Source organism: Lipophrys pholis (assembly GCF_963383615.2).
Source record: "Lipophrys pholis genome assembly, chromosome: 8".
Taxonomy (NCBI): Eukaryota; Metazoa; Chordata; class Actinopteri; order Blenniiformes; family Blenniidae; genus Lipophrys; species Lipophrys pholis.
The window spans coordinates 4,173,518-4,401,089 of NC_137630.1; the positions used below are offsets into that span (position 1 = coordinate 4,173,518).

General features: G+C 44.5%; 7 protein-coding genes across 10 annotated transcripts in view; 5 read left to right on the forward strand and 2 right to left on the reverse strand.

Moving 5' to 3' along the window:
• The window catches only part of adnpb (activity-dependent neuroprotector homeobox b), a 20,684-nt gene extending 12,233 nt beyond the window's left edge, over positions 1 to 8,451 (forward strand). The window contains exons 2-4 of the mRNA XM_080469536.1: positions 1,854 to 1,970; positions 4,211 to 4,303; positions 4,461 to 8,451. Coding sequence (XP_080325662.1) covers positions 1,863 to 1,970; positions 4,211 to 4,303; positions 4,461 to 7,436 — 3,177 coding nt within the window. The 5' untranslated portion in view covers positions 1,854 to 1,862 and the 3' untranslated portion in view covers positions 7,437 to 8,451. The remainder of the gene's footprint in view (positions 1 to 1,853; positions 1,971 to 4,210; positions 4,304 to 4,460) is intronic.
• A 22,729-nt stretch (positions 8,452 to 31,180) lies between these two features.
• Positions 31,181 to 44,825, reverse strand: dedd (death effector domain containing). 2 transcript variants are annotated; one of them, XM_080468952.1, is made up of 5 exons: positions 44,544 to 44,825; positions 41,386 to 42,003; positions 37,202 to 37,306; positions 36,443 to 36,580; positions 31,181 to 33,121 (listed from the first exon to the last, which is right to left on the reverse strand). In XM_080468952.1, exons 2-5 carry the CDS (start codon positions 41,933 to 41,935, stop codon positions 32,727 to 32,729), a joined length of 1,188 nt encoding a protein of 395 aa, XP_080325078.1. In that variant the 5' UTR covers positions 41,936 to 42,003; positions 44,544 to 44,825; the 3' UTR covers positions 31,181 to 32,726. The 2 variants fall into 2 exon arrangements, with proteins under 2 accessions (XP_080325078.1, XP_080325079.1); XM_080468953.1 differs by lacking the exon at positions 36,443 to 36,580.
• Positions 44,826 to 64,670: 19,845 nt separating this feature from the next.
• LOC308113610 (uncharacterized protein) lies at positions 64,671 to 66,774 on the forward strand (the record flags this gene model as incomplete). Its single annotated transcript, XM_080470004.1, has 1 exon — positions 64,671 to 66,774. One exon carries the CDS (start codon positions 64,671 to 64,673, stop codon positions 66,159 to 66,161), a length of 1,491 nt encoding a protein of 496 aa, XP_080326130.1. The 3' UTR covers positions 66,162 to 66,774.
• A 2,783-nt stretch (positions 66,775 to 69,557) lies between these two features.
• Positions 69,558 to 93,394, forward strand: pard6b (par-6 partitioning defective 6 homolog beta (C. elegans)). Its single transcript, XM_080470160.1, has 3 exons — positions 69,558 to 69,693; positions 73,781 to 74,003; positions 92,377 to 93,394. Exons 1-3 carry the CDS (start codon positions 69,631 to 69,633, stop codon positions 93,318 to 93,320), a joined length of 1,230 nt encoding a protein of 409 aa, XP_080326286.1. The 5' UTR covers positions 69,558 to 69,630; the 3' UTR covers positions 93,321 to 93,394.
• Positions 93,395 to 96,885: 3,491 nt separating this feature from the next.
• On the forward strand, positions 96,886 to 137,616 carry arfgef2 (ADP-ribosylation factor guanine nucleotide-exchange factor 2 (brefeldin A-inhibited)). Its single transcript, XM_080469543.1, has 39 exons — positions 96,886 to 97,231; positions 106,110 to 106,140; positions 108,001 to 108,124; positions 109,430 to 109,576; positions 110,370 to 110,549; positions 112,073 to 112,319; positions 112,397 to 112,519; positions 113,566 to 113,669; positions 113,759 to 113,892; positions 114,725 to 114,959; positions 115,294 to 115,393; positions 116,659 to 116,798; positions 116,882 to 116,990; positions 117,546 to 117,735; positions 117,849 to 117,960; positions 118,662 to 118,867; positions 118,953 to 119,037; positions 119,532 to 119,703; positions 119,772 to 119,923; positions 120,627 to 120,755; positions 120,832 to 120,990; positions 122,528 to 122,675; positions 123,017 to 123,113; positions 123,198 to 123,238; positions 123,331 to 123,500; positions 123,663 to 123,814; positions 124,283 to 124,455; positions 124,546 to 124,706; positions 125,305 to 125,435; positions 125,885 to 126,014; positions 126,188 to 126,323; positions 130,208 to 130,346; positions 130,468 to 130,525; positions 131,653 to 131,761; positions 131,843 to 131,982; positions 134,020 to 134,197; positions 135,110 to 135,248; positions 135,339 to 135,456; positions 136,332 to 137,616. Exons 1-39 carry the CDS (start codon positions 97,051 to 97,053, stop codon positions 136,494 to 136,496), a joined length of 5,445 nt encoding a protein of 1,814 aa, XP_080325669.1. The 5' UTR covers positions 96,886 to 97,050; the 3' UTR covers positions 136,497 to 137,616.
• A 1,379-nt stretch (positions 137,617 to 138,995) lies between these two features.
• bcl2l1 (BCL2 like 1) lies at positions 138,996 to 176,952 on the forward strand. 3 transcript variants are annotated; one of them, XM_080468782.1, is made up of 3 exons: positions 138,996 to 139,618; positions 144,330 to 145,106; positions 174,886 to 176,952. In XM_080468782.1, exons 2-3 carry the CDS (start codon positions 144,549 to 144,551, stop codon positions 175,027 to 175,029), a joined length of 702 nt encoding a protein of 233 aa, XP_080324908.1. In that variant the 5' UTR covers positions 138,996 to 139,618; positions 144,330 to 144,548; the 3' UTR covers positions 175,030 to 176,952. The 3 variants fall into 3 exon arrangements, with proteins under 3 accessions (XP_080324908.1, XP_080324909.1, XP_080324910.1); XM_080468783.1 differs by lacking the exon at positions 138,996 to 139,618 and adding an exon at positions 141,362 to 141,550; XM_080468784.1 differs by lacking the exon at positions 138,996 to 139,618 and adding an exon at positions 141,510 to 141,625.
• A 4,595-nt stretch (positions 176,953 to 181,547) lies between these two features.
• On the reverse strand, positions 181,548 to 190,897 carry cox4i2 (cytochrome c oxidase subunit 4I2). The gene is made up of 5 exons (XM_080469942.1): positions 190,517 to 190,897; positions 183,979 to 184,078; positions 182,600 to 182,764; positions 181,866 to 181,997; positions 181,548 to 181,778 (listed from the first exon to the last, which is right to left on the reverse strand). The coding sequence occupies exons 2-5, from the start codon at positions 184,076 to 184,078 to the stop codon at positions 181,645 to 181,647; spliced, it is 531 nt and encodes a 176-aa protein (XP_080326068.1). The 5' UTR covers positions 190,517 to 190,897; the 3' UTR covers positions 181,548 to 181,644.
• Between the last annotated feature and the right edge of the window lie 36,675 nt (positions 190,898 to 227,572).

Consider the following 227,572-nt stretch of genomic DNA (forward strand, 5'->3'; position numbering starts at 1 on the left):
TATGTAAACAACGGGAGGGGCCGTTGAGTTAAATATTGCCGCTTGTCCAGAGTGACGATCGACACTACCAATCAGCAGGGGGCTGCGTTGGAGCTGTTCCTTATGGGACCTGTTCCATTGTACTTTGGTACCTCAATGGAGTGGTGACAAAAAAAATCTGAACTGTTGGTTGCGGTTATTTGGTACCATCCACAACTTTTGTCTTTGGGGACTCACAAAAACCCATCCCGTCACAGCACATACTGTGCGGTGGGACCGCGGCTTAAAACACTTCAGCCTGTTTGACGAGATCATGTTGTGGTAGGCGTCTCTGCAGGGAAACTCAGGTGTGGAAGGATTGATGATGGCTTGGTGCCATTTAGCCTTTCTCATTTCGTGCTGGGACAGCTGACAGAGGAGCGGTATTGCTAATATTTATCAGAACATTTGTGCGAATTGCAGTTAAGAAATGCCCATTTCATGGTTAACATTTGTCTTTAGTGACCTTTCCCAACATTAATGTGCATGTTGTCTTGGTTATTGTTGTGGATCACAAGTATGACCCAGCTGACTCGTAATACAGATGTACAGACGATCAAAAATTAAAATGCTTCATGTAAACATCAAGAGATTCTGAATCGACATATAACCGGATGAAAATGTTATTCTGAACAAGGATTTGTTTTTTTTTTCCTGATCTTTCATACTGAGTTCATCTTCCGATCATGTGTTTCTCTCTTGGGAATCAAATGATCCTGTCTGAGCAAGTCTTTTGTGTAGTGTTGACACTTGAGACATGGTGTTTAGAGAAAAGTGACAGCAGGTGGATTCAGAAGAACAACTTTTAAAATATAGAATTGGTTTTCCCTCACAAAGTTTCTTGTGTTTGAAAAGAAATACACACCTCACAAACGGTCGCAGTGCTAAGCATTGTGGGATTCATTCATTGACGAACTGGGATGATATTATTGGGTCATTTAATTCAGTGTACATGTAAATGGGACAATCTTATCTGTGGAAACACACTCTGGCTTTAGCACCCAATGCTACTGTAGGTTAGCGCAAATAAAGCTGTAAACATTTGGGACAATGTGTAGAACACAAACAGCTCAGCTCATGTGAGCTCCTCGTTTCTTATCCGGTAAAGTAACTGCAACTTTCTGATGAAGAAACTTTCGGTGTGAACTGTATTGGTGGATGCAGTGACGGTGACGATCATGTCCGTTTTTAATGTGGTCGTGCTTTTCAAGTCGTCTGGCTCCCTGGTTTTTGAAAAGTTCCTGTAAAACATTACTTGTTTGCGCGAACTGATGGGTTAGATTCACGATACTTTATTTATCCATAGTGACAATTAAAAGCAGCACTCTGAGTAACCCCATAACCCCTGCTTGTTTATTTTGTTTTGGCTCTTTTCATTGCCAGTCATGTTACTGACTTGTTGCCAGTTCACTTCATTTAGTATCCACTGTGTGTTTTTCTATATTTGATCGTTTCATGTAACCAGTTTTCAAATGATCCGTACATAATCTGAACTTTAACCTCTGTATATTTTTACGAAATTGAAACACCTTGTCCTCAGTATATTTGTCCTATTACTTTGTCTAAGTTTTAGGTTTTGAAATCTTCTCTCTATGTCAACATTGTCGAAACGTCCTCTAGTAAAGTCTGCAGCCTTCAGCATGCATGTTTTTTCACCCTCACTGATATGAGAACATCCTTTGATTGAAAGCAATCACTGTTTTTATTGAAGTGGACTGGGCAGGCCAAATGGTTTTATTTACATCTGACACAGTGTTGGAGGCAAAGCCTTTTTAAGTAACTGTGTACCTGCCTCAACCTGTTGAACCGACCCTATGCTATATTTTTCCATCCAGGCAGGCAGAATGTTCCAGCTCCCGGTCAATAACCTGGGCAGCCTGCGCAAAGCGAGGAAAAATGTCAAGAGGGTCCTGGGAGACATCGGCCTGGAGTTCTGCAAAGATCACCTCGAGGTGAGAGTCTTGCGTCAACTACAACCTCACCTACCTTTACCTTGACAGCCACCTCTTCTTTTTCCATTTCAAATTTCACTCTTAGAGACTGCGTCATACTTTACGATTTGAAAGTGCATAGCAATGGTGCACAGCAGGGGTTCCCAACCACCGGTTTACAGTATTCCACACTGGTTCTCAGTGCTATTATGTGAATATAAAATGGATTCATGTTAAGAGTGTAGGAGTTACCTTTATTAACTCATTCTGACATCAGTGGGCACCCCTCCAAACTTCTGCCTTTGCAGGATATTACCTATCAATACATATGAGTGAACCGAGCCTTTCAGTGACGCAGCTCGTAGTCTCATTCTGCAGGCGGACATATTTGTCCTGCTAACCTAGATTGTGTTGACAACAGATTGGATTTCACATCATGATCACTGAGTTATGTCAAACCTCATGGCAACAGATTCAAAACACACAAGCCCCAAAATAATAGAAACACGTCTAAAAGCAAAAAGTCCAAAAAACATTTTACTAGAAATTATGAAGAAAATGAGTGCGACTTCATTTAGTTTAAACTGGGGAGGGAGAGAGAGAGAGAGAGAGAGGGAGGGAGAGAATTTGTGTAACTTTTTATTTATTTGTTCCAAATTATATCAGAATCACAATGCTCACAATTATCATTGGACAACGTCACGCAATTACAACAGCTGCGTGTTTGGGGGCGCTATCGCCCAAATCGAACACGGATCAGAGAGGGAATAAAGCATGACGAAGTAGAATCCAGCTCATTGATTGGTCCAGACCTATCCTGCCCGTTTAGCCGGCTAGATGCTAATGGCTAACCACGAGCAAACACCATGTATAATTATCAGACCAGATCTCAATGAGCTTCTTCCTCTCTACTCCACGTTTGCCCACAAAATTTCTTCTTTCTGCATCTGCTTCTTCATATTTGCACTGTTAGTTTTGTTTACTACCCAGAATGCACTGCGCTGTACGTCACGTCCTCCCGCTCGACACGTTCACACTGTCAGCGGCCCAAACCTCATTTCACTTGAGACTCACGTTTTCAGGCAGACCAGAATTCACTTCTTTGGTCATGAGCAGAGTCCGTGGAGCGTTCACACCGGCACAAACGAAGCAGACTTTCCCTGAAATGAACCCTGGTCCGAACCAAACCGTGCTGGTTTGAAAGCTCCCTGAGCAGAAAGAGAAAGGTGCTAGCGGTTTGGTGTGAAAGTGAAACCGAGTGCCCGGACAACCTGAAGTGAAAGCACCCTTAGAATGGGATTTCAGTTAATAGAAAGATTTTCATACTTGATATGTGAGAGTTTGGCAGCCCTACTTTACATGGATTTTAAAATGCAATTCTTTTATTCCTTACGTCTTTTCATTGCTGTGAGAGTGAGATGAATCCCTCACCGCCGTCCTACTGCTGCAGGGCAGAAGGTGGTGCCAGTTCTTGCCACCCTTGTCAAGGTTAAAGATTCAGTTTCCATGTTACACTGAGTGATAAAGATTTGAAGTAATCAAATCAAAGCATTATGAGGTACTTTAGAGTCCTTGTGGTGACGGAGTGTAAGCTGATGCAGTCTTTCCTCCTTTCAGATGATAAAGGTGCCCACTATGTAGTGAGAGGGGTCATAAAAGTTGGTCATTGTGCTTTTTACTGTTCATTTATTAACTCGATGTGTATCAGAGAAATGTTGCACATTAGAGCGGCTCATCTCGTGGCAGTAACTAAATGGAAAAAAGTCACTGCTGTGATTTTCCTGCTATTAATAAATCATCAAAGTTACTCAGAAAGTGGCATCGGGCTTGTGAACATGGTCATAGACCAGGTGATGCAGCATGCTTACACACTGAGGCAGGTAAAGTGACAGCCTCTCTGATCTATTGGTCATGAGGTGCTATAACATAGAGATGTGCTTGTAGAATTTCCCCAAAATCATAAATTGTGTCAAAGACCAAATGTCTGTCCCAATTTTAAATGTTTCAAACCTTTTAGAAATTGTCTGAAATAGCCTGAGTTGACCACTGTAAAGTCTTTAAATTCAAATCTTCTAATTCTAATTTACGTGCAGAAAGAAAAGTTTAACTTCAATGTCTTTAGTTATCCATATACATAAATATCATTACTGAACGTCTGTACCTTCACTTGTGCTTTAATCACTTTAGGAGGAGTAACTCTTTTTTCCTTTTTGCCAATTTTTTTTAATGAAATTGTTTTGGGGTCTTTTCTTTGATTGTAGGACTATAAAGACTATATCCCTCCCGATGTGTATATAAAGCACACCACCTGGGATGATGTGTGCATGTGGGAACCGTCACATACCAAAGTCCAGGCAAGTGAAGCACTTATTCTTTCATCAATGTTCACGTACATTTTTTATCTTGAATATAATACGAGTTTTGTTCATATCACAAAAGTATAAAGATATTTCATGTTTCTGTTCTCTCAACTCTGCAGCTCAAATCTTTTTACAACCTTTGTGTTTCCAGGACTATAGATCAAAACCTTTCTGCTGCTCTGGCTGCCTCTTTTCATCAAAGTACTTCTCGGCATACAAGAGCCACTTCCGCAATGTCCACAGCGAAAACTTTGAGAACAACATTCTGCTCAACTGCCCCTACTGCACTTACAATGGCAACAAAAAGACTCTGGAAACGCACATCAAACTCTTCCACATGCCTAACAATGCCATGCGGCAGGGCCCTGGTGGGTTGGTGGCAGGAGCTGGTGGGATCATGATGAAGGATGGCATGCTGAAACGGAGCAGTGACAATGTGGAACAGGCAGTGTACTACTGCAAGAAGTGCACCTACAGGGACCCACTGTACAATGTGGTGCGAAAGCACATCTACCGGGAACACTTTCAACAAGTGGCCCAGCCCTACATTGTGAAGCCAGGAGAAAAGGCAAACTCTCTGAACGGTGGCACAGGAGCAAACACAGACGGTGGTAGCTCTAACAGTGTTACAAGTAACCAGATTCATTGCAAGAAGTGTCTGTTTGTTCCTCGGACATACGAGGCTCTTGTTCAGCACGTCATCGAGGATCATGAGAGGATTGGCTACCAGGTCACTGCAATGATTGGACACACCAGTGTTGTAGTACCTCGTCCCAAACCCATCGTCATGATGCCTCCTAAAAACCAGGGAGACAAGACGATCATTGGAATGGGGCCCAAAGGTGCAGTAATGGCCACTACCCGAGGTCCTGGTTCTCAGCAGCTTGGGCGAGTTGGAATTGCATCAAAAGTTGGTTTTAATGCCCACAGTCTTCTCTCCGGGATCAAACATGACGCCATCGGTTTAAAAGTCGGTACCACAACACCATTCACTATAGGCAACCAGCAGGTGAGAGTTTCCCTACCAGGAAATGCCCAGGTGTCTGTGCCCCAACAGTCGCATGCAGCAAAACAGCTTCTTTCTGGTGGCAGCCTGCGAGGCCCGGTCATGGTCGGTGCCTCATCTTCACTCAAATCCAATCCTCTGGGTTCACGTGTTCAGGCAGCAGCTACAACTGTAGCCTCGGTCACAGCCAAAAAAGGTGGCTCCTCGGTCCTGGGCACGTCCTACACCCAGAAGTGGAAAATCTGCACTATCTGCAACGAGCTGTTCCCTGAGAATGTGTACAGTTCTCACTTTGAGAAAGAGCACAAAGCAGAGAAGGTTCCCGCTGTGGCTAATTACATCATGAAGATCCACAATTTCACCAGCAAGTGTTTGTACTGCAACCGTTATCTCCCCAGTGATACATTGTTGAACCACATGCTAATCCACGGCCTCTCCTGCCCACATTGCCGGGCGACGTTCAACGACGTGGAAAAGATGGTCGCCCACATGCGGCTGTCGCACCCAGACGAGAAAGTCGGCCCACGCACAGACTCTCCCTTGACTTTTGATCTCACTCTGCAGCAGGGCAATCCCAAAAATGTTCAATTGATCGTCACTACGTACAACATGAGAGATGCTCCTGAGGAGTCGGTGGCTTTTCACGCTCAAAACAACTCTGTGTCGTCAGCCTTGTCGGCTTCACTCATATCAGGCAAGCGGTTAATGCCTCAGCACCCACCCAAACCCCCTTCAGGGGCTTCAGACAGCACGCTGGTCAAGAGTGCCCACCAGGCTTCTGTTCCTTATAAGAGGGATGTGGGAAAGACACTGTGTCCTCTTTGTTTCTCTATTCTGAAGGGGCCCATCTCTGACTCATTGGCCCACCATCTGAGAGACCGGCACCAGGTCATTCAGACAGTTCACCCTGTAGAGAAGAAACTTACCTACAAGTGTATTCACTGCTTGGGGGTTTATACAAGTAACATGACTGCCTCCACAATCACTCTACACTTAGTACACTGTCGGGGTGTTGGAAAGTCCCAAAATGGACAGGACAGCCGGACGGGCCATTCTTCTCGAGTCAGCCAGGCCCAGAGCAGCACTCTTAAACGGCCGAGCTTTGATAGCTCAGACACCAGTGCTCCAAAACGAAGGAGACATGGACCCCCGGGGGAAAGAGCCCACCCACGTGATCTAAACGGTCCATTCGGCTTTGTAGAAAATCCTGACGAACCAATTGTTCTGGCTCTCGACCCCAAAGGCCATGAAAACCAGTCGTACGAATCCAGGAAGGGATTCCTTACACGGTATTTCAATGAAGCACCGTATCCCACACAGCGGGAGGTAGAGAAGCTCGCCGCCAGCCTCTGGCTCTGGAAGTCAGACATCTCAAGCCACTTCGTCAACAAGAGGAGGAAATGCATACAGGAGTGTGAAACCCAAGGCGCCAGCGTGTTGTTGGGCTTCAGCATGAACGAGCTAAACAGTGTCTGTCATGAGTTGCCATTCGAATCCAATGCAGCGTACGAAGCCAGTCATGGCAAGAGGCGGACGTCCAGGAGGCGCATGGGGCTGTCGGAGCAGGCTCTCCAGAGACACCGGCAGCTCGTGGCTGCTCATGGTGGCGTGGCTCCACGACGAGAGAAGAAGCTACCTCGCAATGCAGAAGATGCAAAAGCAACCCGATCGGGCTCCAACCCGACCAGAGACCAAACCCAGACAATCAACAGCACCTTACTACAGAAACTGCCTCTAGACCTTTCAGAGCCCATCGCCATCGACTCCGACAGCGATGAGGAAGAACGGGAGGGAGGGGTCCGTCTCCATGGTAACTGTCATGCTAGTGCCTCTACGGAGACAAAGGAACAGAGGACTGAGGCCAAAGTCGTTTCTGATCTAGATGACATGTTGGATGATGACGACGACGAGGAGGAGGATGAGGATGACGATGATGAGGATGACGACGACGACGACGAGGATGAAGGTGCTCACGTAGAAAATGGCTACGGACTCGTGGAGGGTTCGGCGAGAACCCCCCCGAAGGGGAGAGACTCTCTACCCATCATCATTCCCAAGTTTGTCCCGTCCTCGGCGCGAAGCGGCAGAGATGGAGCGCAGCTGGGCAAGCAGCAGGTCTGACAGGTGGAATTGTAACGAAAACAGACTGAACATGTCAGAAAGACACTTCAATTTGATTCACCCCAACGTATCTGCCTCGCCAAACCCGAAGGACAGTTGCCCAGGTACCCTGGGCAACAAAGAGAACTGAAAACAAGCCATCCTGTGTCAAAAGGTTCAGAGCAGCTAGGATCGATTTAACGATTTGTGAACAAAATTGTAAAGTTTAGTTAGTTTCCCTCCCCGACGTGGGAGACGAGGTGCAGTGAAGTTACACCAAACAAATTACACGTTTTTTGCCTTCTGTAAACTTTATTCACTTGAGAGTGAGGGGTTACTAGCGTTGATTTAGCTACTGGTTTTGAAGCTCAGAAGGTTTAGTTTGAAGGTGACGCTGGCTGGATAATCCATTTTTCAGGTAGTTCTTCTGAGAAGCGTAGTGTAAATTTGTACAGTCTTTTAGACATGTTTGGACAGACGTTGCTGTACGTGTACCCTTAAATATTTGCTATTACCTGTGTGTAAGGTAGCCTCATACGTTCTACATTGGTATGCTTAAAAGTAGGTGTCGCTTTGGTGGCTGGTATTTTCTTGTATGTTTGTTTCTTTTCTTTTTTTATTTTAGCAAATTGTTTTTCTTGCTAAATAATAAATCTATATATAAATGGAATAACTTTGCTTTTATTTGAATTAGATTTTATTTTTTTATGTTGCTCTTTCATTGTTTTAAATGATTTTCCACCCAGCTATTGTTTCTGTTCAGTATAAAGGAGCATTTCACCCCCTTTTTTGCAGCTTTGTTGCTCTCCAGCTTCCATTGTGTCGTTCCTGCTTCCTCTTTTAACTTGGTGTTACTTTGCCTCCTCCAGACTGGACAGTGACCACCACACTGACATCCTCACAAAGTGAAATCCAGTTGTTTTTGGTTCTCTAAAAAGATAATTGTGTTCAATATGTGTTTTCTGAATCGTGTGTATTTGTTTTCATTTTTCACTTAAGCATTTATGAACAATAAAGTGCTGTACTTGTGCTTCTCACAGAGCCTGTGGCTGGGGCCAGGTCTGGTTTTTTGCTTCGATCAGAAGGATTTGTTCACCAACACTGATGGTTGGCAAAACAGTTTAGCTTATAAAACTTGAGTCACAAGTATAGATAACCCCACACACACAAAAAAAAATTTGCTTCAGTTCATTTCCTATGACGGATTCTGTACCCCTTGTATTTAATGTATATTTTAGAGGTGGCACATTTTCTATGGCACAGAATGGACTTGGGTCCTATCTGCCCCAACAGGCAATGCCTGAACATGTGCGAGCACTTCAACCTGTTATCACTCTTTAATACTTTGTCTAAAGTAAAGTTGCCATTCACTACCTTTGGTATTTTGTTTTCTATTTCCATATTTATGTGGTTAAAATGTATTAGCACTTCAGTGCAAATATTAGGGGCATCCACATTCCGCTGTGGAAAATGTACCCTGTAGTCTATGGGGGTCCATTTACAGTCTTACTCTGGCACAAGCCCCTTGAGGGGCCCTGTGCTCAGTTAGATTTGGGCCCCCCTCCTCTCACCTCAGTCTCATCGGTCCCGTTAATGCTGGAGGTTTAAGTACCTTTCGGGCGTCATTCCAGGTATGGGGACGATTATTACAGTTGGAAAACCATTACAAAGTGAAGTTTCCATAATATGACCCATTCCTTTAAACAAAGTAAATGATTATTTTTAAAAAGTTGAAACATATATAAAGTACTGACATAAAAAAGGACTGTGCAGGAGGATACAGGCAGAGGCAGCCCTGAGAGAAGCCCGAAGGTTTGGCTAAAGCTCGCGTCTCACTTTCTGAGAGGAAAGTTAAGAGTTCAAATGTAGACGAACCGGCTTTCTGGAAGATTCTCCATCTCTACACCAGTGTTGCCATAGTTACCTTGGAAAAGTAATCTGACTACAGATTACTAGTTGCTCCTTTAAAAGTAACCGTTACTGATTACTTGTTTTTTAAAAGTAACTAAATTAGATTACAAGTAACTTTTTGGTTGCTTTCAGCAGCTGGTGGCAACAGGACCCCTGATCTCAATATGAAAAAAACCGTTTCTTTTCCAAAAACTCAGTTCTGGTCACTGCCTGACCTCCTGCTGATACATCTTTAACCTTTGACCTCCTGCTGATACATCTTTAACCTTTGACCTCCTGCTGATACATCTTTAACCTTTGTTGTATTTATTTCTGACTCACACTTCTCTTATCAGATTTTTACTATTACTGGTATTCTTTTTACCTGGAGATGTAGTTGTAGTCTGTTGTTGCACTATTTATGTATTTATTTGCTCGATGAGACCTCTTAATCCCCCCCATTGATTGATTGATTGATAGATAAAGGGGGGGCTGATTGCACTGTTAAGGATTATTGATGACGTTGGTTTGTTCCTATTCTTTTGTGTTACCTGAAGACACCGTTAAGGCGTGTTTCCACCGCACAAAATGGACTGGTATAGTCCGTTATGGTTCGGGTTTCCACCGCAAGAATTTGGGGGATTTTCCGGAAAATCCCGCTCCAAAGGTGGACGCTTTTCAGCTACCCCTCCATCGGGGGACTCAGGACCATGGAACAGGTCCGGTTTTGAGGAGCAGTTTGCTGATTGGTCAGTGATTCACTACTCGCCCTCAATATTTTAATTTGTTGGCTGTATGAATCCTCTGTTGTTCACATATTCAGCTTTGCACTAGTTGTTTTGTTTTAGTTTTTTGCTGCGCAACTTTCATGTTGGTCCCTAAAGAGCAGACACGAGGCAGGATGGAGACCGGGACTTTGGAGCAGACGCTACGGCCGTAACCGATTCTCTACCGAGTCCACTCGTCACGTTGCGTCGCTGGCCGATGCTCCAGTTACCCGACGCTGGAATCTGCCGGTGAGCCGAGACGCCGGAGCTGGTCTGAGCCCCTGTGTCTGTTCTGCCATCGAATCCCCGACCTTGCAGAAGCGGAAGTAGCAGCTGTCACAACCAGCGGGGCGACACCGGCACCGACCGGCTTCCGGTGTCACAAAGCCAGGGCGACGTTTGCTCTCTCGGAACCAACACGGAAGTTGCAGCTGCAGCTCTGTGACTGCAAAAAAATTTAATAAAATAACTAAACAACTTGTGCAAAACGGAGGATGTAAACAACAACAGAGGAGTCATAAGGTCCAGATCTGTCGCCCCGGCTGAGATCACTGTCGCATCGTCACATATCTGCGGAGCACTAAACCCCGCCTACATTTTAACCCTCCCCTCTGCGGTGGGGTCTGCTTTGCCGTACCGCTCCGAACCGCTCCGTTCCTTCCCTGCACTTTTTGTGCGGTGGAAACGTGGCTTTAGAGTGAGTTGACCAGTGATTGGCTGAGAGTGGAGAAGGGGGCGGGTCAGGTGAGCGTGCAGACTGCATGCATGTAGGGAGGTTGGCTGGGTTTGGTTTAATAATAAGAAACTTGTCCTGCGGGACGCTACAATAGTGACGCACAGTGACTTGGACTGACTACTGGTTTGGAAATAGTAACACGTTAGATTACTTGTTACTGACAGAAGTGGTTATATGAGAGTGGTTATACCGGCTCCACTGCTCTACAGCCAGTGCTCTGCCATCAACACCAGCCTCCACAAGTGAGTTTGTCAGCAAGAACAGTGCATCGGTCCAGTGGTGTCGTGGTTCCTGCAGAAGTGGGGAGACTCTCGATCTTTTAAAGCAGCCGAGAAACACCAGGCGTTAGAAACTGGTATGTCAGGCTCCAGTTAAAATCCTTCCAGAGCTCATTGTCACATAATTCATCGGTTAGCAATATGTGCCTTGTAAAGACACGCCTGCCTCTGCCTCTGATTGGCTCCTCAGTCCTCATGCTGCCACGGTAAACAGATATTAACCAATCAAATCAGTGAATGCAGCAAGTAGCAGCCAATCAGAGGCAAAAGAGGGAGGAGCATGGCCTCATCATCCTCGTGGCTTTGCATCTCGCTGCCGGAAACTGACGAGCACTCTAAAGCCTTCCACTGCGTAGTCTGCATGGTACGGGACAGGATGGGATGGGACAGTACGGTACGTTATGGGACGTTATGGGACGGGTTTACGTGAGTTTCCACTGACAAAAGTTGCGTCTGGTACCGTCACCCTTCTGTTGGGGTACCCAGCACTACACAACGGGTCTGATAAGGAGCAAAATGCAGCCGTCTGTTAATCGGTCAGTGATTTACGTCACTCTCAACAAGCCTGCAGTATTTAAATATCTCATCGGCTGTATGATCTCTGACCTCTGTTGTTGTTTATATGCTCTGCTTTGCACACACTGGTTGTTTAGTTAACTCAGGTGTTCCATGTTGGTCCTGAGAACGCCAAGACTGTCCAGTCCTGTTCCGTTCCATCCCGTCTCATTCTGAGCAGTGGAAATGTGGCTGAACCGTTAATGAATATATGTACACAAAATAAATATGTTAAAAATTAATGTTGTTTACAGGAAGAGTTATAGAGTCTGATGTTCCCAGGAAGGAGGGATCTGCTGGGACTCCAGAGCACTCAGCCCTGGTCCCACTGTGAAGTACCTGCCAAGGTGGAGCGGTCCTCTTTAAGGCCCCTCCATACTTTCTGCATTGCGCGTCTGCAGACGCTGTGCAGAATGCGGGTGTGCACACGATTGCATCCATACTCCACTCTGGGCTCACTTCCTTAACGTTCCATAACATAACGATCCCCAAACTATCTCCACTTCTGCTGCCCGGCGTTCTCCACTTTTACTAAAGTAGTTTCTGTTTCACTTCAGGAGGTCTGAGCCTCTGGAACTTTATTTGATTTTGAATTGTGATTGTTCAGACGAGGAGACGGAGGACCTCCTCACACCGGTAGTCTCTGGTGTGAGGAGACTATGTGCAGTTGGAGCGCCCAGTCTTCGCTGTCGCAACATTTGTGCTGCAAAAAAAGAAAATATAACCAGTGGTCACGTTTTTTTCGGCACCATCCACAACTTTTGTCAGTGGAGACGCACGAAGACCCGTCCTGCACAAACAGCGCGATGGGACCACGCCTTTTGGTGCTGCTACGAGTCTGTTGCTGAAGGTGCTGCTGCTGCTGCTGCTGCTGCTGCTGCTGCTGCTGCCGCTGCTGCCGCTGCTGCTGCTGCTGCTGCTGGCCAGGACATGATGGAGGCTGAGAGACATTGTTCAGTTTGGACCTGATCCTCCTCACCGAGACCTGCTGAGTCCGTCTCCACCTCGTCACACGCCTTTATGATGAGTTTCTTGAGCCTGTTGGTGTCTCCACCCTCAGCCTGCTGCCCCAGAATGCAACAGACTCACACACACACACACACACACACACACACACACACACACACACACACACACACACACACACACACACACACACACACACACAAAGGAAATGCTACTTGCCCAACAAATGAAAAAAAACAACAAAAACCCTTTCATACCAGCTGTGATGTGTGTTTTTAATATCACATAAAGGGTTAAATCACAACTACACATGACCATCTACTGACAATTGGCAACGTTACGGTCAAACAATCAAATTCTATTTTATTTATAAATCATCTATTACAACTCGGTTATTTCAAAGTACTTTTACAGAGAAAAACCAGTAATTCCCCAGGAGCAAGTAGAAGAGACGGAGGAAAGGAGAAACTTCCTTTTAACAGGAAGAAACCAGAGAGACACAGAAATCCTCCATCTTCTGCTTCCATCCAACGTATTAGAATGACGGGACCTCAGTGGAGGACGGGACGGGTCAGCAGTCCGTCACATGGGCCAGAGGATCAAACACAGAACAGAACTGCCCCCAGGTCTCCTGGTACCCGACACACCAAACACACATCTGAGAATATTATACAACCTAAATAAGAGCTTCTGGATATTGATCTTGAAATATCTTCTCGGATATTTGAGGTTAAAGAATGAATGATCAGAATGATCAAGTTCCACACAAATGAATGAGTTTGTTCAACATTTTACGTGTTCATGAAGACGTCACTGCTGCCATGAACATTTTGATGCTGTTCGTCCCAAAAAGGTCAGAACGATCCTTCATTTGGGTTTGATAGTAAGAATGAAAAGGTCGATGGTTGTATGTGAGCATTCAACTCCAAAACACAATGTCAAACTGTAGCATTCATAGTTTACCGAGAAGAAAAATGGCTGATCCCAGATCACATGTATTGATCCAAATCAGCTACAAGCCTGAGGAGGATCAAGACGTCTAACGGGGGTGGTGTTAGTCTGAGCTCCGTCACCCAGATCACATTGCACCCATTAAGAACCTTTCCTGCAGGTGGAGAGCCCACGGGAAGGTGGCGCCCGGCGTGGGACATGAACCCTCTACCCTGAGATTGAGAGTCTCATGCTCTACCAACTCAGCGAGCCGGGGTAGCTCTTTAGCCTCTCAAGGAAAACTTTTTGTGAATCAAATATCTATTTTACTCTATTTGCAGACCTGCAGATTTTGTGTACGTACTCTTATCTCCTGGCTTCAGGCATTGGAAGGCTACAGAGCTACACAATGTGCAATTTTAGGCCGTCGCAGATGAAAGACCTTCGGGGAGAATCATTTTTGGTCTTTGCTCTAAATCAGCGTTCCTACGTCGCACTATGACACTGGTTCAAGGACTGTCAAGGTCATGGCCTTGCAACCAAAGGCAACCTGGGTAATGCAAAAAAAGATGCAGTTTACTTTAAGAGCAAAGTTCTCGGTCATTAATGCTCAGAACATGAATAGAATCGACACGCCAATGGAATGGGAGAAGTTTAATGAGTTTTATTTTGACCTGAGCCTCCAATCCAAAGATATTAAACCAGTGCTTTGTAGGAGACACAGCTTTAATATCGGTGAGAGACATGTGAAAGGATTCTTCAGCGAGGGACGACTTTATCATCACAAAGCGTATTTGGATCTTGCAGTAATGGCTGATTTCATTAAGAAGCAACTGCATTACTGCTTGATGGGTGTAGATGGATGTACTGCGGGTGAGGGAAGACGATGTGAGATTGGCAGTAAAGGAACTGGATCTGAGAAGAGTTGCATTGAGACGACGGAGGTACTGTACTTCTCCAAAAACCAAACTTCATCTGGACTTCAAACTGAAGCCGGATTGCTTCTGTCTCAAAGGGAGCACTGAAGGATTCTCAGCGAAGATAATCTGGCTCTAGTCTTAGAGCACAAACAGCTGATCGGAGGCTTCTACCGCCTCAGAACCGCGAGGCCGATGCTGCCGCTGAGAATGGCTGTGTGGGGGACTTTCAGTGGTTCCTCCTGATGACTTCCTCCTGCACCGCCAACCTAAAGATCTAATGTTGTTGAGGTTTTCTTAGCAGCCAGCGTGTGGAGTTCTGCTTGTCTGTTTGCAGACCTCAGAGATAATGACGGGGGGTTGCTGGATAAGGCAATCCTTCAGCTTTGTGGCATGATGGGACTCAGGTGAGTGTTTTCATATATGTAGGTGAAAGAGAGGAGTATGAACAGAAGGAGTGCAGGAACAGAGAAAGAGCTTGGCACTACCTCGTGATGTGGATATGTATGAACTGTGCCATCGCTTTATGGTCCCATCGGCTGACCCACATCAGGCTGTGAGCTGGTACGTTTATCTAAAGGCCTGTTCATGCTACCAGTGTCCGCTAGTGTCCGCGGGTATTCGTCGTACTCGTGACGTCAAAATCATCATCTGCCCCCATGTGCGACTGTACACACCGACTGCGCATACCGGATGCTTGTGTGAGGAGATCCTCCGTCCCACCCTCAGAACTCCTGAAGTGAAACAGAAACTACTTTAGGAAAGGTGGAGAACACCGGGCAGCAGAAGTGGAGATAGTTTCAGGATCGTTACGTTTCGTAAAGTGACGGAGGTGAGCCCAGAGTGTAGTATGACCACAATAGTGTGCGCCCCACGGACACTCGCGTACATTGGTAGCATGAACAGGCCTTAAGGCCTCGTTCACGCTGCAGAGAAATGCGACAATTCAGATTTTTTACTCACAAGTGACTCATATTGAAACTGTTTTGTGGCCGTGTGAAAACTCCAATTGTGGTTTTCACACACCAGACCCAGGCCTTCTTCATATGTGGTACCAATCCAGATATTTTTCTACAAGCGACTGCTTCGTCATTAACGTGACTGACATCACGGATAAGCGCTGGAGGAAGTGGCTCCGCCGGAATGTTAAAAGCTGTGCTCTTTTTCCCCTCATTCTCCTTCTTCTTTCCCTCCTCATGGTGTCTAGATTCTGTCGGCTCCTATTTAACAACCACTTGAAAATGGATCTACACCTGCTGACCTGTGTTGCCAGATATGGTGGGCGTCCCCCAATTGTGGAGTCAAAATTCTCTTACCTTTGTACTTTGTATATTTACATTTACATTACATATATACATTTGTGTGTTTATGGCGTGTTTTTTATTACACATATAATAGTTTTAGGGTTTGAACATGATTCCTGAGATTTGGGCTTGTTTCTATTGAGGTGTGGGTTTTACGTTGTTTTTTGCTGGAAACAATGAGTCACATCTGGTGCTGACCGGCGTGGCGTCCATATTTACTTCCGTAAACAGTGTGACTTCCCGCTGTGTTCTGGGCATGCACTCTGGAGCCCAAAACCGTCCAATCACGTTCACACGGCAGTCTGATAGAGGTCGCGTTTAAAACGTTATGTGAAAAATCAGGCAAAAAACAAAATGGGATCCCAGCAAAAAAATCTGAATTGAGCATTGAGATCTGCAGTGTGACTGTCTCGCCTTCGACACGTGATCACTGAGTCTCTGTAAGAATAATGTCAATCCAGCTCATAAATCCTTCTATCAATCCCATGACCTCTGGATGACCTCTGGATGACCTCTGGATAGTACTTCTGAAAGCATGTGTACATATATGTGTGTTCTTAAGTAGAAAACTAATGTGTCTTCTGCCTTCAAAAAAAACAGCAGAATATTTTGTAATCTATTACAGTATATGTTTTCATCACAATCATGAGATTATTTCTACAACCAAGTTGTACAAACATTCAGTGACGTGAAACTGACAGAAACGAGCACAGAACAACCTTTAAGTGTAAAACAACACAATCACCTGATTGTTCTGTGGAAACATTGAATGCAACACTGACATAATGTAAACGATGCAGAATCTGTGTGTTTGTTGATAAAGATCAATTCAGAACTTTACATCTTCACTGTATTCATAGTAAAATCTACACGTGTTCTATAAAGTCAGACCAAAAATCCTTCAGATATCTCCTGATTCCTTGTTGTTTTAATAGAAATACTGCTGATTGACAACCAAGGGAACAGATAGATTAATAAAACAGAAGGCAAATTGGAAGATTCAGGAAAATAGCTACTGAAGCTAAAAGAGCGAGCGATACCGAGCTGTGTGCCCAGACTAGTCGTAACAGGCTGAATGACGCTGGACTGCATGGAAGAGCGCCAAATAATTTGAACTTGCGCTCATCACTCCATGACATCGATTCCCAAAACTGTTCAGGTTTGTCAATATGTTGTTTTTCAAACTGGAGACGTTTGAAATCAAATACTTCCTTCCTGGCACTCTTCCATGCAGTCCAGCATTGTTCAGCCTGTTACGACTGGTCTGGGTATACGGATCAGTATCGATATCAGTATGTGACCTCAAATGTACTGATACACATATTCACTGTACACAACTACGAATTCTACTGTTGCAGGTACTCAAACCTTTCTCACCAATAATAGCTTTATAACTCGTCACCATAACACCTGACGTAATTGGCCATTTGCACTTCCGTCATTATGTGTAACACTGCCTCGTCAATCTGCAAGCATAAAATATTAGAATAAATATTTGACATGCTTGCTTTGAATATGAATGATAAACACTGAACTATGACCCTCCTTTTTAAAATGTTGTCATTGCAGTGATCCACTGCACCTGAACACAGCTGGTGTCCCAGTAACAACTGAGGTGAACAGAGTTTCCAGATTAAAAGCTGGTCGACTTGACAAAAAGTCCATTATATCATTGATCAATCCGGTCACAATACAAATTAAACTAAAATATTAGATTAGATCAGGTTCTACCATACCCTACCACTATGCATGGCGTCCACCTTCCCCACGCCGTCCACCATCCCCATGGCGTCCACCATCCTCATGGCATCCGCCATCACCATGACATCCACCATCACCACCATCACCATTGCGTCAACCATCACCATGGCGTCCACCATCACCATGACATCCACCATCACCATGACATCCACCATCACCACCATCACCATGACATCCACCATCACCACCATCACCATGGCGTCAACCATCTCCATGACATCCACCATCACCATGACATCCACTATCTCCATGGCGTCCACCATCTCCATGGAGTCCACCATCTCCATGGCGTCCACCATCACCATGACATCCACCATCACCACCATCACCATGACATCCACCATCACCACCATCACCATGGCGTCAACCATCTCCATGACATCCACCATCACCATGACATCCACCATCACCACCATCACCATTGCGTAAACCATCACCATGGCGTCCACCATCACCATGACATCCACCATCACCATGACATCCACCATCACCACCATCACCATGGCGTCCACCATCACCATGACATCCACCATCACCATGACATCCACCATCACCACCATCACCATGGCGTCAACCATCTCCATGACATCCACCATCACCATGACATCCACCATCACCACCATCACCATGACATCCACCATCACCATGACATCCACCATCACCATGACATCCACCATCACCATGACGTCCACCATCACCATGACGTCCAATGAGGAAGCAATGAGGTTGAGCACTCTGTGTTGCTCCATTAAGTTATTGAATGACTTTGACTCCAACCTTGTCTCACCTCAGCCCTCATTCGGGACCTCTCTCAAAAACAGGAAATGCTCCGAATCATCCTCCATGACCTTCTTTTTATGAATGTTGAAGCGAGCTCTGACACAACTAAACAACGCTGGTCTAACCACACATTGCAAAAGGTTTTTTCAAACCCGCAAAAGTTTTGCGAAATCTCCTACAAATAGCGCAATTTTTCACGATTGTAGACGGATTGTAGACGGATTGTAGACGGCTGAATTACCGGTCGGAATCCCGCGACCACTATCAGATTGTGACTGAAATCATCAGTCATAAGCAGCAGCTGTGATCACGTCAGATGTTGCTGCTACCTGCAGCCTTCACAAAACAAACTGTTTTGTTAACGTTGAGTGTGTTTTGTTGGAAAATGAAAGACAACAACAGTAGATGCTAACGTAAAATGCTGTTAAATGCTAATAGATGCTAACAAGACTGACTTCAAGCTCCAGTTGCAACGTTACACTCCAGCCTTTCCTCTCTCTCTGAGTCTCGACCGTGTCCATATTCCCCTCCTTCTCTTTTTTGGGATTTCTTTCTAAACGCATCAGTGCCACAACGCTGAGGCTCCGTTCACGTGTATGTTTACATGAAGGCGGTGAGTCAGCGTGTGTCTTCTTACAGTCTGCAGAAATGATTATTTGAATTATTCTTGTGCCGTGTGAGAGGCTGTGACGAGTAAAGTTTGTCAAAATCTCATAATGAGGGGAAGCTTTATGTTGCAGACCCCCGGTGTAGTGAGTCGGCCATCTTGGAATTTCACACACAAATGGGGCTTTTCCACCAGAAAGAACCAGGAGCTAGTTCAGAGTCAGGGCCAGACTTAACACCAGTGCTTTGTCTTTCCACTGCCAAAACCCCGGCCAAAACTGGTGCTACGCTGGTCCCGCTTCGTTGCTGGACCAGAGAGGAGCCAGACTGGGGCCCAAGGCGTCATCAGCTGGGGGCGGAGTTATCACCGGAGGTATCGCTATCTACAAGGTGGAAGAGAGGTTGAACCGGCTTCTGGAAACTACAATGAACAAGGAGCCCCAGAGTGGTGATAGAGAAAAAAATAAAAATAACGCGTGGGAACGATATAATAAGTCGTTTCCTGAAATTAATAATACGAGGGAAGGAGATCATTTAAACCGTGTTCGCGGAGCCGCGGCTCTCGATAGCTCGGCAGAGCTCCTCTACTGTCAGTCAGCTACGTCGGATTTAATTTAGAAGCAGTTTTCCATTGTCGTTTTTTTCACGCTTTTCTTGGTAACTTTATTATAACTAACGTCACGTCCAGGTCTTGTTTCACATTAAAGCCGCAGCCTGAGGCAAGGCAGTGTACGGCTGCGTTGCGCTCCACTAGGAGACGCTTCAAACTTATTTTTAATGAACACTTGATGAATACTAACCCTTTGATTCAGACGCTTCCAGAAATAAAGTGAAAGGAGCAGAAATGCTGAAAAATAAGCCCCAAGCTCATTCATGTGTTTTGGATTTTTTGTTTGTGTTTTTTTGTTTTTTGTTTTCCCTCAATGGCCACTCCGGGGCTCCGGACAAAACCAGTGTTTTCTCACTCTTTGGTCTGCATCCGAACTTCAGGTCAGACTAGATGGAGCGACCCGGACCAAACCGATGTTACAGTCCGTCTCCTCGTTCTTCTATGAGCACTGTCAGCGCCATATTGGTGAAATCAGTGACATATCACTTTTTGGAGTGACGCAGTGACGTGGCTCTCACTTGGCTCCGTTAACGGTGGAGAAACAACCGGTGCTCATTTAAGAACTGGCCCTGGCACCGGCGCTGAACTAGAACCTGGTTCTTTTTGGTGGAAAAGTCCTAAAAATGATCCTGACATTGGCCGTCTCTGTACTACCGAAGAACTCAGAGCTTGACCCACAACCACAGATATCTTCATGATTGTCTAGCTCCTGTCAGTGATAGCCGAATGTGGAGCAACCATAACACACCAATGAACATAACTGCCAAGCACGGTCCCACAAGGTGTCCTACAGTGCCACAAAGTGTCTCACAAGGTGTCTCACAAGGTGTCTCACAAGGTGTCCCACGGTGCCCAAACGAGTTCCACAGTCACCCAGGGTGCCACAAGCTGCCCAATTGAATGGTTGGGATCTTACATAAGGAAACATTTCTAGATTTGAGATTGAACCCTCAATTTTGTAATTGGAAAACAACCTGCTCAACCCACCTGCTCAAAGTTAATTTTTTATTTTTTTTTAATTCTTTATTTTCCAAAAGTGGTGAAGTACAACAGGTTTCAATAAGACAAGTCATCACATTATCCCCTTTTCTTTTTCCTTTTTTTTTTTTTTTTTACAAAAGAAAGAGAAAACAAAACAAAACAAAAAAAAATTGAAACAAAAACAAAAACAAAAAAACAACAACAACAACAACAACAAACTCAGAACAAGTAGGGAGAGAAACAGTGTGCACAGTTGATCGTAGAAAGAATAAAAATAAAAAACAGATGCCAATCCTACACCAAAACCAAAGGGAGTGAGAAATGTTACTTTCTAAATACAAGTAACCTCAATAAAATCTGGTCGTAGGGGCTGGATGTAACTGACCCATTTGGTCCATAATTTAACAAAAGTAGACTTTTTAAGGCGGATTGAAAATGTTACAGATTCCATTACATAAATCTCATCCACTATGTCTATCCACTCCGACATCGTGGGGGGCTCGGGACGAAGCCACCATCTTGTGACTGCCTTCTTGGCTGCTACTGTAAAAATATTATATAAGTATTTATCTTCATGTCTATGCATATTATCAAGATTTCCCAAAAAAGTTGTATTAAACTGGAGCAGTAGATTATTATCCTTAAATATACTAATTAAAGCTTTATGAAATTCAAGCCAAAAGAGTTTTATCTTTGGACATTCCCAAAATATATGCCAATGTCCTGCGTCCTGAGCCCCACATAACCTCCAGCAGCCGGCGGTGCCTGTGCCGAAATGCACTTTTTGTCTTGGTGTAAGGAAAAAGCGCACTCAACATTTCCAGCTAAACTCTCACCATTTATGGGAATTGGTACAGTTCCAGCAGGATACACAAATATTACACCATTCTTCATTAGTTATTGAAACATTTCCTTCATTTTCCCACTTTTCTTTGATGTAGTCTGTAGAATGGGACCACTTTGTCAGAAACCCTTTATACAACTTGCCGATAATCCCTTTAACTATACTGTTTTCATAAGCCTTCAGAAAGATTGACAAGATTGGGTCATCTATATCAGTTTTGGAACTAATATTTTGCTGGAAATAATTCCTCAATTGAAGATATCGAAAGAAATCGCAATTGTTCAGCTTATAATCACGCTTTAAACCCTCAAAATCTTTCATCTTTCCATTATGTGTGAGTGAACAAAAAGTCGTCACACCCTTTGAAATCCAGTGTTTAAATGTGCCGTCTAGCTGGTTGGGACTAAACCCAGGGTCAAATGCACACCACTGCATTACTTGTATTTTGTTATCCAATTCATATTCTCTTTTGACTTTACTCCATATTTTCAATTGTGTTTTGATCCAAGGGTTTTGAATCATTTTGATATGTTGATCCAAATTTGTATGAGCTAAGACGGCGTGAATTGGCGGGTCTTTCATTATTGAGAGTTCAATGTATTTCCATCTCGCATGGAATTTTGAAGAGCACAAATAAATGAGTGGCTTAATCTGAGCTGCATAAAAATATCCTTTAAAATAAGGTAAAGCCATGCCTCCCATTTCTTTTGACAGCTGTAATGTTTTAAATTTGACCCTGGGTCTTTTACCCTGCCAAATAAATCTAGAAATTATTTTATCAATTTCTGAGAATTCTTTCAGGGAAATTTCCAGTGGGAGAGCCTGAAACAAAAACAGATACCGTGGAAGCACATTCATTTTGGCACTATCGATTCTTTGGCTCAAGGTAAGATAGGGGACCGTGTTCCATCTTGTAATATCCGCTTTGGTTTTAGTTAATAAAGGGCCATAATTAAATTCTCCCAAACAGGAAATGTCCTTTGGTAAAGAAATGCCTAAATACTTCAATGATTGTTGGTCCCATTTAAGAGGAAATGTTTCACAAAGCTGTTTAGGGGGGGCGTAATTAAATTTCAAAAGTTGGGTTTTTTGTATGTTTAATTTATAACCGGAATATCGACCAAATTTCAGCAAAATATTCATCAACTCAGGAAACGTGACAGTGGGCTCCGAAATAAATACCAAAACGTCATCCGCATATAAAGCAACCTTATGGACTTCCCCATTAATAGGGATGCCTTTAATACTGTCAGACTGTCTTAACCATTGTGCGAGTGGTTCTATATATAAAGTAAAGAGGAGCGGCGAAATTGGACAGCCCTGTCTGGAACCGCGCTGTAGCATAATCGATTCCGAGAGATGCCCATTAATCTTGATTCTTGCAGATGGCTTGGTATAAAGTGTACGAATAACCTGCACAAATTTACCGTGAACCCCTAGTCTTCCCAGTACTTTGTAAAGAAAAGCCCAGCTTACTGAGTCAAAGGCCTTTTCGGCGTCGAGGCTCACCAAAAGAGCCTCCAGTTTGTTTTGTTGAATATGGTGCAAGATGTGTGAAGAGCGTCTAATGTTATCGTGGGTTTGTCTCTGCAAAACAAAGCCAGTTTGGTCTGTGTGTATAAGGTACGGAAGCATCTTCTCTAATCTTTTCGCAAGTATCTGCTCAAAGTTAATTGACAGCAGGGGGTCTCTTTACATTGTCAGTTCTTCAGAAATATAAGAATACTTTTTGTCTGAAGCAAATTGAAGACCGTCGTCCCTGAAGAGACGACTAGCTGGAGTTGCGTGGGTCACTGAAAATAGTTTCAGGAATATCCAGCATTGCTTGGTAACTGTGAGGGGAAAAAAGCCGCCTGCTAATTTAGCCTCACGGCATCAGAGTTGCTTCATGTAGTAGAAACGACAACAAAGGTGCAGAATAACAATGTGGGAAAAGCCCTTTGGTCTGTGATGACCCTGAAACGTCCAGGTGACCGAAACAAGACAAAGAACATCCGCTCATGTGCAAACGGCCCAAGACGTGTTGGGTGATGTGTTTGTCTGGGGACTCAGGAATCGGATCCAGTCCACTGCGTTGCCCCGGACTATGGTTCCTGGAGAGCTGGATGGAAGGTTCTCTTCCAGAGCTCTGCCAAGCTCAGGTACATGCAAGGAGGTCGGATGTATTTTTATCTCCTAAGTCTTTCATTAAGAGCCCACCACGCCACCCTGGGATGAAGAATCTAAAATGGAGGGAAACTACCCTGGTGCAAAAGAGCGAGAGAGAGAGAGAGAGAGAGAGCGAGAGAGGGAGAGAGAGAGAGAGCGAGAGAGAGAGAGAGAGAGAGAGAGAAGGCAAGACTCTCCTTGGCAGGCTAGTCAGTGTTGCTATGCCATTGTAGGGTGGGAGGAAGGGAGGGAGGGAGGGAGGAGGAGAGTGAGAGTGAGCAGAGTGGAGGAGGGGAGGAAGGGAGAGGAGGGGAGTGAAGTCTAAGGAGAGAGAGTGAGCGCAAGAACTGGCAGACTGTGGGGGAGGCGAAGGCCTCATCTGCAGTGAGGGAGGAGAAGGAGCAAGGAAAAGAGGGGAGCAGGGGATTGAGAGTGAGGGGAGGAGAGGGAGGAGAGGGGGAAGGGGGAAGCAGGGGAGAGCAGGGGATTGAGAGTGAGGGGAGGAGAGGGAGGAAAGGAGGAAGGGGGGAGCAGGGGATTGAGAGTGAGGGGAGGAGAGGGAGGAGAGGGGGAAGGGGGGAGCAGGGGATTGAGAGTGAGGGGAGGAGAGGGAGGAGAGGGGGAAGGGGGAAGCAGGGGAGAGCAGGGGATTGAGAGTGAGGGGAGGAGAGGGAGGAGAGGGGGAAGAGAGGAGCAGGGGATTGAGAGTGAGAGGAGTGGAGGAGAGGGGGAGGAGGGCAGGAAGGGAGAAGGGGGGAGGGGAGGGGGAGGAGGAGCAGGAGAGTGAGGGGAGAAAGGGAGGGTGGAGGAGGGGTGGGGGTGACATGATAACTGGCGCCCCCTGTAGCTGGAGGAGGGTTATGAGAGACTCTGGCTTGTGTGCTCTTTGTCCGACTCTCTGTCTCTCACACACACACACACACACACACACACACACACACACACACACACACACACACACACACACACACACACACACACACACACACACACACACGCCATGTATTTAACAGTATGAGAGCTAATTGGTGGAGGAGTCTCGGGTTGGCTGCAGCAGTTGCCTACCCGGCTGACCCACCTCCACCTGAGTGTCAACGCCACAGGCTATTAAAAGAAGGTAGGGGGACGGTAGGGGAAGGGGGGGGGGGGGGGTTGCTGGTGGCGCCCTCTGTGGGTGAGCTGCAAGAAGAAACGTTTCAGGAAGAAGAAGAAAGGAAGACGGATTGTCGGACTGGAGGTTTCCTGTCACATCAGGTCCAGGGCTGATCTGGATCAGGGTCTACAAAGACCAGCACAGACACCGGAAGAGGGGGGAGGGGGGTGAAGAAAGGCCTCGCAGACTGCGGGGGAGACAAGAGGCCTCTTCTGCAGTGCTGGGTGGAGGAGGGGGAGGAAGGGAGGGAGGGAGGGAGGGAGGGAGGGAGGGTGGAAGGGAGAGAGGGGGGGAGGGAGGGAGGGAGGGAGGGGGGTGACACTGGATCTCACTTGCTAGCGCCTCCTGCAGTTCCACAGGCCTCACTGCACCCAATGTACAGTGTGTAACTGAATGATTCAGTAGGAAGAGGAGCAGGGGCAACTGAGTGGGGGTGAGGTGGGTGGGTGGGTGGGGGGGGGGGTATCGTGAAAAATAGAAGGTGGCAAAATAAAGGGGAAATATGTTTGAATTAAAAAGGGCAGATTGTGAAGCAATGGGGAAGATTATGAAGTAATCACAAATCAGTAGCAGGGCAGAATATCAAGCAACAGGGAAGATTACGGATATCAGGGCAGTTTATGGGTCTATGAGGCAGATTATAAAGTAACCGCAGATTAACAGGGCAAATTATGAAGCAACCGAGCATATTATGAAGCAGCAGCGTAGAATATTAAGCATCAGTTGCTTTGGTCACCAGTTAATCCAAACCCCTGGATGTCACTCGTTAGTTTAACTGCTCAGCACGTGACTCGGAGCCATGCTACATGCTACATGCTACATGCTACATGCTACATGCTGAAGAGTTTCAGGGCTCACACGCTGGCGACGTTGCATGCTCCACACGATTAAAGTATGGCTGATACTTGTTCTCCAGTCTACAGTAGCCTAGCTTCTATCTCCGCGCTGCGCTTTGTGAAAATGTAGGCAGTCAGGCTGTTGGAGTGTGTGTAGCGTCGATGCAGAAGCTGTGCAGAGGTTTGCGACAACGCGTAGCCTTTGTACATCATTTGTGTTTGGAGGATGAATTAGGCAAACGGCAATTAAGTACTCATACTACTCGGTACTCGGTATCAGCAAGAAGCAATAGGTACTTGTATGTGTTTTTTAAAAAGTGGTATCAGTTTATCTATCCCTACATGTTTTAGATTTGAAGTTCCTCAAAGTGGCCCCCTTTGCTTTGTCGACAGCGCTGCAAACCCTTGGCCTTCTCGTTATGAGCTATGATTCACAGTATAAAGGGAAACGCGTGTGGAAGCATGCACAAACACAGTTCTATCAATCCCATTATTTTTTGGCACACACCATTTTCAGCTTTTGGGCGCACGTACACTTCTCATTTGGATCCTACACAATGTTTAATAAATGAACTAACGTGATATGATTACAATTACATCTTCAGATGCTCAATCATTTATTCTTTAGTGAATGTGGCCTTGGTTATAGGAGCTGATGGCATTAGGCTGATCGTCTGCTCACACTCATCAGGTGTTTCGACCCTGAGCCTCCACACTCTCCCAGCGGTGGGTTGACAGGGAATCCTCCACCCCGACCAGGAAACAGCCACGCCTGCCATTCTTTCCCCCTGCAGTCCTAGAAGAGGTCCTGGTATTTGGCGTTTTTGATGGATACATGTGCAGAAGACTTTTTGTTTGGATTGTGATAACTATTGAGTGGATTTCAAAGTAAGTAATAAGTTAAATGTCTTCTAAACAAGGCGGCACGAGGGGGAACTTATTCTGTGAAGAGGAACAGGAGGATTATTAAAATCATTATCAGCTGCACTGATGAAGTTGAGTGAAAGTAAATTATTATTAATATATTTGTATTTATTTACTTTACCTTTATTTTACCAGGTAAGCTCATTGAGAACTGGTTCATTTACAAATACGTACTTAAAGAAGTGAGGCTGAGAAAAGTTTGACCGACCTGCATGGACGTACATAATCACTCTGGATGGGTTCTTACTGCTGTACTGATGTTATAATGCTCGTCTTCATCAGCTCACTCTATGTGAAAAGAAGCATTTCATAAAATCAGATTTTAATGTTGTTCTTAGCAGTGTGACTGTAAACTAGTGGTGAAAGCAGTAAATAGCTGAAATAACTCAAGATGAGCAGTTCTAATTTTACTTTGCAGTTTTCATGAAGTAAACTTAACTTGATCCTCTGAAGCCTGTTCACATTTAACCTGAATAAAGAAAATGTAATGTGGATTACGAGGCCACATGGAGGCGCAGTGGTTATTGCTCTCACCTCCAAGCAAGGTTGTGGGTTCAAGTATGACCCGGAGCCTTTCTGTGTGGAGGTTGCATGTTCTCCCCGTGTGTGTGTGGGTTTTTTCCGGGGTACTCCGGTTTCCTCCTACAGTCCAAAAACATGCGTGTGAGGTTAATTGGTGACTCTAAATTGCCCCGAGGAGTGAATGAGAGTGTGTGGTTGCCTGTCTATGGCCTCGTTCTGGACGGGTTTTCATGTGTTTCTAGTGACAACAGATAGTACTCAAAGTACCGTACCCAACTGTTTCCATTTTTCATAACTCCTCTGTTGGAGTAACTGGAACACCGCTATGGTTCCATAAGGAGGAGCTACAGCGCAGCCCTCTGCTGATTGGATGTGACGATCGTCACTCTGGACAAGCAGCAATATTTAAATAGTTCATCTGCGGTTAACTCTCCCGTTGTGGTTAATTAATTGGGTTTCTTGAAATGTCGGCGCTCCACTGCCCCCTGGTGTTCAGACGAGGTTCAGACGCTCCTCTCAGTAACAAGAGAGGAGGAGATTCAGCCGGAGCGGGACGCTGCTGTTCACAGTGAGAAGGTTTTCCAGGCTGCGTCACAGAGAACAGAGGCTCACGGCTTTACACGGACAGCCACCTGAGCTGCAGACACAACAAATGTGTTCTGCGCTCATATGAGCTGCATTTAGAATCTGCTGTGTCTGTGTGAGCTGCACTGGCTCCGCCCACACATGGCCATCAGTACTTCCTCTGGTGCCATGTGCCAGAGCAGAGCAGTGGGAGGGTCAAAAGGAGGGCCTACCTTGAGTCTGATTGGCTAAATCCACGATGACACCATACAGGGTTTGATTTCTGATTCCTTCATTGGAGCAAAACACAACAAACAAGCCAGAGAGAGAAAGGACAGGATTTCTTCACTTCTTGGGTGTCGTTCCAGGTATGGGGACGATTATTACTGTTGGAAAACCTTTAGTAAGTGAATTCTGCATAATATGACCCCTTGTTTGCTCTATGGGTGTATCCCGCGCCCACAGTTACCTGGGATCGGCTCCGGCGCCTCACGACCCTGAAACAGGACATGCGATAAAGAAGACGGAGATATGAATGTGGACCACACACAATTCAAGTCACTGTGGCTGCTACTCTTTCCTAACACGTCAATGAATTTTCGTAATTAAGAGTTTTGCTGTAATAAGAAAGTCTGCATCAGTGATGGCTGGTTTGTACACACCACTGCAACCCAGTCTCACTCCAAACTGTGTAATATCTGCATTTGTCCACAGCTGAAAAACGCAGTTATTTCACAAAATTGCTCAGAAATTACAAGGTGTACGTTTTATCTGCCTCTTCTTCGAGTCGAGTTCAGGTCTCTGCCGGGTTACTGCTGACATGAAAACGTGTTTTATGATAACATGTAATTGTGAATCAGATATTTACTCTGTGTATTCTGTGTATTTCTGCTTGTCTGATGTATCTTGGTGTTGTATGTACCGTTGTTTCCCCTTTTACCCTCTGAAAAGCCCTTCCAGGGACGAGAGTTGCAAATTCATGTCAAGCTATATACTCTATGTGCAACACATCAGATTTTTTCTATGTATATTGCACTGTCCCTGATAAATAAATAAATTAAATCTAAAAAATCTAAACATGAAGACAACATGGCGGACGTCCCTTGTATTGTCTGTGAAAACTGCTGAATCATCAGATAGCTTGTGGTTTTAGTTTCATTTAGTTTTACGTTTTCTAGTGACAAATGATTGACTTTATTACCACAAATAAAACCTTGGTTTGATGAGAAAACTGAAAGAATGTGCGTTGAAAAGAAAAAAAGCACAGATCGTAAGCACAAACCAAACGATGGCATGAAAATGAGGTGAACATTTGTTACTGGAGAGGCTATGGAAGCCAAGCTCAAGACACAAACCAGCTTAAAATCTCGCAATTTACACCGATACTAGAAGCCATGTTGTCTTCCTGCCGGGGTCTCTCAGCAGTCACGTGACCTGAAGTCTGTCCAAAGAAAAGACGAGACAGATGAAACGGACCCATGTTCGCCAGTTTGGTGCAATTTTGTGAAATTCCATTTTTGGGCTGTGGAAAAATGAAGGTATTCCACCGGGTTGTCCTGCGGGGCTCTGCAGCCGCTCTGCAGGGGCTGCATGGAGGTTTCACTGACAAACACGTAAAAATGAACATTCTGATCTGATTTCTAAAAGAGCTCTTATCTCCTTAAGATGATCGATTTAAGAAAGAAACCTGGTTCAGTTGTTCGTCACAAACAAAAGATCTAAAATGGTAAAAAGGGCTAAAATGACTGAAAGCCTAAATGTTAGTTCTTTGTTATGTGGAAAGTCCAATGTCCTGTCGGTCAGAGACGTCTGAAGGAGGTGTGTGGATCACGTAAAGACATTTAAAATGTTTCTTCCTGTAGTTTTCCAACCAACCATCACCCGTCAGAACATTTCATTTAGTCAGGATGGATCAGTCGGTGGCAAAGACGCATCATTTTACTTCCATATATATGACGCAGAATTTAGTTTTGGGTTCCATCTATCGCTTCACATATAAGATTAACATAACTCAAAAAAGCTAATTTCTACAAAACCTTGGGAAAACTGCAGGGAACCACTGAGGAGGAGCTGAAGAGCTGCACTTTGCAGTCATGTAGAGGAAAAACAAGAACATTCACACTGTGGATGAAGTTAAAGAGTCTCCGCTGGGAAATGTACACTGTGCCATGTGAGGTTTATTTAAAAAAAAAAAAAAAAAAAGGCTCATTAGGATCAGAACATCAACAAAACCCATCCAATTAATTTATTAACAGTCCCATTTGTCGCTTTGCTCCAAGAAATGCAAAAACTGAAGTAAGAAAACCGGACATCCAGAAGTTATTTACAAATGGCAGCACTGAGTCCAGAGGAACGGGTTTTACATGCAAGTTCTGTGGGAAAGCTGCGTCAAACAACTAAGATAACATACAATCAACGTAACATACACCAACCTATATAATAGATACTAACTCTGCAACCTTTACATGAGATTAGTTTCATCCTTCACAGTGACCTGACGTCCGTCTGACTAGTGAGAAATGAGGCTCGGGAGACACGGAGACGCTCAGCACCAGTTTGTGTCCACGTCACATTTATGCAGTTTTATATTACGAAACGCTCAAATGTACATGTCTGGAAAATATAAAATCAGCACAAAAAAAAAAGAGCAAATGACTCAAATGAAAACCGTAAAACTGGTTCTGAAGATGTGGCTGAGCCGGGGAGTCGGAGGAATGCCTTTTCTTTCCAGAAGAACTGATTCTGATCATTCTGAGTGATGCAATGACTTGAGTTCAAATAAAAAAAAAAAAAAAGCCAAACGGACACGATATTACAAACAATGAAGGCAAAACATGTACAAAACACTGTTGAACTTGTTTTTAAGTTAAATGTTTTTAAGACAAGTGTAAATGTGTGAGAATGTGTTTTGTCGCTGAGGGAATAAAGTGTAAAGCTCTTCTAAAGCCTTTAAATTGGATTTCTATGATTCAATAAAGATTCTCTGACATTTTAACATCCGGTTGTTTTTCCCAAACACACTCAAAGCATTCCCAATGAAGAATAACGGGGATAAGAAGCACTAAAAGCAGCACTGCAAGCACATGAAAGTTCCGTTTTTTCTAAGTGACCTGCACCCTGAACAGGCCCGTTTACACCCGGAGCCTCACGTGTGGCGAGCGACTGGAGTAAGAGGAGCCGGTGGAACAGAAACGTTCAAACCAGCAGCAGCAGCAGAAGTGCTCAACGTTGGTAAATCTGTCCCGTCCTGCTCATCAGAAACCGAGAGACTTCCCACTGATCTTCGTCTGACGCTAACGAGAAAAAAAAAAACAACCCCCTGGAAGCGATTCAAAGTCGAAAAGAACAAGAAGAGACTAAAATCACAACGGACAGTGAGAGGACGAGATGTTTGAGCAGAAGAACGTCAAGTTTCCACCATAATTCACATGGAAGAAGGTTAGAATGGTTTTCGTTGTTGTTTGTTCTTTTAAAGAATAAAAGAAGGCATCCTGGGGAAAAACCCTGAACCCCAGAATGTTGACACACGTTAAACCTGCAACCACAAAAACAAAAGTCAAGCAAAGCAGCACTGAAAACGGATTTAATGCTGAGAACAGAAGAAAACAGTGGAGCTCAGAGAGTGAGTGCAACGCATCCAACCAGTCACTTTGACCTTTTGACATCTTGGGAACTTTTGTGGAAAACTGCGTCAGATAATGAACACAAACTGGAGCTTTCAACACCACCTGGTCTCATCGGGACGAGGATTTCTTTTTCTTTTTTTTTTTTTTCTTCTTCAACAAGGAAGAACATTTTGTAAAAACACGAGACACATACTCAAGAGTTTCAGTTCAACATTAAACTGAAGCAAAACTCCACAAAGAGTCGAGTTACAATTTCAAATCTGAGGTAAAATTTGCTTACAAACATTTGGCAAACAAACGGGGGGGAAGTGCACGAGTAATGCATGAAGTTAAAACATGAGGATGGGCAGTGAAGTGAAACCGCATGTTGCTGTTGGAACATATTGAACCTGCTCGTGCTTCGCGCCGACAGAAGCCTCCGGGCTGATTTCAGTTCTACTTGTGCTACACAATCAAAATAATCTCATCACAAACGGCTAAAACTTCATCTTTGATATATATCACTGATATTACACACTTCCAAACAACTACTGGGAGTTTTCTGCTGACTCAGCACTGTGAATACTGAAGCATGACGCAGCGTTTCTCACGCGTTGGCTCTCTGCAGGACGCAAACATGTGAGACGATTGTAATCTGATTACCTCGGAGTTGGGAGATCGTGGAGCAGCAGACCGTGTTCCTCACTCTGAACCGAAAAGTAAAAAAACACGTTTTAAGTTCTAGGTCTGTGTCTGTAGAGCTCGGCTGTGACACTGCTGAACATTTTTCAGGCGTATTCAGTGTTATTTCCGTGTTTGGTTCTGAAACAAGCTCAAAAACACTTGGAATTGGCTCAATTTACAAAACATATTCACCAGCGGTCAGATTTTAAAGAGAAGATTACAGAATTTCCAACACAAGCTGAGCGACGGGTCCGTGAAGTCTTCAGCTTCACAATAAACACTATTTCCTGTCGTTCACGTTCAGTTTGTTGCAAATCCTTCGGAAGGAGCTCGGTGTTGTGTGGTGATGACTGAGTGATGTTATTCAAACCCAGACAAATGGAAAACACTGCGCGAGTTTACACCAACAGAAAAGAATCGGGACTTTTTCTGCGCATGTAAACGGACTCACAGCGGGGGATGGGGGGGGGGGGGGGTGTTTCCCCTTCCTGCTGAAACCACAGCCGCTGAGGAAACGCTAAAGAAAAGAGGACAGTGAGACTTCTACAGAGACGTCGGGTTCAACTTGATCAGCTAAAGAAACAAAAGGGACAGACAGAACACTCTGGGAGTCCATCAATGTGCAAAAGTACCTGAAAACCTCAGAGCCTCTCCCACTGGGAGGAACGCCTCCGACAGGTTTCCTGTTCTGAAAACAAGAGTGTGGATCAGAGAAGCGTCTGGATGAGCGGACACGTCCCTGCCAGGAGGGAATGACAAGCTTGATGTTGGGAATAGTCGGACACGTCAGTTTCCAGGTTCCCGTGCATGCTACGCTGGGGGAAGTGCCGAGTACGAATCCTATGACCTTTGCTCGGGAGGTTGGAGGTTTCCTTTGTTTCTTTCAGGCACCTGAAATGACACTGCCGCGCCTCGCCGGGCCCCCTGCAGGGGGCGCTGCTCCCGGGGGCCTAAGACGGGGAGTCTTTGCTGCTTCCGCCGCTCGTCACCAGGTTACGCAGCAGTTTGCGTCTCCCGGCCTGGTAGTCTTCCTCGTCCACATTGACTAGCAGTTTGATGGCCTCGTGGCCGACCGCCTGTTTTAGGGAATCTGTGATAAAAACGCCTTTCAGAGCCTCCAGCAGCGAGCCGTTGATGTAGTCCCTCCAGAAGGCGTCCAGGTAGGTGAGCTCCGAGAACTTGATGTCGCAGATGATGGAGCCCAGGTCTCGAGACTTCAGGATGGTGTTGGCCTGGTTGAAGCGCTCGAACTGGCGCTCTACCGCCTCCTGCTTGTTGGAGAAGACGTTGCCCTGGAGGGCCGACTCGTGCTGGCAGTACTCAGCACGGACCCGCAGGCGGATATCTGCAACACAAAGTCATCTCACATTATTTTCTGCTGTTACACAACAAGCGAGGCTCCAAACTGGCCAGTCGACAATCTTCAATTCAACGGGAAACATGATCAAGAAAAAGGCCTTTCAGACAACAAAGTCTTTAAGGTGGAAAACTTTGTTTCCTTCTGGTTGTTTTGTTTAAAACACAGAAGGAGGAACGTTTTGAGAGGCAGCTTCCACAGGGAACACGTCCTGCTATCTATCTCCATGAAAACAGAGAGGCAGCTCTTCTGGATTTGCACACGGTGGCAGTAAATATTGTTTTTGCACGACAAGAACAAGCATGAATCCAGGTTGTGGTTGTGACGCTCGCTCACAGATCACATCCCAACATTTCCTTCATACATCAGGAAGAGAGTGGACGAGTGTTGACTGTCCATCAGCATGCAGGGTTTTTAATCTTACAACAGCCACAGCACCCACTAGTGGCCTGACATGCACACTGCGGTTATAACGCCATGTGAGCTTGAATCAGAACGCTCAACATTTCTCAACTTCAAACCTGAAGAAAACTTTAATATCCACTCGTGTTTTAACTAATTTTAGAAGAAACCCGGTTCTCTTCCTCTGAGTGAGCCCAGTGTTCGTAGAGTTTTCTGGGTGAGCAATGGAAAGTGTTTGAATCCAAACATTCGAATGGGACTAAAGATAATTGAAATATCCAACATTTGTTGAAAAAGACCATGTGCTCAGAGCATCATGAAGTCTCTCGGGATGTTTTGTGTATTTCCTGACATCTGAAGTCGTACGTATAACAGGATTAGGCTCAACAGTTTGTGTGATAATGTCCTAAATTCCCATCATGTCAACAGACGTGACAGGAAAACGAACCACTGAGTAATCAAAGTGTTTTAGTTTGAAGTAAGTCGGAAATAAAGAGCCAGCTGGACTCTTCCTTTATTATTATAAAGAATGCGTGAAAAGCTGCTCAGTATGGCACCGTCAAAATGTATGGTCTCCCTTCTCCAGTTCTTGCTGTTTGGAATATTTCCCTCACTAAATGTTTAGGATCATCAAATAAATGTAAACATCTGACAAAAATAACCCAAGTGTAGTTTTTAAATAATGATTTAATGTTAGAGGGGAAGAAATCTGTGTGAAAACTGCAGTAATGACGTCCCTGGATTAATCAGGAATTAACTGTGTCTCGTCACTTTTTTTGGAAAGAGGAGTTAAATGTCACTGACCACACCCAAACCTGGTCATCTCCAGGGCTCTGCAATCAAGAAATCACTCGAATAGAATCTGTCAAAATGAAAGAGCTGAAAAAGCTGCAATAATATGCCGTTACAAAGAAAGTCAAGGACAGATGAGAAATAAAGTAATTGACGACCATCAGTCTGGAAAGTGTCACAAAGCTCCAGGGAACCACGGTGAGAGCCACAACAACCGGCCCAGCAAAACTACCCCGAGAGCACGGCGACGACCCGCCCAGGAGGTCACCAAGGAACCAGGACAACATGTGAAGAACTGCAGGCCTCTTGTCTCACTGGAGTTCAGAGTTTGTGACTCAAACAATCAGGAAGACACTGAGCAACAATGGCAGAAAACCTCTGCTGACCCAAAAGAACAGAGAAGAACTCCCAGGGAATATGGGAGAACATTCTATGGAGTGACGAGACAAAAGTTCAACTGTTCGGTCGGGGTGTGTCTCGATACATCGGATGTGAAAGTAACAGCCTTTCATCATCCCAACAGTCAAACATGGTGGCGGTAGCATCATGGCCGGGGGGGCTGCTCTGCTGCTTCAGGAGGGGGGCAACGTGCTGTGATTGATGGAGCCATGAATTCTGTTTTCTACCAGAAAATTTTGAAGGACTGAAGAAAAACAAAATGAAGGTTTTGGATCAGCCTCGTCAAAGTCTGGACTTCAATCGGAGGTAAATGCTGCGGTGCGACCGTAAATAGGCCGTGCATGCTCGAAAACCCTCCCCTGTTGCTGAATTAAAACAATTCTGCAAAGAAGGGTGGGTCAAATCATCTCCACAGAGAGGTGAGAGACTCACTGCGAGTTACAGGAAATGCTTGATTTGAGTTGCTGCAGCAGCTGAGGGGGCCCGGCCAGTTAGTAGGTTTAGGGGTAGTTACTTTTTCACACAGGAAGCTTTGAATACTTTCTACTTTTACTTTAAAAACGGCCTTTTGTTTTTCCTGGGTTATCTTTGTTATTTACATTTGTTTGATGATCTTTAATACTCAAGTGGGGGAAATATGCAAAGTAATAAGATTTGAGAAGCGGTCCAATACTTGTCCACGACACCGTCTCCTAACGATGTGCTAAAAGGCTGAAGCACCAACCAAACACATGACAAGAGCCTCTTCACACTGGATCATCACTTTACTGGAAAGGATGAAGAATTCCTGACTTTCTATACTTTCCAATTTCATTTCATTTCTAACTTGTCATTTCTGCTGCACCTGATGAACATTTCGACGACTCGTGACTTCTTCAACTTCAGGCGGTTTTAGTCTCGACACTGGATGTTCCTGGCGACGTTCAGCTGAAGCCTACATTACATCTGTCACAAGCAAAACTGTTCCACGTACGGCACAATGCATGCCTTCACAATGAGACACCATTCAGACTAAATATACACCAGGTTCATCAGTGAAGTCTTTAAGAAGCTGTAGAATCTCTGTATAAAGTCATAATTTCATATTTCGGTCGCACTTTCCAATCCAGTTATGTTCTCTGGTCAAACCATTCACATGCTACTGACCGGTTTTGGTTTTTTGTGGATTCAGTTTATGCTCCGGTTCAAAATCTTTGATTCATTTGTCAAGTTACTTCCAGCTCCTTTTTTGTTTTTTTTTACCGTCTTTGAATTTGAATACTGTGAGTCGTCTCACAAAGTAAAGAGGCTGAAATTGATGAAATAAATCCACTGTGTGATTTGCGGTGGTGCAGCCACATAGCGGGGAGCTGATGGGGGTCGAGGGTCTCGCTCACTGACCCACAGTGGTGATCTCTCCGCTGTGGGATTCGAACCTGCTAACTTCTGATCTCAAGCCCGCTCCGCCAGCGGTTGGGCCACCACTGCCCCGTTCGTCCGGCTGCACCGCGAGTCAGTTAGTGTCGTTTTTGCCGTGAGTTTTGTTCTTTCAATTAACAGTGTTCTTTCTCTTGACCTTAGTTTACACAAGTTGCCATACGCAGATAAACACTGTGGAGACTTTTTCTTTTTACTCCAAAACGCTTGGAAAGCTCAGAAGAACTGAAATATTCTGAAACCTGCGTTTCCTTCAGGTGAAAGATTTGACTTTTTTTTTTTTTGTTTGTTTTTTTTTACCACATGTTTGCTTCTCTCTGCAGTCGGCTGACGAGTGACTTCTCTTCCGTTTGCGGCTCGGTGCAGTGGGGGCCGGCTTTGTTCGGGGGGGGCCAACGTGCGGTCCTGACGGGGAGCAGCAGATAACTGGCTGTGGACCTGGAAAATTAATCAAGCTTTTACGTTCCATTCTGCTGTGGGACTTTAAATGACCATCACACAAGTTACACGCAGAGTTTCTCTACAATGATTCTCACTCCTGGAATGTGACATTGGGCAGGTACACAAGCTGTTTAAACCTTTTTAGAAGTATAAAGTTCAATGTCAACTTCACAAATAAGCCTTAATGTAGAGTAAAGAATATTGTGCTTTAAAAACACCTCAGCTCACATTTTCACATTAAAATGCCTCCTTCAGCTTAAGTGTAAACATGGTCATTTATTTGCGTTATAAAATCCTTTTTTCACGTCATTCAAGTCTTCGTCAGATGAAATCTTATTAAATCGATGAAATACTGAGGCAAACTGTTCAGGGTTGATGGCTTGCCAAGGACTTTTTGGTTTTAAGATCAGCAGCGATCAAGGAGAGGCTGTTGTCAAATTACGGACACATGATGCTGCATGTCAGCAGACTCTCAGATATTCAAAGAGGTTCCAGATCAGAGAAGAGAAACAAAGATTAGCGAATGAACTGAGCGGTGCATGAAGCACCGGCGTGAAAATCAGCTTTGAGTTGCGGAAGGTGAGTATGAACCTGAAAGAGTGTGAGTGAGACACCCACCGGTCGGTCTGTGGGGGGCCGCGTCCTCGCTCTGCGCCGCTCCTCTCGGGGAAATGTAACGCACCGACGTCTCTTCCAGGTACTTGTCCACAGGATCTGGGCACACTGAAACGACACGTACCTCGGGTTACTTTTTGACTGCAGCTCGAGGAGAATGTCTCACAAAACGCCGAGTCAGGATTTCTGTCAGCGGTCCTACTAGGGTAAAAACATCAGGGTCTGTTTTCAGGATGTCTTTGAAAGGAGCAGCAGTTTGAGGTGCATGCTGGGTGATGTCTGGAGAGAACAACCGACTGAAATGGTTCGGGCGCCTCCTTTTTAAGGAACAAAGCAGCACGAGGAACAATGCATGTCATTCTGAGGCTTCAGAAGGTGTTGAAGCTTTATAATTCAGTGTTGAGTCAGTAATTTCTACATGTGTAAGAAACTAACAACCAAAGAGAGCTTAAATCTTAGCAAAAACATAAAATTAGGTTTTGGTTTGTCAGGGCAGTGGTGGACTGGATGCAAAGTGTGCAGGTTTGCAACTCATGGCTTGAAACCACATGTGGCCCTTTGGCTTCCTGAAGCTTTCATTCAATCCTTCATTTCATTCACCCAACAAACTCACTTTTAAAAGACCTCGGGACGAAACAGGATCCAGCAAGAAGTGTTTCATAAACTCAGAGGGATTTACGTCTCGACCTCGACAGAAAAGTACACGTGCAGAAGGGAGCATGTGGAATTCAGGAATAAATCAATAAATCAATTATTTGAAACTTTATTAAACTTAAAACAAACTCGATAATTTTTCTGCCCTCGGTATATATCACCATATTACAATTCGGAAAAGACAGGGGGGTTTTCCACCAAAAAGAACCAGGTACTAGTTCGGAGCCAGGGCCAGATTTAGCCCCAGTTCTTTGTCTTTCCACTGCCGAAGTCCCGGCCTATCAGGGGATAAACTGCTGCTACGCTGGCTCCACTTTGTTGCTGGACCAGAGCGGGGTCTGACACGTCAGCAGCTGGGGGCGGAGTTATCACTGGAGTTATCACTACCTACAAGGCGGAAGAGATGCTGTACCGGCTTTCTGAAATCTACAGCGAACACGGAGCCCCAGAGAGGTTATAGAGAAAAAAATAACGCGTGGGAACGATATAATAAGTCGCTCCCCCAAGTTAATAACACGAGGGAACGAGATCATTTAATCCGCAATCGCGGAGCCGCGGCTACTCTCCTGTACTGGCCTGTCGGCTGTGGCGGATATTTAATTTAGAAGCAGTTTTCTATTGTCTCCCTCTTTTCATCATAACATAACTAACTTCACTTCCAGGTCTTGTATAACATATATCTTGTGTAACTTCTTTATAATGAAGCCACATTTTTGGTTCATCTGCAACTACAAAACAAACTACACACTACTGTAAATGAAAACCTGGATTTTTTAATCCATAAAATGTGCCTTTTAATGTCTTCATGTGAGAGAACTTTTGTTGTTGATCGTGTGTTTACATAGGTTGTCATTATAAACAGCTGTACAGCTGCGTTCTACCGTTGTTCACCTCCTGATGTTGAAGCATTTGATTCAGACGCTTCCAGAAATAAAGTGAAAGGAGCAGAAATTCACCATATAATGCTGAAATGTTGATAAATAAGCCCCAAGCTCATTCAGGCGTTATTATTTTTATTATTTTCTCTATGGCCTCTCCGGGGCTCCGGACTAAACCAAGATTTGATTTGAAAAAACACCAATAGAGCGACGAGGAGATGTAATGTTTTCTGTCTCTTTGGTGCATCCGAGGTTCAGGTCAGACTAGATGGAGCGACCCGGACTAAACCGATGTTACAGTCAGTCTCCTCGTTCCTGTATGAGCACTATATTGGTGAAATCAGTGATGTACAACGCCGTGGAGTGACGCAATGATGTGACTCTCAACCAGTTCTTTGGCGGTGCTCATTTAAGAACTGGCCCTGACACCAGCCCTGAACTAGAACCTGGTTCTTTTTGGTGAGTTAGGGTCAGGTCAAGCCCTAAACACACATCCAGCACGTTTGTTTTCTTCGTCTCTTGGCTCCAAACAAGCTGGATGATGAGAGGGTTCAGACTGTGACACACACACACACACACACACACACACACACACACACACACACACACACACACACACACACACACACACACACACACACACACACACACACACACACACACACACACACACACACACACACACACACACACACACACACACACACACACACACACACACACACCATTGTGTGGTGTTATCTTTGGTTGTTTGTTTTTTTCAAGTGCAGTTTGTTTTATTTATCGAAATTATTTAAATAATCTTGACATTCCAATTACGATGTTAAAAAATGAGAAATAAAAGTTTATTGCATTTGAAACAGGATACCTGCATTATTATGAATATTATCATACATTTGTGTTTTTTTTTTTTTTTTAACAATATCATTTATTGCCAATAATTTTCAAGACAACATATCATCTAGAAAAATTTGTAATCGTCACAGGCCGACTTGGGAGAGTTCAATGTGCCATCACAGACCGTGAAATGACCAACGGCAACAGCCCTCATGCATCCCCAAACCATGATACTGCCTCCGCCATGCTTGACAGTAGGTACTGAAGCTGGAAACTGGACTCATCCAACCACAGAATCTTCTTCCAATTCTTGGATGTCAAGTTTTTGTGCGCTTGGGGCCAACGACGCCGGGCTAACCACTGCCTCTCATTGATTGCGGGCTTCTTGACCGGCCATGTAGCACCTTAAGCCATGATCTGAAAGTCGGCCACGTACAGTGTTGGTGGAACACTGGACATCAGTTTGGTGTGACCACTGCTGCAAAATGGTAATCAAAACAAAGGGTGGCCACTACAAGGAATCTAATATATAGAACATGTTTTGACTTCTTTGTGTTCATTCATAGTATTGATGCTTTCAGTGAGAATCTACTATGTAAATAATTAAGAAAATAAAGGAAAATCATTGAATGAGGAGGTTTGTCCAAACGTTTGACTGGTAGTAAACATTCAGTGCCATGCATCACATCCATCCAATCTGATCAATCAGTTTCAAAACCAGCATGAAAATGCTGTCAGACCCTTTCATCGTAGTTTCCATGGCAACTTTAGCTGGTGAGGATTACTAAATCAGTTCATACATAAGATCCAATACCACATGTAAGTTTTGGACCTTACCTTCTTTTTTTTTAACAGGTCAAAACATGTAGGAATTGTTACAGAATAACCTTTTTTTTTTTAGCCGTTTAAAAGTAGTGAAGTGGTGAAGGATTTATCAAAAGCCTGAACAGAGCTTATGTTTGCTTAGATTTGTGTGTCATGGTGATGAGCAATCCCAATTTTAGGATAAATCCCACATTGCAAGTTCACACTGCTGACAGGAATCAACCACAACAATAATCAATAATCATCTGTTGCCAGATGTGGGTTTTTTTTTTTTTATGTAGAGAGACCTCATCTCTCCTCAGAGTCAAACATTTGTCATAATGTTCTGCAAATATTGAGGCAGCACAAATTATCCTAAAACATCTTGTTAGAAGAATTTCACGTGCGCACACACACACACACACACACACACACACACACACACACACACACACACACACACACACACACACACACACACACACACACACACACACACACACACACACACACACACACACACACACACACACACACACACACACACACACACACACACACACACACACACACACACACACAATTATAAGAGAGTATTGGACCGTGCAGGGCGAACTGAAGGGTTCAATATTTTACAGAGAACCGTTGCATCCCTGAACAAAACATGGACTAACACCATGTTGGCCTCCATAAATGAGAAGAACATAAGAAAGTTCAGGTTGCAGAACAATTCAGCAAATTAGAATGTTTCATTTGAAAACTTTTAATCTGAGTTGATCACATATCTCACCAGGGTGTTGAAATAATCTGCTCATATGAGGCTGTGAGCTCCATCGGCTTCCACATCGATCAGTTCATATCAAAAGGTTGGCCTGAGCTCATTTGCTGCTTCAGAAGGTGGAGTTCAGCAGACAAAAAAAGTTTTCTTCATGTACTGCTAAGCTAAGAGTTTTCACACAGGAGACTCTACAATAACAACTTGGTGTGCACATCCTGAGACGACGCTTTACTCACCTGCCTGACGTTTCTTGAGCGTGACGTAAGGCAAAAGGTCATGGCGGGTTATGATCCTCAGGAGCTGGAGAACGTGTCTGAAGTTGGTCTCGTCACAGCGACCCTGGCGCTCCAAAGCCAGCAGGAAGTCCCTCCCACTCCTGATGCCGCCGCGCTCATACTCATCGATGACATCAACAAACAGGAACGACAGTACCCTGACATCGCGGTGTGTCAGCTGGGCTCCCACGATGTCAAACATCCGGTGGAGCGAGTATAGTCCGTGAGAGTTGTCCACGGCCTCCTCGGGCCACGGCTCGAAGGCCCCATCTCTTCTGGATAAGCTGGAGTTGGCAGACGACGTTGAGAGGTTTCTGTTGGCTGCCTCCCCACCGGAGCAGCCCGGCCTGCCTGCTGCTGGTCTGTGTTCCAGAGGCCTTGCATTGGCCCTGCTCTGATTGGAGTCCAGCTGGTTGGCCTGAATGTGAGGCCGTGCCTGGGGGGCAGACGAGTTCTGGGCAAGCTGGGGAGGAATGACAGCGCTGGGCAACTGCGGCTGTTGTGATGTCATCTCAGGGACTGATGTGGTGAGGGATACAAGAATCCCTCCTGCTGACGTTCTCTGCTCCAACCGACGAGCTATGCAAGTATGTATGGACAGAGAAAGAGTGAGTGAGAGAGAGATATTTAAAATCACTAAACATCCTCATTAACCAAAACAACACCTCATGCTTCAAGTCCAAAGATCTGGGTTTTTTGGCCCAGCTTTTAAAGCCGGTCATCAGAGGTCTTAAGATTAGAATGGATCCGGACCTAAAGCTTGACACGCAGATCAGTGCAGTTGGAAAGTTTTTTCCACTTGATGCAGCTAGCCAAGATAAAGCCTCTGCTCTCAAGGCAACACCTGGAAATGGCAGCCCATGGTTCCATTACTAGTCGTCTGGACTATTGTACAACTTTATAAGTGGGGGTTAGTATGGCTTCCATTGGTTACCTCCAGATGGTCAAAAAATGTTGCTGCTCATCTTTTAACCACAACATATAAACATAAACACATTTCCCCAGTTTTGGCGTCACTGCAATGGCTGCCCATACATTTCAGGATCCATTCTAAAATCCTCTTATTTGCTTTCAAATCTGTCATCAGCCTTGCCCCATCTACCTCTCTGAGCTGATTCAGGCCTCTACCCAAATTCGCTCTCTCAGGTCAGCTGATCAGCTGCTCCTTCGAGTGCCAAAAACCAAGCCTAAGCTCAGAAGGGACTGTGCCTTCGCAGTTATTGCCCCCGAGTTGTTTAATGACTTGAATCTATACATCAGACAGGCTCCTTGCCCGTCTGCTTTTAAAGCACATCTTAAAACCCACCTTTTCTCTTTGACGTTTGGAACAATGTAAATGAATTTTCTCAGTTTTAGCTGTGAAAGAAACTACAGTTATATAACTTTGCGCTCTGGACACTTCATATCCAGCTCAATCAACATACTTGTGAGTAAAGAAGAGGAGAGCGCTCAGTCTTATCTCTTCATAAACAAAGTTATATTATTTTGTACGATGGACGATTCATAGAACAGAATACACTATTTATTGTGTTATACAGTGAAACATTTCACCTTTAAACATAGTCACGTGTATTGTCATGAGAGGCTTATGTTTGAGGAAACAATGTGGATCTACAGTTATTTTTAATTGATGTCAGTAATACCCTATACCACAGGAGAATGTGGGGAAAGTTCAACTGTATCCAACTGCTTTTAAGGGTTAGGCAAAATACGTTGATTTAATAAGGCTTACAGTTGGGGCTGGTTCAGGCCACCTCGGACGATTTTCTAGTGAAACTGCTACAGGTTTAGACTGCAAACCGAGATCCTGCTTCTTTCCTTTCTCACTCTACAGCAGGGGTCTTCAACTCCGGGCCTCAAGAGCCATTGTCCTGCAAATGTTAGGTCTCTCACAGGTGCACCACACCTGAATGCAATAAGGGGATCGTTAATGGGCTTTATTACAAGCTTGATTATCGCCTCAACATCAGATTGAGGTGTTCTGAAGCTGACAGAGCTAAAACGTCCAGGACACCGGCTTTCGAGGCCCAGATTTGAAGTCCCCTGTTCTACAGAGATGTTTCACTATTACATGTCACTAAGATTCTTTGTCCGTCTGTTCCTTTCTGTAGGCTCTGATCGCAGAACTGAAAGTTCCTGGTGTGCTCCTCCATCACATTAGCAGTGAGTGGATTTATGAAAATCTGTGTTTTGCTCATTTCTCTCCATCTCTATCCTTTTGTCCATTGCTGTCCTGTGACCTCCAACAAGAACAGCAGAAAGTCTCCACCTCTCAGTCTGGTTCTGCAGAAAGTCTCCACCTCTGGGTCTAGTTCTCCAGATTCTCCACTAAGGAGCCTTGTTCTGCAGGGTTCTTCCTGTTAATAGGGTGTTTTTCCTTTCCACTGTCGCCTCTAAACCCACCTGGAAATGACTTGTATTTGGCACTATATGAGTAAAACTATTATTACAGAGATTGGACCAATTGTGACACATTGGGTTATATTAACCCTTGTTTTGATTTTGCTTAATACAAGTCAATGTAGGTTACATGTTCACGTTTTAGGCATATATTGGAGTGTCATTCAAAGAATGGCAACAATCTAAAAAGGCGTATTCATATGTTTATTCGTGTCAACACTCAGTCACAAGGTCCACTGAGGAAACGGGGCGTATGGAGGCAATCGACAGGGTTTATCAAACTGTGTAAAGCTCCAGTAATCCGTAACATTATCGACAACATGGAGAGTCAAGAATACGACCTGATATGAACCTTTGTGGCGGACAGCCTTCCATGTACGTCTTCTCATCTGACACCGAGAGGCTAGCACCTAGCTAGAAAGCTACAGACGGCGAACTACACATAGGCTAAATATCATTGAAACGCAGCAAGACCCTTCATAATGCGTTTCATGAGTCTACGTAGCGACAACGTGACAGGCGACAGACTAGTAAAACTACACTTATTCCAGGTTTTGCGCATCTGTTTATTTTTCATCATGGCTCGTACAGTATTAGATTCAAGGCTGCTGGCCCAATGACGTTAGCCAGCTAAACTGTGAGAGTAAGTAAGTAAAACACACAATAAAAACAATTTGTTAGAGGTCCGACGTCTGATTTCGAGGATAACTTTACGTTACCTTCTTTCGTGTGGATGCTACCGACGAGTCCGACACTGTCAAAGTTCAGCTGGAGCTAAGGCTCCGTTAGCTTCCAAGTGTGTGACACCGCAGCCCGCCCGGGGAGACAACCTGCCGTATAACAGCTGCTCGACCGCACATTCAGCGGTTATCCGGCAGATTTACAGTCTCTGGTGGGCAGAGAAAAGCATTCCCAGCTTTCTGGTGCTCACACCGACACCATGGGGCAAAATAAGCAAACAATTCCTTCTCCAGCTAAAATGAAAGAACTTCCGGTTCACCACAGACTTGATTTCCGGTGTCAACTTTACGCGTTTACGTCACGTCAATGTATTTATTTATTCGTCACCTCCATCTGATCTCAGAATAGATGTTCCATATATTTTTTTTATGTTTCAAATGCCAGGTTTTTGTCATGATGCGACAATGTGTCGTCATGGAAAAAAAACTTGGAATAAATTATTTTCAATATACTACACGCAGAGTCATTTCTGTGTTTAATTATTACATATGTCTATGATTAACAGCACACTAGTTTTTCCTGCCATTATTTTTGTGCACCGGGCTGTAGTAAATGGATGCCGCCATACCTCCATTCGATACCGGACGTCACGTGACCTCTATAGACGAAGATAGTTTTCATAAGATAAGATAAACTTTTACTCTCCCTGTGGGCAGTTTTCAAGGTTATAAGAACAGAATGAGAAAAAGAATCAAATGAAAAGTGCGGCAGTGACATACTTTAATTTACTTTTTTATTATATATATATATATATATATATACATACACATACACAGTACTTGCAAGCAGAGAACGCATTCTCTTTTTCTAACAACAAAAGCAGCCCCCATTCAAGTATTTCGAGAGAAGTCCTTTACGAGAGCGGGATGTTAAGTTTTAGAAACAGCAGCTTGTAAATTCACTGTTGTCCCAACACCACTCAACTTTTATATCTTCCATAAAAGTAAAAGGAGATATCCATTGTTGCTCCAAACAAAAGGCAGGTTGGAGTTTAATCAGAGTGAAACAAGGCAATTACATTTTAAATATCGTGTTTTTCTTGCAACTATAATTTCTCAATCAAGTGACTTTGCTGATGGCGAGTTTGTAAAGTAAATGCTTTACAGATGTGATGTTCAGTAAATGAGTTCCTAGTCATATAAATGTCCAAATAATTAAATGGCCTGATCGTTATAATCACATTTGATGCAATAACTCCCTCTTGAATCCACCAATTTTCAAATCTGTAAAGCATTTACTTTACAAACTCACCACCAGCAAAGACCTCTGCATCCACAGTAACAAACAGTTCTTTGACATCAGGCTAAGGGTTAAGCAGGTTAAGCTGCTCTCACTTGCTTAATCTTGTTTTTGAACAAAAATAAAAGGGCAGTAATTTCTTCAGTATAGAATTTGAGATTATTTAATACACAGCAGCTGTGATCATCTTGTCACAAGACACCTTCATCCTCATCACTAGCTGTCCTCTTCTCTTGCAGCTTCACCCTCGGCATCCTGACATGACTTTAGACAACACTTAACCTGAGCAATGAGGAAAATCAACAGATCTTTAGGATACTATGCAGACTAGACCTGCGAAAATTCAATGCAATGTCTTTTTGAACGACGGTTTTAGCCATTCTGAGCAGAACATTTTTAGTCTTCGTTAGTATCTTTACTTACTGTAACAAACAGCCAGTTAGTTACCCACATGATCACTCACAGCACTTTACAACCAGCACTTTGGAGATTCACAGAGCACTAGAACACACAGCACTTTATGGATGATGCAAATTTTTGCTCAAATAAAAGATTGAACACGGTTGTCATTTCAAAAGTAAGTAGTTCATTGGAAACTTTTGTTGTTGCTGTAGGTCCAGTCCGGGGGCGTCACCAGTCAGGCAGCCCATCTGTGGAGGCAACATGACAACTGATTGAATGAGCATGCTGCAATATATGTGATATGAGAAGAGTTTACTCCTGTAAGTGTTGATGCGCATGTGCTGAATGTTTGAAGGTGTGAGTGAAACGCTTAAACTAACCTCCTCCTCCTGTGTTCAGGCCTGTGTCTCAGCAAATGATTCCCCCCGAGTACAGATGCCTTTAAAATGGTTCTGGGCTGAACCAAGAAGAAGGTCAAGCTGGGGGTGTTGCATTTAGTTTTAGCAGAGTTTAGGACTTACTTTATTGTTTAGATGTTTGGTTTTGAGGTTTATTTGCTAATATGGCTTTTCTTTTATTTAGCTTATGGTTAAGGTCTGTATGGGAGGATTTTAAGATAGTTTTAACCAACTAATGTTACCTGGAATAAAACTATGGAATTTTAATGGTTTCAGCCAATGCAATGGAATATATTTAAGGGGCCTTTGGACATCATTTGTTTTTCTGCTGCTGGAGCAGCCATACTTAATCTTCCAATGCACTTACACTGTTTATTATTGAACCTTCGGAAAACAAATAGCACTTAAACTTAGTAGGTCACTGCTGGCAACATAAGATATAAACCAAAGTTTGTTTAACTGCCTCCAGTTATCATTCAGCAACACAGATTCCATCGTCTCACGCTTCCATATCGTGACGTTATACTACAGCAGCAATGATGGGTGTTTTTACTAAATCCAAATCGTTAAGCAGAACATGGAGCCATCTTCATTGTTTCAGATCGAGTGCTCCTAAATGATGTGTTCATAATACCAACACAGTTAAAGTGGAATGGTTTCAGGAACCTCAGAGTCCTTCCTTGTAACGCTGATAAACAAGAGTATATCACACGTCCAAACACAGGATTCTCACCAATGGTCACCAACACCCTGCTTTTTCCTGTATTTTCAGTCTTGATGTGCGGAGCAGGTAAACATTAGGTTGTAAAACAGCGTCCATGAGAATCTTTTGTTTATTTTTTTATCTCATTTACATGTATTCATACAACACCATTTACAATATATTCATGTCAGGCATGTCACATTCAAATAAAATAAAATAGCAGTAAAAAAACAACCATTCCACAAAACTAATAATACTTAGAAACCTCGAGTATAATCAGACACAAGACATGAAAAATGTCTGCCATGAGCAGACTGTCAAGAGAGAGAAGGACTCATTATTTAAGTATTAAATCTTTGAACAGAATTGCCTTCATAGTTGGAAATAAATACAAAGTTTATTGATGAATTGAAGACCAATGTAAAAATAAATATAGAGACAAATTATACTGAGATGGTTTAATCTCTACTGCAGCCATTTCAGCAAGTTGGTGACTTTCGCACAAAACTGATGGAAAAATAACAACTACCTATCCACACCACCTAATCCTGTTCAGGGCCGCGGGGCGCCGGAGCCGATCCCTGTTCACTATGGCCACACACAGGATACATCCTGGATAGGTCGCCAGTATCACAGGACAAACAGCCACATTCACACCGAGGGGCAATTTAGAGTCACCAATTGACCTCACATGCATGTTTTTGGACTGAGAGAGGAAAGTGGAGTACCCAGAGGAAACCCATGCTCACACAGGGAGAACATGCAGACTCCACACAGAAAGGCCCTGGCCAGTATTTGAACCCATGACGTTCTCACTGTGAAGCAAGAAAAATAACTATATCAAACAAAAATACTGTACCATGTCTTCCGTGTCTCTCCAAAACAAAGTTTTCAGCGATTCTTCCAGACTAGGTCTCACCTGCATGGGTTCTCATGTGGACATTCAAATGACTACTGCTCCTGAAGCTTTTCTCACATGTTTCACAAGAATACGGCTTCTCACCTGTGTGAGTCCTAATGTGAGTGGTCAAATGACCGCTCTGACTGAAACTCTTCCCACACGGTGTGCAAGAATACGGCTTGTCACCTATGTGAATTCTCATGTGTGAAGTCAAATGACCACTCTGACTGAAACTTTTGCCACAAGTTTTACAGGAATACATTCTCTGATCTGTGTGAATTCTCATGTGCCTAGTTAAAGTACTGCTGTAGCAGAAACTTTTACCACATATCTCACAAGGGTAGAGCTTCTCACCTGTGTGAATCCTTAGATGCCTAGTCAAAGCACTACGGTTACAGAAACTTTTTTCACAAGTTTCACACGGATACAGTCCCTGACCTGTGTGAGTTTTAATGTGTGCGGTCAAATTACCGTTCTGCCTGAACATTTTCCCACATATTTCACATGAATAAGGCCTCTCACCTGTGTGAATTCGAATGTGTCGAGTCAAAGTACCGATGTCACGGAAACTTTTCCCACATGTTTCACAATGGTACGGCCTCTGACCGGTGTGAGTTCTGATATGGGCAGTTAATCGATCGCTGTGCCTGAAAGTCTTCCCACACGTTTCACAAGTGTACGGCTTCTCACCTGTGTGAATCCTTATGTGCTTGGCCAAACTACTACAGTCGCTGAAGTCTTTCCCACACATTTCACAAGAGTACGGCTTCTCACCTGTGTGGATTCTCATGTGCTTTGTCAAACTGCTGCTGTGACTGAAGTGTTTCTCACAGACTTTACAAAAGATTGGCTTCTGATCGGTGTTGATTCTGTCACGGTCCATCTTTTTCTGATTACTCTTGAACTGTTTGCCTGTGTCAGTTTTACAGAAACTATCAGACACAGGCAGGCTGTCCATTATGTTACGTCCATTATTTACTGTGAACTCAGAGTTGTCGAGTGTGTTACTGCTGTTTAGTGTCACCTCTGCATTTCTACTCGGTCCTGAAACTTCTTGTCTTCTTCCCTGATCTTGACAGTCACCTGCAGTGGAGGAGTTTGAGAGGTGGAGGTCACTGTCCAGTTCACTGTGGTCACTTTCCCCATCAGTCACAGTTACCAGAAAGATTTCGGTCTCCTGCTTTGTCTCCTCACATGTGTACATGTCCTCTTCTGTATCTACAATTTGCGAAGGTTCTGGATCCTCTTGTTCTTCTTTTATTCGTGGAGGTTCTGGCGGTTCCTCTTTAAGCTGTGGAGCTTCTAGATCCCCCTGTTCCACCTTGATCTGTGGACATTCAGGTTCCTCTTGCTCCTCTTTAATGTGAGGGGATTCTGGTTCCATCTGTTCCTCTTTGATCTGTGGAGATTCTGGTTCCTCCTGGTCCAGACTGGAGTTCTGGCTCTGGTCCACAGAGGAACCGGTCGTCCTCTTCCTTAAGGACATGTTGGTCTGAGAGTTCTAGAAAACACACAACAGTACCATATAGCTCAATAATCAAATCAAACTTGCGCATAAACGGATTACATTTATGTTAAGTAAATAATTTCCTAGTAAAACATTTGTCAATAAAAAGCCAGATTTTCTCTTTGAAATTCGGTCACATTTGTAAGGAACATGCACTTGTGGGATGAGCAGCAGCCCTGAGTATGTAGGTTGAGCCGATGGAAAATTCCCCGCTTCTCTTTGATGGGTCAGTGGGGCAGTGGCTAGTGCTCTCGCCGCACAGCGAGAAGATCCGGGTTCAAATACCGGCCGGAGCCGTACTGTGTGAGCGTGGCTTTCCTCTGGGTACTCCGGTTTCCTCCCACAGTCCAAAAACATGCATGTGATGCTAAACTGTCCCTGGAGTTGAGTGTGTGTGATATTCTGTCTCTGTGGGATTATCTGTTGAAACCAAACAACTTTTCCTTTCTGTCACTGTCGACTCTTGCTTTGAGCTTCTGAGAGCGGAGAAGATAAACTGAAGATCATTTCTCCTCCCAGCAGTTCTGACCGAAACCCAAATTAACTGTCGTGGAATGTGTTTGTGTGTGATCTTTGAGCCATGTTGGCAGACCTGTAACAAATCCTGGTTGAAGAATCAGGCACCATCGCAGGTTGGTGACCACCATGAGAAGGTGGCGGACCTGCCCGGCTCTCCTGGTTTTGGAACTGCAGTTCAGACACAGATGGTTATTTTCATTGATCAAATTATTCCATAACTGTATTTTGTATTAAACAGGACCATCTGTACATTATTTATGCTCAATATCATCATTACAGTATGCCTTGTTAACTTGTTTTAAATATGTATTGTTTCATTTGTAAGTGTCTGTGCAGTGTAACGGAGTTATCTTATCGCATTAGCCGAGGTCTCTGGTTCCCATTCGGACACGTGAGAATGTCGTGCAATGGAGTTCATCTTACTGATGAGAAAGGATAAGTTACTGTACACCTAGAGTGTGTTATATATGTACAATCAAATATTGTATTTTAATTATTACTCACAGCCTGGAAGAGCAGACAAACCAGAAACCGCAACACCATGACTTTAAAAAAAAAAAAAAAAGCAACCACTCAAGTCCTGTGTTCTAGTTCACTTTATTTGAGTTTATATGTAGCACCAGATGCAACATAAGTCATTCACAATATGTTAATATGAAATACAGTGCAACATGAACAATCCCGTGAGAGAAGCTCGGGTAGCTTCGACACAGACGTCCAGGAGTGAGCGACCAATAACTGCAGTGGATGCTCACAAACCATTCCTAACACTGTAGCCCATCATTCATTGTTATTCTACATGTCACAGGGACAAATGTCAGTCAACACAAGGACATTTCATACACATACATTTGTCAGATAAAATGCGTTCGCTCACTGCAGGTTCTGTAAGTTTAAACACAGGTGAATCCTAAAAAGAAAAAGAAAAATATGAGGAGGGTAATTGAGATATGTGCTTTTAATGCCTCAATGATGGCTTACTCTATGTTTAAGTATGTGGCAAGAAAAAAAGCTCCATTTAAAGACACTTCCAAAGCAAGCATGCAATTTCTTCTAAAATAAATTTAGCTGGAGTGAAATGGAGCAGGTTATAGTGAAAGTATAAAGTACTGTAAGCCGTGTTGTCAATATAGTCAAAATTAAAGATGTTTTCGCAGAACCACACTTTTTTGTTTCTTCCATGTGAAATGCAGGAAGGAAAAGTTGTTCCGATTATAAATGTTGCAGACCCTGGGTCAGGGGATTGTAAAAAGAGAAACGAGCATCAGAAAACAAAAGATGGCTCCTTGGAGCGACACCCACAGAGGAGGACTCTAAAGCTCGAGAGCCAGAGAGTTCTGGTCTCTCCCCGGAGTGTCAGTCAGCACTATAGTCCACTTTACAAAGGGATTTCGGCTCATTATGAGTGTAAGGAACTGCAATATTTCAGTTTAGTGGTAACAAACCCATTAAGTGGTTTAGTGACAGTACAGAGATCATGAGGGACGGCAGTCCTGGAGTCTTGCTTCGTGTGGCAGTTAAAGGAAATATCTTAGTGAACGATCAAACCAAGGTTCTTCTCAGTGGCACTAGAGGTTAAAGTAATGCTTTCCAAAAAGTTGATATTCTGAAAATTTTTATTTTGTCCTTTTCAGGTTCAAAAGAAAATTACAAATGATTCTGGCCTTCGCAAAGTTAAGGATTTGTGCTTGATCAACTAAAACATATCCTCTGGTTTAAGACCTCTATAGAGGCTGAGCATTTTTAGAGTTCCACCAAATATTTCCCATAGGAAGTATGTTTAATATCAAAATGTTGGTTCCTGTCACAGAACCAGGTGGAACTACATGATTACCTTGAGCACACACCAGACCAGGATCAATGAATGTGATCGTTTGGATTTATGCTTGTCCCACTAAAAACACCAGGGACTTTAACTTTCAATAGAACATGTTCAGCACTGCAGACCTCACCCCAAGAGTTTCTGAACCTTTTAAAAGTACTACAAAGAGACCGGAGACCCCCTCAACTCTGTTTAGTCCCTGGATTCAGTGGTGGAAGTCCCTGTGATGGTTCCTGGGACTTATGTAAAGCACCTGCAGTCGAATTACAACAATATTATATTGAAATATCCTGAACAGCAATGTAAGAATACACGAAAGAGAGAAATCTGTAGGACTTATAGATATATAGATAAGCTATTCTTAGATAAAAAGACAGAGGTTCAAAAATTCTAAATAACAGTTGAACTAAACTTCATTGTGATAAAAAAATAAAGAAAATAAAAAAGATGAGGTACTTTAAGCTCCAGTGCAGTCATTTGCAAGATCAAAGTTCTTTTTGTCGGGTTCAGTTTTCACAAAAGACTTTATAAAATCTTCCAAGTTTGAATAAACATCAAAGAATACAGTTGCACTTGTGTGTCTCTTGTTACTCCAACACTGGCGTGAAGACAATATTCATTTCAGAGATGTTTGGAGACTGTGGCTCCTCACCTGTGTGAATCCTCTTGTGGGTAGTCAAATAACCACTGCAGGTAAAACTTTTCCCACAGATTTCACAAGAATAGGGTTTCTCACCTGTGTGAAGTCTCATGTGAATGATCAAATTGCCACTTTGACGGTAACTTTTACCACAAATTTCACAAGAATAAGGTTTTTTATCAGTGTGAATTCTCATGTGCCTAGTCAGAGCACTCCGGTCACAGAAACGTTTTCCACATGTTTCACAAGGATGCTGCCTCTGACAAGTGTGAAACCTCATGTGGTTGATCAAGATATGACCCTGGCTGAAACTCTGTCCACAGATGTCACAGGAATACAGCTTCTGCTCGGTGTGAGTCTTTCTATGGGTGATCAAAACGCAATTCTGACTGAAACTTCTGCCACAAACTTCACAGGTATATGGCTTCTCACCTGTGTGAGTTCTCGTGTGCCTTGTCAAACCACTGCTGTCAGAAAATTGTTTCCCACATGTTTCACACGAGTATGGCTTCTCACTCCTGTGAAATCTCATGTGGGTAGTCAAATGACCACTATGACTGAAATCTTTCCCACATATATCACAAGTGTATGGCCTCTCACCTGTGTGAATTCTCATGTGCTTGGCCAAACCGCTACTGTTCGTGAAATGTTTTCCGCATGCTTCACAGGAATACGGCCTCTCACCTGTGTGAACCCTCAAGTGGATAGTCAAGTGACTACTGTGACTAAATTGTTTCCCACAGGTTTCACAAGAATACGGTTTCTCGCCTGTGTGAATCCTCCTGTGGGTAGTCAAATGACCACTGTGACCGAAATGCTTCCCACATGCTTCACAAGTGTATGGCTTCTCACCCGTGTGAATTCTCATGTGCCTCATCAAAACACCCCTGTCGCCGAATTGTTTATTGCATGTTCCACAAGCGAATGGCTTCTCACCTGTGTGAATTCTCATGTGGGTATTCAAATGACCACTGTGACGGAAATGCTTCCCGCACGTTTGACACGAATACGACCTCCGACGTGTTTTAACAACATGACTTGTGGTAACTTGGTACTGACTGCTTAACGGGTCAGATTCTTCAGCACTATCAGACTGACAGGGACTCTCTGTCGTCGGCCATTTCTCTAATTTGTTTGTGCAGTGCGTGTTTAGTGTCAGCACTGTATCTGCAGTTGATTTCTTAGGAATTCTATTCTGATCTGGACTCTCATTATCAGCACGGTGGTGAGAACAGGCCTGCTTGTTGTCTGGTTCATTGTAATTCCTTTCCTCAGCCACAGTTACAAGGATGGTATCCGTCTCCTGCTTCAGTACAAGCTGCTTTCTCTCCTCACGCGTGTTTATTTCCTCTTCTTCCTCTTTAATGCCTGGTAATTCTGGTTCTTCTTCTTCTTCCTCCTTTATTCGTGAGGGTTCTTCTTCCAACTGTTCCTCTTTTATTTGCAGATGTTCTACTTTCTCGTGTTCCTTTTTACTTGGCATGAATCCTGGTTCCTCCTGTTCCTCTTTAATTTGTACAATTTGAATCCCGCCTTGATCTTCAATTGGTAAAAGTTCTCGTTCCACCTGTTCCTCTTTGATTCCAGCCATTTCTGCTTCCTCCAGTTCCTCTTTAATTTGCAAACGTTGGGGTTCCTCCATCATCTTTGAAAGTTCCAGTTCCTCTCATCTACCAAGATTCTGGTCTATTTGTCCAGACTGGAGTTCCTGTTCTGGCTTTCAGAGCTGGAGGTCAGAGAGACCCTCCTCTTGCTTCCAGATATCCTGTTGTGTTGTTGTGGGAGGTCTGGAGGGACACAGACAAGAGACAGCTTTCTATTGTGATTTTTAGGACACATTCCAAACATCCTACGATTTGAACCATCAGCAGGGTTCTACACAGTGACCATAGCCTTGTTTCCGCTGCATGGTGATGTCTGGTACAGTAAGGCAAAGCGTACTCAGACCCAAGTCCGTTACACGGTTCCACCACAGAGAGTAAGGTTAAACTGTAGGGGCGGATTTGTGAACTGCTGCATAATGACGCAGGTATGTGACGTTATTACACGACACTATATGCGGGACACTTTTGGTGAGGCACTGCTCTGGCGTCCGAGCAAAGCCATGAGCCTCCATTCTCTGTGACAGAGCTTGGAAAACTTTGTCATTCTGAACAGCAGCGTCCAGCTCCAACTGTTACTGAGAGGAGCGTCTGCACCTTGTCTGAACACCAGGGGGCAGTGTAGCACCGACATTTCAATAAACGGAGTTAATAAAACAACTTGTGTGCGCAAGGGGCATATGCGAACAACAACAGGTGGGTTTATATGGCCGATGAGATATTTAAATATTGCCGTTTGTCCAGAGTGACGATCGTCACTGACCAATCAGCAGACGGCTGCATTGTAGCGCCTCCTTATGGGACCGTACCGATGTGCCAGCTACCTCAACGGAGCGGTTACGAAAGATGTTAACGGTTGGGTACTATACTTTTTGGTACAAATGACAGGTTTTGTCAGTGGAAACAAACACAAACCCGTACGTACCAGCACATACTGCGCAGTGAAACAAGGCTCATGTCACTCACACAGGCTAGGGGAAAATCAACGTGAGGAAATAAAGAATTGTTGTTGCAGATGAGTGTCAACTTCACCACTGATTAGAAGCACAGACTGTGAGGACATTTACCAATGGTAAATCTATATATTTGTTGTGACAATGCTTCTTGGCAATACAATCTATCTTCACAGCTGCTCTTTTAAGCTCTGTACCACATTTGTAAAGATATTCACCGTTTATCTGCCATTGTCAAACAGCTGATTTACATTATATGATTTATTGAAAAGAAGCACTGATACAACCACAAATCCCCTCGACTGTGAGCCGAACATGTACAATGTGCAAGAATAGCATTTATACAATACAGAAAGGTAGAAGCAAATGTGACAAAACTCTCAACAGTTCCCAACAAACAACTAATATAAACTATTTAACCAGCATTGTTGGGAAGCTATTAATGCTTACGATTACTAATGTTCCAGCGAGACTTTTGCCAGACATGAACAGTTTTTAAATTTCTTTCTCTCTCTGTCCTGCTCTGTCAGCTATTAGCTCTAGCATTAGCTGAGGCTGTTTTGATGTCATTAAACTCCTGTTTATAGGCTGTCCTCCTGACAGCAACATGAAAGATATCCGACTAACAGTAGCATTAGCATTAGCATTAGCCTGTATCCACAGTGCCTGTGAAGTATGTGTGCCCCTAAATAAAGATGAGCTTACCTTAGTAATAGCTGTCTGCATGTTGGTAGTTTATCTCAGCTGTTTTGTTGCTGCTTCTTCTTGTTGTCATTAGTTCATAAATTCTTTGAAGAAGCGGTGTTACGCGGCTTTCTGCATAATTGTGAGAATATGCGTGGTCCTCGCGGGAATACTTGCAGTTGAAAAAAAATAAAACAAAAGGCACTCTAATGAATGATTGATTTAAACAGTTAAAAAATAATGTGTCTCCACCACCATTTAATGACTCACTAACTGGTATAAGTTCCGCTCATAGCAAGGAGCCCCCAGTTCAAATCCGGTTCAGGGTTGAGGGTCTTTCTGTGTGAAGTTTGCATGTTTGCTCTCTGTACAGTCCATAAACATACATTTGAGGCTAATTGGTGACTGTCTATAGTCTCCCCTGTCGTGAGTCATTAGGACCTGGGGTTGGCTTCAAACCCCTGAGAGGGAGCGATGGATAAACGTAATGAGTCAATCAGTCGTCAGTCTGACAGCTCAGTGAGTGTGTCACACAAACAGCACAAATATACCACTATGTGCACAATGATAAGGCATCATAAATATACATACAATTCACTTGGTTGAGTAACTTGTACATTTCGTTCGTTTGAACACTACATTTTGAAGAAATATCAATAAATCACAATCAAGTTAAGATTGTCGGTAACTTAAAAAAGCACCTAGACATAAAAAAAAACATGTCACTCTTTGAATATCAGGAAAATGTTAGAGGATTGTGGAGTTCTAAACTGAAGATGTTGGCACCAGAAATCCAAACAATTGCTTTAGAAGGGCCGCGATAGATTAAAGTATGTGAAAGGACATGAATGCACCGTGGGCCTTCAAATAAACTGACAATTATGAAGATTTAAAGATATGAAAATATTAAACAATTAATTATGTTTTTAAAGGCATGTCTTTACATCTAACACCTAAAACGTTATTTCAACACTATTCAGGATTGTACATAAAACACTATTATATTTTAACAGGATCTAAAATGGCCCCAGAATATTATTGAGTCCTCAGGTCTGCTAACGCCTGCCAGACAGAACCTGCCCTGCAGCTCGACCACTTACCACTTAGAAACTGTGGGAACATGAGAAAAGCAAAAGAAATTCTGTCGTTTTAAGCCAGGCTACTCATTAGTGGTGTGTTTTTGTGAAGCGATCACATGTGCATATAACAACAAAACAACATTCAGAAAGCGCCACACTGGCGAGATGACCGTGTGCACAACATTCTCCTCTTTTGGATTAATTGTAATTATCATGTTTGTTTAGTGGACATACACTGGGATTGGCTCCAGCTCCCCGCGGCCCTGAACGGGATTAAGCGGGATAGAAGATGGATGGGTGGATGGATGTTTAGTAGGCAGATGAATTAGTTGTCCGGAGGATTCCCTAGTTATAACACTGTGGCAGGGAGGATTAAAAATAAAATTAAATAAAATCAGGTTGTTTATGGAAGACTTTGTCAAAAAAGTGATTTTATTGTCAATGTTTTCATTTTTTCTTCTATTTATGGTTTTTGGCAAGCGTACCAAGACAAACTGTTGTGACTATTTGTAATGAAGCTGAAATTAGCGTCCGATTTGACGGTTCAGGGGAAAATAACTTGACATGCGGAGCAACTATTTGTCTGTTGACTATCTGTTTTTTGTACTATGCATTGAAGTAAAAACTTTTTCGACATTTTAAGTAACACACAAACCTTGCCCAACAACCAATATTGAGTTTATATAACCTTTATTCTAATGGTGAAAATGCTTGAAGGGAGATTTTTTTCTTTTTATATATCTAGACCAGTTTGGACCAGGTCCAGATGAAAAACCATGATACCTCGACTTCTCAAATCTGGACCAGATTATCCTACAGAAGCTGCCTTGTCTATTTGATTAGGCTGTTTGCATCCCCTGGTTATTGCAGTTACACTAAATACACTGTTGGTTCTTATGATATTGAGAGCAAATAAGCTCTCAAAATTTGTTTAGTAGTTTTTGAGATGACGAAGTGTGAAACGTGACTATAAAAAATGTCTTAATATATCATTATCATCTTGAAACACATGACGTCCAAAGCCTTTATCTGCAGGTAAATAATGTTGAGTTTAACCATTAACAACCACCAACAAATCACAGTGAGACGTTCAGGTAACGAGCTGAACTAAAGGTGACCACGTTCATTTACCCTCACAGCTAACAATGCTAAGTGCTGCTAACTGATTGGAAATGCTCAAACAGCCAATAACTACATCATTGTAAAGCCTGTGAGTCTTCATTCCAGTGTTTACACTACATAACTGGAACTGTAGTTTACGTGAGACAGAAGTACTAGGTATAACGGTTTATAAGCTGTGTGGTGCTACAGAACGGACAAAAAAGGCTCCTTCGGACGGACAAGAACCAGACACATAAACTGCTTTGCCAAGAACACGTTGAGCAACTCACCGTCCAGTTCAGTATTAAGAGTTCGACGCACATCCACTGGGCTGCCGGCGATTCGAGACCGACCTGCTCCTCCCGGTACTTTTATGTTTTACCGCACAGAGGCCTTCCACGAAGAAAAGCCATGGAGCCGACATCACCCGAACGTGAGCCGAAATCACCCGAGCGTGAGCCGAAATCACCCGAACGTGAGCCGAAATCACCCGAACGTGAGCGGAAATCACCCAAACCGTGAGCCGAAATCACCCGAACGTGAGCCGGAATCCCCCGAAGGTGAGCCGAAATTACCCGAAAGTGAGCCGAAATCCCCCGAACGTGAGTCAACATCAGCCGAACAAAGGTTATCGCGAGACGACAAGACACGGCCAGAGAACAAAAGAGACTAAACGAGATCTGACCAAACGGTAGGAGACAAACACACACACACACACACACACACACACACACACACACACACACACACACACACACACACACACACCGCTGTAGCGTGTCATGCTCCTATCTCTTTTTTTCTTTTTCTTTTTTTTCAATCTGCTCCTGTTTCTCTGTCGGCAGAGACATCTCGTGTGCGGGCCTGTGAAGACGCAGGGCTCTCAGCTCACAGCTGCACAGTACTTGCAGTAAGTCGCATCACTACAACTCTTTTGCTTCTTCTTCTTCTTGACCTCTCTCATCTTTCCACACGGTTTATCCATCTTTCTTTCTCTTCTTCTCCTCCACTGTCACCACTATTCTCTTCTCAACACTTTAACCAGGGCGCACTCTACACACGCAGAGCGAATCAAACTAAAAGACGAACCCTACTAAGTGTTTTCTCCCGGCTGTCGGTGTGAATGAGGCATCTGTTCTTTGGACAACTGACAGTTACACAATTATTCTTTATCTATGTCACTCAGTTCACCACCAGTTACCTCCAGTTTCTCCACTAAAGTAAGAGTTTCAAACTCCTACTAGTAGAGTGCGTTGAGAACAAAATAACATAAAATCTATCAATGTAAAACTAAATGTTTATCCCATGGAGGTCTGGATTTAGAATCCTATCAAAATAAAAGTGGGGAATCACATTGCAGGCTGATCCAACGTCAACAAAAAAGTCAAAATGAGGCTCAGTAGTGTGTGTGGCCTCCTTGTGCCTGTAGGACCTCCCTACAACACCTGGGCATGCTTCTGATGAGGCGGATGTTCTTGTTACACCCCGAGAAGGGAAGGAACATATTATGAAGGACACAGGAACCAGTTAGGATTTTTTAAATTTTTATTTGCTTAATTTTCTTTTAGTTTGCTCTAACCCGCCTGGCTGCGAGTCCGAAGTGGAGTGAGCGAGAGAGGGAGCCATCAGCCCTTCAGACAACGCCTATTTATAGGCGGAGACACAGGCTTTAAAGAAGTCTACAAAAAATAAATATCAAAAATACAGAAATAACCCCTCAAGAAAACTAATAAGGGAATAGAGATACATTTATCTCAGACAGAACAAATAACTTTATATATAAAAAACAAAATAAGGAAAAACCTTCTCTAATACCGAACAGTTCTCCTGAGGGATGTTCTCCTGAGTGATGATCTCCTGAGTGATGATCTCCTGAGGGATGTTCTCCTGAGGGATGACCTCCCAGACTTGGACCAAAGCATCAGTCAACTCCTGGACAGTCTGTGGTCAACGTGTGGTTGGTGGATGGAACCAGACATGATGTCCAGATGTGCTCAGTTGGATTGAGGTCTGGGGAACGGGCAGGCCAGTCCAGAGCATCAATACCTTCATCATGGAAGAACAGTGCCAAACTGCTCATGCTGGAGGATGTTGCTGCAGCAGAACGTTGTCCAGGTTCTCCAGACTCTGTCACGTCTGTCACATGTGCTCAGTGTGAAGCTGCTCTCATCTGTGAAGAGCACAGTGCGCCAATGGCCAAGCTGACAATATTATGTTCTCTGGCTGTGTTGGGCTGTAAGAACAGTGTGGTGTGGTGTGAAAGCTAAACTTCTCTAACAACTGCCCCCTGCACTCACCAGTCGAGCTGAAAAAACCCCTCACAGGCCAATAAGTGCAGCATGGAGGATTATTCTGGGAGAATATCGCAACTGTTCACACATGGTGAGGGAAAATGGCAACAACCAAGGCCAAACTAACTACATGATATGGATCTTCATGTTGATCAACACCAACAGGTGTGAAATCACTTAACTATCTTAATCTGTTTTTACTGTTTTTACTGTTTTTGTGTGTCGTCAGCAGAACCGACTGGTGTGTCCGGTCGGACCTTTTGGGATGTGCGCAGTGTTGAGTTTTATGTCTTCTACGAACAGCCTTTTAGGAAATTGTGCAAAATGTAGATCTTTCATCTACAGATACATAAAACAAGTCAATACAGAGATGCAGAGGGTACATTTTATTCTGAAAAAATGTGGCGACATCAAATCTAAATCTACGCTATCATTGGGAGGGCATGGCTCGGTTGGTAGTGCGCTCGTCTCCCTGTCGGAAAGACATACACTTTTTATATGTGCACATGTATGTGTACATGTGTGTAACTTGCAGACACACACACACACACACACACACACACACACACACACACACACACACACACACACACACACACACACACACACACACACACACACACACACACACACACACACACACACACACACGTTTGAAAGCAGCGTTAGATGGACTTTGGTCCGACACACACTGGGTTGGACCCACAGAAAAACTAAAACTTTTCTTGTATTGACAGTTTGTTTCTGTGAAGTTTATTTAAACACGACTGAGTTAAAAAAAAAAAAAAAAAAAAAAAAAGCATACTCAAAGTTTAATACTAATGCCAACAGGTTGTATGAGATGTCTGGTGTGTGAGTGTGAGTGAATCTGCCTCACAGTGTAAAAGTGATGTGAGGACTGCAGGACTGCTTTTTTTCACCTACGTAATATTTCCAAAATTAGAAACATGCTGACTCAGAGTGATGCCGAAAAACGAATCCATAATTTGTTACTTTGAGAGTAGACTATTGTAACTCTCTATTATGAGGGTGTCCAAATAACTGCTTAAAAAGTCTTCAACTAATTCAAAATGCTGCAGCGAGAGTCCTGACAGGAACCAGCATCAGAGATCACCTCACTCCAATACTAACAGCTCTTCATTGGCTCCCTGTTAAATCTAGAACTGAATTTAAATAAATTCCTCTATCTAACTTTTAAAGCTCTTAACAACTAGACTCCATCATATCTTAAAGAACTGTTAGTCCCATATCTCCCCAGAAGAACACTTGGTTCTCAGAGTGCTGGCTTACTGGAGGTTCCTAGGTTTTCTAAAAGTAGAATGGAGGCAGAGCTTCCAGCTCTCAGGCTTCTGTGATGTGGAACCAGATCCAGTTTCAGTTAGAGAAGCTGAAACAGTCTCTACTTTTAAGGTCTACCTCCCCCTACCCGAACCAGGAGTGTGTTTCTTTCTCCCCGCACAAACCAAGGTTTGTATCCCCCCAATCTATCTCTCTGTCTATCTTATCCTTTCTTCTCTTCTGTCCTCCCCCTCTCTCTACCTCCCCCTACCCGAACCAGGGTCTGTTTCACGACGGCTACCCAAACCAAGATTTGTATCTCCCCCTCAATCTACCTCTCTGTCTGTCCTATCTTTTCCTCTCCTCTATCCCCTCACCCCAACCGGTCAGCAGAAAGCCTCCACCTCTGAGTCTGGTTTCTGCAAAGGTTTCTTCATGTTAGAGGGAGTTTTTCCTTTCCACAGTCGCAAATAAATCTGCTTGCTCATGTGGATTTGTTGGGTTTTCTCTGTTAAAAGCACCTAGAAATGACTGTTGTATTTGGTGCTATATAAATAAAGTTGAAAAAAATTGAATTGAATTGAATTGAGGGAGACTATTTAAGCCCATTTACTATGTATTTGAAATTAAAGAAACGCACATTCGCACAAACTGTTTAAAACAAAGGCTTCAGCTTCAAGAGGGAGCTTGTCTTCTGGCTCGCAGTGTGTTTGGAGGCTGAAGCGACACACACCCGCCAGCAGGGGGCAGCATCACACCAGAGAGCATCAGCTCTTCACACAAAGAAGAAGCAGGACCGCGAGCTGCGGAACAACTGCAGGTGAAAGGTGGGAATAATCCAGACTTCTCAACTCTCTGACAGTAAAGTAAAGCTGTGTTCAGTTCAGGATGTGACCAGATCCACGGGCCTTCAGCTGCAGCCGCTGGAGGAAAATCCGACTAAAATCCAGGAGGAAAATCCAAACGGACAACAGGTTTGTAGTAAATTGCCAGTGAAGATGAGTCATGGAGGATCTTCATCACTTCTCTGTGTTCTTCATCATGTTTTCATCATTTTGACGTGTTGGGTCTGTTAATCTTCACGCTGAATCCCTGCTGATGAATGTGAAAGAAAACAGTTGTACTTACAGTTATTACTTACAGATATCATGTTATATATATATATATATATATATATATATATACACACACACATGTGTAAGAGGGTATCTTTTGTGTAGAAGCTGCAGCAGAGGTGGACAGTGCTTTGAATCTGTCTATCTAGCTGTTATCTTTATGAATTATGTTAACGTACCCCATTTCTTTTGTTTAAACCACATTGTCCAGTTCAGAGTCAAAACGCCTCCAGACACAAGTGTTTGGACCTTGGGAGGAAGATCAATAGTGTTATTAAGTGTATAAAGACAGTTTAGCAGTAATGTAGAGAATGGTAGAAGTAACGGTGCATCCTGATCGAGTATGTTTTCTATTACATGAAGATGCAGAAGAATTGGATCCAGCCTCTCTCCTCTGACCTCTGCTTAGATCTGAAACCTCTTTTACTCTTATACAAACCTGCAGTCTTCCTCCAGAACCTCTCTGAGGGCGTACGAAGAAGAACTGGTTCTGTTTTGGATGCACAGTGTCGTCACGCTAAAGTCTGATTTCTCCTATGTGCTGTCATTTTCCATTTTGTCAAGTGAAAAATGTTAATAACTATCAACTAAATTCTTTAGAGCATTTTTACTTTGCAATATTTTGTCAGTCTTCATTAAGAATAGTAAATAGTGCTGTACGTTGTAGCGGCCATAACCGCCGGGTCAGTTAAAAGGTTGTTGTCGAGTCTGCATTTATTACACTTGATGTTAATTGATGAGGTTCATCTCCCAGTTCTGTTCCAAAACCCGGAGAACCAATGTACAATGATTGTAATTATGTTTGAGCCGAAAGAAACACACTGGAAAGCCAAAATTCAACATCGGTCATTTAAAAAAAAAAAACTTAACTCCAGCAATATATCTGATTTACTACACAGCTTAACAAGACGACATTGTGCGTGTACAGCAGCAAGCAAGCTACTTTATTAATAAAGCACTTTAAAAACACCACAGTGGACCAAAGTGCTGTACAGAAATAATATATAAGATGTGAAAGTGCACAGTTTACATGTTTACATAAAATAGATTCAAACAATACAAATTAAACAAACTAACAGGATAAAAACATGATAATATAAAAGGCATTAAAAGATAAGTAAGAACCGTATAGATTGAAAGTCAACGGCTCCCATGGTGTCAAAGGCCCAAGAGAACAGGAGGGTTTTAACAACAGACAGGGAAGCAGCCTGTCTGGACGGGAGCAAGTCATTCCACCGCTTCAGGGCGACGACTGCAGCAGCACCAAGCTAAAAGTGGCTCTTCTGTAGCATTGAATTTCCCTAAATGTAAATGGAATCACGTTTACCTCCAGTGTCGTGTTTGACTCGTACTTGGGCGTCATATAGCAGCCGGCCGAGGAGTGAGTGAGCTGTCGGAGAGGCGTTCAGGGACACTCCTGCCTGAGTGCCGCTCATTTGTGTACGAATGAAACCGTGATTGTCCGCATTGGTCTGACAGAGAAAAGTTTAGTTTGGTACCGTCAAATTGACTCACGGTGCTAAAAAAAAAAGGAGAACTTGGCAGTAGGAGCTTTGATTGCAGAGGAAAAAATTGAACGCCATGATTGATAAAGCTTATTTGAATCAGGGGACCGCTGGGCAACTATCAAGAGTCCTCGCTCAGGATTATGAGTCGCAAAACATTCATTCGAAGCATAAAAAAGCCTTTTGAAGTAAATAATTAGCCAGATTTCTTTGGTCTGTATTGATTTTCTGTTTATTTTAAAATGTGCTTATCAAATTTAGGTAATCGTAGATGAAAGAAACTAGTTTAGTTTGACTTCCATGGTCTTTTAATGCTTTACTTTCCTCTATGGTTGATTATATTTCTGTTCCCCTGCAGATGTCCAACATGTACGTAACGAAGACGAGTTTCTCTCAGACTCACAGCGCTGAAAACAAGAGCTGGAGGTCAAGTCTGGACCCGGAGGAACCAGAACCTCCACAGACGGAAGAGGACCGAGAGGAGCTTCCACAGATTAAAGAGGAATGGAAGGAACTCCAGCCTTCACAAATGAAAAAAGAAGAGGAGGAACCAGAACTTGTGCAAATTAAAGAGGAATGGGAGGAAACTGAGATTGTGCAAACTAAAGAAGAACAAGATGAAGCGCAGCTTCTCCAGGGAGAGCAAGAACTTTCACAACTCAAAGAGGAACCAGGGGACCTCACGGCCTCAGAAATGAAAGAGGAGCGGAAGGAAACGGGCAGTAGTGAGGAGGAGGAGGAGGAGGAGCAGCTTGACGTGAAGCGGCAGGTGGACGTCGTCATGCGGACTCCTAACGGGTCAAGTGATCGGAGCGGGCCCGAATCAGCCGGCGAGCAGCTCCTCCTCCACAACCCTGCTGCAGCTCAGAGTGACGATCACAAGGGACGCATGACCGGGGAGTCGGACCCGACGTTTAATGCAGAACTGAAGCCGGACGACAGACGTCGCTGTCAACATGTGGACACGTCTGGTAAACCAGGTCCTCGCTGCCAGACAGACGCAGAGGCAAAGTCTGTCGAATGTGACATCTGTGGGAAGTTCTTCAGGCATGAGTACAAAATGAGGAAACATCGCAGGACTCACACAGGTGAGAAGCCATACTTCTGTGAAACATGTGGAAAAAGCTTCAGCGACAGCAGTACTTTAACCAACCACGCGAGAATTCACACAGGTGAGAGGCCGTATTCCTGTCAAACGTGTGGCCAAAGTTTCAGTGGCAGCGGGACTCTGACGAACCACATGAAAATTCACTCGGGTGAGAGGCCGTATCCCTGTGAAACCTGCGGGAAACGTTTCAGTCGCAGTGGCACCTTGACAAACCACATGAAAATTCACACAGGAGAGAGGCCGTATCCCTGTCGGACATGCGGGAAGATTTTCAGTGGGAGTGGTACGCTATCTAATCACATGCGAATTCACACAGGTGAGAGGCCGTTTTCTTGCGAAACGTGCGGGAAAAGTTTCAGCCGCAATGGTATTTTGATAAACCACATGCGAATTCACACAGGTGAGAGACCGTATTCCTGTCAAACATGCGGGAAAATTTTCAGTCAGAGCGGCAGATTGACAAACCACATGAGGATTCACACAGGTGATAGGCCCTATTCATGTCAAACATGCGGCAAAAGTTTCAGTCAGAGTGGTGATTTGACTAAGCACGTGAGAATTCACACAGGTGAGAGGCCGTATTCTTGTAAAATATGCGGCAAAGGTTTTAGTCAGAGTGGTAATTTAACTGATCACCTGAGAGTCCACACAGGTGAGAGGCCGTACACTTGTGAAACTTGTGGGAAAAGTTTCAGTCATGGGAGCCATTTGACTGTTCACATGAGGACTCACAAAGGTGAGAATCTATAGACTGGAAACATCTGAGAGAAATTAAGGTGAAATGAAGTTTGATCTCACGTTTGAGAAGCTTTCAACAGTATTTGCATGTTTGATTATTTACGCGTCTGTTATCCAGATTCTGCCGACTCCGTTATGCTGCACAAAGTCTCGTCGGTTACAGTTTGGTTCTCTCTTCTTACAGTCTCGTCTCTGAATATGAAAACTCTGTTGACTTTCTTGCCTGAGCGGCGTTGGCAGATCATGAGACTGTCGGGATGCGGTGAAGTGATCCCGAAAATGTGGATCTGAATGTTTGTTGTATTTTCCTTCTTCTATACTGATACCAGTCACCACTTAGCCCTGTATATGTTGATATTTGATATTACTTCTTTAACCTGATTATGTCATATTGATATTTTAACTTCTGTGCTATTTATTCTGTGTGGAGCTATGTTGCAAGAATTTCCCTGTGGGATTACTAAAGTATTTATATTCTATTCTATTCTGTTCTATTCTATGAGTTGCATTGAGAGAATTGGAAGAGTTGAAGCATAATACTTCATCTACTTGACATTAGATCTAATCTCATTAGATCACATTACAGTTGTCAGTATTGTCAAACAGAAGTTTAAATAAAGACGATGCTCTAACAATTTGTCCCAGTATTCATTTGTTTTTTGTTTTTTTCTCAGTTCAAAACATCTAATAAAATGTTAGAATTGCTTAAGTTTTAGTACAAATATATGTTGATGCTCAAACAAGAAAATTGTACTGAATGTAAAAATGATGTGTGAACAATTTTCAATAAATTATGCAAACAGAAGCCCCGAAACATTATGTAAAGCTGAGATAAAGCAGCTGACTTGGATTCTGTGCATTGGGGAGGGTTGTGTGTGAAAAGAACGTTGAGGTTTTGTGACGATGAGATGAGGTTCAGATCGCCACTTCAACGAAGAATCTATGTGTGAAGTATTGATTGGCTAAAACAGCTCAAACAGGAAATGACCACAACTATAGGAAATAAACTGAAAGCTTATAACAGCTAAAACTGTGAAAATGGATATAAAAAAATATCATTAAAACAGCTAATTGACAAAAGAACACATTACTCAAGCTGTGAAAATGATAGAAAACAAGGTCAAAGTTACCAACTTAAATGGCTTTAAAAAAACGAACACGGCGAGGCAAGCAAAAAGTCTAACGGCCAAAAAACGGCTTGAAAAAAGCAAACTTGGCAGAGAAATGCTGCAGCAGCTTAAAACAGCATTAAAAAGTTATAAACTGCTGAAAGTGTTAAATCTGATCAAACAATGGAAACTGAAAAAATGATATCATGTCGAAGGTTTTCAATTTCAGCTCAGAAACTTCCTAAATGCAACACAAGCCACAATTTTGATCAATTTAACTCCGAAACAAAAGTTTTGAATGAGTAATTGTTCACATTGTTATTAACATTTAAGCATATTTTGATGAATTGTCTGTGAAAAATGTGCCGGATGTCCCTTTTTTTTTGTTTCAGGCCTCTGACCTATAAAATAAAGCCACATCGCTTGAAAGCATCATTGCGTGGTTCTTCCCTGGGAGGGTTAATTCTCTTTCTTCACATGTAACGTGCAGTCACCCTCCGCTCTGAACCACCAGATGTCACTGTGTGAGCGGAAACAAGCTGCAGCCACCGTCTGCACCTAAACAGCACTGAAACAGGTGGACCAAAACATATTCAGGATGCAATTATAGCATTCATTCGGACTTTAAGTGCAGACGCTGAGCTGTAATTTGAGAGTTTTAAGATAAAACTAGTTCAGTGAAGATAAACCTTAATGAGTCACTGCAGCATAGTGGACAGTCACACAGGTACAACCAAGCCCTATCGATCAAAGGGATTAAAAAAGGTTTGTTTTTGTTTAAAAAGTAAATCTGAAAATTGGCATGTGCCTATGTATTGACATCCTTTGTTATGAAGCCCCTACAAAGCTCTGGTCCAACCAGTTACCTTCAGAACTCACATGGTTGGTTGAAACGACGTCCACCACGAACTAAACGCCACCGTGAAGACCGAGACACTTTCCAAACACGTCAGGGACAAAGTTGTTGAGAAGAACAAGTCAGGGTTGGGTTGTAAAAAGTTATCGATCCCCAAGGAGCACCATCAAATCCATCATGATCAAATGGAAAAAAAACCATGGCACCACTAGAAACCTTCTGAGAGTAGGTCACCCAGCGAAACCCTCAGACCGGGCAAGGAGGGCATTAATGAGCGAGACAGTCCAGAGACCAAAGGAAACCCTGGAGGACCTGCAGAGTTCCACAGCAGAGGCTGGAGTGTCTGTCCACGGTGCCACAAAAAGCTGAACACTCCACAGAGCTGGGCTTTATGGAGCAGTGGCCAGAAGAAAGACATCACTTTCAGCTGAGTTTGCAAAAAGGCAGTGGGAGACTCCCAGAACGTCTGGAGGAAGGTGCTCTGGTCAGAGGACACTAAAATGGAACTTTTCAGCTATTAGGGGAAACACTGTCTGGCACACATCCAACACGTCTCATCATCCCAAGAACGCCGTCCTCACAGTGAGGCACGGTGGAGGCAGCATCATGGTGTCACTACCGTCCTCACAGAGAGGCATGGTGGAGGCAGCATCATGGTGTCACCACCAGTGAGGCATGGTGGAGGCAGCATCATGGTGTCACCATCGTCCTCACGGTGAGGCATGGTGGAGGCAGCATCATGGTGTCACCACCGTCCTCACAGTGAGGCATGGTGGAGGCAGCATCATGGTGTCACTACCGTCCTCACAGTGAGGCATAGTGGAGGCAGCATCATGGTGTCACCACAGTCCTCACAGTGAGGCATGGTGGAGGCAGCATCATGGTGTCACGGTGACACCATGATGCTGCCTCCACCATGCTATTTTTGTTTTTAATGTGAATGCAATATGCTTCAGTAGAATCTCACATGTATTCTCTCTCGAGAGGAAGATGTGGTATGATGAAGGGTCAGAACAAGCTCCGTTTTGGATTTTTTTTCTCCTTACAAATTTTAAAAATTGATTTGATTGATTCAGGAGAGACTGGATAGATGAGAACACCAGGTTCTGACTCTAGTTACTCGAGTTGCCAATCCTGGCTTTTATTTTGAAGTGAGGAAAAGAGCCTGAGCTTTATTATGAAAGTCTGTGTGTTGGGCTCGGAGGTGAACTTGTAGCAGTTCATTCTACAGTGGAGCTCCAACCTGTCCGTGCCAGCTCCAGCTCCAGCTACCGGAGACCGAGCGGAGCGCCGACCTGGACCTGGACCTGGACCTGTCCGCACCACCCACCGGAGGGAGACCGAGGCGGGAGAACCGGAGACCGAGGCGGGCGGACCGGAGACCGGTCGTCGTGCAGCAGTGAGCGGTGGAGTCCCGGGACGGTCCGCGGAGGTGGAGGTGGAGACACACGGATACTTGGCGGAGCAGCAGCGGGAGCGGGGTGGCTGTCGGCGGCGGTCCCGCTGCTAGCGAAACATGAACAAAACCCAGCGAGTGCCGAGCAGCCGTTCCCTGAGTGCCGTGGAGGTGAAGAGCAAGGTGCTTACGGACACTTCTTCCTCACTTTCCCCTCCCTTTGAGCGTGTTTGTGCGGGTCCTGTCCGAGCTGGCCCCGCGGCGGTGATTAACGTTCCCGGTGCTAATTTAGCAGCTAAGTGGCTCCGCCGCGGGTTGAGGATACAAGCTAATACCGGGTCCCGCTGTTTGCTTCTCCCGCCGGGGCAGAAAATGGATGTTCCCCTCGGGGTGGGGAACGTTTGTGAAGTTTGACGGCCGAACTGGGAAGTTTGAAGGCGGGGTTGATGTCAGCTGGGCAGCCGGTGTCACCTGGTCCGTTGGTTTTATTTTAACCGGGAAGTGTCCGGGGCCCCATCAGGCAGCCCTGAGGTGCCCCTCCCGTTACTCTACTGGACTGTGCAGGTGTCATCAGGTGGATGTCTTTAGCTTAGGGTTCTCCCTAGGCTCTGTGTTGTGGGTTCTTGCTGCACATCACCAAACGATGTCTGACTCAACATATTTGTCTAATTTTAATTTGTCAACATAAGAGAAATGCTTTCTAAGAGACTCAAACCAAATACTTAAATTAGATAGTTTGTCTATTAAACTGTACATGACCTGGCCTGTCCTCCACTCCGGGTGATACTGACAGCTGCAACACCCAACAACACTGAATATACTAACAGAAAGAAAGTAGAATATTAATAAATGAAGACACTGATTTGCTTTCACTACCTTTCAAACACTTAAAAAGATAAATTAGATAAATCTGTTACAAAATACTGAATTTAACTAAAACAGCTGGAATGGCTTAAATGGCAAATTGCTACGAACAGGATAAACCTGCAAAAAGGTATTAATGCTAAAAACAAAAACGATGACTGAAACAGCTAAAGATTTAAAAAAAAAAAAAGTTAAGATGGCAAAGAACATGACTAAAGCATCTTAGCTGTCTTAAAAAAACTGCTAAAGCTGCTGCAAAAGGTGTACAATCTAAAAGAAGCTACATTGGAGTCTTAACATGTCGATTTAATTTCATAAATTACTCTTAAGCAGTCTAAGCTACAGTTTGGGTAATATATATGTTAATGAGTCATGTTTTCTTCATTTTGAAGGTTCCGTGTTGGAGCGTCACATTAAGTTTATGTAGTGGCAAAGAAATGGCAGATGTGTCGTAGATACACAAACCTGATGAGGAACAGGCGCTTTTACAACCGTTTTGTGTCGACATTGTTGTGACATTTCCTCGTTAACAGGCCACTTTGCCTCTTCTTATTGTATTTGAGTCTCCAGACTCTTTCTGCATGTGTTCCTCATTTGTAATCGATCCATGTGATTAAGCCTTGCTCTGATGCTGCTCCACACCGAGTGGCCAGGCTGGCGGAGGATTATAGATGATTTGTCAGCGCTAAGCAACAGTCACCACAACAACTGGTGCCTCTAACCGACTGCAGCAGCAACAGGACGTCACCCCGTGTCTGCTCAGAGATTAGGCCTTCTGCACCTCCTCGGCATGCTGCAAGGCTGCTTGACACAACAGGGCCTTGCAGCCTCGGATGCTCCCTGACCACAAACATAGAGAGGCACATGTCACAAAGTCTACATTAATAATGCATCACATGTGCTGGGTTTGTGTCTCCAGTACACACAGTCTGTGGTGCTTTTGAACAGGTCTAACCTGAGGCTTCTCAAACTTTATCATTGTTCTTTTGGGAATATTACCTCAGTTAATCACATATCTGTGAACCATCATTTAAAAAAAAAATCAAGATACTAGTGGTGAGTACTTTTGATACGATGATGTAAGACTGAATATGATTTGAATATTGAGAATCATTTTGTGGTTTTGGCTCAGTTTGACCCGTGTTCAAACGTTAATGTTTCATTCTGTTTGGGTTAGTTTGTATCTAACCCTAAACCCAAGAATAGTAAGAAAAAAACTCAGAAATGAGGTATAATGTAATGAGACCATCCCATACATGAATGTGTTGGAAAGTGGGTCACTGATGAGGTGAAACAAAGATTTGATCTCATGTTTTATAAATGCAGCAGGGTGATTTGTCCCACTAACAATTGATTTGTTGTACGTCTTAAGTGGTGTCTTGTTCTGGCTTCAAAGGCTTCATGACAGTATTTATCCAACGTTTAATTTGAACATTTGATCTTCATCCTATTAAAATGTCAGGTCTCAAATATAAATTCACACTCGGGCCACTTTTTCATGTTCTGACCACAAACTCTTGATGAGAACTGTCTCTAAACTCGGTGCACTTGTTTGTGCTATTTTTTTAAATGGATGCATATGTGTCTTAGCTTGTTTTTAATGGCGGCGCACTGCTATCCTCAGGTAATAACTATATTACGAGTAAAACTGCAGTTTGCACGTGTTATTTCAAGAGCCTACACAGACGAGTTTGTCACAACACTTGCCTAGTTTTTAACCAAATAGTTCTCATGAGCAGAAGTTGTTTTTGTCACTCCCAGCTATTTGGTGGAGTCTCTTCTTGGAACTTACCTGCAGCATGATGTATTTGTCTTCACAGTGAGGTTTTGTACATCCAGTCGTGTCATTATGCGTCTATCTCCAATCCATGAACAGGTTGAGTCAGTGTCTGACGGCAGGTCACATTATGTGTCGCACAAGCAGCAGCCGCCTTCAGTCAACTCCAGCTGCCACTTTCATCTCTGTTTGGAAACACTTTTGGCATGATATTAAACTGTCGTGTTTCCTTTTTAAGGCACAGAGGTGATTGAGCGTGTGATTATTTATTTTATAATGTGTGTTTTTTGGTCTTTTAGTCATGAATATGCTGGAGTGTAAGAGCGGGACTTGGTACATGAGCACCATGGACCTTCCAAACTATTCTGAACCCTGCTTGATCTCTTTTGGTCTGGGGCAGTAAAAAGATGGTAAAATGTCCAGAGTACATGAAGTACAGTTAACTTGCAAGAAAAACACGTAAATCCTATCAGCCACAATTTTTTCTCTAATCAGAATATTTAGTCGAAGCGCCTGGTTTCTCCAGATGTGCATGGTTTCCTGAAGTCACTATCACAATGTGCCGTTCATGGCAACAGTAAGCTGGCGAGCAGTTCTGGGTCTCGGTACGACAGCCACTCTCTAATCTGTATTATCCCTGGTGAAAATTAGGGATAACATTTAAAAAAAGTGTACTCGGCATCTTTATCATTTGATATTGTACAAGGTCGTCTTGCGTTGGCCCCCCCCCTGAAAGGCAGGTCTGGTCCACGACCTGCATGTTTGACATCCCTGTTGTGGACTGAAATACTCTTAGTGTTTTCAAACTGAAAGTATTTCATATTTTTTGTATGAAGAGTAGCTGAGAGTGTTAATCTATGTCCACAGTGGGAACAGTCTTCATGAATTACGTTGATATCGGAACCCGATCCCGGATCAGATCGTCTCCATCCCTAAAAACCACGAGCCCGTTCGGGCAAGGTGGGCAGATGACATGCGCTGGATCCGCAAGTCGTCATGTGACCAGATCACGTGAGCAGTCAAATCGCAGCCCTTGCGATTAGAAAATCAAATTTTATCATATCGCGATATTATCGCAAATGCAATTAATCATTCAACCCTATTCTGAATGCAGCTCCTATGAATATCCTATCCAATATTGAAATGGAGGAAAAACAAGGAAACCCTGGATTTGTGGCAATAAACTGAATACAATGTTTGTGGACCAATGAGAAAATGGGAAAGTGTTGAAAAGCTGAATAATAGGAGGTCTTTAATTGGAACAATTTTAATCCGTGACAAAACAGTGACCATGTAAACACACCTTCTGTTTCAATGGTTTGTGACGAAATGGTTTCTTGGGACAGAAATGTGTTGTGATAAAGCAGCTCAAGAACAACATTACATCCATAGTGTTCTTTGATTTGTGATGTTTTGACAAACTTGAACTTTACAGTCCAGTTTTTCCAAAGAAGGGACTTCCTTCTGGGTTATGAATTCAACGCCCTGAGGTGGCTGGAAAGCAGGGTTACTGTTTTAAATCTGTAGCATGAAACAAAGCCAAGGCAAGAGAGTCTCTTATGCTCCCTCCTCTGTTGTTGTGGTTATTGAAGTTTAACTTTTTGCTCCTGTGTGCCACTCCGTCCGCAGTTTGGTGCAGAGTTCCGCCGGTTCTCTCTGGATCGGTCCAAGCCGGGCCGCTTCGATGAATTCTACGGCCTGTTGCAGCATGTACATCGCATCCCCAACGTGGAGCTGCTGGTGGGCTACGCCGATGTGCAAGGCGACCTGCTGCCAATCAACAACGATGACAACTACCACAAGGCCATCTCCACGGCCAGCCCTCTGCTGCGGCTGTTCCTACAGAGGAAAGGTAAGCTCGCCACGTTTGCTTCCAGGCATTCATCATGGCAGGACTGCTTCAGGGAGCTTTGAATGGAAAATAATAGTTTTTATCTACAAAGGTGAAAGTAGTACATTTGTAGAGAACAATTGTGTTTATGGGCTTGACAAATCGTATCTAAGCTAAGCAGACTGAATATTTCCCATTTTGTCTTTCCTTTCGCTCAAATTCCTATTAGACATATTTGATCCCCAGAGGAAACTGTCCGTACAGACTGGCCCAGTTTGTGTGCAGTCACATGGGAGGTGTGTTTCTACTACCTGGAGGGTTTCAGCCTGAAAGAGGCACCGATCCTGTGTACTGCTGCTGATTTCTGACTTCCTTGCTGGTTTTATCGTCGCCCTTCCTCACCAGATGATATTCGTAATCTTCCTCAGTTAATGTACATTTTAACAGAGATAGTTTGTCTGTTTACGAAATGGAGAAGGAAAGTTTAGTTGTTGTAAATAATGCTGAGTGGAACTTGTGTTTGGAAACAATAAAGATAACTAACATAAAAAGCTGAAATTCAGCATTCAAGAAATAATTTGAAAAAGGTCTCGATACAGATGAATAGATATATTCCTCATCTTCTCCGTGTTGAAATGTCCATGAGCAACACACCAAACCCCAAACTGCTCCTAATAAATGGATTGAGCGCCTTGCATGGCAGCCGGCTTCATTGGTGTGTGTGTGAGTGTGTGTGTGTGAATGTGATTAACAGTGTAAAGTACTTTCGAGGCAGCTCAAGCAGTGAATAAGCGCAATATAAGTGAAAATCTATTTACCATCAGCTCCACCCGTGATCTGCTCTGTTTGGCTGGCTACTGATGGATCAGACGTTTCTCTCAAGGGGGATTAATATAGTATGAACAAATAGATTACAAAATGACTCCAAATATTTAAAATTGGGTAACTGTAATGATGACACCGATGTTTCGTCCTTCATGCAAAACCTGTCTTCTACTCAGCTAAGTCCTTTTGGAATCCCACCCAGGGCAGCCACAGTTTGAGTCCTGATCCTCGTTTGTAAGAGTTTCTGTCAGACCTGCAATGAAAGGTTAATGGCGATCACAGATGACACGACAAATTTGTTGTGTGTCACACCCACTCAGGGCTGCTTGTTAAATAATAACACCTCTGCGTTTGACTTGATTGATGGTTTTATTTACATAACCCAGTAAAATATGAGAAATGTTGACGGTATAGGCGAAGTATCCAAAATAAGTTACAACAGACATATTTGGAGGATCTTTTGTAACGTTTGTAGTAAATAACATTTTACATTGTAGGACAGTAGTACTGAATAACTAATGAGACTAATGTGTCAACAGGATTTAAAGTTACTCTACCAGAAAAAATCTTTTAAATATAATATACTTCCCATAAACACACAAGCACAGAGAATAAACCAATATGGGAAAAAAGACCATTACTACTCATTTCCACAAATTTCCAACCTGAAGTTGCCTAAATGGATCACACCAAAGTTGATATGTTTACAAACAAACCAGAATTTGTATTCATCGAACTCTGTCGACGTTTCACTAACGTACGTCATCTTCGGAAACCTGCCGCAAGGGTTTACGGGATATCAAAGATGGCGTCATTTGACCATTTCAGCCCGAAGAAAAGCCAGAGTTTCTCAAAGAAAGAGTCTTCAAGCCACGAGAATAGTCTGAAATGTTGTGAAAACGGTCGTTGATCGTTTTTCCAATGCGAATCGAGATTGAGTGTACAAATGGGATCTTGCCTCAGGAATCGTCGGGCGTTTCTGTGACGCTAAGACGTCAACAAACGCGGGGATGTTGTGTGAAATGAAAATGCTGGAAATATGTGTTTTTATTAGTGTAATGATGAATTTCCTTCAGAAAAGTATTGACAACATTAGAGAGCAACAACTAAAACTGGCTCCTTCAATGTTTTCATTTTCCCCGTGCGGATTCTGTTAGAGGAACTTAAATAACCTGCAAGAAACTAAGAGTTTATCCCATTTAGACACATTTTAAAACTTCAATAATGTGCAATTTTAGTTTTACAGTTATTCCACTAATATCATTATTATTATTACGCCCACCAAGGAATAAATAAAATCATCGGCGTAGATTTGTTTGTCTGTCTGTTCGCAAAATTACATCCAGACTACTGCACGGATTTTGTCGAAATCTTCACCACAGATAGAAATTAGGCCATGGAAGATTCCGGAATCTTTTATTTTTTAAGAGTCCAAATCAACCTTTGGCGGATGTCAGAAATCTCTGATTGCTCTTGTATCACAATAATTAGCCTTTAATCTGTTGGACTTTTAAAAGGTTTAGGTGAAAATTACCCTGTGACATATGAAAAAGTTCTTTTGGTCGTAAGATTTCCAGGTATTTTAGTGAAACTGTTCTTCAACTCACGTTGGAGAGGTCTTTGGTTTGAAAGAAGAGCAGCAGCCTGAACGTTTTAGTGGTGTGTGTGTCCCCTTTCAGCCCTGTCCTGGATTTATCATGTCTGCTGTGTGTCTGGGCTGTTTGCCGTTGGCTTTGCGGGAGTCTGAAGTGTATCCTGGGTAATGAGTGTGCGGAGTGTGACCTGTGGAGGGGGGGGTGTGGGGAAACCCACCCAGGGTGTGCAGGCCTCCCCTCACGCTCCGTTGTTGTGTTTAAGCTGTCTGGCTGTGCCATATGACCCTATAGAAGCTAAGCCACTTTGTCAGGAGGAGATTAGTGGGGTCACTGTGCAGCGCTGTGTGGGACCGTGTTACACGCACACACACACACACACACACACACACGGTCACGTGGGTGAGCAGTCATCCATACAAGCACGCTGCCTGGCCGAGAACACAAAGTGAACACGGTGAAGTACACCCAGCTGCCCTCAACCCCCCACCCAGCTGCCCCCCACCACCAGTTGCTTGCAGCCTTAAAGCCTGAGCCCTGTGCAGCTTGAAGATGATTTAGTACCAATCTGCAGACAACGGAAAAATATTCACTGGAGAGATGTACTCCTGTCTGAATCAGACTCTTAGGCCAGAGTCTGAACAAAAGCGTTGACAGTCGGCTCCATTGTGAACTGATTGATTGTGATGATCATCATGGTGAAGAAGCAAAGCTCATTCAAAATTGGCTGTTCTGTTAAAAGCTGATCATCACATGGAGACGTCGTGTCAGTTTCTGTTGGCAGGCATCATATTTCACTTGTTTCCTTTTTCAGTTGTGAACATAAATGTGTGAGCACATAGTATGATTATAAGCATTCCGCTCCAGATATTTCAGTTTTCTTTGTAACTGGTTACCAACTCAGCTTAGCCTCCTTTAATAAGTAAATAGTGGAGTTTAGACGCTTCTCTCTTTATTTGCTTTTACCAAAGTACTGACCGAGTGATTTTATACACCCGGGCTCCCTGTAATGTCTGAGATATTATAATCCAGTGTTCATTTGGTGCTTGGACATCGTCGGCAGTGTTTTGTTTTTCCTTTGAGAGCGTTTTCTGGAGTTGCTATGTAAAGGCATCAATCTAGACCAAAGTTGTGTTTCTGTTCCACCATACTGCTGAAACAGGAACGACTAGTTATCCCACCTTGTATAAACCATCAGGAAGCTGCTTTGCCTGGCTTTTTCTGGTTGACTTTTGCATGAGAGGAGAACATTTCTCCAATCTGTACGATGGAGAACAAAAAGTCCAACCAGAACCAGACTCAGGGGTTGCAGCTTTATGTTGTTCTGGTTGTGGTTCGAGGATGGAGGAGAGATTGTGGGGAAGGATTCAAACTCCAGTTCAAGTAAGGGGTAGGGATTCCCCATTCAACTCAGCAGACAGAGGTCGACTTGCTGCAGATGCATTAGGGCAGAAGGCTTCAGACCACGAACACCCAGTTCCACTGTCTGAGGGCGGGAGAGGAGCGAGGGAGGAGAGGGAGGGGCGACAAATGTCAGATGGTGCAATGTTACAACTGGGAAGCTGTTGTCATACGTTCTGCAGTGAAGTTATGAAAGCCAATCTACATGGGGAATTGATTGAAAAGGAAGTCATAAGAATAATACAATCAGATAAAACACATAAAATAGCATGTTCAGAACAAGACTTGGATACACAAACGTACACTGCCTATTATAATTACCTTCTGACTGCACAAGGGAGGAATATAGCCTCGGAAAGTGTTTTTAGTTCCAATGATACTGGTTTAGCGATATATTTGAGAATGTGGAGAGAGACTGACGACTAAAAGCTTTAATAAAAGTACTGAACTGCTAAAACGGCTGAAAGTGGATAAGCAAGACAAACTCATAAACCTCTCCTCTCGACTGGATGAGTGAACTCGATTTGCAGCTCCTCCTTTCTACTCCCATCAGTCTGTGTTGAGAACACAAAGACGCTGCTGTTCGTCTCCAACTATGACTTTGACGACTTGAGCTGAGAATTATGTAAAATTCAGAGATGTCGGTTGGTCACATCCAACGAGACCGGGTTGGTTACATAAGAGCCGGCGATCAGACAGAGCTGCAGCGTGGGCCGCCTCAGCCTTCACGGAGGATAGAAGTTATTACACACATGTCTGGGAATTGTCTTGATATACAGTATCTAATAAATATGGTGCAATCTCAAGTCGAGCCTGTATGTTTGTAAAGTCTCCTGTCCTGTTATGTCAGATTGGTTGGTGTACGTCATGTCGTTTATTTTTGGCTCTGCTTTGTGCGTGAGACTGGATCCAGGCTGTGTACATCAGCAGCCCGGCTGCTTTGTGGGGTTTGTCCATTCATCACTGTGCAGCGCGCTGCGAGGGCTGGTCGGCCTGGTCGGCCTGCGGGTGGATGTCGTTGTATTGTTGGGGTCTGCTTCTTGAATTCGGTCGAAAAACACCCTTTAAATTAATATACATCATAATATTCTTGTTAGAGATTTAATCAACCATTGCTTTTCTCATTTGGGTACAGTTTGTCCATTTTAGTTAAAGAAGCAGTGTTATTCTTAGCTGGAGGCTCATTCTCAGCTGTGTGCTCACTCTGCATGTTGGAGAAAAAACTCTTGTTTGTTTTTGACAGTAGAGCCTCTTCCAGCTTTGACACCGGTCAAAGGAGAGCTGCTCTCTTGTTTTACTCTCACACAAAAATGCTGGTTGCCATGGAGACGGAAACATGTTACTGGCATCGGTGTACCTACTGAAGAACGGTGTAGCTCGCAGCTGTTAATTAGAAACGAAGGCGACATGGAGGGTTTTTTTGTTTTCCAAGTTCCTAAGATTTCATGAGGGCAACCCAGACTCCAATTACTGTTAGAATAATCACACACACACACACACACACACACACACACACACACACACACACACACACACACACACACACACACACACACACACACACACACACACACACACACACACACACACACACACACACACACACACACACACACACACACACACACACACACACACACACACACACACACACACACACACACACACCAACCATCTGTGAACAATGTGCTGATGCCTGTTGAGCCTGCAGAAGAGTCCACACTGTTTACTGGTTGCCATGGCAGCGCTCCAGAGGCCTGTTCATAGGCGGATTAACTGGAGTCTCTTAAAGGTTCCATATTATACAGTTTTTCAACAATTTCACTCGGTGTCATTTGCCCAGCAACATTTTATTCAAAGTGTATTTCCTCACATCCAGCCTCGGTCCTGAACTTCCTCCAGCCTAAAAGTCCCTCTGCTGAGCTCTACTGAGAACAGGCTGTTTCTGTGTCTGTGTCTGTCCACGCCCACTCCACACTCCTCTCGGGGACAAGATCAGTGTTGCCAGATTCGATGGGTTTCCGCCCAATTGAGCTTCTTGTAAAGCCTGTTTGTGTTGCCTTGTTCTTTGTTTACATAATGCAGTTGTGAGTTTTTGACGTGTTATTTATTACACATATAATAGTTTTATATTTTTAACATGAGTTTCTACAGCGGTTGAGATCTGGGCTGGTTTTTATTGAGGTGGGCTGTTTTTTTTGTTGTTTGGGCTGGAAACGGTGAGTCAGATCTGGCAACCCTGGGGAAGGCGAGGCTTTTCTCTACCATGCGCTCATGTTTACGGTGGATTTATCGCTTGTTGAAATTCTGTTGTTCAACCAGACCAGTTTGCACCAGAATCTGACCCAGAAGCAGAGGCTCCTGAAGAAATTCAGACTAGATGTAGTGAATACGTAGGCGATGAGCTACAAACCAGGTAACCTCGTCTGTCTCAGACGGTGGTCCACAGTCCAAACAGCGTACAGGAGACGTTTTCAGACCCACAGTTGTCACTGGTCCCACTTTCATAGTTTCTTTTGAAAATAAATCTTTTTTCTACTCATTGTGATGCTCAGTTTGAACTTCAGCAGCTCAACTTCACCATGGAAACAAGCTTACATGAACTGTGACAAACTCATTTTTTGTTAATGAACAGTTGAAGATGTGCGTGTGCGTGTGTGTGAACCCTCGATAATAATCGTAAAATTTATAGATTTTAACATGTTGAAAATGTACTTCTCAGAAGTTGCTTATGGATGTTATAATCCATCCCCACAGGTTCTGAATGTTATGATTTTATATTATGTCCTTGAGCAAGACACTGACGCCAAACTCCTCCCAGTGGTTGGACTTCAGCGTCTTGCATGTTGTGTGAATGTGCTTCATGGTGTGAAGCACTTTGGGAATGCTCAAGCAGTTGAAATGTGCTATATAAGTGGAAACCCATTTACCATAACTGTTATTTACTGATCTTGCTTATACTACAATTTGAAAAAAGGTTTGATTCCTCCCGTTATTGTTAAAACAACACCTCCAGAGCTCCATGCGGGACTTTCTTTAAATGGGTCTCATCTTGTTAATATACCGTGGAAACAATAATCTCATAAATTGTCTTTAATCTCTTTATGACCCATCTAAAGAATATCTTCGGTCTGGGACTGTGAAAAACACTTCGACGGTTCAAAAACTAAAGTTTGTCCTTTTGGAACCAACAACAAACACTGCGTTTCAGTCGTCGGAAGACATTTTTCTCTTGCGTCATGTTTGCTGGTCTCAGTCATCCAGAACGTCCTCCGCCGCCACACGGCTCCGTGGATGGTGCAGCAGGCGCTCAGGGTGTGTTTGTTTGGAAACGGTTCAGTCCGGCTACTTGTGAACAGTCAGGTGAAAGTATGGGGAGGGACAGGAATGCTCATATTTGCTTATCCCAGCGGGGACTGCCTCAGTAATTAGTAACCAGCACATGAGTCATGCAGGAAAATGGAAGTGTACAGTGTGAGTACACAGGGCAAAGTGTCCCTCTTTGTAAAGCACGCTGTGAACGTGATAGGTAGTACTCTGAATCCTCTGTGACTAAGGTGATACTCAGAGTCAGGTGAACACAGAACTTCAACTCCATTGTCACATTGAGGGACATGTAATGTTTAATAAAGTCGATGACTAATCAACACCTTTGAGGACTCTCGTCCTTAAGTTACACACCCTTCACACTACCCTTTGCAATTTCCACCACTTCATTTTTTTCATCTGCATTTCACGCTCTTCCTGTTCCTGAAGTCGCCCTGCAGATCGCCACCTACCCCGATTCCCACGGTCAATCTCTCCTGTTCACCACAGCAACAAGTATTACACCATTTCACCAAATTCAACCATCTGTCCTTCATTCCTCTGCGGTCCATCGGCCTTTCTGCGATCTCCATGACCAAAAGAGACGTTTTTTGTGACTTTCCACCAGATCAAACATAACATGTTTAACCTTTTAATATGAAGCGAACGCAGCTCTGAAAGCTTCATCTACAGTTTTGATATATGAACACAAACCATGTCTTATGTTGCATTTATGATGGTTCAATTACAATTACCAGCTGTTTTTGTTCCGTGTTTTAGAGGTTTCAACCTTTTCAGCATTTTTATTTAATTTTTTTTAATTTTGCCATTTTAACTGTTTTAACCATTTTTGCTCTTTTCGAACCAATTTTATGTTTTACCCCATTATTAAAGTTTTTTTTGTCTTAGAAATCCTCGTAAGTCATTTTAATAGTTTTTTTTATAAAAGCTGCTTTAGCAGTTTTTTTCTCCATTTCTTGTGGTTTTCCTTTTTTTTTTTTTTCTTTTCTTTTTACTATTATAGTTGTGCCTTTTTAAAGCCCTTTTTAGTCCAGAGTTAAAAGTCCTTTGTGTGCGTAAAATGAAAACAGGTTAAAATGTTAACTTGGGTAGAATTTAGTGACCGCTTCAGGGAACCAGTACAAAATTGCCAAAGAGCTGCAGGTTGCTGACCCCGAGTCTAAACTCTTCATCCTTCAGAACAGCTCCAACCACATTTCTAGTCAAAACACTAAAATAACTAACTTTTTACATTTTTCAAGAAAATTTGGGATTTTTGCTGCAGATAAGTTTTATTTCCTCAAAAGAAAATTGCTTTGGTGGATGAATGAGCTGTTCACTCATGATGGGAAATTCAGTCGTCCAGCAGCTCATTAAAGCAAAGCAGACTTAAATAAAAAATAATCCATCCGGCTGTATTAAATTCGAAATACAATGACTGCATAAGAAAAAAAACTGTAATATTTATGTGTCAAACTTTCCCTTTTAGATTTTCTCTTTTAACGTGAGTGTATGAAAATGTTGTAAATCATTGTAAAGTGAAGTTGGATTGATTTTGGTCAGTCGTCTTGAAGTCAGTTCCACGCTTTTTCAGTAACCAACAGCGACCTAAATCATTAAATAGCTGAGCAGCACGGTGAAAAGTTAGGAGGAATAAAAAGTTCACACATGTTTTGAGCCAAAGTTTCCGGCGTTCTGACCAGGGTTTTGGGTTTCTTTAGTTTTTTTTTTTTTTTAAGACCTTTTCTAGACAGTGAGGTGCGTGATCAAAGTGGTGGACTCGGGAAATAATGGAGCAATTCACACGTGTTGGAGTGCGCCGAGTCATTCTGCAAAAGTAAAACTGAGGTTATGAGGTCAAAGTCCTTTTGATTTATCAATCCCGTTTCTCTGATATGACTCCCGTCTGAGTCGGCTCATGCAGAAAAGGCAAACAGGAAGTGAGATGAAAGGATGACATGTAAGAAGACATGGTGGCCGGTGTGAAGGAACAACACAACACAACAGGATACATTTGATTGGATGCTGCTTGTGATGAGGGGAGTGAACCATGGAGAAACATATCTGCAGACTAAGTCACCGTCCACGCGAGCACGCCACATCACCTAAATGAGCTGTTTTTGGCCGATCATCCACACGAGGCGACATTTTAGAAGCGCGGAAACATTTTTTTTTTTAACACTGGTCCCAAAGTGGGGAAATTCCAAAACCCCAGTGTGTGCTGTTCACACCCCAAGGTGTGGATGGCTAAGACGATCATCTGTGGGGGGGAAATGACATAATCCCCCCGTGATCCACGATTTCATCAAATAACCACAACAATCACAGACTACAAGCTCTGGTCGAGCTGCAGAAGCTACTGACGCTAGCAGCAGGTGGAGCAGGGCCATAGACCTATAGAATGCAGAGTTATATAGAAGTTTATGAGCAGGAGTCTACTTCTAAATTTCTATGTGCTCTGTCTTCTGAGTCTTTGGTGTGTTTGGTGAGTCACAGCGCCCCTAAAGGCCTGGCATATGTACTACATGCCCCGGAGCTTCGTGTTGAGCAGTGTTCATAGTGAGGTGTGGACAGAACTTTTTTTGAGAGCGCCGGGAGAAAAAAGATCGTTTTGGCTCGTGTGGATGTGGCCTAAGAAGAAGAGATGGATGGATGGAGAAGAAATTAACAGTGCTGAAGTGGGAGTGATGTATAAGGCTTTGTTTGGGAAAGGCGTGTAATTAGAGAGGAGAGTGTGTGATTGGAATGCAACAAGAGGTAGAGCGAGGGAATAGTATTAGTGAGGGAGGAATGCAGAGTGAGGCCCATTCTGAGGGGGGGGGGGAGAGAGAGAATGAAATGAAAAGAGGGATGGAGGGAGGAGGTGGGACCTTTTTGCGTGGAATGTGGCCAGCCTGTGATCACGTCTGCTGACTAGATTAGACCGGACAGCTAGCCAGGGCCGGAGCCCGGGGCCGCACAGCCCGGCTCCATCAGCAGAAAGAGGGGAGGAGGGAGGAGAGATGGACAGAAGTGAGAGAACACAGACAGAGGAGAGAAGAGCCAAAACAGGACTGAATGTGTCCATATTCTGTGGTCTGTCTGTCAATATTACTCACCTGTAAGTTGAAGAAGAGGAAAAAAGTCGACTGGCTGGGAATTATGAAGGAGGAGAAAACAGCTCTGTAGATGAGGAGGAGGAGGAGGAGGGAGGTGAGGAGGGACGGAGAGGGTGAGATGGAGGGCGAGCTGGCAGTGAAGAGAAGCAGGAGGGGGTCTGTTACTGCTCCAAACCAAAAAAACGAGTAATGAAAGCAGCGATACGGAGGTATGCACAGGGTTTGTCCGGTTGACACTGGCTTGGTAAAGGTTATGTTTTCTAAATCAAGTCAAGGCTGTGATGTCAGCTGTTTTTATTTGTGGAATTATCTGAGTGCGCATGAGCTTAAACCTTAATATTTTGGCGTGTGTGTCAGATTGTTTCGGTCTGTTCTGAGCTCGGTGATTCAGCCACTCTGATATGAAGCTTGATTCGCGCTGTCAGCAGTCCCCAAGCTGCTGCCACCGTTTCATCCTCCGAGGTAACGGGGAGTCGGATTTATCAAGTCTACAGTATCTTAGACTGACTCTCATCTGGACTCACTTGTACTGAATGACGGGAATTGTTCCTGGTGGTGTTGATGCTGTTTGTGTTGACCTGTTTCATACTTTATTGTAATGAGGGTCAAGTTTTCTCATACATAGACCAGAGACTATAGTTGTTATAGTGTCACATTTTCATGGTGGCTTATGTCAAGGAAGAAATGGTGCCGTTTAGAAAGAGACTCTGGAGAGCATAGAAAGTGTTGTACTTTGTATTTCAACCCCGACTCCATCCACAGTAGTCTCGTATAGACGAGGCTTGTGGGAACACTTCCTGAAGTGCAGCAAACAACACTGGATGCTGCCAATTTCATTTATGCACACATTTAAAAAGTTTGAATGCACGTTAACGACCCTGCTGGACATGTTGTGATGTATTTTAAACAACATAACTATGTGCATATTGTGAACAGTGTTGAACTTGTGTTGTTTTCACAGCAGTGAGCTCACAAAGGGGTCAAAATGCAGAAAGGAGTGGAGGCGGTGGAAAGAAATTTCCTTGGTGTACACTTCATTAAGAAGAAAAAGGTTATTTACTGCGTGCTGCTGTGCAAAGACACTAAAAATAATTAAATCTACTTGCATACATGTGCTGTACTTGTCTGTTTTCCAAAGTTCATGGATACAGATTCTGTCTGGGATCTGACACATACTCGGTGTTTTTGATTCTTGCGTGAACCAAATTGAAATGGATATTTATTTCCAGAAGTATTTCCTTTGGGGATATGACTGTACACTGTCCAAGTGTTCTACTTCTGGGATTGTAGGCGTTTTGTCAGTGTACCAGAGTTTAAGCAAAATACTAATCCACTTTTCCACATGAAGCTCCTTTATTTGTTGTGACAAGTCCACATATTTCTACTGCTGCTAAATCTTACTCTGACATGTTACAGTTACATCTGGACATGGAACATAAAGGTTCTTATACATGTGTCCAACCTGTCGTCCAGACAATACGGTAACCTTTCCCTGTCCCCTACGGGAATCCCAAAAACTACTTTGCTCCAAGCTGCCCCAAACACCCACCATGACCTCTCCATCCCTCCTGTGGCATATCGGCCTGTCTTGGTTCTTCTACTTCTTCTTTCAGTTTCTCATCATTTTATCATTCATTGCTGTTCCCAAACCAAAACCCTGAAGCTGAACATTGGGTTCAGTGATCCACTGAGACCGGATGGTTTAGGCAGAGCTTTTCAGCCACAGCGTGTTGAGACACTCTGTAAGATAAGTAGTGGAAGGTGGCAGATCTGGAAGAACCCTGAGATGGAGACATAAAAGCCAGGAGGAGGTAAAGAAAGAGTGGAGTGTGAGGAGCACAGGAAGTGCTGCAGGAAGGAGCAGGAAGAGAGGTGTCGATGTCGGCACAAAATAAATGGATGGAATTGCTTTATACTGCAAATAGCGCGCACACACACACACACACACACACACACACACACACACCTCTATCTCAATGTGCGCTTAGCCTGGCAAACAAACTACATTAATTCTGCATCAAGGCCATTAGTGATTCGTATCCTTGGTACATTACATGCTGCTTTACATCCGACCTCCACACAGCTTCTACACTGTCGCTCCTGTTGTTCTTGATGAATGTCTTTAGTAAGGACCGGCTAATAAAGCAGGACTGATGAGGTTCTGGATGAGATTCCGTTAGCAGGCTCACACTCTACAGCCACAGTCTTTTAAATAATGGATTAATGCGTAATTTCTCAAATTGTCATGTCAGCTCCTCAGCGAGGCCTGCAGTTTGTCCCTCTTATCGCCGCTCTGTAGCCATGTAGCTTTGGCATTGTGCTTTAAACCTCCCTCCTTCATTTCTTCCTCCTCTTCTTATCAGCAGCTTTAAGGCACTTTTATCTGAGCTGTGCCAGGGAGGTATGCTCACCACGCCAGGAATAGCAACGCTCCGGGAATTCACTCCTTTGAAACTTTTGTTTAATCACCTCCTCTTCCTCCTCCTCTTTGCTTTCCTTTTCTCTCCTTTGCAGTTTTTTTAAAAAAAAATCATTTCCTCTATTCCACTTTCCCTTATTTTCCTATACTCCTTCCTGGATGTGTTTCATCTACACAAAGTTTACACCAATACTGTCCTCCTGCTGCTCCCCGTCCTGCTCCCCGTCCTGCTCCCCGTCCTGCTCCCCGTCCTGCTCCCCGTCCTGCTCCCCGTCCTGCTCCCCGTCCTGCTCCTCGTCCTGCTGCTCCTCGTCCTGCTGCTCCTCGTCCTGCTGCTCCCCGTCCTGCTGCTCCTCGTCCTTCTCTTCCTCCTGCTGCTCCCCGTCCTGCTCCTCGTCCTGCTCTTCCTCCTGCTGCTCCCTGGCCTGCTCCTCGTCCTGCCCTTCCTCCTGCTGCTCCCCGTCCTGCTCCTCGTCCTGCTCTTCCTCCTGCTTCTCCTCGTCCTGCTCTTCCTCCTGATGCTCCTCGTCCTGCTCTTCCTCCTGCTGCTCCCCGGCCAGCTCTTCCTCCTGCTGCTCCCCGTCCAGCTCTTCCTCCTGCTGCTCCCCGTCCAGCTCTTCCTCCTGCTGCTCCCCGTCCTGCTCCTCCTCCTCCCGGTACTGTTTGCTTGATGATCCTTGGGGCATATCATGACAGACCTGTCTGTTTCCAGAACATCTCAAACCTCGACTGCCCTTTTTTCTTTTTTCTTTCTTGTCTTTCTTCCTCTGAGTCTTGTGACTTGTGTTTTGTTTCAGTCTTTGCCCAATGGCAACTGAAGTCAGTGTGTTATGAAGTAGCTGACGACATACAAACGACAAAGGAGCAATAACAGACAATGACAAAACAACAGAAATACAGAACCAGTAAGTATGACCACGCCAAACCCAGAAACAAAGTCCCGGGAAGCAACGTCCTACAATGTCGCCCTCAGACAGCGTCAACGACATTCCACAGCCATTGCAACAGTACGAAGTGGGCTGTATATTTCGGGGTCACTCTGGCTAAAAGACTTATTTTAATGAATTGGGAGTTTGCTGTTGTACCTTCACTCGAATTGTGGATGAGAGGATCCAAATTTCTCCAAGCATGAAGTCTTGAGAAACTTGGTTATAAATCTTCAGCTTGGGACGTCGCTTTTGATAAAATATGGGATGTCGTGTTGAAATACTTAAGTATTAGCTGTAAGTAGGCCTTCTCTTATGTTGCATTATTTCAAGAATTCCCAGACACACAGTGGATTTATTTACCGTCCTATTCATCTCCATCACAAGCTTGCAGCTTGTGTATTTACACATTTAAATACAGATAGAGTAATTTTACACACACCCCTTAGGTTAAATACACTAAAACTAAAACTTCTGCTTATATTCAAATTTATCAAAAGAGATTAAGTACACATGTATTGCAAATAATTAAGAACAGAGATGGTGGAAAGTGTGTCATAGAAGCTGAATCACGAATGTTGTATTTTAAAGTCGGGGACGCGAGTTGTGAAGTACAGTGTCTGCAGAGGAGCAACAACATGAGCGACAGCAGATCAACAGTGTATGTATGAGTAGATACGGCTGCCCGTGTAGCTCCTGTTACCTGGACACAGTATTACTCTGGACAGAGTGGATGAAGAGGGAGCCTCTGACGGGCATTTTATCGTTTGATTTTGGTTTAAAAACAACCTTCAAATCACCTGGAAAGTTTTTATTTTTTTTTTTATTGTTTGAGAGGATTTTTGCTTGTGTCAATGACAGGAAATGGTGTCAGTCGCTGTGGCGTGCTCTGAATGCCTGCACATCCCACTTATTCTGGTCCATTAACACTGGTCCTTTTAAAGCGTGATGCAGGCTCAGTGTGTGAAGAATAAGAGCATTGAGGGAAGTGATGTGTGCAGCCAATGCATGCCATTTCCCCTCCCGAGGCAGAGTTTCAGCCTGAAAATGGAGATATATTTGGTGTGTGTGTGTGTGTGTGTGTGTATTAGTGAGCTACATGCTACAGGCAGGAGTGACGAGGCATCGAGTCGTCCGTTATCATGACGTGTTGTGTGGTTTTTGTTTCCTTGGCTGACTCCATTCAGAGTATGGATAGTTGGAATACTTGAACTGAGCTGAGCCGTAGGGTTCAGCATCAGTGAAGATCACCTCCAGTCTCAATACAGGTTCTGGTTCACTGTGCTTAATGTTTTTAACACCACGTGTTAATTACATCAACACTGCTTGGACCAAAAATGAAGACAACTGGTCATAACTGGACAAATCTGAAACACAGTCACCTCTTCTCTTTGCTTCATAGTTCAACTAAAAACACTCCCATTGTCTGCAGCATGACCCCACAGCAAACTTTACAGTGTTCACTGTATTAACACAAAGTTAAACAAAATATTCAGTAGGTGAAGTTAAATGGTTTAATTTGAAAACCACGGAAATATTCAATAAACCATTTATATTACTCTTAATATAAATATAAGGTGTAAAGTTTTTATCATCTAACATTAAAAGAAATCATCAATTTCTGAGAAAAGTTCTGTTCATACGACATTTTCAATGAAACTCATGGGCTTGATTTATTTATGTAAGAAATCTGGTTTTACTTGGCCGATCCACAAAGTTTAAAAACTGGTTCGCAAAGTCAAATTTGTTCTTTCAATATATGTTGAATATTTTTACACCTATTTTAACGTCACTCTGCCAACCCGTGTTCACGGGATGTAGAAGGGATCTTGCAGTGGCGTGATGGTTTTTGTTTGATTCGTACCACCCTGCAGTGTGGACGGACACCAGCGAGAAAATCCACCTTCATCATCTCTCTCTACCTTTGCTTAGCAAACCATGACTGTCCAGTCACAGAGAAGACTGCGTCTTTTTTTTCTTTTTCTTTTTTTAACGATTCTGTTCTCAGTCATGAGTTCCAAATAAAACCAGATGTAGTGAGAATCGATGTGGCTGGAGAGCTGAGGGTGACCAGCAGTCATCACTGTATACCGTTTCTAACTTTGACCATGCTGGTCAACCGTCCACGCCAACTGCCGAAGGTCAGTGTGAAGACTCTGGGAATTGTTGGCGTTTGGAATAACTTACTAATTTAGTTCCTTTTTGGTAATTATTTTTGAGAATCTCTGAGGTTTAACGTTTGTTTTTTGACAGACTGGAATTAGAAGTGCGACAGGGTGGAGTGAGCAGAACGACTCCCGCGACTCTGCTTCTTTCACTTTACTGCAGCGAGACGACGGCAGAGACGGAGCACTGTAGTTACTGCTGCCAAACATTTCACTCTCTACTTTGTGACTAAATGTCATATATCAGCTCACACATGTTCTTCTTATTGTGGGAAGGAGGAAATCGGCAGTGTTGATCGGAATCCATGCGAGGAAACAAAAGAAGGTCGTTGGTACAAATGAGGAACATGTAGTTATATAGAGCTTTGTCTACAGGCCTGAAGCAGCCTATGAGACTGAGAGCTCTGCTTGTGTGCTCTGGTGGGTTGTGCTGTAACGATGACCCGATGGATTTTCAGGGTGTTGGGTTTCTGCTGTTTTTTTTACAGAGCTGGTTACTAACCAGAGGAAACCCCCATAGAGGCACGTGAGGGTGTTTCAATTAACACTGTGGACTGGCAGATGCTCACATACAGTTTGTTGTTCACCCACTCTTGGAGGGTGATCCTGCCTGCCTGCCTGCCTGCCTGCCTATGAGCGGCCTTGAGGGGCCGTCACATCCTCTCTCTTCAGATATAACTCTATTGTCAGGATTTCATCCAGTGGAGACGCAGTGAAGCTCTGAAAGAGGAGACCTTTAGATCTAGTGAAATGACGTGGAGCATTTACTGCCCCATGCATGAGTTTACCGTGTGCGTGCGTGTGTGTGTGTGTGTATGTATGTAAACATCCACCTGTTGGCCCTCTTTGCGTAACACAGAAGCAGAAAACAGGAAGAGGAATGTCGGCCTGAACGAGCTTTATTGCTTCGTCATGTGTTTCTGGCCTGTTGGTCGTGGCTGGCAGGTGTGTGTGTGTGTCTGTGTGTGTCTGTGTGTCTGTGTGTGTGTGTGTGTGTGTGTGTGTCTGTGTGTGAGTGACTGTGTGTGTGTATGCCTCATGGGAACTGAAATGTGAGACCAGTGCTCTTTCTGGACAGACAATCGATCCTTTGTTTTGGTTTTGGGGACGGAGGGGGGTGGGAGTGGCAGGAACGTACCTGTCAGAACCTGAGAGGTGAAATCTTTATCAGCCACCTAGGCGGATATTTTCCCAGATTATACACACACACACACGATAGGTGTTATTTATAGAACACTTTCATTAAAGAAACTTTACAAAATGCTGTCAAAGCTTCCAAATGTGAGGATGATTTCAAGCTTCAGCTCTTTAGTCAAAAGGAATTGGTAAAAATAACACCAGAGACAGGAAAAAAAAAACAGCCCTTTTCAGAAAGAACATCCGAATGGTGTTCATGTTCAGCGGCTGGTACGGTCCTGGTTAACAATTAGAGAGCCAAAGTTCAGGCCCCCTCCCCTCAGCCCTGCTGGGTTAAAGTCTACAGTCCGCTGCAGGTGAAAACACCTCCTCCTCTCCAGGCAGGACAAAGAGCAGCTTTTGTGGCGTCCCGGTGACTCACGCTGCCACTGTGACAATAATGTTCCCGGATCAACAGTGATCTCTTGCTCATGTCAACACTCCTCAAAAAGTCCAGTCGCTCGCCCCCTCACTGAGTTAGATAAGAACGGCGATATCACTCTCCTGTGGGCGTGTTTCATATGCAGCTGAAGCCCGGAGACTGTTGGAGCTTTAAGCCCCGTTTATACGACAATGAAGACGAGTGCATCCGCAAAACTTTCTTCACTTTAGGGGGGTCCGTTTACACGACACCAGTGTGCGGATGCACTGTATCCGGAAAGTTTTTAATCCGGCTCCCAAGGTGGAAAGATTCTTTCACTGTCGCTAATCCCTCCTGCAGAGACTGACGGAGGCTACAGAGCCTGTTACTGCACATCTCTCCCCCTCCCTCCTGCTCATCCAATTGTAAACAAACATGGCGGCCGTGTAGTGGTACGACCCGTAGTGGTACGACCCGTAGTGGTACGACCCGTAGTGATACGATACGACCCGCGGTCCATATTTTAGTTTTATCCTCCAGATCAGTAGTTTAATAGTTGAGACTCTCCCTGATATCATCCGATGCATCATCAGTCCATGTGGATGTCAGGTTCTCTCATTTTTCCTCACATTTATAGTGTTTTGTTCTCTGCACACATCTCTGTAGTTTCATAACAAAATCGAGCAACAGCGCCCTCCAGTGGCCCGGCAGACTAACTACATTTTTTTCTCTGTGTCCGCTGCTGCAGTGTAAACGCACTACTTTTTTTTGCGGATTAGGTGTCGTCACATGAAACGTTGTAGTGTAAACAGGGCCTAAAGCACAAAGACCAGAGACATGGACGCGGTTAGCTTAGCATAACGACCAGATGATTGTGATTTAGAAGGGTTACTTCCAGGTTAGAAGATTGATGTAAACAGTCAGTATTTTGGTATGTGAGCAGCCGTGCGCGTGTGTTTTGACGCCTCAGGCTGAGCAGAGTGTTTCTCCTTGGTTGACATGATGTAACAGTGTGTCAGCCTGTATCACCGCTCCATGTTAATGATCCCAGTCTGATGCTGAACTAACCAGCCTCCTTTGTCTTCCTCTTTTTTCCCCTCTCTCTCTCTGTGTTTTATTCTGCAGAGGAAGCCGATTACTCTGCTTTTGGCACCGACTCGCTGACCAGGAAGAAGAACACGGTTCTCTCTGCGGTGCTCCTGCGGCCCGACGCCAACAGGAAAAAGCCGCCGGTCATCATCAGCCTCCCTCGAGACTTCCGGCCTGTGTCTTCCATCATTGACGTGGACATCCTGCCGGAGACGCACAGACGAGTCCGCCTGTATAAGCACGGCCAGGAAAAGCCGCTGGGCTTCTACATCCGCGACGGCTCCAGCGTGCGGGTCACTCCGCAGGGCCTGGAGAAGGTCCCGGGCATCTTCATCTCCCGCATGGTGCCCGGCGGGTTGGCGGAGAGCACCGGCCTGCTGGCGGTCAACGACGAGGTGCTAGAGGTCAATGGCATCGAGGTGGCGGGGAAGTCTTTGGACCAGGTGACGGACATGATGATCGCCAACAGCCACAACCTCATCATCACTGTCAAGCCGGCGAACCAGCGGAACAATGTGGTCCGTGGCGCGGGAGGAGGAGGAGGAGGAGGAGGAGGAGGCGGGGCGTCTGGGAGTTCAGGGCGCTCCTCGGACAGTGGGGCCAGTTACTATGGCTACTCGTCGCACGCCGGGGCTGCCGCGCCCTCCCACATCATCCAGAACTTCCCCGTGGGAGAGCTCGAGAGCGACGAAGATGACGAGGACCTGGTGATCGATGTGGACGGCGAGGCCCAGCCCATCCGCCGCTCCTCCTCCAACTACAGCATGCCTTCGCTGCCTCGCTATGAGCCGCACCTCAACCTCCGCACCACCGCCACCTCCTCCTCCGCCCTCTCGGTTAACACCAACGGCAGCCTCCCCGGCAGCAGCAGCAGCAGCGGGTCGCTAAGCAACACGAACGCCACCACCACCACGCCATCCCCGGACAGAGCCGTGGAGAGGCTCGCTCTGGAGGAGGACGGCACCGTCATCACGTTATAGGAGCTGCTCCTCACTCAAACACTGTAAACACATGACTCCATCACGCAGGACTCCAAAAGCACAAACACACACCAACATTAACCTGAATGTTTGTCTGTTCGCTCAACACTAAAGCTTCACTGCTCAGCATGCCAAGCACCGCACACGTGTGCCATAGTGGTGCCCCCCCCCCCCCCCCCCCCCCACATTTTACTCCCTGCAGCACAGGACCTGGTACCGTCCACTGACTCACCACGCACCGTTTGGTGTGTGTGGTCTGGAAGTGGGCGTGTCCCAGGTCCGTGTGAACTCCTGCTGCACCTGACACATTTTTATGAACCTGAACCTGAACCTGTTGTTGTGCTGAGTTTCCTGTAAAGGGCAGGGTCATATTGGCCCCGCCCCCCACAACTGAACCCCCAACACAACAAAGGTGGGGACCTTGCAGCCAGACACACTTGGTTCCTTCAGCTCAGTTGTGGGAACAAGATAATCCCTCTTCTTCAAGAACAGGATTTGTCCAGTAGTTGTTGACAATCGTTGTTGTAAATCTGGTTATTTTTACCCCCATATTGTTTTTATTCTTTGAAAAGTCCATCAGGGAGTTTGAGTTGTAAGAATAAAGTCAGCTCTCCAGAATAATCTTGAAATGTCAAAAGTAAATTTGAACAAGTTAATGTAGCATTAAATTATAGACTGGACATTGTGGCTCGTCAACGTTTGTCCTTTATTCTGGACGGTACAACTTTTTAGTGGACATAACTTTATACATGAGGTACTGTAACTTCCACTTTATTCTGCACATCGGAATCATATTCTGCTTTTTTTCCACTTCGCTTTAGATATGACTGGACGCTCTGGACGCTCCATTAAGTCCCACGCGTTACGATTGTTTTTATCAAGATGGACAACTTTATTCTGGACATTGCCACTTATCTGTGGTTATTACCACTTGTCTGTGGTTATTACCACTTGTCTGTGGTTATTACCACTTGTCTGTGGTTATTACCACTTGTCTGTGGTTACCACCACTTCTCTCTGGTTAATGCCACTTCTCTGTGGTGATATGACTAATTCCCATTAGACATTTCCTTTTGGTTCTGGTCGGAGTCCTTGGTTCTGGTTCTGGTTCTGGCCGGAGGCGTTGGTTCTGATTCGAGGCATTGGTTCTGGTTCTGGCCGGAGGCGTTGGTTCTGGTTCTGGCTGGAGGTGTTGGTTGTGGTCGGAGGCGTTGGTTCTGGTTCTGGCCGGAGGTGTTGGTGAATGTGGCTGAGTTTGTTCATCGGTTCCTTCCATTCCTCTCCGGGCCATGGCCGCCTCATTATAATCTGCTGAACACGACATGCCAGTTTCCCCTCAACACGTCCCGAGACGTCGTCCTCAAGTTCTCCTCAGTTTTTCTCCAAACGTCCAGAAGAATCGTTCACCAAGTGTAACGTCACAGCGGCCGCGCGCAAGAATAGCTTAGCTGCTAACACGCTAATCAAATCCAGGCCGAGTGGCGCTGAAGCGATGAAGACAGTCCGGCGCTATTTGATGAAGGTGAGGCAGCAGGTCTGACACGGGGTTCAGTGCCTTCGCAGGACGTCGGGGACACAAACAACCGACGTTCCAGACGCGCGTGCAGCTGTTAGCGCGATGCTGCTAGCAGGTCGGAGAACGTTTCCACGCTCGGTTTTCTACAAGTTCCTGAAGCAGACGTGAAAAATCATCAGAGAAAGTTGTGAGGTTGAAATTAGTTTCTCATCCAGACTTTCTCACGATCCACAGAAACTTGGTCAGAAAGTTTCTCTCCCACGTCTCTTTCCGAGGACAAACATTTCAACAAACCGACTGTTTAAAATAAATTATAATCTTGTTTTCTGTTGATATGTGAAATGTTATTTCTTTCTGATTCCTGAGCACCTTTTGGCCTCGTCTCAGTTTCTTTTTTGCAATAATAACTGGAAATATTCCTCAAAATGTCCGCCGAAGTTTTCTAAAAGTGTTGAGGTTCCTTCAAAAGCTTCCCAGGGTCCTAGAAAGGCCTGGACTTCAGCGCAGATGGTCGGTTTTACATTTCATTCCAGGTTTTCGGGTTTCTGTGAACACCTGGGAGGATTCCTGCTTAACGCTCGTGTCTGACTGGAAACCCGCCACGGCTGCCGTCTGACCACTTCTGCTGGTTGTTTTCTTCTTTTCTTTCTTCTTTCATTCCCAACATCCTGTGAAGAATCAACCTTTTTTTTTTTTTTTTTTTTTTAATTCATTCTAGAAATCATTGTTAATTTATTTCCTGTACCTCTAAATGTATCACTGGACACTGGGTTTGTAACCACAGCTATGTTTTTTTTTTAATTTATTCTCTAATCATACGTTTGCATTATTTTCTCTTTGTACACATTTCATGACTTTATTTTTTTATAACGAATGTTTTTTGTTTTTGTTTGTGCGTATGATAGTTTTGGTCGTAGATGTCACGGTTCAGTAGGTTTTCTTGCCTGATTTCAATCGTTCTGGCAGTGAAACAACACAGCAGATCTGTGGAAGTCCTGACGCTGTCCCATTGTTTCTCTCCTCATAATGTGAATCACCTGTATGGGAGTCAAACAGTTGCACAACCTCAACATGCAAAACGTCAGACTCTTTTCCAGCTGATTGAGCAACGACTTATCTTGTTCTTGCCAGATAAATCTTATAGTATAGATTTGTAATGAAAATTGTCAGTATTTTCATATCTAAATATATATATATATATAAATATACGATGTACATTTTTATCACAGTCAATGAGAACGTTTTAAGATTCAAATGGAGATGTATGAAGAACTAGATGTACTCCTGTAACTGCTGATTGGAGGAGCTGGAGGAAATAAACTAATTATGTAGAAATATTTGCTGGTGGCTGTGTGTTATTGTGTGTGTTATATGTTTGTGTTGTATGTTTGTGTTAATGCCTGTGGAGGTTTCCATGTGAAAGCTGGTGAATCAGCGGACCCCTGAACCTTTGCCCTCGAAGATCTTCAATCATCTGTATTCCTCTGGGTAGTTGTTGCTGTTGTCGTTTTGCATGTTTGATAAATATTTTTTTGTCTTTAGTGATTCATTTCACCTTAATTTGTTTTTATTTGTGGAAGTCTGGTGTTATGGTTCCTTGAGGCCCCCATGACCTTTCTCCGACTCCTGGAGCCCCTTGTGACCCCTCTCTGACTCCTTGATCCCCCCCCGTGACGACCCCACCTCCCCCCATGACCCCTATCTGACTCCTGCAGCCCCCCGTGACCCCCTCGCACCCGGCTAACTGTCCAAATGCTTTAGGTGCCACAGACCAGTCACCGGTCAGATCAGTATAGTTCGTTGTGTTTTGGCGCCACCTGCCGGACAACTTACTGTACTGTTTATTCGTTTTACGGGGAGCGCTTGATTTTGGACAGCGGTGATCCCGGCGACTGTCCTCGAGTGTGACATAAGCTCCTCAACGGGATACTTAGACGGACATTTCCCACTAAAGCTCCCTTACGGTGGTTGTCTGGAGGCCGTGCTGGGGGGCGGAGGGGCGACCGGCCCCCTCCTGGGCAGACGTCAAAGCCCAGACAGCTGAGCATCACGTGACGTGTGACGTGGAGGCAGCATGGCGGCGCTGAGCTGAGGCAGCAGCTCTCCGGACTGACACCCGTAGCCTGGCTTTCGTGAGCGTTCATCCGCCCCTCTCGCAGGACCGGGCTGGACATGTCGGCCTGAGGGAGACGGGAGCGGAACCGACCCCGAGAGATGCAACAGCAGCAGCCGCTTCCAGCAGCAGCAGCAGCGGCCGCGCAGCAGCAGTTCAAGGCGGAGAGCAGCAAAACCAAGAGCATGTTTCTGTCCAGGGCGCTGGAGAAAATCCTGGCGGACAAGGAGGTGAAGAGGAGCCAGCACAGCCAGCTGCGGAAAGCCTGCCAGGTGGCGCTCGGTAAGCGGGCTTTTGTTCCTCGCGGCTCCGTGTTTCGCGCGGTGCCCGTCGGGCTCGCCCGGCCGGCGGCGGCTGGTCGCAGCAGGCAGACGGAGGTTAGCCGTTAGCTTAGCAACACTATGGCCTTCGACGTCTGTGTTGAACGTTACGGGGCCGTCGAAGAGCGGCGGGTTTCCGTGTTGACATCCCTCCCACACCGGCAATATCCCCGCAATGCCCCCCGCTCATGTGCTCGCTGCTCGCCGTCACTGTCACTGTCACTGCGGGGAAACAAACCCGCGGAGGGAACTGGTGTTAGCTTCTAGAGGCTAGGTGATGTAGCTAAACAAACCAATGGCTGTGTGGGACGTATACCTGTCTCTGTCTCTGTCTGTCTCAGGTCCAGCGTTTCTTGCAATCCTTTGCTATGACTGTAACATTGGCTCAGGGTGACCATTACAGCTACACAATATACACAAACAGGCACAGACTGAACTCCCATAAATTATGTTTTCATGCACTGTTTATACATCAGTGGTTCATTCATCAACCTGCAGAGGAAATAACATTTCTCAAGGAATCAGCATCCTCCTTCAGTGTTTTTAACAATTAATGTGGTTATCCTAGTACTAAACATTTCCAATACGAGGAGACGACTTGTCCTGGTATCCACACCCTTTAATTATACTCAACGTTTACTCAAAAGAGCCTCATAAATCCAAAGTAATCCAAGGACAGTCATTACAAAATAAAATCTCCATAACCATAGGAACTAAACCACAGGTTACTCAATGTGATTTGTTATACCTGAAATCATCTCTCTTCCACAATCAAACCAAAGTACCTTCACAATCTCTGGAATTACATGGTGGTAGGAATAGTGCATAAGCCAGATATGACAAGATCGTCTGTCTTTTCAAGTCTAACAGGATAGAAACTATGAAATAAACTGCTGATCTTCTGGTGAGAGCTGCAGAAAAAAACGGTGCTGTTAAAACTGGGTCCAAGAAGTGAGCGAGCACTGTTATTTGAAAGAATACTTCACATGCTTATGTGCAGCCTTAATTGAAGTTAAAAACCTAAAAACCTCCCTGTTTAGCCTGTTTGGAGTGGCTTGTTTGTTTTAGCTGGCTGTTCAGTTTGATGTGTGACTGGAGTCGAACAATAACAGAAGGTTTTGTCAATGAACTCCAGTTTTCTTATTCGTAGCAGAACTTCAGAGATCCCAGATGCTTATAAGCTGGGTCGTCTGAATTCTTCAGAGGATTTTTATTCATTGGGAAAGACTGAAAAGTGGCTGTTTGGTTGTAAAGGTTGCAGATCCCTGTCTTGATTCACTCATGGGGGTTCTTCTGTGTTAGTTCTGGTCTCGGGACCCACAACAGGACTAAAACCAGGACACACACCGGCCATATAACACCAGGATACTGTGACGTCTGCTTTTCCACGCAGCACACACAGCTAGTGTTACACCTCTTTTGTGTGTGTGTGTGTGTGTGTGTGTGTGTGTGTGTGTGTGTGTGTGTGTGTGTGTGTGTGTGTGTGTGTGTGTGTGTGTGTGTGTGTGTGTGTGTGTGTGTGTGTGTGTGTGTGTGTGTGTGTGTGTGAGACAGAGACTCCACCTCCTTGTCATACATGTAGTGATGGTGCACCACATCCTGTCCAGACTCCAGTTTGTTCCCCTGCTGTTCAGATGATGTGTACGGCTTCATAAACCTGCCTGCACAATGTGCTTAAAGCAGAAGACTGAGCTGCAATAATCACTTTCCAAGCACTTTGCACTAAAGCTTTTCAAAACGAGAAAAGTCACCAGGATTAACTAATGGTGTTGTAAATCAGATGTCAGAACGAGTCGGGTCAGTTGGAAGTACAGTGATATTGTGCGTTCATCAGGTGGATTAGAATGATTATGACATGGCGTAATTCTTCATATATGACAAAATAAGTGTATGCACGTTAGTTTTAGTATCTCCTGCTGTCTATTCCCGCAGCTACATTTTCTTCATCTGCTGCTGCATGTCTTCGCTTTTGTTGAGATGATAGTTTTCTGTCATTTAAAGCACAGAACACATGGTGCATGTATTTCCTGGACTGTAAGGGCCTTTTCATATTGGGATAGTCCGGGACTCGGTTCACTTGGGAAGGAAGGGAACCGAGAATTTTCATACCTTTGTTTGGTTTGGGTGGCGTTCACATTTACTTTTGTGACCGGACCAAACCGTCTGGAAAATGTCACGTAAATACAACAGCTGCTGGCTTGGGGGCGCTGTCGCCCGAAACAAACACTGGCCAGAGAAGAAGTAAAGGCGAAATATGGCTCATTGATTGGTCCGGACCGAATCCGGAAGTCCCGCCGCTTTAGCCCATGGTGGCTAGGCTAGTTAGCTCGTGGCTAATGGGTAGCCACAAACAACCGTGATGTATAGTCTCAGACCAGATATCAGAAAGCGCCTTTTTCTCTACTTCTTCCTCACTACGCCACGTCCGACCGCGAGATATTTTCCGACTTTTTCTTTCTGCGTCTGCTTCTTCTAATTCGCGCAGTTAGCTTTGTTTGTTTACTACCCAGAATGCATTGCGCACTACGTCCTGTCCTCTCCCCCCTCCTCTCAACCCACCCGCTAGAAAGATCGTTTGTAAACAAACCAAGACCCACGTTTTCAAGGGGACCAGAGCGCTTGTTAGCTCCGGTTCAGAGTTGGTGGTTCGTGTTCAAGTCGCCCAAACAGACCGGAGTTCCCCAAAACGAACTCCAGTCCGGATCAAACAGGGGAATGTGAACACACCCTAAGTCTCCTTATACTTGTTGTTGTTTGGCTGATCAAGTGATGTTTATGTTGTATATAATCAGTGACCACTAGATGTCACTGTATGACAACAGAAAGTGGCTACAGTGTGACACATGTGACTTATACACAAATGTGATCACACCCATCACATTTCTACAAATACTATAATTCTTCATGGGACAACACTGAAGCAATGAAACTTTGATTTAATGTAACGTAGTGGATGTGCAGCTTGTATGACTGCGTAAATTGACTGTCCCCTCAAAATAACTTAAAACACAGCCAGTAATGTCTAAACCACTGGCAAATAAAGTGAGTACACCCCGAAGTGAAAACGCCCAAATTGGCCCCAATTAATTGTTTTCCCTCTCCAGAGTCGTGCCACCTGTTAGTGTTACAAGGCCTCGGGTGTGAACGGGGAGCAGGTGGGTTCGGTTTGGTCTCATCGCTCAGCTCAGGTCATTGAGGGAACCGTGAATGCCAACATGTAGTGAAGCAGAGCATGATCACCTCTCTTAAGGAACTGGGCCGCTGGGCAGCGTTCCAGCATGATAACGACCCCGGACGCTCCTCCAAGGTGTCCACTGCCTTGCTAAAGAAGCTGAGGGTGAAGGTGATGGAGTGACCATCTGTCACTCTGTCATCTCATCAAACGGAAGGTGGAGGAGCACAAGGTCTCCAACATCCACCAACTCTGATGTGGTGAAGGAGGAGTCCAGTGGTGATCTGGTGAACTTCAGGCCCAGGAGGATTAAGCCAATGCTGGAAAATAATGATGGCCTCACAAAATATTGACACTTTGGGCCCAATTGAGATATTTTCACTTCGGGGAGTGCTCACTTTGGTTGCCAGTGGTTTAGCCATTAATGGCCAGTCTTGCGTGTTGTCGAATGAAATTACATCATTAAATATTTGCAGAAATGTGAGGGGTGTGGTCAGTTTAGTGAGATTCTGCACGTCTTATTTCTCTTTATGATGCATTTTCTTTGTCAGATGTGATTCACACCCAGGTGTGGTCTGGAGATGAACCAAATTCCCCTTTCTTGTTGGAAATATTGGTCATTTTCTTGACCTCCCCCTGACACACTGAAAACACTTCGTCATGCTGATTCAGGAGCTTGAAAAGCTGGTGATGGTTGCAGTTAGCCGCTAACTGAGGCTGTTTCTCTGCACAGGTTTGGTGAAGAACTGTTTTGTGTACTTCCAAATATCCAGGGAGGTGGATCAGAAAGAACTAAGTGACACTGACCTGCACCTCTGTTTGCTGTACATGAAACCTCATTATTTATGTTCGATTCATCTGCAGAAGCGGAGAAACTAATCATGTTACAGTGCAAACTGCAATGACCTGCTGTGTTGACGAATGCAGAAGGTCTACTGCTCCTTTCTCCAGAAGTTCCATGCAACATCAAGGAATATCTGATCTTCTCCTCTGCCTGTTCATCTCCAGCCTGCCTTATGAACGATCAGAGAGCCGCACCGTGAGGTGACTGTCGCTCGACTCTAAACTCTCAATCAGGCGTAACAGAAAAGCTGGTTTCTGTGTCGACGGACGTCCTGCTTCAGGCTCTGTGTGCGAGCATGTGACAGGTGGCTGGATGAATGAATGAATGAACCTTGAGTGGAGTGTTGAAGGCGAGCCGGTGGAAAAGCTGTTAACTGGAAGTTATGTGAACTTTGAACCCGGCAGTTCATCCTGCTGTCAGACTTCCTGCCCCAACACACCATCCTAGTGTGTTTTCTTATCAAGACTCGGTGAACTGAAGTCTTAATTTAAGTCATGATTTAATCCAGGAAACCTTTGAAGAGAAACAAACGATATCTCACGTCCAGTCGTTCTTAATAAGTTGAAGTGACGGACCTGAGTGTGATTCTTGTTCCTTTTCCAACAACAACGTAATTCATAACGTCATCGTCTCCACTTACTGCTGATTCATCTGCAGGCTTTGTTTTCACTGTGGGGAATATCTTGAGCAAAAGGTGTGTATGTTTCAGGTCTTTAGATTATAGTTGGAACGTCTTGTAGCGTTGACGTCTTAGTCGATTACCTTTTTCTCCTTTTTAAAACTTGACAGGAGGGGAGGAACATTTTGTTGTTATGAACACATTTACTTTCTAAAACAATGGTACAAAATACACCTAATTAAACCACCATTTCTGTAAAATATTTGTAACAAGGCACTGACCGTGCAGCTTTTGTGAGCTTCTCAGGCGTTTCCTGGTCACATGAAACCTTGAACCAGCCGCCGAGGCTGATTTCTCTCCAGATAATATTAGATGACCCAACTTTATCAGGACTGTTTCAACTGAACAACCAAGGAAACAATAATAGTTTTAACAAAAGTTTAAGAGCTAAAGTACATGTTTATAGTTACCTCACACCTCTGGTATTTGATGTGGTCCAGAGGTCTTTATGATGGAATTCTTTTGTAATATTTCTGCAAAGTAACGCTGAACTATGAAAAGAACAAGAAGATATTCTAACATCGTTCGTTTGTTTCCATTAAACAAATATTAAAACATAAGCATCAATATGAAATGTGAAATATAAATTTCCTTTTTTTTTTTACCATTTTACTCTGTCATGGGTTTGTTTAACCTTTTTTTGTAAAGTTCTGAGTTTTTTGCCTCAATGCAGCTTCAAGTTTTCCATCTGTACCTTTAGTGAACTTGCTGCGGGTTTATTTGCATCTTTTCAAAGTAGAGGTGTAAATCACCAGCTTCATCACGATACGATGTCGATATGTTTGGATGGCAATACGATGTTTGCCGATATTAGGGCTGCCACAAACGATTATTTTGGTAGTCGACTAATCGCCGAATATTTTTTCGATTAGTCGGCAAATCGGATCGTACGTAAATTGATTGTAAAACATGCAGCTTATCGCACCAGCATGAAGCTGCTCTTATATATGCTTGGAGCAACTTGTTTAACTGTGTAGTATAAAGTGCAAACAGCTGAGTAAAATAAGGAAAAGGCGCTTACCTAAACAACACAAAAATATATACTCCAGGTTTATTTTTTAGGTTTTTTCTTTCCTTAATTTGTCTTTGGCAGTTGAGGAATTATTAAAGTTTCGGTCTCACTGACTCAAACACAACAAAAGTGCATTTTGTGCTCACAACTGTTAACATTTACAGCTCTATGAGTAAGTAGTTAGTTAGTTGGCTCTCTGTTTACGCTAATATTGGCAGCTAACTAGCCAGTTAGCTTACCGAGATGAAGGTCCCTCTTCATCGTTGTCACGAGCCACAACGTGCTTCCTGTTCAGGTGCTCGTGCATCGCAGTTGTGCTGTCGTGGAAGGCAAGTTCTGTCTTGCAGATATTGCACTGCACACTTTGCTCTTGTGTTTTCTTGAAACGCTGCCACGCTTTTGAGCTCCGTTGCCGCCGGGTCGCCCGTCTGGTATAACTTCCGGTGACGTCACGGCTGAACCCGATTACCACTACTGCGCATGTGTGTCAAGGACAGAAAGGCAGACGGCAGTGGAAGGTGCCGCAGCAGTTTTGAGAGAAAAAAGAAGACAAAAAAACGACGCATGGACTATTAAAGTAGTTGTCGACGATTTTAATAGTCGACATAATCGTGAGTAGTCGACTAATCGTGGCAGCCCTGGCCGATGTCACAAAGTCTGTCACGATACGATTTCGATTTGATTCACAAGCCTGCGATCGATATGATGTGATGTCATGAGCCCATCTCACACAATCATTTACATTCATATCAACTCACAAAAAACAAGTGGAATGTGATTTGACTATTTTATTCCTCAGGTCTTTCAGGTATCAGCCATTAATCAAACAGTGTAAACAGAAGGGGCGTAACAATAAAACACTCTAGGGTCTCATATCTTTACAAATGAAATATGAAATGGCTCCTGTGATCCTCATCGCTCTTTTAGAGTCGCTGCTCAGTGTTTTTGTAAAGAAACTGGTCAAAGCTGGCGTGACATCAGACACGGTTACGGCGGAGCTAGCATGCGGGTCGAGCCCGTGCTTCTTCTTCTTTAGGTGCCCGGCCAAGTTCGTTGTGTTTCCAGAGTATTTCAACTCGAACTGAAACTGTTTGCATATGGCGTGAGTTTTGTTTGTTGAGCCGTCTTTCCGTCGGAATTCAAAATATTTGCATAAGGCTGATTTATTTCCAAGAGGTGAGCGTATGTCATACGCCGTACACATTGTGTGAAGGCGGCGAGAGTGCGCAGGAAATGGTGACACCGACGTACAGACGTGCTACGTCAATTTCAAAATAAAGGCATATCTTAAAGATGAATCGATGTTGTCATTGTGCATCGATGTAATTGTCTCATTAATATGTCGATCGATGTGGATTGATGTATTGTTACACCCCTAATTCAAACATGATTATTTATAGCACAAGAGGCGGTATTGTTAACACTGCTATTGCTGCTGACTAGGGAGGCACGATCCACACTTTTTCACTTACACTTTTTCACTGATACGATCCCGATCCCTGAATTTGGATATCTGTCCATGCGATACTATTCCGATTCCAGAGCTCTGTTTGTTTTAATATTATTATCATTATTGTTTATTTTATATGAGGTGATAAACTCCTCTGTACAAATGTATACATGTATTCTCCCAAAAGGCAACTTGAGGTTAGTATAAGGACAGAAAAGGAAGCAGTACAAACTATTTTTGTTAAATTTGGACAATGTGGGGGTCTGCGTGACGTCATCATCTCATAATAAACTAGTTCTTTATTAATTCCTGGAGAAATTATTTAGCAACGCAGCACAAACAGCAGTGGTTCCAGCTCTAAAACGACACAAATGATTGGGACTATTTTCACAGAGTTTTGCATGGAGTAGGACGCAGCTTCACGGAGGTGTGAATTGTATGCTACAGCGGAGGAGCTGCTGTTCATTGTTTTGCTGCTGCGGTCAGTGTTGTTCTCCTCGGCGAGCTGGAGTTTTAAAACGGTGACGTCTGGCGGCAGAGCGGCCACCTCGCTGTACTACGGCTTTGCAAACATTGCTGCATTGCTTTGTGGTGTTTTGAGTGTAAAATCCTTCCAAACAGCAACATGTTGTCATGAAAAGTTGGGTAGCACAGTGCTACTTCCCTAGCCTGCTCGCTGGCTGCAAACTGTGGAATGGATTTCCTGACTCATTACTCCTGGTCTCATTGAGACCCGCCTCCCTTCAGGAAATCCAGTCCACAGTTTGCAGCCAGCGAGCAGAGCAGCAGCAGGGAAACACTGTGGAGTCATTTCAGTAAAGAAACAGTAAAGCACAGACGAGGTTGGTACCAGATACCGATACTGGATCGGATCGGCCCCATCCCTACTGCTGGCGGTTATTGTTCCCACTGTTGAGCTGATCTCCTGCTGCTCTGTCACTCTCACAGCACAGCTGAGCTTCTCAGATTAATTCTTTATCTAAATGCTGAAATGGGGAGTGATCTGACCCTGAGAATCCTCTCAGAACATCTTCAAACTCCTTTTCCCTCACTGATCACTGTTCTCACAGTCGCTGGTCTCTCCTGGCTGAATACTGAAAACGTGTTTCCTCTGTGTCGTTGCAACTTATAGAGTTAAAGGAGTTCTAGTCTGATGGTGGCCAGTCGATCCTGCTCAGTCATACATCCAGAGCTCCCTGCAGAGACTCAGTCCGGCTTCTGCCTGACCTGTGCAGATGAAATGATGAAGGGAATGAGGCTTGAAGCAGATCGATGGCCAGTCCGAGGGTTACTCATGCTTCAGTCTCTAAAGAGAGCACAATATTACAATATCACCGAAAATATGTAATATTCTCAAACAGAAGTTCCAACATGCCCCGTTTCTTGCCACCAATTTACCGTATTATCTGGACAATAGGTCTCTCCTGAGTAAACTGCATCTCAAACCTTCTGTGAATTTCTTCCTCAGGTTTTAGCCCACGATTAACCTTTGTTTTCTTCTTCACGGTAACCGTTTCTTTTCTCAGTTTCTCACACGCTCTGAAGCAATGACTTCTCTCTCTCTTTTCTGATGCATCATTTTGACTTTAAATGTATTTGCAGTTTGATGTGTAGCTCGTGACCTGCGGTGGATGGAGGCCTTAGACGCTCACTAACAAGTCTCCTGTTTTCTCCTCTTAACAGATGAAATCAAGGAAGAACTGGAGAAACAAAAGTAAGTGCATCGTTTGCTGAAACTCTCCACATTCATAGTTTAGGTCTGAGGTTTGCATGAGATGATTCATTTTCTCTTCCGCCCTGGCCTGGCTTTTTTTAATCATGATTTCCTCTCAAAACGAAGACGAATGCAGCCAGTTTTTGCGACTCTTCAAAGTGTGTTCGCTGAGCCTCCTGCAGGCGTGCAGTCCGGTTTTTCCACCACAACACTCGCATGTTTCTTTGGAGGGGAGTCGAATATTTTCAGGATTCGTACCGTGCACCGAGGGGCACTTTGACAACATGTTTTTGGGAATTCTGTCAAGTCAGCAAACTGTTGAAGCAGTTAGGCAGGTTTTAGACAGAAGCTTTAAGATGCTTTCAGAAAAATAGGGTTTTCTGGCTCCTGTGAGTTGCAGCGTTTACATGTCACTTTTCTGTCAATCTGATCTGATCTGATCTGAAATTCTTACCGATTCTAGGACCAGATGGTCTCGTTTACATGAACACTGAATAAATACAGGAGAATGTTGTGCCGGTTTACGTACACCAAGATGTGATCCCGTTCATTTCAGTGGATCAATCCCTTAATGCAACTGTGACGTTTGCTGCACTCAGATTCCAACAACCGGCTTTACCCAGAAACCCGCCACTTTCAAAAACGGAATTATTTCAAGTGGTTATGCTTTTTTAAAACTGCAGCATAAAAGAAAGTTTCTCTTGGTTCAAAATATAACCAGGAAGAGACGAGCACAGGTCGCTTTACATTTTCATTTTCTTCAATAATGATGATGATGATGATGATGATGGTAATAGTTTTGTTTGAAGTCACTATTGTGGTGATTGTTTTGTTATAATTACCTTTGCCAATGAAGTTGACCGAGAAGGTTATGTTTTTGTCTGCGTGTATTTATGTATTTATGTATTGGTTTGTGTGTATGTATTTTACCAACTTTTTGCAAAAACTACTTTCCTGAATTGCATGAATTGATGATTTGTCATCATTAAGGACCAATCGATTAGACTTTGGGAGGCTAACGGCTGACCGTTTCCAAATAAATCCCCAAATATTCCAGCGGATCAGAGAAGCACTTCGTCTAGGAGATCAGCGAATGTTGCCATGGAGACGCTCCCTGCTCAGTGTTCCACACAGATGTAGCTACCTGACCTACCTAGTTAGCATCGATATGAGCTAACGGCTATCATGCAAGCGATGCTAACTGGGTTCCACAAACAAATGTGGTGTTGGTGAAGGTCTGCGCTCTACCGAGTGTAGCTCTAGTTTATCAGATGGATTTAAATACTGCAACTTAATGATTATTTGCGCGACACTGTCTGATAGCTGATATTAACTTTGTAGATTTGGGACTTGGTTTGAGTTTAGTCTCGAATTATATTAGTCGTTTTATAAACTGGTCGTCTTTCTCATTTGAATGAGATTGGACAGGAATTAATTTCCCTGGTCCGTGACAAAAGTTTCATGTACGCTGTTGAGCACAGATGTGAGGCTTTGCGGTCCTTCAGGGGTCAGTGACACGTTATTATTAAATACAAATGTGAGTCTGCTAGACGGTGCTTTGGTTGTCTGGATCAGAATAAATTTCCCCAATGTTTCATAATCTCTGCACACAAAGAGATGGAGAACATTAGCTTATTAAAACCATGGAACCTTCCGACTTTAATTAGGATAGAATTGATCGGCTCTACAAAGGAAAATTTCATCCAGTAGCGCTGACTTGAATTCTGCTTTCATTATCTTCCCAAAGCGCTAATGTACAGATTTGCTTCAGATAATCGGAGAAGGTTTTGCAGGTAATAATTAATGTTGCAGTAGAATTGTCCCCCTCTGGTCATGACGCATGTTCCCCCCCCCCTGCAGGGATGGCACGGTGGTCCCACCCAGAGCCAACTACATCGAGGCAGACAAATACGTGCTGCCCTTCGAGCTGGCCTGCCAGTCGAAGTCTCCCCGGATTGTCAGCACCTCCCTGGACTGTCTGCAGGTTTGTACGAAACCACAAACACACTCGTTGCTTTTCCGGCGGCGGCGAGGAAGAAGGAAATCCTGCCACACTTGTTCCACACGTCTGACGTGCAAACGGCTCCACATTCCTCTGCTGCTGAAGTCCTGCAGTCCCTCAAGAGCCACTCTGGTTCGACACTGGGATATTAATGCATGGGATTGAATGCACTATTGTTACACACACATGCGTCATTCATTTCAAAGATTATTCTCCACCAACACCATGCTCTGCTTTGTTTAAATACGAAATAATGGATCATTTAGTGGAACAGAAGTGAAACGAATGTTCAACATGTTCCAGCTCGAAAACTGATGACTTAATGTCCACGTCTGTATTTCAACATGTAAATGAGTTCTTGCAGAAGTTCATCAGAAAGGGAAATGAAAGCTGTGAAGACGGATGATTTGATAACAGTGGTCAAGCACTATGGAGACCACAGACGAGCTGCACGTTGATAAAAGTCTTTGTGAATACATGCATTTACATTTCTATATGAACAAACAAAGGTTTGACCTGCAGTAATTAGTGTCCATGCTGTTTGCCTTCACACTCTGCATGGCCCGGTTTACACGACAACGAATTCGAGTGTATCCGCAAGACTTTCTTCACTTTTGGGGGGTCCGTTCACACGACACCAGTGTTCTGATGTACTGTATCCGCAACGTTTTTAATCCGGCTCCCAAGGTGGAAAGATTCTTTCACTGCCGCTAATCCCTCCTGCAGAGACTGATGGAGGCTACAGAGCCTGTTACTGCTCATCTCTCTCTCCCTCCCTCCTGCTCATCCAGTTGTAAACAAACATGGCGGCCGTGTAGTGGTACGACCCGCGGTCCATATTCTAGTTTTATCGTCCAGATCAGTAGTTTAATAGTTGAGACTCTCCCTGATAGCATCCGATGCATCATGAGTCCATACGGATGTCGGGTTCTCTACATTTTCTTCACGTTTATAGTGTTTTGTTCTCTGCACACACGTCTGTGTAGTTTCATAACAAAATCAAGCAACAGCGCCCTCCAGTGGCCCGGCATTCTAACTACATCATTGTCTCTGTGTCCGCTGCTGCAGTGTAAATGCACTCCTTTGTTTAGCGGATTAGGTGTTGTCATGTGAAACGTTGTCGTGTAAACAGGGCCAAGGTATTTGTCTAGTCAGAAATCAACACAAAATGACGACAGACTGAAGTCCTGATTTCGACGTAAATGTTAGTGTATTTGAAGGGAAACCCTATACTTGCTTTTACTTGTCTCACTGGAGACGTGACTCTGTGTCTGTCCTGCATCACAGAAGCTGATCGCGTACGGACACATCACAGGAAACGCCCCGGACAGCCGCAGCCCGGGCAAGAGGCTGATCGACCGCCTGGTGGAGACCATCTGCAACTGTTTCCAGGGCCCGCAGACTGACGAGGGGGTGCAGCTCCAGATCATCAAGGTAGCGTCCTCAAGTCTGTCCTCGTGTCCTCCAGCTGTCTGTCCTGTTGTCGACCAGATTCTTCCAGGAAAGACCTTCTGTGGAACGTCTTTAAAGTTTTCAATTTCTGTGATTTCCTCAAATAGTTTCATGTTTCTGTGACCAGATTGAAGCCCACTGAGCTCAAAAGCATTCAGTTTCCACTCCAGTCACACGATCACCATTTCCACAAAAGGTGTGACGACGTGTAACATCTATAAGAACAGAATGCATTGATCTGCAGAGTTCATTAAACTCCATTTTATTCAGAGTAAAACTTTTTTTTTCAATATATTAAATACATATATATGCTCCTCTTTAGTTTGAAGTCAGTTACATTTCTTAAATGTTGGGACATACGTTACCTCGGAAACAGTCTTCAAATGTTGAGACTTTAACGTGTGCGTGCGTGTGCGTGTGTGTGTGAAGCAGTGTGGAAAATGCAATGTCAGTGAATTCCATTCACATTTTGCACATTGTCCCAATGATTTTGAAATTGTGGCTCTCTGCCGTTTTCAGTCTTTTAGGGTCGTAGCTACATTTTAAGGCGCGTCCTCATAGTTGCTGAAACACAGGTCAAAGTCTGCACACAGTTATCACTGTTGACTGAGGGTTTACAGGACAGATTATTAGCCTCTGAAGGAGAGCCTGGACTCAGAGTCAGTTTACACTGGCTCATACGAACAAGGTGGAGGAAGTGAAGTGGTGACTCAGCAGGTCCACCATAGAGACGTCCTCTCTGATAAGCCTCCACTTCCCCCTCTTCTGCCACCAGGCGCTGCTGACGACCGTGACGTCGCCCCACATCGAGATCCACGAGGGCACGGTGCTGCTCACCGTCAGGACCTGCTACAACATCTACCTGGCCAGCCGCAACCTCATCAACCAGACCACCGCCAAGGCCACGCTCACGCAGATGCTCAACGTCATCTTCACACGCATGGAAAACCAGGCAGTCAGTTCAAAGCCCTCATGTGCCGCACGTTCACCGCCTGTGCACAGAGTTAATGTTGCAGGCATTAAAAAAACAGGGTCAAAGTCTGCAGATCAGTGCGCCTCAGGCATGCAGGGACCAGAAATAGTGTGAGAGCGCTTTGAAAGGTTTCCTTGCTCTACATGTGTGGTGAAAACAGGATTCAACAAGAGAAAGAGCTGTTAGTCAGAAGGGTGTCGTATACTCCAGTGTTAAGCAACTCGTATCTTGACCACAGTATTCGACATCTTCATCACATGGTTACCTCATATTGTTGAGTATAACTACTTGTTCAAGGCGATCTGATCCACACACTCATTGTGACACAATGATTTTTAACTCATGCCGCACAGACGTTTACTCAATGACCAAGCTCTTCAACATTCATAGTGTAAGAAAAAGAAATCAGCTGCGGTACACATGTCGCTATGGTACCCTGAAGCTTCCCAGGATGTGAACTCCTCAAACCTTTTTTTTTTATTGAAACATTACAGTGAAGCTGCACACTGGATGTAACCACCATACAGGAAGCATGAACCCTCAATATGAAAGCAAAAATAGGCTTTTCAGGTCTGCTTCACTTTCCTTTGACGTGAAAATCACATTGTCCACAGCAGGCCAGACCTGTGCTACTAACACACACACACACACACACACACACACACACACACACTGGAATGCACATTGTCACCTTGAAGATGTGAAAGTATTTATCTAGTTATTTCTAAATAATGAATGTTTTGAATTCATGTATATGTATTGGATTCATCTTTATTTATATACGGCCAAATACAACAAAGTAATTTCAAGAGTTCCTTTTACAGAGAAAACCCAACAAATCCGGTTGGGGTGAAGGGATAGAAGGAGAGGACAGATGGCTTAGACAGAGATTCACTCGCTGCAGACGGATAACTTTAAAAGTAGAGCCTGTCAGCCTCCCAAGCTGAAACTGAAAGCTGGTTCCACATGAGAGGAGCCTGAAAGCTGAAAGTTCTGCCACCCATTCTACTTGTAGGAAACCTGGGAACCTCCAGGATGCAGCACTCTGAGAACAAAGTGTTCTTCTGGGTAAAATGCGACTATCGGCTCTTTAAGATGTAATTGAGCTTTATATGTTAAAAAAGAAGAATTTTACATTCTATTCATCCAAACCATTAATCGCTAAACCAGTGTTATTAGCAGAATAAGCTGTACAACCCTAACCCTCTGCTCATTGAACAAATGTATAATCTTTACCAATGTGGTAGCATTCATAACAAGAGGAAATGAACAAGCTGTCATGAGTTTTATTCCTAAGAAGCGTTGTGACGTTCTGGAAATAATCTGCCAACTTTCAAATTTTTAATGAGTTTTCCAGCCAATTACCAATCAGCTGGTCATTTAAGCTGAAATATAATTTGTCAGTCCAAAACATGAACGAATAACAACTGTTTATATTTCTTGCATGAAGGGATTATGCATAATTGTTTCCATACGTGTCCTAACGATGAAGGTTTCGCCTGCAGGCTCTGGAGGCTCAGGAGCTGGACAAGGAGCGGCTGCGTCTGCCCCAGCAGAACTCGCCTGTCCCAGGGTCCCGCCGGTCTGATTGCTCCCCCACCCCGGAGCCCCAGAGCTCCCCGTCGCCTGCAGCCAGTAGCAACAGCTCCACGCCGCCGCCACCCCCGGCCCTCGACCCGTCACTTAACGGGGAGCCTGAGGGGAGCAGCACCGTGACCAACGGAGCGGCAGACCAGGTCACCCCATCCAGAGGTGGGTGTGAAATCTGAGCTCAGGTGTGGCTCAGTTACGTGTGGTTGTGTCTCATGTTTGTACCACACTTCTTTTAGATTCAGTGTTTGAAGAGGAAGGTGCCGCGGAGCCCAATGAAGAGGCAGATAAACCAGACAGCAACTCGCATCCTGCAGAGTCTGCTGGAGGAGAGGACGGAGAGCAGACACACAGCGGCGCAGGTCAGACCTCCACCTGTGTGCAGACGAGGCTCAAACCGCTCGGAGGAAGTGGGTGTTTATATCCAACAGCACAGACAAGAAGAGAATCTCAGTGCAACAGCACTGCTTTAAAGATATTCTGTGCATATTATATTGCATAAAAGGTTTCAATCCAAAGGTCTTCGCTTTACCAAAACAACTGTGCAATCGCTTTTCCACATATTTAAACATTTTTAAATTAAATATTGGAACAGAAGTTGAAATGAAAAGCCATGCTGCACATTTATCTCTGGATCCACCTCGATGTAACACTCGACCAACTCGCCTCTGCTGATACTAGGCACAGTTCTTCTTCAAGCTGATGTGCAGCAGACCTTGTTTCTGTCTCGGTAGTGTTTACAGGGAGTTTCACCTCCATTTACTGTGTTTAAATACAAAGAATGGACTGGCCATCAACATCACGCACTGCTCACCCAAACAGGTTTACCTTAAACTTCCAAAGGCTTTTTAATACTTTGAGGTTTGATTCCCTTTCACCAGATTAAAAACAAGTTTGTCACACTTGGTCTAATTTTGGTCACCCAAACATCAAAATTCAAACCGTGACCTTTATTGAATCTGTCTTTACTTTTTCTATCAAATGTAGTGGTCGTTGATCAATAAGTGCAGTGGCCTCTCTTTACGCAGGAGTAATATGATGGTGGTTTACACAGTTCAAGGACAATAAATGTGATTTCTCTTTTTGATTATCTCACTTTGCTCAGAACAATGTTACCCAAACTGGCCGTTAACTCTTCACATACCAAGTTTGAACACGTAAAACTGCTGAATCTGGACCTTTTCTTGGTTTGTTTTGAGCAGAACTAAACTCTTATAAGGTTTGTAAGACGTTAAGTTATGTAGAAAAGAAACCTGTCGTGCTGCTTTGTGTTCAAATCAGTCATGTTGAACCCAGAACAAGGAATCAGATTTACATTTGGGTTCAGACAAAGCGGTGTGATAGCGTCTTTTTCCTGTCTTTCTGTTGTTGTTGTTGTTGATGGAGTGTGTTCCAATCGGTTTTCCAGGAAGCGAGCAGCCGGAGGTGGTCCCCCCCACAGTGAGGACGGAGGGGCAGCAGATGAACGGCATCATGGAGGACCGCTCCTCGGTCTCCTCCACAGACATGCTGGTGAGTGCGTCCTGCAGCGCTGCGAGCAGACGATTACCAGGTGACCTTGTTTACAAGCTTGTTTAAAGTGACCCGTCCGTGTGTCTCAGGACGCCGAGGCCCTGCAGGGGCCGCACGCCGCTGCCAGGTTCTCCCACATCCTGCAGAAAGACGCCTTCCTGGTGTTTCGCTCTCTCTGCAAACTCTCCATGAAGCCTCTCGCTGACGGACCCCCAGACCCAAAGTGAGTCTTTTCACATCATGTCGGTCTGTTTCTACATGAATTGGCTTTAAATGCTGTTCTTAATGTATCTAACAAACACAATGTTTACAACCTATTCCCTCAGAAGGTCTGGTCAAATGAGTTTCAGTTATATAAATTTAGTTTGAAAAAATCCAAACTAATGGAACAACTATTATTAGAATATATAAGAATATTATTGTATTTAATAGTCAGTCACTTTGTCACATGACATGTCCTGTACGTCATCTTACGATTTACAAACACTTGAAGATGAAGTTTAATAATAACTGTTGTAATAACAAGTACAGATAAAGTTTGTCTGTCCTTGTCTTTCTCTGTCCCTCTCTCCCTCCTAAAGATTCCCTTCTTTATTCCAGTAGCTCTGTGAATGTGAAAACATGAATATTAGAATAACTCGTATGGTTGATGCAGAAATTTAAAAGGTTAATGTGTTGAGGGGTTTTTCCGCTCTGCATTAGTTTAGCTCATTGTTCCTCAAACAGCCTGAGTTAAATAGTTATTCAGATGAATGTGTAATGCTCCTGGAAGTTTAAATTCTTGATTCGTCTGTTATTTAGTGTCTTTTTGTCGTCAGAAATAAAACCAGCCTGTGTCTCAGTCTGGCTTTTTCCGTTATGGTGTCCCTGTCGTCTCTGGTTTCTGTAACCTGACCTGTTGGTAAAGTGAGTCCTGGGGAGGCAGACCGACGAGTGTGAGACAACAGCCCGGGTTACCGTCACATGTGCCTCAGTGTGTTTCAGCTCGACTGTGAAAATCTGTTGACATCCAAACTGACCCCCCACCCCCGCGCCCGCTGTCCTCCCCTCTGCAGGTCACACGAGCTGCGCTCCAAAATCGTGTCCCTGCAGCTGCTGCTCTCCGTGCTGCAGGGCGCCGGCCCGGTGTTTCGCACCCACGAGATGTTTGTTAACGCTATCAAACAGTATCTGTGCGTGGCGCTGTCCAAGAACGGCGTCTCGTCGGTGCCTGAGGTCTTCGAGCTCTCGCTGGCCATCTTCCTCACCCTGCTGTCCCACTTCAAGGTCCACCTGAAGATGCAGATTGAGGTTAGAGACACACCTGGGAAAGAAAACAGACATGAAACTGTTGTTAACATCCAGAACATGAGTGATCTGACCTCAGGGCAGAATAGCATTAGCAACAACGCCAAACATGCACGCGAAAAGCTGTGAAATCTCCTTTCATTAAATGTATTCCTGTCATCTTGTTTTAGTGGTTAGACCACTGCATGTGGTCACTGAATGAAAGTGGTTTGTACACAATCCGTCAAACACAACAAGTGTGAGCCGCTCAGAGATGCAATCAGGTGCAGATTCACCGGAAAGTCCCCAGAAAGTCCCCGGACTTTGTTTCCTGAACTTCGTCTTCCTTTTTCTTCAGGTGTTTTTCCGGGAAATCTTTCTCACCATCCTGGAGACGTCCACCAGCTCCTTTGAGCACAAGTGGATGGTGATCCAGACACTGACTCGCATCTGTGCAGGTACAGGCAAACGGAGCGGGCTCACCCTTTCTGAATTATTTGATTCTACTTTTTTTATATACTTTTATTAAAATATACAGAGCTCATAATATAGGGAAATATATTCCCATGCACAGTATAATCAAAGAGTGAGACAAGCTTTATTACAGTCTAAATCAAACTTCCTACAGTGCCAGATAACATTTTATGTTTTCCCACCATTAGCCATTAGGTGGCAATGTTGTGCTCTACCCTCAGACGTTTCTTCCAGAAGAGAAGTCAGTTAAACAGGAAGTTGAAGGAAGCTTCAGTTATTAGCGCACAGTCAGTGTTGGGAGTAACAGGTAATGACTGAATCAACTATTTGGGCACAAAACATTGAAATGTCAACTTTAATGAATTTATTTCAGTCTTGATAGAGAAGTTTCTCCTGCCGTCCTCCTTCAGTAAATCCTAAAACTATGAGAGCCGTTTACGAATAGCGATATTTGCTTTGGTTTAATTCAAATTGTTTCTAATATTGGAATTGTATTCGACTCTCGAGTTTTGTTTCAACAGCAATGATACAAACAAAATTAATTTTCCAGTTTTCTTTTAATAAGCAGATATATTCTTGGTCTTATTTAGACTTTATGCATCCAATCAAATAATGCATGTCAGGCACAAGGGGAACATTACGATCTACACACTGAAAAGCACCAGTGGAAATGTATATTGAAGGGCTTTCATTCTTGGATGAAGAGTTAAATCTTTGCAAAGCTTTAAGTCTGGGATGCCGCTGCACCGGCCGACATATTGGTGACCGACCCTTTGTAACTGACCGCAGAGACGAGAACGAAGCAGGAGGACTCACTATGGTGAAAATTACAAACGTCACAACAAAAGTCAAGAATCCAAGAGTAGAAGTCAGAATGCAGACGTCTGTAAATGTCCTCAATATCTCATCCAGCAGTTATTGAACATATCCAAGAAATGATGTGCGAACTTTTTAACACTGACCAGAAAACACTTATCACGGTCTGTCATCTCAAAGTAGTTTCTCACTGCAATTAGATTGTGATAAACGTGGCAAAAATATGTTGTGATCCCGATTTTAGCTCATTTTGGAACAGTTCTGTGTGATCGTGAAGCTTTTTTTTTTAGCTTTTACTCTCCACCAGCTGCTGGATGATCATCAGTGAGCTTCTTCTGGTAGCTGACTGCACAGCTGCTGGAACAGCTTCAGCATGTTCAGCTGGATAAGGTCAGTTCTCATCTGTTAATCTGCTGGATTTTCCTCCATGCAGACGCTCAATGCGTGGTCGACATCTACGTAAACTACGACTGTGACCTGAATGCAGCCAACATCTTCGAGCGCCTGGTGAACGACCTGTCGAAGATCGCCCAGGGCCGCAGCGGGCAGGAGCTCGGCATGACGCCCCTGCAGGTTTGTGCAGTCGCTCTGATGGAAGGCCTTCCCTCTTTCTGCTTCACATCGTCGTGACTAACCCTGTCCCCTGTGGATCCCAGGAGCTCAGCCTGAGGAAGAAGGGTCTGGAGTGTTTGGTGTCCATCCTCAAGTGCATGGTCGAGTGGAGCAAAGACATGTACGTCAACCCCAACCTTCAAGCTAACCTGGGTAAGTGTGCACCGGATGAATGAAGATTAGATTAGATTTTTGAGGACTTGACAGCTCTAACAGACACTCATACAGAGAACAATACGATATGAACTTAAAAGCCCATTTTAACCGTCCTTTAGTCTTCCTTTGTATCGGTCCACTCAATATCTGCTGTGTGAAAGAAGGGTGTCTCCATGAATGCTGATGATGTTGTAGTAAACATACATGTTGGTGGAGAAGAGCTGTTAATTAATTAGTACAGTGAGCAGCTCAAACAGTCTCGTCCTCAGTTGTTAATGTTGGTGATCTACTCACATGTGTAGACAAACTGCAGCTGAAGCGCTGAGACGACCAGTTCAGAAAACTTCAGTCAGTCCCAACGATGAATTGTTAAAATGCCTCAGAAATGTAAAGTTTTCATTTCCTCACCTTAACAGTAGCAAAGTAGCGTTAACATCGAGATCGTCATGGAGACGGGACGGACTGATCCAGTTCTTCATTCAAGTCTCTGATAGGGAACTATTCTCTGATGGTGCTCCTGGAGGTTTTCTCTAAAGAACCGTTTGTGTGCAGGTCAAGAGCATCCGTCTGACAGCGAGGGAGGAGAGCTGAAGCTGCCCGAGCCGCCGACAGGACGACGAGACAGCGTCAGCTCGATGGACTCCACCGTGTCCTCCAGCATGCCCACGTCGCAGGCGGACCACCCCGAGCAGTACGAGGTCATCAAGCAGCAGAAGGACATCATCGAGCATGGCATCGAGCTGTGAGGACACACGCACACGCACACGCACACGCACACACAGAGACAGAGACAGAAATCTTTGCAGCTTTCATACTGTGTGCTGGCATTGATCCGTCGCTTTATTCGTCCTGTAGCTTCAACAAGAAGCCCAAACGTGGCATCCAGTACCTGCAGGATCAGGGTATGCTGGGCGCCTCCGCAGAGGACATCGCACAGTTCCTGCATCAGGAGGACCGACTGGACACGGTGAGGGACCACTGCTGCTTGAACCGGGGGCCCGGACCCTGCTGGGGGCCTCCAGCAGAACTCCGGGAAATGCTTTTCCTTTTATCTCATACTAAGAATAAAAAAGTGGAAGGTATAATTACTATCATCCTGTAACTCACATTTATTCATTAATGAATTTGTGATAAATGAAATAGAAACAAATAAAAATTCAAACATAAGCTTTAGTTGCTGATTATATATAAAGGCGTACAGCACTTAAAATTATAAGGGATCTTAACAGATATGTGCTGTATTTCTAGGACGTCTTGAAGAGGTACGAAAGCGTACATAAGTTTCTGGTGCATAAGAAGCTGTTATTGATTTATTTTTTGTTGCTTTAATTGGGTCACATGTGAGCCATAAATTAGTCTGGAGCAACAAAACATGTTCAGCCTTCAAAATGAGGATAAGCTCTTGCAGCTCTCCTTGTACTTAAACACGTTTTATCCATATTAGACTTTTTGCAGTGATTGTCTGCAATTTAGCAAAAATAAGTTTTTCCCCTAATTTTGTGAATGCTTCAGGGAGCCTCGTCCGAGGTACGGTCTCTCTGACAGCGACGGTCTCTCATATGCCAGTGGAACCTTTCAGCTGGACTCGGCTCCACAGCCTTCACACATTGATTTGATTGAACCTTTTCCTTTCGTGGCTATAACCCTCGACTCTGTCTTCATCCACAGACTCAGGTGGGTGAGTTTCTGGGCGAGAACATCAAGTTCAACAAAGAGGTGATGTACTGCTACGTGGACCAGCTGGACTTCTGTGGGCGGGACTTTGTCTCGGCACTGCGAGCCTTCCTGGAAGGCTTCAGGCTTCCGGGCGAGGCCCAGAAGATTGACAGGCTGATGGAGAAGTTTGCTGCTCGCTACCTGGAGTGCAACCAGGGGTGAGACCTCACCACTTCTGTCAGACTGGAGGAGTCCGGTCAGGGCGAAGGTAAACACTAACTGTGGCCTCTTTTCCTGGAGCAGACAGACGCTGTTTGCCAGCGCAGACACTGCCTACGTGCTGGCGTACTCCATCATCATGCTCACCACCGACCTGCACAGTCCGCAGGTGAGCCTCCTGTCCCGCCACAACCAGTTTACCATCCTCATTTCTTCATAACATCCTTATAACTTCATAGCACCCTCATAACTTTATAACATCCTCATAACTTCATAACATCCTAATTTCTTCATAACATGCTAATTTCTTCATAACATCCTCACAACTTCATAACATCCTCACAACTTCATAACATCCTCACAACTTCATAACATCCTCACAACTTCATAACATCCTCACAACTTCATAACATCCTCACAACTTCATAACATCCTCACAACTTCATAACATCCTCACAACTTCATGACATCCTCATAATTTCATAGCGTCCTCATACGTTCTTGACATCCTCATAACTTTATTCCATCCTCATAACTCCATGTCATCCTCATGAAGGACTTAACATATGTTCACACTACATTGTTGCTGCAGAAAAAAGTGGCTAAAATCTGACCAATGTATTTTTGATTACATTCTAAACGGCAGTTTTTCTCTCCTGCCAGGTGAAAAACAAAATGACAAAAGAGCAGTACATCAAGATGAACCGCGGTATCAACGACAGCAAGGACCTGCCTGAAGAGTACCTGTCCTCCATATACGACGAGATCGCAGGCAAGAAGATCGCCATGAAGGAGAGCAAGGAGTTCTCCATCACCCCCAAATCCACCAAGCAGAGTGAGTGTGTGAAGATCTGATGGAAGCTGAATGAGAGCTGCAGGTCACTCAGGTGTGTCTCTGCTCAGGTGTAGCCAGCGAGAAGCAGCGGCGCCTGCTCTACAACATGGAGATGGAGCAGATGGCAAAGACCGCCAAGGCTCTGATGGAGGCCGTCAGCCACGCTCAGGCTCCGTTCTTCAGCGCTACGCACCTGGAGCACGTCAGACCCATGTTCAAGGTGCTCGCACTCACTTATCACTCACCTCCATCACTATTCTAGCAGTTCTCCACAGTTTTATTCTGTTCTGCAGACTCTTCCTTGTCAAAGGGAGCGTTTCATTTCCATAGAAATTGTACCTTTTCTACGTTTTATTGGTATTTCTCTTGAATGTGGCAGATTTCTGCTTTAATTTTTTAAGCAGTTGTTTTAAGCCATTTTAGCTGCTTTACCTTTTATATACATTTTTAGCTGTTTTAGCTCCTTATCCTTCCTACTTTTTCTCACGATTTTTCCATTTTAGCACCATTGTGCCTTTTTTGGGGAGATTTTAGGTATTTGATAAATTTTTTTGCTTTTTTAGTGGTTTTACTTGTTAGATCGCTCTATGCAGTCTTTAGTTTTTTCAGTTTTAAACCTTTCGTCATACATCTAGTAGTTCCTGTGCACATGTCAAAGCTCCAGGTAAAGCAGTAGATTGTCAGTGAAAGTAAATGACTGAAACTATTTTCCTCTGAGATTTCTCTCCTGGTTTTCGTATCAAGAAATCACATTGGAAACTCTGCATTTGTCAGCTGAGGCGAAAGCTGCAGGGAGCCACTGTAGCGTGTCTGTAGGGCCCCATGTCTGTTTTACTGACTCAGATCGGATCACAGAGAGTGAATGAATCCTGTTTGGACTGAAGAACAGAGCTCACCTTGTTGCTCTTGTGTGTGGTCTCCAGCTGGCGTGGACCCCCCTGCTGGCAGCCTTCAGTGTGGGCCTGCAGGACTGCGACGACCCCGAGGTGGCCTCGCTGTGTCTGGAGGGCATTCGCTGCGCCATCAGGATCGCCTGCATCTTCAGCATGCAGGTCTGCTGTTTCACCTTCTCCTGTTTATACCAGTGTTAACGTGGGATCATGCATGAACTCTGCGGTGTGCCTGCAGCTGGAGCGCGACGCGTACGTTCAAGCGTTGGCCAGATTCACGCTGCTGACGGCCAGTTCCAGCATCACGGAGATGAAGCAGAAGAACATCGACACCATCAAGACTCTCATCACTGTGGCTCACACTGACGGAAACTACCTGGGAAACTCCTGGCACGAGGTGAGCAGACCTATGGAACACACCCACCATCCAAAACATTAAGACCACCTGGCTCATACTGAGCAGGTCCCCATTCTGCTGCACAACACCCCACAACCTGACACAAACAGGAACCCCTGTTGGACTCCTCTCTGCTGGATTAGACATTCTGGTGGCCTGATTTCTTTCCGCTGGCCACATGAGTGTCACGCCTATTCTAACACATCAACTTTGAAGACAAAATGTTCGCTCTTATCTGTATTCATACGTACTTTGTGTTTTTCACTGCTCGTAATGTTATCAGTGGAGTTTTCTTTTTTCTTTCTGTTATATTTGCATTCTTATATTTAAGATGTGACTTCTTTCTGAAGCTCGAAGTCTATTTATTCTGTTCACCACACACAGTCTATGTCTACCAGTATAATCAACTATAATCAACTGGACTGGTCTGACAACACACAAGCTCTCTACAAGAAGGGCCAGAGCAGACTCCATCTGCTGCGGAGACTCAGGTCCTTTGGAGTGCAGGGGGCGCTCCTGAGGACCTTTTATGACTCAGTGGTGGCATCAGCCATCTTCTATGGAGTGGTCTGCTGGAGCAGCAGCACTACGGCTGCAGACAGGAACAAACTGAACCAACTGGTGAGGAAGGCCAGCTCTGTCCTGGGCTGCCCCCTGGACCCTGTGGAGGTGGTGGGAGACAGGAGGATGTTGAAGAAGCTTTCATCCCTGATGGAGACCGTCTCCCCACCCCCTACATGGTACCGTCACATCACTGGGCAGCTCCTTCAGTGACAGGCTTCTCCACCCGCGGTGTCTGAAGGAGAGACTCCGCCGGTCCTTCCTCCCTGCTGCAGTCAGACTCTTCAACCAAGCCTGCTCCCAGTAGACCACTGCACACCACCACCGGACAATATCACTCCACTCCAACTGGACAAGAAGTGGTGCAATAACTATAATAACGTAAAGAACGTATTTACTATGTAAAATACATCCACCCCCATACTCTGTACATGTCCACACTTATAGGCACCGTGTGCATATTTTTCTATTATATTGTATTTTTATCTGCTTGTTTTAGTTCCTGCTATGTGTGCTTCTTTCTCTGTACTATCCTGTTGTACCACTGCAAATTTCTCCACATGCGAGATAAATAAAGGATATCTTATCTTATCTTATCTTATCTTATAACGCTTTCAGTCTAGTCCAAACACGTTTCAGAACCGGCTGCTTATTGAACGACACCAGAACTCAGTGGGGTCTCTGGGAGAAGATGTTCCTGTTGTAAGTCGACTGCAGTGGAGCAAACTCCTGGTTTGATTCAGTTCTCGGTGGTTTTGTTGCTGTGGAGTTTCAAGTTTTTGCCCTGGCTGAAGTTTTGTCTTTGCTCGCAGTAGAATGAAGCTACTAAATCAAAAAATGGCATCAAATCTATGAATTTACTCTTCAAAAGAAAAAAACCTGTGCAAGATTTGAACTGTACCTTTTCTTTCTAATTGTCAAACTTGAATTATTTTGAGCGTCTTGTTTTAAACTGGCGTGTTTGTGTGTGTTGCAGATCCTGCGGTGCATCAGTCAGCTGGAGCTGGCCCAGCTCATCGGGACCGGGGTGAAGACCCGCTACATCTCAGGAGTGGTCCGAGACCGGGAGGCCGGCATCAAGGGCCTCCCCTCCGGCACGGAGGAGTTCATGCCTCTGGGGCTCGGTAGGACACGCACTCACACACGCATCGTTTCTGCCTCAACATTTGTCTGATTTCTGCCACGTCTGTAATTTGCTCGTTACTGACGGTGACTCCACTGCCGCTTCACTTTTTTCCACACAAACAAATGTTGCCAGGATTGAATCCCATCGGTCTGCCAACTACTGTTCACAGATAAAAACAAGATTAGATTATTATATGTGGAGCTACAGGCTCATTTATTCATCAGCTGTTGGTTGACACAATGCTGTGAAGTTTTGTGCGGCCCTGAGGATCAACAGCTGATTTTACCATCGTTCCCCTTCCTGGTCTGTCTGCTCTGAGCTTCATGTAATCTGTTGCAGGTAACCTGGTAGGGAGTCAGGACAAGAGGCAGATGGCTCACATCCAGGAGTCGGTAGGAGAGACGAGCTCTCAGAGCGTGGTGGTCGCTGTGGACAGGTGGGAGAAAAACTAGGTGAAGATGAAGAGCAGCTTCTGGTTTAACGTCCACTGTAACTTTGTTGTTTGTAATGTTCTTCCCAGGATCTTCACTGGCTCCACCAGGCTCGATGGAAACGCCATCGGTAAGAGAGTGTGTTCGTGTCTACGTGTGCGTGTACGTGTTACGTGTGCGAGTGTGTGTTCAATCGGAGCTCTGCTGTGTGAATGTCTGCAGTGGACTTTGTGCGGTGGTTGTGCGCCGTGTCCATGGACGAGCTGGCGTCTGCACACCAGCCCAGGATGTTCAGCCTGCAGAAGATCGTGGAGATCTCGTACTACAACATGAACCGCATCAGGCTGCAGTGGTCTCGGATCTGGCAGGTCATCGGAGACCACTTCAACAAGGTCCGTATTAAAGTCTCCTCGCGTAGAAGTGCCCTTGAGCAAGGCACCAAACCCCGAATTGCTCTCGATGGATGGATTAGTATGGATGGATATGATTAGTTTAGTTAACGGATGAACTGAGAGCTGCCGGGATCCTCACGGCTGAGTCTGGATCCTCTGCAGGTCGGCTGCAATCCCAACGAGGACGTGGCCATCTTCGCCGTGGACTCACTCAGGCAGCTCTCCATGAAGTTCTTGGAAAAAGGAGAACTGGCCAACTTCCGCTTCCAGAAAGACTTCCTCAGGCCTTTTGAGCATATCATGAAGAAGAACAGGTACACACCCACATATCCCATCATCCTTTTGGTAGAGGACAGAAAAAAAGATTATCAACTGGATAAATCTTCTATATAATTTAAAAAATGTGTTTCCTTTAGCTCTGGTTGAACTGGCCGTTTAACAAAACACTTTTGTGTTTTTTTCCAACTTTGAAAGAGTTTCTAAGTCAGTCAAATGTCACTAAATTTGTCTTTCGTAGTTGCAAAAAAATTTCATTGGAATACTTCTCTTATAAACTCGTTCCATCCGTTACACTCTTCTATAGACAGTTCTGGTAATGCTGGAAACACATCAGAATATTGTGAGATGTTTTGAATAGAATGAATCATTGGTGATGATGTCATTTGAAAATGTGTAAGGTTTAATTGTGGAAGGAGAATAGAAATATTTTTCAGTGCGTATTCATAATCAGGATGTATTTGAGATTGATGCCTGACATTATTTCCCCCCGTCCCTCCCCTCAGGTCGCCCACCATCAGAGACATGGTGATCAGGTGTGTGGCTCAGATGGTGAACTCCCAGGCGGCCAACATCCGCTCCGGGTGGAAGAACATCTTCTCCGTGTTTCACCAAGCCGCCTCGGACCACGACGAGACCATTGTGGAGCTGGCCTTCCAGACCACCGGGCACATCGTGTGTGAGTAGGACCGAGTCACTGAGGGTCGCGGCGGTCAAACCGCTCAGTCTTGACACAAGTTTGAGTTTCTTCCTCTCCGCTCCTCCTCAGTGAACACCTTCCAGCGCCACTTTGCAGCGGCTATCGATTCCTTCCAGGATGCAGTGAAGTGTCTGTCGGAGTTCGTGTGCAACGCAGCTTTCCCCGACACCAGCATGGAGGCCATCCGACTCATCCGACACTGTGCCAAATACGTGTCTGACCGGCCGCAGGTAGGAGCCGACCACCTCCTTCAACACTAATATATATATATATATATATATATACACACACACACACACACATTTCTTTAATGTGGATTGTTTCTTTGCCGCTCCCTGAGGCGTTTACTGAACACATCACTGTTCCTGTGTGTTGTGGATAATAACTACCATATTTGAAGTTGTGTGTTACTCCTCAGACTGCAGTGACGGCACCTCAGTGCCCCTGGCGTACCACACTGTCTTTACTCTTTAAATGTGGGATTTAATTGTGTTGAATTAAGCTCTTAGACTTCTTGAAGCGCTGCTGTCGCAGTTATTTCTAGGACTGATGAAGTATTTCCACACTGCTGTCGTCTTACTGGCTGTGTTGCTGAAGCTGCCGTTACCGGGACGTTACTGTTTAAGGCATGACGCAGACGTACATCAGACGTACATCGGTAGTGAGCCGAGCTCGTCGGCTGAATTTGACGATGCATTAAAAGAGCCTATCCAATCAGGACGTCTCACTTAACATTATGTTTTTACGACTGTCAGAGCTTGATTGAGGTTGGTTGTTGACTTGCAACTTGGCTGAGCTGCGAGTGTTTTCCTGACTGCCGGTGTCCAGGCCCTGAGGGAGTACACCAGTGACGACATGAACGTGGCCCCCGGGGATCGAGTGTGGGTGCGCGGCTGGTTCCCCATCCTGTTCGAGCTGTCGTGCATCATCAACCGCTGCAAGCTGGACGTCCGCACCAGGTCACTCACTCACACACAGTCCACTTTTGTTTTTAGACGATAAGGTTCAGTGTGAGAAAAGCCAAAACAACCTCTGTGTGCTCCTATACACAAATGATAAACTAAATATTTTTTAATCGTACTTCATACAATAAGCAGCATTTTGATATTTCAACACACAATTTTCTTATTACATTGTTATTAGCAGTTATTACTGTATTTTTGTCCACAGGGAGCCTCATGATTTTGGGGTTGAGTTGATGTTTTATTTCTATGATATATTTGATTGTATGTGATCTAATTAGTTTTTGGTTGACATGAGGATGAACTCCTTTATTGGAGCCGACCAGATCACATAGTAGGAGCTTTTTATGGACTAAAGTTTAAACCTGACATTTAAAATCATTGACTTTAATAAAGAAGGAAAAAGCTTCTTGTGTGTTGCCTCATGGCTCCCGTTGTTTTCTCAGAGGCCTGACGGTCATGTTTGAGATCATGAAGAGTTACGGGCACACCTTCGAGAAGCACTGGTGGCACGACCTCTTCAGAATCGTCTTCCGTATCTTCGACAACATGAAGCTGCCTGAGCAGCAGACTGAGGTCAGAGCGCCTCACCGCACTTTGCAGCGTTCACACTCACCAATGTACTTTTGTTTTAATAGACGTACGTCCTTCAAACCATCTCAGTGGAGCTTCACAACATTACTGCATCCGCCGAAACACTCCTGCTTGATAAAACACCTAAATGAGGGAATGTGCTTCTCTTCCTAAAGAAAACCGAGTGGATGACGACGACGTGTAACCACGCGCTGTACGCCATCTGTGACGTCTTCACACAGTTCTACGAGCCGCTCAGTGAAATCCTGCTGGCTGACATCTTCACACAGCTGCAGTGGTGTGTCCGGCAAGGTGTGTGTGTCTGTCCAAAACATCTCAAACTATCTGAACACAAGTCCAGTTTACTACACACTTCTTCACAACTGCTGAAATTTTAAGTTGAATTCAAATAAATTAAACTGAGGGAAAAAAATCATAAACAAACATGGAAACGTAAAATGTTAATTATATTTGGAACAACCGAAAATGTAAAAATAATATATTACTTGTAGTTTTGACCATTTAAATGTTACAAAGCAAAAATGCAAGAACTTGTCATAGGATAGTCGAGCCATTATCGTAATAACATTTTGCCAGATCATTGCATTATCCCAGGTTTTATACATTTAAAAAAATCTTTTGATTTATATTTTCAATTGTTGTTATTATTATTATTATTATTATTATTATTATTATTGTCCCCTCCTGAATTTGTAAGTTTGACCACTTGCAGACAAATGAACAGACTCTAGTTTTCATGTTTGTTTACTCATGTTGGCAAAGGGCAGAATATCGGTTGAAAATGCATAAAGAAAAACTATAAAATAAATTATAAAATGTGCATTTTATTGAGTGAACTAAGTATTCAACCCCCACGTAAAACAGAAGTTAGTACTTGGTAGAAGACTCTTGTTTGTAAGCACAGCAATGAGAAGTTTCTTGTAGTTTCTCAGCAGGTCTGCACCCCCCATCAGGAGGGCTTTTGGCCTGTTCCTCTTTACAGACCGTCTCTAAATCCTTCATGTTTCTTTGCTCTCACTTGGAAACTCAAAGCTTCAGCTCCCTCCACAGGTCTTCCATTGGGTGGAGGTCTGGAGACGGACTAGGCCGCTCCATGACCTTCACATGCTTCTTGATGAACCGCTGCTTCATCAACCTGGCAGTATGTTTGGGTCGTTGTCACACTGGAAGACCCTCTACAACACATCTTCAGTGTTCCTGCTGAGGAAAGGAGGTTTTCATCCAAGACTCTACAGTACATGGCTCCGCTCGTTGACTCCTCAATGCGGTGAAGTCGCCCCGTACCATTTGCAGAACAACAGCCCCAAACATGATGTTTCCACCTCCGTGCTTGACTGTAGGTTTGGTGTCCTTTGGGTCATACGGGCATTTTGTCATCCTCCAAACATGGCGGGTGGAGTTCCTGCCAAAAGGCTCAGCTTTGGTTTGGTCTGACCACAGCACCTTGTCCTGACCTTCTCTGGGTCATTCAGATGTTCACTGGAGAACTGAAGGCCTGGACATGAGTCTTCTGGAGCAGAGGGACCTGCAGATGCTGCAAGACGTCAGTCCATCACGCCGCAGTGTGTTACCAACGCTTCCCTTGGTGACAGAGGTTCTAATTGCCTCCCGATCATTAACAAGCTGCTGCTGCGTAGTTTTAGGCTCCTCCCTCATCCCTCGTCATCCTCACTCCATTATGCCAGAACTTGCATGGAGCTCCAGACTGAGGACAGTTGATGGTCGTTTTGTTTGTCTTTCACTTTCAGACAATGGAGGTAATAGTTGTCACCGTCTCACCAAGCCTCCAGCTGAAGGATTTTAACCCATTGCAGCCGTGTGCAGGTCTACACTCTGGTCCCAGACATCTTTTTTTTACAGCTTTGGGAAGATTGGGGCTCAGTGGTAGAGTCGGTCGTCCAAAACAGAGGGGCGGTTCGAATCCCACTCTATCCAGGTCATTGTTGTTGTGTGTTGTTATTGTGTCCTTGGGCAAGGCACTTTTCCCACATTGCCTTGTATGAATGTTGGTGGTGGTCGGAGGGGCCATTGGCGCGAAATGGCAGCCATGCCTCTATCAGCAGCCCCAGGGCAGCTGAAGCTACAACGTAGATTACCACCGCCAGTGTGAATGAATGATGGTCTCTGTACGCGCTTTGAGTCAGCTTGAAAAAAGTGCTATATACAGGTACATCTCAAAAAATTGGATTATCATGAACATGGCACTGCTTCATTACTCCTGAGACTGGCCTGAGCTGAACCCCAGGCCAGTCTGCTGGCCAATCCAGAGCAGTACCACCAGGGTCATTGAAGCAGCTTCTGGTACCTTTGGCAGTGTGGGCAGGTACCAAGTCCTGCTGGAACATGAACTCAGCATCTCCATCAAGCTTGTCAGCAGAAGGAAGCATGAAGAGCTCTAAAGTTTCCTGCTGGATGCTGCGTTGACTGTGGACTTCAGAAGACCCAGTGGAGGGACAGCAGCAGAGGACATGGCAGGACAAATCATCACAGACTGGGGAAACTTCACTCTGGACTTCAAGAAACATGGATTCTGAGCCTCTCCACTCTTCCTCCACACTCTGGGACCTGGAGTTCCAAATGAGACGCAAAATGTACTTTCATGTGAAAAAAGGACTTTGGACCACTGAGCAACAGTCCAGGTCTTTTCCTCCACAGTCCAGGTGAGACACTTCTGACCTGGTCTCTTGTTCAGGAGTGTCTTGACCCCAGGAAGCCACATTAGGATCCCATGTCTAGGACTGGTCTGTGCCTAGTGGCTCTTGATGTGCTGACTCCAGCCTCAGTCCGTCCTCGTGAAGCTCCCCCAAATCCTTCAATGCATTTTGCTGGACAATCCTCTCCAGGCTGCTCCTCCCTTTTGCTGCTGCACCTTTTCCTCCCACACTTTTTCCTTCCACTCAACGTTCTCTGAACATGCTTGGATCCAGCATTCTGAACAATCAGCTTCTCTATCAAGGACCTTTAGTGGCTGACCCTCCTTGTGGACGGTGTCAATGACTGTCTCCTGGACATCTGTCCAGTCAGCAGTCTTCTCCATGATTGTGTCCCCTCCTGACCCAGACTGAGACCATTTAAAGGCTCAGGGAACCTTTGCAGGGATTTTGAGTTCATTAGCTGATCAGGGTGAGACACCAGGACTTTACAAAACGAAACTTTTCCACAATATTCAAATTTTCTGAGACACTGAATTTTGGGTTTTCATTATCTGTAAGTCATCATCATCAACATTTCAAGAAATAATGGGTTGAAATATTTTACTATATGTGTCATGAGCCTATATCATATCTGGGTTTGACTTTCTGAAATGAGGGACAACAAATATTGAACATTTTCATGATATTCAAATTTTTTGAGACGTACCTGTAAATCCAAGCCATTATTATTATTATTATCTTTTGACGGCTCTTTGGTCTTGCCTATGGTTAGAGAGGTTGTTATGTAAGAAACTGATTCCTAGAACTGATTTTTCTTTAAACATTGAGCAGTTATAATCTGGAGTATCAGCGACTGGTTGATTGTACAATGTTGGGCCATATTGGCACCAGTCAGTCTGTGGAAGCCAGAATTCTGGGTGAGATGTTGGGGATCAAATACTTCACTCAATGAAATGTAAAACATTTCATAACTTTTATATTGTGTGTTTTTTATGCATTTTCAACTGATATTCAGTCTATTGCCATAGTCGGTAAACAACCATAAAAACTCGAGACCATTTTTTTATCAAAGTGGGCAAACATGCAAATTCACCAGAGGATCAGAAGATTATTTCTACTTCCTGTACATGGGGCTGAATCTCTTGGAAAATAAGAGCTTCTGTGCAGGCTTTTGTTCAGTTTGGTCATCAAAGATGGAATCATTTCATTTAGTGAGGATTGATCTGATGCAGCTCTGCCTTCACTTGTGTTTTCCTGTGTCACATTATTTGGTTTATTACATTCAAAGTGGTGAAAGATTACAAATGGCCTCACGTCTTCAGAAACGTCCCGCCTCTCATGATGCTCCGGTTTTATGCGAAATCCAGTCATAGTGAGACGCGGAACCCCCGGAAAAACTCCTGATGTGTTGGTAAAAACTTTAGAGGCATTTGATTCTGGGACTTGGTTCTGTCCAGTGAAGCGTTTCTGTTGTGATGTTTGCTGAGCCGGCTGACGGCGTCCGTCTCTCTCTCCGCTCAGACAACGAGCAGCTGGCTCGCTCGGGGACCAACTGCCTGGAGAACCTGGTGATCCTGAACGGGGAGAAGTTCAGCCCCGACGTGTGGAACGTCACCTGCTCCTGCATGCTGGAGATTTTCCAGAACACCAGTCCGCACGCGTGAGTCCCACAGAACTCCGATCCCTTCAGGAACCCGGTACCCGTCGGGCTTCAGGGGAACTTTAGGTTTCCCGCCGCTTCGCACCGGCGACGGGAACTGACGTCTTGTTGTGTTTTTCAGTCTGTTGACGTGGCGTCCAGCCGGGCAGGACGAGGAAGCTGCCGACGGAAAACATCTGGTAAGTAAATCAATTAATTCACTCAATGCTGGAACGTGATGTGAAAAGAACGGCGCCGCCTCCACAGTCTTTAGTCTTTAGTCTTTAGTTTCACAGCTCGTCAGTTAAAACAAGAAAGTTGAAGAACAAACACGAAGAAAATGTCCAGAAAAAGTGACTGTGTGTCAGCGTGTCGTGTCCAACTGGAAGGAAAGTGGCTTCTCTTCAGCGCCTCACACAGACTGTAAATAGGAAAATTAATAAAACCTCACAAATGATAAAAAACGGCTCAAAATGATACGATCCAAGAAATAATGAAAACGAGAAATGAAAAAACTTTTTTGTTAACTGAAATAGAAATAAAAAATCTAAACTTTATAAAACAAAAGGATGAAGAGAGTCCTGAAAAAACTATTGAAATGTAACTAAAATTGTAAAGAAAATGTTTTTAGTTTTGTGCCTCGTTTCTGCTTTTTAATCTGTTTGAGTGTTATCGCTGAAGGTTCGTCCAAATCACACGAAAACTCAAACCAACATTAAAATGAATGGAAACTAGTGAACATGCATAAAATTTAATTATAAATAAAGAAAAATTAGAGCTGTGAAATAAAAACTTATGAAAAATGCTCTAAAGACTCTTCCACCCTCGGTGCGATCCACTGCAGAAGTTCTTTTCCTACAAACACGAGTCCAAAGGAAACTTTCCCCTAAATGATAAAGTGACTTTATATCAGAGACGTGTTTTTCTAGAATCAATGATTCCTCTGATCCTTCGTTTGTCTCCGTTACAGTTCGAGCAAATTCAACTGCAAAAATGTGTTTTAATGTCAGAATGTTGTAGTTTTACCTTCCATCTGTTTGTCAGATCATGATTCTTTGCAAACATCTGGACTGGCTGAATTCTTCATCTCTTCATTTCATGAAATACTTGATGAAGTTTAAAAAAAGTGCACTGATCCCGTGAGCCAGAGAGCGAGAGCTGTGAAGTCGGTCTGCCCACGCACTCTGAGCAGTCGCGTTCTAACGAGTAGAACGAGTTTGTAAAGCGGACGATGGATAATGAGGGATTTGTTCAGGAGGAATGTTGAGTTTCCTTCACGTCTCCTGATCCTGTGACGTTTTCCTGAACGTGTGAAAACCTCCTGCAGGACGCCGACCTGGACACCCAGTCCCAGAGCAGCTACGACCGCGCGCTGTCCGAGAGGGGACACAGTCAGATGTCCAGCGACGACACCTGGAAGGGCAAGTCCAACACCAGTGAGTGCTCCCAGCATGCAACGCTGCATGAAATCCGCCCGGAGACGGTGGCGGCTCGGCTGATTGTTTCTCCGTCCGCAGGACTTTCAGACCAGAAGCTCTTCGCCGGTTTGCTCATCAAGTGTGTCGTGCAGCTCGAACTCATTCAAACCATCGACAACATCGTTTTCTACCCGGCGACCAGCAAGAAGGAGGACGCCGAAAACATGGCCGCTGCTCAGGTACGCGCACGACGGCGGCCACGTGGGGGTGAAGCTTCATGTTGTGGAGTGTTGCTGCTGTTGGTTCTGCTTCCTGTGGGAGCTGATCCACGTGAATTAAAACAGTCTGACACCGTCTGAAGGACGAAATGAGAGAAACATCCACTTCAAAGTAAAAACAGACGTCACAGCTCATAAAAACTATAAAATCATAAGTGATCAGGATTTTAACTCTTTCACTACCAGCTTGATGACAAAAACGCTCAAAATAGTAATTTTCCAGAAAGTTGGTTTGCTGGTTTTTGTAAATCTCATTTATTTGTATTTATTTCTCATTTTCACCACAAGAATCAGTGATTTCCTCATTCAAGTCATTTTGCATTGATAAAACCTGTTTTAAAATACTGCAGTAATACTATTTCCGCCTGAATTCCTTTTCAATCAGATTCATCAGGAAATGTTTATTTTCACGTTCATTGAAATTCTTTGAAGCACATCCAACTTTCAAATTCAAATCGGAGGTGAAAACAGAAGAATGTTTTTCCTCTTTGTGTCGTCAAACTGATCGTTTTGATCAGAACTAAAGTTTCAGACTGAGAGGAGCTGAATAACGTTTGTATTTGAACTATTTTTAAGTGATTTAGAAAGTGGATCTTTTTATCTTTAGGGCTTTTCCACCAAGAAGAACCAGCTTCTAGTCCGGAGCCCCGGAGTGGCCATAGAGGGGAAAAATAATAACGCGTGTATGAGTTTGGGGCTTATTTTTCAACATTTGGGCATTACATAGTGAATTTCTGCTTCTTTCACTTTATTTCTGGACGTGTCTGAATCAAACGCTTCAACATTGGAGAAGAATGGAGGTGTAGAATGATAGAACGCAGCTCTGAAACTGTTTCCATGGGAACCTCCGTAAACACACTGATTAAAGTTCTTTCACCATTAAAAGGCTCATTTTATGCCCATAAACTCCAGCTTTCATTTACAGTAGTATGTAGTTTGTTTTTTAGTTGCTGATGAACCAGAATTATTCATTATAAAGAAGTTCTGTGGGTTAGAAAATAATATTGGAGCGTCTCACACTGCATTGCTCAGCGGCTGCAGCTCCTCAGCCGGAGGTCAGAACGTGAAACAAGTTATAATGATGTTACCGTGAAAAGTGTGAAAAATAAACGACAATGGAAAACTGCTTCTAAATTATATCCGACGTAGCTGACTGACAGGAGGAGCGCGGCAGCGCTCTCGAGAGCCGCGGCTCCGCGAACGTGGATTAAATAATCCCGTTCCCTCGTATTATTAACTTCAGAGAACGACTTATTATATCATTCCCATGCGTTATTTTTATTTTTTTCTCTATAACCACTCTGGGGCTCTGTGTTCGCTGTAGTTTTCAGAAAGCCGGTTCAACCTCGCTTCCGCCTTTTAGGTAGTGATACCTCCAGAGATACCTCCAGAGATACCTCCAGAGATACCTCCAGAGATACCTCCAGAGATACCTCCAGAGATACCTCCAGAGATACCTCCAGAGATAACTCCAGAGATACCTCCAGAGATACCTCCAGAGATAACTCCAGAGATAACTCCAGAGATACCTCCAGAGATACCTCCAGAGATACCTCCAGAGATAACTCCAGAGATAACTCCAGAGATACCTCCAGAGATACCTCCAGAGATACCTCCAGAGATACCTCCAGAGATACCTCCAGAGATAACTCCGCCCCCAGCTGATGACGCGTCGGGTCCCAGTCTGGTTCCTCTCTGGTCCAGCAACGAAGTGGAGCCAGCGTAGCACCAGTTTAGCCCCTGATAGGCCGCGGCTTTGGAGGTAGAAAGACAAAGAACTGGTGCTAAGTCTGGCCCTGGACCAGAACTAGAACCTGGTTCTTTCTGGTGGAAAAGCCCCCCTGAGAGAAGTAACTTCTTTTGCAGTTAAACTATCACATTTTTAACAGACTCAGTGTTTCAACGAGCCGTGAAACAGTCAGACAAATGTAAAAAAAAATCGTCCTTGATGATGAGTTTAGGAGGACAAGGAGAAAGTTTAGACTGTTTGTGTTTCAGCGCGACGCCCTGGAGGAGTCGGAGGGCGGCGGCGGCGAGTCGGAGCCGGATCAGGGGATGTACCGTCACATGACCTCGGCTCACCTCTTCAAGCTGCTGGACTGTCTGCTGGAGTCGCACTGCTTCGCCAAGGACTTCAACTCCAACAACGAGCAGAGGACGGCGCTGTGGAGGGCGGGTGAGGAGAGCGCCGCACCAACGCCGAGGAAACGGCGCCAGAAAGAACTAATTCAACAAACCAGTCGGCCTGCGCTGCCTCTTTAATTTACCTGCTTTTATACCAAATCATACAATTGTTTATCACAAACCTCGTGTTCACTGAACACCATGCAGCTTCATGTTTAATCTGTCTCTTCAAACTGCATCAGATCTTTTTAAGTAGAAGTATGAATCCCAGCCGTCAGTCTCACTGGGCACCTAGAAAGGAGTAGAACAAACCCCAGAAACTAAAGTAGTGCAGGAAATACGGTATTTATCACAGCCAGGAGGAAAAAGATCTGAGATGTTTACTCTCGTATGTACAGATAAATAAGTCACTAAACAAGTTTAATAAAAATGAAATGAAGGAGGATGAGGCACAATATGAGCAGCAGCAGCTGGAGGAAGTGTTCAGCACTCAGTAGTGGAAACATTCTCGCCGTATGAATATCACCTAAAATACTGTGATAACTTTTAAGTTTGATGAAAAACACTATTTTATAAACCTTCGTCCAATCACATGTATAAAAACTAGTTTTAGTTCATTTTCTGCAGAAAAATACTGAAATATGTGGATTATATGTTGAGTATCAAACTGTCCCACTCCGGCACCGAGGTTTACGTCTGTATAGACACCCAGCAGAGCTGCACAGCGCCCCCTGTGGTCCAGCCCGTGTCCTTCACATTGTGTGTGTGTGTGTGTGTGCGTGTGTGCGTGTGTGTGTGTGTGTGTGTGTGTGTGTGTGTGTGTGTGTGTGTGTGTGTGTGTGTGTGTGTGTGTGTGTGTGTGTGTGTGTGTGTGTGTGTGTGTGTGTGTGTGTGTGTGTGTGTGTGTGTGTGTGTGTGTGTGTGTGTGTGTGTGTGTGTGTGTGTGTGTGTGTGTGTGTCTCAGGGTTCAAAGGGAAGTCCAAACCCAACCTGCTGAAGCAGGAGACGAGCAGTTTGGCCTGCAGCCTGAGGATCTTGTTCAGGATGTATTCTGACGCTCAGCTGCAGAACTCCTGGCCCGACATCCAGACCCGCCTGCTGCTGTGAGTCCAACCTTCAGTTCTGGGAAAGTTCTGGGTCACGTGTGACGGGAACCACATCTCATCTTTACGCTGTGTGTGTGTGTGTTTCAGTGTGTGCAGTGAAGCTCTGGCCTACTTCATCAGTCTGACCTCCGAGAGTCACAGAGAAGCCTGGAACAGTTTGTTAATGCTGCTGCTCACCAGGACGCTGAGACTGCCCGACCACAAGGTACACACACACACACACACACACACACACACACACACACACACACACAGAGAAATGGAAACACACTCGTTGAGGTACGTCTCAGAAAATTTCAATATCCTGAAAAAGTTCAATATTTTTTGTCGTTTCAGAAAGTAAAAGTGAAACATTGTGGAGTTTCATTCCACATATATGATGAATATATGATGAAAAATATGAAAAATACCTGATGAATACATGATTAAATACATGAGGAAATATATGATGAATACATGAGGAATACATGAGGAATACATGAGGAATACATGGTGAATACATGATGACTACATGAATACATGATGAAAAATATGATGAATACATGATGAAATACATGAATACATGGTGAATACATGGTGAATACATGAGGAATACATGATGGAAAATATGATGAATATATGATGAATACATGATGAAATATATGATGAATACATGATGAATACATGATGAAAAATATGATGAATACATGATGAATACATGAGGAATACATGGTGAAAAATATGATGAATACATGATGAATACATGATGAAATACATGGTGAATACATGGTGAATACATGGTGAATACATGAGGAATACATGATGACTACATGATGAATACATGATGAATACATGATGAATACATGAGGAATACATGAGGACTACATGAATACATGATGAATACATGAGGAATACATGGTGAATACATGGTAAATACATGATGAATACATGTAGGATGAATATTTGTGATGATTGTGACTCACAGATAATGAGAAGACAGAATTCCCTGAATATTCGGCTGTGACGTGAGGAGTGGAGGACGTTGGCAGCAGGTGGGGTTCCAGAGCAGGTGTAGTTCTGACGTGTGTGTGTCTCCTGCAGTTCAAGCCCCACGCCTCCTGTTACTACCCCCACCTGTGTGAGATGATGCAGTTCGACCTGATCCCCGAGCTGCGGGCCGTCCTCCGACGCTTCTTCCAGCGCATCGGCTCCGTCTTCCACATCGCCGCCGCAGAGGGACCGCCCACCCAGACCCCCCTGTCCTAGGGAGGACATCAACCCCCCACCCCCCACCCCCCACCCCTCCTCCCGGGATGAACAGCACTGTGACGGCGCCCCCTGCTGACCTGTCATTCATCACCACTGAAGAAGAACTGTAAACTATTAATTTATTGCTGTTGTTTTTCTTTTTGTTTGTGTTTTTGTTTATTTCCTGAAGAAGAGTCTATATGTGGAGCAGCTGAACGCCGGAGCTGTGAACGTTTGGCCGCCTGTGCCTGTGAGGTCTCATCAGACGTCCGTCCAGCTTGTCCCGCTGCAGTATTTGTCCAAGTTAAAGACGCTTTTCTAGACGCCGCCGTCACACTCTGCTGGTCCAACACTAGCCCAACCCCCAGCAGCCAGCATCTGTCATTTGACTCCAGCCTCGTCGGGGTCCGGAGCAGACGGCCTCGCGAGGAGACGTGCGGGGGAGCCGCGGTCAACGCGACGAGCTAAAATGTCCACGTGGAAGACGTGACATCGGAAGCTCCCCCCCCCCCCCCCCCCCCCCGCCCCCCCGAGACTGAAACTTTCTCTTTCACGCTTCGTTTACAACCATCAGCTGCAACTGAGGCCGAAGAACCTGCAGACATCCAGTACTTACTGTTACACACACACACACACACACACACACACACACACACACACACACACACACACACACACACACACACACACACACACACACACACACACACACACACACACACACACACACACACACACACACACACACACACACTGTATTAAAGCCAGGCCCAGTGTACGTGGACTCGCGGTCCGGACAGGAAGTCGTCCTGAACCCCTCGTCTTTGATTCCATGCCTTTTTAAAAACAAACAAACAAACAAACAAAGGATGTATGTAATTATTTAAAGTGCATTTAAATATTTTTTGAGAAGCATTCCTTCCTTTGCAACTTTGGATGTCGACTTTTCTTCCCTAATTGTAGGGAACATATAAATATATATAAATATATATATAAATACATATATATATATGGTAAATAAAAAAATGCAGACTGTAAAGTTTTCAATGTAAGATAGATGAAAAATGAAAATGTTCTATACATAATATTGTGATGTAATCTTCCAAGCATTTGGTGAAATAATCAATAAACCTGAATCCTGATCGCTGACGTGAAGGTCTGGACTCTGGGCGGCTCCCACGCGTCAACACCCGAGGTACATATGGAAACCCGGCGCTCGCTGAGAAACTACTCCGTTACTTGTTTACTGGTGTTTTTTCTGAGGAAACGTGAGCCGACGTTCGGCCTGTCGGTGGGAGGAAGATGCTCTATGATCTGGATGTTGAGTGAAGAAACTAATTGAACGAGAAAACAAACGAATCTTAAACTTTTAAACTTGAATCATCCGCTTTTACAGTTTCCTTGTTTTAATGGAGAGGTTTCAGGACGTTGTTGTTGCACGTAGTTTTTATGATTAAGTCTAATCTAACTGAGATTACCGCGGCCTCAACTTCCTGTGAAACCTAGATTACAGTTTAAGGTTCAACATATAAAACCTTTATTTAAACTTCTACTTTTTTCCACATTCATTACTTTAAAAATCAGTTCCTGAACATTTAAATGACATTTGAATGTAGAAAAGTGATTATAAAACATTAGTTTGAAGTAAGTGTGTTTTATATCTGGTGTTGATGATTGACATTAGATATAAAAAAAACAACAAATGATGATGTACGGTTACTGGTCCCATAAAGTCTTAACTGAAGAGAACTCTTATGTTTCCTCACACTCTGATAGTTTGCAGTAGTTAAAATACCCATAATGGATTATTCTTCTTATGAAATTTGACTAGTTTTCATCATTAAATCCTAAATAAGTTGAATATGTTTTGTCAGTCCCGACTTTTAAAATCAGGTTTTATCCGCTGGAGGACCAAGTCTTCTTATGTTTTGTTTTTTTTCTTTATAGAGTTAGAAGTTTAATGAGTGTTGGTTGGATCGGTGCAAAAAATAGAGTGGACGGTGGATTTCCAGGATTCTGGAAAATTTTAAAAATAAAATACAACTCTTTTGTCGGAGTACAGTTAAAGGAAAATAACTAAATATAAATATCTCAAAGTAAATCCTCACATCAGCAGAGGGATGATAGATCTTTATCTTCTTTGGAAATCGTTTCAATATAAACCTCCAGGAACCTTCTTACATAAATGTACAGACCCCTCGAGAGTGAGACCCCCCCTGTGTTTTGATATTTTACATTTGACTTTTGTTTTAATTGCTTTTTTAGTGTTTCAACATTTTAAATGGTTGCACGTCATGTTCTTCTGGGGGTGCTGCAGTATGAATATGTCCACTGGGGGCGCTGCAGTATGAACGTGTCCATTGGGGCGCTGCAGTATGAAAATATCCACTGGGGGCGCTGCAGTATGATAATATCCACTGGGGGCGCTGCAGTATGGATGTGGCCACTGGGGGCGCTGCAGTATGAAAATATCCACTGGGGGCGCGGCAGTATGAGGGTGTCCACTGGTGGCGCTGCAGTTCAGGGGGTATTTGGCCTGACTCGTGCGGGCTTTCGGGGTAACAAAGGTTGCCATGGAGACCGCTCACATCTTTTGTTGTCAGATTTGTGAGCAGCGTTAGCAGCAGCGGCCACAAGGAGCTTTTCCGACCATTTTAGTGGCTGAAAGATGAAGGCCAGGCCGTCTGCTCCGAGGCTCCTCCTTTAATGACCCAGCGAGTCTAAAGTTTAAGAGTCTGAGAGGAAAGAAACCACTGAAACTAGCTCCAGTTAGCCGCGGCCAGGCTAACGTCAACCCCGCCGGAAGTCCCGCTGACACCGGGCAGGAACCGGCCCGAGGGACCCGCGGTACACTCGCTCTCTCTCGGCCTCGTCTCTACAGCGGACCCGGAGGGTAAACCCGGACACAGAGCGGAGCCGAGCCGGGCAGAGCCGGGCCGGTGCGGGTCTTTACGTCGCCGGGGGAGGAGCAGCGGAGCGGCGTCGCTCGGTGGGCGGACCTGCGGGAGCCAGTCGCTGGGCCGGACCAGCTCTGTCGGCGTCAGCCTAAAGAAGGCTCGCGATGACGGGAAGGACCTCTCCTCCTGCCGGGGTTTGGATCGGGGGCCGCCAGACATGATTTGACGGAGACCGCCCTACAAGTAAGATCCGGCTGGGGGTTGCGGGGTTGTGCGGTTCGCAGTGGCCGGGGAGGAACCGGGGCTGCTGCTTGGGTGTGTGACCGGAGGAGAAGGCTCCACAGACCTCCTCCGAGTTCTGCCGCCCGGGAGCTCAGAGCTCCAGTCCTGCGGGGTTTAGTTGGTTTTGGTGCGGGTGTTTCCCAGACAGCAGCCCAGGCTGAGCTGCGGGGAACAGCCGCCTCTGGCAGCGACGTGACGGGGACAAACAGCCATCTTCAGCTCGGCGGCGGCCGCAGTAACGCAGGCGGAGCGGAGGTTTCCTCCTCCGGCTGCTCCTCACTGCTGCCCCGCCGCTCTGCTGGGTGATTCACGGCCTGGAGCTTAGGGTGGTGCCGGCGTTTCTTTATTATCTATGGAGGAGTAATTAAATGTCTCAGTGTGGATGACAGGGGAGTATAATGTGGTGCGTTCACTGACTGCTCAGGAAAGGAGGAATTTCAGGTTGTAGCCTACGATTTCATGATAAATATGAAAAAAGACACGAAGTATGTTTGAGGTATCTTCAAATTATATCAATAGCTTGAGTTGTTCCTTTGATTTGACGTAATTGAACTAGTTTTTCATTTAGACTCTACACAGATGTGGTCTCTTTTCAGGCGGTATTGATGATGCGACTGATCGCATTCCTGATCGATACCACGTGAAGCGACAGCTGATATCACTGATATCGATACCTGCCGATACTTAGTGTGACAGGAACATATATGTGGAAAGAAGAAAAAAAATGTAAACAGAATGTATTCTTGTTCTTTGCAAACCATTGTGTTCTCTGAACTTTGTTATTCATCTTAAAATAATTTATATACCAGAGTAATACTCACTAATACTAGTAATACTTACTTCAAACATCAAAATTGAATCCCATAAAAAGGCATAAATAGCTATATTTAATAATGAAAAATGCTTGGCCCCTACTTAAACAATTATAAGTAATTTTAGTGAACATCACTGGATGCTAATAGGCTTTTATTTAGGTGTGTTACTGTAAAGTATTTTGTAACAGACTCATTGCTTTGGTGTGTATGTAAAATATTCAGAATATTGGAACAAACAAACTTTTCAATATTGTCATCTTAAATAATAACGTAATACCTGTGAGTAGTATTTCATTTGAATTATTTGTGTAATTATATGACTTAAACTTTATTTCAAATGTCTACAGGATGATTAATTCTGATGATTTGTTATCAGAATTGATCATCATACTATATCTTAATCTATGCTGGCTTTGTTTTGAAAGGAATATATTGATTAAAAAAAACACACCTCAGAGGATTATCTCAAGATATTTCACTCCTATAAAGTCTGAGTAAAACGCCCATGTGACACATTAACACATGATCAAACATGTGCACAATCAACATACTGCTCACAGTCACACATGCCACTGTTTCTTGCTTAAAAGGTTTGTAAATTGGATAATCCTCTTCCTTCTTCGTGCTATTGAGCACTAATGTCCTATAAAAGAATGTACTATTTGCAGGAAAGCACCACTAACAAATATCTACGTTCTTTATTTTCTTTTCGAGTCAAGCAAAGGAAAAGACAAAAGTTATTTTCAGGATTTAGCAATCTGTAAACATTTATTCGGTTGTGAAGCCGTTTCCGGGATTAGAAATGACTCGGAGCCACTCCTCGTCGTAACACCAGTGTTTTGCGGCGACACGCTCGTGACAGACGCCGTGTTACGTAACATAAAGGGGCGGGGCATCAGGAGAAGGAGGAGGACGACGTGCAGAGTGTTTCTCTCCCAGTGTAGCTTCTTCTCCTTTTCTTCTTCACACTCGTTTGACAGCCTCGGGACCAGCAGACGGCGTGTGAGTGTATGTGTGTGTGTGTGAGAGACCCGGGACGGTTTGATAGTCACGGACCCGCGCGAGGAAAACGCTGCTGGTGAGACGCTTCTCTTCATGTTTACATCTGCACGTGTTCACACGGGGAGGAAAACACGTTTCCATTCTTATTGAGGTGTGTGTGTGTGTGTGTGTGTGTGTGTGTGTGTGTGTGTGTGTGTGTGTGTGTGTGTGTGTGTGTGTGTGTGTGTGTGTGTGTGTGTGTGTGTGTGTGTGTGTGTGTGTGTGTGTGTGTGTGTGTGTGTGTGTGTGTGTGTGTGTGTGTGTGTGTGTGTGTGTGTGTGTGTGTGTGTGTGTGATGGCAGTGTTTACTCCTCCAGTCGGAGCCACGTGTTGGACACATCGCGGTGATTATTGAGACGATTTGCTGCTTCTCTCGCCTTTATTCTCTCAAACCAACTGACTTTCCCGACTTTTCCAAACCAAAGCGGCCAGTGGAGGAAGTTTTCAGCGGGATTAATAATCCAGACTGTTGGTCTTCTTTTGTGCGGTGAGGAGTTATCAGTTATGTAATTGTCGCCCCTCTGGCCCTGCTCGGCAGCTCCATGTGGCGTCGCGGGGAGGCTCTCCAGACCCAGTCCTCAGGTGTGTTCCGGAGGGTCCAGGTGGACCCGTGGTCCTCGGGAGGTCGTGTTGTTCTCAGTCTGCTTGTTGTGCTGCAGGGAAAGGCCGCTCTTTTGTTTCAGGGATGTAGGCCAGTGGAGTAAGAGGCTGGATTTCAAATTAACGTGATAAGACTGTGTGGAGAAAAGTCTCGAGCTTCTCCGCCATGTCAGTATTTCTGGACATGATTGTGTTAATTCTGGATCCCCAGCAGCATTGGTATAAACAGCTTTATGTATAATTTTCTATGAAATCCAACAGGTTTTATTTTTTAAATCTTTTGAATTTCGCTGGAACTACAAGTATTGAAATTAAATAATGTGAATTACAGGGGATGTTCCTGTTTGCTGGAGCTCACTGCCTGCTTCAAGCTTGATAAATAAAGTAAAATGTTGGAGCTGCACCTGATGTCAAACCTGCAGCCTGCAGGTCAGAACAGCTCCAGAGGGTCGACAGGGGTTCCACTGCACTGCAACCTGCAGGGAGACACTGGAAAGAGTGAAAACAACCTTGAAGTTTTTACAGTTTCATTACTGAACTGAGAGGTTTGTGAGCTCATTTGAATATTGCACTTTTCATTAGTCCAAATGTAGACTTTTTAAAGTGTGTATTTCTACTCTTTAACACATAAACAAAGAAAACGTTTTGGATTTGTCCAAAAAATTAAACTGAAGGGTCGTCATGCTCCTCATTTATGTTCCTTTGAGCCTAATTTAACTTAGTTTGAATTCTCAGCTTTCAGTTATTTACTTAAAATTTAACTAAAGGGTTTTTTTTCACCCACAATGCACCACCGCTTCTCTGCGGGGTTTTAATCTGTGAGAATAAGTGGAGATGTTAAACTAAAAATAACGTCATTAACAGACTAACTTTTATCAGTTTGTTGTAGATTTGATGAGTAAAGTCATGAAATTTGTTTTATTTTCAGTCTTGTGTGGAGCTCTACATCCCGCCTCCACCTGCAGGACCTTTTAACATTTTATTGATCGTTTTCTTTTCTCGATTGCAGTAAGATAAAACAACAATATGGTCCATAAAACCCATAAAAATGAAACACGCCACCGTTACAGACGTGTTGGTCTGTGATCATGTGAACGTGATGAAAACAAGTATCTCACATTTGTTCTTCTAAATACCAGGGTTCTCTCTCTTGAAGTTACATTTATAAATAAATACAATAAAAAAAAAATATATCATAATTTAAATAAAAGAATACGATGTATAAAATTAAATCAAAATGTGACGTTATGGAATAAAAAGTTCTAATAAATCAGTTTTTCTTCCTCTTCAGCTTCAGTGTTTCTGCTCATTTACTTTAGTTTTATGTCTTCTGATCTACACCAAATATTTTATAAATTGATTTTATAAACTCCGACTGACTGAACTCCAACCAGGTTGATCCAAATGGAGGTCTGTTTTTCTGCTGCAGCATTTCTGAAGTGAAACAGCTGGTGACTTTAAACCTGGTGCAGTGACGTCTGAATGAAACGGAGTCCCTGAAGAGAAAGAATATTGCTGCATTAATGTTCATTTAAACGACGACATCATTGACGGAAGTCTTTGAATGTAATGAACGGATCCGTTTGTAGACGGTCCGTGTGGTCTGATGCCCCGTCGCGGCTCTCCTTGTGACCTCTGATGGGTCCAGACCTCCGGCTGGACGCCGGCGCTGAAGATGAGCTTTTATCTGGTCCTTAAAACTGTTTAATGTAAAGTGAATTCAACAGGAGAGGGTCAGCAGTCAGCTTTCTGTGATCGTGTCGCATTCTCAGTAAGTACAGATTGTGTGTGTGTGTGTGTGTGTGTGTGTGTGTGTGTGTGTGTGTGTGTGTGTGTGTGTTATTGTAAACATCACGGTGTGAAAGTGAGTCTGCAGCAGAGATTCAAGGGCAGACGAAAGAAAACCTGGTCTGGAGGTCGCAGGTCACCGATCAGGAGCCGCCGAGTGTCTGGACCTGCGAGCCGCCCGTCTCTCTGATTGCCCCTCACCTTCCTCACACACACCTCCTCTCCCTTTGTCTGGCTCTACACACACACACACACACGCTGCTATTGTCTCATTAATATCACTGCCATCTGTTCCATATGTAACAGTCCAATTAGAGAGTCGCCCTTTGACCCTACCTGTCCACTTTTAATTTGAAAGTCCACAGACAACCACACACACACAGTGGTGGATGTCCAGACTTTGACCTTTCATTGTTGTCTCTCTACAGGGCCTGAGCTGATTTGTCAGCCTTGTGTAGGTTTGGTTTTCGACCCCCCCCTCCCCCCCTTCCTCCAGAGGTGTCCTGTGGATATCAGCTGACCATGGTGGTCTGAGGAGCAGAGCAGAGGGGAAAACGCCACACACACACCGGGTGTTCACGCCGACCGACACGGCAGCTGGGGGCTGAGAGCGCGACAGGAAAGGAATAGCCCACTTTAACGAGACGATGTCTGAAAACAGAGAACTGGTGATTTTCTACATCACGTATAAACTCTCGCAGAGAAACTATCCTCTCAACCACATAGTGCTCAATGAGCCCCCCAACAGGACTGACGGGGGCGACGCGGGGTCGGGCCAGGACCAGCAGACAGACACGCAGGCCAACGGGACTTTTAACAGCAGCAGCAGCAGCGGGAGCCCGCCGCCGTCCCCCCTGCGGCAGCCGGGGACCGGGACTGGGACCGGGCTGGACGCGGTGAAGGAGGCCCTGCGGGACACGGCCAACGAGTTCGAGCTGCGCTACTCCATGGCCTTCAGCGACCTGCACAGCCAGCTGCACATCACGCCGGCCACGGCCTACCAGAGCTTCGAGAACGTGATGGACGAGGTGTTCCGGGGCGGCGTCAACTGGGGCCGCATCGTGGGCCTGTTTGCGTTCGGCGGCGCGCTGTGCGTGGAGTGTGTGGAGAAGGAGATGAGCCCCCTGGTCGGGAGGATCGTGGAATGGATGACCGTCTACCTGGACAACCACATCCAGCCCTGGATCCAGAACCAAGGAGGATGGGTGAGTCTCACACACACACACACACACACACACACACAAACTGCCGGGTTTGATTGGTCAGTGAAGCGCCGGTCGGCTGGTCCGTCGTTGCTCACTTTGTTTTTAGACCCAGTTCTGAAGTTTGGATTCCTTTCCTGCAGTGTTGGTCTGCGGTTCAGTCTGAAGCAGTTTAGCTTTCACTGGAATGTAAGAAAAGTTGGACCATGGTCTGAAAAGTCTGGTTGTGTGTTGGTTATCGCCTGTCGTGTATCAGACCCGTGATATCAGTGACGTCAGTCCAGATCACTGAAAATGTTTCACAGAAACCAGCAGAACTCGGCCTGAAGTGAAAGCACTTCACTCTTTCACCACCAGGTGTCAGTTTTCCACACAGGAAGTTGGTGAGGAAAAGAAGTTGTCCCGCTCTGATTGGTTGGCGTCATAGCTACCAGGAGGTGGTATGTTGTTGTTTACTTTCCTTCAGGATTCGAAGCCTTTACTGCTGACGTCACCATCCAGCACCAATCGGTTGTTGTAGCGCGTCGGGTCCAGAGAAGAAGCCAGTGGTTCTGTTTCCGGCGGTTTCCTCCTTTCAGTCACTGAGTTTGGACTTGGAATGAGTCGGTGTTCCTCATGATCTGATGGTATCCTGCAGTGGTTTTAATGAGCTTTACACTTTTACATCATAAACACACTTTCATGTGAAGCGTGGCTTCGTGCCTTCATGGTTAAAGCCCATTTTGTCATGAAAGATGCGCCGCTTTATTATGTACAGACGGGGGGTTTTAAGTTTGAGAGGCTTTTTGTACTTCTGACTCCACTCTGTGAGGCTGGACGTGACACATGACGATGATAGAATAAGCATTGTTCAGCTTGAGTGCAGTAATCTTTCTCCGTTTCAGCGCGTCACTCTCGGGCTTTGTGTCGTTTCCGTTCAGATGCAGGCTGAAAACAGGAGCGTTGGTGTGACCATCAGCTGGTTGAGCTCTTTAATTGATCCGCTCCTTCGGGGATCGAAGTCTCTTCTCGCAGGCGGGATGGAGTCCAGAGCTTTCCACAGATGGTTCTTTGTCTCACCTGATTGTCTTTGTGCAGCGTCTTATCGGTCGTCTTCATGACAGCAGCGGAACTCTGCTTTTGTTCCAGCTGTGTGGTGGTATGAGGGGAATGGGAAGGGAGGGGCTCTTTACAGTCGCCATGGCTCTCCTTAACGTAGGGTCAAAGGTCGGTCTCTGAAGACGGCTGTTTTCTGTAAATTATTGATTGTTCGGGGGAAACGCAGAGTTACTGTCAATGTGTTGGTTCGAGTCGGACTCGTAAACACGGGTCCACAGAGTCTGCAGCCACACAGGGGTCCAGGAGATCCAGAACATCCGGGACTCGCGGAAAGTCCGGGACTCGCGGGAAGTCCGGGACTCGCGGGAAGTCCGGGACTCGCGGAAAGTCCGGGACTCGCGGAAAGTCCGGGACTCGCGGAAAGTCCGGGACTCGCGGGAAGTCCGGGACTCGCGGGAAGTCCGGGACTCGCGGGAAGTCCGGGACTCGCGGAAAGTCCGGGACTCGCGGAAAGTCCGGGACTCGCGGGAAGTCCGGGACTCGCGGGAAGTCCGGGACTCGCGGGAAGTCCGGGACTCGCGGGAAGTCCGGGACTCGCGGGAAGTCCGGGACTCGCGGGAAGTCCGGGACTCGCGGGAAGTCCGGGACTCGCGGGAAGTCCGGGACTCGCGGGAAGTCCGGGACTCGCGGGAAGTCCGGGAGGCTCCCCTTAGAAAGAAAAAAGAAAAACCCAAACTGAAGGCAGAAAACAGAGCAGGTCAGTGATCTACTCACCTACATCATGGTGGGAGTTCAATCTAACAACACGATGAAAATACCTTTTTACTACACAAAACATAATTTACCCAACATCTTACAGTTTAAAAGATACTATGATATTATTATATTATGAAAATATATGATTGATATTGATTTAATCTTGATCTCATCGCGGTATATTTAGTTTTTAAAGAGGGTTAAAATCTAAGGCTCTAATATTTAATTAGTTATGTTATTATAAATATCACATTTGGTGTATTTACTCTTTCCTCTGCAGACGTTAGAAATGTTTCTCTCATATTTACCAGATTAATATTGTGTTGTGTGTCATGATGAAGATTAAAGCATTTCATGTTTTCATTACTAAAAGAAATACTTTAATGATGCTTGAAGTTTACTTAAACATCTCTTATATTTCAATACATCTAAAGTTCCCTCCTCTGTTTAATAAAAATATAGTAAAACAAAAAAATATCTTTGTTCAACTGAAGACATTAATTCAGATCTTTTCAACAACTAGTGTTTATAAAAAAAGTTATAATATGAATAAATATGCTTTTCTGTCATAGAAGATCGAAAAGACTGAAAACAAATTAAAAGCTGTGAAATCGAGCTTCGGTTCAAAAGTTCCAGCTGCAAGACGCCGACATGTCACCGTTGTTCCAACGCAATGATGCAAACTGAACAGAAGCGTCAGAAAGATTACGAACGATGCTGCGCACACAGATTTAGTCACACGGGAGATTAAAAGTGAACGTGTCGGGACAAAAGCAACGTTATGATGTGAAGAGGGACGCCGCTTCCTCATTTGATGACTTGAGGTTATTTGAGTTCAGTTTCCCAGAAGGTCCTCCGTCGTGCTGAGGAATAAATCTAATCACACGTTGTTCTAATTCAATCTTCAGTCAACATGTTCATAAACTCTGCTACTTAAAATAGAGGGAACACTGAGCTCATCTAAGATAATCCATCATGTGTCTTCCCAACAAAAACCACTGTCTGATCCACACACACACACACACACACACACACACACACACACACACACACACACACACACACACACACACACACACACACACACACTCTCACACAAATAAGCTGAATGGATCCAGTGACGTGGTTTCACTTCTCCATCAGCACATGATGCTTCTTCCTGCCCGCTCAAGTTTGTGTCATTCACTTTTTATGAATGAGGAGCGAGCAGAGCAGCAGTAGTTAGAGTTGGCCGTTAGTTAAGGTCCAAGAAGGCAAAATAAACACGTTTCAACCAGAAGTTCCAGCGGGACAAACGGATTCCAGCACCTCAAGCTCTGAGCCTCCGACGGGAGGGAGGGAGGGTGTCCTTTATGTTTTCTGCCATTGTGCTCAGCTCCACCTCAGAAAAACACTTTGATCAGCGAGACACGTGAACACACACACACACACACACACACACACACACACACACACACACACACACACACACACACACACACACACACACACACACACACACACACACACACACACACACACACACAAAGAGGTGAAGATTAAACATGGTGCGCTTTAACTATACATACATTAATAATGACGAGTACATTTCCGCACATTAATGTATAATCTCATGTTGGCTTCTCATTGAGCTTAATGCCAGAAGGTGCCATAAAGTTTAATCTGGCTTTGTGAGACCCCCGACTGTTAGATAAGGGGAAAGTTTCAGGTCCTGTCAGATGAGCCTAAACATGTCAAATGCATGGTCCATGAGCCTCCGGAGGGTCCAGTCTGATCTACCAGAGACTCCAATCTGCTCTGGGTCCAGTCTGCTGTCGGTCCCCTTTTGAACCCATAAGAACAAGAAGAAGCTTTTTCAGCAGGACTGTTCATACTCTGAGCAGAAGCTGTTGAACCCGCAGGCCACGCCCCCTCACAGCAGGTCACGCCCCCTCAGCAGCCACACGTCTGTGATGCGGCGTTTAAACTTTTCAACTGCAGTTTATTTCTGGCCTCCAGTGCTTTCAGAAATACAATTCTCTGAACTGTTTCAGTAATAAAAGAGAGTTTTTGTCTGAGTGCGATGCTGGTCCGGTTTTAACTACAGCAGCTGACAGCTTTTCGTGATGCGTTCAGGTGCATCACGTAAACCTGCACTCCGACATTTTAACGAGCTGCGGCGCTCGTACAGTAGCAATGTTACAAGCTAAATATGATTAAAATATGCTCTGGGTCCAGTCTGGTCTACCAGAGGGTCCGGTCTGCTCGGGGTCACACTTGGAAGTCCAGTTAAAGAAACAGACAACACAAGGAATCCCCACAGAAGAATTCCTGTGTCCTACTGAACTGTCAGTTAATGGGTGAAAATGGGAACTATGAATCCAGACTCTTGAATCTCCGAGCTGGATTGAAGAGCCACGGTGTGACCGTGCCTTTGAACGATACACGAGGAGAGAGTGAGCTGTTGTTGGTGGAAGTTGTTTTCACGGTGTCGGGTGTGATGGAGCTGTTCAGCCGTCCCTCTGGAGCTTGTTGTGCTGCCGTCCAATGTTAGACGGAGATGAACGTCCCCCTGTATGGTGGGATAATGAAGCTGCTCGGCAGACGGCGGAGGTAGAGACGCTGCCGTTGTTCCAGCCAGCCAGCGATGGCAGTGATTACTCAGTGGAGATTGAGGCGCCTCAGGGTGGGGTTCGGGGTTATTACCAATTATAGATGAATAATATCTCCACTTGCTACTGGGGGAAGAGTGTTTTCCCTTTTCCTCCCTGTGACAGACTAATAAAAGCTAAACTCATTTAAAAGAGCCACACTGTCTCTGTGTGTGTGGTGGGGGTGGGGGAGGTGGGGGGGGGGGGCTGACCAGACCAGACCATTAGACTGTTCTTCTTCTTTTCGCTGGCGTCTGTTTCTGTAAGGTCAAAGAAAAGTTACCTACATGGAAAATGTCTTGGATTGCTGCTCTCGGCTCGGTTGAGCTGCACGTTTGTGTTTCACTCGCCGGACGTTCCTCTGAGTGTTTGTTAGCATTAACGAGCCCCGCGTTTCTGAAGTGTATCGGCAGAAATGTGGAGACGTGGTTCATGTCAGACTGCAGAGCGATGTGTACATTAATGGAGAGGCTTGATCTTCAGCCGAGTTCGGATGCAGGGCTGCATATTACATTGCAATATGTCACCATCGCCATAGCAACGCATCACTTTGTCTGAGGAATTTATACAAGAACAAACGTTGTCATTTCAAACTGAATTTGGCAAAAGATAAAATTCCCTAAATAGACTTTTCTGTGTTTATACGACAAACTTGTTCGATCTTCATGTTCTCCCCGATACTGAGAAGGCCATTGAAGTCAATTCTTTGTTTCATATATTTGCAGATAGCCGTGCGCTCACGCGGGCTTCCATCCCACAGTTTTTAAACTGAATCTTTCTACCTGGCGAATCAGTTCCACATCCAGTAGCGGCTGTGCGTCGCCTCAGTCATGATCTGCTCCGACTTTAACTGAACGCCTCTAAGGAAACTGCAGCGTCCAGTCATGACACATACAAGGGAAAATGGAAAATCAGACATGATAAGAGTAAATTCTCTGTAGTCAGAGACTAATTACTCTTGTAACGCACTGAAAGAAGGCTGCTGTGTTTGAGATGTGTGTAGATAGAGGGGAAAAAGCACTGGGTGCAGTTGGTGCCAAGAGAAAGAGCACTGTTATTTGGATCAATTCTTATACTTGTGTTTGTAATAAATCATATAGTTATTGAGAACTTGACAAGACTACTGCACAATCACATATTAGTCAGTTATATTTTTATTTGAGGTGCACTTGAACATATTTAATCCGGCTTTCATATAACAAACCTCGGCGTATCTTTTATTTTTCTTTATTTTTATTTTTTATTTTTAGAATTCCTGAAATGTATTGTGGGGAAATCTTTTTTGTGTTCCAAGAAACTGAAAAAAATCCCCGATTGTTGATCAGAGCAGCTCGATGAAGCTTTCAGATGTGAATTAATGTCACGAGGAAATGAACTGCGTTTATGAACCAAAGGTGTTACGAAGGAATGTTTGGGGAAGTCCAGAGCCAGTTTCGTTTCGATTTTTTTTTTCTCAATGAACTCAAAAATGACTGCAGACATCATATATATTGTTAAAAGTGCAAATTCATTGCTATAATTGCCCTCAGAGTTGAAATGCATATAAACAATCCAATGTTTCCTCTAGGATCAGGGGGGTTAAATAAATGAATGCAGATTAATGCATTGTGTACTACTAAATCCTACATTGCGACCTGATAAATTGTAGGACTAGTTGATATTGAAGGAACCAAACACCAAATAATGTTACTGAAGAAATATACCTATTTAAAAGCATGTAACTGAACCAATATAAAGTTGTATACAATATATACACACGAATATAGTATGTGCAAAGAGGTATACAAAATAAATACTGAATAAAATGTAACTTCAGAAGCCACATACAGTCCAGTTTCATCTTGAGTTGCTGGACTGGTAAAATAATCCTATAATAACCTTTGAATTTACACTTGAAAGTGTTTCTTTGTCGTGGTCACAGTGTACGGGATGAATTTTGCAAGATCACACAATTACTACTAAAAATGACTACAACCTCAGCATAAAGTCAATTTTAAAGAAACATTCTTCTGCAAAATACAGTGAAATGGAAAAAAAAAAGCTATATAACCACTTTGCTTGGTGGTTTGTGGGGCCGGATTGGAGCCTTTAGCGGCCGGTTCTGGTCCACGAGCCTCATGTTTGACTGAAGTAAACTTCACAGCAGCACGAGCTGTGGGAGGCTGTCCCTCGTTAAGGTGCTTTAAGAGTGCTTTTTGGAATTTGCACATTGAAAATTGATTTTAGCTACAAATTCGATAAATCAATGAAATAGATTTTTTTGCCCAGCCCCAGTGTGGTAATGAAACGTCCAAGGAGGGAAAGTCCATTGACTTGTTTTGACAAGGAAAACACCTGAGCTTCCTTTGTATCCTCTGTCTCTCTGTCTCTGTCTCTCGCTCTCTCTCTCTCCATCGCTGTCTCTGTCTCTCTCTCGCTCTCTGTCTGTCTCTGTCTCGCTCTCTCTCTCTCTCTCTCTCTCCAACTCTGTCTCGCTCTCTCTCTCTCTCTCTCTCTCCAACTCTGTCTCGCTCTCTCTCTCTCTCTCTCTCTCCAACTCTGTCTCGCTCTCTCTCCGTCTCTCTCTCCGTCTCTCTCTCTCCGTCTCTCTCTCTCTCTCTCTCTCTGTCTCTCTCTCTCTCTCTCTCTCTCTCTCTCTCTCTCTCTCTCTCTCTCTCTCTCTCTCTCCGTCTCTCTCTCTCTCTCTCTCTCTCTCTCTCTCTCTCTCTCTCTCTCTCATTAACATGCACATAGGATCTTGAGTTAGATCCTCGGAGTCGTCTGTCAGATGCTAACATGGAGGAGCAGGAAATCTCCCTCCTGGGACTCATCCAGCCGCCTCCCCCTTCTCCTTCCCTAACCTTCATCTCCAATCCATCTCTCTTCCTCTTTAGTGTCCACCCCCCTCGCCACCAATCGATTCCCGTCTCTTATTTACCACCACCATCCCCCTATGCTCCTACCTGTCCCCTCCGTCGCCACATGTATACATCCATCTTTTGTCCATAACATCAGGCAGCCAATCACACGCCTCCGTTAACCTCCAAGGACCCTTGGCGTTCTGTTCACACCAAAACACAACGTTCACTTCTTCCCTCCAGTCCCACCTCACAACCCCACCTTCGCTTCACCTTCATCCTTCCTTTTCCTCCTCCTCCCTTTCAGCACCAACGGCTCATGTGGCGCATTAGGAAAATGTTTTGTCTTCTTCTCTTTGTACCTGCCGACCTTTTCTCCTGTGGACGTCCCCCTTTTGACCATAAAGCAAAGTTTCGATGGAGCAATGGGTTGTTTGTTTGTTTGTAGCGCACGCGGTGTGTGTTGTTGTCGTCTCGTATATTTGAGCGTTTTATTGTATGGTGGAGCACAGCTGAAGGGGAGGGGACGGCGGCAAGTCAGACTGATCACATGACTACCTCAAACAAAGGGCCTGTGACCACACACACACACACACACACGAAAAATGTGCTTTCCTGGCTTTTCAGTTGAGCCCACAAGTGCGTTGTATGTTTGCAGACAAAGCCTGATGTGCTGAGCCAAAAGTGACTCTCGTTTTTAAAAAAACTTGTGACACACACACACACACACACACACACACACACACACACACACACACACACACACATAACAACCCCTCTTTGCATCAGATCAATGGCGTGCATTTTGTTGCAGCGGAGTCAAACGGCTCCGTGTGGTGGGCGGTTCCATGCAGATTGATTCTGAATGTAGCTGCTCAGCCGTGGTCTCTATTGTTTTTCTGTGCATATGTTTAAGCGCCGACATTAGTTTTTCATGATCTGTGATTTCAGGTGTGTGTGTGTGTGTGTGTGTTTCAATGGCGAGTGTCACAGTCACAGCTTGAGAGTGGCAGCAAACAGATTGTATGATCCATTTGCCTCCAGCTTTATAAGAAGAACATCAGGGACCAGTCTCGTGTTCATGCTTTTGACGGTGTGTGTAGGTAGTGTTGGTGTGTGTATGTGAGCACATGTGGCCTACTTGTTTGGATCTCGTTTGTCTTAAAGGAGAGGAGACTCTATGGGAAGAAACATTCTCATGTGGTGGTGGGAGGCACAACGAGGCAAAATGTGGCTGTACAACCAACCAAGTGTCATTCAGGATTTCAGAGTAATGTGTGAGTGTGAGGATGGATGGATTTAGATGGATGGGTAGAAGGGATGTAAGGATATATCCTGAATCTATTTAAAATCGACACGTTTGAGGGAGGATTTAAATCAATTACAGCAACTTCAGTATTTGGATATACTTCATAAATAGTAGGGAGCTCTCTGCTTTTGACTTGTGTCTACAGGGGTGTTTTTTCTCACATGTCTGAAAATTGCACGCTTGGTTGGCGTGTCTGCTCCTGGAGTTCAAACCGGACCAACGTCTTCCACAGCTGTGGCACTCTCCCCAGCTTCAGGCTCCTGTTGAACATGTGCTGAGCACACCAGGGCCCCACCCAGACTCGTATGGGAGGCCGCCGCACCCCCAAACACAGCAGCAGCAATTCCTCCATTATTCACATTATATGGGATAAACTGAGGATACACAGCTTTCAAAGTATGTAGCGCTGTGTATTTTGTCCACTTGTAGCTCTTGTGGTTCTGTTGAAGTTTGGTTGCAGCATGAATGCAGCACAGACCAATCAGTCAGTCAGCGTATGGAGACATACTTGCTTGGCGCAGACGACGGCGTAAACGCTTCTATAGATTGCCGATACTGACAGAACAATCGCATCAGGGTTCATTTAATCTGCACCAAACCTAACAAGTGTGAGAACAATTCTGATCATTGAACGGGGTTTGAGACCATTAAAATAATTACCGTCACAATATTTTTGAATCTTCTCTCAGTTCTGTTCTAACAGATTGTCTGTCTGTGTATCTAATCACTGGTTAATGCCTGGTTGTGGAAATGAGATTAAAGGTATAGAATAGCTGTAAAAAGAGGTCTTCAAATGACTGCTCTCTCTGTGTGTGTGTGTGTGTGTGTGTGTGTGTGTGTGTGTGTGTGTGTGTGTGTGTGTGTGTGTGTGTGTGTGTGTGTGTGTGTGTGTGTGTGTGTGTGTGTGTGTGTGTGTGTGTGTGTGTGTGTGTGTGTGTGTGTGTGTGTGTGTGTGTGTGTGTGTGTGTGTGTGTGTGTGTGTGTGTGTGTGTGTGTGTGTGTGTGTGTGTGTGTGTGTGTGTGTGTGTGTGTGTGTGTGTGTGTGTGTGTGTGTGTGTGTGTGTGTGTGTGTGTGTGTGTACGTTCTGTGGAAACATCAGTTTATCATGTAAAAGACGAGACCTGTAACCCCCCGGAGAGTCTGGGCCCCCACAGAGAGAACAGTGGAGGCATCTCTAATGAGTACATGTGCAGCAGTTGAGACCGAATCTGAATCTGTGCCTTCTTTCTTTCTCATCTGTGTCGTCAGTGAGGCGTCCATATGTTCCACATCCCGACTCTGTTTATGTACACAAGACGGATCTCGCGCTGCGTGACAGCGAAGCATGTTTGTGTGTGCGCGTCTATGTTGCCAGCACTCAGCAGAGCGTGGAGCTGTTGGAGCCAGGCTGGTAGGCATCAGCCAAAAGAAAGAAACCCAGAGAGAGCTGTGGAGAGGCAGATGCAGATGGCGAGGAAGGCAGACGAGGCCTGTGACTCAGCTCAGACGCAGCATGTGGGTCAATAGGTTAGTCTGCATGTGCGGCGCGGCTTACATGAAGGTGTAAAAGCTTCGCAGCCCTGCATGTGCAGGAACAACCAGGGCTAAATGTTTGTGGTGTGAAGCCCAGATGCAGCATTCGCCTTGCCGACTCGCTGCTCCGTTTCTCTGTGGCTTAGTGGTGAAATCAGGTCACATGCAAGCCGAACCCCTCCACCTCCTCCTCCTCCTCCTCTTTCTTCCCCATCATCCCCTCCTTCTCTCAGCCCTCATACCCTTTTTACAACCGCCCCTCTTCTCCCCTGCAACACATCTATCCTCTGTTTTTCCTCTGCACAAATCCCTCTCTCCTCTCTGATTGTCTCCCATCCCACCTCCTCATTCTCTTCCCCCATCTTCATATCTGTGATCAGATTACCGGGCATATCACGGGATTAGAGAGTCTCATGGAACGTGTTAATGCAGGAGAGCTCAGGGACGGACTTGATGACTATTTCATGGTAATTCAGCACCTGATCTCATATCGGTCTAAACGATGATAAAGTGCGTCGAGGCCGTGGTGGTTGTGTTGAGAAATGTTTGAAAAGCCTGGGGAAGGAGAGGAGGACGGGGTAGGACGGGGATGGGCAAAGCAATAAGTACGAGGATGTATTCTGAACGCAATAACACAGAAGAGACGATGAAACAAAAGCGAGATTTGTCTGAGGCCTGCAGAAATCCATCTGCTGCTGCAGGGATGCGCCTTCCTTCATGAGAATGTACATTAAGTGATGGGAACTGCTGCTTCAGGAAAGTCTCCTCTCTCTAAGCTTTGCTCCTCATGGGTTTCCCCGATCAGTTTCCAAACATTTTCATCAGCCTCTCTCCTTCCAGTTCTATTTTTTTCTTTCTGTTCTTTCTTACAACCCTACTGACAATCGCTGGCACCCCTGATGCACATTTAGATGAGGTTTCTCTATAACAGGAAAGTTAAATGGAATGGGCAAAGTCATGAGTAGTTGTACAAGGACTACATAAAACATTTCTGTCCTGGAGTGGCGCAAAGTGCATTGAGAAATTTGCCAGAGGTTTTAAAAATGTTGCAAATAGAATTTCTGCAGAAATTGATGCCACAAAGCTAAAATTACCACTGACTCAGGAAAAAAGTGGAATGATGCAATGACGTGATGCAATCAGAAAAATAAATGTTTCTTCAGCGAAGCGAGTTGTCTCTACTGAAGCAGTGGGACATCAGACTGTTTCATGTATTAAATCTCCTTTACCGCTGAGCTGCAGCCTCTTCAGACCTCTGCACAGTTTCTTCCACTTCTCCAATACCATCACTTCCTTTTTAGCTCCTTGTCCAGGAAGTGTATGAACACTAATATCACCTTAACAACACGTTTCTGTGTAAACAAACTGTTGAAATGGGGTTTTCAGAATCGTGACCATTTTTCCTCTCGTAGTATTTGGAGATGATGTGTTGATTTAGTGGCGACATTCTTGATGCTCTCAAACTAAATAAAGTCTAGTCTCTCTTTATCCATTCAAACCATCTGTCATTGGCTCATTCAGGTCATGTGACCAATCAATAGGAAGTCTCATTGGTTTTTAGCTTGAGGGTTGATATAAATATTTAGTTCTTTATTCTTTATTTTATTGTTTTGCCTCAGAATTTGGTCGATTTGTGTACAGATCTTCAGGTTCTTCAGTCTGTTTGGGTTTCTCTCCCCTCCAGACAGATGGCAGATCTTGATATCATGGTGAGGTGTCTGGGCGGGGTGATGGCCTACAGGGTAGTGAGTTATATTGCTGAAGATCCCCCCCCCCCCCCCCCCCCCCCCCGACTGCTTGTCTCGGGCTTTATGCTTTCCTAAATGTGTGTTCTCGCTGGCATACGGACACTCACACAGTCCCGAGTCTTTGGCCTTCCTGCTACGCCTCGGTGGCGTGTGTGTGTGTGTGTGTGTGAACGGGAACGTGGGATTTGGTGACAGAATGGGGTTTGGCGACAAGAGACAGCCCCCAGAGTCGGGCGGGGAACAGATTGGAGTCTGAGCCTCCCTGTCCTGACTCATTAATCTCTTCTTTAATTCATGGTCTCACCGCCGGCACACACACACACACACACACACACACACACACACACACACACACACAATGTTGGCCTCATTGTCCAAAAATTGGTGCTGGCTCGAACTTGAGCAAGTGTCACCACTGAAGGGGGATTTAAACATTCAATTTCCTCATTTTTCTGTTATTTCTTTCTTTCTTCCGCTTGGAAATGATCCAGCCAGCCAGTTCTTCCACACCACCCACCCCCGCCGCCTCTCCCAGTACTGACATTGATCTCGTGCTTCCGGTAGCCGTGCTGCAGCCAAGAACACAAAGTGAAACGACCCAGGGACGAGGTTACTGTTCTCTGTCTGGCTGATCTCAAGTTTTCCATTAGCCTCACGCAGGAAAACAGGCGCTTCTTTCTCTTGACTCTCAAATTTGATGCCAAATTGGTGCGGTAGCAGTGACAGTTCTGTGCGTTCAGCCGTCAGTCCGTTACGTTGTCCTCCTCCGAGCAGCGCATCTGGAAAATATGCGTCGAGGAACCCCACCCTGATCTCTGAAGAGGCCTCCAGCTATATTAAATACTTACACATTTCAGGGATCGCTGTTCGAGTGGATGCACTCTCAGACAGAAATCTACAAGTCTAATACAGAGTTTTCATATTTCCTCTTCAGTGGGTGCATTCACATCTTTGTCACTGTTGTCTTGAGCTGTCTGTCTGCCAAGATTGATCTGGATTCCTGGTTTCATTGTATTATGCTTGAATAATACCAAGCTGTCTTCTAGCCAGATCTAAGTTTGTCCTTCAGTGTCTAGTAATTTCTGGTCTTTCACGGCCAACCTGACGCTGTAATTCCTTGAAATAACTCTGCTGTTCTGATAAGCGTTTTAAGCGACAAGCCTTGAGGAGGAAGTGATGAATACCATGAGAATGATGGAGACATTGATAAGAAGGGAGGGACAGGCCCTTGTATTGTTTGCGTTTCCGTCTTTACGAAGGAAGATTTGATCCTGTTGAAACTTGAAAACTAAAAACCATTGCAACCACATCGACAGCGCCACAATAATAATATCTATAGTTTCAGTCATGATTCAGAAATAATTGTGATCAGCACATGATGGTGATGACATAGGTGAGGTCAGAGGTCATGCCGCACAACTTTTGACCATGAGATCATTTTGTCAGTTACTGGACTAAGTTTAGGCTCCAACAGACTGTAGGTGGAGGTCCACAGGAAGCCGTCCAAAACTCTGTCAAAGAAAATAAGCAAAATGCGTCTACACCATAGATGGATTCTTGTGGCTTTAACGTTTTACGTTGCTTTCAGAGGTGTTTGCTAATCAGTGGTTAAATGAGACTCGTGTTGAACCTTCGCTGGTTAGTTACTGTTTGATCCAGGCCCAGATCAACTGCCATGCACACGTGCACCGCTATTTGGAAGTACGGAGTCGTGTTGGCGTGATAGTGCATGAACTTAACACATCGCTGTGTGTTTGTCGAGAATAAAAATAATCATGGAAGCATGTAGGCTTTGTGATAAAAGATGGATATAATCACTTTACCAACCATATCAACCTCAGACTTCGTCCGTTAACCTGCGCCTAACAGTGACTGGTCCTCCATAACCACTCTCACGCTATCTTAGGTTGGGTGGGCAATTTGGCCTGGAAAAAAAGTTAAATATTGTCAAAAGTGCGACTTTATTGCTGTGATTGTCCTCAGAGCTAAAATGCATATAAACAATCCTAAAATAAAAAGTAAATGAGGCTCAGTCATTTAAGAAATTCAAGCTTTAACCCAGATTTAAGCTAAAGTGCAACAGCAACTACGGAAACCCACAAGGAATGGTAGAACAAAACGCGAAAAACTGGGGGGGACTCCAATTTGCTAAATAAATTCTTTTTTTGCTACAAATTCAATAAATTGATTAAATCGATTGGGTTTTTTTTTTTTTTTTGCCCGGCCCTACGCTAGGTTAGCATTGTCCGACACGATAACGCAGCTTCACTGCAAGATCTGCTTTTCTGTATCTTTACAGGGAAACGTTTGAGCATATTATGGTGATAGATGTTAAAATTGCAATATTTTGATTTATTTATTTATTTTTTGCCTGGTTGGTTGTTGCCATGTGTTAACGAGAAATTGAGTTCATTCAACAGAGACATTTTAGTCTCCAATTACATCTTCAGTTTGGTTTCTCGTTGCAAGTTGTTTCCTAATCTTTAAATGAAGAAGTGAAATGCCTCCAGAAAAGATGTGCTTTCTGAATCAAGTCGTAGGTTAAACATGTCGCAGTGTTTGTCATGTGACCGGACTGCAGTTTGCTCAACAGTAACGTTTCCATGCCAAGGAAAGGGTGAAACAATGACCCCGTTCCTTTGTGATCTCAAGGTCTTGAACCGGTGCATGATGGGACAAACATGGGGAAGGTCACCTGCCTCATCTGCAGCTTTGCTCCTTCAGCCATGTGATGCGTCTTGCCACGGGGGTTCTGCTTAACAGACCCAGATTGTCCGAGACTCTCAGGATTCACGGTGCAGGCGAGGTCGGCTGGGTGGATCGTGGCAGGGACGGTTCAGAGAGGTGGTTTTTAGGTCTTCAGATTCCCTTTTTGAATGTTTGTGTCAGGGTTCTGGACCTGGTGGAGTCGACTGAAGTGAAGGCATGGCCACAGCAGCAGTTGCCCCTTAGTTGACCTGCTTGTATTGAGACTTATTAATTGATCAATAATATCGCTGGACAGTAAAAAAGAAATATGACGGGGGGGGGGGGGGTTGTTCTTTTTACATAGAGCTTGTATTCATTCAAACTCTTGGTAATGTAGAATAAATCCACTAAGAGTGTTTGAGAGGCAAGATCTTTAAGAAACTTAGAAAGAAGTAGCTCTTCCTGTGGTGTATGCTTTCCTACAGACCAGGATTATACCCTTAACTCAGACTGGAAGACACTGAGCACCTAGATTGGTCTAGACTTAGCTCATTTTCCTCATGTTGTAATCGTTGATTGCAGAAGTCGATAAGAGGAGAATTCAGTGGAACTCGCACCCTCGTTCTTAGTAAATAACGGATTCCAGGTTAATCTATCTCAGTTAAACATTCTCGGCCCCTCGCTGGATTCTGGCCAAAAGTCATCCTCTGAAGAGGTTTGGTGCTTTTCATGGCTGTCCTTTACACATTGAAACACACCTCGACACAGTGGGGTGGCTGAGGGCCATAAAGAGCTGCAGGAATGGATTCAGACCTGTGGGCTGCTCATTGGATTTGCCACAGAGGCATTTCACAGATAAATTAAACTAAATTCAATTCAACTTTATTTATATAGCACCAAATACAATACAGTCATTTCTAGGTGCTTTTAACAGAGGAAAAACCCAACAAATCCACATGAGCAAGCGTGAGCGACGGTGGAAAGGAAAAACTCTTAACAGGAAGAAACCTTGGCCAGACTCAGGGTGGCAGCTTTCTGCTTTTCCGGTTGGGGTGAGGGCAGAGTGGAGGGAAAAGGATAGGACAGATTGGGGTAATGATACAGACCCTGCTTCTGGTAAATGTGCCCAAAGTCAACCTGAGTCACCCAGCAAGTATGTAAACACCATCCTTCAATATGACTGGATTTATCTGGAAGTGCAGGTTGGCCATCAGGATAAGCAGACATCTGCTCTTGCGCCAGGAGGTCTTTTTCTGGATGTTTACTAATGTTCTGCTCCTTTTGATCTTGTTGACTCGTTGTGAGCCGACGATCGGTTGTTTGTCCAGTGCCATGTGGAGGTCACAGGCCGTCACTCCGTGTCCTCGGACATTCTCTGCTCATGACGTCGCTGTAAAACCCGTAAAACAACGTTTCATCATCAGACCAACCTCACCTCACACACTGGACAAGAGGAGCTGTGTGTGGTAAGCTGCTCTCCCGAGTCCAGGGAACTCTGATTGTGTGCAATGTGAGCGCAAGAACAAACAGTATTTTTGTGTATACAACCCAAGTGTTGCAACGAGCAGGAAGTGTTGCACAGCTGCAGCCGGGACATATGACATTTTACTGTGTTTATAGAGTCTGCTTGTGACTTTTTTCCAAACTCTAGAAACTCGGCCAACAAATAGAATAGAAACTCTTTAACAGGTTCAGTTTTCTTTCTTCTTTCAGGCTACTGATCCGATTTCTTCTCGCAAAGAGCTTGTTGTTATTATTACCTCCTTCCAGTTTGATAGTCCTCAAAGCTTTCACTGGACTTTATGAAATGTAAACTTCATTGTGACTCGTCTCTCTCATGCCATGGTGTGAAGATTTACTGGGTATACTTTTCACAACACATGCCAAAAGAATTCTACGTATGCTCGTGGCAGTGTGGACTTGGCTCTGAGGCAGTTTCACATTTTCTGGTTTGGTATTGTGAGTGGAATTCCAAACATGTGAGGGTTGTTTGAGTAATCTGTGGATTCTCTTTTCCTCGGGTCGAGTCTTAAAGGCAGGATCAAAAAAGATGAATAAGATGTGGCTGAAAAGCTCAGAAAGATAAAACCCCAAGCGCAACTATCTGTCTCATGCTAAAAATGTTGCCATGATGCATGCTTTAGTTCCTGCCGTTTTCCCACAATGCCTTGCTTCATGACCTCCCATAGCAGTCATAACTCTCCACGTAATGTCACGCTCTCACTAATCCCCTCTCTATGGACAGGACTGGTTCAAAGCTGGTTGTTCTAGATTGTTTGTGTCAAGTCATTGCTATTCAGAGGGAGTGCTCTGCACACAGACGGCCTTTATTTTAGCTTCCTTAAATTACCTCCTTGCAGACTACCACCTGAAATCACGTTTTCACCATTTAAATTTGGTCTAATTGCACAAGCTGGTTCTCTGTTTTAATGTCCTCCAAACACAGAACTGCAAACGCTTCGTCTTTAAAATATAATATGAGCTTGAATACATTCTTTGTACATGTTAAGCCAAACTCATACTTGTCCAACGTCATCCCCTGGCCTACCGGTCGGGCTAACATTACCTAGAAACTGCAAAATGTAATATTTTCATTTAATGTAAACCAGTATCGCATCAAATCATCATCTGAATGAGACAGACTGGCTCCGAGATCCTCTCTGGAAGAATCAGTGGGATGAATAGTTAAATCAAGAATGGCTGAAGCTCTTGGTTGCTATAATGTGCTCGTCTCTGTTATAAGCAGGTTTGCACACGAGATCCATCCATCCATTTTCTCCCTCTTATCCATTTCCGGGTTGCGGGGGTGGCAGTCTGAGCACTGTCACCCAGATCACATTGCACCCATTAAGAACCTTTCCTGCAGGTGGTGAGCCCATGGGAACACACACGAGATCCACTGTGTCTGAAATAAAACCACAACAAAAGAGGCCAGAACCCTGAAATCAAAGCAGACCAGCACTGATTTGAATTTTAATTGGGGAAAAAAACTGCAATATCTTTTTAAAATGACTAGACTCCTGCTCATAATGTTTTTATATAGATATAACTCATGTACCTGTATTTCTTGTAAGTCAAGGACAAGAGCATTAGCAGCAGTAATGAAAGCAAAGTGCTTCAGTGGCCTGTGAGAGTGTTGGATGGTGCAGCTCTGTGTGGCGCTGAACCCTTTCAGATGACAGTTCTGTCTGTTGCTTCTCTTGTACTGGTGGCTGTTTATGTAAACCTGATATGAATGTTGTTGGCTTGGACCTTGAGATCTTTAACGCTCCTCTGATCTGCTGAGAGCGAACCGTCCACATGAGAGGCTGCTCACGGACCAAACGACACTATTATCATTAAATATAACTAATGTGTTCATTTTTTTTTTCTGATTAACCTACTCCTCGTTTTGTAAAATTAAATGTCAACTTTAGAGAAATTACATTTTGAGCAGTAAGAAATATCTCTTTTCAACTCGATTATATCATTTACTATCAGCTTGAGGAGATATATTTTGGTGCAGTAAAGACCTTACAATGGACACATTTTACACAGATTGTGTAATCCAGGGAAGACGGAAGTCCAACTGCAGTTCACTGGAGGATAATTCACCTGAGAGCCATAAACACTGATATTTTCCCTGTAAACACTGTTTTTCCGTGTCGTGTTAAAATAGAAGGTATTGCATCAACTTTCTTGAGAGGAGTGCATTCTCACTTGAAGAAAGTTTACACAAGGTTAAATCTCAGATCAAGCCTTCTCTCTCGAAGAAGAAAAACAAGCCTTTGTGGAGAACCTGCCCTCCAGAAATACACATTACTTTGGTTGTGTGGCTGAAGCTTTTCAGATCCATGTATAGAACATGGCACACTGCAGGTTTCTAATGATCTATAAGGAAATACTTCCTTACAAATTCAACTTGTACCATTCAGGAAGTTTTGTAAAACTCTCAAATCTTCTTAAATCTACTCTCTTTCCTTTATTGTCAACAAATCTGATCTCACCTCAACAACAGTCTTAAGTTATTTGAAACAGTATGGGTGAGATTATCGATCATACATCAGTAAAGGTTCTCACACCGTCGCCATTTTTCTTTTTCTTGTTATTTAACTCTTGTACTTAGTTTAGATTCCTGGTTTCTTATGGTTTGATATGATTTTAGTATCGTGTTAAATAGGTTGAGATTCTCTTTACAAACCTGCACATATGTGCGAAAATAAAATTATACTTACACAAAAACCTAAAGAGTAGTTGTAGAATAAGCAAAAGTTGCACAGGATGTGCAATATTTTTTTTTTATTTAGCATAAATGTCGTGACGTGTCCGGTCAGAAGAGATTACCGGTTTGTTTATTCGGTTTCTTTGAAATCTTCAGCGAGACATTTCATAATGAGGAAACCACCTGCAGCTCCCATTTTGTATTATTGTATAATGCATGAATTCAAATAACACATTTTGACTGCATTTCTTTGTATTACTGAAACGCTGACGCGTCCCTCCAGTGAGACGACGCCGTCGGCAGCGGCCCCCCGGCTCAGCTTCAGTCTGAGGCGGCTGCCTAAGAAGAGCGCCTCAGCTCTACTCTGTCCACGGCTGTAGATTAGCTGGAGTCATGCAGTTGCATCAGAAACCAACTATTAACACACAATTGGATGGGGCACATTTTTATGAGCCATTTGGATGATTGTAGAAATATTAGAGCCTGAGTTACACAGAGAGATACTCCTGTTTCATACTATCTATACTCTGCTCAGCAACCGCTAATACTATCACTGTGGACACTTTGAAACCACCACAAGTCTCTGAATTTCAATCCACCTTTCGCCCCATTTGCCTAAAAGTGTGTGTGTATCTATGAGTGCGTGTCATGGTCAGGAGGTTTCACCATCGGGGGATTTGAGTGTTGCAGCTTGTTATGGTGCAACACCGAAGCAACCGACAAGTCGGCACTGATGAATGGGAAGCGAGCGCTAATGATCGTTAAAAAGCTTCCTTCTCCACATGTAGCAAGAGGCCATTTATCAGCCACAGCGACGGACCTCCGGGCCCGGGCACACATCACACACGCTAATCAGCTGCCTCCCGGTAGCCGTGGCAACCCACGGCACAATCTCCATCCTCGTGCCCCTTCACTGTTTTTCTGCTTTCCTTTTACTAACCAACCGTTAGCTTTCATGAGCTAATCCCCCCCCCCCCCCCCAAAATAAATCTAATGAAGAAAGAAAAAGTAAAACAGAGTGAAAATGAGGCCTGAAAGAGCTCCGACGCTGCTGCCGAGCACCTGATTTCCTCTGGGAGCAGAGCAGAGATAAAGAAATCAAGGCGTGACCGTGTGAAAGAGAAGCAGAAAGGGAGAGAGCAGATAAAGACGGGGTTTACCTGGCAGGTGGGACTTTGGGAGACGCAGTAAATCAAACCAGCAGCTCTGCTTTGACATATTGAATCTATTGGCAGTTCTGGTAAAAGAACAAAGCATTGCACCCCCCCCCCCCCCCCTCCCCCAGGCACCAGTGGTGGAGAAAAATGTTGTGATTGGATGATTCACAAGTTGAGAAAGAGCTCATGTAGAAGTTTGGAACAATGAGTGAAGGAATAAAAGATGTGGCGAGAAGCAGAACCCCTCTACCTGCAACACGGCTCGATATACCTCCCCCATCGATCGTCCAAGCCCGAGCCCGAACCAGAGCAGTGTGACGGAGGCAGGCCGGGGCTTGTTTCCACTCTCGTCACAGGTGTCGCCACAATCTGTCCAGCCTTCAACACAGATTACGTTCATACGGTCACATAATCAGAGCTGAGTGTGACCCGAGGGGAGAGCTTCAGGTGGCTCCTTTGTGTCTGATTTATTACTGGCATACAAAGATCTGACTCTAAAAGAACGGCGATTAAAGCAACGGCTCTACTGCCTGGTAGACCTGCTTCTCACTGGTATTCTACAATCTATGTTGGTCTCATCGTCAACAACTCCCACAAAAAGACCAGAACGGAGTGTGAAGTCATGCTGTCACAGATTAATATTCTCTCTGTGTGCACAACCAAAGCCCGACACATCTTATTCCTCTGACTCATACGCTTCCATTGTTGTCCGTCAGCCACATCGCCGCACTGGCTGACATGTTTCTTCATTAGTCTCGCACAAATTAGCTCGTCTTCCAGAGACGTTTCCATAAATGTCAGTGCTGTTATTTGTTAATGTGCGTTTGTCTGTTACATTTGAGGAAGCCGATTTATTCACACTGCCGCCGTGTGGAAAATGACCATATAGATAGTTCCTACTGCAAGAACGGGACAAAAGTATGTTTAATGTTGACCTTCGTTTGCAAAAACCTCGTTGGGAGAGGAGCAAAGGATTGATTTAATTATTTTCAGTATTTTTATATGGGGATATTGAGGTTCAAATCTAGTGAAGGGATCAGCTTCAACATTTTATAATGACGAGTCACAATGTGTTAAGCTCACATTGACAATATCCACCTATGTAGAGTTTGCATGTTCTCTTGGTGTTTTCCAGGATCCTATACAATCAGAGCATGTAGGGAATTAATGGGTGTCCCTTAACTATGTCAATATGCCGAAATTTAGTAAAGTTCGGCATCATCAGCATATTGAGGTTTTGCATAACGGCAGATGTTTATAATAAACAACAGTAGCTCCAACACTGGTCCTTGGGAAACGCCACGTTTAACTGTAAATACCATCTACTGATTTTCTATGCTTCCTTACATGTTTGGGTTTCAGTTGATTTGTTCTCAATAGAAGCTCTAAGGGGCCGTTTGGATTGTCCGGGACTCGGTTCACTTTGCGGGGGGGGGGGGGGGTGTTACACTTTCATTTGGTTCAGTTATAGTCTTCAGACTAGATATTAATGAGCACCTTCATCACTACTTCTTCCTCTACTTAGCTTTGTTTGTTCCCTACCCAGAATGCATTGCGCTCTATGTCATGTCCTCTGACCTCGCCTGCTAGAAAGACCGTTTTCAAACGAACCGAGGCCAAAGCATTTGAAGGGGACCAGAGATCACTTGTCAGCTCCAGTTCAGAATTCGTTGGCGTGTTTTTGTTGCTCAAACGAAACGTTTGAAGAGAACTGCGGTCCGGATGGAACAGGACCGTGAACATGCCCCAAGACTGGAAGAGATCAACGTCTTTTGAAATTCTTTATTACTCATGTTAACATTGTTTAATCTTTAAACCTAATGTAGAGGATTTATTCCTCCTTGAAGTCAAAACCTTCCCCGGACTTGTTCTTACAGTGGAAATATCGAGCTTTATTCTGCAGGGTGGTGTTTCTACCAGGTCTAGAAGACTCTTTACTATGAAACTGCTCCTTGCTTCCCTGAGACGTCTTCTTTTTGGCACGGCTTACTAGAGGAATGTCTCGCATCACAAATGGGAAGGAAACATATCCTGGACACGTTTGACTGACTCAGGAATAATGTGGAAACTTTCCTGCCTTGCCCACTGAGAATTGACTCAACAATGAGGTATGAAACGTCTTGTGTTTGACAAAGACACTTGAGAAATGAAATTAGTGCTCTAAACACAGATCTTCTGTGGGTGTAGCCATGTTAAGGTCCTTCTTTTTAAACAATATTTTATTTATTGTGAACAACCATTAAAACAACACAAACATGACGAGTCTCAGATTCAGACGAGGTAAAGGAGGGAAAAAGAAGACGGGATGTTACGTGGCGAATTGCATTGTTTATGGCAGTGGAAAAAACCACCTTCAAGACTCTGCAGAACTGCAGGGATGCCACTTCTTATCAAAATATCTTTTGCGGACTCAGGCTGCAGCGGTACAGGTACCCACGGTTCGGTTTTTAGGCTATGGTTTGGGTTTGGGTTCGGTTGGTGGTGTTTTTTCACTGGCGTTACCTTCGTTACCTTTTAGAGTCCTTGAAATGTCAGAAAGCGTTTTGCAACAGACTCAGGATGAAATACAGAGTTCATGACCTGCGTCTTCTGAGGAACCGTAACGCAGGACTAGAACCAGACGTCAAGGCAGCGTCGGGGAGATTTTGGACTCCGAGAAGAATCCATCTGGCAGGTGTGAAGGAAGCGGCGTCAGACTTCAGGTGGAAAGAGGAGTTGTTCCCTCTGGCCCCGTACACTCCATCTTTGACAGACATCACTTTCAGCGTTACGTCTTCAAAAACATGGCAGTAATGTGTCTTTAGAAGAAAGTGCTGGGGGGCTCATCATCCCCTGGGGGGCTTTTCCTCCGGAAAGAACCAGGTACTAGTTCGGAGCCAGGGCCAGACTTAGCACCAGTTCTTTGTCTTTACAACCCCAAAGCCCCGGCCAAACAGGGGCTAAACTGGGCCAGACGCGTCATCAGCTGGGGGCGGAGTTATCGCTGGAGTTATTGCTGCTACAAGGTGGAAGAGACGCTGTACCGGCTATCTACAGCAAACACGGAGCCCTAGAGTGGTTATAGAGAGAAAAAAAAAAAGACGTGTGGGAACGAAATAATAAGTCGCTCCCTGAAGTTAATATTACGAGGGAACGGGATTATTTAATCTGCGATCGTGAAGCTGCGGCTCTCGAGCTGCAGAGCTCCTGCTCTGCCCTGTCGGCTGTGTCGGATATAATTTAGAAGCAGTTTTCCTTTGTCGTTTTTTTCACACTTTTCATGGTGACATCATTGTAACTAACTTCACTTCCAGGTCTTGTTTCGCGTTCTGACTGCATGCTGAGGTCGGCATGAGGCTGCATTGCGCTCCACTACGAGACGCTCCATTCTAATTTTTTACCCACAGAACTTCTTTATAATGAAGCCAGACTTTTGGTTCATCAGCAACTAAAAAACAAACTACATACTAATAAAAGCTTGGATTTTTTAGCCATAAAATGTGCCTTTTAATGTCTTCATGTGAAAGAACTTTTGTTGTTGATCGTGTGTTTACGTAGGTTGTCATTATAAACAGCTGTACAGCTGCGTTCTACCGTTGTTCACCTCCTGATGTTGAAGCATTTGATTCAGACGCTTCCAGAAATAAAGTGAAAGGAGCAGAAATTCACAATGTAATGCTGAAATGTTGATAAATAAGCCCCAAGCTCATTCACGTGTTGTTCTTATTTTTCTCTACGGCCACTCCGGGGCTCCGGACTAAAACAAGACGGACGTGAAAAAACACCAATAGAGCGACGAGGAGATGTAATGTTTTCTGTCTCTTTGGTGCATCCGAGGTTCAGGTCAGACTAGATGGAGCGACCCGGACTAAACCGATGTTACAGTCAGTCTCCTCGCACTGTCGGCGCTAAATTGGTGAAATCAGTGACACAGTTTTGGAGTGACGTGGCTCTCACTTAGCTCCGTAACAGTGGAAAAAGAAGCGGTTCTTTGGCGGTTCTCATCTAAGAACTGGCCCTGAACTAAAACCTGGTTCGTGTTGGTGGAAAAGCCCGACTGGTGGTTTTCAGAGTTTGGTCTACCACTAGTGCTTCCTCCAGCTGAGCTATAAGTTCTCTTGGCTTCCCCTCTTACATCCGGCAAATCTCAAGCTTTGTCATTTTGAGCGGTATTTTTCTGACTGATTCAACTTCCCCAGACAGTCTGTTGCTTTGCAGCTCTTGCGTAGCGTCTGTTAGCAGCGTCGGCTCGCTCCTTCAAAATTCGCCTTTGCGAGCTCATTCTGTCTTCAGTGCCGATATTACAGTGACATTTTCAGCTTTCATTGTCCTCTTGAGGTGGTAGTTACTTGTGATCGCTCTGCCTTGATCTGGCTGCAGATCTCTGACTTGATGCGCGTTATCTTGGAGTGGAGCGATGCTACAGCCTTTAGCCCGTTGCTATCTGCTTGGTGGCTGCTCCCGACTGGAGGACAACTCGTCCACGAAACTGCAACCCTGGACGACTTGTCCACGGATGAGCTCTAGTAGATGTCCAGATATATTTCTAGAGTATCATGTGGCTTTGTTTCTCTGAGAATTGCTCAAGTTTACCTTATCACACCTCCACTGACCTGGTCACACCTCAGATCTAACCCTCGCCCTTAAGACGGCTTCATAATGAAATATGGATCATGTTTTCGTGTCAAATACTTAATATAATACTTAATAATCCTTCCAGATGTGTCAAATACACTTCGAAATCAATAATCCTGAAAAAAATTAGTGGTAGACGAGATGAGTGGAACCACATGGTCCAGGGTTGCAGTTTTGTGGGCGAGTTGCCCGTGGACCGCTGCTCCCACTGCCTCCTGCTTCTGGAGTGAACCTGAAGCTTCTCGCAGGTTTTCCTCCTTTTTCTTCATCGGATCTGGTTTTCAATGAAATCCGACAATTTTCCCAGTTTTTACTTTGAGGTTTTGTTTTAAATTAAATCTTTAATTGAATTTGCAGAGCTCCAGGTGCGTCCTACTTGCTCGTCGCGAGTCAGCGCCCCACTCCTCTTTTTTTTTTTTTTTTTTCTTCCTTCTGTTATGAAAAAACAGACTAAACAATGACATTTAAACTCTTATGAGGTGTGCCTGTATGTTCTGGACAGTGACGTAACTGTTTGTTTTTAAAGCTTCACAGAAACCTTCTGTGATTCCACCTCTGTAGGTTGTATTGTTGTGTGTCTTTCAGGAAATGTTAACGTGTCGCAGGATTCTGTGAGTTCTTACCAGCCCTTCTAATCGAAGCAGACAGTGTTGGACTTTGAACAGCAGCTTAAGTTGTTGGGCTCGGCTCTTCAGTCCGTCCACCGGGTGCCACCAAGTGTTTCCTGCCGTCTGAGTGGCAACGTGTCCGGACATGTGGGAGTGACAGGTGTCTGTCTCCACCGCAGGGTGCACTGGCAGCACGCCCTACACCCACATTCTTCACATTGTTGCCGATGACTTCACAGGGAGGGGTCATTGGTCAGACAGAAGGAGAGGAATGCGGCTTCCGATTACATCGTGTAATCACACTACGTCAGTATTCACTTAAGTACCACTTAACGATCCCAGGTGGCTACTTCCTGTCATGCGGACCACAACCCTGCTTATCGGTCTGCTTATCAACACTTTTGGTTGCTGCGTCTCACTTCGACTGCAATGCCATCTGACTGCCTTTTTTCTTAAGTTGTCATGCAGGAAGTGTCGGTGCAGCAGCAGACTGAGGTCCTCCTTTTTTCCAGTTGACGGTGTCTTTGGCTCGTCCCAGTCATTATCTCTGTCTGGAGGTGCAGAGGTCAGCCGTGAGTGACTGCTGAGTAATGGAGTCGGCTTCGGGTGAAACCGTCACCCTGAATGAACCCGAGGCAACCTGGCCTCTGCCGAACCGGAGCGAAATCCTAACTTCTGCAAACCTTCCAAACTCCTCAGCAGCCATCAGTTACTTATTGACGAGTTCCACAGAGCTTCAGCAGTACAGGTGCTGCTCGCTCAGAACAGAAGCAGTGTTTACTCACCGTGTGCGTGTGTCAGTAGTATGTTGTGAGGTCAACGCCTCAAGCAGCTGAGTTAATAAACATATTAATGTTCCCTTCCTTCCAAGTTACTGACAATTAGGAGTTGCTCCAGTTATTTGTAGAGCTTTGTGTTTTAGATTGAGTCGTGTTTCTTATCAGGATACATCAGTTGTCACTTTGTCAAATGACAGTATTTTTAAAAGCTCCTGTGAAGAAGAGACAGTCTTCCTCTGTAACCCAGACTGGGCAACACGTCACCTCGTGATTACCGTCGAGCAATAAAACAACTGAAATACCGCCATGTACACAGTTTGCTGGAATACTGGCACATTTTAGTAATTATAATCATAATACATTTAATGTGGTAATTCCACTTCTGTCCCGCAGCTTGTGCAGACAGACCAACATTAATGCTGCCAACAGTGAAGACTTTCAGAGGACCAAGTCCAGTCTGAGGCACTGCTTTAGTAAGCAGGTGTTTAGAGTAAAAGCAACTACGAAGACAAAACGCTCCAGCTGACACTAACGGTGGACAGCGTGCAGGACGGAGAGAGACGGCGGCTCTGCAACTCTTCTCATGTCCCTTTAAAGTCAGAAGAATTACATCAGGGTCGTTAACTCGTATCAGAGAGCCGTTATTCATTATCATCTTACTGGAAAACCAAGGGTGCAGAAGGAACAAGCTGCTACTTCATCAGTCCTGAACAGTAAAATATTGTCAGCTGCAGGGGCCAAATCTAGCTGCTTGGAGGGGAAAGCTGATTTTTTAAAAATCTGTTTGTTGATGTTTTAATTGTGTTTCTCCAATTTGACAGAATGAAAGAATGTGCACTTTAAAGCAGCGTACAGACAATAGAAAGCCTCAGTGGGATCGGTAACTCCACTGATGGCTGACGTGATGATAACCGCTGCTCTGTATTCCACCGCATTGTGTTCCTACGAACCGACAGGCAGGCTGTTTCTCTGAAAGCATGTCACGAGGGTTTACACCGAATGTTACTTGCACTGTTTAAATATTGGAGCAAATCAAGTGACAGCAGCAGCAAATACTGTTTATCGGTTATCTGGAAAAACTTTCATCCAGAACAGTCTGAACACGCCAGTGGAGTCATGAGCAGAGTTCCGTAGCAGAGGCCTGTTAACGTGGAAGTTTCTCGTCTTGTCCCTTGTGGGTTTTTTTTTTTTTGCTTGTGCTTCTGACTTCTGGTCTGTTTCCACCAGATAAGATTGGTTAATGAAGTGAAATACAGTTGGTGGTAAAGACAATTTAGTTGTAGATACAAATCTTTTTCTTCTTTGTTCCAGTGCTCATGGTGCTCTTGTTTCCTCATAGCTCACGTTAAATCACTTAGAAGTTCTTCGATTCCTTTGAAGAAAATAAAGTGTTGCATGCCAGTTAATGGATACTAGTAATGGTATAAAAATGCAAGTATACCTTTTTAAAGATAAATGAACTTTTATTTCTTAAGAATATTTCAAATTGGAATTGTATTATGAAAAAAGAGATTGTAAATATCCAAAATAAATGATCAAGACAGCCTCTCTCTCTCTCTCTCTATTTCCTCTATATTTCCTATATTAGAGATATTTCCTCCTGGTGATCCTGAGCAGCAGTGTGTCTTCAGTGTGTTTTCAACCTGCTGCCGTGATTGGCTGATAGGCCTCGAGAAGCAGGTGAAGCTAACGCAGTTAGCTTGAGCTGCGGCTCGGTTTCACGCGTATCGTCCTCGTCCTTATCTCCTCGCAGCCTGCTCACACCCTCCACCTTCTGTTCCCCTGATCACACTCACTCCTGCCTTCACCTGTCTGTGTGTGTGTGCTGGATCTCAGACGTTCATCGAGCTGCTCTCTAACACTCGTTTCTCCGGGCGGAGGTCACACTCACAGTCAAACGTTGTGTTTTCACAGCGCTGACATGTTTACTGTAGTGATGTAGAAGTGATAAATAATTCAGCCGGGAGCTTTGTACTCCAGACCAGGACGTTAATCACTGCGTAGTGATCTCATGTACTTAACGGTGAAATCACTGCAACTAATGGAAAACAATGCTGAGTGTCACTGTAGTGTAAGAACAAGACTCATCTGTGTGTCTGATCGTCATCAGGAAGAGCAAAAATTTAACAATTCTAGAAGTCTTGTTTTCAAAGGGAGGGGCTTCACCCGGGGACCAGAGGCTCTGGGGGTCTGGGTTTGGCCTTTTCTCACTGTGGATTGCTCCCTTTTGAAAATATTTGAGAACAAATGATCAAAAGAAATCAATTGAGGTAAAACTAGAATACAATAGAATCGACTTTCTTTGTTTTATCATTATACAATGAACTATTTTAATGTGACGTGTGATGAAATCAGAATGAAGAAATAAGAGCAGCAGCAGAACTCTACCAGTTGCAGACTTAATAAGAAAACTTCCACTTGTTTCATTCTTCATTTGGCTGAGAGGGTTTCAGAACCACACACACACACACACACACCCACCCTTCAACCACATTACTTGATACATCAGAAAATGTCTGATCATTGATCACCCACCAACCACCAGCCCTGAGTTTCCAGTAACAGCCCTCCCTCCCTCCGCCCCTCTCTCCCTCCATCCCTCCATCACCTTGTGTGTGTTGAACTCGTCTCCACACACTTTGAATCGCTGCTCAGGATTTGGTGAAGGAAGGCCTTTGTGAGTCCTGTTGGGCTCTGCCAGCGCCGCCCAGTGGCAGGATCACAGAAGTGCATGTTTTGGGAGACGGTGCTCCGGGAAGTGACTTAGTGGGGTGGGGGTGTTGACGTTGGATCTGCTGGGGTCTCAGTGAGGAGACGCACAGGAGGTCCAGGCCTGCCGACCGTTGTCATTCTGTCCCTGTGACTCGGTTGAGGGTTTTTCCGTCTGTGCTGACTTTGCTTTGCCATCGCTGCCGGTGCAGCGGAGGGAAATGTCCTTGTGTGACTTTGTGGTCTGTGACAGTCATACTGTGGGCCTCTGAGCAGAGACCTTTACAGAGGGAATCTACCCGACACCCTGGGTCTCTCTGGGGCTTTTCTGTTTCACAGAGTGTGGCGGCTTCAAGAAACATCTGCCAAACCAAAACCCCCGAGTGCTGAACCCTGCAACCCCCCCCCCCCCCCCCCCCCTTTTTACTCTGCCTCCTGCAGACTGCACCACTGAGGAGTTCTGGGTTTCCTGTTGGTTCATAACCCCGAGACATTCATGTTGTCGTATCTCTGCTGGCTTCTTGTTGAGCGGAGAGGAAATATTATTTGTCGGTCCTCCTCATCATAATGTTTCCAGATTGACTCGAGTGTTTCCGTTTCTCTTCATGTTTGATTTTTTGCACAATTTTCAAAAAAAGGCATCAGAAGTCAGAACTTCTGCCCTTTTTTCCCTGAAGATCCTTCAACACTCTCAAAGTCTCTTTGAGCCACTGAGCAGCTCATGTTGGAGACTTTTACTGTGGAAGTTTTGTCGCCTACTGTCATGACTAATAATGAGATTTAGGAGCGACTGACTCATTTCAGTCTGCCTCTCGATCTGCCAGTTATTTACTTTCTCGATAATGTAACTGTGTCGAGGAGTTATGGTTCGGTGAAGTACGTGTTGTGAGAGATCCTTTCAACATAAAGGTTACGACAGTTGCTCAGAAACCTTTGCTGAAAACGAGGGGATTTCCAGAATAAATAAAAGCAAAGGTTCTCCTGTTCAGAGCTCAGAAACTTTGTGAACTGATCTCGAAGCTTCACTCGTGTTCTAGAACGACCCGATAAGGTTTGAGGGACAGGAAGTTCAGTTGGTGTGTCGTCTACTTCAGGGCAGTTTGTGATTGTCTTTATTTCCACCTCATTTAGTTAAAGCAGCAGCAGCTGCATGAAGCAGACGGTGCTGATGGTTCTCTTCTCTTTGTCTTTCCAGCAACGCTTTGCCGAGATCTTCGGGCAGGACGCGGCGGCGGAGGGCCGGCGGTCCGAGGAGAGCTTCAAGAAATGGCTGCTGGTGGGGGTGACGGTGGTGACGGGGTTCGTGGTGGGGTCACTGTTCGCCCAGAAGCGTCTGTGAGGAGGGGTTCACACCCCCCCAACCCCCCCCCCCCCCACCTCCCCACCTCTCATCCCTCGCTAACCCTCCCAACACATTACAGTGGAAGTTGGTCTCAGCAGACACCCGGGACGTTCACTCTTCATCCCACAAAGGAACCAAACCTTCAAACGTCTCCGAACTTTTGGGCGAAAGACGAAGATTCTGAGTGTTGATGTGTTCACGGACCAAAGTGTTCGGTTCTCCACCGTCAGACGTGCGATTCCCTCCTTCGCTCATCCTTCCCGTTCCACCTTCCTGTTTCTTTTTGCACCTCATAGATTTAACTAATTTTGCTCCCCGCCTCTGATCCCTCAAAATCCTTTTTCTTCTTGCATTCGGCGTCAAACCTGAGCTGCAGGGCGTTTGGACTCTCAGGCCACGCCCACAACGCTAAGATATCTCCATCCGTGCCATACTGAGCGTGATGGCAGGTGGAGGGTGTTGTTGCCCCCCCCCCACCCCCGACTCTCCTGTTCTCATTCCATTCCATCAAAACACTGCAGCGTCGCCACATCTTCACCACGTTAACGTTCAGCGACTACGTTTGATGAGACGACGGATCAGAAGCAGCATGACATTTGATCGATTGTTTTTTTTTTCTTTAACTAAATCACATAAAAAAGTTTGCCAAACTCTTCTCGTCTCGACTTGTAACCCACTCCGACCGGCTCTAGTTTACACAAAGGTGGGAATCTTGACTCAAGCTCACTGGGGAGGAGCTTTGTTTGTTGATTTGATGTTTGTTGGTGATTAGAAGTCCCTCGTCCTCCGCTGGTCCATGGCTTCAGGACCGCCTCCCTCCGGTCACAGTGAACACTGTAGCATCCTGTAGGTGGCGCCACACACTCGCACCTCCTCTAATATCCTGTGTTCTTGTGTTTGTGTCCAAATATCCTCTGATATTTGGACACAAACACGCCTCATTTTAACAACTCGCAGCACGGAGACGTAACTGAGAGCGGACGGGAGGTTTAACGTGTCGACCTGGAATCACTGATGTTCACTTCACTGAATTAAAACAGGCTTGTTTGGGGAAACATCACGAAAGTGAGATTCTTAGCTGCGATCAGAATTTCACCTTTTGTGCGGCGAAGTCCAACGACTGAGCGTCACAGCCACTGTTGAATAATTTCCGTCGACTTGCCGCGCCGCAGGAATCCCCACACGTTTGTTTGTTTGTAACGAATCAGAAACTTGATTTAGCTGCTCATTTTCACCACGTGATGTAAATTGTGACTTGTTTTTATTTTTGAATTTTTTTGGGTTAAAAAATTGCAAAATAGGTGGAAAGTTGCAATTCTTTTTAAAGCTCCTGCCTCCTTAAATTTCAGTCATGTAATCACTTGCTACTTTAATAAACATTACAAAAATAGCTTGGTCGGTCCTCTTCTTCAGTTCCATTCAATTGGCTTCGACAAACGGCCGGCGATCTTTTCTCTTGGAAGTGTGAATGAAAGCTTCACGTGTTCGTGGTTGAAGTGGATTCCTCCAGAGGTGAAGTGCTTCTGTGGCAAAGCCTGTTGGACTATAAATGTGTGGAAGTGATCCACGGCTGGTTCAGAGAGCTTCAGATTAAAAGCTGACTGTAGTGTTTGGGTTTGTGTTGGTGATGTACAGTACAAACGATACAACACAGAGACTGAATGAAGTGCGTTGAGTTGTTCCCAGGAACTCTGCCGGTCAAAAAATGACAGAATTTTACATATGAAAGAAAAATGATCGACACACAAAAATACTGCGATCAGAATAATATTTGAATGGAGTGACTGAGAGGTTATTTCAGTCAAATCTCAAGGCACAAAGACGAAGTTTTATTCATCACAAACTTATCGTACTAAATATACATGTTCTCTGCTCAGCGCTGGTGTGACGATAACGGTTCAGACATTTTTAATGAGTTTTAGTGAATTGTAATGTGATTCCTGTAGAAAGTCTCATTTGACACCCTCAGAACAGATGAAGCTCAGCGGCGCCTCCACCGAGGGCCCGGACCTCAGCTGGTTCTAATCTCTGATTGGTCGTCACGCTCAGTGTCCATCTGTCTGTCAGAGACGTTTCCACATCATTCCATCTGAAACCGAGTCGCATCTGCTGATCAGCTGCTCCGTAAAACTCCAGGATTTCTCCTCGCTTGCTTCACCTGAGTGGACCCCCCCCCCCCCCCCCCCCCACACACACACACACACACACAGAAACACGCACGTCACCCCTCCGTCCCTCCTCCCATCATCCCGCTTCACCCCCCCACCCCCAAGCTCCCCCAGCTGTCACCGCATGTAGTCACATGTGTCAGTCACAGCTGGAACACACACACACACACACACACACACACACACACACACACACACACACACACACACACACACACACACACACACACACACACACACACACACAGTTGATGGAAGAAAGGCAGGTTGAGCTCGTCTTGTATCGTCTAAATCTCCGTCCTTCCTCAGGTTGATACCTGACGTCTAGCGGGGGGGGGAGGGGTCCGTCTTCTTGTCCAGAACTTTCTTGCTGCTTCAAACCTGATTCCAGTCCAAACATCCAGGCAGTCATGATGTTTTTCGTACTTCTGTCACTATGAGCCGACACACAGATCAGCTCTTTAAAGGGGGGTCAGACCAGCGCTGACTCTTTAAAGGGGGGTCAGACCGGCGCTGACTCTTTAAGGGGGGGGTCAGACCCTCTAAAGCGGCTGACTGACACCGTAAAGACTCTTCTGGAAATAAATGCAGAGTTTTGCTCAGCCGTCCTTCAGGAGGTGGAGGAGCAGCGAGAGGGGGCCAGTTAAAATCATTTATTGCTCCTGGGTCAGCCTCACAATGTGGATGTTGGTTCTCTGGTAGATGTGTGGCACCATGTTGTGCGTTCTCTCTGCTTGTGTGAGAAGGATCACTGGTTGGTTCTGTAGAACAACTGAGGACTTTCCCTCACGCCGAGGACGCTCAGGCTTCAGTTGAACCACTGATCGTCTCTCGTTCCCAGAATCTTCCCACCGTTTCAGAGCAGCTTTCAGTCTGAGCTCCAGCGGGCCGACGCCGGCGGTCGGTCCAGGCGAGTCCAGGCAGGCCGGCTTCACCTCGGCGGCTTCGCCAGCGTCTTTTCTCCTTCCCTCATCTCCGTCTCACACTTCACTCCATCTCCTCCACCGCTCACACTCACTGACGAGCATCAGCATCCTCCAAACGTTCGATTAGCCAAGGTCTCCTCTCATACATTCCAGTACAGTAAATACAAATATCTATTTTTCTAGAGCCCCGCCCCCCATTAGGAAGATACTCCCAGGTGTACTCTGCTGGCTGAACCCTCACTCAGTCGAATCCCCCTACACTGTGTGTGTGTGTGTGTGTGTGTGTGTGTGTGTGTGTGTGTGTGTGTGTGTGTGTGTGTGTGTGTGTGTGTGTGTGTGTGTGTGTGTGTGTGTGTGTGTGTGTGTGTGTGTGTGTGTGTGTGTGTGTGTGTGTGTGTGTGTGTGTGTGTGTGTGTATAATGTTGAAAGAGGAAGAAATGAAGTGTGAACTCTGGCACGGCTCGATCTCCATGTGCTAGTTATTTAAAGTATTTAGATTAGTGCGTTAGCTTAGTGACTTATTTAAAAACAAAAGTGAACCGATGGCTTTTAAACTTGGTTTATATTTGGTGTTTAATAAAAAAAAGAAATCCTAGTTGTGCCCCGTTCAAATGGCCTTAAATCTTTGCATTGATCTGCATTGGTAGTTGTGGTTTTACTTTTGTTCTTAGGGATTATTGGACTGCCATTAGATTATGACCATGTAAACAAAGCAGCAAGGATATTTTCAACAACAATACAATTCTTGTTGGATGCAAAATGAAAAGATCCCAGCCATGTCCAATGGTCTTTGTATGTTTTTAGAAACCATTGTTAAATTTGAAATGATATTAAACCTAATAAAGCCTCATGTTGGAAGAGTTATTGAGTGTCTTTTTTTAACTATCTCTGTCTGTCACAACATATAATCTGCTCCTGTTGCACCTGTTTATAACGAAAGTTTGTTTTTTTCATGATTTATCATCAAAGAAGTAAAAACAAACGAGCACATTAGAAACCGGCGGTCTGAACCAAAAGGATTGTGTCTCTAACTCTGAAAGGTTTGAAATGAAACCATCGAGTTTTAAGTGTTGAAAAATGTTCATGTGTAGATGATCCTGCAGACGAGTACTGGCTGTACTCTGCAGTCGTCGGTAGAAGCTTCTGGATGTGGTAACCAGAGAATTACAAATCAAACAGTTTATTGGCTGTCGACGCAGTAGAAACTGATTATTTCTGAAAGGACATGAATGTCCACCTGAAAGTTTCCAGAGACCCCCTGAACCTCCTCAGGACCCCTGGGAACCGACTCTGAATTGTTGGAGGAACTCACAGGACTGCTGGGTGGAGGAGGAGCATCATGCCCACATCGATGCATGGCGGAGGGAGCATCATGGTATGCGGCTGCTTCGCTATCTCAGGCCCTGAACAAATAATAATAATAATCCTTCCAAGTGTCCAAAAGATGGAGCTCAGAGGAAGTTGCTGATGAAGGACAACAGACAACAGGAAGTAAATCTACTGGTCAGTACTAGTCTACTAGTATTTTACTTATCAAGACCTGAATCCATCAGAGACGCCGTCATGAGATCAGACAACCATTTAACCAGTGATCAAATACAAGAAGTCACTCCATCACTCCGTCACTCCATCACTCCGTCACTCCATCACTCCGTCAGCACAGAATCCTCTGCACCGCATCAGGCCGACGTCCAAAAGAGTCCAGTGTCGCATTAAACACCCGACTCATCATGACTGTTTCAGTAGAAATTCTTCTTCAAGGTAACTGTCCTCTTTCTTTATCTGTCATTCAAAGGCATTTAGTGAATTAGGTTTTAAAATGAATCACACTTTTATTTCTGGATTTCACACTGCGTGGAAACATTTCTCTCACCTTGTGCAGCCGCACCGTGAGCCTTGAGCAACAGTGTTGTGTGAGACGAGCTCAGACACACTGAGTTTGGACGCACCTGAACTCGTCCACATCCTTTATATAGTTTCATAGTCAAAACTAACTTTCTCCTGAAGGCTTTAAATGTTTTACCTGAGGACCAATCCAAGAATGAACTCAGGGCCAGGACGGTTCTTTATAATTCAATATTGACAGACACATACTGCCACCTAGAGTCCAAACGTGTGGTGGAGTTAAACTCCACATGAAGATCTTTTCAGGTCTCTGGACCACAGTCAACTTTTTCTATTTATTCATTTCAAAACGCATTCATGATACAGCCTACCTGTCGTCCCCACTGAGACAAAACGGGTGTCCACTTCAGGCTTCAGGGACACAAAAAGCCACAATTACAGTTTTTTGTATGAATTTCCTGGACATTGCGTGGACGTCTTGTCTGGCAGTCATATAAACGTCGATGAAACAAAAAGAAAAGCGCGACTCCGCCGGGAATCAAATCCACATTAACGTGGACAAAATAACCTCTGAAATACTTTAACACGCATCAACAAACCAATAATTAACACCAAACATGCTTGAGCATCAGAATTAGAATAAATAAAAGGTCCAGACTACAAGAGATCCAGTCCTCAGCACCATCATATACGACACAGTGCTGAATATTAATAATAGTTTATTGACATAACCTTCAGACAGAAGCTCCTCAGACCTGGTTCAGCTTCCTGTTGCTGCTCCTCACAGTCCCACAGCTTATTTTTCTTATTAGGACTTCACCATCATGCTCTTGTCCACAGACAAACTAGTTCTTTATGTCGATATGTTTATATGCTCAGTGGTGTGGCAGACAGTTCTTCTGCCTCGTGGTAGGGGGCGCTCCTGAGTCCACTGACTCTAATGCAGATGAAGAAACAGATGAATCTGTTGAACATCTACACTTTATACACAATAGAGGATTAAATATCCAAGATCAAACTATTTAATAAACTAGACTTTGAATCACAGCAGGAGGTAATAAAAGGGTTTTTTCTCCAGACTTTATCTGCAGATGAACTTCATTTATAAATAAAGTGAAGAGCATGAGAACATTATTCAGATGGAAGGTGCGTCACATGGTCTACCATTTGGAGAAGCCAGTTTTACCTTTAAACAGTTTCTCACCTTTAGTTTCTTTCTTCCTGATCAGTTTTACTCTTTTCTGGCCAACGTGCAGTTTTTGCTCAGACTTTGGTTGTTTACAGGGATCAGCTGATCACTTCTTTGTAAACAGTTTTTACTGTCCAGCTCTTCACCGTGAGCCAACTGCTATCACGCTACCGATGCCAAGTCGGCTCTACCAAGTGAGGTTCTCGTCTATTTATTTGTACTGCCTGCTCTATATGCCCCTTTTAATTGCCCCCCAGGGACAAATAAAGTCTTTGATCGATTGAAGAACCTCACTGGTTACGTCCCGAGTTACTTTTCTTAAACTTGAAATCATTTCAGTCTTAAACTTCTCAGAAAGTTGCATCATGCATTTCAAGACGCAGGAAATGACTCTGTAGATCTTTATTTAGAGGTGAGAGGTTTCACCAGGATGGATGCTGGAGGCTGTGGGGGGGGGGGGGGGGGGGGGGGGGGGTCCAGCCTTTCATTTCCACTGACGCTTCTCATAGTCCCACTTGGCGGCGAAGCCCTCGATGGGGTTCACCTTCATGTCCAGCATCCTCTGCAGCTGCTTGGCCTGCCAGTCCTCATCGAAGGTCAGAGGTCGCTCGGGGTAGACTGGAGAAGAACGCAGAGCTCGTCAGAACAACCAGAACACAGTTAACACGGTTAACCGACCACATTGGAAGAACAAAGAGAGTTCACCGTAGACACTCTGCCACCAGACCACCAGGCCTGTGAGGCCCAGGAAGATGAAGATTCCCCCGACTACCGTCTTCCACTCGTCTGAGGGCTGCTTCATCTCCGAGTAGGTCTGGTGGAACATCAGGCGGTACACTGCACACACGTACACACACGTACACACACGTACACACGTACACACACGTACACACGTACACACACGTACACACACGTACACACACACACACAGTGAGCTGTCAGAATGAGGCCACGTTTACACGTAACCTGGGTTTTTACAAAAACGGATATTTCCCCTTCTACCTTAAAAAAAACAAAAACATTTACACAGCCCCACACATACACCAAGTTCAGAATCCTGGGGAAAAAAAACACCACCTCATGAATTGTGACGTACATATTCCCCCCCCCCCAATTGGAGTTTATCCAGACCTCCACTGTGGCCGGAGCTTTTAGGAATCGTCCTTTGTGGCGAGTCGTAGCTGCGTTTATGTGTAAATGCACACAGAAATATCAGTTATTTCAAATACCCGGGTACGTGTACACGTGGCCTGAAGAGTGTGTGTGTGTGTGTGTGTGTGTGTGTGTGTGTGTGTGTGTGTGTGTGTGTGTGTGTGTGTGTGTGTGTGTGTGTGTGTGTGTGTGTGTGTGTGTGTGTGTGTGTGTGTGTGTGTGTGTGTGTGTGTGTGTGTGTGTGTGTGTGTGTGTGTGTGTGTGTGTGTGTGTGTGTGTGTGTGTACATGCAATCTTCTCCTCCTTGCTCAGCTGGCCCCAGGGTCCCTTCTCCTTCTGCTTCAGGCTCTTGTCAGACGCAGTCAGGACGTCTTTGTAGGGCCTGTCGGGCAGCGGCGTGTCCACCCGGTCCCAGTACATCGGCTGAGACATGTCCACCACCTCAGACACGTCTGCAGGGACACAATCACAGAGACACACAATCGTTGTCGAAGCCGTTGGAATCCTGTTCGGACACAATCACACAACAACTGTCCCACAGAATCAAAAAGGGCTAAACAAGCTAGAAATAACATTTAAACATAAAAACACTTTCACACTTGTTATTTTGCGATTTTATATTTGTAATCAATACGAGTTTCATGGAAAGTGGATAAAAATGTATTTTTATTACAATAATCAAAATAGTGTCCCACAACTTTTTTTTTCCTGGTGAAAACATTAAAAAACATCACATCTATTTATCTATTTATTATATAAACACTGGATATACGGGCCTTCAGTACAGGATTTTGTGTCGTGTCATGTAACAGTGTACTGGTATGACAACGAATCCTTTAGTCCTCAAAACAACAACAACAACAACAACAAACCCAAGATGGAATTTGCCGCAAAATCTGTTCACTGTGTTTGACGTCCTTCAGTCCAAACGAATAATGACCAATAAGTATTGAAAATGCAGGTCATGTATGTAACGTGTACAGTCACACTTCATTCAGACTCACCATGTGAGGTCTGTCATGTTGAACTCACACACTCAAACTCTTCACACCAGTTACAAGATCACAAGAATTTGCATTTTGCTTCGTTGAATCTTAAGGATCCGAGTCGAGTTTCAAAATACAAAAAGAAACGGGAGCGAGAGGAAAAAGTCTGGAGCAGGCAATATATTGAAAACAACCATTTAAATGAAAAGTATATTCTTTCCCACAGATCTCAACAGCCACTCTCTGCACACGTTCGCCTTCATGTCGCCACGCTGCTCGGAAGCACTTTACATGATTAGCGCCATCATTTTCCTCATGAGGCGGCTGAAACAGCGAGCTGATTGGTTAGAAGCAGCCAATCAGAACGATCCTGTGCAAGTCTGTGACTGGCTGTTTTCTTTCAGCGCATTTGTGGCGCAGTGCCAAGCCGAGCGAGCGAGAAGCCAGAGACGGAAACAAATAAAACGGAGTGAAAAACACTGATTGTGTCTTTATGTGGAGAGTCGCAAACATCAAAAAAATTCTGGGGAGGAGAATAGAGCTTTCTTTGTTCAGGTTAAGTCTTTGTTTGCTCAAGTTTTTTTTTTCCTGTGTTCAAAATGCCACACTGCATGCCCAGTCTGTATAAATCCAATTCCATACTTCAGAGGATGAAGAGGAATGAAAGTGGTCTTCCTCACCGTGCCCGTGGCTGGCCGTTCTCACGCTGCCGCCGCCCAGAGCCGCCGCGGCTCGCTGGGCCAGGACGCGTCCCACCCGGGTCGAAGTCAGACGCAGCATCTGCAGGAAAACGACAAAATACAGAAAAGATCAGGACAAGTCCAGTTCTGCTCAGGTTCTGCTCAGGTTCTGGGTACAAAGCCAGATCTGCTCAGGTTCTGCTCAGGTTCTCGGTACAAAGCCAGATCTGCTCAGGTTCTGGGTACGAGTCCAGATCTGCTCAGGTTCTGCTCAGGTTCTCGGTACAAAGCCAGATCTGCTCAGGTTCTGGGTATGTTCAGCAGGTGAAGGTCTCGAGAGGTTCAGTATAATCTACATATGGTTTTGATAGCATCTAGAATGAAATGTGGTATTTATATTTATTATGAAGAAACTGGTGCCAAACGGCCACATTCTACTCTTATAAGCAAGTGGGAGATGGGAAAGTCCCACTTCCCAGTTGGAGAAATACATGTGAATGTGGTCAAACTTGGAACTTCCCACTGGGAAAGTGGGAGGTTTATGGAAACCTCCCAGAAGCAGGTGTGACGCTGCTCAACATGTTAGAAACCTTTTGGTGCCATTTCTAAGATTTTTTTTTCAATTGTGAGATTTAAAATAGAACAGACTAAAATACTTCATTACTTCTTAGGCCCTGTTTACACGACAACGTTTCACGTGACAACACCTAATCCACAAAAAAAAAAAAAAAAAGGAGTGCGTTTACACTGCAGCAGCGGACACAGACAATGTAGTTCGTCTGCCGGGCCATTGGAGGGCGCTGTTGCTTGATTTTGTAATGAAACTACACAGACGTGTGCAGAGAACAAAACACTATAAACGTAAAGAAAATAGAGAGAACCTGACATCCACATGGACTGATGACACATCGGATGCTGTCAGGGGAGAGTCTCAACTATTAAACTACTGATATAGACGATAAAACTAGAATACAGACCGCGGGTCGTACCACTATGCGGCCGCCATGTTTGTTTACAACTGGATGAGCAGGAGGGAGGGGGAGAGATACGCATGCGCAGTAACAGGCTCTGTAGCCTCCATCAGTCTCCACAGGAGGGATTTAGCGTCCAGGAAAGAATCTTTCCACCTTGGGAGCCGGATTAAAAACTTCACAGATCCAGTGGATCAACACACTGGTGTCGTGTAAACAGACCCCACTAAAGTGAAGAAAGTTTTGCAGATACACAAATTCATTGTTGTGTAAACGGGGCCTTAGTGTCTTTGCTCCCCACAGTGCAGTAATGCAGTATGAAATAATTACAGCATGCAGTGACAGGCTGAATATATATGTTAAGAATACCATATAAGGTAAAAGTTCATGTTTGTAGATACCGGCAGAACATGCAAACTCCACACCAAGACTCAGGACCCACCTGGTCTCAAACACACAACCCTGTGCCGTGAGGCGAGAGCCAACCACTACGCCGAGGCCAAGCTTTCTCTTCTAGCCTTTAAGTCCACGACGCCATGTCATTTTTTAATTAGTTTTCACTCCTTTATGTGACTTTATGGTGAAAATCACAAGATGATAAACAATTAAAATGTTCAGCAATCAAGTCTGGACATTTCTGCTGGAGATGAATTAAAATAAACCCGTCAAGAGGAAGAAATGATTTAACTGAAAGGCTTTTAAAGGATATTTAGCTTTTAGTAAAAACTCATTGACAAGTGAATGTGGATTTATTTTGTTAATTGCCCCCCCTCACTTCACTCCACTCCTCTCCTCTCCTCCTCTCCTCTCCGCTCACCCCCTCTCTACTCCTCTCCTCTCCTCTCCACTCCACTCACCTCCACTCACCTCACCCCCTCTCTACTCCTCTCCTCTCCTCCCCTCCCCTCTCTGCTCCTCTCCACTCACCTCCTCTCACCTCACCTCACCTCCTCTCTACTCTCCACTCTCTTCTCTTCTCTTCTCTTCTCTACTCTCTCCTCTCCTCTCCTCTCCTCTCCTCTCCACTCCTCTCCCCTCACCTCCTCTCTACGCCTCTCCTCTCCTCCCCTCTCTGCTCCTCTCCACTCACCTCCTCTCTGGTCTGGAGAATCAAAGGGAGCTCCAGAGGATCAGGTGCTTTTAATTTGGCGGACTGAACCATTGCATTGAGGAGGGGAGCTGAGCAGGGGTTGTATTTCTTGAATTAATGACGTCAGACTTACTGAGTCATTTATGAAAGTTAATGTTTGTTTCATGGTTGAAGATTTTCATTAGTTCAGACTATTTTTTAATATAACTTCACTTTCAACTAATTTCCTCCAGATGGTTTCTGATTCAACTTTCTCCATCACAGTTATTTTTAAATGCACACAAACAGAAAAGTGTTAAAAATGATGGGAACGTGTCGAGGTTTGTTAATGTTTATAAATGTTTAAATATACTCAGATTTATTAATAACAGAGAATATAAGCACTTAAAAAAGCAGTTTATGTTGCAAGTTGTGGTACAATTCTTTGAATGTTGAGGTTGATTTAGTTTTCTCTAAACTCAGACTTACTGTAATTTCAGGTTAACCAATGAAGCTTCTGCTTGTATTTGTTTACAAGTATGTTAATAAAGAGTCTTGATAAATGCTCTCTGTTCACAAGCTGTATAAAAGTACAATCATTTCCATCACTGAAGTTACTCTCAATCTAAAAAAAGGCAAAATTGTTGTAATGTATATTATAAAGGTACTGCATTTAAATCAAGTTCACTGCTGAAATTGAAGAATAATGAAGAACCAAACTAAGAACTGGACCACCAGCCGCCACTGTCCGTGAGGTTTAGTTGCTTTTTGGTTCTGGTGTTTACAGTAAGTCCTCCCCTGAAAACTTTAAAGCTTTAAATGTTTTAATTGTGTTGCATCAAAACCTTCAAGTCCAGGTTTAGTTTTCAACCAACCTTTGAGTTTTGACCTCAGTTTTCTCTGAGTCGGTCAAACTTGAGCTAATTATTTCTTGAGGTTTTCAGTTTTGAATGTGTCTTCTGTTGTGTGGAATTATTCCTCCAGAGCTCAAATCAGAGAACGAATAATGAGAGATTCTCTTTATGTGTTATAAGTGGAAGGTTCGATGTTTAAACGACAGACGTCAGATAAAAGGAGTGTAAATAAAATGCAGCATTTAATCAATATTACAGTTTGCAGAAACTTACTAAAGATTTGATTGTCAAATTGAAAACTTCTAATTAACATTTTATTGAAAAATCAAACAACATTTGATAATTACACAATCTTTTTCAGGGAATCTTTTGTTGATTTGGCTGTTTTCTTTTTAATAGACGACACGTCAGGAAAAAGCACTTTTTGATAAAGCAGCTTCCACGGAGCCACGTTTCAACCTAACCCTCAGAAACACGGAGTATTGCACGGTCAGCAGGTTTTCTGCACATGTGCAAGTAAATTGACAAGAATAATTCAGGAATCCCGAGTTTTAACTGTTCAAAGTTTTGAATTTATCGGCATGTCTAAAATATAGGAAAACATTTACTACACCATCATCTGCATACGAGGAAATTCGTTTTTATACACAGAAGAAACTCTAAAGGTTTATTAATTGAAAAAAGGAGCTTGAATGTTTCCACTGTACCGTTCTCTGTGTATGAACATTTTATTAAATGTTGTCATCTGCACGTGTATCTGTATTTATATTGTCTGATTGGTCAGTAAGAAATGAGGTCAACCACTTTTTTTTCCCCATTTTGAATTTTTTTTCTATTTATTTAAATTTGAATACAAACTTTTTAAATTGGTACAACAGAGCTCTGTACAAATTTAAATCTGTCTGAAGTCCTTTTAATCCCAATTTTGCATAATTAATTTAACTAAAGAGCAAATTTTATATCAAATTTAAAGCAACTTTAGCGCCTCTTTCAGTGAAGAAACACCAGTTTAATTTTACTTGGATTTGTTTGGAGGAGACTTTTCATTCTGCTCTCATCCTAGGTGAAATGTCAGTTTTTGTTTTTGTGAGAAATAATTGTTGAATTGAATAATTGTTCATCAACCAGTGTGTCGTCCACATGCAGTATTATCTTATTACAAAGTAAATCTGGCAGCAGAAAGGCAGTTGACCGCGCGGCAGGTTGCATTTACGACCCTCAGAAGAGCTCTGAAGAGCAGCGAACGCCACGATGAGCGATTCATTAAGGCGGGAAAATGACCTTTTGCACATGCACCATTTACGGTTAACGACTCTCCTCCGAATGTCTGCGGGCCGCTATGTCTCATCTTGACCGTTTGATTGGCCACTGACTCTTTTTAACGGCCGACAGCGTTTCGTTGTTCCCAGCAGTGAATCACAGCGTCTTGTGAAGGACTTTAGAAACGTTCCTGGATCGGAGCCAAATCCCTGCTTTGCCTCGTCTGGTCGCCTCATTACCTTTCATTGGTACGCTGGCGGATCAGAACGTGTAGACAGTCACTAAACCAGAACACAGAGTTCATGACCTTTAAGAGTTGTTGTGTCCAAACAGCAAGTCACAACACTCTCACTCACTTTTATCCTTTATTGCTCCTGATCACAGCTTCTGACGATAAATCAAGTCTTTCATGAACAACATTCTTTTTCTCACAATGGAAAGTCTTTAAAGTCTGCACTCATTTCACTGACACGTTGTTCACAGTCCTCACCCTCATTTAACCTTTGTGATGAAGACGCCATTCCGTCGTGTGTCCCAGCGTTCCAGATGGGTCTAATATGCTACAACTTCCTTAAAGTGATCCTACTTTCTAATGTGTCTTTGTGTTCTCAGTGTGACCGTGTTAACGCGTCGCCACTTTCACAATGTGTCCCTGTTTTAATATGCTTACTTCCCTTCTGTGTCCCTACTGCTTTTCCCTTTGATTCCCATTGTATTCTCATTTTGCTGACATGGCTCGACTTTCTCAAGGTGTCCCTACTTTCTCCGTTTGTTGACTTGTCCTTGGTGAATCAGTGTGTACTTGTTACGGGTCCCAAAGCTTGTGACCACAATAACAAAGAGATTTCGGGTTCAATGCCTCCCTGGAAAACACAGGTTCATTTCCTTCCCAAAGGTTCTTCTGAGGAGGTGGGCGGAAACCCACACCTAGGAGGACCCTGGGAAAACAAAACCTGAGAACATTGGTTCCGCTCTCTTTCTTCCTATTAAACTCAGCATTTAAGTACTGTAATTGTGAAAAAAATACTATGTGTTTTATCTCACTCAGCAAAAGTCTTATATACTGTTTTTACATGAACATAAATGGGATTACACATTTTGAGTGTATCACATACTCACTGTCTTCTATTTTTTCTATGCCTCAGCTTCCTCCATAACTACCAGGATCCTCACGGTCACCAGTTGTACTCGCTCAGTGTGCCAAGTTTTATCACGAAGTGTCATCTTGATCTATTAAAGGTCCCCAGGGAATAGATATCCCCTACTTTCACACAATTAATTAATCCCCTTGGGGAAAATACTTTTCTGTATTGAGCGATGGTATTTCTAGCGTGCGGCCACATCACGGCGCCCCGGGAGCTGATGGAGGTCAAGGGTCTGGCTCAGGGAGTCGCAGTGGTGGAACCCCCACCTTCACACCGAACCTGCCAACCTCGGAACCTCCAGGTCACCAGAGTCCTAAACCTCTTTTTAATCACAACTCAACATGTCGTCCTGTCATACTGGTCCTGACACACACACACACACACACACACACACACACACACACACACACACACACACACACACACACACACACACACACACACACACACACACACACACACACACACACACACACACACACACACACATGAGACTGGCTGAAAGGTGAAGGCAGGAGTGACAGTCACACATCAGAGTGTGTGTGATCAGAGGAACACGTCACTTCATTTGGCCGAAAAGGTTTTCAGTACCCCCCCCCCCCCTTCCCCAACACACACACACACACACACACACACACACACACACACACACACACACACACACACACACACACACACACCAGCCAGTCAAAATGGCGGAAATTGGCTGCAGGTCAATTGCAGCGTCCTGCTGACCTTCTGACGGAGGCAGGGACAACCTGTCGTTCAAACACCTGTTTGATCAGCGATCAGTCCCGCTTCGGTTCTGAATGTGTCGGCGAATCATCCTGATCACGGCCCAACAACAAACAGAAATGTTTGCATGAAATGAGGAGAAGCGTGAAGCCGTGGTGTTTATGTTTTTGCAGCCTTTTATTCCCGCACGGACGGAGCAGCACATGGTTATGTGGATGTCTATCAGGCGTTCCTGACGGCAGCGCTGTCAATCTGCTGTAAACACACTGCTCCACCAGGTCCCACACCAGCCTCCAACTAGTTCTGCTGCACTTTCACTGACTTCTAGAAACCTTTCAACTCGATCGCACACTATCTGTCCTGCACGTCCGCCGTTCTCCAGAGCCAGGCTGCAGGGGCGGAGGGGGGGGTCAGGAGACGACGGTTCCTCTCACCATCTAGCCCATACAAGGCAGCTCCATAAACTGCAGTTCGTTTACTCATCTTCCAAAGCCAAATACTCACTGTGGTCGCAGGATTTGAAGACGCAACTGCAAGAAAAGCAGAGCAGGTCTGGTGAGGAAAAGGCCTGTTTGGGTTTTACTCTCCCGTCTTCGGCTCTGCTCTTATCACCACAAAACACTAAGCAGGAACCAAACGGTGGGCGGGTGAGAGGCTGGATGGCAGGGAGGGAGGGAGGGAGGGAGGGAGGGAGGGAGAGGGAGACCAAACTGGTACAAGTAAACAATCCAGGAAAGCATGTGACAGAAAGAGAGAGCAGACTGAAGTTAGAAAGCAAAGCGGAGGCGACACAAGGACAAGTCGCCCTCTTTTATTTCCTTCTGGTTCTCTCGTTCTCTCCCGTCCAGACGAGCGAGCAGCTCTCGCTGCAGACGAGGTTACACCAGGACAACATTTTTACAGCGCAGCAGGCGGGAGAGGATCTGGATGGGGGTGTGCGCCTGCGCGAGCAGAGCTGGAAACACATCCAGCCATTCAGCCGTTCACCACACACCCACGCCTCCACGACGGCGTGTTGGCAGGGGGCCAGATTCCCCCGGCAGCTGCCGGCCTCGGGGTGGTATGTGGAGGGCGAGGAGAGCAACGGTCACTGGCAGCAGGACGGGATCACATCAGGACACATTTGTTGATAAAAACAGATTCAGGCCAGAAACTCCAGATCTTGAAACTTGACAGGAACTCTGCAGACAGAAGGAGAAAGTTAACCTCCACTTCTTTTCCTTCTTTACATGAATTTGACATAAAGGCACTCGGTTTCATTCTGCAACACTGATGTTGTTAAGGAACGTTTCAGACTCACTGAGTGAGTCTCATCAATTATTACCCTCTATGCTCCTTCTGGCCCAGTGGTGCAGTGGTTTAGCACTCCCGCCTCACAGGACTGGGTGTGCATGTTCTCCCTGGGCCTGCACCAGCTCCCATCCACAGTCCGACCACACGTTGGTTTGCTTTCTATCTTTTTACCCGCGTGGCTCCGGTACATCTTCAGATCACAAAGTTCAACCCTGGATTTCACCCGCCCATTGCTGAAGTGTCCTCGAGCAAGACAGCGAGCACCTTCCATGTTTGTAAATGAGTGAATATGAAGGAAAAGTGAAAATTCTGAGAATTTAATTTCCCATGTGTGTGATCAGTGTTGCCAAGGGAAGAACATGAGGCGATGACCTGTTTTCAGTTTCCTCAAGAACAAATGAGAATATTCAGAGGTATTTACTATGTGATATGCAGTTTATTTAGTACTTTTAGCTGGGATGTGCTCCAAGTTGCTGCCTCAGACAAAGTGGGTTTAGAAAATAATGGAATTTGTATTTTATTTAGTTTCTTCAAAAACAGATAAAGAAACGACGACTTCTACTTTTGCACTTTTCTATCAAATGTTTTTGCGTCTCTTCTGAAAGCTGCTTCTGCCCACTGTCCTTATCTGGAGCAGCCAATGCATATCTAACCTTCAAAACCACGTGCGTGTGCAGTACAGAGGTTAGTCTGGTTGAATTTACTCAAACTGTCACAACCAGCAGTTTGTTCCATTCACTCATTCACTCGTTCACTCATTCACTCGTTCACTCATTCACTCGTTCACTCATTCACTCGTTCACTCTTTCTCACTCTGCGAGGTGCTGAACCTCCTGGCACCACCTGCTGGGTTTGTTTCCTCAGTGTGTTGAGATGTATAACCTCTGATTCCCTCAAGCTCACTTGTGTTTTCATTTTTTTGTTGTTATCATGCGTCTTTATCGTCTTTATTTCTCGTCACATTTGTTTCTACTGCTGGTTAAAGTCTCCGTGTGCATTATTATTCCAAGTCTGGGTGAAAGTCTCTTTGAAGGATTGTCTGCTGTTTAAAGCTACAAGGAAGAACAAGAAGAAGCCACGACATCAGAACCACATGTGGTTCTGGAGCTGCAGGCTGCAGACCTCTGGCCTGGGGGACGTGGGAAGATCCGTCCATTGGATCTGTCCTTTCCTGTCGGAGCTGAATTATCTGAGACCAGATGAGACCAAATCTGCCCTCTAATCCCCCTTCAGTAATCTGAATAACCTTACCACTTTAGTAATCATGTACTTCATTACCAGCGGCGGCTGGTGATAAATGTATTAAATGGAGCTCTTCATTATTATTCAATTTCAGCCAGTGTTAACTTATTTTAAATACAGTGTGTTTATAAACCACATTCCAATCTTGTCTTCTTTATATTGACAGAGGCTTCAGTGATTAAAATTATACTTCATTTAAACAGCAAGTGAATTGAGAGCACTTAGTAAGATGACTCTTCTATTAACACACTCGTAAACAAACTACAAGCAGAAGCTTGATGAGGCCCTGGCGCCCCCTATTGGCCAGCTGCCACTCTTCTTTACTATTATAAGTTCAGTAATACAGGTTGAATTTCTGAAGCTTCTGGCTTCTTACACATTATTCTTGCTGCAACACGAAACAGTTGGAGAGCTGCCAACTCTGCTACCTGATACTGAAGCTCAGTGTTCCACAGGGCTCGGCCATATCGCACAAAACACACTTTTTATTTTCTCAAAATAAAAATCTACAGTATAAACTTGACATTATTTTCTCTATAAAGTTTTACCACAAAGACAATTGTACTTCACTAACAAACAGCAACACCGGCACAGTTATTGTGCACATGGGAATTCCCCAGACAAAAGGTGATAAAAGATGATAAAAATAAAAAGATGTAGGATTAAAACCAGTGTGTTAAGGTGTTAAGCTCAGGGAGAAGTTGGAGCGGGTCAGACCAGTGAAATGACGGCACAATAATTAGAGTGTCTGCAGGATAAGTACAATTTAAACTTCATGGTCATTTTAAATGATCTACCCTGGTTCATAATACAGTGAAATGCCTCTTTCAGTACTGATGCAACTAAACATGCGATCTATCTGGGCTACCTGGAGTCCTCGTTTTGGCCCACGGACCATATGTTTGACCTCTTTAAGCTCATCTGACATGACCTGAAACATTCACCTGATGTAAAGGTCGGGGGTCTCACGGAGTCAGATTAAACTTTATGACACTGTGTTATAAAAGTCCATGAGAATCCAGTAGATTATATATTAAAGTGTGTGAATATACTCCTGTTATTCTTGTGCAGAGGGTCTAAAAGATAAAGGGATAAAAATAAACACCTCTATTTAATTCTGTTTTTCATTTAGTTTTCTTTTGTTCTGTTTGTCATGCTTAGTACTGCTGCTGTCTCAGTTACTGACCTCCTCAGTGAACTGCAGTCACTCCAGGAAGCAGGTGGATGAAGAAGAGGCTGCGTCGATGTCAGAATCTGAACCAGGAGGAGCCTCACCTGTGATCAGTGAGGCTGGTCAACGGTCAGAGGTTGCTGGTTGGTCAGACTGACAGACGTTGCTCAATTGTTACCACACAGAGAATTTAACATCAGATGAGGTCAGATTCTGATTTAAGCTTGAACAGTTTGTCTGAGCAAACTGATGATGACCAAACTGAAGGTTTCACTGAGGCTGAGGTTATGAGAGCAGTACTCAGAACTAAGCCTGGTAACTTTAAAAACCTGAGCAGAGGGACGGCCTCACAGTAACCCAGCGAAGGCTTTTCCTCAGGGCACATCTTCAGGATAAGAGCAGGACTGAATTCTTTCAGGAGTTGAGCAATGAAAACATGTATGAATGTACAACAGACTCATGGGGTTAAAACAGTGTGTGATGTTTGAATCCAGACAACGTCCCGGGTTCCAAGTATGACAGCAAACTAGTGCCGGGAGTGTTTCTCCAAACCACTGCCATGAACAAAGCAGCAGAGAACACACTCCATGTCACCTCACCCAAAACAGTCAGCCCAGCCTGAGGCGAGAGGGACGTCCCACCAGGAGCTGGAAACGCTTTCCGCTGTGGAAAAGACGGACCGGAGCTGTTGGCTGCTTACTGAAGTCAGGAAAGTAGATGAGGTCAGTGGGGAGGGACCAGCAGGCCAGACCAATTCACAACAACATTGTCTTTCTTTTATAGAAGGTAAACAAATTAGTCCCTTTCAGAAAAGGAATGTGTTTTGGGGCTGGTTTACTCAAAAGGACAGTTAGACTGAGTTTAATGAAAAACTAAAGTCAACCTCAGGTAGATCCTCACCAACACCTCAATCCAGCTTTCAAAGCATTTTAGAATTGTGCCTCAAAGAAGACTTAAATGAACTGTTCTTTTTAGCACTCAGATTTTCAGTCAATAATAAATATGAGCATATCTCAACATTTATAAACATTAACAAACCTGAACACGTTTCTGTTTAATGCATTTAAAAAGAACTAAAATGGAGAAAGTTGAACCTCAAATTCCTCCTTTCAAACAGGGAAAACAGAAAAGATGCAACAGAGTTATCGAGGACTCACTGCTTGTTCTCTTCCTCTCGTCATCTTGTGGAAACACTGGATTACAAACCAGAACGGACTGAATCCCCGAGCGAGTCTGGCAATGGGGATTTAAAAGTCGCCCCAAGTCTCTGTCAGATGCAATCCGAACCCTCTTCATATTGAGTCATTCTTTTATTCCCTATAAGTTCCTCCTCTTCAACTTTCACTTCATCTTTGTACGTCACCATGTAGTGTCTTTCATTTAACTTGAGACTTCGGCCGTGTTCCAGTACCCATACTGTCCATACATGTGCTCTGGTGTACCCCTGAAACATCATCAGTGGGAGACCAAGTACTGTCCCAATTCTTAGGCCGTTTCTCACCAAGTACACATGGAATACCCGGATGTATCCTCGCTCCGCTCACTATATCGAGGATGCATCGACACCAGACCTGTGTAGGCTTCGGAAGACAAATGACCCATAATGCATTTGGCAAGAAATGCCGGAGGAGATCTGACTTCTGAGGACGCCCTGCAAGTAGTTACTCATGACGTATGTGAGTACGCACTGGCGCTCTAAGAATGGGAAAACGGCCTTTGTGAGAGCAGGTAGGGGCGGGGCTATGAGAGCCGGTAGGGGCGGGGCCCTGAGAGCCGGTAGGGGCGGGGCCCTGAGAGCAGGTAGGGGCGGGGCCATGAGAGCAGGTAGGGGCAGGGCCATGAGAGCAGATAGGGGCAGGGCCATGAGAGCAGGTAGGGGCAGGGCCATGAGAGCAGGTAGGGGCGGGGCCATGAGAGCAGGTAGGGGCGGGGCCATGAGAGCAGGTAGGGGCGGGGCCATGAGAGCAGATAGGGGCAGGGCCATGAGAGCAGGTAGGGGCGGAGCCATGACAGCAGGTCGGGGCAGGGCCATGAGAGCAGGTAGAGGCGGGGCCATGAGAGCAGGTAGAGGCGGGGCTATGAGAGCAGGTAGAGGCGGGGCCATGAGAGCAGGTAGGGGTGGGGCCATAAGAGCAGGTAGGGGCGGAGCCATGGAACACCTCGCTCAGAGTGAGGCCACGTTTCCAAAAAACCCCTGAAAGACCGCATACACACCTGGTTCAGAGCTACTATGAGCAGCCTAACCTGTAGAGGGAAGTGTAAAGCGTGAAGCCATGCTCACCAATCAGAATCCTGGAAAAAAATCACGTTATTTCCTGTTCAGCGATAATAGCGCACAGTTTATTTTTCTTAGGACCGATAAAGGACAATATAACTTAAAACACAAAAACAAGCACTGCTTTCACTGGTTTTATTTTCAGTCAAACTGTAAACAGCAGTCGCACACAGGGAGATGAAGCTCTCGTCACGTATTGTGACGTTAATCTCTGCCTCCCCCTCGTAAGATGCAAACCGAGACACAAAGTTTTTCTGAATCTCCACTGTGTTTGCCACTGTTTATGGTGACTCGTAGATGCAGAGAAATATCACTGTTTTTTAAATACCTGTGTAAGCGTGGCCTCAGAGGCTGCAGGGAGGAGAGCGAGGGAGGCAGACAAGAAACATGGAAATGTAGCGACTTGTGTTTTTTTTTCAATAACAATTTTGATGAAAATCTTGATATATTGTAAAAATCAATATATCTTTTTTCAGAGCCTCACCTGCCATCATGAAAAAGGAAAAAAAAAGAAATAAGTACATAAAATAAAGATGAATATTTTCCACTGATTTGTGTTAAAGATGTATTTTCAGTATGACTCGACACATTTTTGACATTTTATGAAGTAAAAATGTCAGCAGGTGAGGCAGGCAGTACTCTGCCTCACCTCAAGGTGAACTGACACTTTCAAGTATGTGATAACTAAACTTTTGCTCTAAAAGAATTGTTTTTCCTCATCATTCTGATAGACAACCTTTATTAAAACTGATTAAAGCACCAGAGTTTGAGGTTTGAAAAATCACAGAAATTCTTGCTGAAGGTCAAAATCACATTTGTGCTGCACACATCTCTACACTTTAATTTGTTTACAGTAAATGTGAATTCCTTAGACACAAGAAGGGTGCTCTATCCATTTCTGTAAAAGAAACTTTCGTTGAAGGACAAATATGTTCCTGTGTTTATGTTTGTGTTGGTGTGTTCCAGCCCCCAGGCTGTACGGCCTCACCACCGCCTCTGTGTGTTTGTTCCCTTGTACTGTTTGACAGGAGGCTTCCTCACCAGCTTCCTCCTCCTCCTCTCCTCATGTGGAGCACTTTGATTGGATAATGACTGCAGATTGGCTCAGCTCCGCCCACCAGCTGAGACTATTTAACCTGAGGCCTGTACTACGAAGCTGGATTTTCCCTTATCCAGATAACTTCAAGGATAAGCTCTGGTTTGCTGTACTATGATGCTCGCTCACTTCTCACCAGGATAAATCACCCCGGTAACTGACGCTGAAAGTCTAACCTGCTCCGGAGCAGGATATGTTCTCGATAAGAGGTCAGAGTATTGCCTCCTGACCAATCAGATCTCTTGTAAAATGCCCTGCCCATTCTTAAATGATGGTGATTGGTGGGCAGGTTCAGCTCTGAGGTGCAGTGGAGAGATGAGAAATTAATTCAGAACAATCTTTTTGACATAATGAAATAAATCCTGCTCACTGAGGCTTTGAAGGAGGTTTTTGTTCTTGACTTGTCAGTTTCGCTCCACGAGGGTTGATCTGTAATAATGAGGTTAATGATCACACCTGACAGAACTGCAGAAACATGAATTTATGGAACGCAGAACTACTCCTGTCGTCGCGGTGATGAATTCATATTCCAACACAAAACAAACGAGACAAATTCAGCCTCAAAACAACTGGATGGAAAATCTAAACTAAAAGATGATCAGTGAGGAAGTTCAGCCCGACACGTTTCTGCAGGAATAAAGTGAAACTGATTGATCAGCGGAGGTGCTCTCCGTTCATATCGCTGATAAATTAATATCATATAATCTCACTAAGTCACACATTAACAAGCCATGAATGTTCAGACTTTGGCTGCAGCAGCAGTGTTGCTTTTAACCTGGTGGATGTGTTTTAATTCTTCATAATCTCAGAGAATAACTGATCCTAATCTGTAAACTGCGCTGCAGGATTTCTCCGTGTGTGTGATTGGTCAGACGCTGCTAACTCCGCCCCTTTCATGTGAACGAGCACACGTAGGTCTGGGTTGAACCAGAGAGTTGATAACCTGCTTGGTAGTGATTAGATCACACACATCTCGATAAGTCAACCCAGGAAACAGAGAGAGATCCTGGGTATGTTGATCAGGGTTGGTAGTCCAGGCCTGAGCTCCAGCAGAGTCCTCAGGGCGGCTGATGCAGGAGGTGTGTGTTCAGTCCGCCCAGAGAACCTTGGTGTGTGTTTGAATTACTGTGTGATCTTTTGAACTCGCCTCCACTCTAAACCTTTCGATATCCGTGTGTGAGTTAAACTTTGGTCATCAGTTTGGTAAAGGTACCAGCTGTTTGTGTTAATTAGTGGTTTTCTTTGTTTCCACTTTGCTGCTCTTTTGTTTATTAAATTTGTCTTAGTTGAACTTTAGTTCAGGGCCTTCTAGAGAAGAAGCTGCCTTTTTGTTATATTAAATCAAACATTGTACAGTTATAGAGCATCACCTGTTTGCCCCTCTGTTGTTTTATTGTGTCTTTGGGGTTCTGTTTGATTATTGTAAATGTGAGAACTACCAATAAAACTCTCACTTCACCCAAACTCTCCTGGTTTTTGTTACTTCCTACATCAACGTCCTTCTCTTAGCAGAGCCGGGTCGTAACAAAGTGTAATTGAAAGAAGAATGCTGATGGGCTATGAAGCATTACTAGTTGAATGCTGTTGGATGAAGAGTGACATAAGATGCACTTTTCACTTCTTACAATTGTAAATCTGACTCCAGAGGAGTCGGTGCCTCACCAGCCATGAACCTCACCACGCGTCACTACTAATGAGTGACTCAGGGGGAGGCGGTCAAACACACTGTTTTCTGCCCCAAATCAGCCCACCTGGGTCCCGGCCCGGCCCGGCCCGGCCCGGCCCTCAGGATCCCGTTAGGAAGTGTAAAACCTATGAAGGGAACACAGACTGCAAACATCAAAGTGACAGTTATTCCTAATTTGTGATGCAAGATTGTTTCTCTTTGGTTTGGAACCATTTTTACACTAGTATTTATTTGCACTAAAACTAAGACAAATTGAGAGATGTGACTATTAATAGGTTACTGGGTTTTCTTTTTACCCAATAAACACATAGAAGTGTCCTGGACACTACACTACAGCAGGATGAGAGCTGCTCTTCAGTCTGTTAATCCTGCTGCTCTGAGCCTTGTGCCGTCTACGTGAAGGCAGCAGCTTGAACATGAGTCCAGCCTGGGGATCGTCTACCAGGATATTCTGGGCTTTTCTGAAGCAGCAACAACTGTGACGATCATCTGAAGTAGGAGAGACGGCACCCTGGGATCTCAGTGTCCTCATGACCCTCTGAAGTGCTTCCTTTAGTGTCACAGTCCAGGTCAGAACCACACAAACAGTCCCAGTTTGGTACATTAAGTTCACTCATACAGCGATAACTGTGAACCCTGGCCTGACCTGCAGTGAGCTGGGATCGGCTCCAGCACCGTCCAACCCTGAACAGGATGTTGGGGATCGAAGATGGGTTGAATTTGAAATGACTCCCATTTTGGACCTCAGTTCTAGAGACTGAACCGTAAAACTGAATATGTATTTTTTTTGTTGTTACTATACAATCCTAAAATTAAATCAAGTAAATATCTAAAATCAAAAATAAGTGGAGCAAAACAATAGGTTGCCAGGGGGGGTTGGCCCCACAGGGGGGGCCTTGGGAGACCTCAAATGGTGCATTCTAATGCCTTGTGTACTACTAAATACTACATTGTGACATGACCAATTGTAGGACCAGTTGATATTAAAGGAACCAAACATCAAATCTGTTATAGAAGAAATATACTTCTTTAAAAGCACATAACTGAACCAATAAAAAGATGTATACAATATATATACATGTATATAATATAAACAAAGATGTATACAAAATAAATACTAAATAAAATGTGACTTCAGGGGCCACATACTTTCATCTTGAGTGGCTGGACTGATAAAATAATGTTAAAATAACCTTTAAATTTACACTTGGAAGTGTTTCTTTGTTGTGGCCACAGTGTACGAGGTGAAACTATCTATAATATTGCAAGATCAAACAGTTAGTACTGAAAATGACTGCAATGTCAATATAAAGTCAATTTTAATGAAACATTCTGGTGCAAAATAAAGTGAAATGTAAAACAACCCTCCTATAAATCCTATATAACCACCTTGCTTGGTGGTTTCTGGGGCCGGATTGGAGCCTCTTGCGGCCGGTTCTGGTCCTCGGGCCTCATGTTTGACTGAAGTGAAACTTCACAGCAGCACCGCCCTGCAGGAGAGGTTGTCTTCAGTATTGCCAGATCAGATTGACAGTTTCAAGCCCAATCACATCTTAGAACCCGCCCATTCCAATAAAAACCAGCCCAAACCACCAAGTTGCCAGACACCCGTGCAAACCCGCAAAATCATAACACATGCAAAAGAAAACACACCCAGAGCTTCATATCTGCATCAAATAACCACACGTAAATGATAGATAAATAGGGTTTTTGCAAATTGCAACCAACAAGAGTCCAGTAAATCAATCACATTGCAAAATGAACCTCTGGCATCCTGGCGCCAGGCCCTGATTAGTAATAATACCTGGGGTCATGTAGAAATGGACAAGAACCTGGTGCAGTTTGCTGAATACTATTTGAATGAATTTTTAGGAAATGTTCTGCCTGTATTGTAATAAAATGATTTAAGTGTGTAATTGTGAAAAATGTTGTTGATGTCGATGATCACGTCAAAATGGGCCACAGACAGTACAGTGTAAACTATTTTTAAAAAATTAACATAAGCTGCACCCACCATGTTTAAAAAAAAAATAAAAAAAATAAATAAATAAATAAAAAATAAAATATATATATATATATATATTTGTACATATACAGTATAGGCCGCACTTGTCTATAAGCTCATGTGTCCACGTTATAACAGCATGAATTTCACTGTGGGATTGCAGTGTTTCCTTTCCTTTTCTTTTCTTTAAAAAAACAAAACTAAAACAACAAAAAAAAAAAACTGTTTTAAACACTGCTTCCCTGGTGGGGGGATGGACTGGACTGGACTGGAGGGAAAGAGAGAGAGAGAGAGAGAGAGAGAGAGAGAGAGAGAGAGAGAGAGAGAGAGAGAGAGAGAGAGAGAGAGAGAGAATTACTGCAAAAATACACAAACACTGAGGGTGTTATCTCTGTTGATAAAGTATTTGCTGATTGTGAGGAGAGGAGATTTTCCTCTGAGGACGATTGGTCAGCCCCGGAGTGCAGAGTTCCGTGATGCACCTGAACGCATCACCCACGTGTCATCATGAATCTCGTTTACCAGTAAAAATCCATAAATTATCCTCATTGTTTAAGCTGCTGGGTTCAAAGTGTGAAAAAAGTAGCGGCTGGCAGTCCGGACATTATGAAAAGTTCCGGTATGCGCCGTACGCTAGAGAAAAGTGCCAGTGAGGGGTGAAAGTTAAACGTGCTGGTACTGCGTACTGGTGCATACTGGCCCCAGTTAAAGCACTGGTTTGAGATAAACTGGTTTTACAACGTGAGGAGGCACTGACAAGGCCACAATGTGAAAGTTGAGATGCAGAAAGAGGTTTTCCTGGCAAATTGAACCCTGTGTACAGAAGAGTTTTAGGGCCACTGAAGAAAAAAATTAATTCGGAGGCTAAAAAAAAACCAACCTCTGTGGCCCCAGAAAAAGTCGAAAATCAAAGTTGAGATTTTTTTTTTTCACGGAGAGACGTCTGTCCATCCCTCATCATTTGCCCGTAGATGTGAATTCACATTAAATCACTTAATTGTGACTATATCGGGTTGCTTACTGCTTATGGACGTGTGATTTTACACAGGATCTCCTTGATTAATAAGAACACATTTAAATAAGCAGCCGGGATCCGTGTCTTTGTCCTTCATACTCGATGAACTTCCTCTACAGAACCAGGCAGCAGGCTGCTCTGTCTCTTCTAGTCCTGATACTGATGATAACTGTGTTCCTCTACAGAACCAGGCAGCAGCTGCTCTGTCTCTTCTGGTCCTGATACTGATGATAACTGTTCCTCTACAGAACCAGGCAGCAGGCTGCTCCGTCTCTTCTAGTCCTGATACTGATGATAACCGCTCTGTGTTTATGAGCTCCATTCTGTCCTGAAGCATCTTTTCATCACTTCATTAAACCGCCTGATGTGCAGTTTGAGGAAGCAGTCACAGCGCTGGCATGTGGACGGACGGACTTTCTTTTCCACCGTTAAAAAAAAAAAAATCTCGACTTTGATTTTCAACTTTTTCTGGGGCCACGAAGGTTTTTGTTTTTTGGCCCTAAAACTCTTCCGTACCTGTGTGACGATGAGGAGGTAAAAAGATATTCTTCTAATTTCTTTACCAAAGGGCTCGACAGCGCCACCCTGGGAATTCACAGAGAGAATTACTTTTTCAACACCAGGCACACGGGTTTGTTTACTCAAAGGGGGGATACGTTTTGAAAGAGATCGTTTTAATTAAATATGGATTCTTTTTAAAAACACACAGTAAGGGGGAGGAGGAAACCTGCACAGGCTGAGGCCTCGTGGATGGACGGGAGCTAATGCAGGGGAGAGATCCAATAACAAGAAATCCACTTAAATCACCGGAATCATGAAACAACACACACTCTCCACTCCCACAGACACTGCGGACACAACGGGAGGATGCCCACACCAAGTCACCAGCACCTTAACCACCGGCCGCCAGCAGCTAATGAGGAGGGAAATAAATCCTCTTACTGGGGTTGCAACAGAAGAAAACAACTCAAAAGTAATAGGATGTAAGCCACACTGTCATTCACTCATTCATTCAATATAAATAGGAATTCTTTTCCGACCCAGGATGTTTCCTTTCTCCCTCTGACCCGAATGGAACGGACCAAGACCCTCTTGGTGTTACGAGTCCAACAAAGTGAATTATATTTCATGGCCTAATAGAACACAGAGAAATTCTTTGTAAAACCAGATGTTCAGAAGCAATGAGCAACCCTATACTGTCAAAATTACGAATTGTATATGTATATATATAGATATATGGTAGGTTGTTCATATTATTTTGGCACCCATGAGTAAAAATAAAAATGGTTGCCTTTACATAATAATACATTGAGAGTAAAAAGCTTAATGCTGCTACATTATGGAAGTCGGGACGCTGTAAAAGTGGATCAACAAGGTGGGACAAAATGGGAAGTAGTCATGTGCAAATGATAATATAATAAAGATGTTTGTACGGAAGTGTATGTATTTTATTTTTCTCAAAATGATTTTATTTTGTATTCTGAAGTTTTGATTTTATATGTCCCTTATTGAACTGCAGCTGTACTAAATTCATGTGAAGCGGCGGTAGGAAACTCAATTTCAGAAAGCCCGAACAAATTGAACATTTCATAGAAAAATACATGGAATATCACCTTAACGCCATTATCAAATATGCTGCCACCTTGTGCAAAATACCACCATGGATTGCGGTTCTTTTCTGTCTGCACCTTTCTGTCGTTTTTCAGTGCCGCATCAGTGATCTAACCTTACTCCTACTAATACAGAAATAAATCAATAAGAGTGATTTTTATCAAAAAAACACTCTTTAAGTCTCTTTAATTCCACAGGCCAAATTCTCTGGTCGGCCTGTTTCGGCCATATGTTTGAAACTTCTCTAAATATTAATACTTTAGGAATTCTTTACCATTGGTAGTTCGCATAACTTTTAATATCATGGACGGCCACTAGATGGCAGCAGCACACAGAAAACCAGAGGTTTCTCTTCAGCGAGGCCACAGGAAACAAACAAGAATCAATAAGTCAGGTTCTTTTCAGCGAAAAGTGAAACACTGATAGACGTGGTGGTGAAACATCGTCTCGGTCTTGATGTCTCACGAGACTGGAATTAATGCCAAGTAATGACTCCAGTTATCTACTAAAAACTTGTTTTCTCACTTGGTTGTACTGATGAACACAGTCAGTGTCATGGACCAGTCAATCCGCTCTCTTCTCACCAGCGACAGATCTGAAGCAGCCTCTCGGAGGTGATTGACGCATCAGAAGTGAGTCTGAGTGAAACGTTGAGGCTGAAGCGGCTCCGAGCGGCGAGGCAGCAGCTGCTCAGACGACACGAGCAGGAGGACACGCGTCCCTCCTTCACTTATGGAAAAGAGCTGAGGACCGTGACGGTGCAGCTCTCCTCCCACACACACACACACACACACACACACACACACACACACACACACACACACACACACACACACACACACACACACACACACACACACACACACACACACACACACACACACACACACACACACACACACACCTCTCCTGCGGGGCTTCACCCCACGGTGACCCCCAGCCGCCTTCGCTCGCCTCATTAGAATTGGAGATGTTTCTCCTCTCCAGAGGAAACGTCGACCATCCGTCACTTCTTTGTTCAAGACTGTTTAAAAAAACAACTAAAAAGAAAGTATTTCTAACAATAAGAGCAGAAATGAAGATGGAATAGAGAGAATCAGCTTGGAGTCAATCTGCCACGTTAGCGGCTCCGCGGCCGCCCGCTCAGCCCTGACACATCAGCCCACTGCTCACTGAGTCCTCCTGGTTCTCATGGCCAGTGTCACCCAGAGTGCTCCGTCACCCTGATCTCCCCCTGTTGTGTCCACGTCACCCGGCAAACAAGTGATTTTGAGGGTGACTTGCTTTCTTAAACAAATTCTCTGCGCTTTGTAGGTTTCTGACTTTTCTCTTTCATCTCTGCTTATTCAGCACATTTAGCAGAGCTTCAGCCCACTCAGCTGGGGGGGAAACCGAGAGATACAGAGCCTGAGCTCAGTGTTTGCTCTTCAGTCTGGAGACTGAAACAAACCCTCTAACACGGAGGACGCCGGTCACAGAGAGCGCTGATGCTCTGTCGCTGTTTGACTGTTGAGGCTGGTTGAGTTTGTCCTTCCTGTTACCCTCACCTGAACGCTGGCAGAATGTGACGGCTTCTTTGGTTTTACTTTCTACTGCACTTCACTTGTATGGTTATTGTTGTTGTTTTACGGGAAAATGGATTTCACTTCTAGTCCCCAAAAGGCTTTACAGTGTTAATCACATTCACCCGTTCACACAGCGATAGAGGCGGCCGCCATGCAGTCTGGGGTTCAGTGTCTGGCTCAAGGAGACTTTCACTAGTGGAGATGGGAATCGAACCACGACGATCCGCTCGACTACCCGAGCCACGCTCCGACGGGGACCAGAACGCTGCATCACACAAACATTTCACCAGGTTTCGTAACAGTTTACAAAGTTTAACCCGAAACAGATGATGCACAAATACGTTTGTGGTTCCTGGTTGACCTGGTTTGAATGTGTGTGTGTGTGTGTGTGTGTGTGTGTGTGTGTGTGTGTGTGTGTGTGTGTGTGTGTGTGTGTGTGTGTGTGTGTGTCGGATTGTCCCCTCTGCTCCCTTGAGGCTTTGTGTGAAACTGGGTCAGGGTCCCGTTGCCGCCGTGCTAACGAGGAAGCTCCTCCTTCCTTCCTCTTCATCGCTTTTCCAAATAGTTGGTGTGACATTCTGTCCTGCTGCTCTGAGCAGCGACGGTGGGCTCCCTGGCTCGGGGCCCCCCGGCCCCCTCGCTGGCACGGCCTCAAAGAGAACGCCAAAGCAGGACTAAGGATGAAAGGGACCGGTAAGCGTGTGTGATCCCGTGTTCGTTCTGATGCATATTTCAAAATAGTCCAAACACACAACCCAAATGTCATTTTTTGATCATTTGCTGCTGCTGCGCACGCCAAATGTTCTTCTCTCATGTCTATAAATGCACGCAGCTATTTTCTGCTGTTTATAAATCCAGTTTTTCACCTGGTGCCTTTACATGTTTATTATTGATCCTTCATGGCTCTCATAGCATCCATGGTGTTATTTTACATGTATTCTGTCTCAGCCACACTTTAAAAAGCTTTTTTTTTTTCTTCTTTTTTTTTTTTAAAACCGTCGTGTCGACTGCTTACGGTTATTATAAGCTGGGCTCTACGTTTCTAGAACACATGACCTATTTTGACTGAAGTCATCTCACAAGGAGCTGCTGGTTTCTGCTAAGGGTAGGTTTACACTATGTTCCCGGCAGCCCCGTTTGCCTGAAACGTAGTGCGCCGTGGGATTTTGGGGAATTCTAAGGAAGGCGTGGCACGTTCTTCACGTTCTGTCAAGGCTTTCTATGAAATGTGGACGCCGGACCATTTTGAAGCATGTTTATGCCCCAAAGGGCCGTCAAATATGAAGGCAATCATTGTGTCCTGAGACTTTTGCTGGGTACCTCTGGATTTCTTTTTCGGTGGCAGAGCTTGTAGAAGGTGTTCTGTCATTGGTTGCTCAGACTCAACTGAAACTCGACTTCCTCCCAGACCGTGCGTGGCAGACCGGAGTAGAACGCAACGTGTCGGGTCCACAAACCGTCACACGCCGGGATAAGCTGCAATTGAACGTGATGAAACGGCGACCATACACTGTAACTACGCCGTGAGAACCGTGACGAAGTGCGGCGCGACGTGATAGAACGCGAAGCAACCATGAAACAACCGTGAAACAACCGTGATAGAACGCGCACTAAACGTCACTTCCTGTAAGCCTCCCGTTCCACTACGGACCGCCTCCAAGTTCTATTACAGCCAGTTACGTGCTGCCACGTTATGTGACGTTCATCCTGTTTTGCTACTGAGTTTCTCATCCGCACCGCGGCTGCCGCGGCAAATCTTTTGACAGTTTAAAAATCTGGCACGGCGCCCACGGCAATCACGACCTGTAACGTTTGCCCATCCCGTCCCCCTGCGTTGTCTCACGTCCATCCTATTTTGTCGACTCTGACCTGAAACGGTGCTGCCGCGGCTGCCGGGAACATAGTGTAAACCTAGCTTAAACAAGCACTGACACTTTGAACGTAAACGTCTCATCGCGTCTGTTTTCATCCTCGTGGTGTCGACCTTTATTGATGCTTGACCTGAGGACACGCCTCTGACCATGTCTGCTGCAGAGCCAGAAAACTGCATCAGATCCACCTTCAATGTATCCTCATTGCATTAGCAGCACTTGGTGACCTCATGACCCAATGGTTTCTCTCTGAACTCGTCCCACCACCTGCCTGCTGGATTCAGCTCTCTGCTCTCCGCTCTCCGTCCTGAAGGTGGATTGAAGCACTTCTATGGAGGATTTACGTCCATGCTTAGGCTGCAATGACCATCATCAAATATGATTCACAGAATTATTAATTTTACTTCCCCACAATGATAGTCGAGGCCCTGAAGCTGCAATGCAGCTCCAGATTATGATGCTCCCTCCACCGTGCTTCACAATAGAAAAAAGGTGTTTTCTTCCTAAAGAATACAATGTTTGTTTCATCAGTCCATGAAGAAATTTGTGTTTTAAAGTGTTGCAAGGAAAACTCCAAGAGTGCAATGATGCGTTTCTTCTTCTTCCGTAATATCCTGCTGTTGACAGCCCACCTGCTTTATGTTTTGTCGACACATAAAAATATACTCTCCATACACAGTCTGACCATCAACAGGTGAACATCCTTGTTTAAATTAACTTTACCATTTTCTCAGGGGACAAAATCAAAAAATACTCAGCACGGCCATGAGTCACATTAAAACTGGACAAACTACTTTTCCATGTATCCTTGAATGCTGAAGCCCGTCATTACACTGGAAACAGGTGTGCAACATGTGGCTTGATGGCCAAACAGAAAACCATCATGCAATAAAAGAACCTGCACTGACAGATGCAGTGAAGTCACTTTATTTTGAAACCTTGTTCAGTTATCCCATGTCTTCACTTTCCCGTGAAAACCCTGGAACACGAAAGTCTTCCTGACTGTGTAAAGGTACCTGAAGTAATAATAGTTTACTGTACAGGTCAGTTAAAGGTACATTTTGTTTGCTTTCACACTGTTAGTACAGATAAGAAGCCACATCCCTGCTGCTATAGAAACCCACACATACCAGGCTGTAATCATGCCATGAAGCAAAGAATTTAACGATCCTCCTTCGACATCGTAACTCACTGTTTGATGGAGCCTTTTTCACGCTATCAATTATGTTCATTTGACAGTTAGTTATTACGACCAAACCAAACCTCCGTTGTTATTGTGTAGTCACAGTATTTATACTCACACACACGGCTATGTGGAAGTTCAGTCTCAGCCTGAGCTGATGGATCTTGTTTCCCGGGGAGCGACGGTAGACAGGAACAGAGAAGAAGAGCGGGTCTGTTGTTAGCATTAGCCTGGTTAGCATGCTGGCTGTCTTCCCGCTCGTCTGCCGTCCGTCGTCTGCACCACGTCTTTAAAAGTTCTGTCTCTCAGGCCATGGGGTTTACAAAAACAGTGATATTTCTCAGTGTCCTTACCTTGTATTTACACATAAACGCACCTACGAGTCACCACAAACCATATTTTCTGAAAACTCCGGCCACAGCGGAGATTTAGAAAAACTTTGCCTCTGTGTTTGCATCTAAAGAGAGGTAGGCAGAGATTAGCGCCGGACGCGTCATCGACGTCGTCTGTGTGCGACCCGTGTTTACAGTTTGACTGTTGTGATGAAAATGGATCCAGTGAAAGTCGTGCTTATTTTTACGTTTTACGTTATATTTTGCCGCCACATTCAGGAGGAGCTCTGCCTCTTTATCGGTCCAAACAAACGAACCGTACACCATTATCGCTGAAAAGGAAATAACTCGTGCCATTCATCACGGCGTGTTTTTTCCAGGATTCTGATTGGCTATCATGGCTTAATATTTCTCATTACACTGCCCCCTACAGGTTGGGCTACTCATGGTAGCTCTGAACCAGGTGTGTACGTGGGTCTGTGTAACTGATCGGGTGTAAATGAAGATTTTCTGTAAACGTAGAGGGGGAAATATTAGTTTTTGTAAAAACCTGGTGCGTGTAAATGTGATCTTAGTCACGTTGCCTTGATGTCTGGTTCCAGTCCCATTTTACGGTTCGTCAGAAGACAGAGATCTTGAGCGCTGTATTTCAGCCTCGGTCTGCTGCTAGTAAAAGTAAAAAAACGCTGCACCCCGCTGTTTTAAAATAAGCATAAAAAAAACATCCACAGGGAGCCACAGTAAATGCCAGCCGAGGAGTTGAGAGACAGAAGTTAGAAGAAGCACCGGCTCCATACAAATGTCCAGTGTAGGATCATTTCGGTTTTGCTGTTGAATATAACAACGAGGGAGTGAAAACAGTGAACAGAAATTTCGCCGTCTGCAAATATTTCTTGAAACGCGTCCCATACATTAAAGCAAACAGGAGCAATATGAGCGTGCATCTGCAGGCTAAGCACTTGATGTAACGCTTTCTGACAGTCCTGGGGCCTCATTTATAAAACCTCGTGTAGGATTCCTACTAGAAATGTACGTGTGCCCAAAAGTTGAAAATGGCGTACGGCCCCCAAAAAATTCAGATCTATTAAACCGTGCGTACACACATCTGCACGCACTTTCCTTTTATAGATCCCAGTCCACCTGGAAGGTTGAGGGTTCATCTCCCTCCTCAACACGCCCACTTTCTACCATAAATGCTCAATGCAAAGTGCCTTGTCAATATCTTTGCATTTCAATCAGCCTGTTGATCGCCGGCATTCGACGCTAAATCCTGACAGAAAAGACGAAGAAAAGGACTTTTAGGGGGTAGCACCAGATCTCACTGCTGGACACTAAAACAGCCTCACGGTTGTGACGCCACCATGTGTCAGAGTGTCGGAGAGGGAAGGAGACATTTTGGTGGAGACAGCAGATTGATGAAGTTCAGTTTTATCTGTTTATTAAATCTAAGAATTAAATATTTGAACAGGGACGGTAAAAAGGCTCTTTGGACTTTGTGTTTTATCCTCAGTCACTAGAGAGTTGGAGGTGGAGGGTGGAGGAGGTCGTCTGTCTGCAGCAGCAGAGCGTCCAGAGCACATGGCTGTACCGCGAGCGGCTTTTATCAGGATTTACAGCCATAACGTAAAAATATTCCAAAGCTGTATCATGTATGTATGATAATAAAATAAGCAATATAAAATCAATAATTTCTTTATTTTACATGTAACCATTGGTAAATCATCACAAATGCAGTTTTTTTGCATGAGACTTTCCCAGAGACTCACTTTAATTGTTACCGTGTACACACAGTTTAGTATATTTGTACCTTAAAGCTGTAAATCCTAATAAAAGCAGCTGGAACAGAACAGAAGTCCCCAGCGACAGCCAGTCAGTGTGCTCTCCCCACACTGCAGCTTTACTCACGGCTGTCACCGCGCTATTTATGTGTTTACTCTGAAATTAGACTGCTTGTTACTCACTTTGTCACAATTGATAATCAATCAGTTCTGTCTGCTCTGGATCATTTGAAGATGGAAGTTTGACATATGAACACGGTGCTGCTGGTTCAGTGGTAATGTTCCACCAAAGAAATATCTATCCCACCTCAGCTTGGCTGTTTATGATTACGTGGATCTACAAGTCTGATATTTGAAGATAATAAATGTATCAGAGGAATCTGGCTTCATTTGTCCACCTCATAATCAGCACCACCAGGTTCCCCGTCTCCAAAATGTGTGCAAGGTTCAAAGCTTGCGTACCGGTAGGTACATTCTCCTGCAAGGTTTGTTTTTATAGATCACAAACTTTGCGTGGGAAGTCCCGTACGCATCTTTCAGGACCTGTTTTGTGCTTCAGGAACCTTTATAAATGAGGCCCCAGGACTCCAGAAGCTAACACAAGCAAAACAACAACTGTCTAATACCGAAACCGAAACGAAACCGTCGACCAAAACCCCGAGGTTCAGACCGAACCGTGGGCGAGCTGTACCGTTGAATCTGCAATGGCTTCCAATGTGGAAAATATCGTATACCAGCCAGCCTAATACTGGGCTGGTGAGTTGTTGCCTCGGTAGGTGGGTCTGACGTGCCAGGCGGCTATTGTTTACCTTTTGCTTCGTGTCCATCAACTGAGTCCAAAGATCCGTTAAGATACAAAAATCTCTTTATTTCAGTGCAAATTATATTAGTTCAAAGTTCAATTCACCAGAGCAAAAAACACGAGCATATTCTGATAAACTCCGCCAGAGCGGTCAAAAACCTGCGTGCCCTTCCGGGATCAACACCTGTTTCCTCCTCCATTGCCCCAGTCTATATGCGCATGACGTCAGTGACACACAACACACCCACACAGGTCAAAACACTTATACACAATCCAATAATATCACATTCGGCTCCTACAAATAGAATTAACTTTGGTAACTTTTCTAATAATTACATGATAATAAGAGTGAGCTCTGGTCTCTTGTGTTTATTCAATAGGTGTGTGAACGAGGCTTCACAGTAGTTGACACTGAACCAGCTGCTTTTTCTTCGTTGGTATTCCAGTGAGGTTTCTTTCCTTCTCGTGCTGGTTGCTTACCGAGGCAGTGACGGGAGCGTATTTGTCTCCATGTGACAGGAAACCCTCAGTCCCCCTGACAGATCCACTGTTGACACGAAGCCTGTCCGACCCGGCCCAGCTCCAATCTACAGACTCATTAACTTAATACCAATTAATGTAGAGAGCTGTGCTCTCTGCTGTCACGCCGCTGTTTGTTTGGGGTTTAAATTGCTCGCAGCCTCAGACAAACGTGACAGGAATGAATCAGCCCCCACTGCAAACCTAATTGCTGCTAATAGCTTTTCTGAGACAACCAGGGGAATTGTGTCAAGTCGTTAGTTATTTCATGACCAGACCCAGATGTTCCTGTTTGTTTGTTCCACAAACCGGACTTGTAAAGGTATAACTGAGGCTGTGGCATCATGGGAACAAAGTGGAAAGGAGCACAAACTAAATTAATGAGGCAGAAGTTTCTGAAAAGAAACCAAACATGAGTCATGTTGTAAACATTGTATTTTCACTGAGATTCTTCTTAGAAACACTGGAATGAGTGGATCCATGTCCGGAGTTTATTGTTCCCTTTTATACATGGATGTTTGGGAAAGATTAACAGTTAATCACATTTTTAAGTGTGAGTGTTTTGAGGCTGCGTCTTATTGATTCGGTGTAATTAAGTATCAAGGCTTACAAAAGAAAACCTGATTACAAACAGTGCTGTCTGTTCAACGTCCTCCATCAAACAATAAGTGAAGATTTATCTCCTTTGGTACATTATAGGATAGTTTAATCGACTATAGTCACTGTGAACTGAATGACTCAATCCAACTCCACTTTTCATTACTTATTGAAGCCAGATTCATCTCATACATTTTATTATCTTCAAATATCAGACTTGTAGATCCACGTAATCATAAGCAGCCAAGCTGCAGTTTCGTGTAGGAGGATCCACACAAAGCCCTCATGGCCTACAGAGCAACCCCTTTGTCTCCCGGATCATCTCCTGCACAGATGTTGATGGGCCGTAACATCAGGACACCCTTACCCATCAGTGGGGAGAAACTACAGCCAAGGTGGCCGGACCTTGAAGCTTTCAGCAGGAAGGACCAGGATGTGAAAGAAAAAGAAGCATCCTGGTTCAACAAAAGACTTCGTGCAAAGACAAGACAGGAGCTCAGACCAGTTCAAAGAGTCTGGGTGAAAAACATCACACATCATCAGCGGTCCTGCTCAGACACCAAGGTCTTACAACATCGACCTCCCGTCGGAGAGAAGCACATCACACATCAGAGTTATCCCACAGACTTCGACCAAAACAAGATCTGGGCGGCTCCCAAAGGCTCTACTGAGGATGGACTTATAGTTCACTGTTTAACAGAAAGTAAGCTGTACTTTCTGGGCAGGATAATCCCCGTACAGCTTTGGGGACCCAGGTAGTCCACCCTGACCCCAGGGTAGACATAGCTGTTCAATGGATGTTTTGTTTTTCAAAGGAAAGATAATTGGTAGTTAGATTATTAATCCTTAGAAGTTTATGGGCTTAAGTTGTATTCCTTCATAAGAAATATCGTAACAGTTAATTGGTGGAAATACAGTGTTTGGTATTGTTCAGTTTTGTTGGTGAGAACAGAAACTAAGTGCACAACAGCAATTTTCAAGAAACACTGATGATTGACTAAGAGGGGGAGATGTGATGATGGTAGGAACTGATGTATGTATGTATGCGGGCACGGGGAAGAGTTAGAGAGGAGAACATGGAAGTTAGCACTCAGAAAAGTTGTTAAACTCTACGAGAAGTCTCCCGTCTGTTACGTCCTCGCAGTGCATGGACCGAACACATTACAATACCCCTGACCTAAATTCAACTGGAAGTCTGCAATTTGCCTTTCAAAGTAAGATTTTCACCCAAAAAAGGCCCTCATGCAAACACTATTACCCCTGAGGGAGAATAAATTTCACGGCCCCACTCACCAAATTTGGCACACTCATCAAGACTGACGAAAAAATATAAGAAAATTTAAAAAATAACCCGAGTAGAGAGCTGGCATTCAAAATAAGAGCCCAAAACAAAAGTCCTTGTTTATTACAAATTACTCCTTCCTACTTCTTCCTCACTACTCCTTCCTACTTCTTCCTCACTACTCCTTCCTACTTCTTCCTCACTACTCCTTCCTACTTCTTCCGCAATACTCCTTCCTACTTCTTCCTCACTACTCCTCACTACTCCTTCCTACTTCTTCCTCACTACTCCTTCCTACTTCTTCCTCACTACTCCTTCCTACATCTTCCTCAATACTCCTTCCTACTTCTTCCTCACTACTCCTTCCTACATCTTCCTCAATACTCCTTCCTACTTCTTCCTCACTACTCCTTCCTACTTCTTCCTCACTACTCCTCACTACTCCTTCCTACTTCTTCCTCACTACTCCTTCCTACTTCTTCCTCACTCCTCCACAGCTGCACGGGAGATATTTTCCAACTTGTGCTTCTTCAGATTTGTGGTGTGAGCTTTGTTTTTATTTTCACTACCCAAAATGCCTTGAGCTCTGTGTTTAAAAAAAACAATAAACTGGAAACCAACCAAACAGAAAAAGTGTGTCGTGGCAACGATGTCAGGTTAGTCAGCAGCTGTTTGTTAGTCTGGAAGCTGAAGTCCAGCAGGATCTTAGCCCTGCTGTTCTCATCCACCTCATCCTTCTCAGACCCCCCCCCCCCCCCCCCCCCCCCCCCCGGGATTTGGGTACTTCGAGTTCATACTAGGCACAGATGTTTCCGTACACTATCCCAGTTACGTGGTTGTGTCTCTCCATGCACGCTGATCCTACTTGAATCTTCCACCCTGATATGATGTGCTGGACCGTGGGGCTTCTGTGGACAGCCGGCACCCTGGGTCTGATCTAGTCTGGTCAACTCTTTGCCTGTTTCGCCTTGTGCTTTGTAATTGTTCTTGTGCTGCCGTGATCAGTGCCTCTCTGTTTTCTGTCTAGCCATTAGGAGGTACTCTTGATATCAGCCATTTCTTTTTTCTTGCAGTGCTTCTTGCCATGTAGGGGCTTGTCTCTCCATGTCACCTGCTCCTCCTCATTCTCATCAAGTTTCTGCGGTCTGAGACATTCACTCCGTAGTTCATTCTTTGGGGCCGTCTTCTCGATGTACTCTTGGATTTTGGACGCTTCATCTTGGATAGTGTAGTGTATAGTCTGGTCAGTGTGTACATATCGATGGCCAGGACCTTGGTCTCACCATTCAACTGATTTAGCTTTTTTCTTGTTTTCCTTTTTCAGGATTCTAGCTTGCTTGCAATTTCACCATTTCCCGTAGTCAGATGTTCATTTACATAAACCCGTGAGCCCTTCAGGTTTTCCCCTGCCTTAATGCCTCATTTTTGTGTTTTCTGTTTACAAATTGAATAAAGATGTTGGACCTGTTGTCTCTCCTTGGGAGTAAAGTGTGGCAAGTAGCTATATTTCGACTGTCTATATAAATGTCTTGGCTGCTGAAGAAGTTGATGACATGCCGCTCCAGTGTGTGTCGTTCCCCTCTTGGTGCAGCCTCAACCTCCTTGTCACCTGCCGTAATCCGTGCATAGGTAAGGTGGTTTGTCTGAAGTCCAGATATCAGAAGGTCCACCATCCTTATCTTCTGCTCCAGATCGTCCACTCTTCTTTTTAGTTCTTCAATTCTTTTAGTCTTTTTCTTTGATCACGGTCTTCAGCTGTTTCACTTCTTCTATTAACTCCAGGAGGTCTCTCTGGCTTTGCCACCTTACTGAGCTCTTCTGACATGAAGTTCAATGATTTTTAACCTCCTCCATGTTTTCTCTTAATTTCTTTGTATCGATCTGCTGGTCGTCCTGGCGTGCTGGGTGTGTTTGCTATCTGGTGTGCTGGGTGTGTTGGCTATCTGGCGTCCTGGCGTCCTGTTGCTTTGGTGTGCTGGGTTGCCGGTGTTTTGGCGCGCTGTGCTGGCACACTTCCTGCTCCGTCTCTGGGCTGCGACGTTCCAGGGTGTGTTCAGGTCCGGTGCTCCGGGTCCCAGACACCCAGGCTTGTTGTCTCACCTCAGCTCGACTGCAGCTCAGGCTCTTACCCGATCACACTGGGCAGCGGGGGACAAAAGCTTCCATAGGACTCACTCTTTGGAGGTGTTTGGTTGTAGTTGACTTTCTCGCGGCCTCATGGTTACCATCCCACTTCAGGATCCCAAGGTACTAGTGGTTATCCTAGATGTCCTCTATGTTGCCCTCTGGTAGGTCAACCCCTTCAATCTGATCATCCTGCTTTTCTTTGATACTATCTGACCACAGTTTCATGACCTGATGCCCCTCTGTCAGTCCTGTAGACCTGGTGGTGTGGATCAGTGAGTCGACTTCTCGCTCATTCTTGATACAGCTTGATGTTATCTATATAGAGCACGTAACTCATTGCTGCCCAACTTTGGACTCGGTGTCCAGAGTCAGTCTTTGTGATGACCTGCCTGACGGGCTTCAGGCCAATGCGGAACAGCAGTTGTGAGGGCGTCCCCTTGGTGTATGTCACACTAGATGTTAACTTGGACAATCAGAGTTGGCTTCCAGAGTCATCTTCCACAATCTCACAGAGTTCTTTATGAAGGCCCATAGCGCCCTGTTGACCTTGTACAGTTCGAGCACACAGTCCTTACAACCCAGTGGCACACACAGGTACTGACCTGTGTGTGCCACTGGGTTGTAAGACTTATTGAAATTAAGATGGCGTTGCACAGGTTGGGCGGTCTCTTTCCCATTCGCCTTTCCAGTGTATTTCTATCTCAGATCTTGGTGAGTCTGATCTGCTACAGTTTTCTAACCTGCCACTGAGAAAACACTGCAGCTGACAGTTAATGGCCTTGACTTCCACCTATGTGTCCAGGGTTTGAATCCCGGTGCAGACGAACATCATCCAGTGAGGACCACTATATCACACAAACGATCTCAGATTAGAGTAAGTTGAATGCAAGAGTCACGATATGTAAGAACCAGAAAAACAGTTGGATGCTAACACGAAGACAGGACGGAGAGAAGGTGAGCTGCCAAAGGGAAGTAGGTGAATAAAGGGGTACGACCAATACGACAAGCCCTCTCAGTGTCTGAGGCCCTTACATCTGCTGAACTGAGGTTAACGACTCAAGCAACTGAAGAATAAAGGGTTTTCAACAGTTTAAGATAAGCAGATTAATCATTATAGCTGCTTTAGCTGTTACAGCTAAAGTAGCCATTGTGTTTAAGTGTTCAAGTTGTTTTGGCTGTTTGATGCTTTCACCATTTCATCTAACAAACTACTCACACATTTAATTAATAGTCAAATGTGTCACCTAAATAAGAGATAGAAAAGCATTAAGATTCAGATAAAAATGTTTATTCATACAAACTCTGGTGAAAACTCCAGAGAGGCTTAAAGAGCTGCAGGTAACAGGCCCCAGCTTTAAATTATATTTCAGCATCGACGACGGACAGAATCTGAATACAGAAAGCTTCAGCTCTTTCCTGTCTCCTCCAGCTTTGACTCGGTGCGGCAGATCAGCTTGCTTGACTTTATAAATTAACATTGCAGATTGAGGGGAATGATAGCACTATCACCAGAACAACATCTGATTCGTGATCAGCGTTGAGTTTATCCTTAAACATCAAATGATCAAACAGAAATTCAGATTATCATCATTCCTATCTAATCATAGTGAATGTGTTTTCTTACAAGCTCCATCACAGCCAATCAATTCTTCTGCAGCAAGACGTCTCCCACTTCTTCCTCATACTCACAGATTCTTGCAGCAGCGATGTATATTATCTCCCTTCATAATTCATTTTCATACCATCCATAATTCATGTTTTGGCGAAGTGCCTGTGTGAGCGTACAGCTGAGGGTCCGCGGGGGGTTTCATCCTGCCACACATCAGCTGTCCTAGATTATCAGGGATGAGGCGGTTAACACGGAGGGAAGTGGAGTACAGTGAGGGTGAGGAGTAGTGATGATGATCAGGCTCATTTAGAAGGAGGAGGATGAGGAGGGGGAGGAGGGGGAGGAGAGGCTGACGCTCAGATAACAAGAGTGACATGACTTCAACCTCGGTCCATTAAATATGAAACGTCCCACAGATTAGTCTCATTACTCAGCTGCAGATTCATGCTGCAGGTCTCTCGTCTCATGGAATCACAACCAGTTATATAATCATGTGGGATTTGAATCTTTTTTTTCTATTGATGAACGTTAGTTTCCGTCTATCCATTGATGACAAAAGTATATGCTTTTTGTTTTATGCCTTATTGATGCTCCTGAGTGAAATTGTTTCTCCTTAAACAATTCAACGTCTTGTAGACTGTCCTCAGCATTCTGAAGGTGTTTCTATGAATGACCTGGATCCAGTGTTGGTTTCAGGACTGAAGTGAGACATTCATGTTACACTGCTGCTGTTTGGAGACGTGCAATAGATGTGTTTGGTAATCCTTGGAAGTAGATATTAGGTTTCCTCTCATCTTCTTACCTCTTCCTCCCACACAGGGTTTGGCGTTTGGTAAAAAACACGAATAGTAAATGAAATTCACTTTTTGCACTGTCAAAAGCACTTTATATTGTGTGTATAGACAACCTGCTGAGCCGGTCAAAGAGGAAAGACTCAGTGAAACGGTCGTCACGGGAATATTTAATTCTATATAGAGATCTTTTCCTTTTCTGAATGTAGAGTCGGCTCTTGAAACTCCACCTGGATTCTATTAAAGACACCCAGACTCTTTTGGATGTTGATGTAAAATAAAAAAAATAGAAAAATAGATCAAATCACACCTGAAACCTTTTTATTTTAGCTCTTTAAACCCCAGTGGGACTCGTTAATCCAGACCCAGACTGTTTAACAGAACCCAGATTCTTGAATTCTTGATTTCAGACTCTTTGAAGACTCTTTAAATAAAAAACCCACACTTTTATTTTAAAACAAACCAGAAATCTTTAAGCCCTACCCTATATTTTTTTATATTTTCAGCAAATTATTTGGAGATTTAAATTTTCAGCTCCGAGGTGCCGTACGACTCATCTCAAAACCTTTTTCCACAGTATGTGATGTGTTTCATAACAGTTTGATACCGGTAACAAATACAGTCCTTGTCTTGTTTTTCTTGTCACTCGACCAAATACCTGCCCGTCTGGTTCACTGTGTGTTTTCTTTGCTGTGGAATGCCGATGCAATAACAATCTGCAAAAACAAATCTACCCACAGGGACAAAGACAGTAACCCTGAACCTTGTTGTCCAGATCATCACCGTGCATCACGTGACAACCGTTCATGGTCAGGGGGTCCAGACTCGGTCCCAGGGTTTGGCCCAGAGGCGTTCCAGAGCTCTCCCACCTTTGTTTTGCACCACAGACCGGTTTTAAACAACATAATGTTTCTGAGGAGCGGCAAAAACAGTGAATGGAGTCAAGCGTGGAATAGAAGCGCTGACAGAAGTGATGTATTTTTTCAAAATAAAACTCAAATGCTCACTGAAATTTAAATGTGCATTTTTAAGATAAATGTTTTTACTGGCTCTTTGTGGTCAAATGATCCAGAGCCTGGTACCGGTCCGCAGTCTGGTGGTTGGGCACCTCTGATATAAACTATATAATGAAAACTGTAACGTTAAATGCACAAACGTATTATCATCCAATTTAAAGTTTAAAAGGATTGTTGAACATGCTATACATGTAGTATTGAAAACAAATGAGTTTTGCTTTGCAACACACTGGGTTGCCATCATTTCTATCATCCAGACAATTTGGGTTCTGGAGACACGAGGAAGTGCGTCGCTCCGTACTGAACAATCCAGGTAGGACTGGAGTTCTAAAGAAACAAGAAGAGACAGAAGTCACACTGTGTGGCTATTTCCCCAAAAACTGGTCAAAAGGTTTGCAAATCTGCAGGTGTAGGGAGTTTAGAGGAAGATGACAGAATGGAGGGATTTGACCTCTCTTGTCCCGTGTGTGTTCAGGGTGGGGAGGTTTTCTCTCCCATGGGCGACGACCCCGACTGTGCTGCTGAATTAAAGCCCATATCCAGTGTCCATGGTTAAAACTCAGGCGTGTGCAGGTGGGAGGGTGTTGGACCCCCACAGCCAGTTAACGGAGTGTTTATCTGTGTGAGAGTGTGTGTGGTGCAGGTCTTCGGGGACATTACTAATGTGTGTGTGGGGACTCCAGAGTTCACAGCAGAGGTCGAGCATGTGTCATAACAACAGTGGTGGTGGTGACAGAGGGGACGACTCAGCACAAAAGTGACCTCTGACCTGCAGCGTCTAGTCGCTTCCTCCCTCCCCCATCCTGCCAGCCCCTCTTCTCCCTCTCCTCCTCCTCCTCCTCTTCCTCTCTGGGGAGGTGAGGAGCAGCAGCTGGTCGTCTGAACAGAGGAGGTGTGGACGAGGACCAGGGGTGCAGAAAAGAGGGAAAATTGATCTTATTTATGAGTTTTCGGTAACCTTTGGCACACATTTGCATTGTCGTCAGATGTTCATTTGTAGCTCCAGTAAATTACCTATAGATTTACTTCCACGCTCACACTTCAGCTCTCAGCAGGTGTGACTTGATGATGGATGACAAGATCAGATGCAATCAAGTTTGCTCTCATTGTCTTTTCCAGTCTTCACATTTTGGTAAATTAACGTCGTCATTTTCTTTGCAGAGACAAAGGCTGCATCCTTGTACTAAACGAAAAGCAGCAATGCGTCACGTCACTGCTTTTAACTGGTGTCTTTGTCCTCAGTGTAATGAAAAGTATTTCTCATCTTCTTTGCCGTACCTGAGTGTGGCCATTCTCATGTAGCAGCTCAGCTCTCATAAGTGAATTAGATGATTGAAGACTTGAAGGTTTGGTGGTAGGCTTCGCTGACAGGTCAGTAGCACCAAGGCTTACCAGTACGGAGTGAAACAATAACCCTTCTTATTATAAAACTGTGAAAATTATAACTATTAACAGAACTAGGTCCAGAAAACAGTTTCTTTATTTCTCAAAAAGCAAAGAAAGGCCTTTCTTATTTATTTACAATAAAACATACAATACAAACTATTTGGGAGAGAACTGTATAACAAATTACTTTAAACCAATCAAAACAATCCTATAATTAGGGGAAAACAAATCAACTATTTATTGCCTTATACCCTATAACATAAAAAAACAAAAACATGTCTAATTACTCACTTTGTACTACAATGCAGTAACTATCAGTTAAATTAACATTACTTACAGTCGTGGATACACACACACACACACACACACACACACACACACACACACACACACACACACACACACACACACACACACACACACACACGTACGTCCAAAAGCAGCACTCCTCTGCTTCTTGCTCCAACCGTCACTGGCAATAATGTTTTCGCAGTTACAGTACTGTCCCTCCCATTTTGGTCCATTAGACATATGTTAACGCCACATTGACTGTTAAGGGACGCGCCTAAGGCGCCGCCATCTTGTTACGTGGCTGGCAGAGGCGGTTGTGCATGTATATCTAACGAGCGGTGGACCAGTTAGATGATTAATGAGACATATTGAATGTATATAATGTCTAAGTGTGTTGTGAAGGATGACAATTCCCTTTTGTTGCAGGCAAAGCCACCATCTCTGGCGACTTTTGTCACATTTCCGAGGTTTCCTAAAGACAGTGGTCATGAGACAGAATGTGAACTGGCAGTGGAACGGGGAGGTGCAGTGGCCAGCGAGTGTTCCAGGCTCTGCAGGACGACCGACACTGAGCTTCTTTCTGTTTCACTCTCCATATTTCACATGTCACTAACATTCTGAGCCGCTTGCCTCACCTGCGCCCCGACGGCATCCTCGTCTCCAGAACGGGTCAAATGTGGAGAAAAATCTCCCAGATGTGGGATTAATAAAATCTGATGTTTACTTGTTGCTCTCTGTTTTATTATTTTCTCTTCTTCTAACCCTTACCCTCAACTGGAGCAGGAGCAAGCCTCCCCCTCTGAGTCTGGTTCTGCAAGTGTCTTCCTGTTTAAGCTCACCTTTCCACCATCACCTATGCTTGTGGAATTGTTGGGTTTTCTCTGTAAAAGAGAAGAATATGAAGACACAGAGAAATAAAATGGACCGTCAGCATCAGTGTAAAGCGTGTGGAGCTTCAGGTTCCTGGTTCCAGCAGCGTCTCCACATTCTGAGAAGCCTTTGGTGTCACAGATCGTTCTGGCTTCATGTTTTTCTGGTGTGTGTTTTTTCTCCCTGCCTGTCTTCATCGTCTCCTCTGCTCTCTTCATCGCTGTCCTCTGTGTCTCATCTCGTCCTGCCTCCAGTGAATTCATGCTCTCAGTCTGTCCCTGATCTTATTGCTCTTTGCCGTATAACCCGGCTTTCACCTTGCCGTTTGCATTGAGTTTAGACTTTCTCCTTTGCAGCAGTTAAAGCTTCTTTCATAGAGGTGGTTGTGCACTTGGCTCCTCTGTACACACCCCATGACTGAAGATCTACTTTATTTCATGTGAGAGCATGAAAACATCCTGGAAAAATAAAGGTACAGAAGTGAAAAACAGTTAGTTGAATCATGAAAGGAAATATTCCTCGATCTACATCCCATTTGCTGCTTATTATGTCTTTTATGATTCTATTCAACTGTCTCATGTTCAGGCTGCACTGAAAGATTAAAGATGTTTCTCGGTTTGTGTCGACCAGTTAAGTAACACTCCGTGTTGATAAGTGGAGAAGAGTTGAAAATGTGCAACTTAAGTGAAGACCATTGACCCAATAAAATGATCTTACCAATATGAATCACAAAGAGCGGGCAAGCAAACATAAGACATGTCTTTTTTAAATGTCTTGTTCCCAACCGTTTTTGCACCAACTCTCCCTCCATCTTCAACAAAGTGTTTTCCACCTCTCGTTAGAACTATTGATGTGGAAGCGACCACCGGAGGGAGTGTGTGACGTCCCAGAGGGAACCTGCTGCCAAACGCTGCTAAATCACCATCTGTCCTCAGTCTGTGATCACCTGACCTGAAACTGTCAGCCTTGACCTTTAACCCCCCCACGGCGCCTGCTGGCCTGTTACCCCACTGAGTGAAGTCAACACGTGCAGTGGAGCCGATTGTTTCCTATTGGATTTTTCCATCGGATGAATTTAGGACAATGACATTAGAGATATATTTAGTTTTAGCTATTCAGTTATTTACATTTTATTTAAGGAAACGTTGTTTTTGTGCATAAACATTGAAATAGAAGCGACAGTTAAAGCACGCTCTCAACTGTTTCCACTGAAGTCTTTTTGAGGAATTTTCTCGATGAAAAATGATGTTTGAAGAAAAAAAGGTTTTCCACTGTAAGTTGAGCTGCCTGATATTTCTCACTCAGAATGTCCTGAAATGGCCCCAAAAGTGGTAAAAACACAAGATTCATTCAAAAGAAAAAACATTTCATATGGTTTCTGGCATGTAATTCTGTATGAGACGACCATTACAGCAACTCAAAGCTCACAAGTCGACTATATTTACTGCTCATTGTGAGTCAAATCACTGAACTTCATCGGTGGAAATTGTACCCTACATGTTTATTACACATATTACTACATATTTATAATGTTTTCCTGTTGTGCTTCAAAGTCTGGACCCATAAAGCCAAAACGATCAGGATAACCGTATACACCACAGACAGTAAAAAAAGATGTGCTTTTGTTGTTCTTGGGTGAACTGACACTTTAAAACACAACTTGAAGAAAAACAGAAGACAGTCAAACATTTACAGCTGTGATGATGTCTTCATTACACACTAAATACCTCACGGTTACAGCTGTATTATATAATGTTTATAGCCAGTAAATAACAGGATCCCTGTGAGCGCCTTAGTGGTCGTCGCCACAACTGTGTAGAAATTTGTTCTTTTATTTATGAGCTCTCCGAGGAGCTGCATGCACTTAGTTAGCGACTGGCTTTTTATATGCTTGCGTCAGTTTTTCCATTTTCTCACATTCCAGCGAGTGGAGGTAACACAGCTGTACTCTACCATTATAAAAACCCAAGAACGCTGCGGCCTCGTCTGCTGCCGCTCTGCCTGCAGCTCACATTTTACCCCACGAGCCAAGCAGACTTACCCTGCAGCTCGGGACTCGGCCCGCCGCCCCGTTCTCATTGCTTCTCCTGGTGGCGTTTCCTCGCACCGTTGAGCTCGGCTTGGAAGTAAACGGCATTCCCAGAAGAGCGGAGAGAAATCTTGGGCACACACACACTTGAGTGTATTTGATTAATGACATATAAACAAGAGTACAGGAAAAGAAAAATCGTGAACTGGAATAACCCGATTTCCAATAAGGTGTGTTATTTTTGAAACAGCCATTTCCCAAGAAGTTCCATGAATAGTTTTAATGCAGGAAGCTGTAAAGCGTTGATGAGGAGTGAGACGTGGGGCTGGATGGACTACCTGTGCCCAGGCCGAGCCGCTCTCCAGCAGCAGCCTGTCGACCTCTGAATGGCAGGAAACGGGTCGTGTAAACAGCGCCTGATGGAGAGGGCCGATAAACACGACACAAATCAACATATATGGCCAAGAAGCATGAGAAAGGCTCCGAGGTGCCAGAAGAGAGGCTGACGGGACCACGCAGAACTCTGCACAGAACTCTTTCAACAACCTTTTCTCAGTAGTCAAAAATCAATCACAATGAGAAAAGTTCACATCTGCTACCTCACAATTGTCCTGCTGTGTTTTTATTTATTAGATATTTTGCTATTGTGTGTAATATTAGCCCTGCTGATCTTGTTACGTTGACAATAGATGACCTTTGAATGAGCCCCTGGTCAGTCCTGGCTAAAAAACAACAAGAGATAAATGAAATTTACAGATAAATCAAAAACACACGACTAACGTGGAATCCGGATATTTTACACTTTGAAATCATTCACACTGTTCAGATGAAGATCCGGCTTAAATTTATCCATTAAATTTGCATCGAAATATACAAACATCCTTCTTATGACTCTTTTTTTTCCAAAGCATTTTTACAGTCACTTTTTATAGTGAATAAATCTTCTTCACCAGCCGAGTGACTTTAAATAAACATCACACAGATTCTTACAGAATGTTCTGGTTTTCACATTATTTCACTTTGTCAATGATGAAACAGGGATTATAAGACGTAAACACAGACCTTAAGTTTGAAAGTACCGGCTATAGAAGTCTTTACACATGATGACACCTGGTTACTGCTTGAAAAAACACACATTGTACGACGCAAATTTAAACCTAAAACAAAATGTTACATTTGTGGGGTTTTGTTAGTGTGACTGTTTTTTGATTTCTAAACAAATAAGTTTGGTCTGATCTTGAACTTTTACTGACATTACCTGTCAGTACCACGACATTCTGTGTAAAGTACCAACTTCATTGGCCGAACAGTCCCTTGAAAAACAATGTAACTTGGAATTCTCATACATTTATTTACTAAACAAACCTTCAGGCGGAGATGTCGGGAGGAAATTACTTGTGAAGGAAACTTTGTTCTGAATCATTCAAGGATCAGAAATTGTTAAAGTTCCCCCAAAGGAGTTATAGGAAGTAAAAGTACAAAAGTATAAACTTTAAACATGTTTGTTCTTTACTTTCAAGCAGCTGCTGGTTCCACCTGGCAACAGATATTACAACCCCCTTTCTCTGAGCTAAATAATAATAATAATAACAATAATAGTAATAATAATAATAATAATAATAATAATAATAATAATAATAATAATAATAATAATAATAATAATAATAATAATAATAATAATAATAATAATTTGTTCCCTCTTGTGTTTGCTGTTGATTAGAAAATACAATGATGAGTACAAATTAATTTAATCTATCATCCATTCCTTCCTCATTGTCACATAGAAGTCTAACTCACTGTTGTTAAATGTTGGCACTGAACATGGCTTTAATAAAGTTACGTATGTAGGACAGACAAGTAAAAACTTCCAGGTGGGAGTTATGAAAGACTTCAGGACAGATAGTATGTTGAACTCCTCCCTCACTGTTCTGAGAAATGAGGAAAGACTCCACACCAGGAATATTAATATTCATTATTCTGACTTCCTTGTTTGTGGGTATTTTCAATATTTCATCTGGAAATTTTAAGCAGACTGATTTGATGCTCAAGAAGAGCATCTATAGATGGTCTTAGAGGTTTATCAGCCTGCTCATGTAGAAAAGTTGCTCACCACAGTGAAGAATCACAGGATGTTGCAGCTGCAGGACTTTTGTGCCTCACTGAGAACTGCAGCTCCTCCTTTTACACCCGGAGATCACACAGTGAAAGTGTCTTTAGTTCAGACCGATGTCGTAGCCATAGTCACAATCGATGCCGACATACAGCAGAGTTCTTCCCAGAATGAGACGTGGTCTTTGTTTAGTTTGGGCAAAAGGGAAACGGTTCTGAACTGAAACCACGTCTGAGACATCTGCAGTCCATCACATCTTCTAGTTTTGAGTTGAGCACACTCAACTTCTCACAGTCTCACAGTCTTCTCACATAAAATATGAATAAATCGACAACATTTGGAAGTATTGTTTACATCTGGATTGTGCTTTTATTAGTTTACTATAAATGAGTTCTCTCTGAAGGAAATGAGGCCCGCGGGAAGTTTATTCATCAATTCAACTGGACTAATGAGGCAACAAGTACCGTCAGAGCTTCTCCTGATGGATTACCTGAGCTTTATTGTAACGCTCACCCTGTGTGACCAAACCCCCCCCCCAGCAGAGTCCCAGCAGCCTCCCAGCAGAGTCCCAGCAGCAGAGTCCCAGCAGCCTCACTACAGAGTCCCAGCAGAGTCGAAGCAGCCTCCCTACAGAGTCCCAGCAGAGTCCCAGCAGCCTCCCTACAGAGTCCCAGCAGAGTCCCAGCAGAGTCCCAGCAGCCTCCCTACAGAGTCCCAGCAGCAGCCTCCCTACAGAGTCCCGGCAGCCTCCCTACAGAGTCCCAGCAGAGTCCCAGCAGCAGCCTCCCTACAGAGTCCCGGCAGCCTCCCTACAGAGTCCCAGCAGAGTCCCAGCAGCAGCCTCCCTACAGAGTCCCGGCAGAGTCCCAGCAGCCTCCCTACAGAGTCCCGGCAGCCTCCCTACAGAGTCCCGGCAGAGTCCCAGCAGCCTCCCTACAGAGTCCCGGCAGCCTCCCTACAGAGTCCCGGCAGAGTCCCAGCAGCCTCCCTACAGAGTCCCGGCAGCCTCCCTACAGAGTCCCGGCAGAGTCCCAGCAGCCTCCCTACAGAGTCCCGGCAGAGTCCCGGCAGAGTCCCGGCAGCCTCCCTACAGAGTCCCGGCAGAGTCCCAGCAGCCTCCCTACAGAGTCCCGGCAGAGTCCCGGCAGCCTCCCTACAGAGTCCCAGCAGAGTCCCAGCAGCCTCCCTACAGAGTCCCAGCAGCCTCCCAGCAGTCAGTGACGTGATGTCTTCCAGAGGCCTCTGAATGATTTCCTCTGCTCTGAAGTCTGGCCCTTTGACCGGGGGTCAAAGTCCCACTTCTTCCTCCTTGACTGGAAGTTATTGAAAACACAATAAAGCAGCAGAGGTGATAAACAATGAGCGGCCTGCTGTTTAACTGAGCTGTGGAACATTACTGTCACTCTGCGGTGGAAATATTTACTGTGTTGCATAAAAAGGGGAACAACAGGAAGATAATTCTGAGTCTCTTGGCAAGTTCTTAAACTTAACACGGCTTCATAAGCTGATCTGAATACTGGTGCACAGTCGATATCTTAAAGGTGTGAAAATGTGTGTGTGTGTGTGTGTGTGTGTGTGTGTGTGTGTGTGTGTGTGTGTGTGTGTGTGTGTGTGTTGGGGGGGGGGGGGGGGGGGGGGGGGTGTTGATGCCTGGGGGCTAACATAGCTGAAATCAGAGATAAGAGAGTTATGCAAGCAGAGAAAAAAGCTACCAAGCCTCACGGCACTCGAGTTAAAAGAAGAGTCAGCCAGACTCCAAACTTACTAAAAACAGACAGAAAGAAGCAGCTTCTGTTTGCCACAAGTACAAAGGCAAATTACAAAATAGACAAAAAAGTTATGTTATCAAGTTCATAGCTTCCCTCCAAAAGACTTTGTGTCTCTTCCATTCTGTTGAGATTGTCTCGGGACTTGTTTTGTGTCCCTGATGTCTTCTTCTCTCACTGTCTGTAAACCCTGCTGGACGTCTGTCACGGTTCTGTCCAGTCCCTGTTCAGGATCTAATCC

Coding starts and splice junctions, on each gene's coding strand:
- dedd (XM_080468952.1), bottom strand. CDS start 41,935: ATGACATCACAACAGCCGCAGTTGCCCAGCGCTGTCATTCCTCCCCAG. Junction 37,307..41,385: donor GCTCAAGAAACGTCAGGCAG/GTGAGTAAAGCG, acceptor GTGTCGTTTCAG/TGTGCCCAGATCCTGTGGAC. Junction 33,122..36,442: donor CAGAGAGAAGCAAACATGTG/GTAAAAAAAAAC, acceptor TTTGTGTTGCAG/ATATCCGCCTGCGGGTCCGT.
- pard6b (XM_080470160.1), top strand. CDS start 69,631: ATGAACAAAACCCAGCGAGTGCCGAGCAGCCGTTCCCTGAGTGCCGTG. Junction 69,694..73,780: donor CCGTGGAGGTGAAGAGCAAG/GTGCTTACGGAC, acceptor CTCCGTCCGCAG/TTTGGTGCAGAGTTCCGCCG. Junction 74,004..92,376: donor GCTGTTCCTACAGAGGAAAG/GTAAGCTCGCCA, acceptor TTTATTCTGCAG/AGGAAGCCGATTACTCTGCT.
- arfgef2 (XM_080469543.1), top strand. CDS start 97,051: ATGCAACAGCAGCAGCCGCTTCCAGCAGCAGCAGCAGCGGCCGCGCAG. Junction 116,799..116,881: donor TCGGCATGACGCCCCTGCAG/GTTTGTGCAGTC, acceptor TGTGGATCCCAG/GAGCTCAGCCTGAGGAAGAA. Junction 119,038..119,531: donor CCGACCTGCACAGTCCGCAG/GTGAGCCTCCTG, acceptor CTCTCCTGCCAG/GTGAAAAACAAAATGACAAA.
- bcl2l1 (XM_080468782.1), top strand. CDS start 144,549: ATGTCTGAAAACAGAGAACTGGTGATTTTCTACATCACGTATAAACTC. Junction 145,107..174,885: donor TCCAGAACCAAGGAGGATGG/GTGAGTCTCACA, acceptor TTGTCTTTCCAG/CAACGCTTTGCCGAGATCTT.
- cox4i2 (XM_080469942.1), bottom strand. CDS start 184,078: ATGCTGCGTCTGACTTCGACCCGGGTGGGACGCGTCCTGGCCCAGCGA. Junction 182,765..183,978: donor AACGGCCAGCCACGGGCACG/GTGAGGAAGACC, acceptor GTGTCCCTGCAG/ACGTGTCTGAGGTGGTGGAC. Junction 181,779..181,865: donor CTGGTGGCAGAGTGTCTACG/GTGAACTCTCTT, acceptor GTTCTTCTCCAG/TCTACCCCGAGCGACCTCTG.